Source organism: Stenella coeruleoalba (assembly GCF_951394435.1).
Source record: "Stenella coeruleoalba genome assembly, chromosome: 4".
NCBI lineage: Eukaryota > Metazoa > Chordata > Mammalia > Artiodactyla > Delphinidae > Stenella > Stenella coeruleoalba.
In genome coordinates, this window is record NC_137149.1 from 2,005,295 (window position 1) to 2,260,103 (window position 254,809).

General features: G+C 49.2%; 4 protein-coding genes and 2 pseudogenes across 15 annotated transcripts in view; 2 read left to right on the top strand and 4 right to left on the bottom strand.

Moving 5' to 3' along the window:
* The window catches only part of MFSD10 (major facilitator superfamily domain containing 10), a 4,141-nt gene extending 3,999 nt beyond the window's left edge, over nucleotides 1–142 (bottom strand). For both annotated transcript variants that reach the window (XM_079919318.1, XM_079919317.1), the window contains exon 1: nucleotides 42–142. The gene's annotated coding sequence lies outside the window, so the exon portion shown is untranslated. The remainder of the gene's footprint in view (nucleotides 1–41) is intronic.
* A 2,634-nt stretch (nucleotides 143–2,776) lies between these two features.
* NOP14 (NOP14 nucleolar protein) lies at nucleotides 2,777–23,656 on the bottom strand. Its single transcript, XM_079919315.1, has 18 exons — nucleotides 23,338–23,656; nucleotides 20,490–20,624; nucleotides 19,850–19,991; nucleotides 16,584–16,726; nucleotides 15,625–15,759; nucleotides 14,569–14,691; nucleotides 13,652–13,783; nucleotides 12,662–12,920; nucleotides 11,667–11,797; nucleotides 11,041–11,126; nucleotides 10,014–10,149; nucleotides 8,516–8,617; nucleotides 7,862–8,015; nucleotides 6,067–6,226; nucleotides 3,991–4,138; nucleotides 3,364–3,482; nucleotides 3,066–3,221; nucleotides 2,777–2,899 (listed from the first exon to the last, which is right to left on the bottom strand). Exons 1-18 carry the CDS (start codon nucleotides 23,530–23,532, stop codon nucleotides 2,800–2,802), a joined length of 2,556 nt encoding a protein of 851 aa, XP_079775441.1. The 5' UTR covers nucleotides 23,533–23,656; the 3' UTR covers nucleotides 2,777–2,799.
* Nucleotides 23,657–24,163: 507 nt separating this feature from the next.
* On the top strand, nucleotides 24,164–222,556 carry HTT (huntingtin). 8 transcript variants are annotated; one of them, XM_079919305.1, is made up of 72 exons: nucleotides 24,164–24,295; nucleotides 49,718–49,811; nucleotides 54,656–54,745; nucleotides 58,535–58,672; nucleotides 60,240–60,377; nucleotides 60,847–60,975; nucleotides 98,665–98,748; nucleotides 106,605–106,725; nucleotides 111,148–111,207; nucleotides 111,586–111,665; nucleotides 113,311–113,449; nucleotides 118,849–118,990; nucleotides 119,714–119,892; nucleotides 123,513–123,717; nucleotides 124,914–124,961; nucleotides 127,886–127,966; nucleotides 132,641–132,993; nucleotides 135,897–136,020; nucleotides 136,278–136,396; nucleotides 138,042–138,153; nucleotides 138,405–138,542; nucleotides 139,355–139,513; nucleotides 139,612–139,709; nucleotides 140,763–140,902; nucleotides 141,905–141,968; nucleotides 142,219–142,319; nucleotides 144,683–144,829; nucleotides 145,859–145,979; nucleotides 147,573–147,649; nucleotides 148,674–148,825; nucleotides 149,916–150,118; nucleotides 152,590–152,716; nucleotides 154,338–154,465; nucleotides 157,626–157,736; nucleotides 160,338–160,415; nucleotides 160,788–161,011; nucleotides 162,131–162,209; nucleotides 162,320–162,481; nucleotides 164,974–165,029; nucleotides 166,051–166,199; nucleotides 168,013–168,149; nucleotides 169,629–169,745; nucleotides 172,460–172,582; nucleotides 172,863–173,098; nucleotides 174,190–174,332; nucleotides 187,804–188,008; nucleotides 194,041–194,182; nucleotides 196,689–196,868; nucleotides 196,998–197,174; nucleotides 197,465–197,541; nucleotides 198,721–198,859; nucleotides 199,866–199,988; nucleotides 201,470–201,683; nucleotides 202,090–202,235; nucleotides 203,621–203,798; nucleotides 204,778–204,873; nucleotides 207,221–207,408; nucleotides 209,031–209,157; nucleotides 210,602–210,702; nucleotides 211,656–211,810; nucleotides 212,170–212,309; nucleotides 212,706–212,788; nucleotides 213,266–213,384; nucleotides 213,496–213,625; nucleotides 215,257–215,412; nucleotides 217,640–217,830; nucleotides 218,100–218,214; nucleotides 218,354–218,567; nucleotides 218,880–218,985; nucleotides 220,552–220,714; nucleotides 220,875–221,035; nucleotides 221,794–222,556. In XM_079919305.1, the coding sequence occupies exons 8-72, from the start codon at nucleotides 106,642–106,644 to the stop codon at nucleotides 222,005–222,007; spliced, it is 9,036 nt and encodes a 3,011-aa protein (XP_079775431.1). In that variant the 5' UTR covers nucleotides 24,164–24,295; nucleotides 49,718–49,811; nucleotides 54,656–54,745; nucleotides 58,535–58,672; nucleotides 60,240–60,377; nucleotides 60,847–60,975; nucleotides 98,665–98,748; nucleotides 106,605–106,641; the 3' UTR covers nucleotides 222,008–222,556. The 8 variants fall into 8 exon arrangements, with proteins under 8 accessions (XP_079775431.1, XP_079775430.1, XP_079775432.1 ...); XM_079919304.1 differs by having other exon boundaries at nucleotides 24,172–24,299; nucleotides 49,721–49,811; XM_079919306.1 differs by having other exon boundaries at nucleotides 24,172–24,299; nucleotides 49,721–49,811; nucleotides 60,260–60,377.
* LOC307186085 (small ribosomal subunit protein uS8-like) lies at nucleotides 28,682–29,109 on the bottom strand (annotated as a pseudogene). Its single transcript has one exon. The product of its transcript is annotated as a small ribosomal subunit protein uS8-like (transcript).
* On the bottom strand, nucleotides 183,784–186,583 carry LOC307185686 (F-box only protein 27-like; annotated as a pseudogene). Its single transcript has 3 exons — nucleotides 186,547–186,583; nucleotides 184,047–184,647; nucleotides 183,784–183,952 (listed from the first exon to the last, which is right to left on the bottom strand). The product of its transcript is annotated as an F-box only protein 27-like (transcript).
* A 6,859-nt stretch (nucleotides 222,557–229,415) lies between the features above and the next one.
* MSANTD1 (Myb/SANT DNA binding domain containing 1) lies at nucleotides 229,416–237,291 on the top strand (the record flags this gene model as incomplete). 2 transcript variants are annotated; one of them, XM_079920411.1, is made up of 4 exons in its annotated part: nucleotides 229,416–230,045; nucleotides 231,155–231,419; nucleotides 235,362–235,637; nucleotides 237,051–237,291. In XM_079920411.1, exons 2-4 carry the CDS (start codon nucleotides 231,166–231,168, stop codon nucleotides 237,289–237,291), a joined length of 771 nt encoding a protein of 256 aa, XP_079776537.1. In that variant the 5' UTR covers nucleotides 229,416–230,045; nucleotides 231,155–231,165. The 2 variants fall into 2 exon arrangements, with proteins under 2 accessions (XP_079776537.1, XP_079776536.1); XM_079920410.1 differs by lacking the exon at nucleotides 229,416–230,045 and having other exon boundaries at nucleotides 230,943–231,419.
* Between the last annotated feature and the right edge of the window lie 17,518 nt (nucleotides 237,292–254,809).

Consider the following 254,809-nt stretch of genomic DNA (forward strand, 5'->3'; position numbering starts at 1 on the left):
ACCCGCCCATCCCTGGTCGCGCGCCCCGTCCCGTCCTGCACCTGCGGGTTCCGCGCTCCGCACAAACGGACGGACGGAAGGAAGCGGAATGGACCGGCGGGCGGACAGCGCACGCCGACCACGCCACGCCCGCCCGGAAGTGGGCGTGTCTCCCAGTCGGAAGTGGGCGGCCCTGCGCGCCCTCTTCCGGCCGCTGGGCGGGGCCTCGGCCGGTCCTCCAAGGCCGCGCGACTTGGCCCTATAACGGGTCCGGCAGCGGCTTACCGGTGGGAAGGGATCCAACCGGAGGCGCCTGACAGGCCACAGCTCCATTTGCCCCCGGACACTGCGCCCGAGTGACGACCCGCCCGCTGAGGACCTCGGGGTTTTGGGCGCTCCGTCTGGAGGGCCGTTGGGCGGGGTCCACCCTGACCGGACCCTCCTCACATCGTCCACTCCCGTCCAAAATACGCCCGCAGATGCGCGGGGGCGCGGGTTCGCCCACCCTGGGGCCTCGGCCGGGCCGGCGAGGAGGAGGGGGCGTGAGGTCAGGACTTTCCGGTGCCCCGCCTGCCCCGGGGTCAGCGGGGAGGAGCAGGTGCCCCCAGGGCGCGCTCGGTCCTGGGGCCGCGCCGGGGGAGACCCCACGGCAGCTGGAGGTTCTGGACTTCTGGACCTGCCAGCACCTCCTGCTTCCCTTCCGTCCCTTGAAATTCAGGCGTCTGTGGCCGAACTATCCGGAAGGACAGTCCACCCCGTCAGCTCAGCACTCATGCACCTCTCCGAAAACGACACTAAATTTCAAACATCCAAGCAGTCACACTTTGCCTAACATATAATTGTTCCACCTACGACCAAAGAGAACACGTGTTAGCTCTCCCTGAGGACACGCGTTCCTTTATGGAGGCTCAGGGGATGCTCGCCTCTTCCACCTGAGCCGTGCTACCCCCCCTTAGAAGCCTGCACGTGACACAGCGGAGGTAAGAGCTGGTGGGCGCGCGGCAGAGGGGAGGAAGAGCTGGGCAATATGTCGGCAGATGTACTCACATGGAAACACTCTGGCTTCATAACCACCTTCTTCCACGACCCCTTCTACACACGCCCCTTGGCAAGGAGTAGGAGGCAGGGTTGGGACGGGCCATCCACATGGATACTGACATTTCCAAGGACTGTCCCTGCAGTGGAGTGGAGAGGCCAGGGTGGGCAGAGGTGGGTGTGCTCGGGCGACCCAGGACCCAAAGCTGGGGCTTTATCAGCTTGTTGCTGGCACGTTCCACCGCCACCCGGGATCAGCGGCTTGGCGAATTTAAGTAGCAACAGCTGCAGGAGGGTTTACGTGAGGGTGGAGTCTTGAGTCTGCACGATGTTAACAGCAGGCCAGGCCTACACAGCGAGGTGAAGCCAGCCCCGTTTGTGGCCCCGACACCTGCCAGGGCCTTCGAGATCTGTGGAGCCACGCACCTGGCAAACACCTATCTCTGAACAATCCTAGAAAAAAGGTAAAGATGCAGAAATCTCATCCAACGTGGTCTCATTTGTCCCTTCCGCCTGCCACCAGGGGGCGCTCTGGCCCTGTCCCTCTGCCCTTCTGAGCCCCAACACGGCCTAACAGCGCCCCAAATCAAACTCCCGATTCTCCCCACCAGCCTCCCTGTTGGGGGAGCCAGAATCAGTTACCCTCTTCCCACATGTCCAGTCTCGCTAATCCTTCAATCTCTCCGCGGTCACTTCTGTGGCTGTGACCTCAGGGATGGGCTTCATTTTCTAAAATTTATTTCTGGCTCTGTTGGCTCTTCGTTGCTGCGCGGGCTTTCTCTAGTTGCGGCGAGCGGAGGCTACTCCTTGTTGCAGTGCATGCGCTTCTCATTGCCGTGGCTTCTCTTGTTGCAGAGCACGGGCTCTAGGCGCGCAGGCTTCAGTAGCTGTGGCTCGTGGGCTCTAGAGTGCAGCCTCAGTAGTTATGGCGCACGGGCTTAGTTGCTCCGTGGCATGTGGGATCCTCCCGCACCAGGGCTTGAGCCCGTGTCCCCTGCATTGGCAGACGGATTCTTAACCACTGTGTCACCAGGGAAGTCCCAAGGATGGGTTTCTTGATGTGAGTGTTAGGGCCACCCGGCAGGGCTGCCAGCTGAGGGTGAGGCCTCTGCCACGTGCCGCATGGTCACCTGGGGTGTGAGGACCAGTGCCTCACTCTCAGAGACTGGGGGCAGGGCACAGGGGCTGGGGGACTTGCCCACCTCTGCACCCCCGCAGGGAGGCAGCGTTCTGTGCAAGGCCGTAGCCCCCAGCGCCGCGAGGGCGGGCAGGTGGCTCCTGTGTCTTTATGAAGCCTCCTGGGTCAATGCAGATGCAGCCCAACCCCTCCTGCCTTCACAGCGGCCTGGCACTCCAAAGCATTAATCAAGACTGGGTATGGATTGGGGCAAAGCCGATCATGGCTGCTGGGGTGCCGGGATTACGGGTGATTTCTAAACTATGTGCAAACTTGTTTCACTGATGACTGAAAATTCATGTAACATTAAGTAACACTGAATTCTACACCTCAAGGCAAATACGCTTGGTTGACCAAAAACATTAGCCTGAATCCCATCAGTCCCAAGCCTCGTGATTAACTGAGGACTGTCTGGAAGTGAGGAATAGAGGTGATTCTCAGTTTATCCGCATGTAGCTCCCACAGAGGCTTGGCCGTGTTCCCAAAGTGCAATATGTCAGGAGAGGCGTTTTAACATGAAGCGAAGTACAGGAAAATAACTTGACGTTACAGCACCCGTTACGGCATTCATTACATAGCATCTCCTTGTCTGATTCATAAAACATAATTTATTTTTTGAACTTCTTCCTCTTCAGAGCCTTCCATTCACCTTCCTGTGTGGCCAGGCTGTTAAAAAGCTGCTTCACTTTTCGTTTTCTTTCCGCGTCCCTTTAAAAAAAAAAAAAAAAAAAAAAAAAGCCCATTTTTGGATACATTTTGGAGGACATCTTGCCCTTTTTCCTATCTGACCCAATAGCAGTTCACATCCGCGTGGCCCGCCCTCACCCCGGCCCAGCACCCACACCAGCCCCTGCCAGACCCCGTCGCCCCTCACCGTTCCATGATCTCCGAGAGCTGCATCCGGGCCAGGAACTGGTTGTCCTTGCGGATCTCCCGGACGGCGCCTTTAAACTCTCGCCTGTGCTTGTGGATCAGTCTCTTCCTCTCCTGCTCCTCCTTTGTGCAGCCCTGCTTCTTCCCAAACTCGAGGCTGAAGGTGCAAAGCCGGCCTTGAGGGCACAGGGTCTGCGCACCCAGAGCCTGCCAGGCCCCGGTCAGGGCCGCCCCCAGCCACAGCCCCGGACTCCCCAAGCCCCTCTGGGGCTGGGGTGCTGGGGGGCCTCCGTACTCACACTTTGACCAGCCGGGGGGTGAACAGCTTCAGCGGCACCGGCTTGCTCTTCTCACAGACCAGCGGCCGATAGTGCTTCGGCTGCTTTTCCATTTCCGTCAAAATGCTCCGACTCAGCTCCTGACACGTGAGGAAAGCTGACACCGCCGGGCCTGCCCACCGTGGCCTCCGGAGCTCCTCCCTCCGGGCCGCCCCTTCCCCTGGGCCCGGCGGCTGCAGGTGCAGAGCCACTGTGCCCAGACGGCCCAGCTCTCACGAAGCTTCCACCTTCCTGCAGCGTCCTCGTGGCATCTGGCCTGGTGGGACTTCAGACCCACAGACCCATCGAGCAACAGAACGGTCTCTCCCAGAGGAATGTGGGGAGCACACGATGGGGACCAGCCCATTCGTACAGAGGGGAGCCCCCAGGGCAAAAGGCAGGTGCCCCTCATGGCTTCCTGTCGCCTGGTGCAGGGCAGTGGGACCATCCTCAGAACCCGAGTGACCTGGGAGGGGCGCGGGGCCTGGAGCCGCTGCCCAGGCTGAGGGGGGCGGCTGGCCTTGATTCCTAGCACCAGAACCCCGGTGACAGAAACGCCCGCCAGCCTGCCCCAACTCCGGGACACGGCCGCGCCATGGGAGGCCTCACCTGGAGCTCGGGCGGGCAGCTGCGGGCTGCCAGGTGCTCCATCAGGAGGGCTCGCAGGGGCTGCACGATGTCGTGGAAGGAGGGCAGGGTGCCATAGACGGTCACACAGCGCTGCACCAGAGCCAGACACACGGCCAGGCAGGACAGCCTGCATGGGTGACACCCGGCCTCAGGCAAACAGGAAGGAAGGGCCCCTCCCCGTCACCAACAAAGCCCATCATCTTGGCAAAGATGAAAACCTTCCACTCGTGGGCCTGGGCCGCAGGACCCTGAGGTCAAACATCTGCCCTGGGCAACGGCTGCAGCCCGATGGCTGATGGGATCAGGAGTTAAAGAAAACATCCTGCTTCCCTGAATAGGAAAGAACGTTGCGGGAAATGCAGCAACAACTTGGAAAGAGTACTCGGTGTTTTTTGTTTTTTAAACAGAAGAAAAAGTTTAGTAACACATATACATTTCTTGGGAGAGACCCAAGAAAACTGACTCACTCACTACAATGGCTGGAGCCCTCATCTTAAATAAACCCCGTTGTAGTTTTTAAATTACTAAAACTATTTCCAGTATCAAGCAGATATACTTTGAAAATCACACGCATTCTGGGAAAGTTAGGTTTTCATGGAAAAAAACGGCCATCAGGATGTGAACAGACATTTCTCCAAAGATTATGAACGTGCAACAAGCACGTGGAAAGATGCTCATTACTAATCATTAGAAAAATCAAGGCAGAATCGTAATGAGACACCGCCTCATACCCATGAGGATGGCTACCATCAAAAATCCAGAAATTACTAAGTGTTGACAAGGATGTGGAGAAATTGGAACCCTCATACGCGGTTGGTGGGAATGTAAAATGGTACAGCTGTGGTGGAAAACAGCATGGAGGCTCCTCAAAAAATTAGAAATAAAACTATCATCTGACCCAGCAAGTCCATCTCTGGGTATAAACCCAAAAGAACTGAAAGCAGAAACTGGAATAGATACTTGTACCCCCATGTCCACAGCAGCCTTATTCAGAATAACCAAAAAGTGGGAGCAACTCAAGTGTCCACTGATGGATGAATGAATAAACAAAATGTGGTCCATCCACACAACGGAGTATGATTCAGCCTTAAAAAGGAAGGAAATTCTGATACCTGCTAAAGATGGATGAACATTGAGGACATTACACTCAGTGAAATAAAATAAGTCACAAAAGGACAAATCCTGCGATTCCACCTATATGAGATGCAGCAGAGGAGTCAAATCCACAGACAGAAAGGAGGATGGTGGGGCTTGGGGTGTGGCGTGGGATTAGTCTTTAATGGGGACAGAGTTTCAGTTTGGGAAGATGAGTAAGTTCTGGAGATGGAGGGTGGTGACGGTTCCTTAACAGTGTAAATGTACTTAAGATGCCACCGAACCATACATTTAAAAATGGTTAAGATGGTAAATGTTATCTGCATTTTAACACAACAAATAAATGTCAACAAAAAAATTCAAATAACCATAATTTTTTTAAAAATCAGAGGACTTAGGAGAAAAAGTCCTAGTCCCCTCCTCATTCTACTTCTACAGACTGAAGGATGTGACCCCACAAAATCCCCCTGTTGAAACCGAACCCCTATCGTGGTGGTATTTGGAGGTGATTATGTCTACCAGTCCAGGAACACAGACGTGTTTCCATTCATTCATGTCTTTGTTAAGTACTTTCAACAAATGTTTTGTAGTTTCCATCGTACTAGTCTTCCACCTCCCTGCATAAGCTAATTCTTAAGTAATTTTATTCCTTTTGATGCTATTGTAGATGGGATCGTTTTTGCAATTTCCTTTCAGACTGTTCATTGTTTGTGTGTAGAAATACAACTGACTTTTGTACGTTGGCTCTGTATCCAGCTACTTTGCTGAATTCACTTATCAGATCTGATAGCTCTTCCGTGGAACCTTTAGGATTTTCCACATATAAAATCATTTCATCTGCGAACAGAGATAACCCGGGTGCATCTTCAAGGCTGGGTGCTGGGTCACGTCTGGCTTGCAGCCTGGCCCCTCGGAGGTCTAAGCTGGCACCACGGCCCGGAGCCCCAGGCCCGCACGTACCTGGTGTGGTTGGCCTCTGTCTCAGTCTGGGCTTTCAGTCTTCCTGCCCACTGGAGGGGGAGGCTTCTCCTGTGCCACGTGGTCATGGCCTCCTCGTCAGAAACCACGAGCAACTCCGAGTTCTTCCCAAGTGCTCTGAAAGGGTGCACCAGAGTGTAACCTGGATTCCAAGTGGGACAGGGACAGAGTCGGCCTCTGAGGCTACCGGGCTCGCAGGGCAGGCTCTGCAGGGTGAAGCCTTTGGAAGTTCATTCTAACAAACATGTGCTGTGCTTACCACCAGAGACGAGCGACAGCTTTGCCAGGGGTGTGTGGGCCAAGTCCAAGCTCAGACTAGGCCCCTGCCCTCGTGGGCAGACTAGACTGAGTATCAGTAAGAAACGACGGACAAAGGAAAAGCAGAGGAGGGTGAGGCGGGTTTGTCAGGAGAGCTGGGGCGGTGGGGCAGGGTGCAGAGCTCACCAGGCCAGAGAAGGCCTGCTCCAGAGACCCGGGGAGCGAGCAGGACTTAAGCCCACCGTTGCTCAGAGGAGCAGTCGAAGCAGACGGAAGGGACTGCCGGGGAGGGTGCCAGGCCGGGTGCGGTCCAGGCACGGCAGAGTGGGCGGTGGCTGGGCAGAGGGTGGGGGGCATACGGGTGACAGCCAGTCTGCTGACCAGTCCCGACTCCAGCGTCCAGTGCCCTCCACCGGGGCCCCTCCTCCAGCACTGCAGCCACCCTGACGTCTCCCTGGGGTGTGGCTGTCCCCCCCGTGCCCATCCCCACAGCTGGCAGAGAGGAGCCCACAGCGTGGGGCTCAGAGAAATCAGGCAAGTGTCCATGTGAGGTTACGAGGAGAAAGTGGAAGGGCAGGGAAGGGAAAAGGAGGCCGGGAAAGCAGCCCCTCTAGACACGGAGGAGCGAGGGGACAAAGGTGGGCAGCTCCTGGAGGGCGAGGGAGCCGTGAGTGGGCAGAAGCGTGGGGAAGAGTGTCAGCATCCTGTGTGGGGGAGGGGAGGGGAGGGTGTGATAGTTCAGAAGAGCAACAACTGCTGAAACCCTGTCAGAATACTGCTGTCCACCATCTCCTTCCAACATTCAGAACATTGTAGAAACTACAGGAGCGGTGCTGCTGACTAGAGATAGACCGTGAGCTACGCCAGTTAAAGTGTTCTTGTTGCCACATAAAATGAGTAAAAACAAAAAGGTAAATCTTTTTTTTTTTTTTGCGGTACGCGGGCCTCTCACTGCTGTGGCCTCTCCAGTTGCGGAGCACAGGCTCCGGACGCGCAGGCTCAGCGGCCATGGCTCACGGGCCCAGCCGCTCCGCGGCATGTGGGATCTTCCCGGACCGGGGCACGAACCCGTGTCCCCTGCATCGGCAGGCGGACTCTCAACCACTGCGCCACCAGGGAAGCCCCCAAAAAGGTAAATCTTAATGGATGTATTTTATTTACCCTCCCCCCCAAATACTGTTTCAACACACAGTCAATACCGTAAACCTCAGTATTTTATATATTTCTGGTAGGTAGTCTTGCCACCTGGGGGGTACTTTACACTAAGCTCAGACTCCCCACACGTGGAAATGGGCTACTGTGCTGGACAGATAAAGTGGGATCCTGATTGTTTTCAAAATGTGGGTTTACACACATCCACACAGAGGGAAAAAAGGATGCTACTCTGGAGGATGAGACTTGAGACTCTTTTGTCTTCTTTCTAACTTCCCCACAGCCTAAGCTTTCTACAATGAATACCGATTCCTATTAAAAGTCTAAAGTACAGTATATTTGCAAACGCTGCCTCCAGTCAACTCACCTTGGCTCTGCTTGTTGGGAGTTGCGATGTAAAGAATCCCAACAAGAAAATTGATGAGCTCAGGTATGAACCTCTGGGACAGAGACACATAGTCCAGGAACATGCAGCACACGAAGAGCCCCTTCACCACGTCTTGGAGGGACTGGATGGGACACTGGCAAAGGAACACAGGGCACAGTGTCCACTTGGGAACAACATTCACAACACTGCGCCAGGCAGACAGCCTGGCTTCCGCAGGAAGCCGCAGGCCCCGACCTTCCTCTGCACGGAGGGGAGCACCGCCCCCACGGCAGGATCGAGGCGCGTGGCATGCAATCAGGCGCAGAGCCCTGTGACCGTAAGGTCCCACCCTTTCGGAGCGGAACGCTGGTAACTGCCACAGCAAGTGGGTACCGATCACACGCCCCCTCAAGGAAAACAGAGCTATTTGGACTTTTAAAGCCAAGAGGGGAACAGAACCCCAGATCAGACACGATGCCCTCATGCGCTTTCTGGGGTCACACCCTCTGCCACCTCGCCCGGGAGCTCTGGGAAGGAGCTGCTACGCAGGCCTCGCTGACGAGCCTTTCCTACTCCTGCCCCAAGGAGCGCCAGTCTCCGCGGCCCCACTCAGCCCCTGGGAGGGCTGGCTCCGATGGGGAGGCCCTGACGTACCTTGGTTAGCAGCTGGCTCAGACACAGCAGCGCAGGCGTGACCACCGGGTGCCGGAAGTCAGAGGTTGGAAACAACATCCCAGCAATTTTCAAGTAAACGAGCTGGAAAGAAAGCGCCACCACACGGGCTAAAGAAGGGAGACAGCCTGACGCGCACCTCTGGGCTGTTCTGCGGAGACCAAGACCACCACCCGCCGGGGGCGGGGACTGCAGGCTGCCCGCGAGCACCAGGCCCCAGACGCTGGGAGCCAAGTGGCCGAACATCACCCTGTCAGCTCACCACCAGCCACTCAGAGGAAAGCCCACCAGCTGGTCACACACCCTGGGACCCTCACCCTCGATGTTGCCTTTAAAACCCCTCCCCTGAGGCCCTCAGGGAGTCCGTGTCTCTTGGGCACGAGCTGCCTGCAGTAAACGCTGCACGTTTCTTCCCCACAACCTGGCACCAGTCGGCTGGCTTTGCTGTGCGCCGGGCGAGGGTGGGCCCCAATTTGGTTCAGTAACAACATCAACTCATGAATCCTCACGCCAGCCTACGGGACAGGTACCACTGAGCCATCACTACCGCCTACAGCCGGGAGAGGCCAGGCCCGCGCAGCCCAGGATGGAAGCCCGGGCAGCCTGCCAACCCCCCTGGCCTCCCCACTACTCCTCGCCAGGGACAGGCTCCGGGGAGGCAAGGCTGGATACCCTCGGCCACAGCTCGGGCACCCACCTACCCCAGGTCACACAGAGAAAGGGGCCGAGGCCACAGACACTGGCTCAGATGCCTTCCCAAGGAGTCTACTGACCCACTGACATAAAGCCGAACTTTTTTTTTTTTTTTTGTGGTATGCAGGCCTCTCACTGTTGTGGCCCCTCCCGCTGTGGAGCACAGGCTCCGGACGCGCAGGCTCAGCGGCCATGGCTCACAGGCCCAGCTGCTCCGTGGCATGTGGGATCTTCCCAGACCGGGGCACGAACCCGTGTCCCCTGCATCGGCAGGCGGACTCTCAACCACTGCGCCACCAGGGAAGCCCTAAAGCCGAACTTTTAAGTTCCTGCCCGTCGCCGTTAGTTCATTTCAACACGAAGACCAGAAAATGGAACGGACTGAGCAGTACTTCTTCAGTGACCAGAGCTGACGACACGGCCCACGGCTGTCGTGAAACGGTCAGAAACCTCAGAGAGGTCAGAGGTCGCTGTGCACAAGCAGGTGGAGCAACCAGCCCACAGGTTCAGGTCCTCAGGAAAACACACCCCGGGTCTGCCATCAAGACTAAACACGGCACCGTTCACGGAGAAGTCAAACCAGGAACTTTGCTCCTGAGCCCACATTAGCTAGTGGTTAACAGGTCAGCAGTCCTTCCAGGGCTGGCCCAGCGTGCCCTCCAGATGGCTGCGGAGGCTCTGGGGCAGACCACCCTCTTGAAGCCCCCAGCCCCTCCGTGCCATGGCAACACACTGGACAGATGGCGGCCGCGGGTCAACGGCCAGATGAGACACGCCCCTGGCTTACCACGTCCAGGCCCGGGAAGGCCGCCCGGCCTGTGGTCTCAACCATTCCTTCCATGTCGTGCATGGCATCTCGGAGGACAAATTTCACGGCGCTGCTTGCGGCTTCAGGAAACATCTGGCAAAGGTTATACAGCTGCCTGTTCATCAGAGACGTGTCGGGGAGAGTGTCCGCAGGCAACAAAACATAGGAGCCCTCAGACCACCCACGCCTATCATCTTCCTGTGAAGCCACCTGCCGGCTGAGCTGGAGCTGGAAGCCCCTGGATGAATGCACTTTTCCTTACTGAAAATGCACTTTTCCTTACTGGCTGGCCGTCTCGGTGATCCAGGTAGTTTTTCTAATAGTGTTTTATAATAACCTATACTCATTTTTGCTATTTGCTAAGAACCTGGTCGTAACTTCTCAGTACTGGTGGCAGAAGTAGCTCTGTTTATACAAGTAACAGCACGGGAGGCATATTCTAAGGGCCAGACGTGGCTGACAGTCCTGAACCCAGCGGTACCTCACAAGCACTCCTGGGGGCAGAGGCTGGCACGGGGTGGAGGCGTGTGCAGGTGGCCAGCCCGAGGGTACCACCAGGCACCTGCTCTCACGGACCCTCCCAACTGAGCACCCTGCCCGCTGCGCCCTGCTCCAGCCACCACGGGGCCAGGAGCCACCATGCTGCTCTGCTCTCACGGGGCCTGGTGCAGAGCCCGGCCCGGGGACCCCGCGCAGGACAGCAGCAGGCGGGCGAATGAAACAGAAAATTTGCCGTCAAATATTAATAAACTGAAGGGGCCCTACTGTCTTAAAGTCGATTCGTTTGCAGTTAAAAGCAGGTCCCATCTCTAGGGCAATGGGAGCAGCACGTCAACACGACTTAGGAGCAGGATGGCGTACGGAAATCACCGCAGCTGTGCGAGCTGTGGGTCCACTGGCAAGGCTGCCTTAGTAACTCCGAAGTTATTCTACAACTTTACTAAAGGGCACAAAATTTGTTCAACTCAGCCCCACGTTCCAGATAAGGCACCCCGTTTTCACTTACACAACCAACTTGTTGATTCCGCCAAGGTCTGGAGGATCACTTGTAGCCAAATCTCCGACGTATTCCAAAAGGAAGCCAAACAGTTTCTGCAGGAACAGGGTTGGGGCCAGAGCTCAGGGCTGAGCCCAGAACGGAGCTGCGGCACAGCACGCCCTGCCCCCTGTGCCCCCGCACCGGGTGGGGCGAGGGCCTCAGGGCCAGCGAAGGGGGCATGTGACCCAAGGCAGGCACACGGGCGAAGAGCACAGGGTCTGGGTGCTGCCTTGGCTGGCGGGCAACGCCTCAGTCCTAGACGAGGAGCGCGCCGGCCGGGCGCCAAAGAGGATGAGGCACGTTCCTAGCTATCTACTTCCCCAAAGCCTGGCTTTGCTGCGTGACGGTGTGCGCGGTGGACTCAGTGTAAACTGAGGTCAACAGCTCGGCCTCCTCCTGGGCCTGCCGTGGCCCTGGAGCTGACGCACACCCAGGCCTGGCTCTCTGCCCCCTGACCCACACCCCACCGTGAAATCTCGCGGCCGTAAGCACGGGGTGCACTTCAGGACCACCAGCTTCACGGTTACGACGCCCACACAGACCAGGGCTCTTCCCTGACACTCCCAACACTGCAGACAAACGACTCAGCGTACTTCTAGTTTTGCTTTGTTTCCCACTGCGAGACTTGGATGGTTGCATTTCTGAATTCTCTCCACAACCAAAAGCTGCTCTTCCGTCGATCTTCCCGATAATAAAGACTTCAGTTCCTCGTAGGATTTGGGAGCTATCAAAATAAACAACAAAACACACTCCACGCTTAACTTGTCAAATGAGAATTACGTTTCTGGTAACAGAGATAAAAACTGAACACAAATTAAATAATACAACTTCTTTTACTTCATCCAAAGAAATACTTCCGCCTGTTTTATAGAACCACTCATTTTGTGTAATTACCACACTGCTTCTAACGTGTGCCCGCGTGCCCGCCAAGGGTGAGGCTCGAGGAAACTGGGCTGCCTGCAACAAGCCTCGACGAAGAAATGACCCCAAGCTCCCCTCCAGGAGGAATCTCGCCAATGCCCGACACGGGGAGGGAGGAGGGGACAGTGCGTAGGCGGGGTGGCCGCCAGGACCGTTCGGAACAGGCTGGAAGCTAGAAGGAGCCCCGCGAGCAGTGCAGCGTCACGCCTGAGATGCCCCCGGCAGCCAGCTCCACCCGCCGGTTCAACCGCTCTGGAAACGCCCTTAAGTCGCAGGACAGCTTAGGCCTGCGGACTGGAACCGGATGGGGTGTCTGCACGTGGGACAGAGCAGCCCACCGTGTGCTACATGCCATGTCACGAGGCCTGAGCCCGACTCCGCGGCCACCCTTGCCCACAAAGGGCTGACTTGTCAAGCGGCAGGGACCTCCGCCGGCGGCCTGCAGAACTGCTGCAGCCACATAGCAGAGGCTGACGTGCTGCCCAGAGCACTCGGGTCAGATCCCAGGGGCGTCGCGGAGAAGGATGACCGTGCCTGTCTGCCAGCCAGGACAGCACAGACGGGCTGTGCCCGTGTGTCCAGGCCCGTACCCTGTCCCACTCCATGACGCATCCCGTGAGGCAGACGCCACCAGGTCACTGCGGTCACTCCCCAGTTGTCTGTCTACCTGTGAACATATAGGGCAGCTCGGCCCTGGCAGCCTCCCGGTCGTCGGCTGCCGATCGCTCCCCGGGATTCGGACGCTGCTCCTCCTGGGTCCTCTCGCTCCCGTCCTTGCTCTGCACGTCAGACTCCAGGCCTGAGGGGCCGTCCGGGCCATCGCTCTCCTCTGGGTCCCCCTCGCTCGAGCCTTTGCCCTCTTCCCCTTCGCTCTCACTGCTACTGGCTTCCCCGCTTGGCTCTTCCTCGACGTTCATCCTTCCATCCTGGGAACAGAGTGTGGGAACCAGCGGCATCACTCCTCAGGGGACAGCAGCTGGCACAGCCTGTGACCGTGTCTGAGGGCCGTGCACGTGCAGACGCTTTATGCTACTTGTCTGCCAGGAACACGCGGCCCGGTGCTGCACCGTACACGGGCGTGGGGCCTCTCTCCCACCTCCTTCGGGGCTGCTACACGTCACGGGGCTAAAGGCCTGGGAACCGCAGTCCCCACACCCTGCCGCCAGGACTCTGGGCAGGGCTTGTCTCTGCTGGGGAGCGGCACGGGGGTCCAGGATGCGGAAGGCGCCCCAGCGGACAGGCTCCGGCTGCTATGAGTGTCTGGCAGCCCCAGGAAGCTGGGGCTTCCTGGCATGTGGGCTGCACACGGAGGTGGTGGGACCTCAACATCGGAGGGTGACCCCTGACGACTCCCCCAGATAACCCAGTGTTTTGCGAGCACCCGGTTTCCCGTCTTGGAACCCTTTCTGCTCGAGACCCCTGGCCTTCTCCTATCTTCCTGCCCCGAGTGGGGCCGACGCTCTGAAAGGGGAGAGGAGTATAGAGCTAATGGGGCTCGCGGATGAAAAACCTCACCAACTTTAGAAAGAGCCCCAGAGAAACTGCTTCTAAAAAGACTCACAATTTCCACCTGTGGTAAACCTATCAAGTGAAAAACCAGGAAATGTGTTGCTTTAAATTAAAAAAAAAAAAAAGGAAACGAAGGCAAACATCTTACTTTGTAAGAAAGCAAACGCCTGTCATCTTTGTCTAGTACGAAGCCATCACTTAAGTCATCCGCCGACATGTGTTTCGGTCTCTTAATACGTTCGTCCTCCTCCTTTCCAAGCATCCTCCGGAGTCTTTCAGCCTGAGCAGGAAAGACAGAAAAGCTGTCTGCCGTGCTGTGAGCACGTGGCAGGGACGCACGCTCCAGGCTCCCTCGGCCATCACAGCTGCTTCAGGCCTGCCTTCTGCTTTCTTCAACCAGACACGCAAACCCTTGGCAAGCATCGTGTGGAAGACTTATTTTAACAAAAATAAAAATACTGCGGCAGAAACATGTTCCCGTCACAAGGAAGGAAAAGCTCTCACCCTGGGGGCTTTCTGGCCAAATGATGGTGGCCAACCATCGGCTTCACTCACCACCAGGCCCCAGAAGAGGAACAGGACACCTTACACTGAGGTCTGCATCCATTTAACAAGCAGCTCAGCTACTCTGTCCCTCTGAACCATGCAATGGCCACAGGAGACGGCCCACGAGGGGGGTACTGAAAAGGCCAGATGCACGACAGTATGCCTCCACTTCATTTTTGTTTTGTAACGTAAGGAAATTTAAAAAACCTTTAAGAGAAAAGAGGTGAAAAGGTAGTGCACTATATCGCTAGCAGCTGTTCTGAGGTAAAGGGATTAGAAAGAAAGTCATTTTTAATTTGTTATATTGGGTATTATCTGCATTTATTTTTCCTTTTATAGTTAAAAAAAATAAAACAAACTTGTTTAGAGACTAAAAAGATTTCACTGGTAAAACACAGCACACCTGCAGCCCATTGAACACAACAAGGTGGAAAGCGCCTTTCCGGTAGTAGCAGCTTCCCAGAGCAGCCCTGCCCCTGTCCCTGCCTCACCCCGCCCCCTGCCCCGCCCCCTAGACACCTCCAGGCACTTGAGCCGCTCCCGCTCCTCCTGGGCCAGCTCCTCCTCCGTCTTCATCCTGTTAGAGGGCGGCGCTTTCATTTCAAAGCCGAGCTCACGAACCATCATGTCGTATGCGTCAGGCTAGGGCAGAAAGAAGAAATTGTTTTTTTAAAGAAAAGACCTGCATAATGAGCTTCCTGCACATCCCAATTGTGGCTGGACATCTTTATGGAAGAAGCTAAACCACGGCCTAAGTCTTTTCTTCTTGTGTGACAGAGGCCTGTTCTAATCAGTCTCGAGGACGCCTTTAGGTCATATACAACTATTTGCTCCTCGAAAATTCTTAAAGTATGTCTGCTTTAAGAAAACTAAAACTTGGGCTTCCCTGCTGGCGCAGTGGTTGGGAGTCCGCCTGCTGATGCAGGGGACACAGGTTCGTGCCCTGGTCCGGGAAGATCCCACATGCCGCGGAGCGGCTGGGCCCGTGAGCCATGGCCGCTGAGCCTGTGCGTCCGGAGCCTGTGCTCCGCAACGGGAGAAGCCACAACAGTGAAAGGCCCGCGTACCGCAGAAAAAAAAAAAAGAAAACTAAACTTTGCTCATCTAGGCATTAAGCCCCCAAATGGGATTTTGGGGGAAGCAACAGTAAGGTCGACTCACAGATGTGCAGATGGCCACACGGCAAGGTAATCTGGTGAAATCCAAGTATTTTCTAGAAACCAGCAACTCAAACGAATGCACCTTCTCTGACAATTTAGACTAAAAGCAATGTGGTAGGAACCAAATATTGTCCCGGGGGAAAAATAAATAAATGTATGTATCAATACACATGCCAAGGCTTCTCATACCAAGAAACAACCGTTTTCTTTACTTTCATTATTCTGGAGTAGATAGTGAAGTAACTTTTAGTCTATTTCCACCCTGATGTAACACACGTCAGATACCTCAATATAAAAGTTTAACAGAAAACTTAAGTCCTAAAAGGGAGAACAGATGTCTGGCTCCCCCTCTTCTGCAGAGAAAGGCTGGGTCAATGGTCGTGAGCCCAGGCTGCCTGTGAGGTGCTGACCCCACCTTGGGTTTCTCCTTTCCACCTCTGCTCTCGGATGTGGGTGTTTTACGGGCCAGGAGAGTCTGGATTTCTTTCCAGTCTTGGTCTAGCTTCTCTGTGAGTTCAAGGGCGTCTTCTCGTTGAGCCTGTCTCTCCCTCTGGGGAAAAAGAACAGAAGGCACCCCATTACTGCCGGCCTCCAGCAGACGTCCAGGCCCCACTGGACAACCGCTCAGCCCAACATGCCGACGGGGAAAGAGACCACGAGAAATCAGCATCTCAGGATCCCATCACGCAGAACGAACTTCCTGCTGTAAAACTGCTCTTCTAGATGCTCTGAGCAGTTTGCCTTTAGCAAAAGCAGTGATGTTTTGCGACTCTTGATACGTGCCACAACACTAAAACCAACCCTCCCCCCAAACCAAAACCAAAACCCCAAGAAACCATCAGAAGTACATGCTTGGGGCTTCCGTGGTAGTGCAGTGGTTAAGAATCCCCCTGCCAATGCAGGGGATACGTGTTCGAGCCTTGGTCCAGGAAGATCCCACATGCCACGGAGCAACTAAGCCCCTGCGCCAAAACTACTGAGCCTGCACTCTAAAGCCTGCGTGCCACAACTACTGAAGCCCGTGTGCCTAGAGCCCGTGCTCCGCAACAAGAGAAGCCACCGCGATGAGAAGCCCGCAAACTGCAACGAAGAGTAGGCCCCACTCTCCACAACTAGAGAAAAGCCCGCGCGCAGCAGAAAAGACCCGACACAGCCAAAAATAAATAAATAAATAAAATTAAAAAAAAAAGAGGAAGTACATGCTTGATGAAACTTAAAATGCATTTTGTATTCCTATTCAAAGTGAATGCTTTTATTGAATTCATAGAAAATATTAGACACAGCCTAAACCGCACAGGGAGGAAAGACTTGAAAGTGTTCAGCAGCGAGCCTGCGGGCGGTGCTGCTCCACAGCGAGAACGGCAGCGGACGCACCTTCTCCTGCCTTGATTTGGCGATGAGCTCCTCGATCAGCTCTTTGCGTGACTTCGGCTGTTGCCCCTCCTCGCCATGCTGTTGAGAGGTCTTCTTGTGAAGCGGCCCACCACCTCCTCCAAAATGGGCCGCCGTCAACTCAGCTGCAGACAGAGAGCAGAAAACCCCTCTGTGAAGCCAGGCCCGGCTGCGAAGTGGGTTTTGCAGTCGCTCTGCCAACGTTTCTCCAAGCACGGTCCTAAGAGCAGACTCCACGTTTAAGAGAAAACTCTCACCCACGGCAGGTGAGACTACAGGCACAGCGACACAAACCCCCAAGATGAGCCCCTCCGAGAAAACCCAGAGGCATAAAAAGACCAAACAGCTGTGATCCAAGTGACTGGAAACACCAAGAACCTGTTTTCCAATGTGTTAGCGTCTCACAGAAGATGGGCAAACGCAAACTAGCTCGTGCCTGAGTCCTAAGCGGGCGTGCCCAGGACCAGAGCCACTTCACACCCTCCCTGTGTCTCACAGAAAGTCCCGGGGGGCAGGGGGCGGAGCCAGCTACTGGAGTCACCGATTCCTAGGCTGCCTGAGCTACCAGGGAAGAAGAGAGAAAGACAACATTGGGAATCGTCGATTTTGGAAGAGAAAGAAACTTTAAAAAAATCCAATTTCTTGGAAGAGAAAACAGAGGCTTAGATGCTAAGCAACTGACTTCAGATCTCATCCAGTAAGAGAAACAGCTCCTGCCTGTGGCCCTCTAACCCCGTCAGGCCCACAACCCGCCGTCTGCGCCTGCGCTCCGCCACCCCCATCATGCCTCCTTCTGGAAGCTGCTCTCGCTCTCCCTGCAGTAGACTCTGGCCCGATTTAAAGGCCAACGCTCACTCCTCTGGGCAGCAGCTCCCTCCTCCAGGCAAGGCTGTCTGCGGACTTGGGCCCCCACTGCCCTCCTGATGCCTCCCCTGGGCTAACAGCTACCCCAAACACCCCTGCGCATCCTGCTTCCTCTCTACCACCCTCGCCTACAAGAGAATTTCAGGAAGACCTCTTGGCCTGCCCTAGCCAACTCTGTCCTTCCCCACTCAAGTCCCTCCGGCTCCCGTTCCTGAGTAAAAGCCAAAATTGTTCCCGTGGCCCCGGGGGCCCAGCCCACCTGTCTGTACCATCGCCCCCTCCAGTTGCCAGGCTCCTGGCTGGTCCCAGACTGTGACACCAGCAGAGGCCTGCACGACAGCCACCTCCTTCGTGACCCTAATCAGGACTGCCTGGCGTGTCCCAGACCGCTCCAACTTCATTTCCCCCACAGCACTTCTACTTCCGACCGGCCTGCGGGATTTAGTGATTATTTAGTTTACTGTCTGGGTCTCCCCAGAAAACTGAGCTGCAGGTAGGTTTTACTCACTGCTATTTCCCCAGAACCAAGAGCACTGCCTGGCACATGCTGAATAAATGAATCAGTGAATGAGTGACTCCTCTGCTTCCTGCAAAGTTCAGCATATTAGAAAACACTATCATTTAGCATTCTACTAATTCAAGATTGTTTACAATATTTTCTGAAAATAAAATTTACAAAACATTAACTAACGAGGTGGTAGTATATAAAAGATTCCAAAAAGGATTCTCGGAGAAAAGAAAAAAAAAAAATCCATCAGTGTGTTTATACTGATGATAGGATTTAATTAGAAAACTAGGGTTGATTTTTAAGATGAAATTCTCCTAATCTAGGAGAACATATAAACTATGTAGTTGAACAAAACAGAATGTTTCCTAATGATTCATTTTAAAAGGTACGGCAAATATATTTATTTTCAAATATAAGAGGTTACCTGGAAATGTGCAAGTCCCCTGGATTCTCATGAGCTCATACTAAACATCAGAGGAGGATAGGAAACCTCAAATAAACAGTTGAGTCCCCAGGACCCAACACCTGGCAGAATGGGAATCCAACTTCTCCTCTAGTCAGCCAACCGTCACAGCCTATCATACCAACGAGGCCGAGGCCGACACCTTGTGATGAATGACCAGGCCGCCAAACGTTAAGGTGCCACGGCAGTCCCCTTCGGTGACAGTGAAGGTGAACGTGTTTAAAGCGAGGCGTGCATAAAAAGTCCTGAACAATGGAAAGTGCGCAGAGAAAGGCCCTCAAGGTGAACTATGTCCCCTCCTCAACCACGAAGCCTCAGCAGAGTTGAGGTCCGCCTCCCGGTGCTGTGGACAGAACCACGGGCTGCCCTAATTCCTAGGCCTTCTGCCCCCGCATCACCCAAATACCAAAAAGCAGTCATGGGCTTAACGGCTTGGCTTTCCACACACCAGAAAAACCGCTGAGTCAGTTTCAGTTTTGTGCAGCTTTGTTTTGAAGATGCTGACTAGAGGATATTCTAAATCATAAGGATGCGAACTTACGACATGACCGCAACTTTACAAAAGGGCCCAAGATGATCAGACCTGAACCGAGTCCTAACTCAGTTCAGTTGTGTATCAGTGTTAACTAATGCCACGGTTTAACCTGCTTTGTTATTATCTATAAATAAGAAGCTCAGGACTTGCCTGGTGGCCCAGTGGTTAAGAATCCGCCTGCCAATGCAGGGGACACAGGTTCGAGCCCTGATCTGGGAAGATTCCACATGCCGAGGAGCAACTAAGCCCGTGAGCCACAACTACTGAGCCCACACGCCTAGAGCCCGTGCTCCGCAACAAGAGAAGCCACCGCAATGAGAAGCCTGCGCACCGCAACGAAGAGTAGCCCTGGCTTGCTGCAACTAGAGAAAGCCTGTGCGCAGCAACGAAGACCCAACGCAGCCAAAAATGAAATAAGTAAATAAATAAATTTTAAAAAAGAAATTAAAAAGAAGCAGCTCAGTGTTACTTCCCCCACAAAACTGTCATAAGCGGTTCCAGAGAAAACAAAGACTAAAAGAACTAAGTAAACACTGTTAGTGCACACATTGGGTCAGAACTGGTAACAGTGGTAGCAAAGCACTGTGGGTTAGTACAGAGGAGCTGTCCTAGGGGTTAGCGAGGTGGGTTTTACCCACAACTCTGACTCACGGGTTGGTCAAATCATATTGTTTCTCTGAGCTCACCGGGTAAAATAAGCTGGGGTGAAGTTCAAACAAGAGGAGGGACACTGAGGTGCTTTCTGTGACAGACAGACAGCAGGCTATCTTATCTACATATACACATTCTTAGAGATCTACACCTGCATTTTCTAGGTGTGCAAGCAGGGCAGAAAGAACGTCAGTGCTAAGCAGACTGCCCCTGATCCCAGGCCTCACCCGACAGCACTCCTCGGTCCTCGGCATCGCTGTCGCTATCGACAATGTCATTATGCTTTTCAATGTCTGCCAAAGACTGGCCGTAATGAGTCAGTTCTTCATCTTCATTTAGGTTGTAGATGCTTTTCTTTTCGTGTTGTCGCTGACAGAATAGAAAAAATGAAAATCAGTCTCCTAAAATTTCCACATCCATTTAACATCAAAAAAAGAATGATTTTTTCCCCCATTTTTGTGCAATGTGACAGTGTAGCTTTAAGATTATTCTGGGTCATTTGAGCAATGATTCGGATATAAACAGAACCCACAGAAGGTAAATAAATCAATGGGCCACCCTAAGGCACTGGGAAATCGTGCAGCTCTACCCACCAGGAATGCTCCACAATCCACTCGACCCAGCTGAAGGCAGCAGTTTAGTCCAGAACCCCAGGACGCATCACTGCCGGGCACTCTGGTTAAGATATTTATCCACCTAACTGGTATGTGCAAGAGGCTGCTTCCCCCTTGGTCTAGACAGGCAAGATACACGACTGAAGACCCATCCACTGTGCACTCACAAAAGTATAAACAAACAAGGGGGAAACGGCCTTCTCTTTGTATTTGACTTCTGTGTAAAACTACAGCAAAAGACTGTTTTCCATACCTGTTGTTCCAGAGCAAACCTCTTCATCATCTTCTCCTCCGGGCTTATGTTGCTATTGTATTCTCCAAAGCGTTTATCTCTAAATACGTTGGACTTATCCCTTTCTTTGTATTCCTTTAGCAAAGTCTGGGTGCGCTGAAAAACAGATCATAGAACAATCTCTCACCGGTCCTGGCAACTCTGAGCTCTGACGGCCTGGCAGTCTTAGTCACCAAAGGGGAGGTGCTTCCACAAGGGGACACAACGCTGGCTCTAAGGAACTGGAAAATGCCATTTTCTATGCCTCAGGCCCCTGAGACAAACAGTCCAAAAAAGGCCAATCTACTGGCTGGAAAGACTGATCTCAATTACCAAGGAGAAACTGGGTCGCTGCCATACAACGGCAGCAAAGAGGATGATGTCTGGAACCCAGGGGATTCTCTAGAGTGTGTGTTAGTACTTCCATGCCTAATATCAAAGGTTAAGGTAAAATGATGGCAACCAAAAAAAAGCAGACAATCGAGCAGAGGTCACTCCACCCAGGTGAAGAAGCCAGAGGAGTTCAGGTTCTAGCCGAGTAAGGGGAGCAGGGAACAATGATCTGAGAGGCCATGTATGTCAATGACGACGTCACGATCAATTACAGACACAGACTGCAGCAGCACTGCCTATCTGCTCTTTGCTTGTTACATACGTGTCATTATGTGTATATGCAGTCAGTCTTTGCTATTTGCAGATTCCGTATTTATGTATTTGTCTCTTGGTAAAATTTACGTGTAGCCCCAAACCAATACTCTCAGCACTTTCTGGGTCATTCATGGACATGCATGTGATGCCCAGGAGGTGCAGTCGAGAGTGAGGACTCAGAACCCCACCAGCTGCACCACTTCCCAGCGAGGACTTTGGGAAGCGCCTACAGCCTCACCTGTAAAAAGGAGAGAATGGCAGTTCCTACCTCAGGCTCTTAAGGAGAAATGAGAAAACTGAGGCTTACATGATAAAGGAAAACATGTCTAGTCTGGAGCCCATGCAATGCCCATCCCCACATCTGCCCCCACAAGCCTGCCCTGGGGTGTGTGATGCAGGGGTGCATCGGAGTCGGCTATAAGTTTGTCTTGTCTACTATTACTGCCAGCTCCTTGCAATAAGGACGATGTTTGATTCAATTCAAAGATCAATTGGGGGGACTCCCCTGGTGGCGCAGTGGTTAAGAATCCGCCTGCCAATGCAGGGGACATATGTTTGAGCCCTGGTCCGGGAAGATCCCACATGCCGTGGAGCAACTAAGCCCGTGCGCCACAACTACTGAGCCTGTGTTCCACAACTACTGAAGCCCGTGTGTCTAGAGCCTGTGCTCCACAGCAAGACAGGCCACCGCAATGAGAAGCCCATGCACTGCAGCGAAGAGTAGCCCCTATTCACCACAACTAGAGAAAGCCTGTGCACAGCAACGAAGACCCAATGCGGCCATAAATAAATAAATAAATTTATTAAAAAAAAAAAAAAAAAAAGATCAGTTGGGGTTTCCCTGGTGGTGAAATGGTTAAGAATCCGCCTGCCAATGCAGGGGACACAGGTTCGAGCCCTGGTCCGGGAAAATCCCACATGCCGTGGAGCAACGAAGCCAGTGTGCCACAACTACTAAGCCTGCGCTCTAGAGCCCATGAGCCACAATTACTGAGCTCACATGCCACAGCTACTGAAGCCCGCGCACCTAGAGCCCGTGTGGTCTATAACAAGAGAAGCCACCGCAATGAGAAGCCCGCGTACCGCAAAGAAGAGTAGCCCCCTCTCACCGCAACAAGAAAAAGCCCGCGTGCAGCAACAGACCCAAGGCAGCCAAAATAAATAAATAATAAAATAAATAAATTTATATATAAAAAAAGATCAACTGGATTACATGCTGTGGGACAGAACACAGATTATGAGCCCATGAAGGCAGGGCCAGGTGTTACTTTACCTTTACCTCTCCACCTGCTAGAACACAGCTTAAACGTTAACTGCTCAGTGGCACATAAAGGCTTCACAGGTGTCCAAACCCAGTGCAAACCCCAGCCTTTACCAGCTGTGTGACCCTGGGAAATTTACTTGACCTTTCTGTGCTTTAATTTGTTCACTAACTTACTAATGTCTCCTCCTCAGAGTAACAATAAATATCGTTAAACAAACCAATGAGCATGTCTCAGAAGCTGCAGAGAGAATGCCACCCGAACTGAATTTCAAAGTACAGAATACTCTGGAACCGTAAGCACAGGAAAGCTGGAGGCTACGAGACTTTCCAAGAAGGCAGCATTTCAGTTACCCTGCAAGGGACAAGGTTGTGCGCTTCGAAGGACCGATACATTCCTTCTTCAAACATCTACTGAGCATGTAATCCCCTATCCTGTCCCTAACCAGCGGAGCTCAAAGTCTCAACGAGGGCAGGTTTTAAGAGGTTTGCACAGGGGCCGCGGCAGCGCGGAAGTGATGAACTCTGCCTGAGCTGGACTTGTGTGTGGGTCTCCAGGGAGGGACGGCGGTTTTGCGGGGGAATGTCGTCCCCGCCCACGCAGAAGCAGAGGCACGAAGATGAAAACAGTCCAGCTGACGCATGGCATACACGATACACGACGTCTCACTACTCCAGGCGCTGTCCCGAGGACTCTAAGTGGACGCTTCCCATTCTCCCGGTGGCCCTAGGATGTACGTACCACCATCATGGCCGATTTACAGAAGGGAAAAAGGGCACCGGAAAGTAAGTCCGTAGCTCGCCCAAGCCTGCCGGCGGCCCCTCGGTGCCGCAGGGGTTCGAGGAGCAGGGCCGTGGGTGGTCCCGGCCGGCAGGTGGGGCCGGGGGGACCCACCCCGGAGGGCCCGGCGCCCCGCTCACCTTCTGGAGGGCCCGCGCGCGCGACACCCCGGGCAGCCCCACGTCGTGGCGCGTCTTCCTGCCCAGGACCTGGAACTTCTGCCGGTTGACTTTCACCTCGAACGGGTTGGCGCTGGGCCTCGCCCGGCAGCCCCGCGCGCCCGCCGGGGCCCCGGGGGCCTTCCCGCGCGCTCCGGCAGACCTGGTCTTCCCCATGGCAACACGCGCTGCACCTCGGGGCGCTGACGAGGAGGTGGCAGCTACAGCTCGCGCTCCGTCCGGAGCTACCGCGCGGCCCAGCCGCCTAGGAGTGCCGCCCCCGTCTCGCGATAACTGAGCCAGCGAGACGTAGGAACGTTGGGTAAAATACTGACAAGCCCCCGCTCAGCTTACCCGCCCATAGGCTGAGCAACTACAACTCCCAGCAGGCCGCGCTCGCGCCCCACCGCCTCCGCCCCGTGCGGGGCCTTCTGGGAGCGGTCCCGGCCCGCGCGGTAGCGCCCCAGCTTCGGGGTCCGTGGAGCGCAGCGCTCTGGCTCCCTCGTCTGGGGAACCGTTGGCCGGAGCCGTCGTCGCCGGGGGGTGGTTCCCCGGCCAGTGAGCGCCTCCCCGGGCGATGGGGCCGACAGCCCGGGCCACGGCGCGGCGGGGGTGACCGCGGGGGCTCGGCCCGACCCCTCCTGGGCCGCAGTCCCGGGTCCCGAGGGCGAGGCGTCGCGGCGCCGGCAGCGTCCGACGCAGCGGCGGCGGCGGCGGCAGCGGCAGAAGCAGCAACAGCAGCAGGAGGACGAGGAGAAGCGGCGGCCCAGTGCGGGACCGGACCCGGCGTTGGGCGAGCGATGCGCGGAGGCTGCCCCACCGCCGCCCCCGGTCGCCACCTCGCCTCCTCGAGTCCACAAAGCTTGGTCGCGGCGGCGGCGGTCGTCCATGGAGCTCGAGAACCTCTTGGCCAACTCGATGCTGCTGAAAGCGCGCCAAGGTGGGTGCACAGCGGCGCCCCGACCCCCGCTGGAGTCCTGATCCCCTTGGGACCTGAACCCTGGTCCCAAGCAGAACCCCGACCCTGCTGCGGACCCCAGATTTTCTGTGGAATCCGGACCCGGGGTCCGCGCAGCCTCACTCTCAGCAATGGTCAGTCGGCGAGTGGTCAGCTTGGGCACGTAAAGCTTAAGCCGCCCCGTCCCCTTTCGGCGCCTCCGGACGCAGGTGAAGGTGGCCTGCGCTCTGCTCTTGTTAGTGTGAGCTTGTTCCCTGTCCTGCACTTCCTCCGGAACCTCGGGTCGCAGTGTGGCTTCAGCACCAGGCGAGCCGTGTTCTGTCCCCGAGGGAGGAAGCCGGACCGGCGAGCGAAGCCAGCAAACAAGAACCGCGCCTTTGTGCTCTTTAAAGGACCAAGAAGAAAATCCTGTAAACTAACCCGGGAGACCCTTCCGTTAGTGTTTTTAGAGTGTTACTTTAACATCGATTCTTGGTTTTGAGGTTTAGTGGTGTCCGAGACTTTACGGTGTGTGGAGTGGGTTTTAGCCCGACTTAGAGATAGATTGAGCACGTTAGTTACAATTCACCCTGATAGCAACGTAGAAGCAGCAGTTGGCGCAGCCCTTCTGCTCAGAGACCCCAGGAGTAGAGTTCTCTGTGGAATACCGAGCGTCCCCTCTCCGGCCCCCCGAGAGATGGGAGAGCGGGCGGCAGGGACCACCCATAGTTCTTCCGCAGCTTCCCTCTTAGGGAGTCTGGGTGGGAGCAGCTGCTTCATGTTTGTGCTGGGAACAGCGTAAGTGCCCACCGAAGGATGTATATTTAAGACAACCTGGAAGAAGTGTTTTATGCTCCATCTCCCAGGGCTTCAGGATTCCTGGGCGCAGATGTCGGCCAAGTGGTGCTCCTGGTGACTTGGATGCTGTTGAGAAGCATCAATAAGTTCATCTTGTGCTTAGAATAGTGTATAACGTTCTGTGAGAGAAATTAACCTGGAACACAGCTATTTCAGATTTGGGGGGTTTGTTTTCTTTTTAAGCTCCCCCCCTTCCCGTTTGTATCCCAAGTGCCTTTCAAGAGGAAAGGTGTTGATTAGGATTGGCTTGATACGGAGGGAATAAAGCATGTTCAAGTATGGCTGCAGAGCCTCATGATTGATAGCTAAGAATAGCTACCGTTAATGAGGGATTGCTTTGTCCAGGCATCGTGCTCAATTCTTTATGGACGTTATCCCAGCTAGTTCCTAGGCCTAATTCTCCTGTTCTGTAAAGCTGGACTTAACAACCATCCTGCTTCATGGTGTTGACGAGGGGACTGCATGGAATAACGTGGTACAGTGCTTGGCGCTTAGAAAGTGCTCAGTAAATAAGCATAGTAGTTGTGGTTGTAGATTTTATTATGTCCAGAGTCATGATGAAAAGCTGGCATTTTAACATTGCAGTTGTGATCATTTAATTGACCTTGAACCTGATTCCTTGTCTCATTCTTAGACTTTCCAAAAGCATAGCTTTTCTCTTCCTGAATTCCCACATGCAGGAGGTCCTTGAATCTTGTTTATCCTTAAGCTTCATTATTTCTGTTATCCATTTCTTTGTCTCTGTCTTCACCCAGTACCCCCTTAGATGGTTCTCGACACCTCGTAAGTTGACTGAGGGCAGTGGTTTCCTAGCTGCTCTCTACTTCCAGAGCTGCTTCTCTTTTATCATCCCCAATGCTGCTAGAACACTTTCTAAAACCCAGATTTGTTCTCTGTTTAAAATTTGGCCCTGGAGCTTCATTCCAGGTCAAGAACAAACGCCTTAGTTCATCATGGCCCACAGGGTCCTGTCTGACCACTGGCCTGCTCTCCTCTCCTTGTCCACAGCAGCTGAGCGTGTCACACCACTTCACGCCTCCAGGCTTTTCTTTTCTGCCTGCAGTCGTCTTCTTCCTTCCTGTTCCAGCTCCAGAGTCTTTTCTGGGGAACGTCCACATTCCTGCAAGAGGCCTGGTCACTCCGTCCCTTGAGCTCCGTCCCTTGAGCCACTGCTGTGCCCAGGAGGAGCTCTTGCTGCACTGGGCATCCCCCGGGGCAGCTTTGGGTCTCCCCTTCTGTGTCACTGGCACCCAGCGCTGTAATGGCACTCAGTCTGTTCTCTGCAAATTCCAAATGCTGGCTGAAGGACAAAAGAGCACATCTTAGGAAGTCTCTCAGTACTGGTGATAACCAGAAATTGAAGTTTCAAAATAAGCTATCTTTTTAGACTAGCAGTCTGGAAATAGGGAGCAAAACCTGAGATTTTATTCAACTTTGGGATGTCAGTTGGCTCCATACTTGTAAATGCCAAGTGCTTTTTATTTTGTTTTGAATGAACGTTTTTATTGTTTTTATTAAATCAGTATTATTTTATTATTCATTTTTTTAAAATTTTATTGAAGTATGGATGATTTAGTGTTGTGTTAATTTCTTATTAAGTCAGGATTAAGTGTTTAATTGTATCTGCAGTGCAGCCGGTAGGTTCCCTCTCCATGTTTACATGTTCATCACTAGCAAAGACAGCAGGGCCAGCCAGCACTAGTTATGAGGTTAGCCAAAGGCCAGGCACGTGTGCGTTTCTTTCAGAATGTAAATCTTTGTCTCTACCGAATTGAAAGAGAGTCCTAGTTCAAAGGACACAGGACAGTGTTACCTTTGCTGCCCCCTTACTGCTGTGCTAACTAGTCTCACTTCCTGGCAGAGACACTGTGCTTGAGCTTTTGCATTGTAAACCTACATCTCTTTTTCTGAGTGTTGTTTTGAAAAACAATGCTCCCACATTCACGTGGGCTAAACATGGTGCAGTCTTGTAGGAGTGCCTCTCATAGAGCCAAGGACAAAATCAGCTCCACCGCTTCTGTTCTATGTGTTTAAAAACACATTTCCAAATAACCAATGATTTTTGAAAATCAGAGAATAGAAGGACTTTTAATAAAGAGCCCTAACCTTCTCCATTCTACTCCTTCTACTATGGACTGAATGTTTGTGTCCCTGCAGAATGCATATGTTGAAGCATAATCCCTAGTGTGATTGTATTAGGAGATGATTAAGTCATGAGGGTGGAGCCCTCGGAATGCTACAAGTCCCTTTTAAACAAGACCCCGGGGAGCTCCCTTGCCCCTCGTGCCACGTGAAGACACAGAAGACACCGTCTGTGAGCCAGGAAGCAGGTCTCACCAGACACCAAAGCTGCCAGTGCCTTGATAAATAAATTTCTGTTGCTTATAAGCCACCCAGTCTGTGGTATTCCATTACAGTGGCCCAAACAAGGACACCTCCCCAGGTGCAGCCACATTGATTCTTTTCTTGGGTTCTATTTTAGTTATCTTCCTGATTACTGTTGCGTTTCTAAAGTATAGTGTTGATCAAATTCAGACTTTTCTGAGCCTCATGAGGAGATAGCTCACTTAAACCAACTCCATCTTCTTTTCCCTTATCAATATAATTATATCACTGTTTTTAATTCTTGTATTGGTTATCTTTATAACTTAAAAAATTAAGCTTAGGGGCTTCCCTGGTGGCGCGGTGGTTGAGAGTCTGCCTGCCAATGCAGGGGACACGGGTTCGGGCTCTGGTCCGGGAGGATCCCACATGCTGCCGAGCAACGAAGTGTAGCCCCCGGCTCGCTGCAGCTATAGAAGGCCAGTGCGCAGCAATGAAGACCCAAAGCAGCCAAAAATAAATGAATAAATAAATAAATAAAATTAAGCTTAGGGCTTCCCTGGTGGAGCAGTGGTTAAGAATCCGCCTGCCAATGCAGGGCACACGGGTTTGAGCCCTGGTCCGGGAAGATCCCACATGCCGCGGAGCAACTAAACCCGTGCGCCACAACTACTGAGCCTGCACTCTAGAGCCCGCGAGCCACAACTACTGAGCTCACGTGCTACAACTACTGAAGCCCGCGCACCTAGAGCCCATGCTACGCAACAAGAGAAGCCACCGCAATGAGAAGCCCATGCACTGCAACGAAGAGTAGCCCCTGGTCACTGCAACTAGAGAAAGCCCGCGCAGCAACAAAGACCCAATGCAGCCCAAACTAACTAACTAAATAAATTTAAAAAATAATAAGCTTAGATTTTTCATTTTTGATTTCTTCTGGTAATGATAATTTTAGCCAAAATGTTTTCCAATAAAAAAGAAAAAGTATGGGAATTCCCTGGTGGTCCAGTGGTTAGGACTCCGCACTTTCACTGCCGAGGGCACGGGTTCGATCCCTGGTCGGGGAACTAAGATCCCACAAGTCATGCGGCATGGCCAAAAAAAAAAAAAAAAAAGGGAAAAAGTATTTTCATTTTTGACAATTGAAACATTGATAAACATTTCTGATTTTTTTCCATTGAGGCATTTTATTTGCATGAATGTGTTTCATCCCTAGAAAAAGAATCCCAGGATTTTCCCTCCTGTGTGTTTTCATCTTGCTTCATGGACCATGTTGCTAGCTGAGGTTGTCAGTCCAAAGGGACCAAACTGACGGGACGGGAGCAGGTTACTCTGCCGTTTTTCTAGATCTTTGAGTTGCACATCAAATCTGGGCTGATCACTCCACACTTGTTTAGCCTGCCTGAGAGCTTCACGACAATTTTCCCAGCTCTGTGATCATGGGATCACAGGTGATCAGATTCTCCAGTGGAGCCATGCTTCATCATCACAGTTGGAAAGTGGACAGTGAGTTTGGAGGACAGCCTAGTAAGAACCTGGCTTTGGCGTCTATTTTCGGCATTGTTGATGCTCTTGAGAGCATCGGCCGGGGCATTCGTGCCCACTGTTATGGTGGCGCGGAAAGATGGCGGAGAGAGCATTTCTAATTTTTTTTTGAAGTATAATTGACTTACAGTATTATATTAATTTTAGGTGTACAACATAGTGCTTTGGTATTTCTGTACATTACAAAATGATCACCATGATAGACCTAGTTACCATTTGTCACCATACAAGGATATTAAAATATTCTTGGCTATATTCCTTATGCTGTACATTACATCCCTGTAATTTATTTACTTTATACCTGGAAATGTGTACCTCTTAATCTCCCCCACCTATTTCACTCATCCCCCCAGCACCCCCTCCGCCCTGGCAACCACCAGTTTGTTCTCGGTGTCTATGAATCTGTTTCTGTTTTGAGAAACGTTCCTAATTTAATGTGAATGTGGTTTCTTTAATTGTGTAAGAGTTCAAAGTGTAGAAGATAGTATAACAAGCACCCCAGTGCCCACTGCCAACAGACCTTAACATTTTGCTGCATTTCATTTCTTTAAGAAAAAAACATGCAGATATACTGGAGACACTTTGTGTATCTTTCCAAGGTCCCAGGCCCTTCCCGCATTCCCCGGAGATAACCAAGGTCTCTCTGCACTTTGGCTGTTTAGGTTTGTTAGGTAACAATATGGAGTGTATTGTTTTACGTGATTTAAACCTCAGGTCGGTGCTGTTGCTCTGTGTGTGTGTGTGGTTTTGTTATCCTTGTTGATGTATAAGTCCCCTTCCTCCTCTTTTCCCTCCCTCATCTTCCTTCCTTTCCACTCTTGCTAGCACGTGGAGTTATCAGACTCTCAAACTTTTGTTCCTGAAGGGCATGAAATGTTATCTTACATGTATATTAGTCTGCTTGGGCTGCCATGACAAAATACCGCAGACTGGGTGGCTTAAATGACAGAAATTTATTTTCCCACAACTCTGGAGGCCAGGAGTCCAAGACCAAGGTGCCAGCATGGTTGAGTTCTGGTGAGGGCTCTCTTCCTGTGTGCTCACATGGCCTTTCCTGTGTGTTGGCTGAGAGAGGGGGAGATCTGGTAACTTACTCTTACAGGGACACCTATGGGATTAGGATCCTAACCCTCTGGCCTCATTTAACCTTAATTACTACCCTAAAGGCCCCATCTCCAAATACAATCACATTGGAGATCAGCATTTCAACATGTGAATGGGAGGGGGCGGATACAGGTCAGTCCATGTAACACTGTTTCAATTTGTGTTTTCCTAATTACCAGGGGGATTGAACATCTTTTCACATTGACTGGTGATTCAGCTTTCCTCTTTGTGAATTGTTTCTTCGCATCTTCTGCCCAGTGAGGGGAGAGTGTCTCATTGATTTGTAGCAGCTCTTTATATAATCTGGATACTAAATATGCTTGCACAAGTCTCCCATTTTCTGACTTGCCGTATTAGTTTTCCTGTTGCTGCTGTAACAAATTACCACAAAACTTTATTATCTAACAGGTCAGAAGTCTGAAAAGGGTCTCACTAGGTTAAAGTCAAGGTGTCAGCAGGGTTGCGTTCCTTTCTGGAAATGCTGGGGGAGAATCCATCCATTTTCTTGCCTCTTCCAGCTTCTAGAGGCTGCTTGCGTTCCTTGACAATATATCAGGTGTTAGCAAAGATGCCGAGTAGCGGCAACTAGAGCTCACACACGTTGCTTGTTGGAGTGTAAAATGGTCGGACCAGTACAGGAAAATAGCACTTTCTAATAAAGTTACACACACACCTATGCTATGGCCCAGTGATTCCCCTTCAGGATATACCCAGGTGAAATTCATACAGACGTCTACAAAAAGTCTGGTTTGTACCAGCTTTATTCCTAATAGTCTCAAACTGGAAACAGCCCAAGTGTTCTCAGTAAGAGAATGGATCAACACATAATGAAACAGTATAATACTACACTGCAATAGGAAAGCGTTGGCTACTGACACATGCAACAGCCTGGGCAAATCTGAAGAGCCTTATGTTGAGGGGAAAATCAGAAGAAACTATTCAGTACAATCCTCAGTGATTTCATGAGCATGAAGTGAAATTAACCCGCGGCCATCTGAATGGGAGTCATGATTGCTTCCAGGAAGGGGGGTGTGACACAAAGGAGGCAGGAGGGAGCTTTGGGGAACAGCGAGGATGTTCTATTTATTGATCCAGGTGGTAACTGTGTGCATACATACATTTGTAAAAGTTCATCAAGAAATAGCCTTAAGATTAGTGCATATCATTGTGCAGATTATATCTGGTAAAAGTTTTGTTTTTAAAGGAAAAAAAAATTCATTAGATAGTGACTCTCTGTACCTTAAAGGATTGGTGAAACTTGCTTGTGAAATGCCTAGGTTTGGTGCCTTTTCGTCTCTGGAAGAAGGGATGGGAACGGTTCTTTTTATTATCTGTCTAGTTTCTTTAATAGTTATCGTGATATTCAAGATTCCTGTTTCTTCTTGAGCTATGTTTGGTAATGTGTGGTTGCTGAGAAAAATATTTTCCTCTAAGTGTTCAAATTTATTTGGCATAAACGTTATTTGTAACGTTTTCTTACTATTTTACAATTACAATTGTGATCTTTTTCATTTGGAGTATTATTTGTGTGTGCCTGTCATTTTTATTAGACTTGCAAAAGATGTTTCTATTTTATTAGTCTTTTCAATGAACCAGCTTTTGGTTTCATATGCTATTGTATGCTTGCCTTCTGTTTTATTAATTTCTGCTTACATTATTATTCTATTTTGATTGGCTTCTGCCTTCTTGAGTTGAATGCTTAATCCATATCTCTTTTTCTTTTTTTCCATTCCTTCATCAAGAATTTATTGGCCATTTATTTTGTGCTAGGAACTGTGGGAGGTACTGGAGTGAACCATGAACTCGGCAGAAAATTTGCCTTTGATGAGGTGACAGGCAAGTGGAGGAAACAAGTATCTTATGACTAAATGCAATGTGATTAACTAAATTTCAATGATCTCTGAAAGAAAAAAAAAGAACTGAGACCAGAAACTAATAAGCTTCTGCATCAGGTCACCCATGCCTAGACATATTTGTCAGTCTCTTACTTAGTAGAACTTTGTGAGTAGTGTACTGTTCTTACTGATAACTGTTAGATGAACTAAGACTTAATACAGTTTACTTTCTGGTTAAATTAAACACAGTTCTATAGACTAGGCAGCAATCATAGACGTACATATATTTCCAGCTCCTGTTCAGATCTAGTTGCTATTTCTCTTCTGCCTGGACTGACCCCTCACTGGAGACGGTCATCATTCTTGTTTCATGTTGGCTCTTTTCCTGGGTTCCAGGCTTTGTCCTCCGCCTCTGCTTGTGTCATCATCACCTGCATCGTCAGGGCTTTTTCCCCTTTCCAGTACCCTCTGCACAATTTCCACTGCCCACCACTGGTCACTAGGGAATGGTCCTCTTTCCAGGCGAGGGACCCTGCAGCCCTCGGACTTCCCTGAATCTCAGCACCCTGGGTCTTCTGTGTTCTGTCTGCACTTGACGAGCTGGGGAGTGGCTTTTAAATGCTCTCCTTTGACAGAATAACAACAGAGATTGAGTGCTAAAGTGTTAAAGTGCTAAAGTTTCCAGACCTGCAGCTGTTCAGGTCATTTTACTGTTTGACCTCTTCAGACCAACAGCCATGTCAGCTATGTTAACATTCACCTTAACCTTATGGTTGAAGTAACCCTTAAGATTTCTCACCAGTACAGTAATGTGGTTTCACAGCTTGTGGAAATTCTGTTTCCCTTCCATTTCTCACTGTATATATTATATTGTGAACATTCACTTTTAGCCCAATTGACATTTTTAAGTGTTTTTACTTTTGTGCATAAAACATCAAATCAGGGACTTCCCTGGTGGTCCAGTGGGTAAGACTCTGTGCTCCCAATGCAGGGGGCCCAGGTTCGATCCCTGGTTGGGGAACTAGATCCTGCATGCATGCCACAGCTAAGAGTTGCATGCCGCAACTAAGAAGCCTGACTGCTGCAACTAAAGAGTCTGCATGCCGCAACTAAAGATCACGCATGCTGCAACTAAGACCCTGTGCGGCCTAAATAAATAAAATAAATAAATAAATAAATATTTTAAAAAACAAACAAAAAAACCCCATCAAATCATATTCTGTTATCCAGAGAATAGGGATCCATGTTTCAAATGAAACACATCTGAATGTATTCAACTAACTCATTCAAAACAAAACAAAAATTCTCATTGTCATACTAGTTAGTCAGAATCTGAATCAGCACTTCTCCATTCAGATTGGCCACACATCCAGAGCTCAACGGCCACATGTAGTGCTTATGCTGGACAGCACAATTCTAGAAAACCGATTTGTTCATGTTGACGAGCTTATCAGATGAGGAGAAACACAGGTCATTAAATAAATTGTTTCCTTCACAAACTAGAAAATATTTTTCTAGAGGCAATAAAAATGCCGAAGAAGTAAAGTCTTTCCTCCAAACGAGTAAGTATTAATTTCTAAGCTAAATTATTTTATGTCAATATAAATTACAATTAGCAATCTAATAAATTCTAGTACCCTAGATTTTTAGAAAAATTCTCTAACACCCACTGTTTGTCTGAGTGTGGGAAGTGTAAAGATTATCCCTGTTCTTTGGCGCTCACAGTCTGGTGAAGGAGTAGACCTGACAATGAATAGTTGACATGCAGGACAACGTGATAAGGAGGACAATGGCCAGGGCTGCTTCAACAAGTGAAGGGAACACGGAAGAAGACTTCACATGAGAGGAGACACTGGAGCTGCGTCTTAGAGGATAAACAGGAGTTTTCTGGATGAACAGAAGAGGAAAGAGCACTGTGGCCAGAAGAAAAGTATGCTTACAAAGCACAAAGGGTGGAGGATGCTGGCAGCGCTCAGGGGACTGTGGACGTTTGCATAAGTGGTACAGAAGGAGAATACAGGGAGAGGAGAGGCGAGACAGAGACAAGTAGGGGTGCTTCATCATCAGGTTCATGCTTGATAAGGTCACTTTGACTGTAGTTTGAGAAATGAAATGAAGAGGACCAGACTGAAGGCAAGGAAACCAGGGCTGAGGCTCTTGCCCGGTTCAGCTTAGAGTTGCTGAGAGTATGGACAAAAGGAACGACGGGATGAGGAGGGGAGGGAACAGATGCAAGAAGATTTTGGAGGCAGAATCAACAGGACCTGGTGACAGATGGGATGTGGTGTGAGTGAGAAAGCAGGACCCAGGAAGCCTCCTGGGTCTCTGGTTATAACAGATCTCCCCCCCACAAAATTCCCGTTCCCTGGCTGTGATGCCATCTTCTAACCTTCAACCCAAATTTCATTTCCAAAGCAGATCCACCCATAAACAGAAATAATTTCTAACTTACAGGATATCAGATCCTAAACTTACAAGTGACTGACACACAGAACAGCAGAGATGGGAACAAATCAGTCAAATTAAAATATTTAAATCATAAAAGGTTTCAGGCCATTAACCATCAAAAGCTATTTGGGTTGATCAAAAAGTTCATTCGTGTTTTTCCATTAGATGGCTCTAGTAGTGCTTAGTTGTCTTTAACTTCATTCAAAACAATTTTGTGGGCTTCCCTGGTGGCACAGTGGTTGAGAGTCCGCCTGCCGATGCAGGGAACACGGGTTCGTGCCCTGGTCCGGGAAGATCCCACACGCTGCGGAGCAGCTGGGCCTGTGAGCCATGGCCACTGAGCCTGCGCGTCTGGAGCCTGTGCTCCGCAATGGGAGAGGCCACAACAGTGAGAGGCCCACGTACTGCAAAAAAAACCCCAAAAAACAAAAAAACCAATTTTGTTAGATTGTATTGTGACAGTTATCATATCAGCGTGCATTAAAAAAAACTTACCAAAATTGGTGAATTTTTGTGTAACCATTTTAATATTGAAGATGGAAGAAAAAAAGCAATATTTTCAGCATATTATGCTTTATTATTTCAAGAAAGGTAAAAATGCAACTGAAAGGCAGAAAAAGATTTGTGCAGTGTATGGAGAAGGTGCTGTGACTGATCAAACGTGTTAAAAGTGGTCTGTGAAGTTTCGTGCTGGAGATTTCTCGCTGGACGATGGTCCATGGTTGGGTAGACCAGTTGAAGTTGTTAGCGATCAAATCGAGACATTAATTGAGAACAATCAACATTATACCATGTGGGTGATAGCCGACATACTCGAAATATCCAAATCAAGCGTTGAAAATCATTTGCACCAGCTTGGTTATGTTCATCGCTTTGATGTTTGGGTTCCATGTAAGTTAAATGAAAAAAAACCTTCTTGACCGTATTTCTGCATGCGATTCTTTACTGAAACGTAATGAAAACGTTTCATTTTTAAAACATTGTGATGGGTGATGAAAAGTGGTCACCGTACAGTAATGTGGAATGGAAGAGATTGTGGGGCGATGGAAATGAACCACCACCAACCACACCAAAGGCGGGTCTTCATCCAAAGAGGTTGATGTTGTGTATATGGTGGAATTAGAAGGGAGTCCTCTATTATGAGGTCCTTCTGGAAAACCAAACTCTTAATTCCAACAAGTACTGCTCCCAGTTAGACCAGCTGAAAGCAGCACTCGATGAAAAGCGTCCAGAATTAGTCAACAGAGAACGCATAATCTTCCATCAGGATAACGCACGACCACATGTTTCTTTCATCACCAGGCAAAAACTGTTACAGCTTGGCTGGGAAGTTCTGATTCATCCGCCTTATTCACCAGACATTGTACCTTCAGATTTCTGTTTATTTTGGTCTTTACAAAGTTCTCATAATGGAAAAAATTTCAATTACCTGGAAGACTGTAAAAGGCACCTGGATCAGTTCTTTGCTCAAAAAGATAAAAAGTTTTGGAAAGATGGACTTACGAAGTTGCCTGAAAATTGGCAGAAGGTAGTGGAACAAAATGATGAATACATTGTTCAATAAAGTTCTTGGTGAAAATGAAAAATGTGTCTTTTATTTTTACACAAAAACTGAAGGAACTTTTTGGCAAACCCAATATAAAGTGTCAGACATAAAATTTCAGGTTAAGTAAGTGAAGCCATGATGAAAGGGTGTAATATTCTTGGGGAACTTTGTATGCAAAGCAAACACCAACAAGTCATTTAATAATTGCTGAGTCTCCATATGCCTGCCAGACTGACCCAGGCCCATGACAGGACTTAATGAAGGCGTCCGCTCCCCATGAGTTTACTTTGCCCTCACACTCTGAGTTGGAGCCTAGTGCCTCATAAATATTTAACTTAAACTGCAAAGCAGAAAGATCAACCTGGGACATTAATACCAGGAAGTTAATCTGAAAATCATATGGTGATAGCCTCCATTTTAATTAATGTTCTATTACTCATACCGCAATTGATTTTTTAAAATGGTTTCATGTTAGGTATCTTATAATTACCCTAAAACCAATACAGCCTATATTCACATTAGTGTGCCATTTCCACTAATCCTTTTTATTTTAATGTATTTTATTTATTTCTTTTTGGCTGCGTTGGGTCTCCGTTGCTGCGTGTGGGCTTTCTCTAGCTGCTGTGAGCGGGGGCTACTCTTCGTTGTGGTGCACGGGCTTCTCGTTGAGGTGGCTTCTCTTGTTGTAGAGCACGGGTTCTAGGTGCACGGGCTTCAGTAGTTGCAGCACACAGGCTCAGGAGTTGTGGTGCACAGGCTTAGTTGTTCCACGGCATGTGGGATCTTCCCGGACCAGGGCTCGAACCCATGTCTCCTGCATTGGCAGGCAGATTCTTAACCACTGTGCCACCAGGGAAGTCCCTCTGCTAATTTCTGACAAGGGAAAATACACATATTTGGCTTTTCTCTGGCATAAAGCATTGATTATTTGGCTGTAGTCATCAGGACTTAAGATGCTGAGGAGTCTTGGGCTTCCCTGGTGGCAAGGGGGAAACAGAGACTCCACTCTTGGAGGGCACACACAAAGTAGTGTGCACATTGGGACCCAGGGGAAGGAGCAGTGACCCCATAGGAGACTGAACCAGACCTACCTGCTAGTGTTGGAGGGTCTCCTGCAGAGGCGGGGGATGGCTGTGTCTCACTGTGAGGACAAGGACACTGGCAGCAGAAGTTCTGGGAAGTACTCCTTGGCGTGAGCCCTCCCAGAGTCCACCATTTTAGCCCCACCAAAGAGCCCCAGTAGGCTCCAGTGTTGCATCACCTCAGGCCAAACAACCAACAGGGAGGGAACCCAACCCCACCCATCAGCAGACAAGCGGATTAAACTTTTACTGAGCTCTGCCCACCACAGCAATGCCCAGCTCTACCCACCACCAGTCCCTCCCATCAGGAAATTTGCACAAGCCTCTTAGATAGCCTCATCCACCAGAGGGCACACAGCAGAAGCAAGAAGAACTACAATCCTGCAGCCTGTGGAACAAAAATCACACTCACAGAAAGACAAGATGAAAAGGCAGAGGGCTATGTACCACATGAAGGAACAAGATAAAACCCCAGGAAAACAACTAAATGAAGTGGAGATAGGCAACCTTCCAGAAAAAGAATTCAGAATAATGACAGTGAAGATGATCCAGGACCTCGGAAAAACAATGGAGGCAAGATCGAGAAGATGCAAGAAATGTTTAACAAAGACCTAGAAGAATTAAAGAACAAACAAACAGATGAACAACACAATAACTGAAATGAAAAATACACTAGAAGGAATCAATAGCAGAATAACTAAGGCAGAAGAATGGATAAGTGACCGGGAAGACTGAATGGTGGAATTCACTGCTGCAGAACAGAATAAAGAAAAAAGAATGAAATGAAGACAGCCTAAGAGACCTCTGGGACAACATTAAACGCAACAACATTCGCATTATAGGGGTTCCAGAAGGAGAAGAGAGAGAGAGAACGACCCGAGAATATATTTGAAGAGACTGTAGTCGAAAACTTCCCTAACATGGGAAAGGAAATAGCCACCCAAGTCCAGGAAGTGCAGCGAGTCTCATACAGGATAAACCCAAGGAGAAACACGGAAACACATAGTAATCAAATTGGCAAAAATTAAAGACAAAGAAAAAGTATTGAAAGCAGCAAGGGAAAAACGACAAATAACATACAAGGGAACTCCCATAAGGTTAACAGCCGATTTCTCAGCAGAAACTCCACAGCAAGAAGGGAGGGGCATGATATACTTAAAGTGAGGAAGGGGAAGAACCTACAACCAAGATTACTCTACCCGGCAAGGATCTCATTCAGTTTTGATGGAGAAATCAAAAGCTTTACAGACAAGCAAAAGCTAAGAGAATTCAGCACCACCAAACCAGCTCTACAACAAATGCTAAAGGAACTTCTCTAAGTGGGAAACACAAGAGAAGAAAAGGACCTACAAAAATAAACCCAAAACAATTAAGAAAATGGTAATAGGAACATACATATCAATAATTACCTTAAACGTGAATGGATTAAATGCTCCAACCAAAAGACACAGGCTTGCTGAATGGATATAAAAACAAGACCCATATATATGCTGTATACAAGAGACCCATTTCAGACCTAGGGACACATTCAGACTGAAAGTGAGGGGATGGAAAAAGATATTCCAGGCAAATGGAAATCAAGAGAAAGCCGGAGTAGCAATACTCATATCAGATAAAATAGACTTTAAAGTAAAGAATGTTACAAGAGACAAGGAAGGACACTACATAATGATCAAGGGATCAATCCAAGAAGAAGATATAACAATTATAAATATAAATATATATTCACCCAACATAGGAGCACCTCAATACATAAGGCATCTGCTAACAGCTATAAAAGAGGAAATCGACAGTAACACAATAATAGTGGGGACTTTAACACCTCACTTACACCCATGGACAGATCATCCAAACAGAAAATTGATAAGGAAACACAAGCTTTAAATGACATAATAGACCAGATAGATTTAATTCATATTTATAGGACATTCCATCCCAAAACAGCAGATTACACTTTCTTCTCAAGTGCGCACGGAACGTTCTCCAGGATAGATCACATCCTGGGTCACAGTAAATTTAAGGAAATTGAAATCATATCAAGCGTCTTTTCTGACCACAACGCCATGAGATTAGAAATCAATTACAGGGAAAAAATGTAAAAAGCACAAACACATGAAGGCTAAACAGTACGTTACTAAATAGCCAAGAGATCACTGAAGAAATCAAAAAATACCTAGAGACAAATGACAATGAAAACACGATGATCCAAAACCTATGGGATGCAGCAAAAGCAGTTCTAAGAGGGAAGTTTATAGCAATACAAGCCTACCTCAAGAAACAAGAAAAATCTCAAATAAACAACCTAACCTTACACCTGAAGCAATTAGAGAAAGAAGAACAAACAAATCATAAAGATCAGAGCAGAAATAAATGAAATAGAAACAAAGAAAACAATAGCAAAGTTCAACAAAACTAAAAGCTGGTTCTTTGAGAAGATAAACAAAATTGATAAACCATTAGCCAGACTCTTCAAGAAAAAGAGGGAGAGGACTCAAATCAATAAAATTAGAAATGAAAAAGGAGAAGTTACAACAGACACCGCAGAAATACAAAGCATCCTAAGAGACTCCTACAAACAACTCTATGCCAATACAATGGACAACCTGGAAGAAATGAACAAATTTTTAGAAATGTATAACCTTCCAAGACTGAACCAGGAAGAAATAGAAAATATGAACAGACCAGTCACAAGTAATGAAATTGAAACTGTGATGAAAAATCTTCCAACAAACAAAAGTCCAGGACCAGATGGCTTCACAGGTGAATTATATCAAACATTTAGAGAAGAGCTAATACCCGTCCTCTCAAACTCTTCCAAAAAATTGCAGAGGAAGGAACACTCCCAAACTCATTCTATGAGACCACCATCATGCTGATACCAAAACCAGACAAAGATACTACAAAAAAAGAAAATTACAGACCAATATCACTGATGAATATAGATGCAAAAATCCTCAACAAAATACTAGCAAACAGAATCCAACAACACATTAAAAGGATCATACACCATGATCAAGCGGGATTTATTCCAGGGATGAAAGGATTCTTCAATATATGCAAACCAATCAATATGATACACCATATTAACAAATTGAAGAATAAAAACCATATGATCATCTCAATAGAGGCAGGAAATGCTTTTGACAAATTTCAACACCCATTTATGATAAAAACTCTCTAGAAAGTGGGCATAGAGGGAACTTACCTCAACATAATAAAGGCCATATGTCAGAAACCCACAGCAAACATCACTCTCAATGGTGAAACACTGAAAGCATTTCCTCTAAGCTCAGGAACAAGACAAGGATGTCCACTCTCACCACTATTATTCAACATAGTTTTGGAAGTCCTAGCCACGGCAATCAGAGGAGAAAAAGAAATGAAAGGAATACAAATGGGAAAAGAAGAAAATCTGTCACTGTTTGCAGATGACATGATACTCTACACAGAGAATCCTAAAGATGCCACCAGAAAACTACTAGAGCTAATCAATGAATGTGGTAAAGTTGCAGGATACAAAATTAATGCACAGAAATCTCTTGCATTCCTATACACTAATGATGAAAAATCTGAAAGAGAAAGTGTTTCCTTAAACACTCCCATTTACCATTGCAACAAAAAGAATAAAATACCTAGGAATAAACCTACCTAGGGAGACAAAAGACCTGTATGCAGAAAACTATAAGACACTGATGAAAGAAATTAAAGATGATACCAACAGATGGAGAGATATACCATGTTCTTGGATTGGAAGAATCAATATTGTGAAAATGACTATACTACCCAAAGCAATCTACAGATTCAATGCAATCCCTATCAAATTACCAATGGCATTTTTTACAGAACTAGAACAAAAAATCTTAAAATTTGTATGGAGACACAAAAGACCCCTAATAGCCAAAGCAATCTTGAGGGAAGAAAACGGAGCTGGAGGAATCAGACTCCCTGACTTCAGACTATGCTACAAAGCTACAGTAATCAAGACAATATGGTATTGGCACAAAAACAGAAATATAGCTCAATGGAACAGGATAGAAAGCCCAGATGTAAACCCATGCACCTATGGTCAACTAATCCTTGACAAAGGAGGCAAGGATATACAATGGAGAAAAGACCGTCTCTTCAGTAGGTGGTGCTGGGAAAACTGGACAGCTACGTGTAAAAGAATGAAATTAGAACACTCCCTAACACCATACACAAAAAGGATTAGAGACCTAAATGTAAGACCGGACACTAAAACTCTTAGAGGAAGACATAGGAAGAACACTCTTTGACATAAATCACAGCAAGATCTTTTTTGACCCACCTCCTAGAGTAATGGAAATAAAAACAAAAATAAACAAATGGGACGTAATGAAACTTCAAAGCTTTTGCACAGCAAAGGAAACCATAAACAAGATGAAAAGACAACCCTCAGAATGGGAGAAAATATTTGCAAACAAATCAACGGACTAAGGATTAATCTCCAAAATATATAAACAGCTCATGCAGCTCAATATTAAAAAAACAAACAACCCAATCCAAAAACGGGCAGAAGATCTAAATAGACATTTCTCCAAAGAAGACATACAGATGGCCAAGAAGCACATGAAAAGCTGCTCAACATCACTAATTATTAGAAAAATGCAAATCAAAACTACCATGAGGTATCGCCTCACACCAGTCAGAATGGGCATCATCAGAAAATGTGCAAACAACAAATGCTGAAGAGGGTGTGGAGAAAAGGGAACCCTCCTGCACTGTTGGTGGGAATGTAAACTGGTACAGCCACTATGGAGAACAGTATGGAGGTTCCTTAAAAAACTACAAATAGAACTACCATATGACCCAGCAATCCCACTACTGGGCATATACCCAGAGAATTATGGTATATACCATAATTCAAAAAGACACACGCACCCCTATGTTCACTGCAGTGCTATTTACAATAGCCAGGTCATGGAAGCAACCTAAATGCCCGTCGACAGACGAACGGATAAAGAAGATGTGGTACATATATACAATGAAATATTACTCAGCCATAAAAAGGAATGAAATTGGGTCATTTGTAGAGACGTGGATGGACCTAGAGACTGTCATACAGAGTGAAGTAAGTCAGAAAGAGAAAAACAAATATCGTATATTAACGCGTACATGTGGAACCTAGAAAAATGGTACAGATGAACCGGTTTGCAGGGCAGAAATTGAGACACAGATGTAGAGAACAAATGTATGGACACCAAGGGGGGAAAGCAGTGGGGGATGAGGGTGGTGGTGTGATGAATTGGGCGATTGGGATTAACATGTATACACTGATGGGTATAAAATGGATGACTAATAAGGACCTGCTGTATAAAAAAATAAGGAAAGTAAAAATTAAAAAATTTAAAAAAATAAAATGAACATGCGTTTTATTTTCCTCATATGTGAGTGAACCAAGCAGATATTATGATCCGTTCAAAGGAAAAAGTCAGAAGGCTAAAATTTGGGACTTTCCTGGAGGTCCAGTTGTTAAGACTCTGCACTTCCACTGCAGGGGGCACAGGTTTGATCCCTGGTCGAGGAACTAAGATCCCGCATGCTGCACGTGGCTGGGAAAAAAAAAAAAATCAATAAAAACCAAGTTTATATTAAAAAAAAAAGGCTAAAGTTTCTATGGAGTAAAGGAATTGAATTGCAAATGGAGGCAAAATGATTTTTCTATAGAAGACCATGGAAACTACCAGATAAGATGGCTCGAATGTCTGCCCGTCATCACCTGTGATTTACAGACAGCTGCACGACAGCTCAGAGACAAGGAAGCCTAGAATTGGATAACCTAGCCGGAGGTGCCAGGTGAATACAACGTATAGCTTTTTACTGAAACACAACTTTATGTTTTCTCCAAAGACTTTACGTACATCAGCATTAAATCAAGTACATCAGAATTTCACTAACTTGAGTTCACGTGAATTATCAAGCCAGTATGACTCAGTGAAAGTCTGAATTAGGGGCCTTTCCTAAGAAAATGACAAATAAGATGCTTACCTTCTGTGCCAGCTCCGTTTCTGTCACAGCCCTGCTGCTACTAGTCAGCGGATATCCTGTGATCAAGGTTTCTCAGATGCAAAGGGAGGACCCGGCCTGGCAGGTATAGGCTGCCTCCTCGTCAGTATGTGGAGCTGGAAATGACCTACTGTCACCCTGTGCTCTGGCCCAGAAGTCAGAGGCCAAGCAGAGCCTTGAGTCCTGGCCACTGCTCTGCAGCACCTGCACCTCTGGCCTGTGACCCTCCCTGGGAGGAGCCTGTCCACTTCACTGGCTTTTATGCATCAGGAGCACCGGGGCTGTGACTTTGCTGGTCTCTTCCTTCCTCTTTGCAGGCGTTTTAGAGAAACACTAAGGAAAAGGATTACTGTTGGGCGGTATGAGGGGAAGGGGCTGTTTCAGAGCCAGAAGATGGTGAAAGCGCTCAAACAAGGGAAGCCCCGTATGGACAAGCAAATAAAGGTAGACAAGCAAAAGGAGCAGAGGGTCTGTCAGCTCCATTTCCCCTGGGACAGAAGTGCCAGGGCACAAACGGTGTAGTGGGTGCAAGTAAGAAGCCCACCCTTTCTTCTGAGATTGTACAGCGATTCTTTTGCATCAGAATCGCCTTTCTCAGGAAGTACTGTGATAACGAATGGGCCGGAGGCGAGGTGTTCTTTTCCCCTCACTTGGCCAGGTAAGGTACTTAGAGGGAAATCTGATGTATCTTCTCTCATCCCCCCTGGGATTTTCTCACGGGATGAGGAAGGACTGAGAGGCATTTTTTCCTGCATCTTTGCAGTGAGTGTGCTAAGGTAAACACTGACACTGGATGCAGGAAGGGAAGAGAGAGAACCCCGGAGCGGCGTCCAGGAAGAAGCTGGGGCCTGGTCTGCCGTTTCCGCAGTTCTGGTTACGTTCTGCCCTGTGCTTGGAGAGTTTTCTACGGCATTAGTCGTCACAGCCAACACCTCCCTCACCAAGGCTGCTGCATCTGCACATCATCTTCACTTCTGGTGGCGTATGAAGTGGAGAGCTGGGTGATACCTTTTCAGTACTTAAACCGCAAATGACTTTATGTTGTTTGACTAGATCTCTCTTTTTTTTTTTTCAAAAAAATTTTTATTGTGGTAAAATACACACAAAATGTATCATCTTAACCATTTCAAGTGTACAGTTCAGTGGTATTAAGTGCATTCACATTGTTGTGCGACCATCACCACCATCCGTCCACAGAACCCTTTTCATCTTATACAACTGAAACTGTCCCCGTTATTAGTAATAACTCCCCATGCTCCCCTCCTTCCAGCCCCTGGAAGCCACCATTCTGGTTTCCATCTCTTATGATGCTGACTATTCTAAATACCTCCTATGAGTGGAATTGTACAATATTTGTCTTTTTCTGACTGGCTTATTTTACTTAGTATAATGCCCTTAAGGTTCATCCACATTGTAGCATGTGTCAGAATTTCCTTCCTTTTTAAGGATGAATAATTCTAAGTATGTTCTTCTTTTGCTTATCCATTTGTCTGCTGATGGACATTTGGGTTGCTTCCACATCTTAGCTATCATGAATGTGCTGCAGTGGACGTGAGTGTACAAATATCTCTTCGAGGTCCCGCTTTCAGTTCTTTGGGGTATGTACCCAGAAGCGGAGTTGCTGGATCTTATGGTAGTTCTATTTTTAATTTTTTTGAGGAACCTCCGTGCTGTTTTCCACTCCCGCCAACAGTGCATAAGGGTTCAGCTTTCTGCACACACTCATCAACACTTGCTATTTTCTGTTTCTTTTGATTTAGCCTCTCCATGGGTATGAGGTCGTACAACGTTTGATACGCGTTTCTGTAATGATTATGGACGTTAAGCATCTCCTCATGTGCCTATTGGCCATTTGTATATCTTCTTTGAATAAATGTCTGTTCAACTCCTTTGCACATTTTTGAGTTGGTTGCCTTTTGTTGTTGTTGTAGAATTTTAGTTCTCTATATATTCTGGATAATAATCCCTTACCAGATATATGGTTTGTGGCTGTTTTCTCACATTGGGTGGATGTTCATACAGTAAATTGCTGTACAGTCATGAAAACGAATTCATTTACTCATTCAACAAATGTTTACTGAGTGGTTATTTTATGCCAGATACTCATCTAGATGTCGGGGATACAGTTACGAATAACACAGGTAAAACGCCTCTCTTCAAGGAGTTTATAATCTAGTGGGGAGACAGGTCCTCAGCAAGGTACGTAAAATAGATTGTGGAGTAGATAGTGTTAAGGGCTAAGAAGAAATAGTGAAGCAGAGAAGGGAGATGCTAAGGGTTGGACATGAGGTGGGGCATGACGGTTTAGGTGGGGTGACCAGGAATAAAGGCCTGAGGCTGGGGGTCGAGGAGGAACAGACTGGGATGGAGTAAGCCAGTTGTGTCAAAATGGACCGAGTTGCTTGAAAAAATACTAAATTGTAGAGTGATGTATGCAGTAACACACCATTCCTGTTAATCTAACAACCTCTAGAATAGGGCTTCTTAATCTAAATAAAATTAATTACTTACAGTTGTAAAGGAAGCCAGTTATATTAAAATAATTATAAAATTTTTAATGGATTCATGTTACAATATGTGCTCTCTTATTCGAGCATTAAGTGACAAGGCAATACATGTAAAACATAGGCAAGTTAAGGTGTCGTCTCTTAAAGATCTGTCAGCGTGAGGGCTCTTGTTGATCAGCTCAAATGGGGATTGTAAACTGACGGATGGCCTTAACCTCCTTCCGTGTGTTGATCAATACAGTTGTAGGGAATTGTAGAGAGTAAAGTACATAGCTAGACCACCCATGTGAGAACTTGGGACCTGGCCACTCGCAGTCTGAACGATTAACTGCCCGGCACAGAGCTGCCTACGAGTCGGTTGGCCGTGTCGCATGAGTGCTTGTAGACAGTCTGGCTGCTGGCCTGGCACCTATACTGTAATTTCAAAGTCGTTTGAGATACGAGATATCTTGAGTTACCTCTAATAACGATGATGTGACATGAAAATCTGAATTCTGGTGATAAAGTCGCAGGCACTGCTAATATGATTGTACTTTTGTCTATATTTCTAGCCAAAGGAAGTGATGAATTTTGCTTGGAAGTTTGTGAAAATAAAGATGATTTCTTTTTCCAGTTTGAATTCAGGGACACCCCGATATCTGCTGTGGATCCCAGTTTAAGAATCTTGTTTTAAAACAATACGATATTGTTCATGGCTACACACACACACACACGCAGATATCTACAAATGGATTGGAATAATACACACTAAATTCATGATTGTAGTTGGATGGTGTGTAACGTCACAAAATATGTTATAAAAATAATCATGGCATTCAAGGTATAAAACCACGTCACAAGCCCCTCAATATCCAGGACCCACTGGGGCCGGCTCTTCCTCACATTGCGCATTTATCTTGGCAGTCCTGGTTCTTGATGGAAAAACAGCTGCTGTGACAAAGGTGGCGTCCCCATCTGTCCAGGGCGGTTACTTGGGTTCAAATCCCAGCGTCCCTGCTTACTGGCTGTAAAGCTTTGGGCCGATTATTCCACACATCTGTGCCCTCGTTTCCACACCTGTAAAATGAGGATTATAACAAGCGCTCAGCAACAGTACTCGCCTTGTAGGGCTAATGGGAAGATTTAGTGAGAGTAGACTTGTGAAACTTCTAGAAAAGTATCTGGCTTTTAGTAAATGCTAATAAGGGCTGCTCATTATTATGGCCATCACCATAACCATTTCTGACATCTTGGGAGTTTTGGTTTACTCTTATTTTCATTTCACACATACCTTAATTTCTTTTTCGTTTTTTAATATTTATTTATTTATTTGGCTGCACTGGGTCTTAGTTGCGGCACGCGGGATCTTCCGTTGCAGCGCACGGGCTTCTCTCTAGTTGAGTTGGCGCGTGGGTTTTCTCTCTCTAGTTGAGGCGCGCGCGAGCTCAGTAGTTGTGGCGTGTGGGCTTAGTTGCCCCACTGTATGTGGAATCTTAGTTCCCTGACCAGGGATCGAACCCGCGTCGCCTGCATTGGAAGGCAGATTCTTTACCACTGGACCACCAGGGAAGTCCCAACATACCTTAACTTCTAAACGTGTTCATGGCAAATCTTTAGTTTCGATGCTTTTGCGCTTCAAGAGAAAAGAACAAAACCAAAACCGCTTTGGTTGCAGCTTTACTGCTTCTTAATAGACAGGACTGTTTAAGCGGGATTCCTGGAGTCAGGCAGGCCCGAGTGTGTCTCGGTTCTTCTCTCGCCAGCTGTGTGACAGTGGCAAGTTATTTACTCTTAGCTTGGGTCCCTTATGTGAGAAAAGGGACTAACTAGTAGCAGTACCTACATCCGAGGGGGCGATTGAACGAGTCCATAGGTGGGAAGGTCCTAGAGAGGTGAGGGTATTGTGGACCTGTCCTAACTCTCCTCCTCCTTTCAGCCCTCAGGGTGGGCTTCCTGGAGGGGGTCCTGCTTGAGCCGAGTGGAGGTTTTGTAAGTGGCGTGGCCTGAGCACGGTGTGCCTGGGGATGGTGTCAGGCAGGGCTGCGCTCTGTTCTCACTTCATCCTCAGACTCCGCGACACCTTCAGGGTCTGTAGGCGGTGGAGAAGTGAGCTTGTATATGCATGTTAGGAAGGTGACCCTGAGAAGCAGTGGGGAGGGTCTGGAAGGGAGGAAGAGGTCGGAAGGCCAGTTAGAAGGGAGGTGGAGGAGAGTGGTGGCCCTGGCGTGAAAGGACAGTAGAGAGGGCGGTGGGGGTGGGGGTTGGGGGGCGGGCAGGAGCGCCTCTGAAGGCCGGGCTGGCCTCCGTGATTCTGCACGGTGTGCCTGGTGCCTGACAGGGCCCTGCACGCAGGACCGCAGCAGCGCACCCCTCCTGAGTGACTGACTGCGGTGCTTAGCAGACAGAGTTAGATGGTGCCCCAGTTTCCTGCTTCCTTGGCCTGGTAGACGGTAGCTGTTGGCAGGAATCTCAGTGTGGAAAGAGGACTGGATTGCAGGGGATGATGAGTCTAATTTGAAGCTGACCTTGAGGTGCTCTGGGACGTCCGGAGAGTGGGTGCAAGTCCAGGGCTCACGATCTCAGTTGAAATGGGGGGAGTAGTGGAGCAGAAAGGAAGGCTGAGGAGGAAGGCCCCGTGTCTCCCACCTGCACCCACTAGGCAGCCACTGTCAAATCTCTGTCTGCAGCCAGGCCTTCCCTCCTGAGCCTAAAACAGCCCCCCGTCTTCTGGTGTCTTCCTCTCCAAACTGGGAGCGCGTCACTTCCCCGAGAAACAGGACCTTCCTCCTGATTTCCCTGTTCCTCCCAATAGTCCTGGAGGCTTTAGTCACCGGCCCAAACTGTGATGTTTTTAGATAACCAGTGAGAACCTACTGTATAGCACAAGGAACTCTACTCTGTGCTCTGAGTAGGGTTCAGGAAGGAAATCCAAAAAAGAGGGGGTACCTGTATACAAATAGCTGATTCACTTTTCTGTGCAGTAGAAACTAACACAACATTGTAAAGCAACTATACTCCAATAAAAATTAATTAAAAAAATAATCACAAAACCAAACCAAACCAAACCAAAACAAGAAAACTGTATGTTTTCTCTTGGATAAAATTCAGTAAAACTTCAGTTCCTCAGAATGCTTAAAATCGAAGGTTCTAATTTCTCGGAGTTAAACTTTTTTTAAAGGTCAGTTGTTTAAAAACCTCTTTCTAAAATATCATGTAATTGCTTTTCCCACCATTCTTGTCTCGCTAGGGACAGTCTTCTTCTCCCAGACCTTCCCGAGACTCACATCCCAGGTCTCTGCCTAAGCGTGGCCCTCCAGAGGGGTCTCTCCTGGTCCTGCCTCAGCCCAGAGAGCAGCCTGCGCCTGTGCCTTGCTTGATTTTGTTTCACACCGTTTATCACGATATGATTGGCTAATTTTTTTCTTATCACTTGTCATTAAGTGATTTTTAATCTCTCTCCCTCACTAGAATGGTCTTTTTTTCCCACTGTATTTCCTGCACTTGGAAGGTGTTTGGTATATAGTGGGTGCTTCATAAATAATTGTTGAACGAATATTTATAAGCAGCCCTTTATGATATTAGGTCCGGTTTACAAACTTGGATATAGGCTTAGCAGAGCTGCTTACGAAGGTCCAGGTCACCTGATTTCTAAAGGACAGAGCCAGTGACTGATTGCCTCGGTGGGATTTTCACACTTCATCAGGGTGCCTTCCAGATCCCTCATCGTAGGTACCCAAGCTACTCCAACAGAATACATGAATGGAAGAAGTTGTCAGAAATGGAGGTTTCTGGGACTTTCTTGGTGGCGCAGTGGTTAGGAATCCGCCTGCCAATGCAGGGGACACGGGTTCGTGTCCTGGTCCAGAAGATCCCACATGCCGCGGAGCAACTGAGCCCGTGTGCCACAGCTATTGAGCCTGAGCTCTAGAGCCCGTGAGCCACAACTACTGAGCTCACGTGCCGTAGCCCACCCGCCTAGAGCCCGTGCCCCACAACAAGAGAAGTCACCGCAATAAGAAGCCTGTGCACCGCAGCAAAGAGTAGCCCCCGCTCGCCACAACTAGAGAAAGCCCGTGCGCAGCAACGAAGACCCAAGGCAGCCAAAAATGAATAAATAATTTTTTAAAAAATGGATGTTTCTGATTGTTACAAAAATGCCTTGCTTTTTTCAAATTTAGGAGGATATGGCAAAAATCGGTCGTAGTAAAAATTGGAGGGAGATGCTGAAGCTGCCCCCCGGCACCCAGTGCAGCAAGCTTCGACGTTCGATTGGTGAGTAAGGAAGCCGCACCTGCTCGAGTCCGGAGGGCATGGCTGGCGTTGTGCTGTTTCGTTTGTTAGATGTTGGTCTTTCCTTAGTCCCTTATTTGCTTCAAATGCTATTTAATAGATTCTCCATATATCGTCACGATTCTTCCCAGGAAAAAACCCTGTAGATTTTCTAATGTGCAGTTATAAAGTATGGCTATTGACTTTTTCATTAAAAACCTTTTTTAAGAACTGGGACTTCCCCGGTGGTCCAGTGGTTAAGACTCCGCGCTTCCAATGCAGGGGCTGCAGGTTCGATTCCTGGTCGGGGAACTAAGATCCCACATACTGTGGAGCACGGCCAAAAAAAAGAGTGATATATACCGATTGTTCTAGGTAGAACAGAAGAGAAATGCAGCAATCATCCTCTCTAGAAGTGAACACTGGTAACCGTTTCTCGGTCTCCTTCCAGACAGTTCTCTGTGCGTATGGACAGGAATTACTGGTGAGAACTTCAGGAAAGGAATAGTCAGATAAAAAATAAGGTATGGCGGGGTCATGGGATACTCTGCAATGTAAAGAAGGAGAGAGTCAGCTACAGGTCCTGACACGAGCACAAGAAGTCACGAGTAGAGTCATGTCTAAGGGCAATTGTAACTGTAGTTGTTTAGAGGCATGATTTCCAGTTCAAAGGGTATGTGCATTCAAAATTTTGATGTTCCCAAATTACCCTTCAAAAAGGTTGTACCGCTTTACCCTTGCCTATGGCCTGGCTAACGCTGGTCGTTATCAATGTTTTTAACCTTCACTAAACTGTAATTTGCAGAATGGTCTCTCGTCGTAACTGTGGATGGGGTTGAGCATTTTCATTGGGTTTTTTCAATTTGCTTTTTTCTAATTCATTTTTGAAAGTTCTTTATGTATGAAAGGTGTTGTCCTTTTATATTCATTGTGAATACATTTTGTATTTATGCTTTTTGCCTCTTGGCTTGCAGTATTTTTCAATATGGCAGTTTTAATTTTTTATATAGACAACTATATCAGTGTTTTTCTTCTTAGTCTCTGAGCTTTATGTTGTACTTAGGGAGGACACCTTTACTCCCTAAGATAATTTTTTTAAAAATCTATCTTTTCTTTAGTACTGTTATAGTTCCTTTTTAAGAAAGTTTAAATATTTTATCTATCAAAATTAATTTCAGATAGTATAAAGTGGGAGTATTTTTTCCCCAAAGACCTATCCAGCCATTTTAATGTCATTACATTTTTTTCCTCATTATGTTTTAAAAATAGCAGTTTTATTGAGATATAATTAACATGCCATACAATTCACCTATTTAAAGTGTACAATTCAATAGTTTTTAATACATTCTCAGAGTTGTGTGACCATTATCACAATCAGTTTTTCAATTTACAGCATTCTCATCACCCAAAAGAAACCCCATACCCGTTGGTAGCCACTCCCCGTTCCCTCCCCCACCTCTAGCTACAGGCAACCACTAATTTACTTCTGTCTCTGTGGACTTGCCTATTCTGGACATTTCATATAAATGGGAAACATATACTATGTGATCCCTTGTGACTGGCTTCTTTTCACTTAACGTAATCTTTTCAAAGTTCACGCATGCTGTAGCATGAATCAGAACTTAATTCCTTTTTGTTGGCAAATAATATTCCATTGTATAGACATATCACAATTTATTTATCCATTCATCATTTCATAGACATTGAGTTGTTTTCGTTTTTGGTCTGTTGTGAGTAAAGTGACTACAGTGATTCACGTACAAATGTTTTTCAAATTGTGGTAAAATACACATAACCAAAATGACCATTTTGAGGATGTAGACCCCCTCCTGCTGCCGTCTCCTCACCACGAGGGGGCTCAGAGTTGGGGTGAGTCGCCTTCTGAGATGCACTTGTCACCGGAAGCTGGCCTCTCCGTCCGACACTCACCACCTCCCTCTGGCAGCAGCTGCTCGTCCGCTGGCTGGTCCCCTGCCCCGTCCCCCTGTCCCAGCCCCACTGCCCCCGTCTCCTCCACGGCCCCAGATCCAGACGGCCCTCAGAAGTGAGCAGGTCCCATAAGGTCTCTGCCGTCCTCACAATGCCCAACTTGTATTATTGTGAAGTTCAAATGAAATAATACACAGAAAGGACTTAAATCATAGTGGCACGCAGTAATAGGTGAAAAATATTACGTGTAGTTATTATTTTTATCTGTTCCTTCTAGGAGAGAGAGTAACTCCTTAGTCTGGCACCAAGGCTTTTTGAAAATCTGATCAGTCTTTTTAAATTTTAATTTAATTTATTTATTTTAAAAAATTTATTTATTTTTGGCTGCGTTGGGTCTTTGTTGCTGTGTGCGGGCTTTCTCTAGTTGTGGCGAGCGGGGGCTGCTCTTCATTGTGGTTTGCGGGCTTCTCATTGCAGTAGTTTCTCTTGTTGCAGAGCATGGGCTCTAGGCATGCGGGCTTCAGTAGTTGTGGCACGTGGGCTCAGGAGTTGTGGCTCGCGGGCTCTAGAGTGCATGCTCAGTAGTTGTGGCGCACGGGCTTAGCTGCTCCTCAGCATGTAGGATCTTCCTGGACCAGGGCTCGAACCCGTGTCCCCTGCATTGGCAGGCGGATTCTTAACCACGGCGCCACCAGGGAAGTCCCTGCCATTCATTTTAGGAGATTTCCTTATTATCCAGATAAACGTCCATGCTTTTATGCACATGCAAAGCACTGTCCAGCCCATCCCACAGTGTTTTGTCATTAATCATATTTGTATTTAATTTCTAAGCCCACACTCTTGTTCTGTGACTGCTGCTTTCATGCTTTATGTTCTAGCAGTCCCTTCAGTCTCTAGTCTAGAGGATACTAATTAGGGTTTTAAAAGGTAAGTCTTCTGTTGCCTGAATTACCTTTTCTCCTGGGTCAGTTTTTCTGCTGGCTTTTTTTGTTTATTTGGTTAGTTGGTTTTGGTTTTAGTTTTTACCTGCTGCTTTCCCCCTGTATCTAGAGAATGCGATTATTTATTCAGGTTTATGTTAAGGGCTGTGTTTCTTTGTGCGGTGGCAGCCTGGCTTCCTCTGTGGTTGTACCCCTCTCTTGAATGGCGTTCTGGAAGGCGGGTGCGTCAGCGGGGTGCCGTCCAGACAGGGCCTGCGTTCCAGTGGCCACAGACAGCATGGCTCCGCTTTGCCAGTAGAGTGTGTAGTTCTTCAGTTGTGCTCTGCCTCCCCCCTGGGGTCCCAACTTTCTGCCAAGTGGCTTCAGCCTGAAGAAGTCCCTTGGTTGGCAGTTGTGTCCAGGCCTGGGAGGGGCTTCTGGGACCCAGACACCCGGGCAACCTGCTTATCTCTGCAGATTCAGCTGGTGGTTCCTTTAACAATCCAGCCCCATAGGCTTTCTCTCTTCCAGGTAATCCTCAAATTTCTCACTCTTGAGGGTGCCCTGTATTCTTTTTCCAGATCACGTTTCATTCTTTTTGTTGTGATTTTGTCTTTGTTCCTTTCAGTAGGAAGCTGGGTAAGAAGGTTGGCAGACCTATGCTCCATCTGCTACCTCAGTGGAAACCAGGAACATTTCTGAACCTTTGAGTTCGGGAGGAAAGAGTTAAAAACTCTCAACTCGGGCTTCCCTGGTGGCGCAGTGGTTGACAGTCCGCCTGCCAATGCAGGAGACATGGGTTCGTGCCCCGGTCCGGGAAGATCCCACATGCCGCGGAGCGGCTGGACCCGTGAGCCATGGCCGTTGAGCCTGCGCGTCCGTGCTCCGCAACGGGAGAGGCTACAACAGTGAGAGGCCCGCATACCACAAAAAAAAATTAATTAATTAAAAAAAAAATCTGGCACAAATGAACCTATCTACAAAACAGAAACAGACTCACAGACACGAACCCGTGTCCCCTGCATCGGCAGGCAGACTCTCAACCACTGCACCACCGGGGAAGCCCCATAACATAGTTTTTTATTATTTCCTTGACCCTATTACCATTTGTTCTTTAGAGAAAAACTCCGTATTATTTGTCTGTTGTTGTCCCTGTGTATAAGCCTCTTGGTATTCCGACAGGGAGTATTTATTTGCTGTTTCATAGTTGATATAGTATCCATTATAGTTTTTTTTTTAATTAATTAATTTATTTATTTTTGGCTGTGTTGGGTCTTCATTGCTGCGCATGGGCTTTCTCTAATTGCGGTGAGGGGGGGTTACCCTTCGTTGCAGTGCGCGGGCTTCTCATTGCGGTGGCTTCAGTAGTTGTGCACAGGCTCTAGGCACACGGACTTCAGTAGTTGTGGCATGCGGGCTCAGTAGTTGTGGCTCGTGGCCTCTAGAGCGCTGGCTCAGTAGTTGTGGCGCACGGGCTTAGTTGCTCCGTGGCATGTGGGATCTTCCCGGACCAGGGCTCGAACCTGTGTCCGCTGCATTGGCAGGTGGACTCTTAACCACTGCGCCACCAGGAAAGCCCTCCATTATAGTTTTATTTATGTGTCTGGTAGTTATGTGGAAATAAAATAGCAAACTTAATGCTCCTGTTTTATCCTGTAGTTGTCTGTGGTTAAAGGGCTTCCTGATCAATATCCAGGCATAAATCTAATTTCCTGCGGGTAGTGGAACTGAATGCAAAAATTAAATGTAATTTCATTTTTTGTATTTTTTATTTTTATTTATTTATTTATGATTGAACCCGTGCCCTTGACAGTGAGAGCATGGAGTCCTAACCACTGGACTGCCAGGGAACTCCCTAAATGTAATTTTATATCTAAGTGTTTCCAAGTATGAATTGCTATAATTTCCATCCGTGTCTTTTAGATTTTTTCCCATTCTTTATTGGTAAAGTGTCAGCTCACCCCCTGTGGTTTGTCTCATGTATTTGGCCACATGCAGGACACATCCGGATTTCAGATCTTGGTTTAGCCATGGAGATCCCGGAAGGGGAGACCATCCAAGGAAGAGTCGGAACGCTCAGCTACATGGGTACGTAATGTACCACCCCGGGGTGCTCGCGCCCCTGCCCTCAGGACACAGAGAACTGAACACAGGAAGGGACCTGGGGTCCGCCCTGGCCCGCTGCTGGGGAGCATACCTGGCCCCCCGGCCTGCGCTCCTCTCTGCTGACGGGCCGGAGTAGGGACAGGGCAGTGGGCCTCTCCGCTGTGCTCACTGGCCCCGCACACCCCCACAAGGTTGTCAGAGTTATGCGCGCAGCTCCAGGGCAGTGACCCAGCCTGACGCAGGGGGGCCTCTGACATGAGGGACCCTGAGGGCCTCTGCTGAGTCCCGCACTTACCCTCCCCCCATTCCACTGTGGCTGCTGTCACCTGCTGCTGGGGTCTTACTCTGAGGGAAAAGGGGCGCCCGGGGGCCTGGCGCTGCCTGTTTGGAGGCGGGGTTTCCCCACGGTAGTTACTCCACGAGCAGCAGGAATGGTTTGTAATGACAGCTTTACTGAGATGCAGTTCATGTGCCATTAAACCCGCCAAGCCGAAGTGTGTAGGTCAGTGGGTTCCGGTTTGTTCACGGAGGTGTGCAGCTCTCACCACTGTCTGATTCCAGAACTTTCTCATCACCTCAGAGAAGGCCCGCGCCCGTCAGCAGTCACTCCCCACTCCTCACGTCCTCCTGTGGCGCGCGAGGGTGGGAGGGAGCCGCTGGAGGTGTGCGGAGAAGTGAGGGGCTTCCGGCGCGCCAAGGGCCGCGTGGGCGTCCGGGGAGATCGGTGGTGGTTGTGTGCAGGCAGGACGCGCGAAGCTCGCAGCAGGCGGGGAGTCGGGCTTGCTTAAGCGGGTCTGAAGAAGCAGGAGAGAGGCCGCGGGGCTGGGTGGGTGCAGAGGGGCGGTTGGAGGAGCGACTGTGGGTGTGAGCGGGTCGCAGAGGAGAGTGCGGACACGGGGCAGGTGGAGGCGGGCTCCTTGCCGGAGTCAGACACACGGGGGCGCGCGCTGCGGGGGGAGGGCTGACGGGGTGGGGGGGGAGTGGCAGGATGGAGGACGGAGGACCAGGCCACTGGACTGCGGCCACAGAGCGCGGGGCGTGGTCCCCCAGTGGGTGCTGGGGTCAGCCGGTGTGTCTTGCGGGAGTTGACACTGGCTGGGGATGAAGTACCTAGGGGTCCGTCTCCTCTTGTGTCCACATGTGAAGGGACGTGTGCTGGTGGCCTTTCTCGGGCTGCTCACCCTGCTTGGAGCTGACGGCGTTCAGTCAGCTCCTCCGTAACCGCCTCCTGGCCACCCTGCTGTTGCTGTTCAGCTGGTAGATGTTGACCCAGTGTCTGCTGGCACGCGACGGTCCGATGGGGCTGCAGGAGCATACAGATGTGCGAAGTGGGGCCGGCCCCTCGGGAGCACACAGTTGAATGGCAAGCCTAAAGTAACACGAAAGAAACTAGGGTCAAAAGCAGAGCTTGACGGGTACAAGATAGAAGCGAAGCCTAAAGGGTTTTCAGGATGAAGGGGTGCTGTTCGTGGGAAAGATGGTGGTGTCTGCGTGAAGCCCAGCCTGTGACTCAGGGCCCGGGGTCGAGGCCCAGCCTCCCACCACCACGCGCTCACCCCTCCGGGTCTCGGGTTTCTCATCTAGAAGATGCAGACGGTGGATAACTTCTACCTTATAGAATTGCCAGCAGGATAAAATGAAAGCGTGCGTGTGAAGTGTTTAGTCCCACGTGAATCCTCGGTAACTGCTGAGCAGAGCAACAGCTAGTTCTTAGAGAGTCTGTGAAATTCCAACAGACGGCCTGGAGGAGGGGCCACCTCAGGTGCAAGGTCGATGTGAACAGGGCACAGAGGGGGGAGCGTGGGCAGCTGCGGGGTCCAGGATGTGGCCCAGCGCTGACTGCACGCGAAGGGGACAGCCCGCCTCTGCCCGTCCCTGCCGGGCCCCCGCCGTGACACCTGGTGTCGGGTACCGCTGGGTCATTTTCAGAGCTCTCTGTTTTCATTTCAACCCCACGGTGGCTTTCTAGGATATTCTCAGAGCTGCACGGTGGAAAAATTAAAAGTTGATTTCCGTGGTGTCCCATAGTCAGTGGCAGCAGGCAGCACGGGCACAAGGTGCTTTCCGCTGCCCGGCGCTGCCCGGTCAGGCCCCTGGACCGCGTGAGTTGGCAGCAGGCTTGACAGAGGCATGGAGTCCCTGCGGTGCGGTCATTGCATCTGGCCTGACACAATGTTCAGGTCTGGTCTTAATTAAGGAAGCCTGTGTTACTGAGCCCCGCCCTGGCTCCGTGCTGGAGTTCCCACGGCAGCTGCCTGCAGAAGCTTGGGTCCCGCGGGAAAGCCCGGCACCGCGCCAAGTACGCAGGTATATTCCCATCGGTGGTGTCTGGTAGGAGTCAGCTCGGCCGAGAGACCAGACGGCCTCGGTGTGTGTGCGGCACGGCCGAGCGGGCGGGGCCCGGCCCAGGGGCGTCGCACACGAGCCGGGAGCCACACGTGGGTGCTGGCTGGGAGTCGAGGCCACGGGTCAGCCAGCGTTCCTGTGACGCACCAGGTGGTGTCACTAGGGCTTTGCAGGTCTCTCTCGCATCGTTCAGTGCACCATTGCAGCGCAAACAGCCACAGACCCCTGAGCTAACAGCCAGCTCTGCTCCCACAGAGCCTTGTTTACAGAAGCGGGCACCGGTGCGGTACAGCCCTGGGCTGCAGCTTCCCAGCCCCTGGCCTAGGCTAGGTTTCGGAGGCCCAGACCTTTCCTGTGTCGCTCTGAGCAGAGGCAGACCTCTTTGACTGCTAATTGTGGAAGAAGGCCTATCTGAACTTCTGGCAATAAGGGGCATACCTCATCTTTATTGTGCTTCACAAATAGTGTGTTTTTGACAGATTGAAGGTTTGTGACAGCCCTGTGTTGAGCAAGTCTATTGCCACTATTTTCCTAGCAGCTTTATTCTTTAATTAGGTACAATTTTTTTAGACATAATGCTATTGCATACTTAACAGACTACAGTAGAGTATAAACGTAACTTTTATATGCACTGGGAAACCAAAAAATTCGTGTGACTTGCTTTACTGCAATAATCACTTAACTCTGATGGTCTAGACTCGAACCCGCGGTATCTCCGAGGTCTGCCCGTTTAAATGTATAAGTAAGGAATACTTTTGAAAGAAACACTTTCTATTAATTTTAAGAATATACAACTTTTAGAGCTAGGTTTGCTAAATTTTTGCCTCATCTGAGGTCCTTAGTGATCTGTTTAATTAATAGATTAAAATAGTTTCTAATAATCAACATAACTTGGCATGAAAGTGGTGTCTGCGAAGTTCCCAAGAGCTTCTATTTCTTGAAAAAAATCCCCTAATTTTTACGTGGGTAAACTTTTCTTAAGGATTTACTTAGCCACCTCTTTTTTTTTTTTTTTTGCGGTACGTGGGCCTCTCACGCGCAGGCTCAGCGGCCATGGCTCACGGGCCCAGCCGCTCCGCGGCATGTGGGATCTTCCCGGACCGGGGCACGAACCCGTGTCCCCTGCATCGGCAGGCGGACTCTCAACCACTGCGCCACCAGGGAAGCCCTCTTAGCCACCTCTTTATTTATTGATAGCTCAAAGGCAAAACTTCAGTTTCAACTCCTTTTTGAAGCATTGCGTATTCTAAATCAGTAAAATCTGAAGTAACGGGGTTTGGTTGATACTTTGAAATTTAGTGACTTTGTTTAGATGGAGGTGCTCTTTGCCACCCCGATTCTTTGGCCATTTTTGTTATGGAGCTTTTCTGGGTTTTCTCTTTTATCCTTGGAGCTTCCATTGACTCCATTTTCACTCGTCCACAGCTACTCACCAAGGATCCCAAGCAGCGCCTGGGCTGCAGGGGCGAAGGAGTGGCTGAAGTCAAGGGACACCCTGTGTTCAGGGACGTTAACTTCAAGAGGCTGGAGGCCCACGTGTCAGACCCCCCTTTCCGTCCTGACGTAAGTGTGTTGCCAGAGAGCAGCGGGGTGTTGGGGTGTCTGAGAAAACGGATGTTTTCCAGGTAGGTTCAGGACCACCCGTCCCGCCCCCGGTGCCCCCTGGCCCGTCCGCACAGGCCCTCCCGGCCCGCTGCCGCCCTGGCTGGTGGAGCCCACCCAGGTCACTGCCCTGCTCAAAAACCTCAGCAGCACCCGACACCCTCCCCGGGGTGCCCCGCCAGGGTCCCCACGTTCCCGCGGCCCCCTCCCCCGCCCGGAATGCGCTTCCCCACGCCGGGTCTCGCAAGGTCCTGGCTGCACACTGAGGGCCCTGGAGTGGCCGCTCGAGCCTCCTGGTGAGCGCGTGGCGGGGCCACACGGGGCCACGTCCCCAGGGCCCAGCAGGCCCCGCGCACGTCGGAGCTGGGCCGGAGCAGGCCCCTCTTTGGCCTTGAGCTGCTGCAGGCCTGTGATGGAAACGTGGAGATTCGATCATTCCGCAGGATGTGATGGGGCTGAGACGTGCGGTTAAAGTAGTTTCAGTTGTACAGTCAGGATGCGTTATGTTTACGTGGAATGTGTTGCGGCAGCAGCTTCTCCCTTTGAGCTCGTTCTCGCAGCGCCCTCCCACCTGCTCCAGGCACTAGAGTCACGGGGAGGACCAGCTCCAAGACGAGGAAAACCCAGCCGGGGCTGCTCAGAGCCTTCTTTCCACCAGGCCCTGTGCGCCGCGGGCCGCAGCCTTCCCTGAGGAGGGCGCCGGCTGGGGAGTGAGGGGCAGAGGCGCTGGGGCTGCTCCGGGGGCTCTCCTGCATTTAACCAGACGGTCCGGGGGCCCGCTGTCAGCAGCGTCTGAGGGCGTCAGGCAGCCTGGCAAGGGCGCAGGATGGGGTTCTGGCCTGGGCTCGGGCGTCCCCTGCACCGTCTCCTGAGGGCCGGCCCCCCACTGGCGGCTCCCCCCTCTCCACTGCTCTCAGAAGTTCTGACCAGGGGCCCGGGATCGGCACGCTCCTTCCTTGTCGTGCACGCATCCCTGAGCCCTGGCTCCCTGAGCGGGGAGAGCAGAGCACGCATCCCTGAGCCCTGGCTTCCCTGCTCCAGAGGCGGCGGCCCGGGCTCCACACGCCCTGCCTGCTGGCCTGACTCTGCGCCCGAGGATGCCAGTGCCCGGTGGGGCTGGGGGCCTGGGGGCCTGCCCAGCGCAGATGGGGGCCAAGCAGGTGGACAGCACGTGCGCGAGGGAGGCCGAGGGCTGGAGGCTTCCTCTGCCGTGTCCCAGCAGGGGCACCCCATCCGCCCTTCTCCACCTGCAGCCTCTGCCGTGGCCCGTTTCCGTGCAGGAAAGAGAAGAGGGGGCCTCGGGGGGCTTGTGGGCGAGAGAGTGGGGAGCTGGAGCAGACGGGCCGCGGGGCCTGTGGCTCTGGAGGTTGCTAGAGCAAGGACTGGACGTACTCCACGCCGGGAGGGATGGCGAGGAAAGGAGGGTGCAGGTGTGCGTGCGGCGGCTTCCCAGGTGTCCTGAGCGCCGCTGAGGGAAACAAACGCAGCGGCGGCCGTCTCAGCCGCGCCTCTCTGTGCTCTGTGACAGCCGCAGGTGGTTTACTGCAGGGACGTCCTGGACATCGAGCAGTTCTCCACGGTGAAGGGCATCCGCCTGGACAGCACCGACTGCACCTTCCACAGCCAGTTCATCACGGGCTGTGTCTCCATCCCCTGGCAGAGCAAGGTACTGCCCGTTGCAGCACGGCCCACCTAGCTAGTTACAACGACCAAGAAGAACCTTATGTGTGTAGAATGAAGTTTCCTCTTTAAGATATCTTTTTAGCTATTTTACATACACATCCATTTGTGTGTGCGCGCACGTGTGCATGTTCGGAGGTAAAATTATATGTGGCAGCTGCCCCTGGTCCCTTCACGGGGGGTGGACAGAGGTGGCCCTCTCGGGTCTGCTGGGCTTCTGCCGCCCTGAGCCCTGCTCCCTGAGCGGGGCTGGCTGGACGGGAGTTCACTGCTTTGGGGGCCACGTTGGCGGCCACGTGACCTCCCCCAAGAGGAGGTCAGGAAGCAGGGGAAGTAGGAGCCGAGGACGGGGGCCAGAGTGGCTGCCGAGCACTGGGCTGGGGGCCGGGTGGGCGGTGCCGGCCGGCCGCACGGGGCCTCCACCACTCCTCTGTCCTGCCCTTCTGTGGGTGCAGATGACCGAGTCTGAATGTTCCAAGGACATCAACGAAAGGGGAAATGTGGCATTAGATCCAGAAGAGAAGACATATCAGCCAGCTCCCAGACAGAAGAGAGGCTTCTTCCACAGACTCTTCACTCGAGGGGTAAGGGTGACACACGTTCTGTTATTATTATTATCACATTATAATGTGATGTGTTAAAAGGAATATTTCACCAAGGTAAAACTTTCTTTGTTCAGCTTTCTTTTTTCAGTGCCTCTTACATAAGATAATTTACATAGTTTGAAAGCCAGCCATCAGGTACAGTTTGAGCCCAGCGAGAAGCATCCTCACAGTGATGTTTGTCATTGCTGTGAAAACTGTTCTGATGCAAAAAGAAGAAATGGCTTACAACACTCGAAAGGAGATCGTCTGTCCACGGCAAAGCATTTCACACGAGACTCAGAAATCAGCATCTTGTAGAACAACCATAAAACAGTGCACGTCATTTCTATTTCTGCCTCACGTGTTCTGATTCTTCTTTTTTTTTTTTGGCTGCATTGGGTCTTAGCTGCGGCACGCGGGATCTTTTGTTGGGGCACACAGGCTTCTCTCTAGTTGTGGCTCAGTAGTTGCAGCACGCAGGCTCAGTTCCCCCGTGGCGTATGGGATCTAGTTCCCTGACCAGGGATCACACCTGCGTCCCCTGCATTGGAAGGTGTCATCTTAACCGCTGGATCACCAGGGACGTCCCCGTGTTCTGATCCTTAGAGCTGTCACATCATTCGCCACGATCACAGGGAAAGATGATTTTCTTTTGAACATGGAAGAGTGGCTTGGAGAGACTTTCTGTGGTAGCATTAAATTTAGGAATTTTTCCCAGGTCTCCTTGGACCAGTGGATTATCCTGCCGTGAACCCCGTCTGTTCCCGAGGGATTTATGCCGAGGTTGTCCACTAACATCCATGGTTTTTCAGTATAGACCCAGAGTGTGTGACCACGTTTCCTCTGCAAACTGGGGGCTGGGCGGGAGTTAACCCCGTCCTTCTCTGGGGCCGAGTGTGTCTCGGTGCGAGTCATCTCCGGTCCACACCGTGGGGGCCTTCAGTGAACCTGTGGCCGGTGGAATCCATACGGTCGTTCTGGAAGGAAGGAGGCGTGCACCCCGCGCTGCTGAGCTGGGTGGTGAGCGCGGGGTGAGGTACGCAGTGTGAGTGCAGGACGCATGGGCGACGCCGTCTCTGTGTGAACCAAGCAGCCCGCAGGACGTGAAGCACACGGGAGCGAATTTAAGGGTTTCCCTGCCTTGAAGGCAGCACCCTGCGCCATGTTTTCACGTCCACTTAAGGCAGGTCAGCGACTTGCATCAGAAAGGCGCCTGACAGGCCTTGTGCCGGTCTTGCGGGCTGCATCAATGCCAGCCCCAGCGAGAAGGAGGGGCTGCCCTCCAGACGGCGAGCGCTTGCTGCACAGCCGGCTGGCGCCACGGAGCCCGTGCCCTGGGCTGCATCCGGCCCGTGAACTGCAATAACCGCGCGTGACACACCCTGAAACGTGCCTGATGAGTCTGTCCATTTCTCTACTTTCATACCTGAGTTGTCTTTTCACTAAAGCTGGATTGAGGAAAAGGCCTCTTGAGGACTCGTGACGCCCAGAAAGCCCCAGCTGCAGACGCCTTGTGGCAGGGACTCCGCGTGTCCCCGCGGGGAGGAGGGGAGAGGCCTGGGTGCCAGCCCTGCGGCGTCTGCACGGAAGGCCCTGCTCCTCGCCCGAGGCTCCTCCCGCGCTCCTCCTGTGGATGGGCGTCGGTTGGAAGCTCTTGGCCCCTTTCCCTTCGTGTTCACCGCCCCGTGCCTCTCATCGAGATTCCCCCCACCCGCCCTCGGGCGTCTCCGCAGCGCTCCTGTCCATCCTCTGAAGGAGGGTGTTGCCAGGACCCTGAGGTCAGGGCGTGGCTGTCCGGGGCCGCTCTCCCTACCCCTGCGGTGTCGGACGGGTTTCTGTGGCCGTGGCCTGTGAGTCTCCGGGGCTGGGATCCCGGAGCCAGACGTGCGGGAGGGGCCCTGGCGTCGGGGCGAGGGGGCCCCCGGGGTGCACGGGCCTCGGCAGGGCCTTCTGGGGCCAGAGTGGCCTTTGGCAAGGTGAGAGCTGGTGGAGGGAAGAGCCGAGAAGCCTCCTGTGTCCTGCGACCCCGCTGGCTGCCCTGCCTCCGCAGTGGGCTGAGGTCAAGGTCACTGTCCCTTGGCTTGCTGGGGAGCCCTTGCCACCTGCCGTGTGGGATCCAGGGGCCGGGCCTCGGAGACTGTAACCAAACAGCAGGGACTTGGTCCCGATGCTGTGACACCCGGAAAGCCACCGCCAGGGCCTGGTCCCGCGTCGCTCTCCCCAAGGGTCACCTGCCCCACCCAGCGCGTTCCAAGGTGTGGTTTGCATCTGCGCTGATGAAGCTGTATGCCGCATGCTGGCTGCAGTGGGGAGCCCAGTTGCCTGGAGGCCTGTGTCTAGAGCAGAGTCCCTCCCAGGCGACGTACCACAGACCAGGTGAGGGGAAGGGGGAGCTATCTGGGGTCTGGGGCCTTGATTTTGGCGGGAGGGAAGTGGCTCGGCCTCTCCCCCACCTCATCCTGCCTCTAGAGGGAAGGTGGCAGGAGTTCCCACCTCCTGGGGGCTGGGAGCACAGGCAGCAGGGTTTGGTCCACGCTACCTGCTCATAAAGAGGTTACTAATCGTGGAAAAGGAATACGTGCTCATCGTAAAAAACACAGGAGAGCGTAAAGAAAATAGGAATCACCTTTATTCCCACGTCCTGTTTACATTCTGACTTCTTCCAGGCTTCCTTCCTCCCCTGCTGGGGCCCTCCTGCCTCCCGCTGTGGATCATCTGGGGGACGTGGGAGGGCCTGGCCCGTCACAGGTGGGGAGGCTGGGGTGCAGCCCACCTGCCTGCAGAGTGAGGAGAGGGGGACCGCAGGGACGGCCCGAGCCTGGGTGGTCGTCCGCACCCGGGGGCACAGCTACGGGAACCAGTCAAGTCCTTTTTCTTTTCCTTTCTTTTCTTCTCTTTCCTTTTTTTGCTTAAGCTAGTCTGAGTTGCACGTCTCCATGCCCAAGTGAGAGCCCTGACAGAGACAACAAATCCAGGTAAGAATTTTCACAGGGTGTCTGGCAACTTAGTAGATTGAACATGTCTTTTTTTTTTTTTCTTTGTTTCTGATTATAAGCAAATGTATATTTATTAAAGAGAATTTTGAAATTAAGACGAGTACACAAGGAAAATTTGTGTTTAATGTCAGCCACTGTCCAGGGATAATCCCTATCCGCATTTTATTCTGTAATGTATATAATTGATACTTGTTTCTTGCCATGTCGTTTAAATAGATCTGACTGCTTCACCTCTTATGGCACATTTTGACCATCATTTATTTAAACAGTCCTAACAAGTGCCGTTCCCACTTTTCTTGTCAATATGAATACCAGTGGGACGGACGCCCCGCACCTACGTCTTTGTACCCACACCTGATTATATTTCTAGGGTAGCTTCTCACCAGGGGATCCCTTAGTAAAAGGGTATGAACGATGGACATAAATCCTCCAAGAAAGAGCTAAAATGGTTAAAGTGGGTATACCTAGAAAGCAGGTTCACTGGGATGGGCAGAAATGGAGCAGAGGAATGCTGTTTGCTTTATAAGCACTGCATCTTGAGTTTTCTCTGTTGACCACGTTCATGTATTATTAAGATAAAAATAAATGTGACCTTGTAAGGATTATTTACTTTCCCCCCAATAAAGCACAGCTATGCACTAAAAAAGGTATAGGATCATTTTTAAAGAATATATATGATTTGCCTTTATGAACAAGTTGCCCTCCTGAAAATTTTTAACCATTTGCCCTCCCACCAACAATGTTTAACAGTTCCTTGCTAAGTTTCACCAAAAACTCAGTTTTGATGAAGAGTTTCACCAGAAACTAGGTATCTTTCATTTCTTTTTTGTGGTAACATACACATAACACTTACCATCTTAACCATTTTTAAGTGTACAGTTCAGTGGTGTTAAGTGCGTTCACGTTGTCGTGCAGCCGTCACCACCACGTGTCCACAGAACCGTTTCATCTTGTGAAACTGAAACTCTGTCCCCATTAAACACTAACCTCCCTATTCTTCCCCTCCCCCAGCCCCTGGCACCCACCATTCTACTTTCTGTCTCTATGGATTTGACGACTCTTGGGACCTCATATAAGTGGAATCATGTGGCGTGTGTCTCTTGGGTCGGGCTTATTTCACTCAGCATAACGTCCTCAGGGTTCATCCATGTTGTAGCAGGTGTCAGAATCCCCTTCCTTTCTAAGGCTGAATCAGATTCCTTTCTGCTTCTCCGTTCATCCGTTCATGGGCACTTGGATTGTTTCAACGTTTTAGCTATTGTGAATAATGCTGCTATGGACTTGGGGGTACAATATCTCCTTGAGACCCTGTTTTCAATTCTTTGGGGCATATACCCAGAAGTGGAATTGCTGGGTTGTATGGTAATTCTTGGCTTAATTTTTTGAGGGGCCACGATACCGTTTTCCACAGCAGTGGCACTATTTTACGTTCCCACCAACAGTGCACAAGGGTTCCAGTTTGTCCATATCCTTCTGAACACATCCTTTTTAATGGCTTTTTGGCATTATTCCAATATTTTATTAATTTTTTCTTTTTGGCCACACTGCATGGCTTACAGGATCTTATTTCCCCAAACAGGGATTGACCCCAGGGCCCCTGCAGTGGGAGCGCAGAATCCTAACCACTGGACCACCAGGGAAGTCCCTCCAATATTTTAAAGTATTAATGTTTCTACCAATTCCCTATTGTTGGACATTTACGTTGTTTCATCTTCTTGATACTATTAATATTGCTTCAATTACCATCTTTGTAGCTCCATCTTCGAATGCTCGTCTAATAACGTCCAGAGTGACGGTCCGTAGGTATATATGCTAAGTCAAATGGTTCAGGTACTTAAATCTTCTCGTATCATCTCATTTATTTATTTATTTTTTGGCCACACCACGCAACATGTGAGACGTTAGTTTCCTCCACCAGGGATCGAACCTTTCCCCCTGCGTTGGGAGCCCGGAGTCTTAACCACCGGACCGCCAGGGAAGTCCCCTTTAATCTGCTGACGGATCCACATCTTTTGACGTTGCCAAATTACTCTTCAGAAGAATGACAAGACTGTATTATAACTAGCAGTTCTTGCAAGGCCTTGCTTCCTGTGTCCTTTTCAATCCTGGTTAGCACTCTCTTTACTCACCTTTTCTCCGGTTCTTGCTGAATCTTACTGAATCAACTTACGCTGTTTTCATAAGTTGCTAACTCAAAGTTTCCCGCCTTACCCTGGAGCATCTGAGCCAGGACTACAGAGCCTGTGATGAAATGCCACCCAGGGTCAGACATTTCCCCTCCTGCTCTGTGCTTCGTCATCCATGAAGCAAGGCATGTGGAGTGAGAGTGTTCCCTTTGTCTCATTCCTTGAAGTCAAACTTTCCCCCTCTTATGCCCTTTGAATTCAGCGCTGAGATCTCAGAGGACCTCTGCTTGGGTAGGTCCTGGCCTCTTTCTCTTCTGCTTCATTGTGTTATTCCTCTTAACTGCTCACAGCTGAGTGTGAGTGAAATTCTTTAAACACTGCTTTATCACTGGGGCTGAATTCTTACTGTTTTCCATCACATTTCTTTCCCTTCTCAACTGGAAGATGAGCCCAGCAAAGGGCCTGCATTGTGTGGCAGGGAGGTGGGGGGTGGGGTGGGCTGTGCTTCTGCTTTTTGTATTTCGTGTCTCTTACTTTGAGGGCCAGGCAGCATTCAAGTTGTGGTTTTAAATAGGAAGGAGCACTTCCAGTCTTGATTTTCTAATAAGGAAACAACTGGGCTTTAGAGTGGAGGAATGTCATACCCCATGTAGACCTCATTTTAATTAATATAGCAGTCAGTGCTGGCCAGGCATCTCCTTCAAGAAGTCCTCTTGGGACCTCCCTGGTGGTCCAGTGGTTAAGACTCCATGCTCCCAATGCAGGGGGCCCAGGTTTGATATCTAGTCAGGGAACTAGATCCCACATGCATGCCGCAACTAAAGATCCTGCATGGGGCTTCCCTGGTGGCGCAGTGGTTGAGAGTCGGCCTGCCGGTGCAGGGGACGCGGGTTCGTGCACCGGTCCGGGAAGATCCCACATGCCGCGGAGCGGCTGGGCCCGTGAGCCATGGCCGATGAGCCTGCGCGTCCGGAGCCTGTGCTCCGCAACGGGAGAGGCCACAACAGTGAGAGGCCCGCGTACCGCAAAAAAAAAAAAAAGATCCTGCATGCCGCAATGAAGATCCCGTGTGCTGCAACCAAGACCCGGCACAGCCGAATAAATAAATGAAAACAAAAACACGTCAATCTCAATGCTTTAAAAAAAATATATAAAAGAAGTCTCCTGACCCTCATTCCCAGGCCAGGTGAAGGGCCCCTCCCTGGGCTGGAGCTTATACAGGGGATCAGTTGTAGCCTTCATGTTGTTCATATTCTAGTTACCAATAACTAAGGGTAATGTCTTTGTTTGGGCTGTTATATCAGAATACCATGGACTTGGTGGCTTATAAATGACAAAAATTTCTCACATTTCTAGAGGCTGGAAGTCTGAGATCAGGGTACCAGCAAGGGTGGTTTCTGCTGAGAACCCTCTTCCGGGTTGTAGACTGCCAACTTTTTGTTATACCCTTACATGGCAGAGAGCAGAGAGGGGAAGCAAGCTCTCCCATGAATCTTACAAGGGCACTAATCCATTCATGGGGGCTCTACCATCATGACCTCATCTAATTATCTGAGTAATGGACAAATAACATGATGATTGAAAATGAAAGTAGAGTGAACCATAGAAAGATATTGAAGAAAATCTTCATCTTATTACTGGAGACTAAATTACCAGGTTCCCAAGAGATAGAACTTACGACATTTTGGTCACAGTACAGTACAAAGTACAGTAATAGAGGCGGCAAAGAGGGGAGGAATGGAAGCAGTCAAGAGAACAGAAAATAGTAAATAAGAACAAAAAGGATCAGAGAGAAAACGAGAGCTACTCTGATTTTACATTCTCTGTGGGATACATTTTAAAGACGTAGAGAAACCTGTAGACGTTTGAATCGGACGCACAGCAACGTGAATGTGAATGCACTTACTGCCACCGAACCGTACACTTAAAGACGGTTAAAACGATCAACTTAGGGACTTCCCGGGTGGTCCAGTGGGTAAGACTCCGCACTCCCAGCGTAGGGGGCCCAGGTTCGATCCCTGGTCAGGGAACCAGATCCCGCGTGCTGCTACTAAGCGCCCGCATGCCGCAACTAAAAAGATCCCACAAGCCACAATGAAGATATCGCATGCGGCAATGAAGATCCTGCGTGCTGCAACTAAGACCCAGCACAGCCAAATAAATATTTTTTTAAAAATGGTCAACTTTATGTACTGTATATTTACCATAATAAAAAAGAATGAAAAAAGTTGAATTGAGTTTAAACTCATTATTTCCCAGCTCTGTGCTCTGAAAGACCTAGAAGCCATGACACCCCGGTAGCAGGGAGCCCACCTGCTGCCTGGATCTTGGTTTCTAAATACCATTCTCCAGTAAAAGGAGTCAGGGCTCCTCGAAGAAATGGCTGGGTCCACGTCTGAGGAGGCAAAGATGAGCCTGGAAAATCTTGTGATATAAAATAAGAAAGCGCTTTAAAAATAATGGGCATGTCAAAAGGACACAGAAGTCACCTTGAAGTGGCTTCCAACGAATTTGGGACAATTCGAGCATTAATAAAAGAATAATGATGAAATTGATAATGATATATAATTTTTTAAGTGTCTATAGTAAGATTCAAAGAAGTAAAGGAATAGATGTGTATGGGGAGGAAAATGCTTCCTCGTGAAAGAGTGCCGGGCGGTTAGGGCAGAAGGAATGAGGGGTTAGGACACTCACCAATCTGCAACTCCCAGCGTGAGTCAGTCCAGCAGCATCAAGAGTGCCAGACCCACTGGTGGAAGGCCTTTGGGGAATAGGGTATTCTCACAGGTCCAGAGAACTATCCCAAGTGACTTAGTAATTACAAAGAGAAGAGGTACTTTCATATTGGAGAGATCTGGCAGTCACCCCCTTGACTGAGTGACCAAACTTAGCCCCACAGACCAAGGGCAGCCTGACACCAGGACAGGCCCACCTGTGAAGCTTTCTTCCTAAAGGGTTTGATGGAATCTAGTCAGACCCCCAGACCAGAGCTGTCCAATAAAATATGTAAGTCACACATGTGAATTTTTTAAAGTAAAAAGAAACGGCTTTGAGTAATTTTTAAAATTTAACCCGCTATATCCAAATATCATTTCTATATGTAATCAGTATAAACATAATAAGACATTTTACATTCTTTATTCTGTACTAAGTATTTGAGATCTGGCGTGAATTTGAAATTTTTTTTTTTTTTTTTTTTTTTTTGCGGTACGCGGGCCTCTCACTGTTGTGGCCTCTCCCGTTGCGGAGCACAGGCTCCAGACGCGCAGGCTCAGCGGCCATGGCTCACGGGCCCAGCCGCTCTGCGGCATGTGGGATCTTCCCGGACCGGGGCACGAACCCGCGTCCCCTGCATCGGCAGGCGGACTCTCAACCACTGCGCCACCAGGGAAGCCCCATTTTATTTTATTTTATTTATTGGCCGTGCCGTGCAGCAGGCAGGATCCCAGTCCCCCGACCAGGGATCTAACCCGTGACCCCTGAAGTGGAAGCGTGGAGTCCTAACCACTGGACTGTCAGGGAAGTCCCAGGCCTGGATTTTAGGTGATATTAGGTAATTAGGGGAAGGTGGTATCATGGCTCCTACTTTTGGAAACATCTGCTGAAGTATTGAGGGCTGGAGTGTGACAATGTCTTCAACCTACTCTCAAATGATGGAGGAGGGTGTCTACATGCAGAGAAAGCAAATATGACATGATATTAATAGTTGTTGAGTTTAGAAGGTGTACTGGGTGGTCCCTGGACTATGTTTTGTTTAATTTTTTATACATCAGGTTCTTATTAGTTATCTATTTTATACATATTAGTGTGTGGGCTATGTTTTTAACGTTTTGTGTGTATAGGAGAGAAATAAAAAGCGCCCCCAGTCTGTCGTGTGGAGGACGGAGTTGAGGCAGCAGGAGTGGACGTAGGGAGCTAGTTAGGACTGACAGTGGCCTAGGCCAGCTGGACACGTGGAGCCCGAGGAAGTGGACAGATTTGTGCTACACTTTGGATGTAGAAGCAGCAATTTATTACAGCGCAGCCTCATCCACCGGACTGTAAGCTCCCTAGGGACAGGGGTTTGTTATTTATATCATATCCCCAGCACCTGACACGTAGTAAGGACCCACAAATGGTTGTTGAAGTCAACTGAACTGCTAACCAGTATTTAACGTAAAAACTAAAGGATAGAAGTTATCCAAAAGGGAAAGTGCTTTATTTTTATTGTATCGATATTTTACTCCCCACCCACATGTCTAGGGTGTAAACCTTGTTTCTGTCTAAAAAGTAACGAGGCCACTGGCAATGGAACTGAAACCATGTTGACAGCAACAAATCAAACAAACAAAAACCGAGGAGCCCCAGAGAAACTTTTACAGGTGATGGTGTGTCTGTTGCCTTGCCTGTGGTGATGGTTTCACGGGTGTTTGCACAGGTCCAAACTCATCAAATTGTGTACATTAAACGTGCTTTTTTTTAAAAACATCTTTATTGGGGTATAATTGCTTTACAATGGTGTGTTAGTTTCTGCTTTATAACAAAGTGCATCAGTTATACATACGTTCCCATATCTCTTCCCTCTTGCGTCTCCCTCCCTCCCACCCTCCCTATCCCACCCCTCCAGGCGGTCACAAAGCACCGAGCCGACATCCCTGTGCCATGCGGCTGCTTCCCACTAGCTATCTACCTTACGTTTGTTAGTGTATATATGTCCATGCCTCTCTCTTGCCCTGTCACAGCTCACCCTTCCCCCTCCCCATATCCTCAAGTCCGTTCTCCAGTAGGTCTGTGTCTTTATTCCTGTCTTACCCCTAGGTTCTTCATGACATTTTTTCCCTTAAATTCTCTATATATGTGTTAGCATACGGTATTTGTCTTTTTCTTTCTGACTTACTTCACTCTGTATGACAGACTCTAGGTCTATCCACCTCATTACAAATAGCTCAATTTCGTTTCTTTTTATGGCTGAGTAATATTCCATTGTATATATGTGCCACATCTTCTTTATCCATTCATCCGATGATGGGCACTTAGGTTGTTTCCATCTCTGGGCTATTGTAAATAGAGCTGCAATGAACATTTTGGTACATGACTCTTTTTGAATTTTGCTTTTCTCAGGGTATATGCCCAGTAGTGGGATTGCTGGGTCATATGGTAACTCTATTTTTAGTTTTTTAAGGAACCTCCATACTGTTCTCCATAGTGGCTATATCAATTTACATTCCCACCAACAGTGCAAGAGGGTTCCCTTTTCTCCACACCCTCTCCAGCATTTGTTGTTTGTACATTTTCTGATGATGCCCATTCTAACTGGTGTGAGGTGATACTTCATTGTAGTTTTGATTTGCATTTTCTAATAATTAGTGATGTTGAGTAGCTTTTCATGTGCTTCTTGGCCATCTGTATGTCTTCTTTGGAGAAATGTCTACTTAGGTCTTCTGCCCGTTTTTGGATTGGGTTGTTTGTTTTTTTTTTAATATTGAGCTGCATGAGCTGTTTATATATTTTGGAGATTAATCCTTTGTCCGTTGATTCGTTTGCAAATATTTTCTCCCATTCTGAGGGTTGTCTTTTCATCTGGTTTATGGTTTCCTTTGCTTTGCAAAAGCTTTGAAGTTTCATTAGGTCCCATTTGTTTATTTTTGTTTTTATTTCCATTACTCTAGGAGGTGGATCAGAAAAGATCTTGCTGTGATTTATGTCAAAGAGTGTTCTTCCTATGTTTTCCTCTAAGAGTTTTTATAGTGTCCGGTCTTACATTTATGTCTGTAATCCATTTTGAGTTTATTTTTGTGTATGGTGTTAGGGAGTGTTCTCATTTCATTCTTTTACATGTAGCTGTCCAGTTTTCCCAGCACCACTTACTGAAGAGACTGTCTTTTCTCCATTGTATATCCTTGCCTCCTTTGTCAAGGATTAGTTGACCATAGGTGCGTGGGTTTATCTCTGGGCTTTCTATCTTGTTCCATTGATCTATGTTTCTTTTTTTGTGCCAATACCATATTGTCTTGATTACTGTAGCTTTGTAGTGTAGTCTGAAGTCAGGGAGTCTGATTCCTCCAGCTCCATTTTTTTCCCTCAAGACTGCTTTGGCTATTAGGGGTCTTTTGTGTCTCCATACAAATTTTAAGATTTTTTGTTCTAGTTCTGTAAAAAATGCCATTGGTAATTTGATAGGGATTGCATTGAATCTGTAGATTGCTTTGGGTAGTATAGTCATTTTCACAATATTGATTCTTCCAATCCAAGAACATGGTATATCTCTCCATCTGTTGGTATCATCTTTAATTTCTTTCATCAGTGTCTTATAGTTTTCTGCATACAGGTCTTTTGTCTCCCTAGGTAGGTTTATTCCTAGGTATTTTATTCTTTTTGTTGCAATGGTAAGTGGGAGTGTTTCCTTAATTTCTCTTTCAGATTTTTCATCATTAGTGTATAGGAATGCAAGAGATTTCTGTGCATTAATTTTGTATCCTGCAACTTTACCACATTCATTGATTAGCTCTAGTAGTTTTCTGGTGGCATCTTTAGGATTCTCTGTGTAGAGTATCATGTCATCTGCAAACAGTGACAGATTTATTTCTTCTTTTCCCATTTGTATTCCTTTCATTTCTTTTTCTCCTCTGATTGCTGTGGCTAGGACTTCCAAAACTATGTTGAATAATAGTGGTGAGAGTGGACATCCTTGTCTTGTTCCTGAGCTTAGAGGAAATGCTTTCAGTGTTTCACCATTGAGAATGATGTTTGCTGTGGGTTTGTCGTATATGGCTTTTATTATGTTGAGGTAGGTTCCCTCTATGCCCACTTTCTAGGGAGTTTTTTTTTTAATATCATAAATGGGTGTTGAATTTTGTCAAAAGCTTTTTCTGCCTCTATTGAGATGATCATACAGTTTTTATTCTTCAGTTTGTTAATATGGTGTATCACATTGATTTATTTGCGTATACTGAAGAATCCTTGCATCCCTGGGATAAATCCCACTTGATCATGGTGTATGATACTTTTAATGTGCTGTTGGATTCTGTTTGCTAGTATTTTGTTGAGGATTTTTACATCTATATTCATCAGTGATATTGGTCTGTAATTTTCTTTTTTTGTAGTATCTTTGTCTGGTTTTGGTATCAGCATGATGGTGGTCTCATAGAATGAGTTTGGGAGTGTTCCTTCCTCTGCAATTTTTTGGAAGAGTTTGAGAAGGATGGGTGTTAGCTCTTCCCTAAATGTTTGATAGAATTCACCTGTGAAGCCATCTGGTCCTGGACTTTTGTTTGTTGGAAGATTTTTCATCACAGTTTCAATTTCATTACTTGTGATTGGTCTGTTCATATTTTCTATTTCTTCTTGGTTCAGTCTTGGAAGGTTATACCTTTCTAAGAATTTGTCCATTTCTTCCAGATTGTCCATTTTATTGGCATAGGGTCGCTTGTAGTAGTCTCTTAGGATGCTTTGTATTTCTGCAGTGTCTGTTGTAACTTCTCCTTTTTCATTTCTAATTTTATTGATTTGAGTCCTCTCCCTCTTTTTCTTGATGAGTCTGGCTAATGATTTATCAATTTTGTTTATCTTCTCAAAGAACCAGCTTTTAGTTTTGTTGATCTTTGCTAATGTTTTCTTTGTTTCTATTTCATTTATTTCTGCTCTGATCCTTATGATTTCTTTCCTTCTGCTAACTTTGGGTTTTGTTTATTCTTCTTTCTCTAGTTCCTTTAGGTGTAAGATTAGGTTGTTTATTTGAGATTTCTCTTGTTTCTTGAGGTAGGCTTGTATTGCTATAAACTTCCCTCTTAGAACTGCTTTTGCTGCATCCCATAGGTTTTGGATCATCGTGTTTTCATTGTCATTTATCTCTAGGTATTTTTTGATTTCCTCTTTGATTTCTTCAGTGATCTCTTGGTTATTTAGTAACGTATTGTTTAGCCTCCATGTGTTTGTGTTTTTTACGTTTTTTTCCCTGTAATTCATTTCTAATCTCATAGTGTTGTGGCCAGAAAAGATGCTTAATATAATTTCAATTTCCTTAAACTTACTGAGGCTTGATTTGTGACCCAAGATGTGATCTATCCTGGAGAATGTTCCGTGCGCACTTGAGAAGAAAGTGTAATCTGCTGTTTTTGGATGGAATGTCCTATAAATATGAATTAAATCTATCAGGTCTGTTATGTCATTTAAAGCTTCTGTTTCCTTATTTATTTTCATTTTGGATGATCTGTCCCTTGGTGTAAGTGAGGTGTTAAAGTCCCCCACTATTATTGTGTTATGTTGATTTCGTCTTTTATAGCTGTTAGCAGTTGCCTTATGTATTGAGGTGCTCCTATGTTGGGTGCATATATATTTATAATTGTTATATCTTCTTCTTGGATTGATCCCTTGATCACTACGTAGTGTCCTTCCTTGTCTCTCGTAACATTGTTTATTTTAATGTCTATTTTATCTGATACAAGTATTGCTACTCAAGCTTTCTTTTGATTTCCATTTGCCTGGAATATCTTTTTGCATCCCCTCACTTTCAGGGGAAAAGATATGTGTCCCTAGGTCTGAAGTGGGTCTCTTGTGTACAGCATATATATGGGTCTTGTTTTTGTATCCATTCAGCAAGCCTGTGTCTTTTGGTTGGAGCATTTAATCCATTCACCTTTAAGGTAATTATCAATATGTATGTTCCTATGACCATTTTCTTAATTGTTTTGGGTTTGTTTTTGTAGGTCCTTTTCTTCTCTTGTGTTTCCCACTTAGAGAAGTTCCTTTAGCATTTGTTGTAGAGCTGGTTTAGTGGTGCTGAATTCTCTTAGCTTTTGCTTCTCTGTAAAGCTTTTGATTTCTCCAGCGAATCTGAATGAGATCCTTGCCGGTAGAGTAATCTTGGTTGTAGGTTCTTCCCTTTCATCACTTTAAATATGTCATGCCCCTCCCTTCTGGCTTGTAGAGTTTCTGCTGAGAAATCAGCTGTTAACCTTATGGGAGTTCCCTTGTATGTTATTTGTCGGTTTTCCCTTGCTGCTTTCAATACTTTTTCTTTGTCTTTAATTTCTGCCAATTTGATTACTATGTGTCTCGGCATGTTTCTCCTTGGGTTTATCCTGTATGGGATTCGCTGCGCTTCCTGGACTTGGGTGGCTATTTCCTTTCCCATGTTAGGGAAGTTTTCAACTATAATCTCTTCAAATATATTCTCGGGTCCTTTCTCTCTCTCTTCTCCTTCTGGGACCCCTATAATGTGAATGTTGTTGTGTTTAGTGTTGTCCCAGAGGTCTCTTAGGCGGTCTTCATTTCTTTTCATTCTTTTTTCTTTATTCTGTTCCACAGCAGTGAATTCCACCATTCCGTCTTGGAGGTCACTGATCCGTTCTTCTGCCTCAGTTATTCTGCTATTGATTCCTTCTAGTGTAGTTTTCATTTCAGTTATTGTATTGTTCATCTCTGTTTGTTTGTTCTTTAATTCTTCTAGGTCTTTGTTAAACATTTCTTGCATCTTCTCGATCTTTGCCTCCATTCTTTTTCCAAGGTCCTGGATCATCTTCACTATAATTATTCTGAATTCTTTTTCTGGAAGGTTGCCTATCTCCACTTCATTTAGGTGTTTTTCTGGGGTTTTATCTTGTTCCTTCATGTGGTTCATAGCCCTCTTCCTTTTCATCTTGTCTATCTTTCTGTGAATGTGGTTTTTGTTCCACAGGCTGAAGGACTGTAGTTCTTCTTGCTTCTGCTGTCTGCCCTCTGGTCCAATTCTTTTTATTAGTCTTTTCAAAGAACCACCTCTTGGCTGGTTATACTTCTCTGCCTTAATAGTTCTCTGATGCTTTCAAGTAGATGATTTTTAAAATTTTGTCCCCTAGTTTCCTTGTCCTTAGTGGGAGTAGGGTTTGTCTCAAATTGCCTAGTTCACCTCCCAGTGTTGGAAGGTCTCCTGCAGAGGCAGGGCGTGGCTGTGGCTCATCGTGGGTACAAGGACACTGGCAGCAGAAGCTCCGGGAAGCACTCTTTGGCGTGAGCCCTCCCAGAGTCTGCCATTAGCCCCACCATATATAAATGGTCTTAACTCACCAATTAAAGGGAGATTTTCAGATTGGGTCACAAGGCAAAACCCAACTCTGTGCTGTATCTGAGACACACCTAAAACAAAGTGAGTGAGAAAGGTTACAATTCAACCATTGACAATGTATATCAGGAAAATGCAAACAAAAATAAAAGCAGCAGTCACAACCTTAGTATAAGACAAGATAGAATCCGGGCCACAAAACGTTAAGCCAAGCAGAAGGGGCATTTTGTAATCGAAGGTACAATTCTCAAACAAGATGAAATGGTCAGAAATAACTTCACCAACAGCCATAGCTTTCCCAAAGCAGAGCTGAGAGGTTTGACCCAGCTGTCAGTCCCAGACAGATCAGACCGAAAGAGCATGGTAAGGTGCATTTTATGAACATGTGTGTATGTGGATGGATGGATGGATAGCTAGATAATGTATTGATGTAACATATAGGTAATACAGTCTATATTGATACTAAAAAATGCACTTTCTTTCCAATGCCCATGGAACATTCATGAAAAGGGACCGTATATTGTGGCACAAAGAAAGTCTTCATAGGGACTTCCCTGGTGGTCCAGGGGTTAAGACTCTGTGCTCCCAATGCAGGGGGCCCAGGTTCGATCCCTGGTTGGGAACTAGATCCCGCATGCATGCCGCAACTAAAGATCCTGTGTGCTGTAACGAACATTTCACACACGTCAACGAAGATCCTGTATGCCTCAACTAAAACCTGGCACAGCCAAATAAATAAATAAATAAATATCTTAAAATATATTCTCATAAAAAAGGGGGAAACAATATCCTAACAAAAAATTTAAAAAGATTTAAATATAGTCGAGTATGTGATTACAAATGCAGTAAACTTACAAATTAATAACAAAATCAGAAAGCAAACAGGCCTTGGCACCTGGAAATTTAATAGCCTCTATTAAAGTTCTGTTGGGCCAAAGAGGACATATAATGCAAAACTGCAGAACAACAGGACTTATATATCTGATGCATGGGATACAACTAAAATATAGTGCTCATGGAGAAAATGTATAGCTTTTAATTATATCAACAAAAATAAGTGCCTGGAAATAAATGAATTTGGCCTCTAACTCATAAGGATTGAAAAATACATTTAGGAAAAGCAGAAGGAGGAAAGTAAAAGGGAAAAAACAAACTAATGGCTAGGGCTTCCCTGGTTGCGCAGTGGTTAAGAATCTGCCTGCCAATGCAGGAGACAGGGGTTCCAGCCCTGGTCCGGGAAGATCCCACATGCCGCAGAGCAACTAAGCCCGTGCACCACAACTACTGAGCCTGCACTCTAGAGCCCATGAGCCACAACTACTGAACCTGCACTCTAGAGCCTATGAGCCACAACTACTGAGCCTGCACTCTAGAGACTGCGAGCCACAACTGCTGAAGCCTGAGCACCTAGAGCCTGTGCTCCGCAACAAGAGAAGCCACTGCAATGAGAAGCCCGCTCGCTGCAACTAGAGAAAACCGGTGTGCAGCAACGAAAACCCAATGCAGCCAAAAATAAATAAACTAATTAATTAATTAAAAAGTTCACGCTGACTTTTTTTTTTGTGGCTATGTTGGGTCTTTGTTGCTGCACGCGGGCTATCTCTAGTTGCGGGGAGCGCGGGCTACTCTTGGTTGCGGTGTGCAGGCTTCTCATTGCAGTGGCTTCTCTTGTTGTGAAGCATGGGCTCTAGGCACGTGGGCTTCAGTAGTTGTGGCACATGGGCTCAGGAGTTGTGGCTCATGGGCTCTAGAGGGCAGGCTCAGTAGTTGTGGCGCACGGGCTTAGTAGCTCCGCGGCATGTGGGATCTTCCCGGACCAGGGCTCGAACCCGTGTCCCCTGCATTGGAAGGTGGATTGTTAACCACTGCGCCACCAGGAAAGCCCCACACTGACCTTTAAAAAACAAGTCTATACCAACTTCTTTTATGAATATTAATGCAAAAGCCCTTAAAATATTAGCAAACAGTATCCAGCAACACATTAAAATTACTACATCAAGGGACTTCCCTGGTGGTCCAGTGGTTAAGACTCTGCACTTCCACTGCGGGGGGCATGAGTTCGATCCCTGGTCGGGGAACTAAGATCCCACATGCCACACAGTGCAGCCAAAACAAACAAACAAAAGTACTACATCAAAATAGTGGGTTTGTTTTAATAATGCATGGATGGTTCAATATCAGGAAATCCAGCAACATAATACATCATGTTAATAGATCCAAAGCAAAAATAAAAGATCATTTTCATAAAGGCATTTGACCAACTTCAACCCACTTTTTTACACAGTCCATAAAATACATTTGACCCTTGAAGAACACAGGGTTTGGGGTGCTGACCCCCGCACAGTTGAAAATTCGCATATAATTTTATAGTCGGCCCGCCGTATCCATGGTTCCACATCCGAGGAGTCAACCAACCGCGTATTCTGTAGTACTGTGGTATTTACTGAAAAAAAGCCTCATATAAGTGGAGTTGTGCACCTCAAACCCATGTTGTTCAAGGGTAAACTGTAGATCAATCAATGCTTCTTTATCATAATAAAATATATTGACCATCCAGAGGCAGCATCTTACCTGATGAGGGTTTACTCTGGAGGCATTCATGTTAAAATCAGGAATAAGAGAAGGATGACCACTCTCAATAGCATCCTATTTAATATTTATAGGAGGAACTTCCATGTACAGCAAGGACGGACTAGAGAATACGGATCTACCCTCCTGATGAAAATAGCTAATAAAGCTCGGCAAATATCTACGTCAAGAGAGTCAGCAACTTTCAGGGCTGAAAGCCAGGAGAGGGTGGCACCTAGAGAGATGAGCCGAACGCTAGGGCTCCTCCTGCTTTGGGGGGGTTGGAGTCCTGAAACACCCGAAAGGCTGAGCTAAGCTCAAGGCTAGGAGAGCAAAAACCAAATCCAGGGCAGGCCAAGACTGGGGGCCCAGCCAGTTCACACTCCACTTCTGGGTCCAGCCCACCCAAGAATAAGGGTGACCTGGAAGAAAACCAGCTCTCTAAAACGGGTGGCCTGGACTTCCCTGGTGGTCCAGTGGTTAAGACTCTGCACTCCCAATGCAGGGGTTGCAGGTTCAATCCCTGGTCAAGGAACTAAGATCCCACATGCTGCACGTGCAGCAAAAAAAAAAAATAAAAAATAAAAAATAAAAAATAAAATGGGTGGCTCAGAGGACTCCGAAACTGGAATTTGGATTAACATGACCTAGAACTTCTAGTGTCCCAAGGAGAGTAGCATTGCAAACAAAAATCTTGCCTGGAGGAAGAAAATACCCTAAGCTGTAAATCTCTTCTATAATAATTTTCAGATACAATGTCCAGTATATAATCAAAGATAACCAGGCACATGAGATGAGGCAAATGAATGAAAATTAGCCAAAACTTCAGACATGAAAAACATTCCCTTGGGACTTCCCTGGTGGTCCAGTGGTTAAGACTCTGCACTTCCACTGCATGGGGCACGGGTTCGATCCCTGGTCAGGGAACTAAAATCCCCCATGCTGTGCGACACAGCCAAAAAACAAACAAGACAAAAAAATTTCCTTAGAGGCTCTAGATAATGGAAATATGTGAGACACAGACTCTTAAACACTGTGCTCACTATGTTCAAGGAGAAAAGTTGCTTAGCTTGACAATTTTGACAGGAAGCTAGAAACTATTTATAAAAAGTGACATAGCATACTTTAGAAAGAGATATAAATTCCAGTCCTGAAAACTACAAAATTCCAGAACTGAATGGTTAACATTAAGGGTTCAGCAGTAGAATGGAAACAGCTAAAAAGAGAACTAGTAAAATAAATCAGATGAAACTATCCAGAATAAAGCAATGAGAGGAAAAAAAAAGAAAATAGAAGATAGGTTGTGGTGAGAACACCAGGAAGAGAGAAGAGAAACGGGCAATATTTTGAGATAATGACTGAGCAGTTTCCAAAACTTGGAAGCCATTAGGCCACACGTTCAGTAGCCAACTATTTCCAAGTAGATTAAATGAAAAGAAATTCTACTGTTAAACCAAGCCAGGGTAATAACAAACACCATAAACAACACATGGTGCAGCCGTAAACTGGAGCCAGTGGGGGAACTTGGAGGCCAAAGGTCATCAGAAGAAGCACCTGTCAAGAGGGAGGAGATGTGGGGATATATGTGTATGTATAGCTGATTCACTTTGTTATACAGCAGAAATGCACCATTGTAAAGCAATAATACTCCAATAAAGATGTTAAAAAAAAAAAAAAAAAAAAGCACCTGTCTCCCGAGCTCTTTGCATCCCACGGAGAGTTGTGTTAGCCCCGGGCCCGGATGGCCACAGTATAGGTAGTGCCCCAGGAGAGGGACCTTGCTCCCTGTCATTCTGTGTATTTATAGGGGAATTGGAAGGGGACGGGGAGTCCCTGGCCAATCCTGCAGCCATGGCAGATTTCAGGCTGTGGGGGAATGGCTCTGCTGGTGAAAAGACCATCCGGATCCCGGACATCTTTCACCAGGGGAACGTGTGCTTCCAAGACTTTCAGAACTGGTCTTGGCCGGTCTTTTGGGTCTTTTGGGCCCTTCCTGCTGAGCAGCCTATGGGGAGATCACTCGACAGGATCCCCAGGGGCATCCTGTAACAAGTGATTGTCTCCTTACACACCCAGACATGGCACGCTGAAACCACAGAGAGCCAAAGACAGAGAGAAAATCTTAACAACAGTCAGAGGGAAAAAGACACTTACCTCCAAGGGAGCAAACATTAAGTCAACTGATTTCTCAACAGTGAGAATGAAAAGCAGAAGACGTGATGTCCAGATCTGTAATCTGCTGACAGAACATACCTGCCAACCTTGAATTATATACCCAACCAAAAATCCACTAGGAATGAAGGCGAAAAAAAAAAAGACATTTTCAGATAAACTGAAACTGAGAGGCTTCAGCAATAGAAGATCCACTGTAAGAGAAATTCTAGGGTGTTTTCCAGGCAGAAGAAAATGATCCAAAATGGAAGATCAGAGATGCAGGCACGGATGAAGAGTAACGAAAATGGTACATCTGGGAGTCAATTTAAACGAGCTCACTGTTCAAAACAACAGTTACTGTATCTATATCTTTGGCAGTTTGTGTACTTATGTAGAATTAAAAAAACGTGGCAATAATTCCCTCTAAAGTGAGAGAACCCCTTGGGGGTGACTGGTGGGAGGCCACCGAAGCACCCTCAGGAGTTGCCAGTCCGCTCAGCCTGTTCCTCATGGCGCTGCTTCACGTTTCCTTTTTCTGACCCAAGGCCTCACCCCCAATGAACTCCCACCTGGTTTTGGATTTAGGGCAGGTGCCTGCCCCCCAACTGGAGTGTACCCCGTTTGTGGGTGTGTTGGGTTCCCTCTTTTCCTGGGCAGAATCAGTCACAAGTGTGTTGCAAGGCTTTCATTTTTAGTTCTCCACTCAAACTTTTACATGTTTTCCCCCTGAGGAGTACACATTCATTGCTGAAGATTTGAAAAATACAGAAAAGCACCCAGATTAAATTTCCTGTAATTGCCCTGCACAGAGAGAGTCACTGTTTTAGACTCGGTGAGCAGGTCTCTTTCTATTTATGTATCGTTTTTCTTTAAAAAGAGGGGGGATCGTGCTATACACAGTAGTGGAACCTGCTAATGCGTTGCACACCTTTTTCCATGTCATGAATGCTCTTCTAAAACAGGATTTGAATAACTGCACAGTTTTGTCATATGGATATATCGTGCTTCATTTAGCTAATCTCCTGTCCATGTTTCCTTTTGTTTCTTTTGGTCCTAAATATTGCTGTAACCAGTGACCATCCTGACACACAAGTGATTCTTTTCTGAGGATAAATTACTGGGAGTGCATTTGCCGTTCAGAGGCTACGTTCATTTTAAGGCTTTGGAGACAAGAAGCCAAACTGCCTTCCCAGCTGTGGAATCTTTGATTAGTCTGCGACGATGCCAAACTTTTCTCTGAATTAAAAAAATCTGCCTTCTGGACGGTCCCTTTCAACAGGCTTTCCTCTAAGACCTCTTGTCAGGGGTATAGTAAGTTCTCAGCAGACGAGTTTCTTCTTGCCTCAGCTAACACAGCCTGATCTGTTGTGGCCATATAAGGTCTCAGTGACTCATACCCTCTCTGGACTGGTCAGAATTTGGGTTTAGGAGCCCATAAACAGAATAATCCAAAGTAAAAGTGGCTTAAACAACATGGAATCATGGGGCTTCCCTGGTGGCGCAGTGGTTGAGAGTCCGCCTGCCGATGCAGGGGACGCAGGTTCGTACCCCGGTCCAGGAGGATCCCACATGCCGCGGAGCGGCTGGGCCCGTGAGCCATGGCCGCTGAGCCTGCGCGTCCGGAGCCTGTGCTCCGCAACGGGAGAGGCCACAACAGTGAGAGGCCCGCGTACCGCAAAAAAAAAAAAAAAAAAAAAAAAAAAAAATGCAATTACGTTTCTCTCCTATAGATATTTGTCTGTGAGAAGTCCAGAGATGGTCTGGCCAGGCTGGAATGGCATCTCCACCCAGTCCTGCCAGCTCCATTGTCCTGGGATGTGGCTTTCATCCTCATGATCCAAAATGACTGCTCAAGTGCCAACCACTATCCGCCCATTCCAGGCAGCAGGAAGAAGACAGGTGTACCCCTTACTGTTAAGGAGATTTTCTAGAAATAACACACGTCACTTCTGCTTACATCTTACCAGCCAGAACTTGCTCAGTCACATGGCTACAGCTAGCTAAAAGGAAAGGAGGGAAATGTGGTGGAAAAGTGCCTGGATAAAAACTGAAGTCCTACTATTGAAGGTCAGAGTGGCTATTAGGAGACAACTCTACTACTTAGTGTGATGGGCTGAATTGTGTCCCCTGAAAATTCATACGTTGAGTCCTAACCCCTAGCACCTGAGAATGTGACTATATTTGGAGAAAGTGTCTTTAATGATGTAATTAAGATAAAATAAGGTCATGAGGGTGGGCCCTAATCAAATATGACCATTGTCCTTTAAGAAAAGAGGATTAGGACCCAGACGTGCATAGAAGGAGGAACATGCGAGGACACAGGGAGAAGACGGCCGTCTGCACACCAAGTAGAGAGGCCTCAGAAGGAACCAGCCTGCTCACACCGTGATCTGGGACTTCCAGCATGCAGGACTGAGAGGATAAATTCTTGTTATTTGAGCCCCCCATTCTGTGGAACTTTGTTAGCGCAGCCCTAGCAAACTAATACACTTACCTGTTGCTGTGTAACCAACCGCATGGTGGCTTAACAACACAGGATCTCACAGTTAATGCAGATCAGGAATCTGGGCACAGCTTAACTAGGTCCTTCACTCCCTGGTCTCTCAAAAGCCTGCGTTTAAGTACCACCTGCCTCTCACTTGAAAGCTCAACTGGGCAGGGATCCACCTCCGAGCTCATGTGGTGTTGGCAGGATTCAGTTCTCCCTGGGCTGTTGGCCGAGTGGGCCTCCCAACATGGCAGCCTGGCTTCAAGAACGCGTGTGCAAGCCAAGAAGGTGCAGACAGCCAGCAGGACAGAAGGCTCAGTCTTTTGTTACTTAATCCCAGGAGTGCCACCTTTGCCTATTAGAATGTTAGAAGTGTCAGTGAAAATTCAATTAACAATCAAGTTAAGAAGAAAATAGAGAATTTTATTCAAGCCAAAATGAGGATTATAAGCCAGAAGGCAGGCTCTCAGAAGCTCTGAGAGCTGTTCTGCCTGGTCGAAGACCAAGACACAATCATATATATATATATATATTTTTTTTTTGCGGCACGTGGGCCTCTCACTGTTGTGGCCTCTCCCGCCACGCAGCACAGGCTCCGGACGCGCAGGCTCAGCGGCCATGGCTCAGGGGCCCAGCCGCTCCGCGGCATGTGGGATCTTCCCAGACCGGGGCACGAACCCGTGTCCCCTGCATCGGCAGGCGGACTCCCAACCATTGCGCCACCAGGGAAGCCCAATCATATATATTTTTGAGACAAAGGCTCATACATCACAGTGACATACTGACATTTTACAGAGAGTTCACCAAAGATACATAGTCCAGGTAAACTCTTACAAAGTGCGCAGTCAGTACGGCCCCCTCCAGAGTTGGGAAAGAATGCTAACCTTGTAAGAAGTTCCATTGCTAGGTCAGAAGAAAGGAAAAGTTGATCTTTACGGTCCCGCAGGCGTTCCCATCTTGGAGGAGGTCTGGTTAACGGGTAACGCAGATGCACACTGCACAGTAGGGAGGGAGGGGGCCCAAACGACATAGAGAACTTTCTGTTCAAACTTTTTTGTCTTGCTGTAAAATGTAAACCTTAATCAGAAGCCAGCCTCCAGTGACAGCCCACTCTCAAGGGGAGGGGACTATACAAGGTGGTGATCTCAGGAGGGGGGGTCCCTAGGTCATCCGAGAAGTCTGCCAACCACAGTCCCTGACAGCCTGGAGCCCCGTCATTGTGGCCTGTCCTGTGAGGGCTGGCACATGGCTTGGCCTGTGGACAAGGGCCTTTATTAAATCAGGGAACTGGGACCTCAAGGCTTGTGGCAAGTTTCTCTGAGGTCCTTCCCCTGAAGCGGGGGCAGTCGCTGTCCCCTTGGAGACAAGGCTTCCTGTGGCGATGCTGGGTTCACCTGACTGCTTTGGGACAACAGGGTCTGAAATTAGGCGGAGACGTGGCTTGTGGCCTAGAACAGGTCGCTGCCCTGAGTGGGCTCTGGAGGCTTCATGCTGCTTGCCCCAGGCGGCTTCTCTGAGGGCCACCCACTCCCTGCGGGCAAGCGGACGCTGCCCCTCTGCTTGCTCACTGCCGCCCCTCCGGGTGGCGAGGCTCTGGAGCCCGGGACCCTCCCACGCCGGCCGGCCTCGCTCAAGGGGGGGCACACCCTTGGGCCGGGCAGTCATGCCGGCGGGGCAGTCTCTGGGGTCAGAGCTGCTTCTCGCTGCACCAGCCACGGCCTCTCCGGGCAGCAGGCACCGACCAGGCAGGTTTTTACCACCCGTCCCTGCCCCAGGCCCTCCGCCAAGTTCCTCAGCTCCTCCTCGGGCTGCAGACTGGCTCTCCAGGGCTCCGCTCCTCTCTGGGGGCCACACCTGGGCTCCCGCCTTGAGGGTCCTCTGGCTCCGCGCGGGGCGACCCACTTCCCCCTTCCTCCTCTGCAAGGCTGTCCCGTGAGCCCTCTCTCCGCCCGGGCCGCTGGGTGAGCAAGCACCCACGCAGGGTCTCCGGCTCCGAGTCCACGGCCGGCCCTCCCTGCCACCCGCCGGGCGTCGGCCGGGGTCTCCTCGACTAGGGGCTTCTTCCCGAGGGAGCATGACGCTCACGACCGCCCCGCCCCTCCTCTCCGCGCCCCCAGTCCGCGCCCTGGAGGAGCGCTGGGGTCTCCGTGGTCGCGGCGGTCCTAGAAAGCGAGACGGCGGGCGCGGGAAACTGGCTGGCGCCGCGCCCGGCCAATGGCGGAAGCCGCCGCCTCTGGCTGTCAATCTCGCCAGCCTGGCCCCGCCCCACGACGGAGCGTCGCGGGACGCAGGGCCGCGGGGGCTGCCGGGACGGACCCAAGATGGCCGAGCGCTTCGGTTCCGCTCCTGCCCGTGCCTCCGAGCCTCATTCATTGCCGCGCTGGTGAGCGGAACCGCGAGCAGGTCCGAGGGTTCCGGGGGCTGTTCCCGCGGGGCGGGAGGCCGCCATGGCGACCCTGGAAAAGCTGATGAAGGCCTTCGAGTCCCTCAAGTCCTTCCAGCAGCAGCAGCAGCAGCAACAGCAGCAGCCGCCGCCGCCTCAGCCTCCTCAGCCGCCGCCGCAGGCGCAACCGCCGCCTCAGCCGCAGTCGCCGCCGCCCCCGCCCCCGCCGCCGCCGCCGCCGCCCGGACCGGCCGTGGCCGAGGAGCCGCTGCACCGACCGTGAGTGCAGGCCCGCTGCAGCTCCCCGGCCCGCGGCGACAGGGCCGCCCCGTGGTCCCCACCCAGTTCCCCGGCCCCGCGTGGGTCTCCGGCCCTCGGCAGGCGCGGGGAGCCTCGCCGGCCTCTCCCGGAGGCGCCGGGGCGGCCCCGGCCCCAGTCCTCTGCTCTCCCGGCTGCGAAGTTAGGGGAGGAACCGGGGCTGTGTTGTGAGCAGAACTTGGCAACGCCGAGGCCGCGTCCCGTCCCTCTCCTCCTGGTGTGAGAGGAGGAGGGCTGGGGGCGCAGGATGCTCCGGGAATTGGAGCCGGAGTGATGCGGGGACAGTGGTGACATCATGCCTTGGGACGTCGGGCTGGAGGGCGGGGGAGCGCGCGCGGCCCAATGGAGAGCCTCCTGCGAGGGCCCCTTTAAGCAGCCTGTGGCTCGGGGCTGCAGCCTCAGCGCATGTCGTGTCGTTCCGGATCCGCAGCAGAATGTTGAGCTTCGGGGAGAGACCGCCTTGTCTCAGCTCGGGTTGGCCTGCGGGCACTTGAATGAGCTGTGATTGCCAAGTAAGCGGTGAACTGACTAGACGGTGGTTGTTCACGCGTGAGAAGCAATAAAACTGGCTTAAATATTAGGAAGAGTTGACTGCCCTTTATTGCCTGTCCTCAGTTGGAAACAAATGACATGTTGCCGAGGGAGAGGTTAATCGCTGGGGGCGAGTGATGTCCCTGTCAGGAGTGTCGCAGTCCAGCTTTGCCGGAGCAGTGGTGTCTGCGGACCCCACGCACGCTTCCTGTTGCTGACATGTGCTACTGTTTGGAAGCAGGGGGTCTCCGTTGCTTGTGCCAGGGAAAGTTTTTGAAACAGAAGAAGACAGACCATTAACGACACCGTCTAAGAGAGCCGAGTACTTTTCCCTGAAGTCTTGTGTGCTGGGTGTTCAGCAGAGGTCAGGGTGTGTGCTCTGCTGCAGTTCGGGCCTTTCTTTCATCTCGGGTCATTTTATTTCTGATCTGGGTGTGTACAGGATGGCGTTTAACGAGGAAAGTTTTCGCGAAGCAGCCCCTCCAAGAAGCGTACCTTCTTCAGGCTGATTCGTTTTTAGTAATGTTTTCTTCGTTGTGCGTCTGATATGATCCTTGCTGTGTCCTGAGGTTTCATTAGAAACTGAGACTTTGGGGAGTAATTTTGGCTTATCTGTTAAAATAAAATCTGGAAACAAATTAAGGTTTCTGCTAAAAGGTGAAAAACCTGTTTGGATACTGACAGGGGAAAAATGTTGGTTTTTGTTTGTTTTTTAACAATTTGACTTTTCTCTGCAGCAGGTGATTTATAACCCTAACTATCCATTCCAGACTTTTATGGTCGTGCTTTTCCTGGAGTTAGATGTCGTGGAAGTCCATGCCCTGGGTGATCGTGTATAAAGGCGGGAAGCGCCAAGCAGGGCTCTGGGTGGGAAGGAAGGCCTTACTTCCGTCCCTGTCTGCTTGTTCAAACACTTGGTCAGTCTGAAAATATGCTTTCTGTTTCTTATGCTGATTTGACAGAACCTGAATTAGCTTATCTTCTTCAAAATACGGGTGTAAAGAGGTTTCCTTCTTAAGCCAGCTTGACAAAGTAGATACATTTTGTTTCATTATTGTAAGGAAATGTATGATTGACTTATTTTTAAAATTTAGTCTATCATTTTTGCATAAATAATACATTAACATGGTACAAATTCCAAAATTGCAAAAAGTTAATTAAAATGTCTCTCTCCTGTTCCTTTCTCCTGAGTACCTAACTCCATTCCCAGAGGCAAGCTTCCTCCTTGTGTATCCTACCAGATATAATCTATGTATTATATATATGAAGATAGATTTTAAATTTTTTAAAAACAAAAGTACTTCAGAATAGTAACTTTGAAAGGTTCTTAGCATGCTCTGAAATCAACTGCATTGGGCTTAATTATAGTTATTTTAAATAAAATGCATAAATGTTACATTTTCATGTACTTTGCTGTTGAGAAAGCAAGTATTCATTAATTTTGAGTAACGAACTCACTGCTTACAGATTTGGATCTTGGCGTTTCTGTTCAGATGCTTCAGCTGAAAAATCCATGCCCCAAAGTAAGATTGGCCAAAAGCAATTAGAAAGTAACTGTTCTATTTTTATGGCCCTTGCTCTCTGTGGAACTATGGTGTCACCAGCCACGCTTGGGCTTCAGTTGAAGGATCTGAGTGCCTACTCCCAGCTCAGCGTATGGGATACAGGGGTTCCGGGTGGTACTGGCTACAGTCTCAGCAAGGCTGACGTGCAGGGGAGTGCCAGAGCTCGGCAGGGTCCTAACTGCAATTATGAGGCGGTTGACGTTGGCCTTTGGCACTTTCTCACTCTCCTTCAGATTCCCTCCTAGTTTTTCTCTGATTTTAATTATTTGCTGAATGTCTAATGTGTGCCAGCCAGTATCGTAATAGGTGCAGGGCTACAGCCATGAACAGATAAAGCTCTGCCCTCATGAAGCTTACATTTTAGTGAGGGACATAGACCAGAAACAGGATACATAAGAAAACTACACAGTATGTTGGACGGTGGTAAACAAAGGAGGAACAGCAGCAAAGCAGGGAACGGGGTCTAGGAAATGTCAGGGTTCATAAGGTATTGACGTTTTAGATAGGGTGTCCCGGGAAGGGCCACTGAGATGGTGTCTTTTGAGTAAAGACCAGAAGAGAGTCAGGGATTGCCATAAAGGTATGTGGAGGGGCGTTCCAGCAGAGGGAGCTGGTCCAAACCCCGCTGATGGAGGAATAGCGAGGCGGCGGTGTGGCCCGTTGAATTAGCGAGAGGGAGACTCAGTAGGAGCTGAGGTCAGAGAGGTAGAGAGAGTGCTGTACCAGATAGATCAGTAGGCCCTCCCTTCAAGGTGGAATAAAGACAGTGGCATTTATTCTACGTGAGGTGGGAGGTTTTGGAGGGTTTGGTCCGAGGAGTGGCAGGATTTGAGTTCCATTTTTCAGTGAATACTGGCTGAGAGCTGAGTGAAGGCAGCATGGTGAGGAGCAGGAGACCAGCTGGGAAGCGAGCCACGTGCCCGGGTGAGATGCTGGCGAATTCTGTCAGGTTGTTAGGGGTGGCAAGGTGGGAACTGACTGAATTTTGAAGGTAGAACCAACAGGACTTGTTCATCTCTGTCTGCTAAGCATGATATAATTTAGCCATAGTTGGTGTTATCAGTTATATTCAACTGCAGGTAACAGAAAACTCTGCTGCCGTAACTTAAATAGGAAGGAATTTATTATAAGACAGCAGTGTCTGCTTGAGGAAGCTCACCAGTGATTAGGGACCCAGCTGCTTTCTTATGCTTAACTTGCAGACCCTCATCCTCATTCTTTCCCATTTTTGAAGTTGGGTTGTCTTTTTATTGTTGAATTGTGACAGTTTTCATAATATTCTGGGTACTAGACCCTTATCAGATGCATGATTTGTAAAATGATACTCCCTTTCTTGGGTTGTCTCTTCAGTCTTTTTTTTGGCTGAGCCCTGTGGCTTGTGGGGCGGCTTGTGGGATCTTAGTTCCCCAACCAGGGATTGAACCCGGGCGCATGGCAGTGGAAGTGCGGAGTCCTAACCACTGGACCGCCAGGGAAGTCCGTATACAGTCTTGATTACCATTAGGTTTTTCTTTTTTAATTTTTAAAAAAGATTAATTAATTTAGTTTTGGCTGCGTTGGGTCTTCGTTGCAGTGCGAGGGCTTCACATTGCGGTGGCTTCTCCTGTTGCGGAGCACGGGCTCTAGGTGCACGGGCTTCAGTAGTTGTGGCACACAGGCTCAGTAGTTGTGGCTCGCGGGCTCTAGAGCACAGGCTCAGTAGTTGTGGCGCACAGGCTTAGTTTTTCCACGGCAGGTGGGATCTTCCCAGACCAGGGCTCGAACCCGTGTCCCCTGCATTGGCAGGCGGATTCTTAACCACTGCGCCACCAGGAAGTCCCTACCATTAGTTTTGTATCACAGTTTCAAGTCATGAAATGTGAGTCCTCCAACTTTATTCCTTTTCAGGATAGTTTTGGCTATTCTGGGCCCCTTGCATTTCCATTTGAATTGTAAGATCTGATTGTCAGTTTCTACGAAGAAGCCAGCTGGAATTCTCTGATGGGTATTGCATTGAATCTGTAGATCAGTTTGGGGAGTATTGGCACCTTAACAATATTAAGTCTTCTGATTCTTGAACATTGGCAAACATTTTATGTAAATGGTACATCTCTGTAGCAACCATTAAACTCTGCCATTGTAGAAAAGAAGCATCCAGAAGCACTATGTAAGTGAATGTGAGCCTCTGTTCCAATAACATTTTATTAAGGACGTTGAAATTTGTATAGTTTTCACGTCATAAAATATTATTCTTTGATTTTTTTTGGGGGCGGGTGTCAACCGTTTAAAAATGTAAAAACACTTCTTAGACTGGCCGAAACAGGTAGGCTGTAGTTTGTCCACCCCTAGATTAGATATGATAGGACCACTTCGGGGAAGCATTTCTTTTTTGGTTGCTTTTTGTTAACTAGCTTAAAAAAAATTACACATATACGTTGCAACAACGTCTTCAAATAGCACATAAGGTGGAAAGCAAAGTCTTCCTCCCTGGCTGTCCTAGTCTCATTCCCTAAAAATAACAATTGTTAAGTTTCTTTTGTTTTCTCTGATTTTTTTTTTTTTTTTTTTTTTTGGCGGTTCGCAGGCCTCTCACTGTTGTGGTCTCTCCCGTTGCGGAGCACAGGCTCCGGACGCACAGGCTCAGCGGCCATGGCTCACGGGCCCAGCCGCACCGCGGCATGTGGGATCTTCCCGGACCGGGGCACGAACCCGTGTCCCCTGCATCAGCAGGCGGACTCTCAACCACTGCACCACCAGGGAAGCCCGTTTTCTCTGATTTTTTAATGCATATACAAGTCCTTTTTTTTTTTTTTTTTTTTGCATGAATGAGCTCACACTATATTATTTCACTTAGTGTACCAAAGACATTGTTTCATAGCAGTACCTATCATTCTTATTAACTGCTATATAATACTGTAGAATTTCTTTTTAAAAGAGGACTTATGGAGATGTAAAGGCAAAGGTCTTACAGTGTCCTGGCTTTCCTATTCTCTCCTCCTTCAGAGGCCCCACCCCCATTACCTCTGGTCCCTGCAAGTGAGCCAATCACTCAGTAAACTACCTTGGAATGGAAGTCTTATTCAGACAGCAAGAAGGAAAAATTTACACAGTACAAGTTGTGTTAGCTTGAATCAGTTTGGGTGCTAGAATATGTGTTAGAGACGAGATATGCCATAGGTCCTCGCTGCTCAGAGTGTGGTCTCAGGGCCAGCAATTTGGTATCACTTGGGAGCTTATAAGAAGTACAGAATCTCTGCCCTACCTTAGACCTACTGAATCAAGAGTCTGCATTTTAACCAGGTTTGTGAGCAATTTATGTGCACGTTAAAGCTGGAGAACTCCACTGTCGATGATCAGGACCTACTTTTCTGTTGATATAATATAATATAATATAAAATAATATATAATATAAAATTCCATCAGCATTTGGGAGGGAAGACTTACGTTGCTTACATCTGTCCAGGTGTAGCTGAGGCAGTATCATTTCTCTGTCCTAGGGCCATGGAGCATTTGAGTAGCTGTAAAGTAGGTGTAACACTGACACGTAAGCTGTGGTGGCATTAAGAGCTCCCAGCTACTGGGAATGGGCACTTAAGTGGGGACTGGACTAGATGACCTGGAAGGATTCCTTTCAACTGGGTGCCTGTTGTGTGCCAGGGCCTGTTCTGGGCCCTTGGGTTACAGCAGTGAACAAGGCCAGTGGTGTCAAAGACTATGGAGAAAGACAAAACAGAATAAGGGGGAGAGGAGCTTTGTGGTGGTGTTTAGGGTGCGAAGTGCACTGAGAAGGTGATGCTGGAGCAGGGGGAGGGGGGGTGGGCATCTGGAGGAGGTGAGGTTGAGGTAGAGGGAACAGATGAGCGGGAGTGCTTTCCATGTTGCAGGAGTAGTAAGGAGGCCAGAAAGAGGAGATGAGGGGGAGCCGTTTAGGGCCTGTACCCCAGTATAAGGACTTTGGATTGTACTCTGACCAGATGCTTACTTGTGTAGTCAAACAAGTGATACAGCTTACGATGCTAAGCCAACACCAGATGCTGGCTTGGAAGCAACTGGGTCACTTAGTCATCGCTGGTGGGACTATGAAATGGACAGCTACTCTGGAAAACAAGCAGTGTCTTGTAGAACTGAACATACAGTTACTATATGACCCGGCAGTTGCACTCTTGGGTGTTTATCCCGGAGAAGTGAAAACTTATGTTCACATAAAAACCTGTACACAAATGTTTGTAGCAACTTTATTCATAATAGCCAAAAACTAGAATCAACTTAGATGTCCTTCAACAGGTGAATGATTAAACTACTCAGCACTAAAAAGGAACAAACTCCTGATAATACATGCAACAACTAAGATGAATCTTGAGGAAATCATGCTAGTGAAAACAGGCAATCCCCAAAGGTTATATACGGGCTGATTCTACTTATGTAACATTTTTGAAATGACATAGTTCTAGGAGTGGAGAGTAGATGAGTGGTTGCCCGGTTAGGGGTGGGTGGAGGTACAGAGTGGAGGGCCAAGGGAGGTGGGTGTGGTTCTCAAAGGGCAGCTCAAGGGATCCTCATGGTGACGGAAGTGTTCCATATCTTGACTCTGGTGGTGGATACACAGACTTACACATCTGATGACATTGTGTAGAACTAAATGCACACATCTGCACAGATGAGTAAAAGTAAAACTGGAAATCTAAAGATCAGTGGATTGTATCACTGTTCTGGCTGTGATTGTTTTGCAGAATGTTAGTAGTGGGGGAAACTGAGTGAAGTACACATTGTATTTCTTTTATTGATATTTCTTACAGTTACATGTGAATCTACAATTACCTCATTAAAAACTTTTTTTTAAGAAAGATTTTTAACAATTTATTTATTTATTTTTGGCTGTGCCAGATCTTAGTTGCAGCCTGTGAGATCTTTAGTTGCGGCATGCAGGCTTCATAGTTGTGGCACGCATTCGGGATCTGGTTCCCTGACCAGGGATCGAACCTGGGCCCCCTGCATTGGGAGTGTGGAGTCTTACCCACTGGACCACCAGGGAAGTCCCCCTCATTAAAAACTTTAATTAACAAAGAGGGCCACCCCTGGTGGACAGGGAGCAGGAATGAAAGAGGCTATTAAAGTAATCAAATCTGATTGAAGTCATCAAATCAGTCGGGAGGCTGTTGAAGTAATCAAAGCTGGAGGTGCCAGCAGCTTGTGCCGGGCTGGGAGCAGCAGTGCTGGTGGCGAGGAGTGGTCACATTCCTTCCTCTGGGGATGAAGAGCTGCTGGGATTTGCAGACAGATTTTTTTAAAAATTGAGATTATGATTTACATATCATAAAATTCACCATTTTAAAATGTACAACTTAGTGGTTTGTAATATATTCACAAGGTTCTGCAACCATCACTGCTGTCTAATTTCTGGAACATTTCATCACCCCAAAAAGAAAGCCCCTCTCCATTAGCAGTCAGTCCCCATTTTCCCTCCCCCAGCCCCTGGCAACCATTCATCTATTTCTGTCTCTATGGATTTGCCTGTTCTGGACGTTTCTTGTAAACGGAATCGTACACATGGGGCCTTTTGTGTCAGACCTTTTTCACTTAGCATAGATCGCATTTTGAATTGCACCTTCTTCTGTTAGTAATTGTTACAGTACTCAGTTAAATTACTAGTAAGAAAGGCTTTCACAGCCCTTTTCTGTGATATAGACTGTGTGGTGGGGAAATCGTAGGCCTTGCTTCCCCTAATCAAACAGTACTTTTTCTTTTCGGCCGTGTCGAGCGGCTTGTGGAATCTTAGTTCCCTGACCAGGGATTGAACCTGTGCCCTTGGCAGTGAAAGTGTTGAGTCCTAACCATTGGACCGCCAGGGAATTCCCTTAAGCAGTACTTTTATTTTAAAATTATGTATGAAACATAATTCCAAAATGACTTTGGTGTTCCATTCCTTCTTTAAAAAAAAAAAAGATCCGAAAGAGTCCTAATCTTCTAGGAACACTCTCATTAGTATAGTACTTGGTGAAAGTTAGAGAGCAGCTGATGAGGAATCAGAAGACCTGGATGTCTGCCCGGCCATTTACTGCCCCGCTCCTGCAGGCGGGGCAGCCTCTAGACCTCAGTCTTACTCATCGTGTGGGGTGTGTAGGCACCGACTCGAAAATGTGTATGTGACAGTACCTGTGACCACAACTAGCAAGACAAGTGCACGATAGGTGATCGTTTTCAATTCCTGGAGTAGTCAAGGCCCTCCCTTGCACACCCTCAACCTGGAATCAGATTTTTCATACATAATTCTAAAAATAAGAATTTTGACGAGAGGGTTTGAATTCCCATTTTCAGAATTAGTTCTTTGATAATCGATTTAACGTGTTTGTAGTATGCCTGTAGAGTCCTTGATTTTTATATGTTCCTCCTCCTTACAGATGCGTGTTTGTGTACAGATCGCTTCATTACACAGTTGGGGGGGGCTGACTGTGGTTTGTTTTCACTTTGAAGCTGGAGTTAAAATAAGCACGTTTACAAAAGCAGCTGAAGGATCAGGACTGTTCTTACCTTGTTTATCCAGCTCTCACCCTGCTCATCCAGTTCCTGCCTAGAGCAAGGCGGTTCCGTTTTCACCTTAATTTCCATACTTACTCTTCTTGTAGAACAAGTCAGTTTGACAACTTAGTTCATCAGCCTAATTAAATTCCATGGGGGAATGAAATAGTTGTAGTTTTCTTAAACTTCCAAGTTGGTTTATTGGACAAAATAAGACGGGAAGGAGGTATTTGAAGCAGGGACCATGGCATGTACAAGAACTGAGTTTGAAGGTGCATGACCAAAACGACTGAGTTATTTCCAGTGGCCAGAGTTCCCACACAGGCTTCCTGACGGAGGAAAGTAGCCTGAGGCCAGACTATGCTGGGCCTGCTTAAGCCGGGTTGGTGTTTGTACTGGGTGGGGGTGTTCGTTCCTTTTGGGCTACATTGCTGCCCTGACATCTTTCAGTGGGTAGTGTTGGAAGGGCTGTTTTTTTCGTTTTCTGATATTTTTGGTTAATGCCTCTTTGTTGGGGTGTCTGAGGGTAGAGTCTGACCCTCACACTTTAAAATGTGGGTATTCTTCAGTGTGATAAGAGAGAAGATTTTACAGGATAAGTATTTTGGTAGCAGTCAGGTGGTTTGTTTTTATGCTCCTCACCCAAAATAGGTACTTAGTAATTATTGTTTAAATTTTAATAGCAAGACTAGTAACCACTGAAGACTTTGACTGTCTGTCTGAAGACTCTTATGATTTTAGGGCTATCTATTGAGTGTGGAAAGATGAAAATTTAAATATACTACGGTAGATTTTTTTTTTTCCCCCTCAAAAGTGTTTGGATTGCTGGAAAATGATTGTGGATGAGTTAGGAAGAGAAACTTAAAACATGTGCTTTCTTTGTAACCGACCATGATAGAACGTGTGCTGCCCTCTTTCTGGCAGTGAAGTCGTGAAAGTCAGGGTCATCAGACGTGTCGTGGTTGACGTCTTGGTCACAGCCAGAGGGGCTGAGGGCTGCAGCTCGGACTCCACAAAGTGCTTGAACTCAAGCCTGTGGGGTTGCCCTACAGTTTCTCTCTTTTTTAAGCTTTGCTGTTTCTACTTTTCTTTCCATCTCTTGGTTATGCAAACTCAAGTTTAAAGCAATTATCATTTATCTTCTGAATCCTGTTTGTAAGACTGACTTAAGAACTTTTGAGTCAGTTTTAACGTGTTTGTAACCTACCCTCCTACAGCAAAAGCTTACTTATCCATTCCTTTGTTGTCTGTCTGAAACACCTGCTCCAGTGTAGGTGCTGTGCTGAGTGCCAGTGAGAGACACGATATGGCCTTTGCTCTCAGTGAGTCTGTCATCCCTGGGGAGGAAATTGCAGGGACAGTTACTACCAAAGAGTGTGATGGGGGTGCTGGCTGACGGCCGGGCCTAGGGCAGGGTCCCGGGTGAATAAGGCAGGCTTTCCCCACAAGGAGCTCGGAGGAGGAGCTAGACCCAGACAGACAACAGAAGCATGTATTTTTATTTTGGTGGGTGAGACTGATATTTTCTCTTTGACTTTCTGCTAGTTTCATAAACTTTTGCTCAAGTTCTGGCTTGGGGGAACAGCACAGTAGGTCTTAAGGAAACCAGGCGGCAGGTCCAGAGAGCTGTATTGTTTATTGTTACCTGTATTCTTGTGGTTTGTTCCACACGTGAGGAGGGAGACAAGGTTCTTTTTGAAGCTCACATTTGTACTTATCACTTTTCTATTCTGACCATCGTTAAGTAGTGAAGTCCACTCAGTTTAGTGTTTGTCGACCTTTTTCTGATTACCATCCCCCTAGGAATCATTTTAGACCTCACGGTAAGAGGCTACCCAGGGAGGGGCCACTACCTATATAGCTAGGAGACTGGGTGTATGAATTCAGTTCACTTAAGGCCTTTGACAGATTCTCACTTTGGAAAAGAGTAGTGGATAAGTGAGTTAGTTTGCTTCCTAACGTGCTTGGAGTGGTCAGTGTTCTTTAATTTTCTTGATGGCTGTCTTAAACTAGGTAACCTCTGAGCTGCTGTAATAGAGACTTTAATGTGGTGGCTCAAAGAAGAGAGCATTTAAATTCTCACAGCGCTTTCTTCTTTAAATTGAGGTATTTTATCTATATACACACACACATACATACATATAGTAAAATGTACCCTTTTTAATGTGCAGATCAGTGAATTTTGACAGTTGCAGAAAGCTGTGTAACTACTGCCACAGTCAAGATTTAGAACAGTGCCATCACCTCCTAAAGATCCCCCCGCCTCGGACCTCTTTGCCGTCAACTCCCCGCTCCTCCGCCAGGCCCCTGGAAATTACTGATCACCTTATGTTCCCCTGGTTTTGTGTCTTCCAGAACGTGGCATAAATGGAATTATACTTATGTATCTTGAAGCTGATACGTTGAGATTCATCCTTGTGTGAATCAGTGGTTTGCTGCTTTTTACTGCCAAGCAGTGTTCCGTCATTGGGCTGCGTCATTTATCCATCCACTGGGACATTTGGGTTGTTTCCATCACAGTGTTTTTGAAGTGAGTGACTCATGAGGGTGGGTGGTGAGGGGCCTCTGCCTCTTGTGGTCACTTGGGACTCAGGCTCCTTCCATTCTGTTGCTCTGCAGCCTTCTTGTTGTCTTTATCTGTATAATCAAAAACTGGATGTTAGGAATGTTTGTTCCAGTCGGAGGGAACTAAAAGGGGGATGCCCAGGGCGAGCCAGCAAGGCAGAAGCTCCACCTGCTACTTCTGTTCCCATTTCATCTGTGAGAACTAAGTCACCTGTCTATCCCCGACTGCAGGGAAGCTAGGCTGTGGAGCTTCTAACCAGGAGGCGTGTGTCCGAGAAGGGAAGGCTGGCATTTTGGTGGGGGACTAGCAGTCCGCAACATAGCTTATCAGTAAGAGTCTCTTTTAGGAAAGAGACCAGTGGGAGACACACAGTCACCAGTCCACGTGGTGATGGACTCTTACTGACCAGTCATCGGGAAGCCCCTCTCCGCATGCCTTGGGCTTGTCTTCTCATTCAGGCTCTGTCTGTCCTTCATTTTGGACCCTGACTTTCCCCCTTTGGAGACTCTTCCTTGTCCATTTTCTTCCCTGGCCACATCTGTAGTGCCTTTTGGAGGGTGTGTCTTTCGTGGATTTGCATAATTGTAAGAGCCTGTTCCTTCAGGTGTACTTGTTGGAAACTGAGGTTGCATTAGGGATTAAATAGGTTTGTTGGTTAGTTTTTAAATTTCTTTGGTACTAGAATTCCCTCTAAAACTTAGTAGTCTTCTGGTTTAGGTGTTTCTAGTTAGTACCATGTATTGGTGACCTGCTAACACTCAGATTCTTTTTGGATGTAGTTATCAAGCCTGAGTTATTTTTTGGCTTCCTCTCTGGATTGACCCTCTCTACCTTATTTCTGTGGTGCCTACCTCAGAGACATCTCAAGTCATAGGTTTGGGTGGGAAGCAAGCACCTTTTATCTGATCTTCTTGACCAGGCTGTTTATCTCCTTTTTCTTGGGCTGAGAAGTCTTACTAGGAGGCTTTTGAGAAGTGTCTGGGCAGGGGGCTTGTTTCTAGCCGTTTGGGGATATAGAAGCAGTTAGCCATTGTCTGAACGTTATTTTACACCTAAGAGTGTGAGGTCTGTGTGGTATGCTGACTGTAGTCAGTAAATAAGACTTTGAGAAGTGGCAGCAGCTCGGTATGTAGAGTATTGTATTGACATCCTTGTGTTTCATTGAATTGCACACTCCGTCCATCCATGTGATCTTGGGTGAGCGCTGTTTGCACTGCAGTTTCTCCTTCTCTCTAAAGTAGAGAAAGCAGGTGCGTTAGTAACACCGCTTGACTTTTCTATGGAGCCCTGTCCTGTAGGGAACCCTGGGTTAGGCTCATCCCCTCTTCCCTGACCTCAGAGCCACCCTGCCCCCAGCAGGAATGGGTGGTTTACTTCTAGGAGTCAGGAAGCACTACTGAATGAATGAATGCCTTGTAGAAATAGATGGAGCGGATAACACAACACATGCAAACTTCCTTTACTCTTTTTTTTCCTTTTAGAAAGAAAGAACTCTCAGCCACCAAGAAAGACCGTGTGAATCATTGTCTGACAATATGTGAAAACATAGTGGCACAGTCTCTCAGGTAACTGCACTTTGAACTTCTAGTGAAAATTTAAAATTTCTGTATTTTCATTCTTAATGGGCTAGAATATCCTTTGTCTCCCCAATTGTTTTAAAACCTTTACAGGACCCCCTTCCCCATACTTCTGGCTACGTATGTGGAGGATGTCCAGACACTGTAATGAGTAATGTTTCCATAATCTTACATAGTATCATTGTAACCATTATGATAATTGAACATGTTTATATTTTACTTATTGCGGTATTTGGAACAACAAGAGCCTGTCTAATTATAGTGGTCTTTTTTTTTTAATTGGAGTATAATTGCTTTACAATGTTGTGTTAGTTTGTGCTGTACAATGAAGTGAATCAGCTATATGTATACATATATCCCCTCCCTCTCGGACCTCCCTTCCCACCCCCATCCCACCCATTTAGGTCATCACAGAGCACCGAGCTGAGCTCCCTGTGCTTTATAGCATGTTCCCATTAGCTATCTATTTTTAAAAGAATAAATTTGTTTATTTATTTATTTTTGGCTGCGTTGGGTCTTTGTTGCTGCTCGTGGGTTTTCTCTAGCTGTGGCGAGCGGGGGCTATACTCTTCGTTGCGATGCACAGGCTTCTCATTGAGGTGGCTTCTCTTGTTGCAGAGCACGGGCTCTAGGGTGCGTGGGCTTCAGTAGTTGTGGCACGCGGGCTCAGTAGTTGTGGTGCACGGGCTTAGTTGCTCCGTGGCATGTGGGATCTCTGGACCAGCGATTGAACCCGTGTCCCCTGCATTGGCAGGTGGATTCTTAACCACTGCCTCACCAGGGAAGCCCCACCACTAGCTATGTGTTTTACACATGGTACCCCTATGTTCACTGCAGCACTATCTACGATAGCCAGGACATGGAAACAGCCTAAATGTCCATCGACAGATGAATGGATAAAGAAGATGTGGTGTATATGTATATGATGGAATATTACTCAGCCATAAAACGGAAGGAAATTGGGTCATTTGTAGAGATGTGGATGGACCTAGAGTCTGTCATACAGAGTGAAGTCAGAAAGAGAAAAACAAATATCGTATATTAATGCATATATGTGGAATCTAGAAAAATGGCACAGATGAACCTACTTGCAGGGCAGGAATAGAGATGCAGATGTAGACAACGGACGTGTGGACACGGGTGAGGGGTGGGATGAATTGGGAGATTAGGTTTGACATAAATGCACTCTCGTGGTCTTTTGTTCGCTTTTCTTCAGCACTTTGCCCTCGTCCGACACTGTGGGAGTGCACGTGCTCCCCCCATGGCTGCTGCCTGCTCATTAAGGCTCTGGGACCAGTGGGATCACGGGCATTGACTGGAGGTCTGCTTCCCTGGCTCGATTGTTCCTGTTTGCTGAACTAGCAGCACCTTCTGTGTAGCTTCGTTGCTAATTCTTCTCGTTCTCTTTACTTTGGACTGTCGGTTTTTCTGACCATTGATTGTTCATAGTAGCTGTGGATGGTAAATATTTTAAGCCTGTTTCTGATGGCTGAGTAGGAAACAGATTTACTTATGATTTCAGAATTCTTTTACCCACATGGGCATGTGTGAAGTACTTCTCTCTTGGCTTTTCTTTCCTTTGGAATAAATCATTCATGTTATTCTCCTGTTGGAAAGAGCTCTTTATGATCTGTTAGAAAAAGCTCTGAGAATAATAATCTTGATTTTAGTACTGACAGAAATTTGGTGATTCATTTAATTTTAGTGGCACCTTGCTTTTGTATTTCATACTTTCAAAGCAGTTTCACAATAGAGTATTTCATTTTAGTTGAACTCATTCAGTTTGTGAAGGACAGTGGATGATTTCTGTTTCTATCTAATTTGTAGAAATATTGTGGGAAGAAATGAAGTGACAAATGAGAATATGTGCTGAGAATAAAAATATAAAAATTCTAAGTTAGCATACTATTGTTAGCATAGCTTAGAAAACAATACTAAGATAAAAGTAGGGGGGAAAAAAGCTTGAATTCTATATCCACTCCTTATAAGCCAGGTGGTTTTAGGTAAGTTTAACTTCTTGGAGCCACTGTTGCCTCATCTATGAAATGTAAACCCAATTTATAAGGGTTCTTGTGGGATGAAGCGACACCCGTGAAACACTGTCGAGAGCTACATAGATGTGTTCTTTAGCTGCTGAGAGCCAGAAATACATCCCGTCGTGACGCACATTGTCCTGCAAACTGTCATTACTTTTGTATGAAATGACGGTAAATGCCCGACAGGCGCCTGGTGCCTGCTGCTGCTGTAGCGCTGCTGTGCTCACCTGACCCCCCGCCTCCGGGTCTCAGGGAGTAACACCTCACTTTGCAAGCTTATGGACCCAGGAAATAGATCTCTTCCAGTCTTAGTGCTTCATGCATTACACTTGGTTTGTTTCTTGACAGTTCCCAATGGAATTGATGGGATGTTGGCTTAGATCCACACATTGGTAGTAAAGTATGTTGAGATGTGTTAAGACCGATTTGTGGTTCAGTTTGCCGTCTTAAATCACAGTAGTGGCTGATAATAGTTTTTACATTCGTATGTCTATTATGTTTGTATGGAGCAATGCTGATAGTCATTATACTGCTTGTTCTACACAGCAGCATATGAATAGGATATTTTTTGGACCCAGAGAGGTTGTTTCTGGTCCCGTCAGATCAAAGAACAAGTTTGTTTTAAGATACTCTCCATACTTTTTAGGAATTTTGGAGTGTAGAGCTGAATGGATGTTTTATATGCGTGTAATGATTTATGAAATCTTCTCGATGGCTGGTATTTCCTCTTATCTCTCCTGAGTGTAATTAACCTCTGGTACGTTCTTACAGCTTCTGTGATACACTGACCTTCTCTCCAGTGGGGTTATTCCGTGGCAGCTTCTGAAGTCTTCATTGTGTATTGTGACTCTTAGTCTACCTAAGCTCTCAAGTTGGTGGTCTGTCCTACTGGTTCCTAAATACACATGAACATCAAAATCATCCGGAAGATTTGTCAAAAATATAGTAACGAAGATACCTCACTGCCCTCTTCCCCAGCACACCTACATTTTCTGTTCAGGTGGAGTGTGGGGATTTGTTTTTTACCAGTATCCTCTTGGGAATACTTAGGAACCCTCATCTAAGCAAGTGTACCTTGATAAAGTGGTTGGGTAAAAATAAGTATACAGGAATCTATAGATTTCCCCAATATTAGCATGAATCAGTTAGAAAATGTAGTGGTTCAAGAGCCAATTCATAGTAGCACCAACATATTAAATTTCAAGGAATTGACAAGAGACGTGCAGAAACTACTTAAGGACGGCTATTGACTTTCCTGAAAGGTACAGATTACTACTTCCCTTTCTACATGGGAAGATTTCTTTATCATAAAGTTAAATTTTCTCAAAATTAATCCATAAATTTAAAATGATCTTGATCAAAATTCTAGTAGAGATGTTTTTGAACTTGTTCATCTGCAAGAATAAATACATCACTGTTGCAAAGAAAATCTGAAACCATCAGTAATATGGTGATACCTGGTGTACATGAAATTAAAATAGCTGTTAGACATTAAAGAAGGTATAGAATAGAAAGTGGGAAAGTGTATGTGTGTATCTGTGTGTATGAATTTATGATACATATAGCATCTTGTATTAGTATGGAAATGATGAACCACTTGACTATTTAGTGGGGGGTATTATGTTTCTTCTTCATATTGCAAACAAACATAAATGCCAGATTAATTACCTAAACACAAAAAAGTGAAATCATTACTATAAAAAGAACATTGAATCTCAGGCTGTGGAATGCTAGCAGTATAAAGGAAAAAAATGTTTTCTCTGGAATATAGTTCAGTATGTCAAAATCCACTTTAAACTGGAAATTACATAAATGCAACTTGGGGAAAGTATTGACAGCATATATATCAAAGGTTTAATAGTGTCTATAAAGAGCAATTATAAATCATGAAGAAAAAGACTATCATCCTAATAGGAAAATAGGCAAAGGCTATGAATAGGCCTTTTGGAAAAGAAGACATGAGGTGGGGCCCGTGAGCATATGGCTGACACTTACTTTGTGCTTCCTGTGGAGGCAATGCTCACACTCACTGGTGGTCAGTGGGATGAGACTAAAACACGAATAAGAACAGTTTCACCTGTCAGAGCGCCAAACACTAAAAAATATTCAGGGGTTTTTCGGAGGTGATACAGCTTTTTTAAAAGGCAGTTTGGCAAACACTACCTGTTTGACTCAACTGTTTCACCTCAGGAGTTCATCCTGAGGAAAGTGTACGATGATGTGCAGTGCTATTCATCCCATTAGAAAATTAAAAATAATCATAATGATTTACCCACAGAATTGAAGAATTAAGATACATTTATAGAAAGGAATATTAGCTAACTTTATAAAAGGTGATTTATAGATATTTATATTTGTGACCAGAAAAGATATTAGGAATATGTTAAAAATTAAATTTAAAAAATCACGAAAGATTTTTGCTTCTGGCTGAGTGACAAGGGCAGGATCTGCCTTCCTGCCTAAAGCAATTGATAGTGGATAAAATATATGTAACAATGGTTTTCAAGGCTCGGGGCATCAGGCATTTCTGGAAAAATGGAAAACTACTGCGATGGGCATTATGACTTCCCCGGGTTACTGCCTGGAGGGAGTTTCCCAGCCAGGATGTGAGGAGGGGAAACCCAGGCAGAGCCCAGTGGCTGCTGAGATGGGGAGACAGAGCTGATGGCCTCAGGAGGCAGGGTGGCTGGGGCCCATTGGGGAGAATACCAGAGAGGGGGGAACTGCACGGAGCCATCAGCGAGACCTGCAGGGGTCCCTCAGTGCCCTGGGGCTGGGGGTGGAACCACCTGAGGGGATTGGAGGGAACAGGTGCTAAACTCAGACAGGTGCAGGAAGAGCTCCTGTTCCCCCCAGCCAGAGTGGAAAACCCCATCCTTCCTGGGGCGTTGGGTGGGCTACTCAGGAGGGTTTGCCTTCGCCACAGGGCTCACTCAGCCCTAGGCTGAGATGTCATTCCAGTCCTGCCTAGTAAAGCTTAAAAGCAAAACCCAAGGTGATCACACTCTTTCAAAGTAACTTAATTGCATTCCAGAGCAAAGTTCAAGAATATTTATCGGAATTCAGAAGTACATAACACCCAACAAGATAAAAGTTACAAGGTCTGGCATCTGGTCAGAAATTATCAGGAATGCAAAGAAGCAGGAAAGCATGATTGACAGTGGAAAAAATCAATTGAAGCTGACCCAGAAATTGCACAGGTGGTAAAATTTGTACACAGAAACGTTAAAACAGTAACTGTAACTGTTCTTCTAGTTCAAGAAGCTAGAGAAAAGATTGAATATGTTAAGTAGAGATAAGACATGAAAAAGACCTAAAGTGAACCAAGGTAAGACTGACAGTGGATTTCTCACTGGAAAAAGAAAGTGCCAGAAGTCCGTGCAACATCATCTGTGAAGTACTGAAACGGAAAAACCCCTAGAATTCTATACCCTGTAGAAACTTCTTTCTCAAAGACAAAGGTGAAAGAAGACTTTTTCAGACTTGCAAAAGCTGAAATCATCTATGTCCAGCAGGCAACTACTATAAGAAATACTAAAGAAAGTGTTTCAGGTAGGAGGAAGATGGTACCAGATAGAAGTCTGGATCTACATAAAGGATTGGAGAGCAATGGAAATGGTAACTGTAGTGGGTAAATATAAGACTTTCCCTCTTACTTTTAATCTTTCAAAAATATACTTGATTGTTTACAGCGAAAATAATAACGATGTATTTTGGGGTTTACACGTAGGAGTGGAATATATGACAGCCCTAGCACAAAGGGTGCAAGAGCAGAAACGGAAATGCAGTTGACCTTTGAACTACATGGTTTTGAACTGCATGGGTCCACTTATATGCAGATTTTTTTCAAAAAATGCTGCAGTACTACACCACACGCGGTTGGTTGAATCTGTGGTTTCCAACCTGCAGATAATTTATACTCGGGTTTTTGACTTTGTGGAGGGTCGGCGCCTCTAGCCCCTCCAAACTATCGATATAGGTTGTATCAATATTAAAAGGATAGTAAAGGAATATTATGAACTTCAGTAACTTAGATGAAATGGACAGTTTCTTGAAAGATGAACTTCTAAAGCTCTCTCAAAGAGAAATAGATAACCTAATTAGCCCTATACCTATTTTATTAAATTAAAATCTAAAAATCAATATTTGATTAGTTATTGGAGACCTTTTAGGCATGGTTAGAAATGGTATATAAACCTACTTTTTTCTTCTTTAAAAATTGAGATGTAATTGGCATATGGCACTGAGTTTGAGGTGCACGTGTTGGTTTGATACATTTGTATAATGCACTATGACGGCCGTAGTGTTAGCTAACACCTTTATCATGTCACATCATTATCATTTCTTTTTTTGTGTTGAGAACGGTTAAGATCTAGTCTCTTAGTAACTTTGAAGTTTAAAATACAGTATTGTTGACTATAATCACGAAGCTGTGCATTAGATCTCCAGGTTTTATTTAAGTAAACCTACTTTTTCAACTGTGAATTTTATGGAGTCTCTATACAAATAAAATACTTCTGATGAAAATTTTGTGTTTGAATTGGGATGTGCTGTTAAAAAAGATTGTTATATATCCCAGTAATTTTTTCGTATTGATTACTTGTTAAAATAATGTTTCGGATATATTGGGTTAAATGAAATATATTATTAAGATTAATTTTACCTGTTTCTCTTTATTTGTGTGTCTATTAGGAAGTATAAAATTGCACTTGTAGCTCACATTGTATTTCCGTAGCACCACTTTGAGCAGCGCCTGGATGCTGTGCCAGCATCCCAGGGACCTTTCCTCTTTATTCACAGAAGTATTCCACAGAGATGAGGTCTGAAATATCGCTGAGGGGCACATTTTTTTTCTTGCTCGTACTTGGTTGTTGATCACTGCTAATGTGGTTCTTTGCATTCTCTTAGGCTCCTGGCTCTTCTGACTCTTGGTAGGAATTGTGAGGTAGAGAGAGAGTGGGGAGGAGGCCCTTTATTTCAGAGGACTCTAGACTGAGATGTTTCAAGAATAGCAGCTTTGTCCAGGGGCTGTATTACTGCTGGCCCATCCCTCACTGTGCTGTGAAGGCAGTTTCATGCACATGGCCATGGGTCTCTCTCTCTTGGCTGTGTTTAGCCCATTGGATCACAGCTGCCTGACAGGCTCTCTCAGTGAAACTTAAAAATCATTTACAAGCATCGCCTAGATTCCAGTTCTTGAGACTGATGGAGCAACAAGAACACAGCCTGACCATGATCATGTTGAGTTTGGAACATACTGAAAGCAAGATGAAAAAGGAGTAAAGGAGTTATATTGGTATATTGATTTTCTAGGTTCTGAGAATATTGTAAGAGTAGAAGTAACTTGTTGGCAGAGGGCAGATGGCTATCTGAGATTTAAGTATCTGAAGCCGTGTCTTTTTTTCTTTTTTTTTAATTGAGTTAAAGTACGTACAAAGACAGTGTCTTTTTAAGATTTTTTGGCTAAAACTCAAACAAAATAAGATTGTCTTGCAAGTACACTTCTATTTATAAGTAATTCTTAAATTTTAGAGTAGTTTTAGATTTACAGAACAATTACAAAGATAGTATAGAGTGTTCCCATAAACTCCACATGCAGTTACCCAAATTATTAGTATCTTACATTACTGTGGTGCGATTTCACAATTAATCACTCAATATTGGTATACTGTTAGCCTTAATTTTTATGTAATGTCCTTTTTCTGTTCCAGAATCCCACATAGGATACCAGAAACTTCACTGTGTTTCGTCGTCATGTCTTCTGAGGTTCCTTTTGGCTGTGACAGTCTCTCTTCTTTTTTTACCTAGAAATTCTCCAGAATTTCAGAAACTTCTGGGCATTGCTATGGAACTTTTTCTGCTGTGCAGTGATGACGCAGAGTCAGATGTCAGGATGGTGGCTGACGAGTGCCTCAACAAAGTCATAAAAGTAAGAGCCCTGTGGACGGTGTTCTACGAGCTGTGACCGTTGTAGCTAAGAGAAGAAACCATGACTTAGGGCTCTTTTGTTTTGAGTAGCAAAGTCCCTTAGGACATCTGCACTGTTTCCATTCATGGCGTGTGGTTTGGAGGCTCTCTGCTGTGTGCCAGCGTGCCGGCTGCACCTGCCCCATCAGAGGGAGTGGGTTTACCCTCGTGCCTGCGCAGGGCACAGGTCAGGGGTGGGCGCTGATGGGGGCCACTGGGTGCTCTTGGGGAAAGCATCACTTTGTTGAGAAACCATGAGACCTTGAAAGGCAGGGGGATGGGGAGTGGGATCCGCTTTTGGTGTCTTCGTCTCCTAAGACCTGGGTCAGGCAGTACTGTTTGCAGGTAAAGACGTGCCTTCTCTGGTAGCTGCGCTGGAGTTAGTGTGATGTGACTGGAGAGACAGGAGTTCCCAGAAAAGGTTGATGAAGCCAGAAAGCCAGAGCTACCTGGGTGGTAGGTGAGGTAAGGAGTGGGCGGGGGACACCTGTCCTCTTCGCTTACTGCTTCCCGGTGCCGAGCTAGTACCCAAGACCACTGTAGCTTTAATCCACTTTTCCCTTTTTTTGTTTTCTGCTGCCATTGAAGATAAAGTCTTTCTTCCATAATTCTTACGGTGTTGGAAAACAATCCTTGTTTTTCTCATTCTGCCATTCTCCTAGTTTGTATCCTCAACCACCCCGGGCACCTTCTTCCAGGTCGCCTTTGAGTGTGTGAATGAGCCTTTTGAATTTTGTGTCTAAGCTTATATATTGTTCCCACCATAGGCTAACCGGTGCTGAGGAAGGTTCACTGACATAGTTCTTGACGCTTTCTCCAAAAACGATTTCTTGATAATGGTGAAGGAGAAAATGTATCTTGTTCCCTTCTCTGCAGGGAAGCCCTGCTAATTGGATCTTTCCAGTTTTTCCTGATTTTTCCCTTACTGTTTTGAGTTCCACCCATGGAATTGAGATAAGACCACATCTTTTCATTTTCCTTGAAGGCTCTCTTCCTAGTAATACTTACTTGGCCAGATGAGCCAAGAACTCCAGCCTAACATAGGCTAGTTGAATATTTCCCTCCTTATTAGGATCTTGAAAACCAAAACTGTTCTTTGGAGTCTCCCCAAGGGCTTTCTCTGGAGAGTGGTCACACTTTACATTGGCCAAGAAATTGTCCTTCATTTTTCTGTCATGGGTCCAGCTTCCTCGGGAAGACGGTCACCCTTTACTCCTGCGTTAAGGAGGTGGGGCACAGGGAGGTTCTGGAGTGAAGGAGGCCTGCGCTTGAATCTGGCCTCTGCTGCCCGCTCGCTGAGCAGCTTCGGGAGATGTGCTTCATTCTGCGAGCCTCCGTCTCCTTAACCACAGAGGGAATCGGACACGGGTTTGTGGTGTGCGTGAGTGTGAGGATCAGGTGCAGTGACGTGCGTGACGGGTTAGTGTTATCCTGCCCCTTGCTGGGCCTCGGAGTGGGAAGGGGCGCTCTTACAGTGAGATTCCTGCTTCCTTAACCAGAGAGGCCGAGGGGCATGCCAGAGCCCCACTGCTCCCCGCTTTCTGGCGTGTGGATCTGTGGGCCATGCTGTCTATGCTCGGGCGCCAGCTTCCCTGCAGACACAGGGTTCTGGCTTCTCCATTGGGAGTTGCCTGGTCTTCTCCCTCCACCTGCATTTCACGTCTCCACACGCCCCCCCCCACCCCCCCACCCCCGCAGTGTTGCAGTGGCCACGGCCATTTGACCTTGTTCTCTGCCCGGCAGTGTGTGGGTACCACTCAGGTGTGATGGGTCCACAGCACGTTTGGAGGTGGACTTTTTCACTTACACTTGCTTTTCTCTAGGCCTCAACATCCTTGCTGCTTTTTTTTATTCCCACTGGCAGGACCAGGCTAGGCTTTTTCTGATATTTCAGTTCTTGAACTCTGATCCTCAGAATCAGGAAACCTAAAGAAGTCACCACAGGTTTTCTTGGCCATGACAAGAACAGGTGAGGAGGGGAGAGAGGACAATATGGCCCCAAACACACAAACAAAGAAGGTGGTCATTTTACCTGGAGGCACATGCTGCAGAGAGAGACCTGCTCCTGTAACTGCCGTCCAACTAGCCCGGTGTGTGTGTCTGGGGGCTTGGGCCATGGCCTGGTCAGAGCTCTAGGTGCTGGCTTCTCTTCCTGGCCACCTCCCTACCGCCTTCCTATTTCCTCTGCCTTGTTTCTGGCCTCCCAGTGCAGAGGTTCCAACTTCTCATGTTGCGCCCCTGAGAGTAAGACGAGGTCAGTCTCTCAGAACCTCTTCTTTCTGCTTAAAGTCAGACATCCTGGGCTTTGGCTGTGCTCTGATGTCTGCTTCCTCAGATGCACAGGTCTTCAAGGCCAGCAGGCTGGGGATGGGGTCAGGGTCTGGCTGATGTGCTCTCACGGTGGCAGAGGAAGGACAGGCTCGGGAGAACTTGGATGGCGTTAGGCCCGGGTGTCAGGGGTGGAGAGGAACACATGGATGGTCACTTAGGAGTCAGGTCCTGGACTTGCGCCTTCTGTTTTTCAGAGTATCATTATATGCTTAGGATGAGGACCCAAGAAAATGGGGCATGCTCTGCTTTTCACTTGTGTAGCAAATGCACTGGGGATGTGCTTCAGCTGACAGCATGCTCCTGCCTTCAGATAATTTACAGTCTTGGGGAGGGGGAAGCATGTTTGTACAGGAGTGGCTTAATGCATGGTGTAAGTTCCGAGACATGCTGGCAACTCATCGTGGCGGTCAGGAAGTGGATGTGATTTCTGTCTGGCGAGGCAGAGAAGGCTTCCTGGAGGTGGTGGCTGTTAGGTGAGTGAGGAGATCAGGACCGTCTTAACCCCTGCAGACCCACCTAGGAGGGTGAACGTGTGTGCTAGCAGAGAATGGGAGGTGTTGAGGATCCATTCAAGGGGTTTGTACTTCATCTGGTAGAGGATGAAGAGGAAGAGCTCGTGAAGATCTTTAACCTGGTCAGAGGAGTGCTTTATTTAGGAAGAGTAGCCTGCGGATGCCGTGTAGCCTGCCTTGGAGTGGAAAAAGACTGTGCACCCAGAATCCCTGCGAGAGGCTGAGTAACCCGGGCAGGAGCGATGGGGGCCTTGAACCAGGGCGGCCTCTGAGGCACAGGGGGCCGCGATGGGCTGGACTTGGCTCTGTGTGTGTTCGCCTCAGTGTGAAGGTGGGGTCAGGAGCCGGGAGGGGTCAGATGGCACCTTCCCATCACCCATGACTGCGAGGGCCCGTTCAGTGCTGTTCCAGGGCCTTGGGGTTTACGTTCCTCCTGTAATAAAATAGGTTTGGTATCAGTTTATAAAACATTTATAAAGTAAAACAAAACTTTGATATGCCTTCTGGTTTTATTGGCAAAGTAGTGCTTTAATATATGTTTGTCCATTTTGGTGTGCTCATTTAAGGAATTTCAGTACACGCTGAAACAGCAGAATTAGGATTTTAAAATTTCTGAGACATTATTTGGAACCTCCCAGAAAGTGACCCTGGTTTGATTCTCAAACTTGCTGAACCTCCGTGAGTTTTACTAAGACCAGCTTGGTTTATAGACATCACATGCTGTACATCTTAGGAAAGGAGGAGGGATTTTCTGTGGAGGCTTGGTTACGTCTTTCTGCTCTTCTTGTGGACGAGACATTGGCAATACTGTTTTGGAAGATAGGGTTCCCATGGCCGAGAGCAGGGCACAGAAGTCTCTCCCTTCTGTCTTGAGAAGCCGCCTCCAACGGGGACTTTGTGTCACTGGCGGTGGTTGCCATCAACCATTCTTACTGGGTTGAAATTGGCTGTGTGGCCATCTTTTGTTTTAGCCCATAAGTGAGCAGAAGGGTCAAGAAATGGCTCTGAGGAGCCTATGGTTCCAGCAGGTTCGGAGCGTTGCTGCTCCCTGGGGAGCACCCGTGCATCACTGGTGGACCAGACCTTTGGAAAGGACTTGGGCTTCTGCGTGGAGAGGAGTATTCCCACGCCAGAGCTAGGGGCTCTGATCTGGGATATCCACCCACCGCCCTGCTGGCCCTGCAGACTCCAGGGCATTGCTAGTGTTGGATCGTCCAACAGAATGTGCTTTAATTGAATGTAAGAGCTTTAGAATGAGTTTGAACTATCTACCATTTAATTTTGATACTGTGTAGCATTTGATTGTAATGAAAGTTAAATTTTTTCCTTCCATTTTTAAAATTAAAGTGAATGACCTGTATCTAGTCTGTTTGGTAACTTCCTGCATACATATGCTTCTTTCTTAAAGAATAGGTTCTTAGTTTAGTTGCTATTATATTCTACTTTGCCCCCAAATTGAAATTTTAGCTGCCTTTTCGCTTTCTTTAGAATTGCTAGTAGAATGTGTCTTCCGTGAACAAATCTCTTGTATTTTGTTGTAGGCTTTGATGGATTCTAATCTTCCGAGGTTACAGTTGGAACTCTATAAGGAAATTAAAAAGGTAGGCTTTTGTTTTCCATCATTGAAAAAGTGCTACTGATTCACTGTGTTGAGCAGTGTATGTGAAATTTTATCTTTTATTTGATAAGGAAATAAATGCTGTTTGGTAAAGTAGACTTTATTGTTTTACTTTTCTTCAAAAGGTTGCTCCTCATTATTTATTAGATGGGATGGGAACTAACATGGTAGTTTTAAAAATTATCTTTATAATTGCCTCCCATTAGACCTTAACATTACAAAAGTAGTTACACATTTAAATGGCCTTTTCTCTAAAAATAGAAATTAGCAATGAAAAAAATGCTTTTGTTTATTTGAAGTCCTCTTGGTGACTCGTGTCAGCGACTCTTAAATGTAACACGCTGCGTCTTAAATCCCTCAGAACGGCGCTCCTCGGAGCCTGCGAGCTGCCCTGTGGAGGTTTGCCGAGCTGGCTCACCTCGTTCGGCCTCAGAAATGCAGGTAAAGTGGACACTCTGGGTTATTACTATTATTATTATTTTGGGTGGGGGGCCAGCTGCGGTGGATTCTTGCCATCTTGGCTCAAATGTCATTTCTCTAAAGGTCTTCCCTGTCCACTCTGTCTGAAGCTGCCCACCTCTGCCTCTCCAGCTGCAGTACAGGTTGTCCTGATCCTTTTCCTGCGTAAAACTTACGGCCCTCAGGAATACTGTCGCACACTTCATCAGCGTGCTTGTTCGTTTTCTATCCCACCCTCCCCCGAGAGCTGTAGGAGATGTACGTCTCAGGACAGTGGGGGCATCCCTGTCTGGTCCCTGCTGCAGCCCAACACTGATAACGGCGTCTACACGTGGTACTTGCCGAAAAGATACTTGCCAGGTGGTTGAAGGTTGAGTACTACCTCATTGTTGCTTACTCTAGGGATTATAGAAAACTATGCCTTTGTCTATTATGTGGGTTAAAAATATGAGTGTTAAACTGTGAATAAAGTTTTGACTGATTGAACCAATTGTATCTTAATGGATTGAAAAACAAAAGAAGGGCCACAGTTTTCAACTCCTTCCTTCTCTCCTTCACTGGCAAGACGTGCTGACATCCATGGAGCCCTTGGCTCTGTCCCCGAGGAACTGGTGGAGTGGCAGAAACCCTCTCTTTTAATATGAAACAGTGATCCGTTCCACTGAGCCTGACTGTAATAAGGTCTTACGTGATTGCACACATACAGTCACTAAGGACATTTCTTTTTATATAACCTTTTTCTTTTACTATCCTTGTTTTGAAAACTTTGTTATATTTCTAAAGCAACACATCCCTAGTTCTCCACATAGAAGCCAAAGTGACCTTAAAAAACTATGATTGGGTCATGTCATTCCTTTACTTAAACTCTTCACTCATTTCCCAGAGCTGTTCAGATAAATGCAGACTCCTTACCAAGGCCCAGGGAGATCTGGCCCCCAGGGGCCCCCGTCACCGCAGACACTCCGTTGACTCATTGGCCTGACTTTGAAAAGTTGGGCATGTCTTCCTTCTGATGTCTGGTTTGTTTTCCCTTGGGTCATCCTTAGAAGGGCCCGCCTCCCTCCCTGTACAGTCCCAGGGGTGCACCTGCTTGCTGCCCGTCTCTGCCACTAGAGGACGCCGCCGTCGCCACCAAGTTCTTGTCCCGTGGCTTCGGCTTATCTGTCCTGTGACTGCTCCTCTCCAGTCCTGCGTGGTCTGCTACTTCTCTGTAGAGGGCCAGGCTTCTCTCTAAGGCCTTATTCAGGTCAATGCTTAGAAAAAAATTTGTAATGCTCCCTTTTCAAGAAAGCTTTATTCTTATTTCTTAATTTACTTTTTAAATGGTGTTTTCTTATATTATCTGTTATTTTCTCATTTAGAATCTGATTATTTTAGTAACTATTATAATTTACTGCAAAGAATTTTTAAAACAAGCTTTTGAGAGTCGTGTGTGTGACTAGAGGAGAAACAAAGGATGAGAGCCGCCCAGCATCTGGGCTTCATCTGCCTTTAGTCTTCTAGCAGAGGTTTGTTTACCTTCCAGGAAGGACTCTCTTGCATGTAAAAACTGGTTTTTCCCTAACAGACGCTGAACTAATCGCTTGTGTTTCTGGAAGAGTAATTAGTGTCCCTCTCACATGTACAGGCCTTACTTGGTAAACCTTTTGCCTTGTCTGACACGCACAAGCAAGAGACCTGAGGAGTCTGTCCAGGAGACCTTGGCTGCGGCTGTCCCTAAGATTATGGCTTCTTTTGGCAATTTTGCAAACGACAATGAAATTAAGGTATGATTGCTGCCTCAGGTCACAAGCGTGGGAGCTGGGCTTTTGCGCAGGCGGGCATTTGAGAGTACTTCTCGAGTTAGGCTGTGCTTCATAGTTTAGATTAAAACCTTTTGAGCTCTTTGGAGGCACACTGAGAGTTTCTTTCCACTTCTGCTTTCTTACTGTCGGGTGAAAAGAGGAATAGGGAGATGGTTTATAGATGCAAAATCCAAAGGCATTTTGCCAGAGCAGACTGGTTTTGGGGTATAAGATTGACTGCTTAGCCTGGCTGAAGAAAGGCCACCGTCCCTGGACTGCAGGCAGGAGAAAGCTCACCGATGATGCCTTGTGCGTACGAGTGCCCGGCGGCCGTTGGGAACCACTTCCTGTTTGTTTTTGCCCCAACCAGCAACCTTCAAACCCTCTTTAGTGTTTTGTCTATAATGTCCAGAAATCATGACCCTGTCACATGGTCTGAGGATTACAGATTCTTGACTTCATCCTTTTAGTGGGTCAGTCCTGTGTTAGTGTTTTTCTTGGTATTTCCCTCCACATTTCTAAATAACTTGCTTATACTGCTGGTTTTGGATTTTTTTATTTTTTACAATGGAAAAGATGAATTCAACTCTAACCCTTCTTCCCTCTTTTTACTACAGTTATATCAGTATTCAGTGTGTACATTATTGTGCCTAAGTAAATAGTCACAGCTAGTTATGTTCTGTGCCGTGGTTATGTTTCTGTGTATAACTCTTCGGTATTTCCGGAGTCAGTAATTGCCTCTTTTTCATTTGCTTATTATTCTTTGGCAATTTCCGTCTTCTCACACCTCCCACCAGCGCTGTGTGTCTCAGTTCAGTTGTGCACATGATGGGTAGTTTCCTGGACCCGTTTCCTCCACTGGGGTCGTCCTGGGCTCTGCAGCTGCTGCTCCAGCCTGGTCAGGGCGCCCCTTAGGTCTGTCGCACGGTCGTGTCTTGGCTCCCCTGTCCGATGCCTGATTCCTGGCTGCCATGTCTTTGTCTCTGTAGGCTTACTCCTGGAGAGGGGGCTTCCTGAGAAAGGCTGACTGGCAAGTAAATCGTTTGAGATTCTGCATTAGTGAAAATGCCTTGATTTCTCCCTCACGCTTGGCTGGGCGTAGAGTTCTGGGGTGGAAATCGTCTTCCCTTAGGAATGTACAGGCTTTGCCCCTTTGTCTCATAGTCTCCAGCGGGGCATCCGAGAAGTCGAATGACCTGATCTCTTAGCCTCTGAATGTGTCCTTCTCTAGAAGGCTTTTGCTGTTCTGTGTAGGGGGGAGTGCTGGGTGCTTGATAGACCTTTTAATTTGGAACGTTCCAGCCTTCAGTTCTGGGAGTTGTCCTTATCCTTCTCTGACAATTTCCCCCCTTTATTTTCTCCGTGCTGCCTTTCTGAAATTCGTTAGTTAGCTGTTGGTCCTCCTGGACTGATGCACATTTGTACTATCTTTTGTTTCTATTTTCCACGTCTCTTTTCTGTACTTTGCTAGGAGATGTCCACCTCAGACTCTTCTCTGGAATTTTTGTTCCTGCTGTGGCATTAATTTCTAAGAGCTTTCTCGTGTTCAGAATGGTCATGTTTTCTGGCACCCTCTTCTTGTTTCATGAATACACTCTCTTATCTTTCTGAGGATACTGATTATAGTTTCTTGACGACTTCCTTTGACCTCCACGTTGTGTCTTTCTTCTCACTTCCTCTGTTCTATTTCCTGTCTTTCTCTTTTATGTCAGCAGTTGTCCGCATAGATTTGAGTGAGCCCCTAAAAAGCTTATTGGAAGCAAGTGTGTGGCAAGCTTTGTCCCCTGGTGGACTTCCTCGGGTAATGGTAGTGAACCTGCTTTTCCACTGTGGGTCTTTAAATGTCAGTGTCAGTAAGTCTTTTCCTCTTGGGCCAGTCAATATCTCTAAAGAAAAATCCCTCATTCTCCTGCTTGGAGGCATCAGCCCAGCTGCATTTGTCCTGGGACCCTTGGATGGAAGGGTGCTGACAGTCTCACTGGTGAGAATGCAGACTTCTTCTTCATTTCTGTTTTCTGTCTGTGCCTCGTGCCTGTCCTCAGCTGTGGCAGCATCTCTGGGGATTCCCTGTCTCTGCGGGAGATGGGGAAGTGAAGACCACATCCCGGGCTGCCTGGGTGGGAGCGGGGCTTGGCAGTTTACCCAAGGAGCTGTTAGATGAGCAGCTGTTTCGTCCCCACATCCACGCCACTTTCAGATGTCTCTGGTACTCCTAAGCCTGAGCTTTTCTTGGATTTCTGTGGCTTGAGTGAGCTTGCCTTTGGTTGGTGGCTTTCAGTCCTTCTCCCCAGCTCCCAAAAAGGCTTGCGTGGGAACTTCTGCCTGAGGGCTGCAAATCAGTCCGTTACCACTTGTTTACTTTCTAGCTTCCAGAAATTTGCTAATGCCTCTAGTCTGCGCTTGTCCCTGTTCTGTTCTTTTTGTCCTTGTAAGTTTATGCTTTTTAAACCTTGTACATGTGATTCTGGTGGGATGTCTGGGAAGTAGAGGTTCACGTGTCCGATACAGCATGTTTGATCAGAAGTTTCCTAACAGGAGCCCTGCGGCGTTATTCTCAGGCTTGCCTGTTAAATATTGAGACTCCCGAGCCTTTTATTTGACTGGTGTATAATGTACATACAAGAAGCATGTAAATCATACATGTACTCCTTGATGAGTGGTCACAAAGCGAATCTGCCCTCACGGCCACTGCCTAGGCCTGGACATATGGAGCATCACCGGCACCCGGGAGCCTCCGCCCCCTCTCCCTGTCACTACTCCCTCCTTCCTCCACAGGGCTGATCACTGACCTGGCTGCTAATGTCATAGGGTCTGTTTCTAAATTGTAAATATGTAGGCCCATACAGTATGTATTCTTTTCGTCTGGTTTCTTTTGCTCAGCACTAAGCTCGTGAGATTCTCCCACGTCACTGCGTGTGTCACTAGATCCTGTGGTTTTCCGGAGCTGTGTAGCGTTCCCTTGGATGAATGTGCTCCAGCTCATCATTTTACCGCAGCTGGACCTTGGGTCGTTCGTAGTATTGGCCGTCGCGAGCGTTGCTGCTGTGCCTGTCCTTGTACGTGTCTCTTGGAGCACAGGTTGTGATAGCTAGAAACGGAGATTGTGGGGTGTGTATACGCCACCTTCGGTAGACGCCTCCAAGCAGCTTTCCTCAGTGGCTGCGCGAGCTCACACCTCATCAGCGGCGTGTGCGAATCCCGGCAGCCCCTGGCCTCGCGGAATTGGAATTTTGGTCATTGTAAGTTTAGCCGTCCGCTGAGTGTGTTCTGGAGTCACAGTTTGGTTTAATTTCCATTTCCACTCCCTAAGTACTCTGACCCTGAAGTGGAATGAAGTACTCTTAAATGTATGTCCTGCCTGTGTTTAGAGAAGTGGAGCTATCTGCCCTGTAGTCTAGCGCACTTCCTCCGCTTATGAGAAGAGCTTTAAAGGATGGTCTAGGTAACCTCCGGCCAGCAGCCTGCTACAGGGCATTCTTGGGATTGTGGGACTTAGAGCCAAGGAAGCCCCCTCGAGCTCTCGTTCCATTTTACTATTATTCCAAACTTTAAGTTCGCCATGGGCTGACTCTTCATAGTAATGTTTAGCTTTCATTCTGCTTAGAAGTGTGGACTAATATAGGATGATTCTTTATTTACCGTTTCAGTGATGTGTGTGTGTGTGTGTGTGTGTGTGTGTGTGTGTGTGTGTGTGTGTGTTCTCACTCAAAGGAGTTCTTTAAAATGTATCTTTCCTTGAAGCTAAAAAAGTTTGTCAGAGATAAGTTGACTGGTTTCTCTGGGTATTGTCTCTGGGGAGAAACTGGAGGCCACAATCCACTAGGGGTGTCCTGTGGCCGGGGGTCTGGTCCTCCACCTCTCTGGTTCCAGAGGTCTAATCTGTGAATTCACTGAGCGTTGATGAGCCTCTGAGAACCAGTTTATGCCAACACGCAGTTAAGGAGAAGCTTGTTTAAGTCAGATGCCAGGCTGTTAATTGGCTGCTCCTTTGCCGATGGTTAGACTCCCCGGTAGGGCCCCAGTGGTGTCGCTGACTTGCCCAGCGAGGCTCCGTACACGCCCAGCAGTAGCTGGGCCAAATCATCGCTCAGAGCATAGCTTAGAATGATGGGAAGTAGACGGTCTTAAGTAACATAGTCACCAGACTCCTGCAGCTGGATGGTCACCCCCTTTCATTCTTTGGATATTTTTGTGAAGACTTAAACGGTCATCGTTAGCAATATAGCACCCCTCGAATTATAGCACCCCTCCTTTGGGTTTTCTTGGAGGCACGGTAACAAGTCTTATTCTCTGATTTCTTAGGAAACTAGCTGTGAGGAGTGTGTGGTCTCAGCTCAGTTACGCTGCACACGTCTTCCAGACCTGGGACTGTCTCTTGGTGGCATCAGCAGCACGTTTACAAGCCGTCGTTCAGGCTGGGACCTTGCTGTGATTGGCTAGCACTTTTCTCCTGGACTTCATTATTTACTGTGTGTGGTTTTGTTGTTTTTTTGTGGTACGCGGGCCTCTCACTGTTGTGGCCTCTCCTGTTGCGGAGCACAGGCTCAGCGGCCATGGCTCACGGGCCCAGCCGCCCCGCGGCATGTGGGATTCTCCCGTCCCGGATCGGGGCATGAACTCATGTCCCCTGCATCGGCAGGCAGACTCTCAACCACTGCGCCACCAGGGAAGCCCTGCATTTATTTTATATAGTGTTATTCACTGACCCTGGCCCCAACTATTGTAGGGACACCTTTTCTAGAAGTGAAGGCTTTCACTCTCGTGTAGGGACGTAGATGCTGAGCAAGTCCCTACTCAGTTTATAAGGAAATAAATCGACTACATAGTTGCAAACTGCTCTGAAATATCCCAGATTTGGTGTGCTTCCTTTCAGCTCTAGGAAGGTCTCAAATTGTTAGTACTTTATACTCTGCAAGAATTTGGAGCAAGTTATGCTTTTTGAAATACATGATGGTTTCTTTTTCTTTTTTTTAAAAAATAAATTTATTTATTTTATTTTATTTATCTTTGGCTGCGTTGGGTCTTTGTTGCTGCGTGCGGGCTTTCTCTAGTTGCAGCGAGCAGGGCCTACTCTTCGTTGCGGTGTGCGGGATTCTCATTGCAGTGGCTTCTCTTGTTATGGAGCGCGGGCTTTAGACACGCAGGCTTCAGTAGTTGTGGCTCGCGGGCTCAGTAGTTGTGGCTCGCGGGCTCTAGAGCGCAGGCTCAGTAGTTGTGGCGCATGGGCTTAGTTGCTCGCGGCATGTGGGGTCTTTCCGGACCAGGGCTCGAACCCGTGTCCCCTGCATTGGCAGGCGGATTCTTAACCACTGCACCAGGGAAGCCCATGATGAGTTTCACAGGAGCTTCGTCTTCTGTCTACTTGGACTTTGCTTCCACAGGTTCTGTTAAAGGCTTTCATAGCGAATCTGAAGTGCAGCTCTCCTACCGTGCGGCGGACGGCGGCCGGCTCGGCGGTGAGCATCTGCCAGCACTCCAGGAGGACGCAGTACTTTTACAGCTGGCTGCTCAGTGTGCTCTTAGGTAAGGCGTAGGCCTGTTAGTGAGTCTCCCCGTGGGGGGTGGTCACTAGCGTTTACTTGAGACAGGCCTGCGAAATTCTTTAAAATCAGGCAGCCCCTCGGCTTCTGGACCGGACCCTTTAGCTCTGGCCGGCTGGTAAATGTGAATGAGCCCCTGTGGGGTCTGGGTGAGGGTTCCAAGAAGGCTCCTCCCCCTCGGTGCAGCGGTGCGGATGCGGCCAGGCCCTCGGACAGCTGGCGGGGCCGTGGGCAGGAGCCTTCCGGGGCCTGGCCCTCTGGCAGCACACCGTACCACCTCTGCGGAGACCCTGAGTGCAGGGAGTCCCCGTGGCCGGAAATTGAGGCTCAGGTCCCTGTGAGGGGCCTCTCTGGAGGGCTGTAGGCCCGGTGAAGGCTTCTCCTCTACTGTGGGCAATTGTGGAAATCCGTGCTGGCAGGTGCTGCCGGGAGCACACGGACGGACAGTCGACGTGAAAGAGCTGCGGGGCTTTCAGAGGCAGTGAAACTCACTCACTGCAGGGCCTCGCTGAGCTGAGGCTTTAAATGTTGCCCCTTAGAGCCACTCCTGGATTTTGGCCGCTACCGTGATGTTTGTGCTATCTGTTTCCCTCCCTGCCAGCCTCATGATACGGTTCTGCTTTGGATCTCTTCCTGTGAACAAAGGAAGCCACGAGTCTCCCAGCAGTGAATCCGATGTGACTGAATCTTGTTGCTGCCTTTGTAGGTTTGCTGGTTCCCGTGGAGGAGGAACGCTCCGCCCTTCTGATTCTCGGAGTGCTGCTCACATTGAGGTATTTGGTGCCCTTGCTGCAGCAGCAGGTCAAGGACACGAGCCTGAAAGGCAGCTTTGGGGTGACGCGGAAAGAGATGGAGGTCTCCCCCTCGACGGAGCAGCTCGTCCAGGTGGGCGTCCCGCGCTTTACTCTAGTGCTTGTGCGCACGTGACCCACGTTCGGAGACTCAGCTAATTTGGAAGAGAAGTGGCAGAGCCGAGGCTTAAGAGCGTGCACTCTGGAGCCAGACCCCGTGGTTCAGATCCTAGGTCATGACCCCGGCTACTCCACCTGTGTGTGGTAGTGATGTCAGATAAAAATGAAGGCGTCCCTTTACAAGGTCACCGAGGGTACTGTTTACGTGGACCTGCTCGAAGCAAACCCCAACCATCGTATTATTTTACTGCAACTATTTCATATGTGTCCTTATAGATGAGGACTCTTTTTTAAAAATTTTAATGACAATGCCCTTGTCATACCTAAAAAAAAGAACACTTTCTTAACATCAAATACCCACGTATCCCCTGTCAGTTTGTTCTTCTGCTCTTTGGAATCAGTACCCAAATAAGATTGGTTGATAAGGATTGTGATTCTCTTTGATCTGATGGTTGCCTTCTATCCCTATTTTTCCCTTAGAGTTCATTTTTTGAAGAAACAGATTGTCCTGTGGAACTCCCGGCAATCTGATTTTTTATTAATTGACTCTCCGTTGTATAAATTAACATGCTTCTTTGTTGTCTGTATTTCCTGTAAACCAATAACTGGAGCTAGAGACTTGTCAGATTTGGTGCATATTTTATAATATATGTAATATCTGAGTTCGGTAGTACCTGTACAATATTTTAAAATAAATATTATTGGAGTTGCATGCTCAGAACTTTTTTCTGATTTTTTTTTTTTTAAAAAAGGCTGCTTAGTCAAAAGTTTGGAGACCATTGGTCTAGTGGGGGAAGCAAGCAAACAGTCACTAAATAGCAAGGCGGGGGGTGTAGGGTACTGTAGAGTACATGGCGGGGGGCAGGGGGTGTGCATGACCAAGTTCAGGGAGGCATGCTGGGCAGGCTGTTACGGCTGATGCTTTTGGGTGAGTAGGATTTGAGCAGACACAGGGAGCTGGGAGAAGAGAGTTTTATAGACGGAAGCTGCAGCCTTTGCCAAGTGCACAGAGTGAGAGAGTGAGAGTGTGCGGGTGAGGGTGAGCTGGATCCTGTAAAGGTCTCCAGGCTTTCTCACAGGTCAGTAGGGGTGCTGGGGGAAGATGTGGCTAGAGGGATATTGAAAACTGTGTTAAACTAAGAGAGCAGTAATCCTGGGAGGATGGAGTGAAGGGGTATGGGATGTGGTGCTTAATTAATTACAGATTTTCTTAATAGTTAATGTTTCTTCAACATGGTTAAACAACATGGTACCTTGTTGCATTAGCAAGCTAGATAAGATTGTCTCTAAAACATATCTAATCTATTTTCTTTTGACTATTGGCCATTTTGAATTAAATTATTTTGATTAAGAAGTTCAACTCAGCTAATGTAATAATAGTTTGGCTAGCTATATTTAAATAGAATTTAAAATAATCCTGAGCCTGGCTAAACTGTTAAGCAAGTGTGGGCAAAATATAGATACTTTTAGATATGTAAGAATTCAGTTTGCTTTTCATGTGCACTTCCTTTTTTCATGTATGCTTTTTGAAAAAATTATTTGAAGATGTATTCCAGCAAAATGAGAAATAGATAACAAAAAAAGAGGAAGTCCTGAAATCCAAGAAACAAAGCACCTAACCCAGGAATGTGTTAGAAGCAATTCTGAGATGACTGGTACTGTGTGCCATTCAGATTAGAAACGGAGTCCAAGGAGCTCCTTGTGACCAATGTTATGATTAAGTGCTGGGAAAAAGGGAAGGCATGTGTGTATGTTAAAAGGAGGGGAAAACCAGGAAGATTTATAAAAGTAAGTTATCCAATTATGAAACAAATTAAAATGTTGAATAATTTTAAGCAAGTAAGAGATTATGATAAAAGAGAATCCATTTAACGGTTATCCTTGGGACATTCTCTTTCAAGTGACACAGGACTAGTAATAATGAAATACTTCTTTCTTTTTGGGTCCAGTCACATTAACAGGCTTTGCAGTGAAGGGTGTTAATGTACACGTGATGAGACACATACTGATTTTTTTTTTATTGGCGTATAATTGCTTTACAATGTTGTGTTAGTGTCTGCTGTACAACGAAGTGAATCAGCTGTACGTATACATATATCCCCTCCCTCTGGGACCTCCCCCTCCCTCCCCTCCCCCCCACCTAGGTCATCACAGAGCACCGAGCTGAGCTCCCTGTGCTATACTGCAGGTTCCCACTATACCTGTTTTACACATGGTAGCGTACTTACGTCAGTTGTAATCTCCCAATTCATCCCACCCTCCCCTTCCTGCCCACCGTGTCCACACGTCTGTGCTCTACGTCTGCGTCTCTATTCCTGCCCTGCAGATAGGTTCATCTGTACCATTTTTCTAGATTCCACATGTATGCGTTAATCTGCAATATGTGTTTTTCTCTTTCTGACTGAGTTCGCTCTGTATGACAGATGCTCAACATCTAGGCAGAGCACGTGCGATTTTAAAAGTTACATCGTACTAAATAAATGTAACCCTTAATATAAAAGCACTCGGGTTGCTAACAGAATTTGGGAGGAGGCAGATGAGGTGAGGGAGTGTGGGTGCCCATTTCCCCCATTTACATAGTAAGAAGTCAAGAGATTCTTTGCTCAGAGCAGACGGCTCAGGAATCGCGGTGTAAAGCTGATTACCTAGAGCAGGGCTCATGGGCCAGCTACTCAACTGCAGCACCGTAGCAGGAGAGCAGCCACAGACGGTACACACACAGCCGTGCTCCAGTGAGACTACGTGCAGAAACAGATGGAGGGCACATTCGCCTGTGGACTGCGGTTTGCAGATCTGTGACCTAGAGTTACGGAGGTAACCGTCAGAGGAACTAAAAACAAGCCAGTCAAAGTAGCCACCTTTGAGACTTTTACTCTATAAACCGCTATACTGTCTTTTTAAAAAACGTATATATGACTTTTATGATATTAAAGGTAAGGCTGCCCAACTTGGCAAATAAAAATAGGGGGTACCAGTTATTTGAATTTCAGATACATCATCAGTAATCTTGTGGTGTAAGTGTGCCTGAAATTGCACGGGACACAGTTACACTACAAACTTATTTGTTTATCTGAAATTCAGGTTTGGCTGGGAACTCCGTATATTATCTGGCACCTCTAATTAAAGGGAAAAAGGATAAATACACTATGTTCATATAATGTGATATAGTATTAAAAGCACTAGTGAAGCTTAATGTAGTGCCTTTAAAGGCTTTGGAAACCCTTTCTCAGTGGCACTCATGACAGTACTTCTTGCTTATGACGTGTGTGTTCGAGTAGCTGTGCGCTCCGTGTATTTGGGGCTTTCCTCTCCTTTACTAGTCGCCCGTTTACGGAGCTGGAGCTCTTCACTAGCCTGCTTCTGCTTTTGTGGAAGTGCTCTATTTACTTTTAAGGAATTAAGGTAACAGTGAAAAAAATGCTGGGACTTTAGAAAACAGCATGGAAGCTATGATCACACTGGTAGAAGGGATAGAGAAGTTTTTAGAGAGTGAAATTAAGGCACAAATTTTCCCAACGTAAGACAAAACAAAAACCTGAAACCTAGGACACATTTTAAAAACCATGGGAATGACACTGGTGTTTCTGTTTCTAGGTGTACGAACTGACCTTGCATTATACTCAGCACCAAGACCACAATGTTGTGACTGGCGCACTGGAACTCCTGCAGCAGCTCCTCAGAACCCCTCCACCTGAGCTCCTGCGGGTGCTGACCACGGCGGGCGGCATCGGGCAGCTCACTGCCGCTAAGGATGAGCCCGGTTGCCGAAGTCGTAGCGGAAGTATCGTGGAGCTTATAGGTAAGGTGTTAGGAAGGTGACTCTTGGAGTCCACCCTGCAGTGTTATTGGCCCCTCTCCTGACCCTTGCTCCGATGCTGTGCTGAGCAACGGACAGCTCAGTTCCTTAGGAGACTTGCGATGCAGGTGTCGTCCTTATTGTGTAGACGGGGCAGGGCTGAGGTGGGAAGGCTAGGTGGCAGGGTGAGGCCAGCACGTGAAACCCGCCTCCTGCATCTGACTCGGCTGCCTCTGCGTGGCATTTCATCTGTCGTGAAGTGGAAGCATTCGGGAAGGGATTTCCAGGCGCTGTGTCCCTTTGCCAAAGGTGGGCTCTTCAAGTCTTCCTGGAATTCTGGACTCCTTTTCTGCCCTCTGGGCCCTTTTTGCTGTCGCGCCTGATTCTAGAAAACCCCTTCTGTTCCTCGTCTCGTGGCACCTCTTCCGCCCCATCTCTGCTCTTCTTCCCCATGCTCTTGGGCACTGGGCCCTAATCCCGCCCCCGGATGCTGTGCAGACCTACCAGTCTAATGTGGAGCTGCCCCTGGGGAGCTGGAAGAGATGGGTCCCTGAGTCGCAGCCTCTAGAACTGGGTCTGGCTCAGCGGCAGAGGCTTCTTTCTGCAGCCTTTGCTGACTGCACTGAGTAGGCGTGGTGCATGGGGTCCGTTTAGTGCAGTGTGGGTGCGGTGTGGCCTTTACCCACAGCATCTGCAGACCAGGGAAGGTTGGCGTGAAGTCTGACTGCTGCCTCGTTTGAACACAAGTGTTTGCCTGAACCATGAGTAGAAAATGTTGATCTGCCTGTCCACTGTCCTTTGTACTGAACAATCCTTTTCTCTCTGGAATGCATGCCTTACAAATAATTGCTGGAAATACTAATTTCTAATGATTGTTTCTAATGAAAATTTGTACTTAATTATTAGTTGACCAAATAATCCGAGATTTCTAATGTTTTTAGTTTGACTTTTTAAATGCACTTTGAGCTCTTTTGCATTTTAGAACTGTATATTTGAGTGTTAATATAATTTTCACGTTGAAATTAAAATTGTAACATGCAGATTTCATGTTACAGTATGGTAGTTAAGCACCACCTGTAGAAATATGTTCACATATTTTCTAGTTTTAAAGTTGAATCAAGCTTAAAGATTTTCTAATTCCTTCTGCATTTTAGTGGCTTGTTACCTTACTTTCATCTGTCATTTTCTGTGATTTACAGCTGGAGGGGGTTCTTCATGCAGCCCTGTCCTTTCAAGGAAACAAAAAGGTGATTATTTCAGAAATGATTCTTATTTTCAATTTTACTGCTTTTTCCATATTTCTGTAATGTAATTGGCTATGCCTATAACTCTTCTCAGCAGGGTGATTATATGTATAAATGTTGCTGGAATCTGATAACCAGGCCTGAATAGTCCTGTAGGATGGCTTTTTAAAGAATAAATAATTAATTAATTTATGGCTGCATTGGGTCTTTGTTGCTGTGCGTGGGCTTTCTCTAGTTGTGGCGAGCGGGGGCTACCTTTTGTTGCAGCAAGCGGGCATCTCATTGCAGTGGCTTCTCTTGTTGCGGAGCACAGGCTCTAGGTGCACGGGCTTCAGTAGTTGTGGCTCGCCGGCTCTAGAGCGCAGGCTCAGTAGTTGTGGCGCACGGGCTTCATTGCTCTGCGTCATGTGGGATCTTCCCGGACCAGGGCTTGAACGCGTGTCCCCTGCATTAGCAGGTGGATTCTTAACCACTGTGCCACCAGGGAAGTCCCTAGGATGGGTTTTAAAAGTTGCTTGTGTATCAGAATTGGTTTGTCATATATTTCCTTTTTTTTTTTTTTTTTTGGTTGTACCACGTGGCTTATGGGATTTTAGTTCCCTGACCAGGGATTAAACCCGGGGCCCCGGCAATGAGAGCACCGTATCCTAACCACTGGACCACCACGGAATTCCCTGTCATAAATTTCTAATGCTTTAGGCCAGGGGTCAGCAAATGTTTTCTGTAAAGGGCCAGGTGGTACCCATTTTAGCCTGTGGCCCTTACTGTCTCTTTTGCAATGATTCAACTCTGTCCTGTGGCAGGAAGGCAGCCATAGACAATACTAAGCTAATGGGTGCAACTTCATTCCAGTACAACTTTATTTTACAGAACTGGGTGAGCTGGAGTTTGCCTTCTCCTGCTTTAGGGAATGTTATGTTTATAAAGGTAACTCATCTTCCCAATGAATTTTGTTTAGTATTAGGAATAATGTTTGGTTAATTATTTGGTGAATTTGGGCCTGGTTGTCATTTTTCAGACATATTTAGCTTCGTACATACCTAAGTTTCTGATACAGTTTGTTTATTTTTATTTAATCGAAGTGTGTCTGACATGGTCTGATAGCTTTGGTACACGTCATCACTTATAGCACCAATTATGTTCTGTTCCAGTCTAGATTTCCATAGGAAAGAATTGCTGTTGTTTTCTATTTTGAAATCCTAAAAGACTTATACCGTTTTTGGGGTTTTTTTGATGTATAATTGACAGATAACAACTAATCTTTTACATACAACATACTAATCTTTTTTGTGTGTCATGAGTTGAATATTTAATTGAGAGCCTAATGCCTAATATTATTTGTAGTATTGAATGGGATCTTAACAGGAATAATATTCTAGCCTTAACTGGATTAAGTAAGCATTTCCTAGAAGTACTTAGAATTAATAATATTTGGGCCATCATAGTGTGGGATACTTAGTCAAGTTTGAGATTTTGGTGAAAACACTGAGATTGCTTGAAAACTGAAAGGGTTCCAGGAAAAGCTAGCCTTTCTGTTCTTGGACTAGGAAGAGATTTTTAGGCATGTGACTAGATTTCTCCGGCACTTGCCTTGTTTGTTTCTCGGTCACTTTTTCTGATGATGATAAAATGACTCGTTGACTAGTAGAGATGTATTTTGTTTTCTTGGGGGCTAGGACATACAATTTGTCCTCAATCTCTTTTTTGTTTTTCAAGTGTTTTGTTGTTGTTTTTATTTAGAGCTGCAGTTTTCACAGTTTCCTGTCATAGCTGCAGAATTCTTTTTTTCAAGTGAAATCTGCCAGTACATAGGAGAGAGAAAAACAGAGTTGTTGTTGTTGAATGTAAGGGTGAGGGCTGGGGGTTGTGGCCTGGCATCCTGGCAGCAGCCTGGCCCTTGCCCGCTCTTCGGGAGAACTCCTTGGAACAGATTTGCAAACTACTGTTTCCAAAGACAGAGACTGATTTCATTAACTCTGAATTCACAGGTTGGAATGTTATTTGCTTTCTCAAGGTAAATCACTTGTTCTGTAATAAAGGACCCTGTTATTTAGTAGATAAGCGAAGTTGCTGTGTTAGTTTCATCTAGATTTTGAGTTTCCTTTGCTTTATTCTGGGGTGGGGGGAGGGCTTTAATGTCACATCAGTGTAGATTTGTGGAAGTTATCACCCCTATGACTTAATCTTTGAAGAGCAGTGAGATCAGAAATTGGAACTTACCAGTAATTATATTGATAGTGTTGTTTAATGACATTTATATGTAATATAACCAAAATGATTTAATGATCCCAGTTAAATCATGTTAAGACTTTTGTTTACTTTTTTTCTTATTAATATAATTTAGAAACCATGAACTGTGAAATGTATTTTTAGGATTTTGCAAAAGATGAAATATTATTCCATCCTCATAGATCATAACAGTACCTGAGTACTGATTATCAATGATAGAAATCTAGCAGATTAAAAGATAAAATAAAAGTGACTTTTAGCTATAAAAGTTTTACATATAAGTTTTGATGTGCCATTGGAGATATGACATGAATATTCCAAAGGCTAATAGAATTGGTTCTAGCCATAACTTACCATTTTTAAGATTAAATAAATAGTAATATAAATTATTTAACATTAACAGTAGTCTAAGTCAATAAATATTAATTATTAAAGTACTTTGTGGTACAGATTGAGAATCGTTGCTTTTAATGCTTTTTCCATATAGGTTTATTGACTTTACTAATACTCTAAGTATGATGTCTCTGCATTTTTTGTGTTTCACACGCCAGAGGTATAAAGGAACTTATATATAATGATGGACTGAGAGCAGGAATTAAATATACTTACGATATTCCTCTTGGAATGTACATTTATTTGATTTTCAAAGTTCGTCCTTTTAGCAAGCTTAAAAGGACTCTCGCTACATCATTTCCTAGGGAAAGTGCTCTTTGGAGAAGCAGCAGCCTTGGAGGATGACTCTGAGTCAAGGTCAGACGGCAGCAGCCCCACCTTTTCAGGTAGCTCTCTCGGAGTGGCCGTGGTGTCCTCCTTGCTCTCCCCTGCTGCGCCCACCTCCTCCCCTCCCCTGCACCTCCATGGATCTTGCTCCTGGGAGGCAGCAGTGAAGCCAGCTTGCTCAAATGGTGGATGATTCAGGAGTCTTTTATAGTGTTCACTTTGAAATGTGTGTGTGTTTTCTTGCATCAAGTGTTTGCTGTTTTCCCTGGTTTAAGCTGTTTTAAAATTAGGTTCATACTCCCTGAGTATAAGTCTTTTTGAGAAGAGGATGGTGGGTAAAGTGTCTCATGAATTGCATGGGTTGTGAGGGGGAAAATGGGATTAAAAATTGTCTGAGGCTCTGAACCAGGAAGAAATAGAAAATATGAACAGACCGATTATCAGTATTGAAACTGAATCAGTAATTTAAAAACTCCCAACAAACAAAAGTCCAGGACCAGATGGCTTCACAGGTGAATTCTACCAAACATTTAGAGAAGCGTTAACACCTATCCTTGTGAAACTATTCCAAAAAATTGCAGAGGAAGGAACACTTCTAAACTCATTCTATGAGGCCACTGTCACCTTGATACTGAAACCAGACAAAGATACCACAAAAAAAGAAAATTACAGGCCAATATCATTGACGAACATAGATGTAGTCAAATAGGATTTATCCCAGGGATGCAAGGATTTTTCAGTATCCACAAATCAGTCAATGTGATAGACCACATCAACAAACTGAAGAATAAAAACCATATGATCATCTCAATAGATGTAGAGAAAGCTTTTGAAAAAATTCAACATCCATTTATGATAAAAACTCCAGAAAGTGGGCACAGAGGGAACATACCTCAACATAACAAGGGCTATATATGACAAGCGCACAGCTAACATCATACTCAATGGTGAAAAGTTGAAAGCATTCCGTCTAAGATCAGGAACAAGACAAGGATGCCCAATCTCGCCACTTTTATTCAACATAGTTTTGGAAGTCCTAACCACAGCAATCAGAGAAGAAAAAGAAATAAAAAGAATCCAAGTTGGAATGGAAGAAGTAAAACTGTCAGTGTTTGCAGATGGTACTATACATAAAAAATCCTAAAGATGCCACCGGAAAACTACAAGAGCTCATCAATGAATTTGGTAAAGTTGCAGGATTCAAAATTAATATACAAAATTAATATACACTAACAATAAAATGTCAGAAAGAGAAATTAAGGAAGCAATCCCGTTTAGCATCTCATCAAAAAAAGAAAAACAAAAACCTAGGAATAAACCTACCTAAGGAGGCAAAAGACCTGTACTCTAAAAACTATAAGACACTGATGAAAGAAATTGAAGACAACATAAACAGATGGAAAGATATACTGTGATCTTGGATTGGAAGAATCAATATTGTTAAAATGACCATACCCCCAAGGCAATCTACAGATTCAGTGCAATCCCTATCAAATTACCAGTGGCATTTTTCACAGAACTGGAACAAAAAATTTTTTTAATTTGTATGGAAACACAAAAGACCCTGAATAGCCAAAACAATCTTGAAAAAGAAGAATGGAGCTGGAAGAATCCCTCCCTGACTTCAGACTCTACTACAAAGCTACACTAATTAAAACAGTATGGTACTGGCACAAAAACAGACACATAGATCAGTGCAACAGGATAGAAAGCCCAGAAATAAACCCACACACTTATGGTCAATTAATCTACAACATATGAGGCAAGACTATACAATGGAGGAAAGACAGTCTCTTCAATAAAGTGGTGCTGGGAACACTAGACAGCTAGATGTAGAAGAATGAAATTAGAACATTCTCTAAACCATATATGAAAATAAACTAAAAATGGATTGAAGACCTAAATGTAAGAACAGATACTATAAAACTCCTAGAGGAAAACATAGGCAGAATACTCTTTGACATAATCACAGCAGTGTTTTTCTGGGTCTGTTTCCTAGAGTAATGGAATTAAAAGCTTTTGCACAGCAAAGGAAACCATAAAGAAAATGAAAAGACAACCTACAGAATGGGAGAAAATATTTGCAAGTGACGAGACCGACAAGGGATTAATTTCCAAAATATACAAACAGCTCATACAGCTTCATGTAAAAAAAATATACAATCCAATCAAAAAATGGGCAGAGACCTAAATAGACATTTCTCCAAAGAAGACATAGAGATAGCCAACAGGTACATGAAAAGATATTCATTATCACTAATTATTAGAGAAATGCAAATCAAAACTACAATGAGGTACCACCTCACACCAGTCAGAATGGCCATCATCAAAAAGTCTACAAATAATAAATGCTGGAGAGGGTGTGGAGAAAAGAGATCCCTCCTACACTGTGGGTGGGAATGTAAATTGGTCCAGCCACTACGGAAAAGTGGAAGTGTGGAAGTTCCTTAAAAAACTGAAAATCGAGCTACCATATGATCCAGCAATCTCACTCCTGGGCATATATCCAGAGAAAAACATGGTTTGAAAGGATACATGCACCCATATGTTCACTGCAGCACTACTTACAATAACCAAAACGTGGAAACAATCTAAATGCCCATCGACAGAGAAATGCTTAAAGAAGACGTGGTACATATATACGATGGAATACTATTCAGCCATAAAAAAGAATGAAATAATGACATTTGCAGCAACATGGATGGACCTAGAGATTATCATACTAAGTGAAGTAAGTCAGACGGAGAAAGACAAATATCGTATGTTAGCACTTATATGTGGAGTCTTAAAAAGATGATACAAATGAACTCATTTACAAAACAGAAATAGATTCACAAAGAAAACAAACTTATGGTTACCAGAGGGGAAAGAGCAGGAGAGGGATAAATTGGGAATTTGGGTTTAACAGATATACACACTATTATATATAAAATAGATAAACAAGGACCTACTGTATAGCACAGGGAACTATATTCAATGTCTTGTAATAACCTATAATGGAAAAGAATCTGTAAATATATAAATATATATATGCATGTAGCTGAATCACTGCTGTACACCTGAAACATTGTAAATCAACTATACCTCAATTAAAAAAAATTGTCTGAGGATAATTTAACTTGAAAGAAATTTACATTTGTTTACAAATAGTTATCTAAGCTCTTTATTCATCTTGTGAAAGATGAGTATTTAGTAAGATACTAATAATTGGATTAAATGAGAGTGGTTTGGGTTGTATAACCCTGTGCAAAATAATATTTTTAGATAACTGAAAATGAGGCTGAAATACTGGGGAAGGAAAATCTGAATGATTTCAGTGGTGATTACTTATTTATTGATTTAGTCTACAAAATAGAAATTGATTTTTTAACTTACAAAAATAAAGTTAAAACAACAAAAAAATTGCAGCTATACACAACATTATAAAGCCCAAGTGCTCATTGACCCACTGGCCTACAGGAGTGACACTGCTAACAGCCTGGTGTAGATTTTTATGTAGTGGTAGTATATTTATTTATTTATTTATTTATTTATAAATAAATAATTTTACTTATTTATTTATTTGGTTGCACCGGGTCTTAGTTGCAGCAGGTGGGCTCCTTAGTGGCAGCTTGCCAGCTCCTTAGTTGTGGCATATGAACTCTTAGTTGAGGCATGCGTGTGGGATCTAGTTCCCTGATCAGGGATCGAACCCAAGCCCCCTGCACTGGGAGCACAGAGTCTTAACCACTGTGCTACCGGGGAAGTCCCCATAATGGTGTTTTGTTTGTTTGTTTGTTTGTTTTGTTTTTTGTTTTTTTTTAAATGGGAATTTAAAAACTAAACTAGGAAAATGTGAAACTTTACGCTACCGGAGAGTAGGACTGGCTTAGAGGTCTTGAACAGGGTCTGGGAAGAAGGAAAGCCCATCTCCAAGAGCACTGCTTGCTTAGAGCTCCGGGCATTTGGGTTTTTTTTGTTTTTTGCTTTTTTAAATAAATTTATTTATTTTTGGCTGCGTTGGGTCTTTGTTGCTGTGCGTGGGCTTTCTCTAGTTGTGGCGAGCGGGGGCTACTCTTAGTTGCTGTGTGCGGGCTTCTCATTGCAGTGGCTTGTCTTGTTGTGGAGCACGGGCTCTAGGCACGCAGGCTTCAGTAGTGTTGGCTCTTGGGCTCTAGAGCGCAGGCTCAGTAGTTGTGGCGCACGGACTTAGTTGCTATGTGGCATGTGGGATCTTCCCGGATCAGGGCTCGAACCCTGTCCCCTGCATCGGCAGGCGGACTCTCAACCACTGCACCACCAGGGAAGCCCTGCTCCAGGCATTTGTGACCACCCAGCCTGTGCCCCTGACCAGGCTGCCTAGGAATCGCCTAAGTCTTGTCGCTGCTCCACGCTCAGGCTGGACCAGTTGCTTAAGAACTGGAGGTGGCAATGTTGCTGGGCAGGGTTCAGGTTTTGCACTGAAATGCCATTTGAGAATATTCACAGCACTTAAAAAAATATCTACTTGTGATCCTTATTTTATCAATACTGTAATATAGTAAAAGGTAAGTAAATAATACAGTAAACATGTTTGAAGGATGCACTGTTGTCTTGCTTTTGAAATTGAGTAGTTCATATTTTCACTGTATTTCAGGGATTCTTGCAGTTAAAACATTTGCTGATAGTGAACTTTGGGGTATTTTGCAAATATCTGATCCCGTATTGAATGCTTTTCCTGACCCTTTGAAGAATGAGTGTTTCTTTGTCTTCAGCCTCAGTCAAGGGTGAGATTGGTGGTGAGCTGGCTGCCTCTTCTGGGGTCTCCACTCCTGGCTCAGCTGCCGACTCTGTGGGTCACGACATCATCACTGAGCAGCCCCGGTCACAGCACACACTTCAGACGGACTCGGTGGATCTGACCGGCTGTGACTTGACGAGTGGTGCCACTGACGGGGACGAGGAGGACATCTTGAGCCACAGCTCCAGCCAGATTAGCGCCGTCCCGTCTGACCCTGCCATGGACCTGAACGATGGGACCCAGGCCTCCTCTCCCATCAGTGACAGCTCCCAGACCACCACCGAGGGGCCCGATTCAGCCGTGACCCCTTCCGACAGTTCTGAAATTGTGAGTGGTTGGAGGGGGCAGCCCGGTTTCTTCAGAGGGGGCTTCCCTGGAGGCCCAGACCTGGACCCTCCTGCTGGCTCACTCCATTCATCTGACCCACTGATAATAGTGTAGAGGTCACCAGCTCAGATCCTTAACAGGCAGCTCGGCCCCATCTGAGTCCTTCACTGAAGGAAACAGCCCAGTGTCTTTTGTGCCGAACGTGGAGGTCACAAGTGCATTAGAAGTTTCTTAATATCTTGTTGGGCACAGGTTAAGTCATTATTTTGAAAGTCCTTGAGGAGCCTGTTATTAACAGACCTGTGATCTTAATGCAGGATGATTAATAACATTAACACTGCGCGTTATTTTAACCCTTTTTGACTTTTCAAAACCTTTTACAACATGTCCCATCTTGAGCATGGCTCTGAGGGCCTCTTATCTGAGTTAGTGGACAAGAAGCGCCTCAAGAGTGGTCTAAGGTTTGGTGCAGGTATATACCAGATTTTACAGCCCCACTTTATCGAAACAGTTCGTACTGTTGTTTTGCTACTATTGAATGCATTTTATTAAGAATATATATATATATTTTACTTACATATTGTAACTTACAGAAACTGTGCGTTACAAATCATGAGCTAAAGCACTGGCAGCTCTCCACCTGTCACGTGGATGAGGTTCCTAATGGCCGAGTGGATTGCCGCTTACTCGGCTGGAGAAGTGGGCTCACGGTTGGGGTTTTTAACTAGAAGACCTGGAGGAGGATAGGACAGATAACGGGAACGGTGGGAAATGATTTTAAGTCAGGAAAGGGTGAAGAGTGCTAACCAGTAGGCTGGGAGAAGAGAAGGTTGGGAAAGCGCTGGGCTCAGTAGCACGTTAAGTGTGCGGAGGAAGTTTCTGTTGTTTGCTTATTGCACCAGCTTTCATCTTGCCTTTTCACAGTAGATAATTTCTGGGCAGGTTTGCTAGAAGTAGGACTGAATGACCGTAGGAGGTTGTGAAAGCCTCCCATCTGGGAGTGCTGCAGCAGCTGTATGTTGTGTGGTAGGGCTGGGCCAGGGACCCACGCCGGGCTGTAGCCTGCAGGGAACTAAACCTCTTCCCTTGATGCTTCTCACACTGGCAGAGTTCTTTCTGATTTATGAGGTGCTTCCATGTCCTTTATTTAGTCATTAGTTATTGGCTGAACAAATGTACTGAGCATCTGTTATGTTCCAGGGATTGTCCTACAAGCCGCAGATGAAGTAGAGGGCACAACATACAAAACTGCTCACACAAAGCTAATATATATATTTAATTTAATTAATTAATTAATTAATTAATTTTTGGCTGTGTTGGGTCTTCATTTCTGTGCGAGGGCTTTCTCTAGTTGCGGCAAGTGGGGGCCACTCTTCATCACGATGCGCAGGCCTCTCATTGTTGTGGCCTCTCTTGTTGCGGAGCACAAGCTCCAGACGTGCAGGCTCAGTAGTTGTGGCTCACGGGCCTAGTTGCTCCGTGGCATGTGGGATCTTCCCAGACCAGGGCTCGAACCCGTGTCCCCTGCATTGGCAGGCAGATTCTCAACCACTGCGCCACCAGCGAAGCCCAAAGCTAGTATTTTAGAGTGGGACTCCTCAAACTCTTCCCATTTAGGGCCAGATAATAAATATCTTTGGCTTTGTGAACCATATGACCTGTGTTGTATACTCATCTGTGCTGTTGAAGTGCCAGAGCAGCCGTAAATATGTAAATGAACGTGCATGACTGTGTTCCAATAAAACTTTATTTACAAAAACAGCTGGTGGGCCAGGTTTGGCACACCAATGTAGTTTGCCTGCCTCTGTTCTAGAGTGTGTGCCTGTGTGGGTGGGGCAGATGATGAGCCAGTAATCAACAGGTAAATAAACACATAGTCAGATAGCAATAAGTGCCATAGAGAAAAATAAGCCAACTGTAGGGGGTCGGGATTGTCCTCATGAGATAGCCCAGTGCGGGCCTTGTCTTGGAGGGAGCCCACCACGATGAGAATTCTGCCTCGGCCATTTACTAGCTGTGTAGCCTGGCACAGTTATGGCCCTTCTTGCCTCAGTTTTCTTATCCACGAAATGAAGAGGATGACAGTACTTATGTTGTTAAGGCTTATGAGGATAAGGGAAATAATACATGTAATTACTTTTGAGCCTGCCTGGGGTGTAGTATGATATTCAAAAAATGTTGTTTTTTATTGTGGTGAAACTTCTCATTTTAACCTGTGTGGGTTCTTTTTTTTTTAAAACAGTCTGGAGAGTGGAGGAAATCATTTCTTTCTTGGTTGTTTTTGAGCAAGTAGCTCAGTTTCTTTTTAATTTAACTGGAGGGATTTGGGATGATTTTTTAAATGATATAGAATTTATTTCAGTAATAATTTAACTTGCATACTGAAGGTACATCACTCAGTTTTTCAGGTCAATTACAATTGGATGTGAAAAATTTTGCTGTATGAAATCATAACCCACATATATGGCTAAATATATGAAATATTGTGCCCAAAACTTAGTTGGGTCATTTCTAACAGTTTAGGGGATAACCTATTGGTAGACTTTTGTCTAAAAGATTTTTCCTCATTTTTGACTTACTGTAAAATTTGCTTGTGAACACAAAGACTTTTGTTTGGATTTTTTTTCTTTTTGTAATCAAAAAGAGAAATGTTCAGATTGGAATTGTTTTGGAATTTTTAGAGTTACAAAAGCTTTTTATAATGTAGCAGTAATGCGTGGTCAGTCAGCTCTTGATAATGTACACGCACGCACCCACGTGTACTTGAAGAAGTGACCTTCGTGTTGGCGTGTGAGATGTGGTCCGTGTTATTTGTGGGGTTTTGCTTTTGCCTTCCACGTTGGAGGGCTTGCCCCTCGGTGGTCGCACTTCAGAACCCTCACAGCCCCTCTTGAACTGTTTAGGTATTAGATGGTGCCGACAGCCAGTACCCAGGGATGCAGGTGGGGCAGCCCCAGGACGAGGACGAGGACGCTGCTGTGGTTCTTCCTGATGAAGACGCGGAGGCTTTCAGAAACTCTTCCATCGGTACGTTGACTTCAGGCCATGTACTACGGAGCGGCCTTGTCTTCAACCCTGACCTCTTATATCTCAGCTTCTGAGAAGAAATCTCCTGGTGTCTTTGTTTCCTGAGGTGTAAATAGCAAATGAGGAAAATCAATTGAGAAGTTATTATCCCTTTTTTAATCTAAGTCCTGTGGTTTCCTATTGACTTTTTGTAAATATGTGTATTTGTGTTTTAATTGGAAACTTGTCACTTAACCTCTCTTTCTCTGATTTTGAAGCCCTTCAACAAGCACATTTGTTGCAAAGCATGGGCCACAGCAGGCAGCCATCTGACAGCAGTATAGATAAATTTGTCTCAAGAGATGAAGCTGCTGAGCCAGGAGATCCAGAAAACAAGGTGAGACACTTAGGCCGAGACTGCTCAGCATCCCGAGCTCCCGTGAGCGTTCGGCAGTGCCCTGGTGCTGCCTGTCCACCACGCTCTTGGCTTTCCCGTCGCTGAGCTTTTGCTCAGCTGTCTCCCCTTCGCGTATTGACCTCTTCCCGGGTCTGCTCTGCTTTTCTGCCTCTCCAGGTGTGAGCGCGTCCTCACCATCTGGTGGTCATGCATGGCCTTGCAACATTCTTGGTTTTGTTCCATTGAATTGATTTGTTTGTTTGTTTATTTACTGTGGTAAAATACTCATAACAAAATTTACCGTCGTAACCATTTTGAAGTGTACAGCTCAGTGGTATTAAGTGCATTCACACTGTTGTGCAGCCGTCACCACCATCCGTCCACAGAACTTTTCCCATCTTCCCAAACTGGAACTCCGTCCCCATTAGACACTAACCTCCCGTTCCCCCGGCCCCCGGCCCCTCTCACCCACCATTCTGCTTTCTGTCTCTATGGATTTGGTGACTCTAGGGACCTCATATACGTGGAACCATGCGGGATTTGTCCTTTTGTGACCGGCTTGTTTCACTCAGCAGAACGTCCTCAAGGTTCATCCGTGTTGTAGCAGGTGTCAGCACGTGTTTCCTACATTTTGCTTTTCTTTCTCCTCATCTCTTAATGGACACTTGGGTTACTTCCACATTTTGTCTGTTGTAAATAATGCTGTTATCAGTGAGTGTACAAATACCTCTTCAAGACCCTGATTTCATTTCTTTAGGGTATATGTCAGAAGTGGAATTGCTGGATCATGTGATAGTTCCGTTTTTAATTTTTTGAGGAAACACTGTACTGTTTTCCGCAGCAGCTACACCATTTTACGTTCCTACCCACAGTGCACCAGCATTCCATTTTCTCCACATCTTCGCCAGCACTTGCTGTTTTCTGCTCTTTTTGAGAGTGGCCATCACACTGGGTGTGAAGTGGTGTATCACTGTGGCTTTGATTTGAATTTCCCTGATTAGTGATGTTGAGCATCTTTTCATGGGTTTATTGGCCATTCATATGCCTTCTTTGGAAAATGTCTATTCAAGTCCTTTGCCCATTTTTTAATCAGGTTGTTCGGGTTTTTTTGTTGCTGCTCACTTGTCCATTGAACTATTTTAAAATTATCTCTCTTGCTTACCTTTTCCATGTAAGTGTCCTGTATTCCCAGCTAATTTTAAATTCCTTGAGGGCAAGAAGTAGTGTTTTGTACTTAGTCCCTCCATGATGCTCAGTCGCTGTAGCGACCTCGGCTGTTCCTTCTGGGCCCCCTCGCACCAGGCCCACCCCTCGCAGCTTTGGGCTCCCCCAGGCTCTTTCCTCTGCCCGAGGAGCTTCCCCCGGATGCCAGGTCTCAGCTGCCCTCCTGTGTGGCTCCCTCCCTGCACATTGGGCTCAGCCCTGCCACAGCCCACATGGCCCCGGGTCAGGACTCCCTCTGGCTGGTCTGATTCTGCTCTGCCGTGGCCCGTGAGGTTGGGCACCTGTGGGTGAAGGTAGGCGTCTCTGCATCCCAAGCGCCTGGCACAGCTGCTGTTCTGGAACTATTTGTTGGATGAACTAACGAATCAATGGGTGGGTTCCGTGATTATAAGACAAACAAGTGTCAGTTTTTCTGTTCCAGCCCTGCCGGATCAAAGGCGACATTGGCCAGTCCAGTGATGAAGATTCTGCTCCTCTTGTCCATTGTGTCCGCCTTCTGTCCGCTTCATTTTTGCTAACTGGGGAAAAACACGGTAAGTGTAGAAAGGCAGGTGCAGAGTTGAAGGGAATGACTTTAGGTTTCAGAGGTCATCTTGGGAACCAGCTTCGTGCCTGTTTGCAGCAGACAGAGTAGAATCTGGGGACGAGCTTTGGTTTTCACTGACCGGAGCGGGAGGGAGGGGAAGACGGGAGCAGCTGGTTTAGTGGGTCTAGTTTTGTGTATTTGGAAGCTGGATGTGTGCTGCTTTGAAGCTGAAGGTGACCCAGGTGTATCTGTTTGCAGCCTTGGTTCCGGACAGGGATGTGAGGGTCAGTGTGAAGGCACTGGCGCTCAGCTGTGTTGGAGCTGCTGTGGCCCTTCACCCTGAATCTTTCTTCGGCAGACTTTACAGAGCACCGCTTGACACCATGGAATACCCTGGTACGTTCAAAGTTTGTATCTTATTCCTCACGTTCAGTCATTATTTTGAAAACTATTTCAAACCGTCTTGACTATTTTAGTTTTAGAGCACTAAGTTTTCTTAGCTCATTTGCGGCATTTGAGGTGTGTTCTCCATAAAACACACAGTCATGTTTTTAGCTTCCTGGACCCCCTATAGATGCAGCGTTTAGTTGAAACACATACAACAAAGCGATAGAAATCTGGGAACGGCAGAGCTTATTTGCATATGAATTGGATTTATACCAAAAGCACAAATTGTATATAATCAAAATGGCTTTGGGCCACACCACCCAGGCCAGGTGTTCACACTCAGAGCCAGTGGGCACCGAGACCAGCTGGGGCAGCAGCGAGCCAGTCTCCTGTCATGCACGTTCTGGGGCGTATTCTCACGATACAGTGAATGGTGGGAAGACTCGCTCCCCTAAAGTTATCCTCCTGCCTGCTCTCTGTCTTTCCTTGGGCAAGGGGACAACCCATGCTTTTGAATTTATATTAGGTAAGTATGGACAAGTTTGAGGTTCTCTAATAATTTTTTGAGATGAAACCTTGGAATTTTGATTATTGGCTGACGACCTGGAATTATAATCCAGAAAATCTATTGTGTTGATGGATGAATATAGAATCTTTAAACCCCGAAACGTTTTTACCACTGATGGTTATTATATTCAAGTCTTTTCTAGATTAGGGTCACTGCCTCGCCCTTTTTTTCTTTCCTGAGAATTCAGCCTTTGCCCTGAGTTAGAAAGTTGACGGTAGGGACTTGTACAGTGGCCGGCCGTCTCTCTCCACAGAGGAGCAGTACGTGTCAGACATCTTGAACTACATCGACCATGGGGACCCACAGGTCAGAGGAGCCACAGCTATCCTCTGTGGGACCCTTGTCTCCTCCATCCTCAGCAGGTCCCGCTTCCACGTGGGAGACTGGATGGGCACCGTCAGAACCCTGACAGGTAACGTCGAGTGTTCAGCTTTCAGTGTTGTCTCTTCCAGATGGCATTCTCATGTTCAGGTTCACATGAAGGTGTTTGTTCCTTGCTCTTCCGATCAGGAAATACATTTTCTCTGGCGGACTGCATTCCCCTGCTGCAGAAAACTTTGAAGGACGAATCTTCTGTTACTTGCAAGTTGGCTTGTACAGCTGTGAGGGTGAGCATAGTCATTTGTGGAAATCACTTGTTTGATTAGTGGAAATTTTACCAATGTTACAGTTAAAATTGGAGCTTAACATTAAATATTTCCAGATATTCTAAACAATAATAAACATCTGTGTATCCACCACTCAGCCTTAGAAGGAAAACATTGCCAACAGTTAAGGTTTAATAGACTTTGATTTAAATCTCAGAATATTTGTTTGAAGTATACCTTCCCTAAAGGGTGTCTGTACCTTGCTCACATTAAGTGTAAAACCTGTTGAATTAAAAAAACAACAACTCTTTCAGTCCCATAGAATGGATAGAGTTAAAGTGAGGCATAGGGGTTATTTAATCCCCTTTGTTTTTTGTGTCGAGGGAGAGCCCCAGTCCTTTATGTGGTAGGAAACTTTATATCAGCTGGTTCATAAATCACAACTGGCTAGTCAACAGCCGTCCAAGTTAACCAGTAAAAATCAAAACAAAAACCCTACAATCGTCAGATTTATGGGATACCGTCCCTTTGGCCCGGCCAGAATTGTTCCTCGGTTCGAGTTGTTTGCCAAGTTTCAGTCAGTCTGTCTTTGCTGGAGCAGAAGGAAGGGGGTTGGCGGCAGGCAGCAGGCCGTGTGTGGAACTGCCCACGAGTGTGCTCAGGGCTCGGGGGAGGGTGCAGCCTCGGAAGCCCCATCCTGTCCGCTCGTGCGGCCAAGGGCAGGGTCACGTCAGGAAGGGCTCGGGTGCTGTGTCCCGTGTGCTGGGCGCGCGGCTGAGCTCGGGTTTAGCGGTGGCGGTGTGGCGCGTGGTCGGTGATGGCGAGGCTGGTGTCCGGGAGGAGAGGCCAGGGTAGAGGCAGAGACGGGGGGAAGAAAACGGTTTTGTGGAAGGGACACATTTACTTTGCAACTCGAGTTTATGGAGGTGAGTGTATATGATAAGTGTTTCTGAGAGATGTGGAAACAGGGCAGCATCCCTGTCGCTGTTAAAGGAAGATGGAGCGGGGACGGTGGGAGGGGTCGGCGTGGGAGGGGTCGGCGGAGGCCCACCTGCTGCCCGCTGTGCCTTCCAGCTCTGCGTCATGAGTCTCTGCAGCAGCAGCTACAGCGAGTGGGGGCTGCAACTTCTCACCGACATGCTGGCCCTGCGGAGCAGCTCCTACTGGCTGGTGAGAACGGAGCTTCTGGAGACCGTGGCAGAGATCGACTTCAGGTGAGTGAGTCGGGCTCGTTGGGTCGGCGAACCACAGCCGCTCCCAAGTCTGGACAGGCGTTGGAAGACCCGGTCCCCTGGTGCCAGTAGTGACGCTTATCAAGTGACCCGTGTCAGCATCGGAGTGGTTTGCACGGCTGCCGCTGCCCATCTCCTCTTTGACTTTGCCCCCTTCCTGGAATGTTTACGTACAGGCAGAGGAGTGGGGTTTTCCAGTAGTCTTAGTCATCTAGGTGTTCTGGGTGGTGTGAATAAAAGAGCTCGAACTTCTAAGACAGTGAAGCTTGTGTCACTTGTGCTTGTTTAAACGAGTGTACTTAGCACTGTACTGAACTTAGCTGATGTGTATTGTGTTGCAGTTAAAAATAACTTCTGATGCCTTGCAGTTTTCATTTTCTAAGAGTAAATTTTCTTTCCAGATGATTTCTCTCCATGCTTTCTTTTAGACGGGAAATGGTCCTTTACTGTCCGGGAATATTGTGCTTTTAAGCCGCCATTTATAGAGTGCTTGTTGCGTGCCAGGCTGGGCTAGGTGACCTCTGTGGGTTACCTTCTCTCAACCTCACAACATCTCCATGAAGTCGGGGTTGCTTTCACCTACGCCTCACAGACAGGACCCTGAGCGGGGCGGGTGGGGACCTTCCGGTCTTGGGGAGGCGCCAGAGTCTCAGCCCCCCCCCCACAGTCTGCCCCTCTGAGCTGATTCTGTAGGGCACTTGGGTCTTTCAAAATAACAGCTGCTCATATCCATTTTGAAGGAAAATAGTTTCCTGAGCAGTGTCTGACTGAGTCTGGAGTCAGGAGAGCAGTGTAAATTCCACTTGTTTGGAAAACATGAGTCTTTCTGCTGTTTTAAGCAAGGCTGCCTCAGAGCCTTCCCTGGCTCTTGGTTAATGTGCTGGAACCGGCCGTCTTCCTTGCTCTGTCAGTCGTGCAGGCCATCAGCGGGTGTTTGTTCAGTAACTAAATTGTTTCATTGTGAAATATGTTCTTTTGTGTTAGGTTGGTGAGCTTTTTGGAGGCAAAAGCAGAAAACCTACACAGAAGGGCCCATCATTATACAGGGGTAAGCCCTTCATTTTTGTGAGGCCGTGATTTAACTTCCAGGAAGTGCACTTTCCTAGTGGAGTAGAATGTCTTGGAATGCATTCTGTCCTAGATTTATTTCACATGAAGTATTTATTGACATCATGAAAGTTGTGATTGTATGCGTGACTTTAGGACTGGTGATGTTGAGTTCTTCCTCACTGGCTTTCCAAAGTATCTGACCTAAAACTTAGTTAATATATCTGTTTTTATTATCCTTCTTTCCAAAGCTTTTAAAACTGCAAGAACGAGTGCTCAATAACATTGTCATCTATTTGCTTGGGGATGAAGACCCCAGGGTGCGCCACGTTGCTGCAGCTTCGTTAACGAGGTACTTACCAAGTATTTTATCTCTTTTCACTTTCTTGGTTAAAGTACTAAATGATATGAGAATGGGAAGAGAGGGGAAAATTCAGAGGACATGGGGCAGTATTCCTAAATCTTTTGAGCTCTGCACAGTCAGCTACTCTCAAACTATCAAAAAAGGTATTTTTCACTACCTTAAGGGTCTAAAATGGAAATTTAAACAACAAAGCACTAGCTTCATATTATAAAAGTAATGCACTTTCATGGCCAGAATTTTGAAATACGGAGACTAGCACTGGAAAAATCACCTTCGGTTCTACCATTGGAGATAACCACTGTTAACATTTTTTCCTGTATATCCTGTGTACAAGTTTCTTTTTCAAAATTGGGACAAAATGTACATGCAGTTCTGTTATCTGATAATTTCCACATAATATATTATTAGCATCTTCCTGTTGGAAATGCTCTTCTAAAAAAGAAATTTTAACTGGCATTGTTGTCTGGGGCGGCACCCTCTATTCAAATATATTCATATTTCCGTACTGAAGTGCATGACGTTTCATATAGTGTGAGATAAATAAAGCCTGTAAATACTGTTTAAAAAGTTTTTTAGTTAGTGGCCACTTTTTCACTATGTAGTTGTGATAAATTTTTATATAAATATTATTTGGTTGGATATTAAATCTTTATTGATTTAAATAATGAATAATGGTTCAGTGACTGTTGTTATACATAAATGTTTATGTGTAATTTTTTTTCTTAGAATTAATTCCTGGAAGTTGAGTTACTAGGCCAGGCAAGCTTTCTGATTTTCCCTAGTAGCTTTATTGAGGTATAATTTTATCTCTCTAAAATTTACTCATTTTAAGTGTACAGTTAAATGAGTTTTGGTAAATTTACAGAGTTGTGCAACCTTCACCACAATCCAATTTTAGAACATTTCCATCATCTCAAAAAGATCTTTTGTGCCCATTTGCAGTAATTCCCAATTCCCACCTGGCCACAGGCAACCACTAATCTGTTTCCTGACTTTAAGAGGTTTGCCTTTTCTACATGTTCTATATAAATGAGGTCACATAATAAACAGATGGGACTTTGGCGTCTGGCTTCTTTTGCCTAGTTTTTGAGATTTGTCCATGCTACGTGGTGTGTGTGTTCCTTTCATTGTTGAATAGTATTCTGTTACATAGATAATACTCTGTTTTATTTATACCTTCACCAGGTGGTATTATTATTTTCACTTTTTGACTACTATGAATCATGCTTTTCATTTCTCATGGGTAGATACCTAGAAGTGGATTTTTATGGGTTTTGGTACTTATTGTGAAATTACTGTCCAGAAACAGATCAGTTTATGCTCCCACTCCCAGAATAGGATTGTGCCTGATTCTTCTCACCAAAACAGTATTTCAAAAGAAGTTAAATATGTGTCAGTTGTTCAGGCACTCATTGGTATTTCCTATTAAAGTAACTTCTATCTTGTTTTAAAAGTAATGTTTACTGAACAAAATTTAGGAAAAATGTAAAGGAGGAAATAAAAATCTTTGTAATCAAACTGCTCAAAAGAAAACCAGTTACATTTCGGTGGATATTCTTTCGGTTTTCAATGCGGTCATTTGCATTTCTTTGATTACTTGTGAGGTGTACCTTTTCATGGATTTAACTGGATTTATATAACTTACTTGATCAAAGATCTTGGGTCTTTACCATTTTCTGTGAATGATAGTAGTTTATTAAACCTTAGGAAAAAATTATACTTACGACCAGGTCTTCATGGAGGAAAGAGACTTTAAGTAAAGACACTGGGTTTGCAAACTAATGTGATAAAACAGTTGACTGTTTCTAAAAGTTATGGGCCCGTCTGTAGGCGTGTGAGTGCTCACACAGGGCGTGTGCCGAGCGCTGATTGCAGGGAGGCGCCCATGTGCCCCCTGCATTGTGCCTCTGAGTTCACTTTGGATTTGTGAGGGACCTCAGCTGGAGCTCTGCACCTGGGAGTGTGTGGGACGGTTTTGCAGACAAAATTGCAGAAGAGAGTAAGGGACAGCCCCTGGCATTCAGATCTGCCCTGTACTCAGTGCTTCCTGTGCACCTTGGCTTCACGCACTTGTTGACGCTGATCAAGATGGTTAGAAAGAGAACTTTCAAGGTTTTTTAAATCAAAGCATTTAATTATGTGTAGAGAGATGTATGTAACTGTATGACAGACAGGAAGAGAGTCCAGCGCCTGGTCTTTTCAGAGCGGGTGTGTGGGGGATTAGCCCTGCGATCGGAGCCTCTGCTCTTAATTCCCCTGACGAAGGAAGTGTCTTTGGGTAGCCGGAGGGAGGGGATCACAGGTGGGTTTCAGGTACTTTCTAAGGAAAATAAACCTTGCTTTTATGTCAGGCTTGTCCCGAAGCTGTTTTATAAGTGCGACCAAGGACAGGCTGACGCAGTCGTGGCCATGGCGAGAGGTCAAAGCAGCGTTCACCTGAAGCCTCTCATGCACGAGGCGCAGCCTCCGTCTCACTTCTCCGCCAGCACCATAACCAGGTACCCCTGCTAGCCGAGGAAAGCGTGCCCTGGGCTCACTCTAAAGCCTCGTGTTTTCTAGAGAAAACGCTTGGAATAGGCGCTCCTCCCTTGATGGGGCGCTTCTCTTTTTCAGGGTCTACCACCCCGCCTCTTTATTTAAGCTCTGCTGCAGCCACACAGCAGTGACCTCGTAAATCGTATGATCGTTTGTTATGAGCCACATACCGACAGCTGTATTTTTCTCTAGGGCTCTAATGCTATGTCTTCTCTAAAAATTTGTCCTTAAAATTTTCACTATATTTGTGTTACCTATGAAGAGTATAGTTACATCATGACATTAATGTTTAGGTGAGCAGGTTGTTAAAGAGTGTCAGTGTTATTTAGGGTTATCGCTAGTTCAGTGATGTGCAGTTATTATTATTCACATTTTTTTGTGAGAGTCTTTTATATACAATTTCAAATGGTTGTACACAGCCCATTCTTTTCTGTGTCTTTTAGACTAGAAGACTAACATAGACTGTGTTTTTTATTGTTGAGGACAGGACACTGAGGGAAACAAAAGTGAATCAACGCTAATCCTACCTGGGCTTCATTTATGTAGTTGGGGAATTAGAATTCGTATGTAACTACAAGGAGGGACTGAAATTGACACGTGCCAGGAATGGAGTATGGAAAAGTGGCAGTACTGTAGTGGGAAAGGACTTTCTTTTGTCCAGAATCAGGAGTAGATTCATGAAGGATTTCTTTTAACTTAAAGCTTGAAAAATGGGCAGCTTTGGACACGTAGAGAGATTGCAGGCAAGGCTGTGTCGAAGAGAGCATTGCTCCAGTGCTGTGGTGTTGGGAACTGGAGGAGGAGAGGGGTGATCGCAGCCATTTTCCTAGAATAATGACCACCTTTATTCCCAGTCTTTCTTTAACTTAAAAGTCAAGACTGCTTTAACCTCTTGTAGCCTTTAATCTTAAAATTTTAAGTGCCATTTGAATTTTGAAAATGTCATAAGCTTCAGTGGTAGATGGTAAGTCTCCACGTCTCTTTCTCATTAGAATATATAGAGGCTATAACCTACTACCAAGCATAACAGACGTCACTATGGAGAATAACCTTTCGAGAGTCATTGCAGCAGTTTCTCATGAGCTAATCACATCAACCACGAGGGCGCTCACAGTAAGACTCTTTTGGTTGGTCTTAATGAGGTTACTTTTCAGTAGTTTGTGTGGTCAGTTCTTAACGGTAGGATGCTTGTATTAGAGCTCTTATATGTGCGGCTTACTAAGAAATTGTGCTTCTGTGAATAAAACCTGGGTTTATTCCAATGGGAATGGAAACAACTTTTTTTTTTCTGAACATTAAATATGTTCATTGTAAAAAAATTCAGCCAGGGGAACTCCCCAGCGGTCCGGTGGTTAGGAATTGGCGCTTTCACTGCCGCGGGCCTGGGTTCAGTCCCTGGCTGGGAACTAAGATCCCACAAGCCGCGCGTCGCGGCCAAAAAATTAAAATCAGTCAATCAATCAATCAGCCAGTCTAGGAAGACATAACAAAGAAAAGAAAAACTACCATAATCTGAATTGGTAGTATATCAGAAGTTTAAAATATCTCTAGACTAATTGACTCAGTGACTTTATAATACATACGAAGCGGAAAAAAATCAGAAATGCCAACAAAGATTTTTGTGTAATGTGACTATCTGTATCATTCTTTGTGATGCTGAAATTGTAAAAGAACCATAATGTCCAAGAGTCCAAAACTGATTAAGTTCTGATTATAACTAAATTCTGTATAGATGGTGATATGTTTATTATGCACTTATTAACATGGTGCTTTGGAGGGTTTTGAACAATCTGTAGAGTGGCCATCTGGATTATAATGAGTGAAAACAGGCGCAGTACAAAGCTGTGCATGCCTGCGCCCAGACAGGCCTTGCTTATGAGAAATGATGTTCACGTTAAACACATTTCTTACATACTTAAGAAAATGATGGGCAGAAAAGTTCCAAAATAAATTTTAGGATTATGAATGATTATGCTTTTTAAGATATTCACAAATTTTCTAAAATGAACAAGTCTAACTTCCATAATCAGAAAAAAAGAATGTTACACGAAAGTAGTGCCAATTTGCTGATTACCAGGTTAAATCTTGTCATTTATTTTATGTGACAGAAGGAATGCTTTCATGTTGTGAAAACTCAGGCAGTTATGATTAGACTATCTTGATAAGGATATAAGTGCCTTTCAAACTTAAATATTGTTTGGGCTGTCTGCAGTTTGGTCTTCCCTTGATTTGTTCAAAATATCATAAACATTATTTGTATTTATTGTGGCCTACGTATGTCAGACAGTGTTCTAGGCTTGGGATGTAAAAACTAAGAGGATCCCTGCCCTTGTGGTTCTTTCAGTCTGGTTAGGAAGATGGACATTAATCTGCTGGAGCAGATGGGGTGGGGTGAGCTGGGGTAGGAAGGGCATTCCTGGTGGGGGCGGGGAGCACGATGGTTAAAGTTGGAGCCAGAGGAGGTGCATCACTCCTGGCCTCTCCTCACTGGGATATAATCGACCCTCCTTAAACCTGTATCTCAGTTGTCCAGCTCTATCTTCTAAGGTGTGAACTTGTATCATGGGAGGACAGATGTCCTATCGTTAGATACAGATCGCAATTTTGTTTTCATTGTTCGTACTCGTTATAAAGGGAAAAAGGAGGTTCAATTTAACAAACTTTTTTGGTGTTTGAGTGTGATTTTCTCATTCCTTTCTTCTTTAGTTTGGATGCTGTGAAGCTCTGTGTCTTCTTTCAACTGCCTTTCCAGTTTGCATTTGGAGTTTAGGTTGGCATTGTGGGTATGTATTTTCCTCGGCGCATGGCTGTCTACAGTTATGTGATACAAACGTAGTTATATGGATCCCTTTCTTTCTTTCTTTTTAAGTCTCACCTTAACAGTTTCACCTTTTGGAAAAATACCCATTGGAATATTTGCTTCTGCCCTGTTAGTTGTGTGGGAAGCTAGAGAAGGAGCTATTGGGAAATACTGAATTACTTTTAATTCTAATGGACGTCAGATGCTCACTCTTAAGCATTTTGGAGGATCTGAGGGTATGATCTGCAGGTTAATTTAAGGGAATTTGCATATGCTGGCAAAAGACTTTTCTAATTGGCTTGATTCTCTCCAAAATTATTCACTATTCACTATGTATTAAAAACTTAGAAACATTTTTCATTTGAAATCAAATGTGAGCTATGGTGCAAAATCTTGTAATCAATTACAAGAGTAATTTAGGAACTATTACATTTATATTAGCAGTTCTCATTTAAAAATGATTTTCTTCCAGTAGATGGCCCTCATAGCATCTGTGAAATAATTCTGAGTCCTCTACAGCATTAAGGAGTAAGCTTTTGTTATGTATACTGGTAACTGAGACAAATTTAGTAACTCACCGTCACATTTGGAAGGAAATCTGCAGATTTCTTGTGTGTGTCAGCGTATGGCCAACTAACTTTGCTTGAAGTAGGTGCGTCCTCTGGTCCTGGGTGATGGCTTTCCTGTGTCGTAGATGCAGCATTAGACCTGACTTCAGAGCAACTCTGGTGTTGGGGTAAACGTGCTAAGTCAGTCGAAAGAGAGTTAAAAGTTATCAGAGTAACCAGTTCCAGTACTTCCAGTCAGATCTGCTACCTGATTTCCTGTCTCGGATGACTTTCATGGGACTGTGGTTACAAGAAAGATGCTAGTTCACAGTAGTAAAATCGCTTTGTGAGCTGGCATGAAATGAACAGTGATGTGCCTTCCTTTTGGTTCATAAGAGAAAGCAAGGCTGTTATCTTAAAATTTTTCTGTAATTCGATCTTGCAAACGTCTGCTTTCAGAGTGCCCCCGCTGAGCGCCTCTGATGAGTCTAGAAAGAGCTGTACTGTGGGCATGGTCACGATGATCCTGACCCTGCTTTCATCAGCCTGGTTCCCACTGGATCTCTCAGCCCATCAAGATGCTTTGATTTTAGCCGGGAACTTGCTTGCAGGTATTGGTACTGAGTTGAAAGAGGGATTCTAGGTCTTTAACTTTTGATTTCCTTTTGGGGGGTGGCGGCGGTGAGCGCATGGAGGAAAAGTATTGAGGTCATTGCCAGGGATGGCTTGTTCCTTTAGTCAGAATTTCAGACATTACCGATAGGCATAAATGTGCACTGCAGGCAGCTATCCTGTGCCGAGTATTTTAAAGCAGCCCTGTCCCGATCTAGCCCCTCAGTTAGCTATAGGTAAACTCATTTCTAATTTCATTTTAGCGGGCACCCTGTGCAGGTACTGTCTCAGGCACGGGGCCCATGAGAAAGTATGGTGTGTGGGCTCCGTTCTCAAGTTGAATGTAGGTTTGTAGCGACGCACGTCAACAGAAGTTCAGTGGCCGCACGGAGCGGCTGTAATCACTCTGTCGGGGATTAGGACAGGAAGCGACATTTATGGGCTGGCAGGAGAGGGAACACCAGACGGGGCACAGCACACGTGGAGGCATGCAGACGTGAGAGATTGTGTGACGTTTGAGTGCTAAGTAATTTTGGATATTGTGTGAGGGCGAGGACGACGATGGAGAATGTGGCTGGTGAAGGATCCGTCTCCGTTAATGAGGACTTAGTCTGTTTGCTCTGGGAGGTCATTGAAGAGCCTCATGAAAGGGAGTAGCAATCTGGGTAGTATTTTAGGAAGATCACTCGGCTGACGTGAATGTGGATTGGAGGAGAAGTTAGGGAAACCCATACTTAAGGCAAGATCAAGAGAGTCTGAACAAGATAATGGCTGTGGGTTGTGTGGGAAGAGACCCATTAAAAGAGAGTGAAGGGGGCAGAGTCAGCACATCTGGATCACCAGTTGAACTTCAGTTGTAAAGATCAGGAGGGGCACTGTCACGTCCTGGGTGGATATGTGATGGCGGCCTTCATGGAGGTTGGGGACACAGATTCGGGGGGAGATGTCGGTTTCCTGTGGAACCTGAGGCATCAGTGGGCCCCCAGGTGGAGGTGTCCAGCAGACTCTCGACGTAGACGGGTCTGAAGGACTTACGCCTTGGCCCCATGCTGTGGAGCTGGGGAGGTAACGTGTGTGCCCGTGTCACAGCCAGTGCCCCCAGGTCTCTGAGGAGTCCGTGGGCCTCCGAAGAAGAGGCCGGCCCCGCAGCCACCAGGCAGGAAGAGGTGTGGCCGGCTCTGGGTGACCGGACCCTGGTGCCCATGGTGGAGCAGCTCTTCTCCCACCTGCTGAAGGTGGTCAACATCTGTGCACACGTTCTGGATGATGTGGCTCCTGGACCAGCAATAAAGGTAACTCCGTGCTTGGGCAGCTGTTTTCAGCTGGTCCAGATGGCTCCTTGGGCCTCCAGGCATGCCTCTGTTTATTCATCTGTCCCTTCCTTATCCTCTTTTGCTTTAAATAAACAAAATTGCTCATATCGTGACACTAGATTTAACACCTAGATGTGCTCATCCAACTTATAGCCCATTTGGTATCGTCTGTCATTTACTATCACCTGTGAGAGGGAAATACCTGGCTTTATTCTTGGGCTTTCAGCGTTGGCCGAGAAAGCTCAGCATTGAAGCCGGTCTCTCCCGAAATGTTTTGCTTTTCTTTGAAGTACAGTTCAGTGAAAACTATTCACACAGTGAATTTAAGACGGCTCAGTTCACTTGTAATTGTATCTGATGGTTCACTCTCTCTCCTGTCTCTTCCACCTTGACAACTCAGGTTCTCCTCTAGCTGCCAGTTTGGTCCCCCTGCTGCTACAAGCTTCTCTCAAGTCCTTTCTCCCAGCTTAACCCCTGAATTAGTGAACTGCTTCTCTGACACTGGCCTTCTTTGCAAAACCTCTCGGGCCCTGGACTCAGTCCACGGCTTCGGCCGTCGATTCTTTAACCCCTGCTGGCCTGATTTCTGCCAGTTCCCCATAGCAACGCTCCCTGCCAAGACCCGCCTTTGACTCTCGTGGGCGCTTCGCAGACCCTGTCTCACCTCCCCTCTGCATCTCCCAGGACCACCTCTCCTGTACTGAGGCATTCTCTCTGGTTGGCTTCCGAATCCTCTGACCCCCTTCTACTGCCTGGGTACTTCCTAGTTTAGTCTTCTTCCCACCATCCGTGCTTTCCGGGGCTCTGTTCTCAGTCGACCCCCCTCCATATTCTCCGGCCCAGGGCTGTCCAGCACAGCTCTCTCTGTAAGGATGGAAACGTTCCATCTACACCAGCCGGGACAGTAGCCACCAACCACATGTGGCAACCGAGCACGTGAAATGTGGCCAAGGCAGCTGAGGAACTGAACTTCTAATTTTGTTTAATTGTCATTAAATTTGAGTAGCCACCTGTAGATCGTGGCTCTAGCGTGGGACCGGGCAGCTCAGTGCAGTCAGGTCTACTCTCAGGTCTTCAATATCTAAGCGGGGCAGACCCCAGACCTGTCTTCGGAGTCCAGTGTGGCCAGCTGCCACGGGTCACCTCTACTTGAGCGATCCGTAGAAATCTCATTCGGTCCAAATCTGGACATCTTGGTCTCCTCCCCAGCCGGTGCTTCTCCCCGTCTCTCACTCCATATTTTTCAAGCTAGAATATGGGAGTCATCACAGCTCTTCATCTTGCTCACCAAATTCTTTGTTTTCTCTCCTAAGTATCTTGCAGAAAGCCCATATATGTGTATGTATACACGCATATACATTTACACACATCCATACACGCACATGTGCACACTTTTCTCTGTGCTCACTGCCGCTGTTCTGCTCCAAGCTGATGTAGTGTCTCCTTTGCACCACTGCGGTGGCCTCGCTGAAACAGCATTATTAACATATCACACAGTTACGGTGCCATTCACACACCGTGCACCTCACCCATGTGAAGTGTATGACTCTGTTCTAGTGCACCCAGAGTTATTTGGCCATCACTACGATCCACTGTAGAACCCCCAAAGGAGCGCTGTACCATTTGGCTCTCACCCCCCAGCCCTGCCACGTCCCCAGCTCCAGGCAGCCACTGAGCTGCTTTCTGTTTCTGTACGTCTGCCTGTTCTGGACATTGCATGTCAGCGCAGCTACACAGCTGGCGTCCTTTGTGACTGGCTCCTTTCGCGTAGCGTGTTTTCCAGGTGCAGCGGCTTCTTTCCCGGTCTCTCTAGCCCTTCCCTGTCAGCCACTGTGCCCTTTGTGCAGACAAGGCTCCGAGGTGTAGGGTGGCCTCTCTCAGATCGCGGAGGGGGTGAGCAGCAGAGCTGAGGTGCCGGCGCCACTGCCTCCTGCCGTGTGGGGCTGGGGCGTTCTGTACTGTCCTGTGTATGCAGAGTGTGGGCTTTGTGGAGGGTCCGGGTTTGTTGCCTCCTGCCTCTGCTTCTTGTTAGCTGTGACCTTGAATAAGTCACTTCATCATCGCTGAGCCTATTTCCTCATTTGAAAACGGAGTTCAGAGCGTTGCTCTGTACCCTGTTTCACGCCCTGGCTCCCAGAGAGAGCCCCATTGCTTGCTATTGGAGGTGGCATGCCGGGGCTCCGGGGGCCTCCTGAGACCCCGCCTGACTGCCTGAGGGCTCCTCCGTCTCTGAGCGTTCATGGTGCTCCCGTTAGGAAGTGCTGGGTCAGTTCCCACCACGTGCAGTTGTTGTGTGGGCTAAAGTGGATGGTACGTGTACGGAGTCTGGGCTTCATAAATGTGGATTCAAAGAAGAGAAATGGATGGCACGGGCGAATGGTAGAAGCACATACCATGGTTTTCAGTCCTGTGTTGGTGACACTTCCTTCACAGTTTGTTTTCTATTTTAGGCAGCCTTGCCATCTCTAACAAACCCGCCTTCTCTGAGTCCAATCCGACGGAAGGGAAAAGAGAAGGAACCCGGAGAGCAGGTGTCTGTACCCGTGAGTCCCAAGAAAGGCGGTGAGGCCAGTCCAGGTGTGAGGCCACGGCGGGGGAGTGGGAGGGGGCGGGCTTGGGGGCGCCTGTCTGTATTACAGTGGTTTAGGACTAAAGCTTACGTTCATGTCAAGGTTAATATTACAGCTTGGTAGTTTTTGGAAACAAAATACATAGCAATGAAGCCAGAGAAATGGTTTCCCCAGGTGTGGTTTCAGGTATTGAATATTACTTGCTGAGTGTACACAGACCACATTTTGGTCTTACGCACGTCTGAATGTTGCTTGCCAATGTGGGGTCCCAGCCGTCTGCAGGCGTCTGGCCCACAGCAGGGCGCTGTACCCCGTGCTTCCCATGCTGTGCCTCCCCGCTTCTCCTCTTCTCACTGACTGATTTTCAGTAAGGGAGGGGGTGTAGACGGCTAGGAATAGAGCGGGGTGACATCGTTGATTCTGATGTGTGGAGAATTCTGAAATAGGAAATGGAAATTTTACCTGTGGAAGGGCTGAGGGAGAAGTAAAGTGGGGATAAAATCATCTGAGTGAGACGAACCTGAGAAATTGACACACACTTGGAGGGGAAAGTCTTGGAATAGAAGGGGCCAGAGTGACCATGTGACTCTGCCTATGACGTATGTGGTCCGTGCCGCTCTTGGTGGGCACAGAGCAGAGGCGACCAGACGCCTGTCTGCTTGTGCTGCCACCAAGTCCGTTCACATGCCACCTCACAGTGCCGGGGCCGGACATGATTCTCCCGTTCATTTTGCTTATAAAGCGTTTATGTTAAGCATTTTATTAATTTTAAAACTTTATTTAATTTTTTGGCTGCACCACACGGCTTGTGGGATCTTAAGTTCCCCGACCAGGGATTGAACCTAGGCCCCAGCAGTGAAAGCATCAAGTCCTAACCACTGGACCGCCAGGGAATTCCCTATGTCAAGCTTTTTTTTTTTTTTTTAAGTGTTCTGAAAATGCTTATTCATTCAGTTCAGCAGTAAAGCATTTTAAAAGAAACTATTTTCTAAGTATTGATGACGATACCAGTGGAAGATTTACCAGCTAAAAAGCTTCAGAACTTTATAAATGCAAAGTTATCAGTATGTGACTGATCATCTTTCTGATGCATTAAATAAACTAAGGACCCCAGATCAGAAATCTTTAAGATCTTACACGGTGCTTGGCATTTAATATTTACTATCAGCTCAGTGATAGTGTGTGTGCCCTGACAGACTTCAGAGCGTGTTCACATCACCCCTGTTTGACTGCTTACAGGGCTCATGACCTAAGTCGACCAGAGGTCGACCCCATCGTGCCCCTGGGAGCCTTGTGCTCCGAGAGGTTTTGAGATTGACTGAAGGTCACGTCAGTCGTTCCTCTGACTCACAAACAGGCAGCCAGGCCAAACCAAACACATAATAGCATCACACTGCTCTTCTTCTTTTTTTCTTTCTATTTTATTTTGTCATCTTATGGGCGGTACTTAGAGTCTACTTATGTTCATTAGTCAATTTCTTGTTACTGTGAATTAATCAAAAAGTCAGGAAAAATTTGAATTTTATCCTACTAGAATACAATAAAAATAATTATTACTAGCAGTCTTTTTAAACTTGGTGTGTGTTTCCTTTTGATCTAAAAGTTTATTTTGTGTGGTGTGTTTAAAGCCTCTCGACCATCTGAAACCTCAGGGCCTGTTGCAGCAACCAAGTCCTCGTCACTGGGGAGTTTCTATCACCTTCCTTCTTACCTTAAATTGCACGATGTCCTGAAAGCTACACACGCAAACTACAAGGTACTGCTTCTTTTGTAAAAATACACTCATTCACACATTTCAGAGGATTGTCGATGTTTTTCTTAAGATTGTAGCTTATAGACATACATATATAAGTAAGTAAGTTAGACCTTTGGGATATGAGTTGCAATTAGCTTTTTCAGCTCTGTCTTTCAGCTTTGTTTACGGTAGCTTCCATCATTACAAAAGTTTAGGATTTTCATTGGGAAAGTGTTGTCTTTATGATTTATCGATGCCGTGTCTGGGCGTCCCAAGATCGCCCACGTTCAGAGATCCGCTAGAAGGTCTTGTGGGACTGAGCATGTGGTTGTACTTACAGCGAGGGTTCCTCACGGCAGGGCGGGGAGGACACACAGCCAGCCCCTGAGGGGAAGGATGCCGGCAGAGTCTGGAGCAACCTCTGCCCCCCCATGAGGGCCACTCGGAGGACCCCACCCGCCCCCGCCCTCAACTAAAGTGCAGCCGCGTGCTGGTTACAGAGGCTCCCTCTGCCTTCACAAACCAAAATTCACTCACAGAGGAGAGCAGGGGTCCAGCATCAACACATTGTTTGATAAAGCAGTCCAGGCACAGTGAGCCACCCTTAGTGCTCAGGGCGAGTCTGACGTCAGTCTAGGGAACTGTTTACTGGCTGAGTTCCCAGGCACCCCCGAGGGCCAACCTTGCAAGCAGCTTTCTGGAAGGATAGCGGTCTGGTCTGTTGTTTCTCTTGCACAGGTATGTTTCTTCCTTAGGACTTTCTCATTCTGAGATGATTATTATTATTATATTTTATTTATTTATCTTTTTGGCTGCGCCACGTGGCTTGAGGGATCTCAGTTCCCTGACCAGGGATTGAATCCCGGCCACAGCAGTGAAAGCCCAGAATCCTAACCAGTAGGCCACCAGGGAACTCCCCTTATTCTAAGATTATTAAGGAAAATCTCCCATGGTTTCATTTAGGGCTTTTCATTGTTTTCTTCCATTCAGTTTTTTGTGTGTTTAGACTATTCTGTCTGCAATTTGTTAGATATGAAGTATGCATCTAACAGGTTTTTTTTCCAGCTGCCTAACCAGTTGCCCCTACAGTTTCCCAAATAGTCCATTTTCTGGCACTAATGGGTTTTGAAATACTACCTTTGTCACATACTAAATTCTCGTAGTTCTATATTTCCATTTACTCCTTTATTATATCAGTCTGTCCATCTGTTCGTCCATTAGAAGCACACTTCCTGATTATTGTAGCTTCATAATGTATTTTTGAGGAGATCAGTTACCCCATTTTACTTTAGAATTTCCCTGGATATTCTTATTTATTTTTGCATATGGACATGAGAATAAACTTATCTAATTCCAAAGAAAGTTGAGAGTTTTTCCATTGGGATTGTGTTAAATTTGTAGATTAACTTGGGGAGAACTGATATCTTACATGCTAAGCCTGCCCGTCCAGAGTGTGAGATGCTTTTTTTTGTGTTGGAAACTTCCTGTTTCCTCAGAAAGGCACATCAGAAGCACATGAAATTTAAAGAATTTTAAAAGTAATTTTAAAAGATACTTCACATAGATCTTGCACGTTTTTTCATAAATGTGACCCGTAGTCATCCTTCTTTTTATTACTAATAGATGCATCTCAATTTTTTAAAAACCATTTACAAACTTTATCTGGTTTGTTTTCTGAAGGATATAGATAATTTTTAAAGATAAAAGATTTGGAGGCTCTCTTTAGCCGGATGTTTCTCATGTCAAGCTCTAAAGTAGAGGAGGGTATGTTTAAAATCCCACACAGAGAAGATGTTTCCTTTCCACCTGTTCTCAGTGTACGTCATCTTCAGTTCTGGGGGACCCCCCGCCCATGTTCTCTGCAGCATCCCTCCATCCTCTCCTCCCTCTCCATCGTCTCCCTTCCTGAATGCCCTGGACTCCAAGGTGGACCCCTTTACTTTTGGCCTCCCTGGAGTCTCGGAGCGCCGCCTGCTGGTTGAGTTGCTGTGCGCAGACTGTATGTGTGTGTTTGGAGCGGCTGGCGTGTCCTGAGATCTTCCATCACTGCCTCCTCACCTCCTCTGCTGCCCCACAGGGTGTCCTGCTGTCCCGCTCTCCATTGTTCGCTTGACCCTTGGGCTCCCCCCTGCGTTATTTCCCAGTCTCCAAGTCCTTCTTCAGCTCTCCTCGGAGCCCTTTGACCCCAGTTCTCACATCTGTTCGCTATTCAGGAAAGGCCTTCCCTGCTCTCTCCCCGACCCCCAATCAACGTCCTTGCCTGCTGGAGGTGAACCCCTGCCCTCCTGCTTTCCCTGGGACCTGGCGTCGTGCAGTCGCCTGTCCCTGGGTCGTTGGGGGTCTCGCTCCTGGGTTTTTCCTTCCTTCCTTGGCCTGTTGTGAACACCCTCAGGTTGATGTGACGGTGGTCACAGTGTTGAGATCCACTTACATGTTCATTTTCTGTGTCTGTCTCTCACCTGCTTTCCTCTCCCTTTGCCCAGAAAGTGTCTCCTCTTTCATCAGGGGTGGTTAGATTTTATTTCAGTGAGCAAATTCCTATCTACTTATTGTAGTGTTTTTGTAGGATTTTTGCCGGTTTTTATTTTCACAGTCAATGCCTCCCCCTCCCCCTTGTTCTTACATATTATATCTTTGGCCCTGAACCTTCTCTCAGTCTGTTAAATGGGGGAAATTGCTACATAATTTAATTCAGTTGGGTCCTTTAGGATCTTAACTTAATACCTCTTAAGACTAATTTAATATTTTGTTGTAGCCAGACTGAAAGGTTGTGTCTGAATTTGATAATGATTTCCCCCAGGGATCTTAATGGGTGGAAGAGGACATGTGTTTTATATTTTTTGATATGCTGCTTATCAGGCACTGGTTATGATGGGCATTAAACATTCTTTTTCTCATTATGATAGAAGGTTAGGAATTATTTCTTTCAGTAGCGTCACCATACGTTGGAAGACGCCTTTGAAAACAGTGTTTATATAGCGATCGGGAAGAGTAAGTTCCTTTCCAAGGCATTTCCCAGTGCTAAAAACAAGCAAACAAACAGAACCCCCCCCCACCATCCCCCCATGGTGAGTGTCACGCTGCCTAGGGAACACACCACAGCAGACAGTGTGCGTCTGTGTTAGGTGACCGGGATGCTGCCAGCAATCATGTGTGCCTTCTCTCCCACCACTTCCCCAAGGTCACCTTGGATCTTCAGAGCAACACCGAAAAGTTTGGGGCTTTTCTACGCTCTGCCTTGGATGTTCTCTCTCAGATTCTAGAGTTGGCAACACTGCAGGACATCGGGAAGGTTTGTGTTTCCTTTCTTCTCGCTGAGCTGTAGCTGGCACGCTTGAAGTGTACCCTGGGCCGAGTGCCTCCAGGGCGAAACCCCACCATCCCGGCACATTCACAAAGTGGGGAGAAGGTTCTGCAGTCTGGGCACTTGAGTCTGATTCTTGTCTTAGCCTGAAGTTGCCGGGGGCGGGGTTCTATTTGTATCCTGTTTTCACTTTTTGCTGTAAATTAGCTCAGAGCCAGATGAATTAAAAAATTGGTGGGTTTAAAACTGTTGACAGAGTCCTTTACTTTATTTGACCTTCGCACGTGGCAAGGTCAGAGCAGTCTCTGGGGTGTGGCTTGTTCCTCTGGTGCCTCAGGAAGCAGCAGAGCTGTGCTTGAGGCTCACGGACTTCGGTTCCAAGCCCAGTAACCTCCCTGCACCACCCACATGTTGAGGGGACATGTTCAAGCACACGGGAGAGTTAAGAGGTCGTGTGGTGAGTGCCTGTGTTGTGTCCACGACCAGATCCAGCAGTTACTGTTTTGTCCACTTGCTCTGCTGTGTTTGGATCCACCTGTCCAGCTACCGGGGCATCTTAGTTTCTAATGAATTTCAAAGTGAGTTACCAATAGCCCTCCTTAAACATGTGTCTCTTAGAAGTGGAATACAGTGAAGTTCCTTTGTTTTCATTTCTCTCCATCTTTTTTTTTTTTTTTTTTTTTTTGTGGTATGTGGGCCTCTCACTGTTGTGGCCTCTCCCATTGGGGAGCACAGGCTCCGGACGCGCAGGCTCAGTGGCCATGGCTCATGGTCCCAGCCGCTCCGCAGCATGTGGGATCTTCCCAGACCGGGGCACGAACCCATGTTCCCTGCATCGGCAGGCGGACTCTCAACCACTGCGCCACCAGGGAAGCCCCATTTCTCTCCATCTTCTTCTCGATATGCATAAAGCTTACCTGGCTTTAATCATTGTACACATTGTCTTCTGTTTCTCCTCACTGTCCCTTTTACTTTTTCCACATGTCAACTCAGTGGGTCGGAGCAGTGCTTAGTCCAGGGCTAATTCTTCCACCACCGAGGCAAGGCCTCCCTGGTTCTAGCTGGCGCCCCATAAACCCGGTTAGGGAGAGCAGTCACTGTTCCAGCCCTGTGTGAGTTCGGAGCGCTGCGCCCTCTGACGACCCTTCCTTACGCACATGTTGAGCGGCTCCCAGGGCCTCCCCCGGTCTACAGAGTCCTCTCTGGGAGCTCTCTCTTCTTTGGAGCCCTCACTGTTCCCGCTTCCCCAGACTCTCAGCTCCTCCTCGACTCGGGGTGTCCCCTGAGCTCTGCTCTGTCCCTCGCCCTTGTGCCACCACCCAGGAGCTCTCTGAGGGCAGTGAGCGGGGCAGTCATAGGGCTGACTTGCTGGTTTCCCATTTCTCAGGGATGCCTGTCCTCCAGTGCCTCCTGGTCACTGTCTTGGAACTGTGGTTTCATATATTCATATATTGGGTTTTTTGGCTTGTTTGGCTATAGGGTAAATCTGGTTCCTCTTACTGCGTATTGGCCAGGAGTGGAAGTCTCCCTTCGTCATGTTGTGTGTTAATATCCATGCCCGGGACTTGTTTCCTTGAAGGCCACTAACAGCAGCATCCTCTTCTCACCTGTTTTCAGCGCCTGTAACTCAGTTTCTGTTGCACACGGAGCGTTTCATACGTGTTTGTTAAGAGACGTGGTTCTTTGTTAGGCAACTTGTGATGTGAAGGCTCTGGTTGTAATTCTTCCGGTTCGCACTTCTTAGTTGCCTGCTATGAGCTAGTGAAAACAAGGTGACATGGAACAAACTCAACCCTGCAGAGTATAGCCTTGGATATCTAGTCCAATAGGAATAAGTCAGAATCTTAAAAATACATGGTCCTGAGTATTTGAAATCAACAGAAATCTGTTGCTTTTTAGTGCAGGAAATATACCAAACAAATGGAGTGAGAGGCCTTTGCAATGTAGTTGGTCTGATAGAAGCAGTGTCTGGGGACCAGGTGGGCAGTGAGGGGGGAGCTGCTGATGCTGGTGCCTGGACCGTTCATGTCTTCAGGGACCTTGGATACCATGGACCTCATTTCTGAGGCTGGTAAAAACAGTTTGTGAGAACAGTCGTTTGAAGGCAGTCATTTTGGTCATTTTTGCAGGTTGCTGTCGGACACAGGACCTTCTGCTAAAGGGAAATGTCTAGGGCTTTTTGTGGTAAATCACACTTGATGTAGTATGTGCTACGTTCAGCTGAACCTCTGCAGGGGCCCCACAGATGCAGGGCTTTCACCCTTTGTAGACTCTGAGCTCCTGCCCTGACAACAGGGCTGGATGCCGAGGGCACAGCAGATCCTTGATGCACAGCTTCTGGATGAGTGAGAGAAAGAATGTATAAATGCGTGAAGGGAAGGGTGAGACGCGGCTGCTCAGATTTCCATGCTTTTTACTGACTTTCTCTGCTGGCAGTACGCGAAAAGCTTCTTCTGACTGTCCTGTGATGTTTACTGTTGTACACAATTTAAACGGAAGCCGTCCAGTGGCCTGCTCTCCGTGCAGAATTCACCACAACAAGTATCTGTGAATTGCTTACTTTAATGTCTTGCTGCCTGTCCTTTGCAGTGTGTCGAAGAGATCCTGGGGTACCTGAAATCCTGCTTCAGTCGAGAACCAGTGATGGCAACTGTTTGTGTCCAGCAGGTCAGAAAGCAGTTTCTTTTAAGCCCTTCACCCCGGCACGCTGATGTAATGCTGCCCGTCGTTCAGAAGGTGGTGCTGGTGGCGCGTCCGGCAGCCCCACCTGTCCCGCCTTTGCTCACTCCGCTGTTCTCCGGCCAAGAGGGCTGCTCCTCCCTCATGGTCCAGGAGGAGGACGCTCGCCCCCATGGGGGCAGAGGATCTCAGAAGCTGTGCTGGCCTCTTGTCACTTAGCTGGTGTCCTGGTATCCCTCCACTGTCCTGTGCAATCTGAAGTTTTGCTAACATACCCAGTTATATATAGGTGGATTTGATATTTGCGTGGGAGATTCTGTGTTACTTCAGATGTTGATGGCTTCAATTCTTCCACTCTAGCTGTTGAAGACTCTCTTTGGGACAAACTTGGCTTCCCAGTTTGATGGCTTATCTTCCAACCCCAGCAAGTCTCAAGGCCGTGCTCAGCGCCTTGGCTCTTCCAGCGTGAGGCCGGGCTTGTACCACTACTGCTTCATGGCTCCGTACACCCACTTCACCCAGGCCTTAGCCGACGCCAGCCTAAGGAACATGGTGCAGGCAGAACAGGACCACGACACCTCAGGGTAACCTTCTGATAGTCTCCTGTGTTCAGAGAACTCTAGAAAATGTGGTTGCTGCAAGGATGCTGAAGGCATGGCCCTGCCTGGATCCAGAGAAGCATGTGGTCCAGTGGGTGAGATTGCGGGCGCCTCAGTGTCTCGGCAGGGCTGGGCTGGGGGAGAGGAGTGCTGAGCGGGCTTCCCGGGAAGCGCACTCACTGCTGATTCGTCAGCCAGCCAGAAAGGGGACACGCTATTCCCCAGGGCACATGACGACATTTCCCTTTAGAGTAAGTTCCTGTGTGTTGGTGGCGCTTTGGGGGCCTGTAACTCAGGTGGCTCAGTAGTGCTAGTGTGTAGAGGGCATAGGTATTATTACTCTCTGTTTTGTAACTTTATGGCTAAAAGTCTATTTTCACGCAAATTTATAGTTGTTTATGGTGCCTGGAATTACAGTAGTTGTTTCTTAAATTACCATCAATTATTAGTGCATATTTGAGTTACTACTCTGTAGTAACAATAGAATTCCTGGTTTTTCTTTATATAGATGTAGTGATAAAACAGCTATAGTTAAAATACTAGAGTATTTTAGGAAAATGTCCACGTTTTGGGCTTTAATTGGTCATGTACTTACTATTTTTCCAAGTCTCAGGAATAAGATTCTTTAAATACTTTGTCTAATAATATGGGGTATAAATAAAACAAGCAAGTGTCTGATTACTGTCATTTAATATTGTGTTTCTTAAAAAGAAAAGGGTATAATTGATGTAAAGAAATTTTTTCCCAAGGAAATAAGTGGTATCTTCTAGATCCCTGAATCTTTCAAATGACCATCACCTCTCTGGCCCCACTACACACGGGCTGAGTGGTGAGTTTCCTGTAGCAGAGGAAAGCGCTGTCTCGGGTAGCCTGCTGCAGGTGACAAGGTCTGATGGCTGTCAGTCAGCTGTAAACTCTGTTTCACCTGATTATCTTCACTGAAGGAAGAGCTTGATGCCGCTACACTGAGTGGCTGTTATAGTTCTTTCTGACTCTAAAACGCTCTGATTTTGTGAATTTGAATTAGTTTGACCTGGAGTATAGCTGGATACATAGGAGAGTATTCAAGGGTATTCTTTGCTCTCCTTTCTTTCTGCCTGGCAGGTGGTTTGACGTACTCCAGAAAGTGTCTACCCAATTGAAGACAAACCTCACCAGCGTCGCAAAGAACCGCGCGGACAAGGTAACTGGGAGCCGGCAGGTGCACGCTGGGCACGTTGCAGGTTGGGGCCTCCAAGCTGCCTGCAGTGGAAGACTCACTTACGGATTCTTGCTTTCTCTTTTTTTTCGTAGAATGCTATTCATAATCACATTCGTTTATTTGAGCCTCTTGTTATAAAAGCTTTAAAACAGTACACGACAACAACCTCTGTGCAGTTACAGAAGCAGGTTTTGGATTTGCTGGCGCAGCTGGTTCAGTTACGGGTTAACTACTGCCTTCTGGATTCAGATCAGGTTCGTCGCTTTTATCTTTCGTCTACTGCACCTGTTCATAAGTTAATAAAAATGAACTTGGAAAGACGCTGAAGTCTACCTTAAAGAAGTGCGCTGTTTTTTCCCCCACCAGCGGCTGCGTCTCATCTGTCTCACCCACTGGTTGACACGGAAGGCCTGGCGTGCGCAGGCCTCAGCAAGCGTTGCACCCTCGCCCAAGCTCTCCAGGCTGGGCTCAGCCTTTACAAATCTGCCCGCGGCTCTTCCCGGCCTCTCACCCTCCCCCACTCCACGGTTAATCCGAACTTACATTGTCGTTGAGATTTACTGCTGGGGGGACATTTCTGCAGAATCCAGAGTCTTATTTTAGACAGCTTATCAAGGAAGATCAGTTTCAAGCGATCTAAAGTTAGCTCACCTATTTGAAAGGGAATGTGATCTGTTGGGCAGTGGCTGGCCCCCGGCCCCTGGGTCCCCGCGTGGCGGCTGTCTGGGCCGGCCCTGAGTGTCTGTGCTTGCTTCCACCAGGTGAGACCTCCCTGCCACGGGTACGACTCTGGAAAGCTGTGTCATTTTGTGATGCGAATTCTCTTAAAGCAAGCGTCATGCCAGCCAAGTTCACTGCAAAGAAAGTTGCCTTTAGGTCGTCAAAATGTGACTGTCATGGTTGGGCTGTGGTTTGGTGCTACTTTCCTATGAGACAGGAAATACTGCAGTTCTCCATTCCCTCCTAGACACCACGGTATCTGCGGTGTAGCACTGTCGTTGAGGTATGCCTGCGTATCAGATGGGGACTTCAGAAAGATAGAAGAAAGCAACAAAAATCACTCCGTTTTGGAGAAGGGCTCTGTGTGGCATGACCGAAGAGAGAATTTGATAAAGGCCTGTCTGACCAGTGTACGGTTGAGTGGGCAGCTGTGCTCTTTCTCTGTCCACTGACGGCAGCCCCAGCAGAGACTGGTCTCTAACCACCCACCGGCCACGCACCTTGAGAAACTCACCAGGAGAAGCGAGCAAACACATTCAGGACGCTGGTTTCCCCACGGGTGGTGTTGGGGGGTCACCTGATGAGAGCGGGCTTGGGGCGGGGGCTCTGTTTTGACCCAGCATTTTCATTGTCCCACCCTCTGCTCTGGTTCTCCGAGGAAAATCGTCCAAAGAGCCGTTTCCTTCCTTGGGGACGACGCTCACTGCGGGACGGTTCCCGGGCTCTGACGCAGGGGCTTGGGTGGAGAGAAGCCCTCATCTGAAGTGGGGGGCAGCCGTGGCCGAGAGGGAGGCAGGCGCGGGCATGTGAGGGGAGCCTGGGAAGGTGGGGCCTCCCTGGGCTTCCCCCTCGCCTGCTGCTCCAGGGGAGAGCAGAGCCCGGGCTGGCTGCACTCAGAGGACACGGGCCGCCTTTCTCGGTGTTCCCCCTTCTGACTCGTCGTGGGAGGAAACTGATTCTCTCAGGTGGTGGTCGGTCTCTGCTGGGGCTGCCGTCAGTGGACAGAGAAAGAACACAGCTCCCCACTCGGCCGTACCCTGGTCAGACAGGCCTTTATCAAATTCTGTCTTTAGTCATTCTACACAGAGCCCTTCTCCAAAACAGTGATTTTTGTTGCTTTCTTCTCTGTTTCTAAAGTCCCCACCTGATACGTAAGCGTCGAGAGAGAATTCCGTGCTGTGTTCGTCTCTGCGCACGTGCACGGGTGGTCCGATGTGCGGGCCTCGCCGCGAGCCCAGCACTTTCTGCCTCTTACTTGGAGGCGTTAGGTTTTCTTGCCATGGGCGCTCTCTCCCCACGTTTGTTCCGATTTGTTTCTGTCACTCAGCGCCCTTTCCCCCCAATTCTTAGGGTTCAGTACCTTGACAGTTTTTATGGACAAGGATAGAAAACTATCAATAGAACAGGCAAGTGATTTAACTCAGTTCAGATAGTGATTTACTGAGCACCTGCTGTGTGTCTGTTCACACCCGGGGGCGAGGAGGAAACTGGAGATGAGCTCCATGCTTCGGGTTGGAGAGTGAATTTGGGCACTTGGAATGTGACGCGGAACTGACTGTAAGCCAGCCGTGAGGTCCTGCCTCTGCTTCTCAAGGCCACCCTCCCCTCCGCACCCCTCGGTACCCAGCTCCTTTGAATGTTGGGGGCGCTGGGGGAGAAGTTGGACTCACTTGGGCATCTTTATTCCTAAGCCAGTTTCAGGAAATCCGTGCTGTGCGGCTTGCCGTGAGCTGGAGCGCACGAGGCCTGCTGCTGTGCCTTGTGGGTGCTGCCTGGGGCTCCTGGAATTCATCATCTGTTTCTCCCAACAGGTTTCACCTCAGTGTTCAGTAAATGTGTTTAGAGGGATTTCTGGAAGTGTCTTGAAATTATCTAGTCTGACAGTAGAATACGTTGGAGTCCTTGTGCACAAACAAATTTACTGTCAGGAAACTTGTTAAAGGTTTATACAAATGAGTATGAAGAAAAATAACCTAGTTTGCACATTTTAATTATTGATGTAAAAATTTTATATTTCTGCCTGTAGGTGTTTATTGGATTTGTGCTGAAGCAGTTTGAATACATTGAAGTAGGCCAGTTCAGGTAATAGCGTTTTGTTATTTTAGATTGCTTGTCCTTGTTACGTGATTACATGGAATTTTATGTTATGTTATGTTATCTGCCGCACTGCACAGCACACGGGATCTCAGTTCCCTCGACCAGGGATCAAACCCGTGCTCCCTGCAGTGGAAGCACGGAGTCTTAACCACTGGACCGCCAGGGAACTCCCTACATGTAGGATGAGCATTTATCTTAAAAGGGTTGTTAGGCATTTTTGCTAAGCATTACTTTTAATGGAAATCTGATTAACATGCTGTGGATTTTTGTTTCTAATAAAAATTCATGAATAAGCATCTCAAGACATGTTGAGAAGTAGTTCTGCATCTGATAATCACGTGTTGTCAGTTTTCATTTCATATTTCAAAGCATTTAATTATAATAGTTTTCTAAATGAACTCTCATTTGATAGAGCACTAATTTTTCTAATCTTAGAGAAGACAGTTTTCGGATATAGTTGTCTTTAATAAAGGTAATTATTATGCACTGTACTTATATTAATTGCAGTTTTTCTTTGCTAGACTGTAAGGTTTGAATACTTCCTCTTATAAGTATAATTATAGAAAATTAAAATTGTTCAGTTTCTGAACTAACTGGTAAGTAGTTAGGGAAACATAGTGCAGAGGGAAGTGTTCTGAGAGTCCCCTGGGTCTGGAGGCATAGTTTCTTGTTCTCGACCATGTGATTCGAGGCAGGTTACTTTTTCTCCTTTGGGTGTCAGTTACTTTTTCTCCTGTTGGGCGCCTTCTCCAGGCCCTCACTTAGCCCAGGTGCCCCAGAAGACGTGCTGGCCCCACCCCGAGCCGGGAACACGGGAGGACGTCAGCTGGACTAAACTGGGTCCCGAGGGTCCTTTAGCTCAGCGCCCACTCATCCCTCCTCGCGCTCTCCCGTTTTCTCACATGTGCTCTCTCAACTCTGAATCGAGAGTAATTTCATGCTGTTTATATTGGTTATGTTTCTTCATTTTAAAAGGAAGTGTCTAAATGGATGTTTTTGTTTCTAGGGAATCAGAGGCAATTATTCCAAACATCTTTTTCTTCCTGGTATTACTGTCTTATGAACGCTATCATTCAAAACAGATCATTGGAATTCCTAAAATCATCCAGCTTTGTGACGGCATCATGGCCAGTGGGAGGAAAGCTGTGACACACGGTAACGGGACAGCCTTTCACTGTGGTCTTCAGTGGTCATCATGTGCTGACGCCACCTTCCCCCTGTGTGGACAGCTGCCCAGCGCTCTGTAGGCTGTGCGTGTGTACGCGTGCGCATGTGCACTCTGGCTAGAGATGTTTATAAAAAGGAGAGAGCACAAGCTTTACTCTCAGGAGTGTATGATCCACTTAGGTAAACACAGACAGTGAGATAATCTAAGGTGCACGTAGAGTCTGGCATAAATACTCCTGCCTAGCCATGTGAAGCAAAGAATTTTAAAGTCCAGCTTCTGTAAGGACATTGGATTTCTCGTCCAGTGGTATTGGAAGATGTAGTTTGGCCTTGATTCAGGGCCTTCTGTTTTGCCTGGTTATTTCGTAGCAGGTTCAGTGAGGTCCACAGACGACAATCAGCTGCTCAGGCAGCCTCCTCCCACCTGTGGAGTGAGGTGGTGTGCTTTGGGAAGGAGCTGTGAATCTTTCTTTGCACTTTTTAAGCTGCTCTTCCTACCGACTCCTCTCTGGCTCCATCGTCAGGAATCTGTAGGCTTTTGAACTGTGATTGGGGTGCCTCCCAAGACCTCGGCTGGCTGCTGCACCCCGGGTCCCCGCTCCGCGTACCGCAGTAGGGTGACCGGCGAGCCGTGGTGCCGGGGATGTGGAGGGGCTCGGCAGTCACCATTTCCCACTCTAGCAAGACGGTCACCTTAGCCATGGCCTTGCTGGGGCTCAAGTCCATGCCTCAGCACGGGGGTACCTGACTGCACGTATGGACCTGGGGTCACTGGATAGAGTTGAAAGTGCAAACGGCAAATAGAGAGATGACTGAGGTTTCCCAGATCAGAGGGTCTTTGGATAGAAAATTGATGGGCAGCCAGACCGCCCCGCTCTCTACTGGGAAGCCTGGTTGTCTGTAGAAAACTCAGCAAGTGTGGTGTGTGTGTGCGCGTCACTGAGGCTGAGAGAGTGTGCCTTTCAGTAGTCGTGGTGACATGACTGGGCTGGTCCTTCTTAATGAAAGGCCTTTCTTAGTTTATTCAAGTGGTGGTGTGAGGCAAATCGTTTACTTTGCTCTTTTGGAGAAAGACACGACTTGGGGGAAAACACATTGTCTAATGAGAGAGTGACTTTAATTGCTTGAAACAGCATAGAAATCTAATACTTTGACTAAATGTTTTCCATTGAAAAAGCATTTATTCTCTCTTCAGGTAAATCTTTAAGTAGATTATGCATGAGGATAGAACGTTGCTATTTTGGTTAGTTAGAAGGTTTTATTATTTTGAATTTGACTTTTGAATTTGTGTCTCTTTGTGTCAGAAATAATGTTATGTCACAGAAATCCTAGTTTTTTGTTTATTATTATTATTTTTTGTGTGTGTGGTACACGGGCCTCTCACTGTTGTGGCCTCTCCCGTTGTGGAGCACAGGCTCCGGACGCGCAGGCTCAGTGGCCACGGCTCACGGGCCCAGCCGCTCCGCGGCACGTGGGATCTTCCCGGACCAGGGCACGAACCCGCGTCCCCTGCATCGGCAGGCGGACTCTCAACCACTGCGCCACCAGGGAAGCCCTGTTTTTTTGTTTTTTAAAATCTTCACAACATTATCAAGTGTCAGAGGAAGACCCATGGCCTTCCAGGATGGTATACAGGTAATTTCACGGCACTCATTGATAACCTTCATTTATGTCTTATCACAAAGCCAAGTATGGGTCAGGGTTTTCTTTATTTCTTGCAAATAATTTGGAGATGTTAGTGCTGTCTCCCGAATGCATCTGTCACATGCTGCCTTCTTAGTGGGCCCTTTTGTGCCCACAGCCATACCAGCCCTGCAGCCTATAGTCCACGACCTGTTCGTTTTAAGAGGAGCCAATAAAGCTGATGCAGGAAAAGAGCTCGAAACCCAGAAGGAGGTGGTGGTGTCCATGTTACTGAGGCTCATCCAGTACCATCAGGTAAGAGGAGGCGTGGGGCGGTCGCTGACCCCTCCTTGTCCCTGTAGGGACAGGAGGAAATGCCACGTGGCTGCTGCCTGCTGTCAGTGAGGGTGGCTTTGTGCCGGCCCTGGGCTCTCGGGCGGTGAGACGCAGGGGGACATAAGGCTTGGTGGGGTCTGTCTTGAAGGCAGTGTGGCCTGGCCGACGGTCACGAGGTCGTTCAAGGCGGTAAGCATGGTGGAGGCCCTCTTTTCCAAAATGAGGACCAAATACCAGTCAACAGTGTCGATCAAAATGGTAGCATTCTAAAGAATGATTTTTAAAAATCTCAACGTGAAATAATTTAACGACTTTATTTGTACATTTATTTACCACTATGTTGAGGGAGAGCCAGAGGCTTTTTCTTGGCGCCGATTTCTGGCTTCGTTTTCCTTAAGGTGGAGTAGGAATTTCAGGTGGTGTGTGAGGCAGTCTGAAAACAGAAGTCTGGCTTTTTAATGAATTCTCTTCTGTAGCTGGTACGGTTGCCTAGCCCTCACTTATTTTTGGTAATGCTTTTTAGCTATTTGTCTTTGAATCTTCATAAAATCGTAAGATTTTCTTGTAGAAACACTTTCTTTGTGCATTCTCGTTTTGGTTAATCTAGGTAATGTTTAATTAAATGCTTTTAATGTTTAATTAAATCCCATAATTACAATAAAAAGTACGACTACCATAAAGAGGCTTGAGAACCAATAACCGGCTCTTGGCAAGCATGCAGTTTAGTTGGAGGCCTGGAGGGCGGCTCAGCCGGCACAGCGTCCCCGGAGCTCCCGGCCTGGTTTACGGAACGAACAGAGAGGGTGGGTCTTGGATTAGGAGAGTCGGGATGAGCACAGAGTGGCCCCTGTGGTGCAAGTGCTGCCCGAGGTGCCTCCTGAAGGGAGAGGCAGCTGTGGAGGCGGCCAGGTGGCTTTCCAGGGAGCGGGCTCAGCCTGGCCAGCACGCTCACAGATCAGGCTGCGGGCTTTTCTGCCAACAGGCGGGTGACAAGCATTTTCAGCTTTGCAGGAGCTCCTCGTGTCTGCTGTCATTCTGGAAGCCTTCCCGGCAGCATTTTCACAGTGGTCGTGTGCCAGGGAGACCGTGTTCACCAAAATAGGCTTTTAGGGGTCCCTGTTTAGCAGGGATCACTAACAAACTCGTGCTCACCCAAGGCCAACTCTTCTGAAGTATGGTGTCCTCAGTAGAAGGTGACCTTTGCACAGATGTTAACACACACGAAAGCCAGAGGGTGTCTGCACAACAGTTTCGTCAAGGCTGTGCTTGTGTCCTGCCAAAGGTTGAGATGAGTTTGGCTTTCCTTTCGTGCCTTTCATCTGGTTGTCACTCTTGTAAAGCTGTAGAGGTGACAGCGCTGTGGTCCTCCTGCGCGTCCCGGGGCCAGGGCTGCGTCGGCCCTCCTTGGGGGCACGCGGGCTGGGGTCTGAGTGTCTTCCGGCCGTTCCCTCTGTGCAGGTGTTGGAGATGTTCATCCTGGTCCTGCAGCAGTGCCACAAGGAGAGCGAGGACAAGTGGAAGCGGCTGTCTCGGCAGGTAGCCGACATCATCCTCCCGATGTTGGCCAGGCAACAGGTTTGTCCCCCTCCCCCCGCGTGTGGGGTCACTGCGACACCGTGGAAGTGGGTGAAGATGCTCGTGAGAGGTGGACGCTCGTGGTGGGCTTTTCGTCAGTGCGTGGTGTGTACATTTTATGGTCGTTACTGGTGCCATCTGGGCGAGTGCGAGGCCAGAGGTAGAGACGTCCGCTGGGTCCCAAGGCGCCCTTGGACTGCGTCCTTTCTTGCTTGCACCCTGTCTCCCTCACTCTGCTCAGCTAGACGCCCTCTGTTTGCTCTGTAGGGGAGTGTTTTTCCTTATCACGTATAAAGTAAGTTGGCAATTACCTGTCATTTAATCAGGATTTCTGTGGTCACACGATGCAGTCAGTGGTTTCCACAAGCGCAGTGGAAGGCACTGGTCTGGCTGTGTGTGTAGGATGGAGCCCAGTAGTTGTATGGCTTCTGAACCACTTCTGCCCCCGCCCCCCGTCCCCCCAACCCCCGGCGTCGAGGGCAGGACGCTGTGCTCTGGGTGCTACACCACCCTGGGAGCCGGGCAGCAGGGACGCGCTGAAGACGGTCCCTCCAGGAATCCGTCCCAGCTGGTGGCAGAGCTCTGGGTCGGAAGCACTTTGGGTACAGTCAGCAGGTGCCTGTTCATCTGGGTCGGCCTGGCTAGGGAAGCGGGCGCTCTCAGAGTGAGCGTTTAGTTGGAACGGGGTGGGGAGACAGACAGCAGAGGGGAGTAAGCTAGTTATGTGTATAAAATGTCAGATGAGAGTGCTGGAGGGAGGGGAGGTGTGTCGGCTGGGGGTGACACTGTTGAATGGGTGACATCCACGGGGACTTGAAGGAGGTGAGGGATGAGCCGAGCAGATGCCTGGGGAAGAGCTCTCCAGGTGGAGGACTTGGGGGAACCCTCGGAGGGCTTGGTACGAAGGGGGTCAGGGTGAACTTGAGAGTGGAACAGGCGGGCGGGGGTGTAGGGAGAACCACTCATGGCTCAGGGCCTGTGTGGACCGGGGGTGGGAGCGAAGGGGCGAGAAGGGGTGTCTGCTGGACTCAGACGCAGAACCAGTGAGCTTTGCTGACGGCTTAGGTGGGGTGAGGGATGTGAGAGGAGGGGCGGGCAGGTGGCTGTAGCGTGATGGCTTTGGGCGGACCGTGGAAGGAGTGGGTTTCGGGACGAGGTCAGAGCCTGGTTTGGATGTGTTTGGTTGGGACACTGGGTGGCGCCAGGGAGGCTGGAGGAGGCCTTTGGGGTGCGAGCTGGAGGGCAGGCCTGAGGGTGGACGAGGTCGCTGCGGGGCCCAGGGTAGCTGGGCAGTGGGAGAAGGCCAAGCCCCGGGAGGCGAGGGGGCCCATGGACGAGACGGGCAGGAGCAGGTGGCGTGGTATTCTTACAACCGAGGAGAAAAGGTGTTTCCCGGAGAAGGGACTGATCGCTGGGAGCTGCTGCCGGGCCAAGCAGACGGGCCCTGGGAACTGACCCACACTTGGCCACACGCGGGTCCCTGGGGAGCGGCTTTGGTGGAGTGGAGGGAACAGAAGCCCTGCCAGCGTGCGCTGGTGAGAGGGCAGGAGGAGAGAGGGAGAGACGTGGCGGCAGCCGGCCGAGCTGGGGGGCACGAGGGCCAGTGTCCACCCTGAGGGCAAGAGCAGAGGGGCACTGCCTCTGCAGGACAGGCGGCTGTGCCGTCGTGGCGTCCCTGAGCACCACCAGACCCAGGGCTCTGTGGCCGCGTAGCCGACAGGTCACGGCCAGAGGGCCTTGCCGGCGGGTGGGCCCCGGCAAGAGGCTCATCTTCCCACCGCAGAGGGGCGGCTCCACGCCAAGCAGGGCGCAGACCTGCACCTTGAGAAAATCGCCCTCTGCGGAGATGTTACTGTGTATACACACTCGTTAGTAGTGACGACAGTCATCAGTAGGGGAGTGGTTGAGTGTACTGTGGTAGAGACTTAATTTGGAATATTTTGCAACCTTTAAAAATAATGTTAGGAGGATCTCCCTGCCGGTCCAGTGGTTAAGACTCTGCCCTTCCATTGCTGGGGGGGCCGGGTTCGATCCCTGGGTGGGGAACTAAGATCCTGCATGCTGCACGGAGAGGCCAAACAAAATTTTAAAAACGTTAGGTTTTAAAACCTGTTGCCTTGGGAGTTCTCCATTATATTTTTAATGGAAAAAAGCAGAGACATTTATAACATGATTTTTCAAAACAACTTAAACAAAAATCTCTCTACATGTATAGGAATGTGGAGAAAGTTAACGAGAAATACGCTAATTTGCTAACATTTGTTACTACGTAGTGGGGTAGGGATGGGGTGCCAGTAAAGAAAGAAAAAAGATACAGTATGTATGATACCCATTTAGGTACATTACTTGTGTGTAAAGAGATGCGAGAGAGGCTGCTTCCTGAAGTGCTGATGGTGACTGGGTCAGGGCGGTGTGGTTTCAGTTGATAATTTTCATACGTCTACATATTTGAATTTTTTACAGAAAGCATCTGTGGTTTATTTAATAAAAATCTAAATGCAGAGATTTCCATCGTGGAAAAGATACAGCTGTGTCACAGTGTTGTTCTAAAGAACGTTTACTTGGTTCACTACTGAAGCTAAAATGCGTTTAAGTGCGGGGGTGGGAATGGTGCATGGTCAAGGCTATTTGACCTTGAGACAACCGGCGTGAGGTGTGAAAGGTGGCATCTCATCGGCTCACGGGAGAATGTCTGTGACGTTTCATTGCAACAGATGCACATTGATTCTCACGAAGCACTTGGAGTGTTAAATACGTTATTTGAGATTTTGGCCCCTTCCTCCCTCCGTCCCGTGGACATGCTTCTACGGAGTATGTTCGTCACCCCAGATACCCTGGTGAGTATCCCGCCTCCTGATGGCATCTTGGCTTCACCACTGTGTGGGGCACCCGGGGGTTTCTGCTGGGGCCAGGGTGGAGCCTTAGTATTTGCATTTTAAGCAGGTTCCCGGATGGTACTGATGCTGCCTGTCTGGGACCACACTTTGAGAACCAATGAGACAGATTTATTGGTGGAATTGTAAACTCAGGGTGATTTTCATAAATGAACTTGGCAATCAGGAAGAACTTAACCATCTTTTTCCTTTAGCTATAACATACTTGTCTTCCTTCCTCTAGGCATCTGTGAGCACTGCTCAGCTGTGGATAGCCGGGATCCTAGCCATTCTGAGGGTTCTGATTTCCCAGTCAACTGAAGACATTGTGCTTTCCCGCATTCAGGAGCTTTCCTTCTCTCCGTATTTACTCTGCTGTCCGATAATTAATAGGTTAAGAGATGGGGGCAGTAATTCAGTACTGGAAGAACACAGTGAAGGGAGACAAACGAAGGATTTGCCAGAAGAAACATTTTCCAGGTACGCTCTATGTCGGAGCCTTCCGCGTGCGTGTCCTCAGGCCGCCGTGTGGTGTTTGGGGTCACTGAGTCTCGCTTCGGCTCTGCGAGGCGGGTTAAGGAGTCCGTGTCGGTGTGTTTCCTCTGCCCAGCCTGCCTCACCTGTGGCCCTCGGTCATGCCTGTCTGCAGGCACTGTCACATCCCGAATCAGACCCTCGTTAAGACTGCACGTGGTAGTGGGTGGGTGCAGGCGGTAAGGGCGTGGCTGCCTGCAGAGAATTTGAAGACCTAGGAAAACCCACTAAAAGTCAGTCTTATGTTTATTCCCGCCGGGTGCTGGCCACCCTCCACACTGTCAGTAGTAAAATCCCCTCCCCGCCAGGGTGGAACGCTCATGCTGTGCTCCCCTGGGTGTACTTGCGGCATCAAATCACAGCTGCCCTATCAGTTCTTGGGAAGCTCCTTGAGGGTGGCGATCACAACTCAGGCACTGACAAGGCTTGTTGTGTAGACGACTGTGTATCCCCCTTTGCTGGATTCGGGGTGCACGCTGACTTATACCTCGTAGAGCGTGTCCAGGAAGCACAGTTCCTGAGAACGTGCTCCTTCCTGCCGGGTCCACCGTAATGTCCACGTAGCTGCCCTTGGTTGGTCATCAGGGCCTGGGGCACCATTGTGTTTGTGGAGATAAATCCAGTGAAACTGCACGACACCCATTTGTCCGCAGGTTCGGGAGGGCAGCCTGTGGCTCCTGCTGTTACATGTAAGCAGGGGCTAAAGTGGAGGATGCGTTAAATCCCTGTGGTGGGTTATCTCCCTGCTTTATGGTTTATAAAGCTTTGAAGAAACACTGCAGGTCATTTTACCCTCCTGACAGTCCTTTAAAGGTGGTATGATTCCTGCCATCTCATTAGTGAGGAACGTAATACGCAGAGAGGTGAAGTGACTTAATCCAGAGGGCTGGCATCGAACACTTCACTTGACTTGCATTTTTACCCTACTGCCCTACCCGTACCTACTGTGTATGTTACTTTTACGTGTGTGCCTCCCTCCCAGAAGTGCTCCGCTATAGGCCCCTACTTCACTGTCACCCTTCTCCCTTTCTTTGAAGGTTTCTGCTACAACTGGTTGGCATCCTTTTAGAGGACATTGTTACAAAACAGCTAAGAGTGGAAATGAGTGAACAGCAGCATACTTTCTACTGCCAAGAACTAGGCACGCTGCTCATGTGTCTGATCCACATCTTCAAGTCTGGTAGGTGCATCCCACTAGTCTTATTAGAGCATCTGTATATCCCCTGCCCTGCCCTGCACACTCGCAGGGTGTAAGGAGGTGCTGCCCAGTGCGAGCTCTGCCCTGCTCAGTGAGCCTTTGAAGACGTTGTGCTGATGAAAACAGTAAACCTGGGCGCTTCCTCCTGTTTTAAAGATTTGGAAAGACAAGATGTTTTTGTTACCTTTACATATGATTGTGGATTAAAAAAAACAGTGCACTCAAGAGAGAGGTCACAAGATCCCAGCCATGTAGCAAGCATAGGAAGCAACCTTAGGACAGTCAGTGTGTTTCAACAGGAATGAGTGTTTTCAAAAGAAATGTCTTGCTAGTTATAGGGTACAGGCATATCCTTTTCTCAGCAAGAAAAAATGAAAGGCAATTCTAATCTCTAGGAAAAGCAAACAGCAAGGAAGTCATGGTCCAAATATGAAGCAAACCTGGAAGTGGTTTGAGTCCTGGAAGTGCGGGGGTAGGTGCCCTCTTTGGGTGTGACTGCCTCTGGTGTGTTTAATTCTGTTGCTGCGTCGTGTATTTCCACGTCTCAGCTCTTTTACTGTGTTGCCTTTGTTTTCTGTGGGGCTCCTTCCCCACGGCAGAAAGGATGGCCTCTGGTCTCAGCCCCTGCGGGAGTCCTCTGAGGGACTCGTGAGCCCTGGGTGCTCTGGCCAGCCTGGGCTGGGTGAGAGGCTGGACAGCATTCCTTTGGGAGAAAGGGTTACTTTCCAGTAGTAAGGGAAGGGGAGCAGACAGAATAACTGACGGTCCACTGCAGGTGATGAAAGCATACCAAGGCAAGTTTGGAGGTAACACCACAACTGAGAACAGAACGATAGCAAATGGTCGCCTTAAGAGGGGTGGGGCAGGCACTTGTCAAGGCAGAAGCCCCCATCTGTTGTGGGATTTAAAAATCACATGTGTATATTACTGCAATACAAATTAAAACACACACATACCCGCATACATACCACTAGAGCAGAAGATAGTTACCGCCGTCAACCTTTATTCATTCAGCAAAGATGCACTGAGTCCGCCGCCACTGTGCTGGGCCCTGGGTGTGCGGTGGTCAGTACAGCTGACGTGATTCCTGCCTCTGTGGTGCTCAGTCTCGCGGGGCAGACAATACACAGATATGTCACCACAAGTCTTGCTATCTCCTGAAAAGGAAACAAAAGCACAGTGACAGCCAGCACAGGGGTGGGCAGTAGGGGCAGGTTCTCCTAGGGGCTGCTGAGCTAAGGCCTGAAGGAGAAGGAGCTGGCCCTTCGGAGAGAGTGTTCCTGCTGAGAGGGGTGAGGGCTCGGAGGGGCTGAGGGGGCGGGCAGGGACCTGGGCTCGCGCGGCCTGGGAGCGATGGGGAAGGACACCTCTGCATGGTTGCTTCACGTACCTTCGGTCGCCCTCGGCACAAGAGTGTGGCCAGAATTGAATTCTGACGATGGTTTACAGCTTCCAGCCACCTTGTTTACTTACCATTGAAATAATTTTCTTTTTGAGGATCTTTTGATTTATGTCCCACCCACTGCGATAAGTCTAAAGTTGAGAAAATAATTAAGCCACATGAAGAATAAGTTGTTTTTAGTATATGGGCCATTTTAATGTTTGGCCATCGGTTGGTTTGGATCTGACACCAGAAGGGTACCAGTTCACATCGAAGGACGGCTTTCTACCTTCTTTGGATAAGAGCAGTGCATTCTGCGGCCTTAGGCGCATCTAAGTGGATTTCCATGGCGTTCCAGTGGATTTCCGTGCTGTTCACTCACCCGTCACTCTAACTTCCTCTTCCTTTTCTCAGAAATCAGGGGAAATACTTTCATGGTATGTTGCAGTGCTGTCAAGTCCAGCTTCCTGCAGTGCGCAGATGTTCTGTGTCTGCATTAATCCAGTTGCTTCTGGCCACACGTGGCTGATGGGCGCTGGAAGTGTGGTGTTGTGACTGCGGAGCTTTTATCCAGTCTAAGTTTGGTTAAATTTGAACAGCCATGCATGCAGTGGAATATTGAGAAGGCCGCGCTCTGCTCCGGAGGCCGGGCTGGGTATCGGGGCACGTGGGTTTTGCCACTCGTGTCTTTGGGCATTGTTCAGTTGGTCCAGTATTTGTAAATTAGGGGTGTATGGGTGTGTACAAATGTCTGTTTCTATCTCCTCATGTATTTTGATGCCATTTCTTTTAAAGGCACCAGGCAGCAGAATTACTGCGTTGGTTGCTTTTGAGATAAAATAAATCATCTTGTTTTTTATATAAATAAGGTGTCTTTAGCATCTCAAGTTGGTAGTTTTTATTTATGCATTGCTTAAACAATGACAATAATTTCACCCCTCCGTTGAAAATCGAGATCTTTGAATTTGCCCATTTCAGGTATTATTTCTTAGAACAGGGACTAGTCTGAGTAATGGCCTTGACCTCTCATTTTCTGTTGTTGGCGGGGGTGGTGGTTTATGAATCCCAAAGTCATTTGCCTCTTTCACATTCAATCCAGCATAAACAGAAGAGCCAAGAAAGTTACCTAGTCTCCATTTTATAGGTTCTGGGTAACTAACACCTCGTCCTCTCCACTGAGGCAGGCCAGATAGAAGCAGAAGGTGGAGCCGTGGCAGGAGGCTGACAGTGTCCATTGCTTTGTTGCAGGCAGGGCTGGGTTGAGTCCTCCGGCCTGTGGCCACAGTAAGGCTTCCTAACTCCTCACCGTGTTTTCCAGTCCCCCCTGCACCTCTGCCAGCCCCCACCGTGTGCCCTCCCCACTGCCGTCCAGTGCTCGCCCAGCCGAGGGCAGCAGTGGGCGGTGGAGCCATTCCTGACCCTCTCCCTTCCTTCCTCGCAGGCAGAGCTCTCTTCCCAGTGTTTTATGTGTGGGTTAAAGTAGGATTACTAGAAGGAAGAGAAAATGGTCTTCCTGCAGTGATAAAATGGGCACTGATTCAGATTCGTGCTTGGGCCAGGATGGGGCTGCTGACGGTGTTCTCTTAGGGGTGTGTGGTACCCTTTACATGATTATCTCCATCAACCCTTAGAACAACTCTATGAGATAGTTCCCCATTTCTACTGATGAGAGAATTCAGGTTCTGAACGGTCATATGATAAAACCAAGAGCGAAAACCCAAGAATTTTTTCTTGCCCATTATGTCGTGCTGCTTCTTGGGTTGGTGATGGTAGGTGTAGCAGCTGATGTTTGCAGAGCACTTGCTGTGGGCCCGGCACACACCGTGATATCCGTGTTCTAGCTGAAGTAACTGAGTCACGGGGCTTGTAATGCGTGAGCTCCCAGGTGGTGGGGTGGTTGGGGGAGGTGTCTAGAGCCTGGGCCAGTCCTCGTACAGCGCACACCATCAGCAGTGCCGGTTCCCCCGCGAGAGTCTAGCCCCAGGCCAGCACCAGTGTCCGTCCAGTTCCTCCGTCTGACATCTCGTCCCCCATCCTGGTCCCCATCCCCTCTTGTGTTTGCTCTTCCCATGATCTAGGTCTATCCACATCACTACAAATAACTCCATTTCTTTTTATGACTGAGTAATATTCCATTGTAAATATATGTACCACATCTTCTTTATCCATTCATCTGTCAGCGTCTCCTTCGTTCACTCACGCTCTCTTCGCTGCACACTCCACGCGGCGAGACATAAAAGTCTGTCTTTCCTTCTCACCTAGAGCTGCGCTGCTGATCCAGCCTACGAGGCAGAACAAACCCTTTCTTTACTCTGCGGCTTCCTGAATTGTCCTCCTCTTCTTGTTTACTACACAGTTTTTCAAAAGAAATGTTTCAGGAGTTTATTGTTGTTCCTTCTAGCGCTCTGCTTTCCCTCTTTATCTCCATCCTCAGCGGTTTGCCTCTTGATCTCATTACCAGAAATGCCTCTGCAAAGGCCACCTGTGGGCTTTCCCAGGTCCTCATCTTCCCGGACCCTGCAGCCCAGTCCCATGGACAGACTCCAGCTCGCTGAAACTCCCTCGCCCCTCGACTTCTCCTTCAGTCTTCGCTTTCCAACCTCTTAATTGCATGTGTTCTTGCGCATTGTCAATCACCCCAAAGAGGAGGAGATGTGCGCCTACTTGGCGTCCCTTACTTACTCTCCAGCAGGAAGGAGACACCTTCTTCAGTAGGCGTGAGGGCTTCCCCTACAGGCCTCTTCCAAGTCCAACTTGAGCTGAGGTTTCTGTGGTTAATTCCACACTTGTAACTGAAAGGTTGTACCTTTTGAGCACCTTCACCCATTCCCCCCACCACCACCTCTGGCAGCTGTCAGTCTGACCTCTGTATCTATGAGTTTGGTTTTTTTAGATTCCACATATAAGTGAGATCAAACGGTATTCATCTTTCTCTGACTTATTTCACTTAGCACAATGCCCTCAAGGTCTATCCATGCTGTTGCAAATGACAGGATTTTCTTCCTTTTTTATGGCTAAATAATATTCCTCTGTGTGTGTGTGTGTGTGTGTGTGTGTGTGTGTGTGTCACATGTTCTTTATCCACTCATGCTTCAATAGGCACTTGGTTTGTTTCCGTGTCTTGGCTCCTGTGATTAATGCCGCAGTGAACATGGGAGTGCAGGTATCTTTTTTTTTCTTTTTAAGGAACACTTATTTATTTATTTATTTATTTTTGGCTGCGTTGGGTCTTCGTTGCTGCACGCGGGCTTTCTCTAGTTGTGGTGAGCAGGGGCTACTCTTCGTTGCAGTGCGCGGACTTCTCATTGCGGTGGCTTTTCTTGTGGAGCACGGGCTTCAGTAGTTGTGGCACATGGGCTCAGTAGTTGTGGCTCACGGGCTCTAGAGCATAGGCTCAGTAGTTGTGGTGCACCGGCTTAGTTGTTCCGCAGCATGTGGGATCTTCCCAGACCAGGGATCGAGCTGGTGTCCCCTGTGTTGGCAGGCAGATCTTAACCACTACACCACCGGAGAAGTCCCGCAGGTATCTTTTTGAGTTAGTGATTTTGTTTCTTTCAGGTATATACCCATAAGTGGGATTGCTGGATCATATGGTAGTTGTATTTTTTTTAATAGATCTTTATTGGAGTATAATTGCTTCACAATACCATGTTAGTTTCTGTTGCACAACAAAACGAATCAGCCATATGCATACACGTCCCCATATCCCCTCCCTCCTGCGTCTCCCTCCCACCCTCCCTATCCCACCCCTCTAGGTCATCGCAAAGCACCGAGCTGATCTCCCTGTGCTATGCTGCTGCTTCCCACCAGCCAACTATTTTACATTTGGTAGTGTATATATGTCAATGATACTCTCACTTCGCCCCAGCTTCGCCCTCCTACCCCATGTCATCAAGTCCATTCTCTATGTCTGCCTCTTCATTCCAGCCCTGCAACTAGGTTCATCAGTACCATTTTTTTTTTTTTTTTTTTAGAATCTGTATATATCTGTTAGCATACGGTATTTGTTTTTCTCTTTCTGACTTACTTTACTCTTCATGACAGACTCTAGGTCTATCCACATCACTACAAATAACTCCATTTCTTTTTATGACTGAGTAATATTCCATTGTAAATATATGTACCACATCTTCTTTATCCATTCATCTGTCAGTGGACACTTAGGTTGCTTCCATGTCCTGGCTATTGTCAATAGTGCTGCAGTGAACATTGTGGTACATGTCACTTTTTGAATTATGGTTTTCTCAGGGTATATGCCTAGTAGTGGGATTGCTGGGTCATATGGTAGTTCTATTTTTAGTTTTTTAAGGAATCTCCATACTGCTTTCCATAGTGGTTGTATCAATTTACATTCCCACCAACAGTGTAGGAGGGTTCCCTTTTCACCACACCCTGTCCAGCATTTATTGTTTCTAGTTTTTTTGATAATGGCCGTTCTGACCGACGTGAGGTGATACCTCATTGTAGTTTTGATTTGCACTTCTCTAATAATTAGTGATGTTGAGCATCTTTTCATGTGCCTCTTGACCATCTGTATGTCTTCCTTGGTGAATTGTCTATTTAGGTCTTCCACCTGTTTTTTAACTGGATTGTTTTTTGGATATTGAGCTCCATGAGCTGTTTGTATATTTTGGAGATTAATCCCTTGTCTGTTGTTTCATTTGCAAATATTTTCCCCCATTCTGAGGGTTGTCTTTTTGTCTTGTTTATGGTTTCCTTTGCTGTGCAAAAGCATTTAAGTTTAATTAAGTCCCATTTGTTTATTTTTGTTTTTATTTCTGTTACTCTAGAAGGCGGGTCAAAAAAGATCTTGCTGTGATTTATGTCAAAGAGTGTTTTTCCTATGTTTTCCTCTAAAAGTTTTATAGTGTCTGGTCTTACATTTAAGTCTTTAATCCATTTGGAGTTTATTTTTGTGTATGATGTTAGGTAGTGTTCTAATTTCATTCTTTTACATGTAGCTGTCCTGTTTTCCCAGCACCACTTATTGAAGAGGCTGTCTTTTCTCCATTGTATGTTCTTGCCTCCTTTGTCATAAATTAGATGCCGATATATATGTGGGTTTATCTCTGGGCATTCTGTCCTGTACCATTGATCTGTTTTTGTGCCAGTACCATACTGTCTTGATTACTGTAGCTTTGTGGTACAGGTGGAAGTCAGGGAGTCTGAGTCCTCCAACTCTGTTTTTCTTTCTCAGGACTGCTTTGGCTATTTGGGGTCTTTTGTGTTTCCATACGAATTGTAAGATGTTTTGTTCTAATTCTGTAGTTTGGTAGTTTGATAGGGATTGCATCAGTGTTTTATAGTTTTCTGAGTACAAGTCTTTCGCCTCCTTAGGCAGGTTTATTCCTAGGTATTTTATTCTTTTTGTTGCAATGGTAAATGGGAGTGTTTCCTTAATTTCTCTTTCTGATTTTTCATTGTTGGTGTATAGGAATGCCAGAGATTTCTGTGCATTAATTTTGTATCCTGAAACCTTACCAAATTCATTGATTAGTTCTAGTAGTTTTCTGGTGGCATCTTTAGCATTTTCTATGTGTAGTATCATGTCATCGGCAAATAGTTTTACTTCTTCTTTTCCAATTTGTATTCCTTTTATTTCTGTTTCTTCTCTGATTGCTGTGGCTAGGACTTCCAAAACTATGTTGAATAAGCGTGGCAAGAGTCTTGTTCCTGATCTTAGAGGAAATGTTTTCCGTTTTTCACCATTGAGTATGATGCTTGCTATGGGTTTGTCGTATATGGCCTTTATTATGTTGAGGTAGGTTCCCTCTGTGCCCATTTTCTGGAGAGTTGTTATCATAAACGGGTGTTGAATTTTGTCAAAAGCTTTTTCTGCATCTATTGACATGATCATATGGTTTTTATTCCTTAATTTGTTAATATGGTGTATCACATTGATTTGCGTGTACTGAAAAATCCTTGCATCCCTGGGATAAATCCCACTTGATCATGGTGTATGATACTTTTAATGTGCTGTTGGATTCTGTTTGCTAGTATTTTGTTGAGGATTTTTGCATCTGTGTTCATCAGTGATATTGGTCTATAATTTTCTTTTTTTGTGATATCTTTTTCTGGTTTTGGTATCAGGGTGATGGTGGCTTCGTAGAATGAATTTGGGAGTGTTTCTCCCTCTGCAGTTTTTTGGAAGAGTTTGAGAAGGATTCGTGTTAGGTCTCCTCTAAATGTTTGATAGAATTCGCCTGTGAAGCCATCTGGTCCCGGGCCTGCCTCTCCTGTTCTCCCCTCGGCTTCCTTCCTATGCCCCCAAGGACCCACGTGACCTGGAGGGGGCTTTGGGGGGCAGGAGACTGGCCTGGGAGCTCAGCAGGCTCCCCCGGCCCCTGTGGGGAGGGCAATTGCCCACTGCTCCTTTCCTGCTCCTCCCGGAGGGCCCCTCCCGCCTGCCACTCCTGATCTCCCTGGCCTCCCTCCTATGCCCCCAGGACCCATGAGGCCTGGATGGGGCTTTGGGGGCTGGGGGAGCAGCTTGGAAGCTCAGCAGGCTCCCTGGCCCGAGTGGACCAGGCGTTCGCCCTCCACTCTTCTCCGGCTCTTCCTGGAGAGTCCCTCCCACCTGCCTCTCCTGATCTCCCCAGCCTCAGGGGTGCTGATCTTGTCTGGCCTCCACTTCTCCTCCCCCCTTGGTCCCCCTACATCCTACTGGTTTACTCTGGGGTTCCTCCTGCCTCCTTGGGGGTCAGAGTCCCCCACCAGCGGCCGGCAAGCGCCCTAGTTGTGGTGAGAGGCTGACTCCGCGTCTTCCCACAGTTCTACCTTGACTCCTCCTCTGGTAGTTCTATTTTTAATTTTTTAAGGAATGTCTGTACTGTTTTCCACAGTGTCTGCACCAATTTACATTCCTATCATAGTGCACAAGGGTTCCCTTTTTTTCCCGCAGCCTCACCAATACCTGTTATTTCTTGTCTTTTTGATGATAGCCATTTTAACAGGTGTGAAGTGATATGTCACTGTGGTCTTGACCTGCAGTTTCCTGATGATTAAGGATGTTGAGCACCTTTTCATGTACCTCTTGGCCATGTGAATATATCTTCTTTGGAAAAATGTCTATTCGAATCCTTTGCCCACCTTTTAAATTTTTTTTGAAGACTTTTTTCTTGCTGTGGACCATGTTTTTTTTTTTTTTTTGGCAGATATAGTGCTCACTTATTCTCTCCATGTTTAAAAAAGAATTTCAAAATAACAAAATAATTTCACACACCATACAATTCAGGGTAGGGTTGGGCTCAGGGGACCGTCTCGCTGCTCACAGTGTGGGCAGAGCCCTCTGTGTCCAGACGTTTTTTGAGCTCGTTTAGCGTTCAGCTCTGAGTCCTGGTCCCAGTCTTGAAACCACAGAAAGTTAGGGGGTGGAATTTTCTCAGCCACAGGGATGAGGTTCTTGTTCAGATGGGAGGAGAGAGCTTCCTTCCTGCACGGGATCAATAAAGCCTCTGATGCAGAAACATGAGGAAGCAAGGGCAGAGGGCACCGGGGCTGAACCAGAGGGGCCTGTCGTGGGGGGGGGGGAGCCCTCTCCCGGTCCAGCACTTCCCTGTGCTCACCCCTGTGTCTCCTCTGATGCAGAAACATGAGGAAGCAAGGGCAGAGGGCACCGGGGCTGAACCAGAGGGGCCTGTCGTGGGCGGGGGGAGCCCTCTCCCGGTCCAGCACTTCCCTGTGCTCACCCCTGTGTCTCCTCTGATGCAGAAACATGAGGAAGCAAGGGCAGAGGGCACCGGGGCTGAACCAGAGGGGCCTGTCGTGGGGGGGGGGGGCCCTCTCCCGGTCCAGCACTTCCCTGTGCTCACCCCTGTGTCTCCACTCAGTAGAAGGGGCTGCCTGAGAGCAGCAGCAGCCAGTATATTTGGTGGAGGAACTTTCTCCTAGTAGCTTCCAGAACCTGAAGACAGGGCCCAGTAGAACTTTGACTGGACTCATGAGATCCCAGGATGCTTGGGAGCTACAAGCCCTTGATTACTGAGATGACCCTGCCAATGGGCCCAGCCCCTGGAAGGCACGGTCCCATAGTTTTGCAAGGACAGCCCTTGACTAGGGCAGATGGACCTGCACAATCACACTGGAGTGGGACAGATAGACTCCACACTGCTCAGACCAGAAATCAATGTCCCGAACCAAGTGTTCAAAAGACACAAAGTGGACAACCTTCTTAAGGTTGGAGAACACATGGCTAGCCTCAAAGGAGAAACTCTCTACACTGCTGGATGGGAAAAGGCAAAGGAGAGTAATGATGCAGGACGGCCTGGTTGGCATCTAGAGGTTGGACAGTTAGCCCATATAAACTGTCAGTGTACTGTTGGTCTGTCCACCAGTCAGAGACAAAAATCTCAGTCTTTCCACTGTCCAGGAGTTCCGGCCACAGACCCTCCTCTTCCAGGTCCGACACCTGCTTCTTTTGACACCACCTGTAGGAAGACAGGAAGCTGGTCTGTATACAGGCCCTGGGAGCGACCTCCCAGTTTTCCTCTGCCCCCCAGGCATCTCCTCCAGTCGGCACCGTCCATTTCAGGAGGCCTTCGCCATTGGGGTTCAGGAGGAGGTTGCGTCCTATGGGTGTGCTCTCGCAGAAGCGGCCCAGGACACAGGGCCTGGGGTCGTTGGCGGGGGCAGGTAGGTGTGGAGGATGGGCGACAGGTGGCGTGGCCTCGGGCCAGGATTCTCAGCCACAGGGCCTGGCAGTCCACCAGGTCGTGCCAGTGCCGGCACCCCTGCGGCAGCGCCTGAGCAGAATGTGTTGGGGCACGTGGCTCAGCACCGTCACAAGCAGCTCCGATGACGGTTGGCCCAGACCCAGCGCCTCCTTGGGTTCGGGGTCCTGAGCGGGGACCCCGGTGGGCGGGCCCCTGGAAGCTGAGGTGTGCATGGTCTCCTCTCCAGGCCCGGCTGCAACTGCTTCTAGGGGGAGAGACATGGTGAACAGGAGGCACAGTAAGCAGATGATGTACTGTCGGGAAATTACTAAAAATAAAATCCCGAGCTTCTCGAGGGGGCGGAGTCAAGATGGTGGTGTGAGAAGACGCGGAGTTTGCGTCTCCCTACAACGTCTCCCCACAACTAGGGCACCTGCTGGATGCTGGTGGGGGACCTCAAGGCCCAAGGAGATGGGAGGAACCCCCAAGCGAACCGGTAGGATGTGGGAGCACTGAGGGGGGAAGAGAAGTAGAGGCCGGACAGGACCGGCACCCCTGAGGGGTGGCTGAGAGGGGCGAGGGGTTCCCACACCTGGAGGGACCCTTGGGGGCTCGGATCGGGGGGTGGGGGGAGTGCGCCCAGCGTTTCCCCCGCCCAGTTGGCCGGAGAAGTCTGCCCAGCTCTTGGGCAGGGTCCTACACCCTCAGAGTTGCCATCCCGTCCGGGCTGCGCTGGCCTTGGGGGCGTAGGAAGGAGGCAGACGGGAGGGCACTCCAGAACCTGAGGAGCAGCAGAAGGAGTGGAGGGCGTTCGCCCCACCCACTCGGGCCCCAAGAGCCTGCTGGGCTCCCAGGCCTGGTCCCCTGCCCTGCAAGCTCCCCCATCCCCCCGCCCCACCACACTGGTCCTCTGGGGACCATTTTTAAAGTCTCTATTGAATTTGTTGCAGTATTGCTTCTGTTTTGTTTTGGTTTTTTGGCCATGAAGCATATGGGATCTTAGCTACCTGACCAGGGATTGAACCCACACCCGCTGCATTGGAAGGCGAAGTCTTAACCACTGGACTGCCAGGGAAATCCCACTTTGCCCACTTTTTAATTGGATTTATTTTTGTTATTAATTTATGTGTTCCTTATATATTTTGGAAATTAACCCCTTATCAGATGTATGGGTTGCAAAGTCTTGTCCCATTCTGTAGGTTGCCTTTTGATTTTGTTGATGGTTTCCTTTGCTCTGCAGAAGCTTTTTAGTTTCATGTAATCCCACTTATTTTTTTTGTTTTTGTTGCCTTTGCTTTTGGTGTCATATCCAAAAAATTATTGCCAAGACCATGTCAGGGAGCTTAATACCTATGTTTTCTTCTTTATGGTTTCAGGTCCTACATTCAAGTTCTTAATCCATTTAATTTTTGTGAGTGGTGTAATAAGCTAGGGGTCTAGTTTCATTCTTTTGCATGTGAAGACCCAGTTTTCCCAGCACCATTTGTTGAAGGGACTGTCTTTCATCCACTGAGTGTTGTTGGTCTCTCTCTGCTCTCCCCTCCAGCCCTCTGTCTCCCTCCCTCCTCCTCCCCATCCATGGGACCGCCTCCTTCATGACCTGCCTCGGTTATTGCTGCAGAGATGACTGGTAACTGCCTCCTTAGGTCCTGTCACCCATCGTCATGGCTGCCTTGGTCTCTCGTTTCCATCCTCCCTCTAGACACGTGCTTGCTGTCCTGCCAGCACCTCAGACTTACACTTCAGGCTGGACTTGTCACCTGGCACAGCTGCTCTGCTCCAGCTTCCTCTTCTTGTTGACTTGTTCGTCATTTGTCATTAGAGACGCTCAGACCCCAGCGTCATTGTCGCCCCCCCGGTGGGCCCCTAGCTTCCTGTCCTGTCCCGCCAGCGGCTTCCTCCTGCTGTCGGGACGCTGCCCCCCAAGGCCGGGCACTTCCCTGACGTCCTTCCGGCAGCAGCAGCCGCTCGCTGGTCGTTGGCTCTGTCCAGCGCTGTACTGAGCCCTTCACCTGGGTTTTATGATTTGATCCTTACTGCAGCCCTGTGAGCGGCTGGTGCTCTGAATTCCATTTTACAAGCGAGGAAACTAAGGCCACAGGGGACGTACGGCCAGGGTCACCGAGCAGGCATGGCAGAGCCACAGTCTGATTTCAAAGCCCACCTCGACACTCCGTCACCTGGATCTCAGCTCTGAGCATGGTTTCCTGCTCCCTGTTCAGTAAAACCCCACATCCGTGGTCTGCCATTCCCCGCGTGCCTTGGTCTGGCTCCAGGGTTCCTTTGGGACAGCACCTGGCTCTTCCCTCGTGTCCGTGACCCACAGGGAGCCCACGCAGTGACGGAGGCACGAGAGGGAGCAGGCCAGGGCTGGGTGGGCCTGAGGTGGGCGATGCTGACACGGCAGGAACCGGAGAGAACCCAGCCAGTGCGGCCAGAGAGGAGGCGAGCACTGGAAGCTCCTCGTCGGATGTTTCTGTTTGGCGAGCTTTTGTCAGCTCTCCCCTTGTCTCGGGGCGTGGGTGTAAGCAGTCATGAGGAGTGAGAAGTCTGTGGTCTGTTTGTTTCTGCCTGTTTTAGGGCCCTTTTGTGTTGGCATGTGTTGAAATTTAGAGCAGAAATAAGCTTTTGACTCGCCAGAAGTGATGCCAGGAGTCCCCAGCTGGGGGCACAGGGAGCCCCTGGCCACCTCCTGTCATGTCCAGTCCTGCTGCGTCCCAGGCTGCACTTCACGGCATGCACGTGTCCCCGTGTCCCTGGGGTGAGGGCCAGTCTAGGTGCATCCAGGGCGGGGTGGAGAGACAGGCGTGTGGAGCTGGCTTCGTGTCGTTCCAGAGGTGGGATAGAATGAAGTCATGAATTCACTCTCTCCTAGGGGAGAGTCTTCCCGGCCCTAAGGAGGATGCTGTGGGAAACCGGGGCAGAGCCTGGCTGGATCTGCTGCTGACGGGCGGGTCTGAGTGTGGGCGCCTGCCTGCGCGGCCACCTTGCCCCGGGTGGTCACCCCGTGCTGGGTGCAGAGGCCCCCTGGCCCTCGGCTCTCAGGGACCTGCCGTTCCCACCCGCGCGGCTGTGGGTTGCGCTGTCCTGGGTGCTGTGACCTGATGGGCTGCATGGTGGCTGCTGCCTTCTCGGTGGAGCTGTGTCCACGGTCAGCACCACTGAGGCTCCCGGCTCGGAGCCCCTGGAGAGCTGGTCACTCAGTGGGGAGGACGGGACAGTGGGGGCGCCGGCTTCCTTGGCTGCTCCATTGAGGGAGCAGAATGTCAGGCTGGAATTTTCTAAGTGCCCAAGGCTGTGAACGTGTCAATGCAGCAAAGAGCCCGTGTGTATCTTCTTTGTGTAAAAGCTTCAGGTGGTTGCGAAGCGTTGGGCCACGATGTGTCTCCCCGTAATCGGTTTTATTTTGGCTTGTTTCTAGGGACATTCCGGAGAATCACTGCAGCTGCCTCGAGACTCTTGACGGACGGCGCGGACGGCAGCTTCTACGGCCTGGAGAGCTTGAACGCGTGGGTGCGCTCCATGGTCCCCACCCACCCGGCCCTCGTGCTGCTCTGGTGTCAGATCCTCCTGCTCGTCAGCCACACCGACTACCGCTGGTGGGCAGAGGTGCAGCAGACCCCCAGGTACGCGCGCTCTGCTCCCCGGGAGGCCAGCCTGGGCTCGTGTGCCGGGGCTCGGAGCAGCCTGAGCTCTGGCTCCCCTTTCACGAGGCTTGGTAAAGATTCTGCCGCATGTTAGTCTTTCTTTCACGGACACTCTATTGTAGGGGAAACGTGGTCCGACGACAGGCAATCAGAATAGCCGCTGCTTTTCACATGTGATTTCTTTGACAAGTTCTTTGACACGGTTCCATCTTACGGCCGTTTTTGTCGTGCTGTGTCCCTCCTGCTGGGTTCTCATCCTTAAATTGGTTCCAGAGCCAGACGTGTTGCGATGGCTTAACTTCATTATAAGTTAAATGTGGTTCTGGTTATTCTTAGATAATGAAGAAATTATTTAGCAGCCTTTCAAAACTACTTGGAAATACCTTATTTTTTTTTATCATTCAAGAAGACTTGTCAAGTATCTGATTGTGGGTGGCCCTGTTTTTGCAAAAAGTTGTCAGGTCTGAGTCTCTGTTTCTAGGCACCCTCTTGCTCAGCCATTTGTACATATGTGGAAAGAAAAGATTTGATTTCCGCCCCCCCACACCCCCCCACCCCGCAGCTGAGTCCTCAGTGCAGTGTTTCTGGAAGACTCAAGAGCCGATGGCGAGGAGAGAAAGCTATGGAAATAGGAGACTGCAGGGGCTGCAGGGTTGAGGTCAGCTCCTCTCTGCTCAGCATGGAAAGACAGCTAAGTGAGGCCGTGGGTCCCGCGTTGGCTGGTCCAGTCCTCTCACTGGAAAAGCCAACGTGAGCAGCAGTATTACACCTCTACCCTGTGCTATATGTTGTGGGACATGCAAAGGAAAAATAATCGCTGCTTCCTGCCCTCCAAGTGCTTACAGTTAGTTGGGGAGGACAGAGCAGTGAAAACATTCGACATGCTTAGAGAACAGTTTAAGCCTGTCATGATGACTAAAGTATTGTAAGAGTCGGAAACAGAAAATCGGTGTCTTCTACTTCAGAGCTTCTTCACTGTGCGTATAAATCAACTGGGGAGCTTGTTCAGATCAGATTCTGATTCAGCAGATGGCTGATGGTGCCTGGGACTCTGCATTTCTGCCACACTCCTGGGGGTACCAGTGCTCTGATCCATGGAGTACGCTCTGAGCAGTGAGGCCCTGGGTCCTTGAGAATTTTGCCTCAGAGCACCCAGGGGGCTGTTCCAAGGACCAAGCCTGTGCTCCAGCCCACTGTCGGACCGGATGGCTGGGCACCGTAGGAATTATGGTCCTGGGCTCTTGTGTTATTGCAGCCTCCCCAGTAGCCTCCCTGGACACCAAGGGCAGGACTTGAGTTAGCTGATAATACTAACAGATGTTGGGTGGGTGGACGGTAAGTGAGAAGGTATCCACCGCCCAAATGGATCCTCAGCCAGTGTTTCTTAGCTTCTGCCCCACTCTCCTTCTCCTCCTCCTCTTCCTCTGCCTTTGCACATATGGTGGGTGGTGAGGGCAGAGGCCCACCTGGAGTGGGTTCAAGAGGAAATGGGAGGGCAGACCCCAGTCTGATGAATGGAGGGCCTTCCACAGAAGAATCATGTGGGCTCTCCAGCAGTGTCAGTCAGTGTCATGGAAGATACAGAACTGTTGGCTTGGATGAAAAGATGTAAGAGTGCATGACAAATAGGTACAGTTTTATGATCCTTGATTACATTCTGGATCTGGGGGATGAAACCACTAGAAAGGACATTATTGGGTCAACAAGCTGCATTTGAATGTGAGCTCTACATAACTTGTTGCTTTTGGTTATGAGTAGTACTTAGGGGACACACTTGCTGAGGTATTTAGGGGTGCAGTCTCTTGACCTGCAGATTACTCTCAAATGGTACAGCCCCCCAGATGGCGTGTGTGTACAGTGTGCATGAGTGTCGAGTGTGTGTAGGGTGTGTGTGTGTGTGTGGAGCACGTGCATGTGTGTGGCGTGCGTGCCTGAGCGCAAAGGTGGTGACTTGCTAGTAGTTGAATCTAGGTGAAGAGTATGTCGCTGTTAATTAAATTATTCGTTTTTTATATATAAATTTATTTATTATTATTTTTTTGGCTGCATTGGGTCTTTGTTGCTGTGCGCAGCTTTCTCTAGTTGCGGCGAGCGGGGGCTACTCTTCGTTGCGGTGCGTGAGCTTCTCATTGTGGTGGCTTCTCTTGTTGTGGAGCTCGGGCTCTAGGCGTGTGGGCTTCAGTAGTGGTGGCTCGCGGGCTTCAGTGGTTGTGGCTCGCGGGCTCTAGAGCGCAGGCTCAGTAGTTGTGGCGCACGGGCTTAGTTGCTCTGCGGCATGTGGGATCTTCCTGGACCAGGGCTCGAACCTGTGTCCCCTGCATTGGCAGGCGGATTCTTAACCACTGCGCCACCAGGGAAGCCCTGAATTATTCTTTGAGCTTTTATATCAGCTTGAAAGTTTTCACAATAAGAGTTAAGGGAAAAAAATGACGAAAGAGGGACATTTAGAGAGCAGCTCTACACACGGTTAGGAGGAGTTTCGCTCTGGAGGGAAACAGAGACATGGGAAATGAGGACATGAGAGAGTTTCTAGATGAGAGAACGAATGGCATGGGTGACCCCTTACAGAAGAGAGCGTTATCCTAGAGTTGGCAAGAGCAGATGGGATCTAAGGGACAGACATTGGCTTTATGATATTGATTTATTTTTTGCCAGCTTTTTATAGTTCAATGATTCAATATGATTTCTCTCCATATATTAGCAGATATGGGAAGCTCACTGATTCTGGGTTCTCAGCTCAGTCATTATTTCCTCAGGGAAGCCTTCCTGACTTCTCTTTGATTGGTGAAGTCTCACTGTCTGCTCTTACCCCAACCTTTGCCTCTTTTTTGTGGCATGTGTTGAGACTGTAATTTGACATTTATTTGTGTGATAATTTGGTTAATATCTCTCCCTCTAGATCATAATTCCCACAAGGGCCCTCTTAGTGTCCCCAGCACTAACATGAGTTAGTGATTTAATTACCCTGATAACAGAAATAATAATAATGTATTGGTAAAGACCTTTTATATATAGATCACTAGCACTTATATAGCATTAAGTGCCAGATATTGTTCTGTGGGCTTTCCACTATGATAAGTTATTAAAATCTCTCGAAATGCATGTATATTATAGACAAGGAAACTTCTTTTCCCAGAGAAGTTGAATAACTTGCCCACTATCACACATTAACAGACATGTGTGCATGCATGGTCCCCCAACTCGATTATTTTCACCTATTATAGCTGAAAGTGTCATATAAGTGTGGGTTTATTTCTAGGCTCTCTATTTTCTGTTCCATTGATCTGTGTGTCTGGTTTTATGTCAACACCGTACTGCTTTGATTACTGTGGCTTTGTAGTGTAGTTTGAAGTCAGGGAGCGTGATACCTTCAGTTTTGTTCTTCTTTCTCAAGATTGCTTTTGGCTGTTCGGAGTCTTTTGTGGTTCCACGCAAATTTTCGAATTTTTTGTTCAAGTTCTGTGAAAAATGCCATTGGAATTTGGATGGGGATTGCATTGAATCTGTAGATTGCTTTGTGTGGTATGAACATTTTAACAATATTAATTCTTCTAATCCATGAGCATGGAATATCTTTCCATTTATTTTTGTCTTCTTTAGCTTCTTTCATCAGTGTCTTTCAGTGTATAGTTCTTTCACCCCCTTGGTTAAATTTATTATTAGGTATTTTATTATTTTGATGCAATTGTAAATGGGATTATTTCCTTAATTTCTCTTTCTGATAGTTTGTTATTTGTGTATAGAAATACAACAGATTTCTGTATATTGATTTTGTATCCTGCAATTTTACTGAATTCATTGATTACTTCTAGCAGGTTTTTAGTGGACTCCTTAGGGTTTTCTATGTACAGTATCATGTCATCTGTAAGTAATGAAAATTCTTCTTTCTGACCTGAATGCCTTTTATTTCTTTTTCTTGCCTAATTGCTTTGGCTAGAACTTCCAATACTATGTTGAATAAAAGTGGCGAGAGTAGGGATCCTTGTCTTGTTCCTGATCTTAAAGGAAGAGCTTTTAGCCCTTCACCATTGAGTGTGATGTTAGCTGTGGGCTTGTCATATATGGCCCTTATTATGTTTAGGTACGTTCTCTCTGTACCCATTTTATTGAGAGTTTTTATCATAAATAGATGTTGACATTTGTCAAATGCTTCTGCATCCATTGAGATGATCATATATTTTTTATTCTTCATTTTGTTAACATGATGTATTTTATCGATTGACTTATGGATGCTGAACTATCCTTGCATCCGTGGAATAAATCCTACTTATCATGGTATATAATCCTTTTAATGTACTGTTGAATTCAGTTTGCTAATAACTTGTTGAGGATTTTTGCATCTATGTTCATCAAGGATATTGCCTTGTGATTTTCTTTTTTTGTGGTGTCCTTGTCTGGTTTTGATGATGAGTGTGTCTATTTCCAAAAGATAATAAAAATGAATTACTAGAAGTTTGGAATACAAAGTACAAGTCATTATTTTCTATCTGTGTACTCAGCAGATATAGAACTGCTCTATCAATTGTTACAGAGGTTCTGTATGCAGCTCAGCGCTGGCTCTCAGATGAGCACGGGCTCCCAGGCCACACTTCCTGGAAGTACCCATGGTTGCCACAGTGGGGTCTGTTTTTGTCTGCTTCTTATTTTGGGGATTAGATCATCATAGTCTTATGATTTGCTTTCTACCTGTCCTACCTTTTGGTGGACGGTTAGGGTCCTGCATACGCAGTCATCTTTTATTTGGGAAGTTCATTTGCTATCAGTAGCTGGCAGTGTCTGTCCTGAGGTCTTGGGCGCTTGCCCTCCTACAAACTGGGACTAAATTTGGGTTGACATTGGACCTTCTTTGTGTCCACTGCTAATATTTGAACTGCAAATTCTCCCCTTATCTTTCAGAGGCTTTTTCCCCTATAGCTATACTATTGCAAACACAGAATTGCAGCTTGAATGTAAGTCATGTTGGGGCTGGCAGGAGGGCTGACTGAGAAAGGAAAGGTTTTTTGTTAGTTTTTAATTGACATATAACTTACAGTACAGTAGAATGTACTGTTTTGTACCCGACATAGTCAGGTCACCACCACCACAATCAAGAGTTAGACCAGCATCATCGCTTCAGAGAATTCCCTCCTGTCCCAGTGCAGCCGCCCCCTCCCCCTGCCCCTCCCTCGGTAACCACTGATCCACGTTCTGTCATGATAGAAGCTTTTAAACAATTCTCTTCTAAATCCTGAGGCGTTAACAGGAAGAGTTGACACATTTCAGAATATTCTAGTCCTGGTGTCATCTTCGTCTCCACTAAGCCTTAGCAGAGACTTGTAGGCTCTTGGCCGCTGAGGTGAGGGGATTGTCTTACCCTCAAGTCAGAGGGCTGTTTGTGAGCATGGCAACTACTGTGTTTTAAGAGTTGTGGCCAGTACTGAGAGTCCCAAAGTTTGTAATTCTCATCTCCTTAGAAAGAAAAAAGACAAGGTGAGAAGAAGTAAAGATGAAGTGAAATAACCTTCACTAGTGGGGAATTAATTTTGCAGAAATGCTTTTAAACAGGGTTTCCATAATAGCATAGACGCTGTGGGCATGCTTAGGGTTGTAACTTTTCGTTGGTAATTGAAGAGTAAAGTATGGAAATGCAAAGGTTTTCTTCTGTCACGTGACGGCTTTCGTAGCAAGCTAAAACCAGAAATGTCAAAAGCAACAGCTCTGCCATCAGACACAGCCAGTGAGGTAAGAGCGCTGATTGAATGTGCACCTTTGTGGTGGGTTTTGCCTTTCAGTCCAGCATTTAAATTTTCTGCCTGTTAGATCCTCTGTTTATTTTAGCTTTCCATATGTGCTTTATCATAACTCAGAAACAGATCACTAAGAGCAGATCTCACACATCATTCTGATGTGGCAGTATTTAAAGTAACTGTCTGCTTTAGAACTGGTACTAAACGACAGTCATCTTCAGTGTTTTGAAAATAAGCCGGCTGTCATCACAGAAACACTGTCAGAGCTTCTGTTGCTCCTTCTAGAAGACGCAGTCTGTCCAGCACGAAGTCACTTAGTCCCCAGATGTCTGGAGAGGACGAGGATTCTGATGTGGCTTCCAAACTGGGAATGTGCAATAGAGAAATAGTACGAAGAGGAGCTCTCATTCTCTTCTGCGATTATGTCGTAAGTTTGAAGTTGCGAGGAGGGGCGGGTTGGGGGCTGGAAAACACCTCGCGCGGATGATACTTCTACAGACTGACTTCCACCGTCCGTCACTCCACCAGAATGAAAGACTAAAATTAAAGTTGAATCCTGCTCCCAAGTATAATTGGAAATCAGGCTTGGCGTCCAGCCCTGGGAGTTTAAGTTTGTCTGTAAAAGATTCAGTGGGGAATCACTTGCTCTTCACCAATCGCAGTGCTGGGCGCCTTTGTTGTTTTGAGGGACGCCATGGAGTAACAATGATAATAAAAAGAAGTTACAAGTTTGACTGAGTGAGGTTCTGATTAAAAAAATTTTTTAATCTGTGGAAAAGGTATTAGAATGTTAATTGCTGCATTTTTAGATTCCTATTTGAATGACATTCTTTTAAAAAATAACTTTTGTGGAATTTTTGACCATAAAACTAACATCTCTTGTTTAATACAAAAAAAGTTACAAAAACCAAATAAGTAAACAGAAGAAAATAACATCTGTAATCTCAGAGTTCTCAGAGAGAACTCGTTGTTCCACTCTCACTGAGATCTGATACCTTTTCCAGGCTGATAGAAAGTGCTGCCTTCCTTTGGTGCAGACATGGTGCCATGAAGGCCGCTGTCGCTCAGCAGCGCGTCGGAAAAGGAGTAGACTCCTTCACCTGAGCTGCTTGTTGAGATCTTTTTTGCCATGATAGCAATTTGTTAATATTCATGTTTTGTTTTACATTCTTTTTTTTTTTGTAAATTTATTTATTTTTGGCTGCTTTGGGTCTTCATTGCTGCACGTGGGTTTTCTCTAGTTGCGGTGAGCGGGAGCTACTCTTCGTTGTGGTGCGCAGGCTTCTTATTGTGGTGGCTTCTCTTGTTGCGGAGCATGGGCTCTAGGCACGCAGGCTTCAGTAGTTGTGGCACGCGGGCTCAGTAGTTGTGGCTCATGGGCTTAGTTGCTCTGCGGCATATGAGATCTTCCCAGGCCAGGGCTTGAACCTGTGTTCCCTGCATTGGCAGGCGGATTCTTAACCACTGCACCACCAGGGAAGCCCTTGCTTTACATTCTTGATGTTCAAATAGTTTTTCTAACTTGTTCCACTTTTGAGAAATAATTTGATATAGTTATATAATGCTGTTTTCACAGAAAATTAAGAAAAATATTTAATACTATCTAAAATACTAAAAAGTTAATACTATCAAATTATCCCACAGTAAAAGTATTAAGCATTAACCAGATGCCACAGATTTATCTCGTTTTATAATTTCTGCCTAGGGTCATGAATTACAGTGAAAAGGCAACATATGTATTGGGTTGGCCAAAAAGTTTGTTCGGCTTTAAGTAAAAATAACATTTTCCGGGCTTCCCTGGTGGCACAGTGGTTGGGAGTCCGCCTGCTGATGCAGGGGACGCGGGTTCGTGCCCCGGTCCGGGAGGGTCCCGCATGCCGCGGAGCGGCTGGGCCCGTGAGCCATGGCTGCTGGGCCAGCGCGTCCGGAGCCTGTGCTCTGCAACGGGAGAGGCCACAACAGTGAGAGGCCTGCGTACCGCAAAACAAAACAAAACAAAACAAATAATAATAACATGTTTCATTTTCACCAAGAACTTTTTTTTTTTTAATATTTATTTATTTAGGCTGCACCGGGTCTCAGTTGCGGCATGCAGAATCTTTTAGTTGTGGCACACGAGCTCTTAGTTGTGGCTTGCGAACTCTTAGTTGCAGCATGTGGGATCTAGTTCCCCGACCAGGGATCGAACCCAGGCCCCCCTGCATTGGGAGCACGGACCACCCCCCACTGGACCACCAGGGAAGGCCCACCAAGAACTTTACTGAACAACGTATTCATTAACTGAACAAACTTTTTGGCCAACCCAAAATTTAAAACTGTATTTTTCTCATTTCCTTATAAATCTTACATGAAATTTCTTCCCTTAAGATCCACTTGATCTATGGGAACCATCCATATTTTGGATTCAGGAAATCTATCAAAACTGACAGTTACAGGAAATTCTTTTTTTCTACTGACCTGTCACAAAGCTGCAGCGAGGGTAACTGGAGAATTCCCGTCAGGAGGCTGGACTGAGGCCTGGGCGAGGCAGGGCTTGCCCTGGATGGGAGCACCACCCGCTCTCGTGTCTCAGCTGGGGCCGGTCACGCCGTTCCCACTGCCCTCGGGAGGCGCCGGGCTCTCAGGTGCCCCAGACCGCCCGCGGCCCTGGGCCATGCTCTTCTCCTGTGTCCCTGAGCTGTGCCGCTGGGGCGCACCTCCCTGGGGCCTGACTTTGGACAGCTCGGCTGCGGTGCACAGTTGCGGGTGCCGGCTCTGTAAAGTGTGTTGTCACCTCATCAGTCATGGTGCTCAAACACTCAGTACTTTCAGTGAGGATTATAATTCGGAGTTGGTTTTCTCCTTCCTACCACTTCCGGCCTTTTCTGTGGCGCTCGTGTCTGCTCTTGCCTCGTCCACTAGAAGATGGCCTTTCATCGTTGTCTTGTCCTCAGTGCCAGAACCTGCACGATTCAGAGCACTTAACGTGGCTCATCGTCAACCACATTCAGGACCTGATCAGCCTGTCCCACGAGCCTCCTGTGCAGGACTTCATTAGTGCTGTCCATCGGAATTCCGCGGCCAGCGGCCTCTTCATCCAGGCAATTCAGTCTCGTTGTGAAAATCTTTCAACTGTAAGTCTCCCTGGTGCCGGCTATCTCCAGTTTTCTCTGCCTTGAAAATGGAGGGTTGGCGTTTTTAAGCTGCTCTTTCCAGTGGTCAGAACCCTCTGCTCTTGTTTCTCTCCTTCTCTCAAACCGCAGCCCACCACGCTGAAGAAAACCCTCCAGTGCCTGGAAGGGATCCACCTGAGCCAGTCGGGCGCCGTGCTGACGCTGTACGTGGACAAGCTTTTGTGTACTCCGTTCCGTGTGCTGGCTCACATGGTCGACACCCTCGCTTGTCGCCGGGTGGAGATGCTTCTGGCTGCAAATTTACAGGTACTGGGAGAAAACACGGTGTCGTTTTTTACTGAAAACCTGGCAGGGCAGGCGGAACACTTGGCTGGCTCCTCCCCCACGGGGATAGTCTTCACGTGGCCACCGAGGGGAGCGTGCAACACGGATGAGCTGGTCCTTCCTTGTGTGTCCGATATGGGTGCTTCCTGTACTTCTTTTAGTCCGCCTTTGCCACCAGAGCCAGACATGCCCCTTTATCGTCTGTAAATGAGCACAGGTGACTTTGACTCTTGTGCGTTGCAACCCCACTGACGTGTTCTTGTCTGCTTTAGAACAGCACGGCCCAGCTGCCGGCGGAAGAGCTAAGCAGGATCCAGGAGCACCTGCAGAGCAGCGGGTTAGCGCAGAGGTAACGCCGGGGCCCGGTGCTCCTTGCTTTCTGAGTGTGAAGACTAGGGTTTGCGAGGGCACAGACTCGCAGGATGAGAGGCTGGCGTGCTGTATTGGTGGGTTCACTGCAGAAGGGCCTTGAGAGAGAGCCTTCCGAAATTAACACAGTTGGATCTCAACGTGTACACAGTGAGGACCAGCTGGCAGTGTCAGCCCTGCCGCGATAATGCGCCGTGGCTGTGTGAGGGTGGCGGGTGTTCCTGTGGCCTCCACTCACCATCTGCGATGAGTCATCGATCAGCTCTGTCTTAGCAAAAATCAAAGCCTGTGATCTAATTGCTAAATAAGACCTGGCAGAGCTGAGAGACGTTACCTGGTTCTCGGCGAGAATTGTTTCTACATCTTGTCAACATTTTGTCTCTCTGTTGCTGTTTATCACCTAATTTTGTTTGCAAAGTCTTTTTGAGGCCTTTGCCAGAAATCCTGATGTCTGTTACATGAGTGTATTTCCGTGACTGCAAAATAAATGAAGAGAAGCCTTTATCTTCTCTCCTCCACAGCAGGGAAAACGTTTGTGAGAGAGAATCTGGTTACCGTACTGACTTCAGTCTTAAGAGTAGCTGTTGCCGGTTTCTTTAACCGAGAAGGGGTAGGACTTGGGCAGTACGAGGCTTTAGGTGACTCGTCAGTATGCTGGGTGACTTACGTTGTAATTTGCATCATGAAGTTGTTGTTCTCGTAGCAGGTGGTGAGAGGCGACACTATCCCTATTTTCGACCCTAGACTTATTCAGGCAGACGAGGAGGGGTAAAAATATTTTGTGCCAGATGAGGTGGTTCTTCTATGAAATGAATGTAAATGGGTATAGATTGTATATGTGGGGAGTTAAAGTAGGAGATTTTGTGCACTGGGATCTTAGGTGGTCCGTTTTGTGTTGATAAACAGTGCCTGCATTAGCTGTTATGCCGTGTGTTGCCTGCTGCAGTGTTTGAGTATAAATGAAATTTCTGAAAAATACTTATGGGACGTAAACTGTGGTTGTTACCAGTAAACTGGGGCCTGAATTTGCATCATGACTTGAGTGTCGATGAGAAATAGCTCTGAACAGAAAGTTTCAAACGTGTCGCCTCGCTGTAAGAAGCCACTGTTGCTCCCTCCCGTGCAGCTGTGCCCTAACCCGTGTGTGATTGGATTCCAGACACCAAAGGCTCTACTCCCTGCTGGACAGGCTTCGTCTCGCCACTGCACCGGCATCGCGTGGCCCCGCTCCTCTGGTCACGCCCCACCCGCTGGACGGGGACGGGCCCCTGGCACTGGAGACAGTGAGTCCTGACAAAGTAAGTGTCCAGCACGTCTGGGTGTGACACACAGGGCCGCCTCGGGGCACTGAGTGCCTCTGCAGCGGGTGGCTCAGGCGGCAGGACGTCCTGGCGCTCAGCACAGCCCCTGAGGGCTCTTGACCTGCCCTGTTTCTTGCCAGCAATGGGCACAGTCACATCGGCGACAGGACCCATGAGGTCCAGCCTGGGTTTTAGCAGGGGGCATGGGGTGAGAAAGGAAGTGCTGACTCGGGTCTTTAGTAGGGGCTGAGGGTCATGGTGATTAATGGAGAATCAGGAGACGGTGGCCACGGCCTGCCCAACTGGCGTGTCTCCCTTTCCTTAACGCCTGCTGACCCGCTGCATATTGACCCCACCACCCCAGGGGACCTGGTACCTTGTCATCACCCTCACTGCTCACACCTCAGAGCCGGGGGCCATTTGGGGCCTTGGTGGGGCCTTGGTAGGGCCTTGGTGTGCTCCTTTCCTGGAGAGAGTTCATTTTAAATATGAACTTGGAGTCCAAAATCCAGCAGCCCAGGCGTAGATAACAGAGTCCGGGCCACTGTTCTCAGGCATGGTTTGTTCAGCCCCTCCACTGCACTGGCGCTGGGGAGAGAAGAGCAAAGCAGACCCCCCAGTAGAAGGTGATCAGCACGATGCCCAACAAGGGCTGGACAGAGGGGTGGGCCCGCTACCCTCAGTACTTCACTGGGTTTGAGGGACCGTGGAGCGATCGCCAGGTGAGGGGAGAGGGTGTCCAGACAGGTAGCAGCAGCAAGTCCAAAGACACAGCCAGTACCAGTTCCCACGGGAAAGGGCTGTGGGGCGCTGAGCAGCCCGCACGGTGACAGCGTCCAGTTTTACCAGAACTGTGATCATGGTCCAGGGAGGCCACTTGTCCTTTGGTCTGGGACAGGACATGAGGCTCAGTAGGAGAAGAAACAAGGTGTCTCCGGTCAAGTTGAAGCCCCTTGAGAGCCTGCCCAGTCGCCTCCTGTCATCCGCCTTTTCTCCTCCCCAGGACTGGTACGTACGTCTGGTTAAATCCCAGTGCTGGACGCGGTCAGACTCTGCACTGCTGGAAGGGGCGGAGCTGGTGAATCGGATCCCTCCGGGTGACTTGAACGCGTTCATGATGAACTCGGTACAGTGGAGCCGCGGGACCCTTGGGAACCCTTTCTCTTGTTACTCACACGTGTTTGATGTGTTTCATTGTCATGTGACCGAACAGCAGTGTGCACCACTTACCTTTGTGCCTTAACAGCAGAGACCCTGACCCAGGCAGGACAGGGCGTTACTTCAGCCACGCTAGAGTCTAAAGGAGGGGAATTGTGTCTAACTCACCTTTTCGTGCATTTAAAGAAAATAGGTTCCCTTAGGTTCTGATTGCTTGTCTCGTGCTCGTGAGCAAAAGTACTGGGATGGTGCCATGGTGCATGATTTAACTGACTTTTTCATGATGTTATGGAAGTTAGTAAGCCCCTCTCTACCTGGAGCGGGGTCCCCTCCCCACTGTGTGCAGTGAGGCCCCCCACCCTCACTAGGTGTCACACAGGCCTGCTGTGCAGAGCTGGCCCAGGAGCCCTGGCAGGGGCATCCGTGTTCCTGTCCTCAGCTGTTGGACTGGTGCTGTGAGGGCCGGAGCCCCCTTGATGGTGTTGGCACAGCCTTGGCAGAGTCCTTCTCAGACCTGCTGGGACCAGCAGCCGACAAACCTTTAGGTGTTAATAGTGCTGCCTGGAAATATGCCAAGTGGGAGGGACGCAGGGACGTGGGGGATGGCAAGGACCGGCAGGTGTGGCGTAGAGAGCTTCAGGGTGCAGCCACATGTTCCCAAGCACTGACCCTCCCTCAGTTTGAAAGAAAGAGCTACATGGGAAAACAGGAGAATTGGCCCAAAACCAGTTTGCCGAACTCATTTGAAGAGCCCTTCGGTGAAAGCTGATCTGCTGATAAGTGATAAATTTGCTTAATAACCAACTGAATTTTCCAAATTTGCTCATTAGACTTTTAACAGCATTAAAGAAAGGCTCAGCTGCAATGGCTAGGGGTCGATTTTGGTCGCTGACAATGACATGTGCTTTTCTGAATATTAACTAAATTAAGATTGGCCAAAAAGATCCTTAAATGGCTTTAAAAAGTTGGCAAAGCACAGTACAAATTGAAACAGTATCGTATGAAATGCTGTTTTTCCAATCAGACTTGCGGCATTTAGACGACTGCGTTGATTTATTTCAGCTGCTTTTGAACATAACTTGTCTTTTTCAAACATTGAGATGTTTGGTGTTTCACTGTTTCTTGGATGGCACATCATCTTGATTTTGTATCTTCATCAGTTAAATTTCATCATATTAAAGTTTTGATTTTAAATAAATCTGAAGACATAAAAAAAATATTTCTTTAAAATTAGAGTACCCAAAAGCGACCAGAAATACACTTCACCGATCATATGTTAAATGGAGATGTTCATTTATTTGTAACAGAAGTAGAATAAGGTATTCTTTCAAGTGTTTTGGGTGGCGTACTAATCTGTTATCTCAGAAACGTTTGCTTCTCTGCTGTGTTTCTCTTGCCCGACTGAAAGCTTGTAATCGGCATTGTTGAACCTTTAATGCCCCGATTCAGGAGTTCAACCTGAACCTGCTAGCCCCGTGCTTGGGCCTGGGCGTGCGAGAGATCTGTGCGGGCCGGAAGAGCCCCCTTTTTGCAGCAGCTCGCACGGCGACTCTGGACCGCGTGGCCAGTGTGGTTCAGCAGCTGCCCGCTGTCCACCACGTCTTCCAGCCGTTCCTGCCGGCAGAGCCCACCGCCTACTGGAGCAAGTTGGACGATCTCTTTGGTAATTAAAATCAAAGTCCCCTTATTTTAAAAAAACGCTGCAGAGCCAGTGCCACGCTCTGTACCGAGTGAAAATACAGTCAACACTGTCGATCTGATACACCAAAGGCACTTACAGAGGCCACCGAGAACCTGCACTGGGGCCCTGGCTCTGCGTGTCTTTTGGTGTGTTTGCTGCTTGGCCGTTCCTTGACGTGGCCTGAGCTCGCGGCCTGCGAGGAACGCAGGCTCAGCCTCGGGAATGTGGGTCCTGGTCTCGCGGGGTGGTGGGTTGTGTGCCCGTGTGCTTCCGGGAGCCATGTCTTTAGTTCCCATCAGATTCTCGGGGCCAGGGGGCGACTGCCTGTCTTTCAGAGGTCAGAGCCTCTGCTGAAGGCTCTTGCCCCCATGGAGGCCTTCTGTTTCAGGGGATGCCGTGCTGTATCGGACCCTGACCACTCTGGCCCGGGCCCTGGCCCAGTACCTGCTGGTGTTCTCCAGACTGCCCGGCCACTTGCACCTTCCTCCTGAGAAGGAGAGGGACACCGTGAAGTTTGTGGTCATGACCCTCGAGGTAAGAGGCAGCTTGGGAACTTGGCGCTCAGTGCAGAGGGAAGAAGCTCCTCCATCTGAAAATGCAGAGCTGTGTGCAGCCAGGCGCCTGCGGCCTGTCCTTCCAGCAGTGACCGCTGTCACATGTCACATCCGCCCCCTGCTTTGCCGAGCTCCGTCACGCCCCTTATTGCTCCATTCCCCACGGTTGCCTTGTGAGGTTGACAACACAGCCCTTCTTGTCTCTGCCTCAGGGCAGGGGAGCGGGGGCACTCTGAAGAGTCAGGTCTGGGACCTGGGCTCCCGCCCAGGGTCTCCTGAGCATAGCATGGGGAGTCGTCAGGCACTTACATGTGAATCTTGTTTCCTTGATGCTAAGATACTTTTTTGAGTTAGTACAAACCATCCATTTAAAAATTTTTTCCAGGGAAAAAGAAGCCGTGCAACTGTAGTATGTATCCTAATTTTAGATACTTAGTAAATAATAATCTGAGAAATTTGTTATATTTTAAATTGAGCAATAAACCTGATATTTCAGCTGTGGGGAATTGAACACTGTGTTAATACTTATAAACACCCCCAAAACGTGTACATACGTGTGTGCATTGCCTTTTTGTACGACTTCTGGAGAAGAGAGTTTGGCCTGCACCCTTGGAGGCAGAGGACACGGCTGACCCAGTGCTGACACCCCCTGCCGCCTCGCAGCAGGGAGGGGGAGCGTCCAGAGGGCATTCGCCCAGCTGTTCAGAAGGCGACAAACAAGCGCCTACTTGAGCCAGGCCGAGCCAGATAGCTGTGACCCCTGCCCTTTAGGCTGCAGCGTAGTCGGAAGGCTGGCAAACGAGCGTACGGTTACAGTACAGTGTGGCCCCTGCCAGCCATCACGTGCCCGTACGCCCTGCATCATCTCATTCGGGTCTCACTGCAACCCTGGGAGGTGGGAGGTGGGCTGTTATTCCCGTTTTACAGATGAGAGAAGCAGGGCTTAAGAGGCTCAGCGACTTCACCCGCTGGGAAGTAGCCATTCCAGCATTTGAACCCCAGCGCGGCTGTCAGGTTCAGCCTCTGTGACTGCAGCTGAGGCGAGGCCCTGGGCAGTGGGAGCCCCGAGGGAGAGCCCAGCCCGCCGGCTGTGTGGCCAGGGCAGGATGCTGGGGGCGGGCAGCCACATCAGGTTGGGCATTCTGCGTTCCACTCCCAGAGTGGGAGTGGGAGGGGGGTACTTCAGTGAGCAGGTGGGTCAGGATTGAACCGGAGGGAGCTGGGGATGGTGGCCCAAGAGCCATCCCTCTGCAGGGAGCTTTGGACAGTTCCTCGACGGCCGGGGGTTCTCAGCTTCCCTGCCAGCCCCTGTGACAGGAAGGAGGTGTGGGTCAAACCTGCATTAACACGCACCTGCCCCTCCAGGCCCTGTCGTGGCATTTGATCCACGAGCAGATCCCTCTGAGTCTGGACCTGCAGGCGGGCCTGGACTGCTGCTGCCTGGCTCTGCAGCTGCCCGGCCTCTGGAGCCTGCTCTCCTCCCCTGAGATGGTGACCCACGCCTGCTCTCTCATCCATTGTGTGCGGTTCATCCTAGAAGCCCGTGAGTCTACGACCGTGACGGTTTCTTTCCTTTGTCACTTGAACCAGTAATCAGCTCCGCAAATGTAGTCACAGACGTTCATTTTGTGCCACCTGTCTGCCAGGTGCTAAGTTGGAAATTGGGGGTGAAGAGGTGGATGAAGTATGGGCCTTGCCTCACTCTCCAGCATCTTGGGGTCTACCCTGGAATTTAACTTGAGTTTGCTTTTGCAGTCATTTTGTTTAGATTTTGGAATTCTAGCTTTCATTAAAAATACTTCTAATTTACGTCCCTTTGATTTCTGGTCCTAGTTGACTGTTTCATCCTTTTAGTCCTAGATGATCATAAGATTAATAAGATTGTATTCAAAAAATTACTTGTTTTCTATTATAGTTGGAATGCTTGTTTCTATACGGCATTGTAATACTAGTATATTGAAAAATAAAAGTGACTTACTCTTTTCAAGGGACAATGTCCTTAACAAGGGTCATTAGCCACAATTTTTAAAAATTGGACATTATAGTTTAACATGTTAGAGGGTGTCTTGAAGTTTTGTATTTTTAAATTAAGCATTATAGAGTGGTGTTTTGAAGAGTCATTGTTTAAATTGTTTTCATCTGTGCATTTGTAGTCAACTTGAAAACGAAGATCCAGGGGCTAATTTATCAAAGCCAGACTTCTTGGGGGTTGCATTGATGCTTTTAGCAGTAATGAATCATGAACCATCTGATAAAGACCTCCCAGGTTAGAGGTGGCAAACAGCAGACAGTGGGAAGGACTTGGAAATCCGAGTGAGCAGTCCAAATCCTTGCGCACTTTGGATTAACCTAGAGATTGATACCTGAGTCTGGTGCGTCTAAAATGGTCTAACGTTGATTCTAGGAAATCTAGACCTCATTTGACATAGTCTGTCACTTTGAAACGTTCATGAGGCTGCATGAATGGGAAAATCTGAATGAAAGGAATGGGAATTCTTCTGTTTGTTCTGTTGTGGTTTTAGTTGTGGTGCAGCCTGGGGACCAGCTTCTTAGTCCAGAAAGAAGGACGAACACCCCACAGGCCGCCAGAGAGGACGAAGTGGATGCAAACACACAGAGTACGTCTTACCTAGTGTCTTTGGGGGCTTGACATTCACTCACAGGAGAGACCTTTAAAGCGGTCAGTGTGGACGTGGGAAGCCGCCTGCCTTCACTTGGCTGCGTCCTGGCGCTCGTCCCCGAGTTCGGGGGCGATTCGAGGGGCTGCCTCGCACGTCCCGCTGGCGGGCACCCTCTGCTGTCTAGCTCCCTGTGAACCCCACACTCCGCTGGGGTGTCGTGCTCGTCGGGGAGCCTCCTGACCTCCATCCTCGCTCGCTTTCCCCCCGCTCCCCGCCTCTGTTTTCGCCCTGCACTTGCTGCTTCTGGGTCCTTTACCTCAGACTCCGAGCTCCTTGTGGGCAGGGTGTCCGTTTTCCTCCTCTGTGTTCTCACTGCTGTAAGTGATCAACACATGTTTGTTGAGTAACGAATGAATGAATAAAAATACTAAGAAACTTAAAGTTAGTGGAAATACCATGTGAATGTTAGGTAACCTGAGTGCCTGTTTCAGCCATATATTTTGGTGGACTTTTAAATGAAAATTCCTCCTCTCCCTGCAGAAAAAGAAAGAAAAGAAAAAAAATACACATCTCATTCATTTAAACCTATTCAAAATCATTTAAACCTAGATGTAGCCACGTACCTTAGTTTTTCATGTACTTTCTCCCGATTCAGGTATTTTACTCTGAAAATGGTGGCAAGGCACGTTGTGAGGAAAGCTTCTTGTCACCAGGGGCCTCCAGGCTCTTTCCCCAGAGGGTCTGGTGGGAATGCCAACCTGCAGCCTGTCCCACAAAGGGGGGAAGCAAATGCCCCGCCTGGCAGTTCTTGGCCGTCTTTCTTATGGAACACTCTTACTTGGAATATCGAAATCTTACCCATGCTCTGTTGGCTTAGGAAACATGCCTTTTTAGTAGCAGGTAGATAAATGCTTTGTGTCCTTTTTTGCCAGCTCTTGCTCAACCCCAGTTAACAACAAGAGTGTTCCTGTTGGTGGTGTTAAGATAGGAATTGTTCTTCTTGTCACCCACTCAAGGTTTTACAATTGCACAGCATCTAGAAGCAGTGGTGTTTTGTTCATAGCCAAGCTCTTCCCTGAGCCTCTGTCTTAAGACTCTGGTTCTGCCATCCCCGAGTCTGTGACTTAACGATTCCTTACTGACAACTGAGGAACGTGCAAACACTCACTTCCTGCTCAGCCACCTTGTGGCTGTGTGGCCTTAGCAAGTTACTACCCTGTGCTTCTGCAGTACGGATAAGAATAGTACTCCCCTGATGGGGCTGCCGTAGGATTAAGTACGTTAATCCACATAGAGAACCCATGACAAGTGCCAGGCTTGCTGTAAGTGCTCAGGGAATGTCACCGTATTTTAGTTGTAATTTGAATTTCCATTCCTCTGAAAATAGTTGCGGCTCTTCATGTGGTTGAGTCAGAGCAGGCAGGCCCACTGGCTGGAGCATGTTGAGTTTGGGTTAATATAATTGCGCTCATTCTCCACGGCCCCATTTAGGCTGGTTAATTTCATCCTGGCCAGAGGAGGAAGCGCGCTTTCCTTATCACCTCAGTAGGATGGTACCTCTTAAAGGTGGTCCCGGAAACTGTATTAAAGTCGCCCTTGTTTCTCTTAGTTCAGGGCTCGATTCCTTAAGTCCACTGGTCATTCCTTCTCTCTGTGAAGGAGTTGCCTAGACTGTTGAATCTCATGGACAGTGGATAGTATCCATCCACAACCCTAAACATTTATCAACTTGGCAAATAATTTTTTGGCACATACTCGATGCCAGGCTCAAAGTGAGGAAGAACGTGCCCCTGCCCTCGAGGCGCCGTGGTGCTTAAACCCTCAGGACGTGGGGTTTTCCTCAGCGTTCTGTCTCGGGGCTTCTCGGGTAGGACTCGGCAGCCCATCAGAACCCCACCACCAGCCACCAGAACCCCTGATCTTGGGGAAACGGTGAACCGAGGAATACGGCGTGGATCTCTCCACACCAGCCTAGGGGCGAGCGAGCACAGGGTCCTGGGAGAGCCAGAGAAAGCCAAAGCCCTGGGGACGGGCTGCAGCCTCCTCCTGGGCGTCAGCTGGCTGCACACACAGGGTGGCTGGGAGGCTGGGACCAGGTTCCAGGTGTTTGTGCCAGTCTTGGCAGATGTGAGAGGACTGCTTGTTTAGGTGGATGTGGAGGAGGTGAGATCTGTAGGCCTTCAGCGACCACCTAGAGTCCCATGGGCTCCACGTTCCTGGCGGGCGTGGCCGGCGGTGGGGCTGTGCCTACTATCTGCGAGGGTGGGAAGGTCAGGGGGAGGGATGGTGGGTTTGGGGTGTGTTTTGACAGAATGGTCCTCTGTCACCCACGGTGCCTGTTTAGACCCTCAGTATGTCACTGCAGCCTGTGGGATGGTGGCCGAGATGGTGGAGGCACTGCCGTTGGTGCTGGCCTTGGGTCATAAAAGGAACAGCAGCGCCCCGGCGTTCCTCACACCGGTGCTCAAGAACATCGTCATCAGCCTGGCCCGCTTGCCCCTCGTCAACAGCTACACGCGCGTCCCGCCCCTGGTGAGTCTGTCCCTCCCTTTGCACAGGACCCAAGTGATGGGGACACGCGGGCAGGCCCCAGCTCGGGACTCTGAGAGTGCAAAGCCGCTCAGATGCCCACTTGCGGTGGCCAGGGCGTTCCTTGGTTGCATTCGTGACACCGGGCTGGTTTCCTCGGGCGTGATGTGGCTCAGTCGTGAGTAGAAATGCTCCGAAATGGGGTGGGGCATCATCACATGACGAAATGAGATTTTTTTTCTCCCACGATGCTGGATGTGATTCCGAGGTCCTCAGGCTCCTCTGTTGAACGGGAGAGCAGAAATGATAGCTCCTGGAGTGAGCGTTTCCCTTTAGGTAGTCACCCTCGGGGGAAGCTCGGGGGGTGCGGCACAGCTGCAGCTCCTCTGCTCTTTTAAAGCTGGCTTTGGAACCAGGGTCAGGTGGGCGTCGTCAGTGGGACCCGGCTGCACGTCACAGAGGGGCCTGGGCAGGCGGGCCGCGGGCTGCAGGAGGCTGCACTGCTGCCCTCACACCTGCTGGAGGGAGAGATAGGGCGATGGGCTGGCACCCGCGGGCTGTAGCCGGCAGGGGGAGGTGGGCCGGGACCGAGAGGCAGGCGCTTGTTGCCGCCTGGAGGGGTGCGTGCCCGCCGGCGGGGCTCAGCCTCTGTGCGTGTGAGGTTCTGCAGCGGCTGCACCGAGGCCGTGGTGCGCCCCGACCCCGAGGGTTTTGCTGTGGGAGCCCTTTCTGGGGAAAAACCCAGTGACGTGCTGTCCTGGGGTCGCCGTGGAAACTGGGAGTTGTGGGCGTTGGCGAAACCCGGCACCCCGGGGTGGGGAGAGCTGGGGAAGTCAAGTGTGGGTCTCAGCCTGGGCGCCGCGCTTGGGCCGTCGCTGCAGTTGTCGAGACGGCTCACCTTTGGGTGGGAGCGGGGAGCCGATGCAGGCGGGCACAGTCCAGAGGCTTCGATGGCTGGCCCGGACGTGGGAAGAGCCGCCCAGACCACGCACGCCATAGATGAAACTCTGCGAGCGTGGGCTTGAACCCACGCGGCTCCACGACCCTCCCACGGGACGTTCAGGAGGGTTTGGGGAGCAGGTGAGAGGCTGAGAGGGCGTCTTCCAGAGGCCAGTGGGCGCTGGGGCTGCGGGGGCCAGCCGGCCACCTCCTCGAGGCCCACGTGGCCGGCTTTGGGGATGCAGAGTGCGAGCTCTGGCCGGCTGCGGCCTGTGTCCTCCGAGGGGGTCAGCTCGGCCAGTTGGGAGCTGGGCTCCTGCTGCCAGGCAGCCTCGGCGCCTCTGGTGTGCGTGGCAGCACCAGACGACAGAGCTGGACTTGACGGAGTTTACAAACGGCTGGCGTGGCTCTTGTCGTGCCTGCTCGCGGTAAATATTGCTGTGTGCGGCCGAACCTTACGTGCTCCTGCCAGCCTCTAAGGGTTGGGGGCACCTGCGCGGGCGGCCCTGGGCAGGTCTGGGAGCCCCCGCGGCACCAGCGCCCAGGGCCCTCCCTCCGCCGTGTCTGCGCTCAGGAAGAGGTGGCCCGCCAGGGAGCTGCGCCTAGAGGAAGCGTGTTTCCTGGCTCCCTCGCGGTTCGGCCATCCTGACTTGACTCGGGAGACTGTGTCTCTTTCATCCTCTCAGGTGTGGAAGCTCGGATGGTCACCCAAACCAGGAGGGGATTTTGGCACCGTGTTCCCCGAGATCCCCGTGGAGTTCCTCCAGGAAAAGGAAGTCTTCAAAGAGTTCATCTACCGCATCAATACGCTAGGTAGTCCGGGTCTCCCCTCCGAGGTGGTTACACGTCATCACGTGCCTGCCCTGGGGGAGCCAGGGCTGCAGTAGTGGGACCCGTCTTCTCCTTTTATTCCACAAAAGAGTTAAGGCATAACGTAATCGTGAATACGTTCTGTAATGTACACAAAGCTGTCACGGTGAGAAGTTTGATCCAAGTGTGTGCGTGTGTGTGAGTTTAATGCCAGATTTTCCTGTGTCAGGCTTGTTTCCGGTCAGGAAGGGTACCCTAGTAATTGGAAATGCTAAGGCACATTCAGCCTTTGTGTAGCACCTAAGCTAAAGGGCAGCAGTGATTCCCTCTGAGTGCTTCCTATGTGGTCACTGGTGCCCCTTTTCTCGGATGCAGAACCGGGAGCCTGGGCGGGATGGAGCCAGAGGTGGCAGGGGGAAAGTAGGCTTTAGGTGGACAACACTGGGCTTTGTGTAGTGTGGGGCAGGTCATTTTAACCTCTGGCCTCAACACCCGCATTCTTGTCACTTGTAGCCCTAATACAAGTGACATGGCCACCTCCACCTCCAAGGTCACGGGTGGGGACGTTAGCGCAGCCCTTGAAACAGTCGTTCATCAAACAGCACCTTGAGTGCAGCTTGTGACGATGGTGCTTGAGGGTGGCCCCTCAGAGGTGCCTTCCCCGAGGGCTTGAGCACACACACCCCCGCTAGATTACATTCTTTTTTGTGTGTGTGTGGTACGCGGGCCTCTCAGTGTTGTGGCCTCTCCCGTTGAGGAGCACAGGCTCCAGACGTGCAGGCTCAGCGGTCATGGCTCAGGGGCCCAGCCGCTCCACGGCATGTGGGATATTCCCAGACTGGGGCACGAACCTGTGTCCCCTGCATCGGCAGGCGGACTCTCAACCACTGCGCCACCAGGGAAGCCCCTAGATTACATTCTTTTTTGACCTACTGTTCTTCTTGGTGGTGTCAGAGGGACCAGCGCTTTGACTTTTCTAACAGCTGTACTGAGGTGGAATTCACACAGCACACCCTTCACCCACTCAGAAGTGCAGTTCTGTGGTCTGGGGTGTACACTCAGTCTGGGGATGTGATTTCTGGAGGACTGTCCAACCCTCTGGTGAGCAGGGTAGAAGCGGCTCAGACCCCATTTGAGCGTAGCCTGCTCAGATGTCCCTTTACTTCATTGCGTCTACACGGCAGGGCTCCAGAGGGTGCCTCTCACCGGGCTACCTGGGCTGAACTCAGCCTGGCCTCTTGTGGGCCTTTGGACCTGTGTGCTTCCGTCTCGTCACCACTGGGCTCGGCCGGCAGTGTTGCCGCGTCACAGCGCTGCCGTGAGGGTCCAGGGAGCGGCTGTATGTGGCGCCTGGGCCAGTGAGAGCCGGAGGGCCCAGCTGCCACATGGCATCGAAAAGTCTGAGCAGCAGGGGACCCTCTGTCTAAAGTGACATTTGCATTTCTAGGGTGGACCAGCCGTACCCAGTTTGAGGAAACGTGGGCCACCCTCCTCGGTGTCCTGGTGACTCAGCCCCTCGTGATGGAGCAAGAGGAGAGCCCCCCCGAAGTAAGGCCGCGGGCGGGTGCCGGTGTCTGCTGGCCGGCGCACGGGCACTTACAGCAGCTCGCGAGCCGTGCGTGCTGGGAGAGGCAGGGCAGCAAGCTCTTACTTTTCTGTCTCACCGTGTTTTTAAAAGGTAGCCAGATCATGTCATGACTGGTGTTCCAGAGCAGGAATGAGCCTCCCCAAGGTCTGGGTACCCTAGAATCGCGGCCGGAGTGCCTTTACCACAGTGCACTGCCCTTTCAGGGTCAGTAGCATTATGTCGTTTCTTGAAAATATTTTTCAGTTTTGTTTCTCAATATTCAGGGTACAGTGGGTAGCAACATTTCATCAAAATGAAAAGGCACGTCACAAAGGCCACACATACGTACCTGTGTTCATTTGTCTTGACTGTTTTGCGAAAATTTTATCAGGCTTCTTGGGGTATTAATGCATATTATGTTACTTTAATATTAATTAAAAAACATGTTCAGATAAAGCAAAGCCTGAAACATTAAGTCATAAGATACGTTTTTAATTCTGACGGAAGGTATGGTATGAACGTCCAGAAATGGCAGTTCAAAGAGTATGTATGTCAGGAATCATCAGGGTTGTCTTTCACAGGTGTGGAACTAACAGGGTGTCATATGCAGAGTCCCTAAAATCAGTGAGGAAATTTAAGGACAGTTTCTTAAAAAGTAATTCCTGTTTGGAGGTTTGTGCCTGTAGGAGACCTTGCTTTCAAAAGCAGCCATTTGCCCGTCAGATTCATCTCAAACCACAGATGTGTGTGGGTTCTGGTGAACTGACGCAGACACAACAGGACCCTGGCTGGGAAGGCACATCCCTCTGTCGCACTTGGGGGGCCCCGCCCTCAAGGCCACGTGGCTGGACAGCCACGGCCCGCAGCGTCTGCCCACAGGCGGGGCAGCGGTGTTGCCTGTGTTGTGACTTGGTGACGTGGGCTCCCCTTCCAGGAAGACACGGAGAGGACCCAGATCCACGTCCTGGCCGTGCAGGCCATCACCTCCCTGGTGCTGAGCGCGATGACTGTGCCTGTTGCCGGCAACCCAGCCGTGAGCTGCCTGGAGCAGCAGCCCCGGAACAAGCCCCTGAAAGCTCTCGGCACCAGGTTTGCCCGAGAAGCCGCGTGTCTCCAGGGGCGGCCTCGGTGGGAGCAGGGAGGCGCCAGGGTGCCCTTGCCTTTGCTGCCGGAATTAAAGACAGAAACCCCGTGCGGGGGGTGCAGACCCAAAGTGGCTGGCTGGCTGAGGCCTGATGACTCGGGCATCCGGTGTGGAGGGCAGATTCCGAAGGAGCTGACAGAGCACCTGTGCAGGGCCTGCGGACGGGAACCGCCCACAGAGGGTGTGGGCCCGGGGCTTGGAGGTGCCTGTGTTTCCTTGAGGCAAAGCTGGGGGAAGCCTGGCAGTTTCCACTTGTAAGATTCGGAGGAACCAGATGTTCTGTAACCTTTGTTCTGAACCTTAGGTTTGGGAGGAAGTTGAGCATCATCAGAGGAATCGTAGAGCAGGAAATTCAAGCGATGGTTTCAAAGAGGGAGAATATCGCCACCCATCATCTGTACCAGGCGTGGGACCCCATCCCTTCTCTGTCTCCAGCTACTACAGGTACCTGTGGGGAGAGGGCCGGGTGTCCCTGGGGCTTGCGGGGAGGACGGGTTGAGTGTGGGTGTCAGCTTATGCCCTGGGCCGGTAGGCACAGCTGGACAGCCCTGGCGCCGAGGCAGGGTCCCAGGAGGGCCCGTCCACCAAAGCTGTCGTCTGGGCTCCCAGAGGGCCGCCGGCTGGGTAGTCGCCTCGTTCGCGGCTACTGACTCTTAGCTTTTACACCTCAGCCCACAACCGGTTCCTGTTCAGAGTCTGAAGCTGGTCTGTTACAGAGAAAAAGTGATAATTCAGCATCGCCCTGCTGGCCCTGCCGGCTTAACGGGTTGTGAAGGGATAGAGCACCTCCGAGCCCCTCGCGGCCGTGCGGGCGGCACTCATGCGCCCTTGCTCCCGCAGGTGCCCTCACCAGCCACGACAAGGTCCTGCTGCAGGTCAACCCCGAGCGGGAGCTGGGGAACACGAGCTACAACCTCGGCCAGGTCAGTCCCCCAGCCTCTGTCCAGCGTGAGGCCCCATGGGGCGCGTGGGGACCGGGGGGCCTGTCGGGGTTCTCAAGCTCCTCCCCACCGCGCCCTCTGCAGAGTAAGCATGGCATTCTGTTGCATTTGTGGGGGGCTTTGTTAAGCAAGTAATTCAGAGAAACGGGGTCCTCAAGTGACTGCCAGTGAGGACAAGTTTTGAAGAGAGGTCTCACGTTCTGGTTCAGTTTTGTGCCGAGACCTCACGCAGATGTCCCTTAGGAGTGAAAGTGTCCTTCCCTAGAGGCTCTTTCCTTCCCTCTCCTCGGCCGCTGCCGCCCGGCGCTTCATCAGGCCCTGAGTCCTGAAGGCAGAGCGCCCGGCAGCCCTGCTGAGTGCTGGGAGCTGCTCGCCTCCGGGGCCCCGGGCCGCACCTGCGGCTCCGCGCCCCTTGCCTCCGGCCCTGAGCGTCAGCTCCCTGTCCTGTGCCCCTTGAAGGTGTCCATCCGCTCCGTGTGGCTGGGGAGCAGCGTCACGCCCCTGAGAGAGGAGGAGTGGGCCGAGGAGGAGGAGGCCCCCGCGCCGTCGTCCCCGCCCACGTCTCCAGTCAGCGCCAGGTTCCCGTCTGCCTTCTGTGTTCAAGCGCTCGGAGAGCTCTGATTAGTCACTTGACTTTCTGGGCTGCCTCTGGAAATGAACCTCTCATCTCTGTTGGGGGGACATTGCAGGAAACACCGGGCTGGAGTCGACATCCATTCCTGTTCGCAGTTTCTGCTCGAGTTGTACAGTCGCTGGATCCTGCCGTCAAGTTCAGCCAGGAGGACCCCCGTCATCCTGATCAGCGAGGTGGTGCGGTCGGTGCGTTTGCCTCCCCCCCTGCCTCCCGCCCGGGGTTCCCGGTCTCTGGGCGCCCGTGCGGGGACGCGTAGACACAGGTGGAGGATGTAGTACTTCTGGAGCCAGTGAAGGAGCGGTTTCCGCTGGTCCAGTCACTGGCAGTGACACCCATCAGTCCAGCGGGGGTGTCGTGGGGACGGCACGTTAACCGTAAGGTCTGAAGGGTCACTGTCCTTGTCCACGTTGTCTCCTCGGGGGCTTGTGACAGACGGTCCCCTGACCACCAACCCACCGACCACCCAACCACCAAATTGGTGCTTGAGAAGCACCAATTTAGAGCAGTTGTTCTCCAGCTGTCGGCCAGGGGATTTCTCTGCATCCTTGAGATTGGTGGGGACCCCAAGGAGCGTTGGTGTCTGTCGGTGACATCCATCCGTGCTTGCAGTATTGGAAGTCACATCTGAGAAGGTTTAAAAGTTACTTATTCAGTGCTGGCTTCTCTACGTCACCCAGGTTAGCCATCCAGCAAGGAGAGATGCCCAGTTACTGGAACCGTCTTGTTACCTGTGCAGCACAGAGTTTTTATTATTTTTACCGAGAGATGTCTCTTTTAGGTAAAGACAGACTTTTTTTCTTCCAAGTCTGTTTTTCTCAATACTCCTTTAAAGTTTTCTAAATTGTTTCATATCTGGTCAAGTTGAGATTTTTAAGAACCTCATTTTTAATTTGTAATGTAAGTTACAAATTGATTTTTTCAAAAAAGTCAACAAGTTTAAGTACTGCTAAAGAACTTAAATTTTTAAAAGTTATCCATTTAAAAATAATAAGGATAACAATTTCTATTTTAAAATAATCTTTTTAAATTAGTTTTTGTACGCTTTTGCAAATCTCTTTAATGTCTGGCTCATTAGAAGTCCCCTGAGGGGACTTCCCTGGTGGTCCAGTAGTTAGGAGTCCACGCTTCCACTGCAGGGAACGAGGGTTCAGTCCCTAGTCAGGGAACTAAGATCCCACGTGCCGCATGGCGCGGCCAAGACACTTGTATCTCCTCTGCACTCAGTCTGTTAATATTAAATAATTTCTAGAAAATACCACTGTACAGTTGGGAGAGCACAGGAGAGAAAGGCAAGTAGGGTCTTAGCATTTTTAGGAAAATAGTTTTGACCTTGTGGCCCTGAGAGGCTCACCTAAGAAGTGCTCTTTTAGATGACTTGCTGAGTGTCCTGCTGGCTTGTTGGTTCAGCTCACCTGGGGCCTCTGAGAAAGGGCCGACCCCAGCCTTCCCTCACGCTCCTAAGGAAAAAGGGCCTTCATGCCTAATCAAAGTTTGTCTTTAGACGTGATGTGAACACTGAACGTTTCGGGCAGACAAAAAGAATCATCGCCAAAGCATTAATGTCCGACATGATCACCCATTTCTCTGTTCCGGGGCTTTGGGTAGCTTCGCCGGCGGTGGCCTGGGGGTGGGTTCCCACGCGGCAGCAGTGTGTGCGTACAGGCACTGGGGGGACGTGCGGGTACAGGGTTACAGTGTAGGTTAGGTTTCCGGGTTTTGTTGGTTGCTTTTCCCGGTCAGGGCCCCTGTGAAGTCCCGCGTCGCGCACCTCCCATAGCGTAACTCACCCCTTCCTGCCCGCATGTCCCGTCGCCAGCTTCTCGTGGTCTCAGACTTGTTTACGGAGCGCAGCCAGTTTGAGACGATGTACCTGACGCTGACAGAGCTGCGGAGGGTGCACCCTTCGGAAGACGAGATTCTCCAACAGTACCTGGTACCCGCCACCTGCAAGGCGGCCGCCGTCCTCGGGATGGTGAGTGGGAGGCGGCGTGGGGCCTGGGCGCGCGTCGCTGTGGAGTGTGCGGGGCTGGGCGAGCCTCGGCTGGGGCTCCTGTCCCCTGGTCCCTCAGGTTATCCCGGTGCCTGGCCCTGGACGGGCTTGGCTGTGCCGGCGGGGCAGCGGGGCTGGCTCCTCCTGGACGGTCGCCCACGGCCCACAGCGCCCCACCCTCCTCCCCCATGTGCTGCCGCCCTCCGTGCTCCCGGTCCCCAGGGCCTCCTCCCGGGGCCGTTTGTCTCTGACCCTGCACTCCCACCCCCGGAGCTGGGTCCTGTGCTCTGTTCTGAGCCCGGGGCCCGGGCGGGCCTCCTCCTGAGCCTCGTAGCTGTGCCTCTAGCTGATCGGGACTCGCCACCTTCTGTGGCCACATCACCACGCGGTACAGACGCAGGAAGTACTGACCGCGGGCCCGGCCATTTCTTAGGGCGTGTTAAAATGCAGCCCTGCCGTTGGAGGCAGATAGCGTGACTCCAGGCCACGTGGCACCTGCCGGCCACTGCTGCTTCTCACTCACGTCTCCTGGAATCCAGCGCTATGCTAGAATAGAGACTCGTTCCCTGAACAAACGCAGGGGTGGCCGCCGTGAGCCAGGCATTTGGGCCCATCAGCGAGGGGCAGGGTGGCACCCAGGTGCCTCTCCCACATCCCACACCCATGCTGTGTGTCCTGACTGCGCTGCCATTTGCAGAGCTCCCCCTCGTGCCCCACACACGCTGTGTACAGGCTGGCGGAGGTGGGGCCGCCATGATCCCACCTGCTCCCGAGGAGGCCAAGGCAGGGGGCTGCTGACTTGCTCCAGGTCGCACAGGACGGGGCAGACGTGGGGTGTGAGCTGGGGTCTACGACTGGAGCCCTGACCATCCCCTCCTTCCCGACTGTTCCCCCATTGAATTTGTCCCTCCGAGCCAAGGCCCAGAGTAGGTACCATTCATCCTGGGTGGCCTTCGGCCCTGGGGCCACCGTCCAGGGAACAGAAACAATGAGTCCCTTCCGCTGAGCAGACAGCTCTTCCAAGTGTCGGCCCTCTGGGTGTGGAGAGGGAGGTACGTGCAGCCAGGCTTGAAGGGGTCCTCTTGTCCTTGCGGGAGTTTCAAGTGCTGGGTCTGTTTTCATGGTAATTGTGTTTGTGCTCTGGCCTAGATCCCTGAGGGAAATGTTGTGTTGTCAGTAAATGGAACGAGTGATCGTGGTTTTCAAGAAGAGGCTTAGGCAGGATGGCGCGGGACGTGGACTCCCGGCCGGTGTGAAGGGCAGCGCACTTTCCCTCAGGGCACTCTCTCTGCACATCGTGGCCTGTGCCCCTGCGCCCCGTGCAGCACCGGCGTTCCCGTTGCCCAGTGTGGTGGTAGCGGTGCCCTGCAGCGGGTCCTGGTGGTGGCCCTGGGTGCGGGCAGGAGGGGTAGGAGTCTCAGCAGTGTCACGTCCTCGGGGGCCACAGGACAGTTCCGGGGGCTGCCGGGCCGGGCAGCCTCTGTGGCTTTTGCAGAGCGAGACAAGGCCCTCGGCCAGCAGTGGCCGCCTGTGTCTGGGCAAGGTGGCCTGTGAAGAGCAGTGGTCGCCATCTCTGCCTTGTGAAGGGTCTTCTCTGATGCAAAGCCGATCTGAAGTGCGGAGTGTGGTGCTGAGTGTTTAGGTCCCTACCCCTCTCCATCCTGCTTAGGCTGCAGAGGGAAACTAAGACCATTTTCCTACAAGTTAGCATAGGCTGCTGTGCGGGTCCCCAAGGCCACACCAGGAGGACACGCAGGGCTCACGTACACTCAGGGCTCTGACCCGTCACAGCGAAGGGCTGTGCAGCAGAACCACCGAAGGGAGAGGGCCTGGGGGCGAGCTTCCAGAACCCCGTCCCGTGGAGTCACGCGGGCCGCGTTCCACCCCCAGCGACACGCTGTCCCCAGGGAAGCTCGTCAGAGACGCAGAACCGGGGCTCTCATTGCGGGCCCGCAGGCTCCGCAGGCCCCTCTGCCGGGCACACACCGAACTCCAGCCCCGGGGAGGGGGGAAGGGTGTCAGCACAGACACAGCAGGGGAGGCCCAGGGAGCCCCCCCATCCCAACACCCCAGCTCCCGGACGCCAGCCCCGCACGCAGGCCTCGCAGAGGGCTCTGTTCTGCACACCGGCCCGACCGCAGCGTGAGGCCAGCCTCTCTCGGCGCCCCACGGCACTGTGAGGCTAGCCTCCGCGTGTGCTGCGCCCTAGGACAAGGCCGTGGCAGAGCCGGTCAGCCGGCTGCTGGAGAGCACGCTCAGGAGCGGCCATCTGCCCAGCAGGATCGGAGCCCTGCATGGCGTCCTCTACGTGCTGGAGTGCGACCTCCTAGACGACACCGCAAAGCAGCTCATCCCGGTCATCAGCGACTATCTCCTCTCCAACCTCAAAGGCACAGCCCAGTGAGTGGCAGCGGCCAGGACCTCCTGCTGCTGTCTCCCTCCAGGGCTTCTGTCTGACCAGAGGTGGGGGGCTGTGAGAAGTGACGTTGCACATTTCAAAGCGTATGTCAGACCCCGGCCGTATCATGGGCAGGGGTCAGCAGGAACCCAGGCGGGCACCCTTCTCACAGGGACAGTGGCTGCGGTCACTGAGACAGGAGGATACCACGTGCCATCAGGTGAGAGTAGCCACCACGCGTGGCTGAGCCTGGCCCTTGTCTCGTTCTCAGCTGCGTGAACATCCACAGCCAGCAGCACGTGCTGGTGATGTGTGCCACGGCCTTCTACCTGATTGAGAACTACCCTCTGGACGTCGGGCCGGAGTTCTCCGCATCCATCATACAGGCGAGGGGGAACGGGCGTGGGCTCCGTGCTCCGGGACCTGTGCCGTGGGGCCCGTGGTGGTTTTCATCTGGGAGAAGGTGCATGAGCGACAGGAGGCCAGATGTGCCTCTTTGACTGGGAGGTCTTCCTTCCTGTCCAGATGTGTGGGGTGATGCTGTCTGGAAGCGAGGAGTCCACCCCGTCCATCGTGTACCACTGTGTCCTGAGGGGCCTGGAGCGCCTCCTGCTCTCCGAGCAGCTCTCCCGGCTGGATGCGGAGTCCCTGGTCAAGCTGAGCGTGGACAGAGTGAACGTGCACAGCCCGCACCGCGCCATGGCGGCCCTGGGCCTGATGCTCACCTGTATGTACACAGGTGAGCAGGGGGCCACCCGTGCCCAGCGGGTCAGTGCCGCTGAGCTCCGGACGCACAGGACGCAGACCACAGGCCCCTCCAGTTCTCAAGGTTGCAGAGCTGTGCGGGTGTCGGAACCCCGCCTGGGAGCGGGTCTGCAGACAGACCCCTGGGCCCTGTGTGGCTGGGCTGGGCCCTGGGGTGCTGGGGGCTCCCGCCACCTGGTCTCAGATCATCTCTAGGTGTTTAGTAAACTCCTGCGTGAGTTCCAGGCCCTGTTTACAGAGCCTGTCCAGTTTTACAAATGAAAAGAACTGACCGGCTTTGTTTCAGGAAAAGAGAAAATCAGTCCAGGCAGAACCTCAGACCCCAGCCCTACCGCCCCTGACAGCGAGTCAGTGATCGTGGCCATGGAGCGTGTGTCTGTTCTTTTTGACAGGTAAGAATGGAGCCTGCCCTGCCCTGCCCTGCCCTGCCCTGGAGCGTTAGCCGGGAGCTGCTGCTTCCTACACACCCGCTCTGCTCTCAGCCCACCTGTGCCCTGAACGCGCTCGCGCTGCCCTCGGGCTCTGCTACAGCCGCCAGTCCTAGGAGCCCAGCGCCCTGTCCCCAGTGCCGGCGTGTCTGCTGAAGGCGAGGGGCGGTGCCGGCCATGTGGTGGTGTCAGGAGGGCCTGTAATGAGACAGGGCATGCAGCCCTGGTCGGTAACGGGACTGGCCATCAGACGTGCTGCCTTGTGAGAGGAGTCTTGGAGCCACGTTTGCAGTGGCTCAGGAGGCTTCGGCAGACTGTGGTACAGACTTAAATGACAGACGTCTTTGAGAGCCTGCCCCCAACGTGTGTGCCCTCGTGTCCAGGACTGGCTCACTTTGCGGTCCTGCAGAATGGGTGAGGGGGCCTCGTCCGGCTTTGCCCCGGGCCTCCTGGTCCAGGCGACGTGCTGTGTCTGTGGCCTTGGGGCAGCCGACTCCGCACCACTCAGCCTGACAGGTCTGGTCAGCTCGGTCAGCAGGAGGCCATTTGGGGTTTCACAAGAGCACACTTAGCAGGACTTTCTCCGTCTGCTCTGGCCAGGTGAGGGGCTGTGGGAAGCTGAGCGCGTGGGCTGTTTTCACGTTGAGCGTTGAAAGCGTTTACAGTCATTCTTCCCTCACATTCTTCGGGCCCCTCCACGGTGGGCAGAGCCGCCCACGCAGGCCCCTGCCCATGTGGGGCTTGCATTCCCACGCCTGCTGGTGGGATAAACACTTCAGCCAGTGCAGTGCCGGCGTTCAGCCTGACCACCCTCCAGACACGCGGGGGGACACTGGCTTGACAAAGCTGACTTTCAGTTGTGAGTATCGCCCATGCTGGGCAGTGGCTGGCGTCTGCAGGCAGGTGGGACAGGCACGCCTGGGCCAGTTTCTGGGTCCCTTCTGGTGCTTTTCAGTCACACATAGCTTTCCTGTACGGTCGTCTCTCGGTGTCCACGGGGATTGGTTCCGGGATCCCCACAGATTCCAAACTCTGCTGATGCTCAAGTCCCTGGCATAAAATAGTGGAGAGCACTCCGCCTCTGTGTCCTCGGGCTCTGCCTTCACCCAGCCAACCGCGGAGTGAAGTGCGGGTGCGGAACCCGCGGATACGGAGGGCCAGCGGTGTGTGCTAACGGTATGGTAGCGTGAGTAGCCTGCTGGCCGCCTGCCCAGCTGGCACCTGGAAGGACGCTGCCCAAGATGCCCGCTGAGGGTGTGTTGAGGGGAGGTGGCAGGAGGGCACCAGGGACAGGCGGGAGAGAAGGGGGCCTGGCGAGACGCTGACAGGTTCCAGGAGCGTGTGGACACTGGTGAGGACAGGCCCGAACGAGGACGTGCTTCTGTTCCGACTGACTTAATTCCCCCATAATGCCACTGCCCCAAACCATTTCTGCTTGTTACTCCAGGACCCCTTTTTGGCTTGGGGGCCCCCGTGCGGGTGGGGAGCCCTGGGCAGGGCGAGGCTCTGATCCATTTCTCCTCCCTGCAGGATCAGGAAGGGGTTTCCCTGTGAAGCCCGAGTGGTGGCACGGATCCTCCCCCAGTTTCTAGACGACTTCTTCCCGCCCCAGGACGTCATGAACAAGGTCATTGGAGAGTTTCTGTCCAACCAGCAACCGTACCCGCAGTTCATGGCCACCGTAGTGTACCAGGTGAGGACCCGGTGCAGAGGAGCCCCCAGACCAGGTGCCTACTACCCTCTGAAGTGTCAGTCCCGGGGACTTGCCAGTTCCTCCCCTTGAAGCCAGCCACCACTCTTTCCCCGAAGCCGGTGTTGACGGGGTGGCCCCCCGGGGCTCTCTGCCCTTGCAGGTGTTCCAGACTCTGCACAGCACAGGGCAGTCGTCCATGGTCCGGGACTGGGTCATGCTGTCCCTCTCCAACTTCACGCAGAGGACTCCGGTTGCCATGGCCATGTGGAGCCTCTCCTGCTTCTTTGTCAGCGCTTCCACTAGCCCGTGGGTTTCGGCCATGTATCCTTCCCTGGGTCCTGGGGCCCCGCGGGACGTAGCACTCAGGGGCAGCACTTCCGTCAACATCCAGGTGACGTTTGCGTTAAGGTTTTGGAAACCTAAGCTCTGCAGAAAGCCCAGGTGTCAAGGTGTTGTTTACCTTAAGCCCCAAGAGAGTAAGCCGTGGACAAGGAAACAGAAAACCATGTGTTCCCCATGCTGAGCGGGAGGGGCGGGGCCGGGGCGTTTCTGTGCGGGGTGGGGGTGGGGGGGGGGCCCCGCAAAGAGCTCCTCCCGCCCACTCTGGTCCCTGCAGCTGGGTGCGTCCCTCGGGCTGCTTCTCTTTATGCTTTGTCACGTGCCTCGTATCACTCTCTTGGGTAAAAGCTTAAGTGAAGATCCAGTTCCCACCCCCAAGATGCTGGCTGCTAAAGGGACGTTCCCCTCCTATCAGCCGCCCCCTAAGACAGACCGCAGAGCCTTGGAGCAGACAGCCGTCCTGGCGCTGTCAGCGGCCCTGGAGGGCAGCACAGCTCTGCCCTCGGCGCACGGGTGCCGGGCCAGGGAGGTGCTGCTCAGAGGAGCACCCTCCGCGGGGGGCTCTGGCTTCCCGCAGCCAAGGTGGGAGGCAGCTGCCACCTCCACCCCGTCTGCGGCTTGGCTTGGCACTCGGTGCTCCCGGGCCGTTGGCAGGCCTGTGTCGGGGCAGGGGTTCCCGGGGAGGACGGGAGGCAGGTCCCCCCACACTTGCAGCCTTGCGCCCTTAACCACCCTGCCAGCCTTCCCCACGTCGTGAGCAGGATGGGCAAGCTGGAGCACGTGGACGTGCACCTCTTCTGCCTGGTGGCCGCGGACTTCTACAGACACCAGATAGAGGAGGAGCTCGACCGCAGGGCCTTCCAGTCTGTGTTCGAGGTGGTCGCGGCGCCAGGAAACCCGTATCACCGCCTGCTGGCTTGTTTGCGGAACGTCCACAAGGTCACCACGTGCTGAGCGCCCAGGTGGGCGGAGGCGAGGTGGCGCCAGGACTCGGGGCCCCGCCTGCACCGCGTGGCTCGGCCTCACCGCGTGCAGGGAACGTAGGCAGGAATCTTGGGGGTTGAGCCTGAGTCCTTGCAGGGGCAAGAGCAGCCGTTGCTGACCCCCGTGCTAGAGCTAGCGTTAAATGCCAGTCGCCGGTGTGTACTTCCTCACGTGCGGCCTGTTCGCTGCCACCGGGTCCCAGCTGCTCCTGCCTCGGCTCTCGCAGGTCGGCCGTGAGCCCCTCTGCTGTCCCGCAGGCGGGAGGTGATGCCACGGGCCTCCCAGAGCACCCCCCGCATCTCCCCAGTGAGGCACGGGGTCCTGGGGTCTCGCTGGCTCCTGCAGGCCTGCGTGCCGCGCTGGCATCGGGCCTGGGCGGGGCGGGGTGGCTGGGAGCACAATGGCCCGCGCCGTTCTTCCCTGTCTCTGTTTTCTTCTCAGGATTTAAAGTTTAATTATATCAGTAAAGAGATTAATTTTAAGGTAACTTTCTATGCCCGTGTACAGTCTGTGCATTGCCGAGTCTGTGCTGCGTGTCACGGCCTCCGAGGAGGTCGACGGGAGCCCCTCCCTCTCCCTCCACGAGACTTAACTCTGACGTTCCTCTCGCCCAAGCCCTAGTCCCCCGACACGCCGCCCTTTTTTGTGCATTCACGTTTAGTTAGAGTTTAGGGAGGTGTTGGCGTGCAGATATCTGACCGGGAGTTCCCCCTGCCCCCTTACGAGTTGGGAAGGTTCCCCCGTGGCTGTCCTGGTCGTGGGCAGTCAGCGCTGGGGCACAGATGGCTCTCAAGGCTCTCCCACTGGTGACGGGCGGCTCCTGGGCACTTAGCCGACAAGGCCGGCCCGCCTGGCCGTGAGCAGCCTCCGTCCTGACCAACACTGTCGTCCCCCCGCTCCTGTCCTGACTGGGGCTGCGCTCTACCCAGGGGCTGGCCGACGGGTGTTGGGATCTGAGTCCCCCGTGTCCCTCCTGCACAGTGGGGCCCAGAGGCTCGCCTGGTCTGGCAGCCCCGAGGGTGTAACAGCGTTAGTTGTCTGCGCCCCTCTTGGTCAAGAGCAAAGCTTGGAGTCCTGGCAACTGTTTGAGAAAGGCCCGAGCACGTCCTCGGCTCCCTTTCAGTCCATCCGCGGGGCCTCCTTTCAGCACAGGCGGGTGCAGATCTGTGCCCACTGGACCAGTGGTGGGGCAGGAATGAGGCCAGCCAGGGCCTCCACTTCTACCCCAGGCCCCGGCCCCTGGACCAGCCGTTTCTGGGCCCAAAGCAGCCACATCATCAAATGCACACGAGGCGTGGACAGTCGAGTGCCCTTGGCCAGGGGCTGGTGGAGCGCTTACGGGCGGGGCTCTTCAGGTCCCCGGAGGCAGCCAGTCATTTGGTCACCGTCATGCTGGCCAGTTTGGTCATGAGCTCAAGTTCAGTCAGGTTTGGGGTGTTTCACTGGCAGGTGGAGATGACTGTGAAGCTGACTTCCAGAGTCTGCCAAGGGGAGGAGTCCTTCGGTGCACGGAGCTACCCTCGCGTCTGTGCGACATCTCACCATGGCGCACACAGCTGCGGGCGCAGACCCAGGCCGCTCCCACCCCCAGAGCTGCCGTGGTTTGAGGCCGGCTGGGGTCAGAGTGTGCGGCCAGGGGAGGCTGTGGGAGCCCCTCCTCAGAGCAGCCCTTGGCTTTTCCTGCCTGCCCCACCAGCGCCCGGCAGAGGCCTCGCCCGGCCAGGGCGTGAACAGTAGAAACGGGTCAGAGGTCCAAGTAGGACCTTGGGGAGGAGCTCCTGACTCGGAACAAGAATTGAGAAAAGTCACCGCTCTCTCTCCCTTTTCACTTTGGACTCCCACGTTATTTCAGCAGCTCCGAGATAGACGCATCGCAGGCTGACGTTGTCCCTGCTTAGATGTTTACGCTTGTTAGAAATAGCACTGTGAATGTAAAACTGGGAACCGTTCCCCTTAGGAGTCATAGCACCGGGCTCAGCTGAGTTTGATGGGTTCTCCTTGTTACCACGTGACCTGTAACAGCCAGTGCTTAACGAGGGGGCTTGAGCCCAGCTCTGGCCCTAGGTGCCAACCCAAAGACTTGCCGGTGTGCCCCCGAAGTGGATATGAGTTTATGAGTGAGATCGCTTTACCCGTGGATGAGTACGTGTGTAATGTGTTTGTATGTGTCTATATTCATCAAGACACAGACAGGCGAGGCCTCTAAGAGTGGCCATCAGTTCCCTGTAGAAGCCGACCTTCCTTAGACCTGCCCTGTGGAGTCGGCTGCATGGGGTCATTAAAATCCCACTGAGAAAACAGTCCACCTCGTCAGCTCTCTGCAGAAGGGACTGACTTTACCAAGTTCCTGAAAGTCTACGGCGAGCACCAGTCCTACTGCCAATCCACGTTTTGTTGAAAGTATCGTTGATGTGATCGTCAGGTTTGTTTTGTTTTTTTGGGGGGTGTTTTTGTTTTCCTGCTGGTGACACAGGAAAGATCTGAGTGAAACCAGGGTAGGGCTGGTGGGCGACGCGCTTGCGCGCCTTCTCGGAACCGTGCCTCCCGGGGCGGCCCCTGAGCCGGGCAGGGGCTCTCCAGCCTCCTAGTGCCCTTTACCGCGGGCTCTCCCACTCCTGCAGCCCTGTATCCTCTCAGGAGGAAGGAAGACGCTGAGGCGCCTCCAGACACCCACAGCGTGGCATCAGAGGAGCCCCTGAACCCCAGAGGGCCCCCTTCGTGGCCGGGCGTCACTGCCCAGCCCTGGGGCGCGGGCGGCTCATCCGTGGAGCCGAGGGGAGCCCCTGCGGTCGGCGCGGGTTCACGGAGCTGCGCTCGGCCGTGCTGCAGGGAAACTCCTCCGGGGCCGCGTGGCGTGGGCCACTTGTCTGTGGTTTGCAGGTGAGGACTCAGTTCCATCTTGATAACGTCTCTTCCTGGCACGTGGCCTCGCTTTGGCTATTGTCCCTCTGCGCCGTGGCCGAAAGTGTAGCTCCCGGCCAGGGTGAGACTCAGGGCCGTTCTGCCCACTGGAGCGACAGGCGGGGATGCGAAAACCACCCCGAAGGCCACCAAGGCTCGCTGGGGAGCTCGGGGTGCCCCCGCGAGGAGGGGACCACGGGCCCGGGCATGCGCTCAGCAGGGAGGGGCCGCTCAGGTGGCGGTGACAACCGGAAGGGGCCTGGAGGGTGCAGGGGCACTCTACCCCTGTGCCTGGCACTTTCTAAAGCAGCTGGAGCAACCCACTTCCCTCGAGCGCATGTGGGAGCATCTGGCCCCAGACAGTCACTGCAGGGTGACCCCTGGCCCTGGAGGATTGTGGCCGTCGTGGACCTGCCGAAGGTGGTTGGGCTCTGAGCTCAGTGGGGCCACTTGCCCGTACTCGCTGCCTCGAGCCGTGGCGGAGTGGCCATCAGCAGGGGTTTGAGCTCATGCTGCGCCGCCGCCACTGTCGCCGCCGTCCCTGCCACGCTGGGCACCAGCAGGGCTGCGATGGGTGCGTCCCGGAGCCTGGCCCAGACGTGACTGTGTGCGAGAGGAAAGGGAGGTCTGACGTGAGATGTACATTTTAAATTTTTAAACTGCTACAAACATTGTACTTATGAATTAAAAGAAAAGAATTAAGCGATAACTTGCTGGGTGAGGCCTGCTTTGCTTGCGGAGAGCCTAGACCCCGCGGCGGGGAGGCAGGAATTGATGCCACACCAGCACGAGCCCAGTGCCTCGGTCGGGGGCCGCTGGTCCGGGTGGCTGGCCATGCGGGGCTGAGGAGGCGACCCGCGGGCCACCTCACAGCGGGCCTCCTGCCTGCACACGCGGCCGCGAAGGCTGCAGCGGTTCTGGCGGAATCTCCCAGGGGCCGTGGGGTTTCGCCCGGAGCCCTACCCTGGAGGGGCGGTCAGGGCTGGCACAGGTTCTGGGGGGCTCACTCGGGGGCCACGACCTGACTTTTGAGCCCCTCACGGTCTAGCTGCCCCTTCCGCCTCATTGGCCATTGCCCCCCGTTCTCCTGGGCGACAGCGTGAGGCGATGCTGCCCTGTCTATTTGAGCCGGTGAGTTCTTCCCGCCTGAAATGCTAGCTCCTCCTGGAAGTCTTCTCCACTCAGCTGAGGGGGCACCGTCCTTCCCAGCCCCCGGGAACCCCGGTAGTGAGCGTCACAGTCATCTCGGGGCGCTGGTGATTGCCCACCAACCTGCAAACACAGAGACCCTGGGCCGCGGGCTGCCCCGGGCAGGCGCTTCACAGTGTCTGCTGAAGTCCCCCCAGTTCTGGGAAGTGGGCGGCCCCGAGCCCGACCGTGGTGGGGGCCCCGAGAGACGGCCGAGCACGGGTGGACTGGCCCCTGCCTGTGGTCACGGCCGTGTGACCGCACACGCCTGCAGACAGGGTGTCGGGATGTGCGCAGGCGCCGCAGGTGCGGGCAGTGTCGGCAGGAAGCTGCTTGGAGAGCCTTCAGCTGCTGGACCTCGTGGACGGGCCGCACAGGTTCGTTTCCACCTGAGTTGCTCTATGCGTTTGGGAAGATCATGTCGCCTCCACAGGTGTGTCTCCTCTGCGACACACCTCCAGGGCCCCTTCAGCTCACCCTTCAGAGCTGCCTAAGCTCTACCCGCCCCTCCCTGGTCCAGGCGAGGCAGCCAGACCCTGGCCGGCACACCTGGTCCACCTGCTGTTTCCAGAAAGGAAATTCCCCCAGATCCCCTGGAAAGAAGCGACGGCATGTCCCCCACTCACCCTCCAGCCACCGTGCACAGGTGCCCTCGGTAGAGGGCAAGACCCCTCTTGTCTTCAGAGGAAGCCCTTGCTTCCTGACCTGACGCCTGAGAGCCCTTCTGGGTCTGGGGGTGCCCGGCCCAGCCTCACCCCTCAGGGTAGCCTGGCCATGGGCCCAGGCACCGCCGGACGGGGCATTCTGCCAGGGCCCGGGGCCTGTGGGCACAGGGTGGGCCTGCTCTGTGGGGTCACCGGGGCTCTTGGGAAACCATGAGGGTGTCCTGCAGTTTCCACGAGCTTGGGGGCCTCAACGGCCTGGCTTCTCCGTCTGGACGGCTCATCCCCACTGGCCTTCCAAGCAGGAAACCCGGGGCCCGTCACGGCCACGTCCTCTAGGGGCCTGACACTCCCAGGCCTTCACCGGCCAGGCCTCCACTCACCCGGCCCAGGGTGTGCTCGGAGGCTGGCTGGCCCAGTGGAGCCGTTGGGTCGGGGTTGGGTTCTGCCTGCTGAGGCGGAGGACTGAAAGTTACGGTCTGGGCTCCCGTGCGCGCGGGGAGAGGATGGTGGTGCCGGCACGGTCGTCGCCCCCTGGCACCAGGGAGTCCATCCTCCCGACCTGCCCTCCTTCAGCTCTGCCCTGCCTGCGCCCGGGCCTGGACCCATCTCCCACACTCCCTGTGCTTCCCTGCCTCTGCCCAGCTGGGGGGTCTTCCTCGGCCAAACCCCTGCCTTCGGAGACGGGCTCAGCTCACTGCTGCCTGCTCCCAGGAGGTGCTGGAGGCCCCTGAGAGACACCCCTTCCTGCCCTGAGCCTCCGCGGGGGGAAGCAGAGGCCTGTGCCGAGGTTCACAGCCCTGCCCAGCCGAGGGCACGTGGGCCCACCCGTGGGGCCGCGGGGAGCTGGGCCTGCCTTCCCCACCTGCCTGGCCCCTCCTCGTCCTTGGACACCGAAAGTGAGGGCTCTGCTTCCGGGAGCGTCCCCCGGGCCCCCCTCTCCAGGGCTTCCGGTGCCCCTGAAACCTGAGAAGAGACGGTTGGAGCCCAGACGTTTGGCTGGAGGCCTAGCAGGGGGTGTAGATGCCTCCTCCGAGCCGCCTGGCTGCCAGGACGCTGAGCACGGGCAGCGATGCCTCTGGGCCACAGCTGCCCTGCGGAGGCATAGGGACCCGCTGTCCTGGGGTTGACCAGGCCGGGTGCTCTGGGGCAGCAGCTTTTCCTGATGACGATTCGCCAGCCCCGCCAGGCCAGCACATGGGCCTCTGCCCTCTCCCAAGGCTCCAAGGAGGGTTTGGGTGGGGGGAGGGAGGGGGCCGTGGGAAGGGGTCCCAGGGCCTTGGAGGTGCAGCCTCCAGCCGCATGTCTGGCGGTGGGTACTTGTCCAGAGAGGACGACTCCTGTGCTCTGAGCCCCACTGTAGGTGAGGACAGGGGCTGGGGGCGGGGGGACGGCCGAGTCACAACCCGAGTTGGTGGAGCTGGGTCTGAGACCCTGAGCCGGCTTTGCCTGCCTCTCCCTTGGTCCCCCTGGCCCTGGTGCTGGGATGCACTGAGGCAGCCCTGCTCTGTTCTTGGAGTCGTGGTTGAAGAAAGGTCCTCCTGGAGGATGGTCAGGGTTGGCACAGGCTCTGGGGGACAGAGAGCCAGCGCTAGGGCCACTTGGTAGGTTGAATCCTTCATCTAGGGCGGGGCGGGGGGGAGGTTTCCTGGAGGAGGTGGGACTTGCGGTCACTGGTCCACTTGGCAAGCACTACTGAGTGCTCTATGCCAGGTACCCAGGCTGGAGGAGTGCAGCAGTTGTCAGCCTTCCTGGGCGGTGCTGTGTGGTGTCCCTGTGTCCCCAGAGAGGGAGGGGCCTCCACCAGGAGCTGATGGCAGGCCCGGGCCCTGACCCAGGGACCCCTGCTGCCCTTCCCCTCTACACTCCAAGATCTGACTGCGGGGGAGGGAGGGAGCCCCAGCCAGCCCACCCCATTCTGAGCACCTCCCCTCCTTCCGCCTAGGGCTTCAGCCCGCCTCGCAGAGTGTCAGAGGGCGAGCTCTGGGCACGTGGGTGCGGGGGGGGGGGCACCTGGGTGGAGACTCGGGGACGCCTCGCATCCCAGGCTCAGCTTCCCTGTCCTGGGACGGCTCAGACCAAGAAGCTCCTGTCATAGTCAGGCCCGAGGAGGGTCCTCTGTTGAAGGTGGCGGTTTTCGGCCTGGACTTTGTGAGCCCTTCCCCCCCGAGTTCAGGCCACCCCGGAACCCTGAGGATGCCAGGCAGGCTCACGGATGGGCACGCTGGCCCGTGGGCCTGGGGGTGGGGCGGGGGCACCACGTGGCCATTGCAGCCCGTCCAGCAGGTGTGAGGGCTCTTGCTGGCAAGCCACCTGCTTGAGTTTTACCTTCAAAGTGTTCAGTCCCGATGCCTTAGGTGGCCCTTCTCTCTGAAGCCCCCGCAGGCTCCACTGCTCTGGTCTTCTGCCCGGCTAAGGCTTGGTCCCCTGGCCAGTCCCAGTGGGCACTCAGTCCCTAGGCCCTGCCGAGGTGGCGGCCCATCCCCAGCCTGGCTCTCAGGCCCTGCTGTCCTGCCCTCCCCGTTACAGCCCCACCACCTCTCACTGCCCGTCCTGCACGTGCTCTGGGCCGGGCGGCCTTGCTGCCTCTCTTGGCCGGTCCTTCTGCAGAGCTCTCCTTCATCCTACGCTGCACCACCTGGCTGGCGCTGGAGGTTCATGTCCCTGTCCCCTGAGCCTCAGTCAAACACTGGCGGAGGCCTGCTGAGGGTGGGTGGCCGGGGACCCCAGCCAGTGCCAGTGGTCGCTTTGTCCAAGGTCAGCGTTGGGGGGCCTCTCAGGAGAGCCAGGAAGCAGCAGGGGCGTTTTCCCAGGACCATGGGCAGAGGAGGCGTGACCATGTCCTTCACGGGGAGCCTGGCGGCCACTGCACAACACAAGTCAAACCCAGTCCCGAGCCAGCCTGCCTGGGTTCAGAGCCCAGCTTGGCTCCTTGACCACAGCGTGACCTCACCTTTGTCCCTCAGGCTGTTCATCTGGAAAATGGGAATAACAGCAGTGCCAGCCTCCCTCGCAAGAGTGCCGTGAGGATCAAAGTAGAAGACACAGACGTACCAGACATACTGCACTTAGAACAGTGCCCAGTCGCCTTAGCAAGCGTCACAAAGCTGGAAGGCAGAAAATAAATGGCTGGCTCAAGGAAGGTCCAATTTGCAGGAGGGAAAAAGGGAAGAAGGACCAAAGTGTATTGAATAGGAAGACTTCAGAGAGGAGCTGATGCCAGAACAGGGTTTTGAAGAATGAATAAGAGTTTGCCAGTAAGTCCGAAGGTGAAGTCTAGGCAACCTGCTGGGAAGGGAGGGGATTTACTTGAGGTCAGTCCTTCGTTTGTTCACTCCTTTATTCAGCAAGGCTTCCCCGAGCTGTCTCCTGCGGGGCCGTGGGGTACAGGAGCAGCCGACCCAGCCGAGTGGACCAGGCAGGCCTGGGTGTGGATGGGGCTGATTGATGCAGGGCGATCAGGACTGCGGTGGGGCTGCCCGTGGTGGGAGGGGTCCGCACCACCCGCTCCCAGCTACCCTCTGGTCTCAAGCACTGTGTCGGCCCCTCAGCCCACCCCATGTGTCACCCAGGCCAGCAAGCACCCCGCCTGCAAGGAGGGGAGCAGGCAGACGGTGGCCGAGCCAGGGGTCTGCTCGGGGCCGGAGCCCTGCCCCCGCCCAGCCCGGTGGTGGTGGCGTTTGTACCGTAAGTGTGAGCGTGTTGGCCGGAGGATGGCTGTGTGCAGGGCATGCAGGTGGGTGGGTGTTGGTGCACACACGTGTCTCTGCGGGTCCCCAAGAGTGTGTTCCTGTGTGAGTCTCCCCATCTGTCTGTCTCTGCCCCTGCCACCCCTCTGTCTGTCGTCTCTCCTCCTCTGGGTCTCCTCATTTGTTTGCACCCCAATGCCTTACCCTGGGCCCTCCCTGGGCCCCCGCCTGTGTGAGCCGGGGCGGGGCAGAGGCGGGGGCTGCGGCCTGGACCCCACCTCTCAAGAGCCCGGTCTGCCCAGCGGAGGTGCCTCGTTCGGTGGCCTGGGCCGGCCAGCCTGGCGACAGGGCTGGGGCGCGGGGCGGGGCCGGGAGCCCGGGCCGCCGGTTTGGGGTCTGGCTCGCTCACTGCAATGTTGATGGCCCGTCAGGGCGGCCCTGATTCCTGCGCTTTCAGTTAAAAGGTTTCTGTTGTTGTAGCTTATGCAGTTGCTCTGTTGCTATGGAAACGTGACATCAAAATGACGTTTCCCGTTTAAAAGCTTTTAACTAAATTCCTGCCTGTCAGATGTAGGCCCCATTTTGAGCGAGGAGCTGCCTTCCAGGAGCGGGGCTCCCGCCGCCGTGGTGCGCAGGCCCCACGCGGCCCGGCCCGAGCGCGCTCTTTAACCCCGCAGGTGACCCCGGCATGGCAGCGGCCGAGGTGCCCGGCTACCTCGTGTCCTCGCAGACGGAGAAGCACCGGCGGGCCCGCAACTGGACGGACGCGGAGATGCGCGGCCTCATGCTCGTCTGGGAGGAGTTCTTCGACGAGCTGAAGCAGACCAAGCGCAACGCCAAGGTCTACGAGAAGATGGCCAGCAAGCTGCTGGAGATGACCGGCGAGCGCCGGCTGGGCGAGGAGATCAAGATCAAGATCACCAACATGACCTTCCAGTACAGGTAGGCCCGCGGCCACCGCTGTTGCCGCCACAGAGCCCCAGGGCACCCCAGGCTCGCTGGGCAGGCGGTCCGCACAGGGACATCGCCCCCCCCGCCCCCGCCCCCGCCCCGGCCGGGACATCCCCGGAGCTGAGTGTGGGGGGGGGGGGTCCTGGCTTTGTGTAAGTGAGAGGGGACCTGCAGAAGCCATGGGGGAGGGGAGGGGGGAAACCGAGGCACAGGAGGGCCGGGCTGGGGCTGACCCCGGCTCCCCAGGCCTCGGCCAGGGCACCACCCCCCAGGCCCGCGGGCGACTCCCACTCGGCCCCCCAGGCTTGGCTCTGCTCCGCAGGGTGGCGGGTGCTGCTGTGTGGGCGGGAAACTGAGGCCGGAGGAGGCTCAGCCACCAGGCCTGCGAGCCGGCCTGTCCTGCCGCTCTGTCATCTTCAGCATCCGCTGAGCCTGCTGTGAGCACAGCACAGCGCTGGCCTTGGGGCCTGGGCGGGGCGTGGAGGGCTCAGCGGAAGCCCTGAGTGCCCAGGAGGGTCCGCTCCCGGGAGGAGGCCCCCGGCCCTGGCTGCCGTGGGAGGAGCCCGGTCGGGGCCAAGTGCGTGGCTCCGGCAGGGGCAGCTCTGGCGTCCGGGACGGAGCCCTGTGGCCCCACGTGCCCAGCACCGTGGAGTGTGAGGCCAGGCCTATCTGCAGGGGCTCACGGTGAGGAGAGGGTCACAGGGAGGGCAAAGGTCAGAGGTGTGGCGTGGGTCAGGGCAGGTAAAGGTCAAGCAGCAGCTGGGCTCTAGGGGGAGAGTGGCACCGAGAGCATGGGCCCTGGGGGCGGCCTGGGCAGTCCCCGAGAGCCTGTCAGTGTGCAAGGGGGCGGGGAGGGGGCCGTCTAGGGGGCCGTGCCGGGACCCAGCTGGTCCCAGCCCAGGCCACTTCTGGCCCTCCTAGTGGCCGCTGTGGGCAGGGGCACAGAGCTGCGTGTGGACGAGGCCCTGCAGGTTGGCCTCGGCACCTTGAGCCACACCGTGGGTGAGAGGACCCTCACCCCGACTCCCATGCCCACCTCGAACAAGCAAGGAGAGGCCTCATCCCTCCTGGCCTGACGCTCCCAGCCCGTCTGGAGCCTGGGGACATGCAGGGGCTCCCCAGGGCCCTGGGCAACCAGAGGCTGTTTCAGTTGCATCCATTTAACTTTTTCTGGCCCTTGGAGGTCCTGAGCCTGGCCTGTCCGAAGGCCCATTTCTGACCCCCAGCTTGGCCCCCAGCCAGGCCCCAGGGTGGAAAACAGGCGGCTGCTGGGGTCCAAAGGCATCCGAGGAGTCGCTTAGGTAAAGTCTGTCAGATTCCAGTCACCGGCTCCTGACGGAAGGGCCGAGCAGCGTGTAGGTGCACCTGCCCGGTGAGGAGGGAGCTGCGGAGGTGACGCAGGCTGTCTGACCGGGCTCCTGTCTGACTCCATAGCTCCAGGGCCCTGACTGGTGTCTAGCCGGGTCATTCATTATTTATCCTGAAAGCTTCTTCAGAGTCCCAGGGGAGGGATTCTGTTCCATTCCTGGAAGAGGGATGTGGGCCCCAGAGGCCACAGGAGGTGAGGGTGTGGCTGAGAGGGCCCAGGGCCCCCTCGCGGACAGCACTTCACAGTTTAGGAAGCACTTGCACACCGTGGTATCTGTCAGCTCCCGTACACCGATGGGGAAACAGAGGCCCAGAGCAGGAGAGGGACTTGCCCAAGGCCACACAGCCCCTCACAGGCCAACGCTTTGGCTGCACGACTGGTTCTTTCTCCCCCTGCCACCCAGAGCCTCCCACAGCAGAGACTTTAGTTATTTTTTCACGACAGCTTTTTTTTTTTTAAACAATCCTTGTTTGTTTATTAATTTATTGGCCGCACCGCAGGGCTTGCAGGATCTCAGTTCCCTGACTGGGGATTGAACCTGGGCCCTCGACAGTGAAAGCACGGAGTCCTAACTGCTGGACCGCCAGGGAAGTCCCGAGACAGGTGTGTGTGCGTGCGTGCGTGTGTGTGTGTGTGTGTGTGTGTGTGTGTGTGTGTGTGTGTGTGTGGGGTACGTGGTACGGAGCACAGGCTCCGGACGCTCAGGCTCAGCGGCCATGGCTCACGGGCCCAGCCGCTGCGCAGCACGTGGGACCTTCCCCGACTGGGGCACGAACCTGTGTCCCCTGCATCGGCAGGCGGACTCTCAACCACTGCGCCACCAGGGAAGCTCCGCAGACAGCTTTTTATATATTAACATTGTCGGGGGAATTCCCTGGCGGTCCAGCGGTTAGGACTCTGCGCTCTCACTGTCGCCGCCCAGGTTCAATCCCTGGTTGGGGCACTAGGATGCCGCAAGTCGCTCAGTGTAACCGGAAAAAAAAAAAACTGCTGGTCACAGAAGCCTGGGGGCGGCCGGGTTCCGTGGGGGGTGCTTTGTTGGCACACCGTCCAGGTGCTCCCCACGCCAGGGCGGGCCTTTCCTCATCTCTCCGAGGAGTGGGCTGGGGGGAGACCAGGAGCTGGGGGGACGCCTGCGGAGGGCCTGGGGGGGAGCCCGGGCGGGGGCTGGGCCCCGAGCACCATCGTCCACCCGCTGTGCCCATGTCCGTGTCGCCCTCCGCGGGATGGACGGTGGTCCCTGGTCAGGAAGCCGGAGCGGCTTGCTCGTCCCCACGTGGCCCGTCCCGGGCTTCCTGCTGAGGACAGTCTGCTTGCTGGGCGCTGCTCGAGGGCATGTCCTGCCTGGCCCGCCTCTGCCTGCTGCCCTGAGCCACGCACCTCCGCGGGGGGCCACTCTTTCAGGTGGTCAGCTCGTTATCTGCAGTGACCAGTGTGACCGGTGGCCGCACCCTGGCAGGGAGCCCTTGTCAGAGACAGAGGCCGTCTGGCCACGGGGCGCTCTGTTTCTCAAAGGCCTCGCCACCGCGGGAAGAGCGAGGGGCAGGAACATGGGGGCTGGAAGCTGAGGCCGGGGGCCCAGGAAACCCTGTGGCCTCCTTCCTGGCCTGGCTGGTGCTGCCCAGCTGTCTTGCGGCCGCCTCTCCCCATCCCTCACCTCCCAGGGGACAGCCAAGGCCCAGGGACCTTCAGGTTCCGTCTGCAGGGGAGGGGAGCGTGGTGCAGGGCCTCAGATGGGCTCAGGCCCACAGTGGGCAGAGCCGTGCAGTGCAGACCCTGGGCCTGGGGCCCGAGTGGGGGTGGGGGACGTCAGGCAGTGTGGGAAGGGACCCCGTCCGGCCCAGCCCGGGTCCTCCTGGCACCTTCAGCCGAGAATATCTGACAGCTTGCTGTTTGCCAGACACCGGGCGTTGTCTTCTTAAATCTTCCCGAGAGTGACGGCCACGTGAGGAGCTTACTTTGATCATCCCCATTTTACTGATGTGAAAATGGAGGCTCAGAGAGGTTAATGGACCTGCTGATGGTCACACAGCAAAGCGATGGAGACGAGAGACAGACTCAGATGTGCTGGACACTGAGGCCTGTGCTCTTACCTTCTGAGCTTCTTGCTCCCCAGGGCGTCCTCTTTAGAAAAGCGCGTTGATTATACGACCGTACTTTACGTTTGCGTAACACATTATATTACATTTTATTCCCATGTTGGTGTTATACCATATATTTGGTTATTGCCGGTTAACTTATTAAAAAGCAGCATTTGTTCATTGCAGAGAGTTTAGAAATTCCAGAAAAGCAAAGAGAGGACGAATGAGCCCAAGGTCCTGGCACTCACACTGGGGCACGTGCATCCTTTCCAACATCCAAGGCGGTGTAGGTCCCGAGCCTGACTTCTTGCTGAGTCCCATGTCACCTTGGCCCTGGGGCCTGGCCGATTTTTCTGGGGAGGCCTGGCTGCCACGTGGCTCCCCCAGGTCCGGAGCCCCCGAGTGCCCCTCCGCCGAGGGCCGGGCGAGGCAGGGCCGGGAGCAGCTGTTTCTCACCCTTGGCTCTTGTGTCTTTCGTTTCAGGAAATTAAAATGCATGACAGATAGCGAGTCCGTCCCGCCCGACTGGCCCTATTACCTAGCCATTGATAGGATTCTGGCCAAGGTCCCCGAGTCCTGTGATGGCAAACTGCCGGACGGCCAGCAGCCGGGGCCCTCCACGTCCCAGACCGAGGCGTCCCTGTCGCCGTCTGCTAAGTCCACCCCTCTGTACTTACCGTATAAGCAGTGCTCCTACGAAGGCCGCTTCCAGGACGATGGCTCCGCCAGCTCCTCCAGCTTACTGTCCCTTAAGTTCAGGTAGTGTGTGTGCTTCCCTCTCTTGCCTCCACACCAGCGGGGCCGGGCACCCGCCCTCCGGAGAGGGGGCTGAGGGCCGCGAGGGGGCTGTCCTGGCGGCGGCATCCTCGGCCGGCCCGGGCCGGCCGCGGAAGCCTAGGTAGTATGCACCAGCCCCCAGGGGCAGGGAGGCCAGAGACAGGAAGGCAGGTGGTTCCCGAAGCTTGGGCTGTCATGTCCACAGACTGGGTGCATCTCCTGCTCCGTCACCGCTTAGCTGTGTGGAAAGTCCTTGATCTCTCTGGGCCTCAGCCTCCCTCTGTGAAATGGGGATAAATCAGGACCTTCTCCAAGGGGGGCTGGGATTAGAGGCGAGCGCTCCCGCCTTCCCTCGGCTTCTGGCTCTTGCGCTCCCCCTACCCCAAGCAGACCGTGCCCTGGGGTCCCCTTCTCCCTGGCCTGGCCGGGCCGGCTGGTCTCTCAGCACCGGGGAGGGGGTGTCAGGCTGAGCCTCCAGGGTGTGCTCGGAGCCTGGCTGCAGTGGGGGGACGCAGCCCCTCTGCCGTCCACGGCGTCCTGCCAGGCGTGTGCTGACCCTGCCTAAAGATGCCCTCAGTCAGGTGTGCGGGAGACACACCCCTGTGGTGTGGGGGCCGGGGAGCCAGAGGAGGTGACGTTTGGGCTGGGCTTTCACGGATGAATAGGAGTTGGCCAGTGGGGGAGAGAACAGGAAGAGTGTGGATTTGAGCTGTGGCCCTGCCTCCCCTGAGCCTGGTCTCAGGTCTGTCAGATGGGAGTAGGGTGGGGTGAGGAAGGCATCTCCGGGGGCCCCTCCAGTCTGACACCCCCAGTCTGGGGGGCTGCTGCTCCGTTTGTTCTCAGCAAAGACCCCAGACAGAAATGCCTTTGCTGGTGGCCAGGCCGAGTTGCAGGGAAGTCTGAGATTTACGGACAGTTGTTTCCATGGATTGAGCCCAGTTCCCAGACTGACAGCTGCCCCAGGCATTGCACCAGGACTGGGACGTGGGGCTGTTCTCCCTCTCGGGGCCGAGCTCTGCTCTCTGCCCCTGAGGTTGGCGGGGTCACGAATCTTCTGCACAGAAGCAGAGGGCCTGGGCTCGGGGACGGGCAGGATCTTGGGGCCTGGTGGGGTTTGGCAGCTCCCTGCCCACCTGTGGGGGCCGGTTAGACCCGGGGTGCCCCACCCCCGAGCAGAGAGCCCAGGGCATGCCCACCCAGCCCAGCGGGTTTGGGGGTGCTCTCGTGGCAGGGACCCCCCGCCTCCTAAGCCTGTGCCCCCTTCGTGGTGGGAGGGCCCGGCCCTCACGTGCGTGGACGGTAGCCCAGCACCCCATGTGCCCGGTGGCGGCCGGGAGGGTCGGGCAGGCCCGGGCTCCGTGGCCAGCCGTCCACACGCCGGCGCTGTCCTTCCAGGTCGGACGAGCGGCCCGTGAAGAAACGCAAGGGACAGGGCGGCCACTTGCAGAGGAAGAAGCTGCGGCTGCTGGAGACGATGCTGGAGGAGCAGCGCCGGCTCAGCCGCGCCCTGGAGGAGACGTGCCGCGAGGTGCGCCGCGGGCTGGACCAGCACAGCCTCCTGCAGGCGCAGGGCCTGCAGCTGCAGGAGCGCATGATGAGCCTGCTCGAGAAGATCATCGCCAAGTCCGGGGTCTAGGCCGCCCACCGGCCCCCCGCCGCCGCCTCGGCCTCCAGCGTTAAAGCCCCCCGGGCACGCGGCCGGCCGGGGCCCCGGGCTCACGGCAGGGCAGCTCCCGGGAAGAGCCTCCCGGAATCTGCTCTCCAGTATCGTCACTGTCGACGGTACTCGGAACGGCTTTTGATGTTAAACGTGTCATTTTCATCACTGCCTGGAAGCGGAGGTCACGGTGCAGCCCTGGAGGGAGGCGCAGGCGGTCCCTCCCAAGACGAAGCGGGTGGACGCAGCGCGGGGGCAGGTGTGTCCCCCTCCCTGGGTCTGCTGCGTCGGCCCCGAGAGCCTCGAACACCTGGGCCAACCCCAGAGGCCCGCACCGCCTTCAGCGGCCTTTTCATCTGTCCCCCCGGGACGTCGGGCGTCCCGACAGCGCTAATAACAGCGGTGACCCTGCCCGCTGGGGACACCCTGTCCTGTTCCACCGTCTCTGCCCAGGGATGCGGTGGGGATGAGACGAGGCCGAGCCTCGGGGAACTGACACTCGGGGGGCAGGCAGGCGAGTGAGTGGAGAAGCCAGGTAACAGCAGGTTGTGAAAATGCTGGCAGGGCAGGGCCGGGCTGGCCGTGGGTGCACGTAGCCGGCAGCCATCCAGGGGCTGCCTCCCCGGGAGGGAGAGGGGCTGGGGGTGGGAGCCTCAGCGCTGCGAGATCTGCCAGCAGGAAAGCCCTTCCAGAGCCCCCCCGCCCCCCAGTTCCTCCTGAGTCTCATCTGGGCCCAGGTGGCTGAAAGAAGGCACCACAGGAGAGCCGGGGGTTACGTCTTGTTCAGGGCCTCCCTGGGGACGTAGCCTGGGACGCTGCCACTCCGTAGCTCTGAGGACGCTCTTCCAAAAAAGTGGGGAGAAAGAAGCCTCTTGATATGTGACTTTTGGTAGGAGACATGGCAGTCAGGTCCCAGTGGAAGGTCACAGCTAGTCGCAAAGAACAGACGCCTCAGTTAGTGGCTGTAGCGCTCTTCTCTGTATGGGAAGAACCGGATTCATTAAAACTTGCTGAGATACACGTCTACCTGTCCGAGGGCCTGATTGTTTGTCCAAAGCACAGAGTACCCCGTCACGGTCTTCACGTCCTCTGTCTGGAGTGTGGAGGGCTTCGTCCTGTCACCTTTTTTGGGGGGTGGGGGCCACGCCGTGAGGCGTGCGGGCTCTTAGTTCCCCGACCAGGGATCAAAGCCGGGCCCCGTGCGGTGGAAGCGCAGAGTCCTAACCACTGGACTCCCCATCCCGTCGCCTTGATCCCCTCGCAGGGTGCACTGTGGCCCCACCCCGTGCAGCTGGGTGATGAGCAAAACCCTCCGCGCCTCTCTGTTTTACAAGGAATGCCTGGTTCACCCCTGGACTAGCAAGTTGCTGCCACACGGCAGGGTTCTGAGGAGACACAGTGGGTGGGTTAGTGACAGGTGACGTATGGGGTGGAAAAGCTCCTCTGACTGTTGCTCAGCAAACTGCTGGGATTCTTTGTGGGGCTGCGGGGTGGGGAGTGGAAGCCGGGGCCCTGCAGGAGGCTGCCGCAGTCTCCCTGTGTGACAGCCACCAGCTCATCTGAACCTCCATGACCCTTGAGGGCAGCCAGCCAGTAACCAGGGCTCTGCTGGTGTCAGAGCACCCCCGGTGAGCCAGGGGGTGTAGACACCTGTCTGCTGGAGGGAGGGGCTGGGTGTCCTGTGCAGCGTGGAGGGCGGGGCCGGGTGGGCAGGACGGCCCAGCGGGATCCCCTCGGAGAGCACGTGCTGTGGACTCAAACCATTGCACTTTGGGACTGAAGAGGTGGTGTGTCTGGGGAATGTTTACCCAGCTCTGCAGCAGGGGTGGAGCCCTGCCGTGTCAACTTGCAAGTATTCCCACGAGCCCCAGCTGCCGGGTGTGCGCTGCTGGGTGTGCGCTGCCGGGAGTGCCCTGCCGGGTGTGCGCTGCCGGGTGTGCCCTGCCGGGAGTGCACTGCCGGGTGTGCGCTGCCCGGTGTGCACGGTGGCTCCCGCATCCACCACAGAGGCCCAGAGCCTGGAGGCGCCTCATGTTGAAGGCCTGTGTTTGGGGGCTGCCCTGGCGAATTTCTAGCTCTTAGACAAGGCACCAGCATGAGAGCTCACTCAACTGACACTAGGCCCCGGCCAGGCTGGGCCTGAGAGGGTCTGGACTGAACCCCGACAGGCAACCGACCCCATCAGGGTGGTCATGCCCAGGAGCCCTCCAGGAGGGGTGGACCGAGTCGTGAGGCAGAGTCTCACCTTAACATCTTTGCGTTCCTAGAATCAGGGTCACGAAGTATTAGTGTTTCAGAAACTGCGAGGCCTCAGTTACAACGTGTAATTTTGCTTTTTTGCATTTGTATTTGGAGGTAATCTGGTCTGTTTTCTTTTCCCTGCTCTCTCCATCAGAGTTTGTAATTAATGCCCCTTCTCCGTCCTCAGTGGAATCAGCTTATCCCTGTCCTTGGTCTGGACAGAGCCATTTAGGGTCCAGCGGAACTCAGCTGAGAACCGCCCAGGTCGCGCCCTTCATAAACGATGTGTCTTTAGCCGCTTTCCAATGTCTTCTACAGGTTATTGGTCCGTTAAGGAAGGAAAAGTGGCGATATCAGTAAATGCTAAAATATTTGATAAGATTCAGCAAAACAACATGTTAACACTGACAAGTAAAATCAAGAAGCAGACAGATGTGCTCACTTTCACCATTATTATTTTGTTTCTTGACATTTATCACTAATGCATTAAGACAAACAAAATAAGCAGGATAAGAGATGAAATGAAGAAATTAAAAATACCTTTATTTTCAGATCATATTTTTATATACCCAGAAAACCAAAGTATAGAAAAGATCAAGAGCACATTAAACTACCTTAAACCCGTTAAATATGCGGATGGAAAAATTCACAGTTATGATTCAGAGCTATAGAATATCTACAAGTGAATTCAAGCAGAAAGGGATAGGATTATATGAAGAAAACTATTCAGTCTCATTGAAAAATGTAAAACAGGCCTCCCGCCTTCTGAGATGGCCCACACTCTGTCTGTGAAGTGTGTTTCTCCCAAGGCTGTCTCACCGCTTTTTTTTTTTTCTTTTTTTTTTTGCGGTACGCGGGCCTCTCACTGTTGTGGCCTCTCCTGTTGCGGAGCACAGGCTCTGGACGCGCAGGCTCAGCAGCCATGGCTCACGGACCCAGCCGCTCCGCGGCATGTAGGATCTTCCCAGACCGGGGCACGAACCCGTGTCCCCTGCATCGGCAGGCGGACTCTCAACCACTGCGCCACCAGGGAAGCCCTGTTCTCACCTTTTGAGACAGACTGCATTATGTCTATGGAATGTGTATCTCTCTAAATAAATCCACTTCTTACCTATCCAAAAAAAGAACATTTAAAACAATATCTGAGCATGTGGAGAGATCCCAGAAACTCCAAAATATAATTTTATTAATGTAATCCCAACTCTGCTCTCAATAACACTGCACTTCTTTGTTTTGAAATGGGTGGAATTATTTTAAAATTCACATGAAAATGGAATAGGGCAAAAGCTCCAAGGCCGATAAAAGTGGGAAGACGTGCTCAGCTCCAGGAGGCATTGGGAAAATACGAAATGAAATGCGAACATGCATTTCACACTCGTGAGATGGGGAGAACGTCAAGAAACGAAGACTCGGACACGGCCGGTGGCCATACAGACTGATGCAACCGTTCCGAGGAGCCATCTGGCATTTCCTAGTAAAGCTCGTCAGCCGGGCCGTTCCCACACGTGCCAGCCCAGGGCTGAGTTCTCAATCCGGGGCCTCGGGACCCCCATAAATAACTCTCTTCAAAGTTATCGAAGATGCCAAGAGCTTTTCGTTTATGTGGGTTCTAACTGCCAATATTAACACCTGTTGGAGTACCTTATTAGAAATTAAACCTAAGATTTAAGAAATATTCACTTCAAAATAACAATAAACTCACTACAGTGGTAACCTAAGTAACAATTACATGGAAAATATGTTTTCCAAAACAAGAAGTTTTAGCGAGAAGAGTGGCATCGTGTCACCTTTCCACAAATCTCTGGCTTCAGAGAGGTCAGCGTCCACTGTGGCACATGGCTTGGTTGGAAAATGTGAGAGGATCTGGGAAATCCAGACTCACACGGTTACACGTTTGGGAAAGAAAGGAAGGTTTAATAACATCTTCAGGTCACGGACGTTCTTCCTCGTGACGACACCCAAGCTCAACAAGCGGTGGTCCCTCTCGGGCTGGTTGCAACGTGGAATCTGAAATCGGATCGGTGAACTTTCACTTCTGTCTTACTGGGATCCATCTGTCCGTCCTGCGCCTGGACCAGTCCTTATGCACACTTGTTCCTGTGGTATCACACACTGGGCATTTGGAAGATAACGGATCACCAAGCAACGGAGGTGACAGTCATGTATCAAAGTGTCGCTTTTGTGAACGTCACCATCAGTCTCAGCAGAAAAGTCTTTAGTTTGGTACATTGGCGAGCTTATGGTGGTGGAGGCAGGTTTTTCAAAATCCCAGTCTTTGCGTGAAAGCTTGAATTGTTGGTCACAAACACTCCGTTTTCCTTAAAGGGACAGGCTCACTTTGTCGTTTTCAAGAAAATGTCTGCCAGGTCTGAATAATCAGAGCTTCTATCAGTCCTTCCTTCAAGTAAAAAGTTGTTGCATTAACATGTGTGTGTATTTTTCAGCCAGCAGCTCCAACAGCTGCACACGTGCTTTTCCCCAACCTCCCCGCAGGCCTGGAACTGAAGTGCTTTGTGTGTACCTGCCATTTGGTCACACGGCAGATTAAGCCATGGACTCAAGGGCCAGGATTTGATAGAATTAACCCTTCTCCAGCAGGTGCTGCCTCTGAGGGCCCCAGGCAGCTTTCTGACACTGTCTTCTGGAGTGTTCCATTGGAACCGTGCTGGGCAGAACTCCTCACCCCATGTGGTCCCAGGGTCCCAGGGTCAAGGGTGAGGTTGTGTGAGGCTGGGAAGGCGGAAGTGAAGGGGAGGCCAGGATGCTCTGAAGGCTGCAGTGGCTTACGGTCGTGGGGGGTTAGAGGCATCGACGCAGCAGGGGAGAGACACAGCTGTCTCAGCTGTTCCAGTGTGTCTGGTGCAGCGTAACTGGCCACGTGAGCCATTTTGGGGAACTGGTTCCACGGCATTTTGGGGGCACCTGCTCAGGTTCAGGTGCTGTGATACTGTGTGCCTGCCCTTGAGGAGCTGAGGACAGACCTCAGTTCCTTCATTCAGATCTCTGCTGTTTGGTGTCAAGGTTGATTCAGGTTTCCCCTGTAACAGACAACGCACGGAAGACCCTCCTTCCCCTCCCTCATGGCAGAGCCGCTAAAGGCCCGTCAGTATCCATGCTTTCCTTCCTCAATGACAAAATGCTTATATTATTCTGGGCAACGATGTTCCAACTAAATCTGACCAAAGTCCCTTGCAATTTAGGGTGGCAAGTAAGGCATCTGAGGAAGTTAGGTGCAAATTCTAGGAAACGTCCTTAAGAAAGTAATAGGCAGGTATGTGGGTTTTTCTTGCCCTTTCCCCACTTTCTCCTGCTTCCTGCCCAGCAACAGGGGAGATGGAGGAGATGCCTGACTCTCCAGCAGCCTTCCAGGACTATGAGGCCCTCTTGAGGATGAAAGCCACAAGCCCAACAGAGCAGAAAGACTGAGGGCCCTGGCATCTGCCTGCGCCGTGAAGCTGCTGTGTGGGCCTGGCTTCTCTTATGTGAGAGAGAAGTAAAATTCCATCCCATGTCAGTGTTATTTCCGGCCTCTGTTTTTTGCAGCCAAACTCAATTTTTAACAGAGAATTTAGTACCAGAAAGGGGAAAGGGTATTGGCAACAGCGGCTCCTGGAACAATGTACCAGCCAAGTGGAGGCAGCTGAATGGGGGGCAGAGGGGTCACGAGGGCCTACCCATTGCCGCTGGAAAGCCGGTGACACGCGCCATGTCACGGGGATCGTGTGGCCAGACTGCCACCCACCTGGCCCACCTTGGCAGGCAGACACACACAGGCAGGCTGGCAGCGCTGGGGGGATGGGGGGAATACGTGCAGAACCCTGGTGAGAGCTGGGCCCTCTTGGCACCTTGAGCAAGGCCCCAACAGCAGAAGGGGAGCCCGGGGGGCACGCAGCATCCTAGGGCCAAGGCCCCTCACGCCATGCGTGTACGGGGTCCCCGAGTCGGGATAGGGGAGGCCGGGAGGGCCGCAGGTGTGGGCAGGGCCCCGGGGACCCGGGCTGCTCTCATCTCAGAGGCCACAGACAGCGTGGGGGCCTCGCTCCCCGGGGAGGGCCCGGCACACAGACCCCGCCCTCCCTCCTGCTCCAGCTGCCGTCTCATTTCACATCCACAAAGTGCCCTCAATGCAGGCCTCGCCCCCCAAGCTTTCCACCAGCTTCTGGAACTTCCCCATCTTATTACTCGGTGTGTTACTACTCCTGTCAAGCCCACAGCTCAGGCTGCCGGGGGTCTGGGGGCCCGCCTCTCCCCAGCTGCTTGCCCCTCAGGCCACGAGCTCAGCTCACAAAAGCCCATTACTGTTGAAATTTAGATTCCGGCTTCATGCCTGACCCCCACCTCCCTTATTTTCCAAAACGCCTTCGTCTTTTCCTGTTCAGAGAACTTTCAAGAGCCCTTCCAAGTTCTCCGGGAACAGTGCGGCTCCCCAGGGTGCCAGCTGGCATCTCCTGCAATTATCCTTAAATTATAGGGACAATTTTAATTTCACAATAATTAGAAATATCAACTGCAGCTCAAGCCTTCGAAACTAATGGAATTTTAATGGGCAGCTGCTCAGGTTACAGCCAAGGATAGTAACACTCCACCACTGTGCGGAGGGGGTGGCTGCAGGCGTCCGTGCTGGGGGGCGCAGGGCGGGCTGGCCGATGCTCTGGGGCCGCCCTGGAGGCTGGGAGGTGATGGGCGCACCCAGTCCTGTGGACTAGAGCCTGCATCCCGGACTTTGGGCCCCAAGCTCAGTGTATTTCCCTCCTGAAGATGCATCCCGGGCCCAGGTCCGCCCATCGGCAGCCCCCGACGCACTTGGATCCGAGCTCCCTCCCCCCAAGGCCAGAGCCCACCCCACCCTGGCGCCCACAGGGTGGGCCACGAGGAGCTTCCTCTGAGGGATCTGGGAGTCGTGATGCTCACCCACTCGTGTCTCTCCTCTCAGGATTGCAGTCCAGTGTCCGAAAACCATCGTTTCACGTGTTTGGTCCAGTTTTCAGTTGTTTGAAGTGGGTGGGCGCGGGTGGGGGAGTGATTCCATCCAGACCTGTGACACCACCGGGGTGGAAAGTATAAGTTAATGGTGCCTTTAGGTAGGCAGAGGTTTTGCTTTTGATAAAATCAAAATTACCTAACATTTTTCTTTTATGGCTAGAGTTTTTGTGGTGTAAGAAATCTTCACCAAGGTCATGAATTTATTTTCCCACATCCTATTCTAGCAGCTGTGATGATGTTTGGATCTTTGATCCAACTCAGATTAATTATTGTGTATGATGTGAGTTAGATATCAAGGTTCATTTTTCTCCATGGTTATCCAGTTACTCCAACACATCCCCCCACGGAATTTTTCTGGTGCCTTTGTCAAAAATCAATTCACTGAACACGAGTGGGTCTAATTTCTAGACTCCGTTCAGTTCTGCTGGTCAAATGTCCACATCATCATGATTACTGACTGTAGTTTATAGAAAGTCTTGAGGTCAGATAGTGTGAATCTTCCAACTTTACTTCTTTTCTGAAATTGTTTTGTTTGCTACAGATCTTTTGCATTTCCTTATACATTTTAAATCAGCTTGTCAGTTTGTATCCAAAAAAAAAGCCTGCTGAATTTTGATTGACACAGCATAGATCTATAGATCAACTTGAAGAGAATTGACATGTTACCAATCAATATTGAATCTTGCAATTTTTGAACGTGATATATCGCTCCCTTTGGAGAAATCTATTCCTCAGTATGTAAATTCTCCAATTATTTGTTGGTAGTATATAGAAATACAATTGTCGTTTGTATCTGTAGCTTGCAACCCTGCCAAACTTGCTTATTAGTCTAATAGCTTTTTAAATAAGTTCCTTAGGACTTTCCAGGTTTATAACCAGGTTTTCTGTGAATAAAGGCAGTTTGCTTCTTGTCCTGTAACGGGTCTGCCTTTCATTTTTGTTTCTTGCTTTATTCCTCTGGCTGGGACCTCTAGGACAATGTTGAAAAGAAGTTATGAGAGTGGCATCATTGCCTCATTCCTGAGCTAAGGGGGAAAATTGTCTTTTACCAATGAGTGTGATGTTAGCTATAGGTTTTTCATAGATGCTCTAAATTTATTAAATTGAGGAAACTGCCTTCTATTTTTAGTTTGTTTAGAGTTTTTAATCACAAATGTGTACTGAATGTTGACAAGTGCTTTTCCAGCATTTATTGAGATAATTGCAAGATTTTTTTCCTTTATTTTGATAATGTGGTGAATTATAAGGGTTGCATTTCAAATGTTAAATCAACCTTGCATTGCTGGGATAAGCCATACTTGTTCATGGTTTTATTAATAGTAATATTTTGCTGAGGATTTTTATATCTATGTTCATGAGGACATGGGTCTGTACTTTCCCTCTTCTCATTATGTCCTAGTCAAGTTTTGGTGTCGGAGTTATGCAGACCTCACAAAATGAGTTCCAAAGTGTTCCAACTTTCTCTGTTTTCCAAAAAAGTTTGTGTAGGAATGGTGCTATTTCTTCCTTAAATATTTGATTCACTCCAACAACGTATGGTTCTGGGATTTTATTTGTTGGTAACTTTCTATATGGAAAATGCTGGCTTTTTTCCCTAAAAACTTATTATGAAAATGTCAACCACTCAGAAAAGTGGACAGAATTGTATAATGAACAGTCACATCCATTTCCTAGGTTAACATCTTGCTGTACTTTCCTTAGCAGATATCTATCCATCACACCATCTTATTTCTTGATGCATTCCTAAATCACAGACATCAGCACATTTTCCCTTAAAGCTTCTTAATTCTTTGTTCAATTTATTTAACTGATATAGGGGTAGTCAGACTTTCTACTTCCTCTTGTGTAATTTTTGTTGTGTTTTTAAATGAATTTTTCTATTTTTATATAAAAATGTATTGGCAAGTTTATTGTCATCAAGTTGTTCATACAATTCTCTTACTATCCATTAGATACCTGTGGGCCCTGTAACGATATTCCTGATATTAGTAGTTTGTGTTTCCCTCTGACCTTCATTTGTCTTACTAAGGTTTGATAAATTGTATTAATCTTTTTGAAACACCAACTTTTGGCTCTCTTGTTTGTTTGTTTTCCCTGCGGTTTGGCTCTTCTGTATTTCACTAATTTCTGCCCTTATTTTTTTTTTTTATTTTTTTATTTTTTTTTGCGGTACGCGGGCCTCTCACTGCTGGGGCCTCTCCCGTTGCAGAGCACAGGCTCCGGACGTGCAGGCTCAGCGGCCATAACTCACGGGCCCAGCCGCTCTGCAGCATGTGACATCTTCCCGGACCGGGGCACGAACCCGTGTCCCCTGCATCGGCAGGCGGACTCTCAACCACTGCACCACCAGGGAAGCCCATCTGCTCTTATTTTTATTATTTCCTTCCTTTACTTCATTTCCTTCATTTACTTTAGGTTTAATTTGCTCTTTATTTTCTTGCCTCTTAATGTAAGGCTTAGATCATTAATTTCAAACCACTTTTTGTCTGTTTAAACACTTGAAATTGAAACCACAATTTTTGATATACTGAGTTTTTTACAATTCAGTTTAATATATTTTTCTGATTTCCCTTGTGATTTCTTCTTTGACCTTTGGATTATTTAGAAGTGTGTTACCTAATTGTCAAAAGTTGAGTGATTTTCTAGGTATCATTATTGATTTCTGTTGTCAGAGAATATATGCTGTATGACTTCAGTCCTTTAAAATTAACAAGATTTATCTTATGGCCCAGCATATGTTGTCTCTCGGAAAATGTTTAATGTACACTTGAAAACAATCTGTATTCTGTAGCTGATGGGTGTAGTCTTCTATACACTTCCTGATTATTTTGATTTTTCATCAATTTATGATAGAAAAATGTTAAAATATTGCTATAAATCTATTAAATTATTTGTCTATTATTTTTGTCTCCTCTTAGTTCTCACAATTTTGCTTCGAATATTTGAAGATGTAGCCACTCCACCTTTCTTATGGCTGTTTTCCCATGGTATTTCTTTTTCTATCCTTTCACTTTCAATCTAAATGTGTTTTTCTATTTAAAGTGTGTCTCTGTTAAACTAGAATATAGCAGGTTTTTTAAAATCCAGTCTGACATGTCCTGCCTTTTAATTGGAGTGTTTAGCCTATTTATATTTAATGTAATTAGTGATATTGTAGGTTTAAGTCTACTTGTAATCTTACTAATTGTTTTCTGTTTGTCCTATTGGTTCTTTGCTCTTTTATTTCTCCCTTTCCTATCTTCTTTTGGATTAACTGATTTAAAATTTAAAAAATTTTATCTCCTCCATTGGCTTTTTAGCTACAATGCTCTTTGAATTATTTTTTTAGAGGTTGCTCTAGGGATTCTAATATGTATCCTTAATCTACTTTTTTATTAAACCTTTTTTTTAAATTAATATTTTTTTAATTTATTTATTTTTGGCTGCATTGGGCCTTCGTTGCTGCGCATGGGCTTTCTCTAGTTGCGGTGAGTGGGGGCTACTCTTCATTGCCATGTGCGGGCTTCTCATTGCGGTGGCTTGTCTTATCGTGGAGCACGGGCTCTAGGCACGCGGGCTTCAGTAGTTGTGGCACGCGGGCTCAGTAGTTGTGGCTTGCAGGCTCTAGAGCACAGGCTCAGTAGTTGTGGTGCACGGACTTAGTTGCTCCACAGCATGTGGGATCGTCCCAGACCAGGGATTGAACCTGTGTCCCCTGCATTGGCAGGCGGATTCTTAACCACTGCACCACCAGGGAAGTCCCCCTTAATCTACTTTGAAATCATATTATACTACTTCATGTATCATGTAAAGACCTTTCAACATACAATTCCATTTCCTTCCCATCTTTTGTGCTACTGTCGCGTATAATTTACATGTACTTTTATTATAAACCTCATAAAACATTGTTATTATATTTGCTTTAAATGTTCAATTGTCCTTTAAAGAAAGGAAAAACAGGGCAATGAGTCTTTCCTATTTACACACATATTTACCATTTCTAGTGCTCTTCATTCCTTCGTGTAGATCCAGGCTTCCATCTGGCATCATTTCCCTTCAGCCAAAGAACTTCATTTGGCATTTCTTGCAGCATGTGTTTACTAGCAACGGATCCACTTTTGTTTACCTGAAAATGCCTTTATTGTGCCTTTATTTCTCAAGGCTATTTTCACTGGATATAGACATCTCAGTTGACAATTTTTCCTCCCAGTCTTTTAAAAATGTTTCTCTTTTGTCTTGGGGCTTCCATTGTTTCTGATAAGAACTCACTCATTTTTATTATTTTGGTAATGTATGTAATATTTTTTTCTCTAGATGTTTCTAAGATTTTAGTTTTCGTTTTCAACAATTTGTGTCTAGGTATGTTTTCTTAGTATTTATCCTGTTTGGAGTTTGTTGAATTTGGAGATCTATGGATTGATTTTTTTTAAAAATCAAATTTGAGAAAACCTTGGCTGCTATCTCTTCTAATGTATTTCCCCCATTTTATCTTTCTGGGACTCCAGTTACACATATGTCACACCACTTTGTATCATCCCATAGGCCACAGCACTCTTTTCCTTTTACTCAGTCTTTTTTCTCTCTTTGTGGTTTAGTTTAGATTATTCATATTGATCTGTCTTCAAGTTCACTGAAATTTTCTTTTTCAGTGTCTAGAAGCCTAGCCAATCATTTTTTATTTCAGGTACTGTGGTACTGTAGTTTTCAGTTATTAAACTTCTTTTGAGATTTTAGAGTTTCCATTTGTCTTCCAAAATACCCCATCTCTTTATCTATTATTTCTTTCTCTGCAAATTCTCCTACATATTCATAATTTTTTTAACATTATGTGTCTGTTAATTTCAATTCCTGGATTATCTGGGGTCTACATCTTTTGACTGTGTTTTCTTTTGATTATAGGTCAAGTTTTTCTGCTTTTTCACGTTTCTTATAAATTTTTATTCCATTGGAGACATTGTGTGTAAATGAACAGTGGTGACTGATATGTAATGTTTTGTTTTGATTTTGTTCTGTTTATTTCCCACAGAAGGCAAGCTGTTTCCTCAGTTTGGGTGGGGAGCCTATCATTCAGATTCCTACAAGAGTCAAGGTGGCTCTGGAACTGGGACACACCTGCTGTCAAGCCTCTCCTTTCACTTGCTTTACAACATTTGAGTCTGGGTGGGACTTGGTGATTTGTCATCTAAGACGGCTGGTTTCTCTCCATCCCGGCTCCTCCGTCCGCTGCTATGTTGACCAGACTCCTGTGCCAGGTGTGGACGTTGCTGCCATAGTCTGTTCTTTTTTTTGTTTTCTTTTTACATTTTTAACTTATTTTATTGAAGTACAGTTGATTTACAATGCTGTGTTAGTTTCTGGTGTATAGCAAAGTGATTCAGTTTTATATATATGTGTATAAAATATGTATATATATATTCTTTTTCATATTCTTTTCCATTATGGCTTATCATAGGATATTGAATATAGTTCCCTATGCAACTATACAGTAGGACCTTGTTGTTTATCCATTCTATAACATATTTTTTATTGAGGTATTTTTACTTGTCATAATGTTCATCCATTTCAAGTTATACAGTTTAACAATTTTTTTCGGCTGTGCCACGAGGCTTGTGGGATCTTAGTTCCCCGACCAGGGATTGAACCTGGGACCACGGCAGTGAAAGCGCAGAGTCCTAACTACTCGACTGCCAGGGAATTCCCTAATGATTTTTTAAAGTAACTTTACTGAGTGATGCAACCATCACCATAAATTAGTTTTGTTTTTGTTTTTTAATTGAAGTATCGTCGAATTACAGTGTTTCAGTTCTACAGCAAAGTGATTCAGATTTTTTTTTTAAGATTCTTCTCCATTATAAGTTATTACAAGATACTGAATATAGTTCTCTGTTCTATACAGTAGGCCTTTGTTATTTATCTATTTTATATACAGTCGTGTGTATCTGTTACTGCAGTCTGTTCTTGATGAAGAGCTGTCTTTCTCCGGAATTCAGTTCATAAAAGTTTCCTTGTACCTACTCGTCTACTAACCCCATAGAAAAGTATAATTATTTTTTTCCCTGGATTTTTCTTGTTCTTACCATGGGCGTGGAAGCCTTTGCCACCTTCTACACCCGAGGTGGAGGAAGCACCATTTTCTTTCCTTATTATGCTCCACATTGAAAGTGCTTAAGTTAAGACAGAAGACAAATTCACACATTTGTCAAATCCTTCCTCGCAGGTGGAGTGAACGCCACACATTCTCACATAATAAATGCTGTTTCCCGACAGTGCTGATGTCCGTTTGCCTTGCTTTCCTTCCTATTTCTATTCACGCTTGTTTCCAGAGGTTCCCAGAAGTTAGCAGAGCATTTGCTGCAGTTTCCCTGAGAGCCGAGGCGCGTTTGCAACACGGAGCGTCCATAGCCCCGTACACGTAAGTGCATGTGGCACGGGACCTGACTGCGACAAGGGACCCTCATTGCAGACCCCCAGCAGGGTGGACACTGGACACCAAAGCTGTGAATTGTTTATTTAAGAAGTTCCATTAGGGCTTCCCTGGTGGCGCAGTGGTTGAGAATCTGCCTGCCAATGCAGGGGACACGGGTTCGAGCCCTGGTCTGGGTGGATCCCACATGCCGCGGAGCAACTGGGCCCGTGAGCCACAACTACTGAGCCTGTGCGTCTGGAGCCTGTGCTCCGCAACAAGAGAGGCCGCGATAGTGAGAGGCCCGCGCACCGCGATGAAGAGTGGCCCCCCTCGCTGCTGTGTTGGGTCTTCATTTCTGTGTGCGGGCTTTCTCTTGTTGCAGAGCACGGGCTCTAGGCAGGCGGGCTTCAGTAGTTGTGGTGAGCAGGCTTCAGTAGTTGTGGCTTCTGGACTCTATAGAGTGCAGGCTCAGTAGTTGTGGCACCCGGGCTTAGTTGCTCTGCGGCATGTGGGATCTTCCCAGACCAGGGCTCGAACCCATGTCTTCTGCATTGACAGGCAGATTCTTTTTTTTTTTTTTGTGGTACACGGGCCCCTCACTGTTGTGGCCTCTCCCGTTGCGGAGCACAGGCTCCGGATGCGCAGGCTCAGCGGCCATGGCTCACGGGCCCGGCCACTCCGCGGCATGTGGGATCTTCCCAGACCGGGGCACGAACCCGTGTCCCCTGTATCGGCAGGCGGACTCTCAACCACTGTGCCACCAGGGAAGCCCTAGCTTCTGTCATTTTAGATTAAGAAATGATCTCAGTTGAAGAGAGATTTGAATAAATTGAGTAATATTTTGGTATTTTAAAAATAATATCTCAACATGGAAAATTTGAAATAAGAACTTTCGAAATACTCTGTGAATCTAGATGTAGTTTTAAGAGATGGTGAAAATCTTCCTGTGTTATAGTGATTTCTATGATGAGATTAAAGTAGTTTGTAATAATTTCTGTGATAATAATGTATCGTACGCCACCCCATAACATTTGAACATGATACATAAAATCTGTGGTTCTTTTCCAACTATAAATATTTGCTCTAAGAATTTTAGTCACAGTTATGTTTGCTTCTGCCTCAGCAGAGAAAAGTTTCTTCAAATTGAAAATACAACACAAATTATGTGGAAATCTGAATTGTAGCAACATAATTACAGATTTTGCTGAAATGAAGGCAGGAAAAGTTACTTTTGTAATAACTATCATTTATGATATTTATCATAAATAACATTTAATTAATCATTCATGAATAGTGTATTTTTTCTGTCATTACTCATCCATTCACAGTTGACCCATCAAAGTCCCTAGACATAGGCAACAATACATAGTTTTGATAATTTGATATTGCGTGGTCATATAAAAACCAGAGCTTTAGAAGATATACAAATGGCCAACGTGCACTTGAAAAGATGCTCAACGTCAGTAACCATCAGAGAAATGCAAATCAAACCCACAATGAGGTACTACCTCACACCCATCAGAATGGCCATAAAAAAATAAAAAACAAAAAACAGAAAATAATATGTGTTGGTAAGGATGTGGAGAAATTGGAATCCTCGTGCAGTGTTTGTGGGTTGTGAAATACCGCTGTGGAAAACAGTGTGGCGGTTCTTCAAAAAATTAAAAACAGAATTATCATCTGACCCGGCAATTCTACTTCTGAGTATAAACCCAAAAGAATTGAAAGCAGGGACTGGAATAGATACTTGTACCCCCATGTCCACAGCAGCATCATTCACAACAGCCAAAAGGTGGGAGCAGCCCAAGTGTCCGTGAATGGGTGGATGGATGGACGGATAAACGAAATGTGGTCCATCATACAACAGGATATTATCCAGCCTTGAAGAGGAAGGAAATTCTGACACATGCCTAACATGGATGTACCTTGAGACATTATGCTCAGTGAAATAAACCAGTCACGAAAAGACAAATACTGTATGATTCCACTAATTCATATTAGTGGAGTCAAATTCACAGAGACAGAAAGTAAAATGGTGGGGCCGGGGCAGGGGGATGGGGAGTGAGTGCCTAATGGGGACAGGTTTCAGTTTGGGAAGATGAAAAAGTTCTGTGGACGGATGGTGGGGACGGCTGCACAACAGTGTGAATGCACTTCACACCACTGAACTGTACACCTAAAAATGGTTACGACGGTGAATATTATATTTTCTTTTTTTGTTTTTTGTTTTTGGCTGTACTGCGCGGCTTGTGGCTTGCGGGGTCTTATTTCCCTGACCAGGGATTGAACCCGGGCCCTGGCAGTGGAAGCACGGAGTCCCAACCACTGGACCGCCAGGGAATTCCTTATGTTTGTCTATTTTACCAAAAAAAAAAAAAAAAAAAAAAAAAAAAAAAAAAAGTGGAGAAAACCCCATAGCTTCAGCTCTTTTTTTTCAATTTTGTTGTTTTATAGGAATTTTGTCAAGGTGGAAGGACAGAAGGAAGGCATTTTATTGAACATTTTACTGGCTTCAGTTATATTTATTAGTATTCAGGCAGATGTGGTGTGTGGTTCCCATCTGCACTGTGACTCGGGGGCCCTGAGTATTAGGGATGCTGTGGAAGAGCTGAAGGCTGGCAGGCACCCTGCCCCTGGGTCCTGGTGTCCCAGGTGGCTTTAAAAAACTCCTATAGACTGGGGGCTTAGGCAACAATCATTTATTCCTCACATTTCTGGAGGCTGGACATCTAAGATCAAGGTGCTGGCAGATCTGGTGTCTGGTGACACTTCGTGGCTCATAGACTGTGGCTGTCTTCTTGCTGTGTGCTCACGTGGCACCAGGGGTGAGGAAGCTCCCTGGGGGTCTCTTTTCAAAGGGCACTAATCCTATTCATGGGGGCCCCACCCTCAGGACCATCCACCTCCAGGACACAAACGTTCAGACCACAGCACCAGCCCTTAGGGTTCCTGCCTACGTATGAGCCACAGCTGCAGACACTCAAGTCACCCACCTGGAAGGTCCCACCTGTCTCAGGACCCTGACATGAATGTCCAAGGCAGCACTGACCAGTGGGGCTCCGAGAGGGCCCTGGAGGAACCGGGGTTCAAGAGGAGGAGGCCCGGGAACCCTTTGGCCTCAGGTGAGACACTCCCCTTAGTCTCACACAGAGGGGAGCACAGCCCCCTGAGACAGGCACGCAGGGCCGGGATCTGAACCTGGGTGGGCGGGTGGTCGTCTGATGGGCGGGTGGTTGGGTGGGTCCCTTTCCTTTTTAAAGCAAAGGAAACATAGCAGCCTCCCCAGGAGGCCATGTCTCTCCTGGGCGGACACAGCCTGTCCTGGGGCCCCAGCAGGCCCCCTGCTCCTCAGGGAGGGAAGGCCCGGAAATGCACCCTGTCACCTTGGATCTGAAAGGGGTGAGATTGAAAAGCGTGTGAAAACTCCGAGACTTCCTGCTCTTGGGGGTGCCCAGGGTGCAGACAGGACTTTGTGGAATCGTCTATTCCTTCTCAGTTCTTGCCCTATCGCTGTCATATTAGCAGAGGCAGCCCCGGGGCCAGGGACTGCCTCTCCGGCGAGCCAGGAAATCCCATCACAGGACCAACTGGGAAACGTGCAGCGTCCAGATTCCTTTAGGTGTGAGAGGCAGTGCCTTTGTCCAGCCTGGGTGTCTCCCTGGTTATTCGTGACGTCCGTCAGAGGTGGGGGGACTGAGGGCTGCGGGGGATCCAGGGACGCAGGACTTCCGATGCTAAAGCCTGGAAAGGCCCAGGTGAACTGGGACAGCTGGTCCTCATAAAAGGGAAAGGTCAGACCTTCACCCCGCAGTCTGAAACGTTTATTTCCTATGCAGTTGGCGGGTGGGAAAAGCATTTCTCACCATAGAACCAAAATGCAACTTTCTT

Coding starts and splice junctions, on each gene's coding strand:
- HTT (XM_079919301.1), top strand. CDS start 85,773: ATGGCGACCCTGGAAAAGCTGATGAAGGCCTTCGAGTCCCTCAAGTCC. Junction 212,310..212,705: donor TCTGTCTCCAGCTACTACAG/GTACCTGTGGGG, acceptor TTGCTCCCGCAG/GTGCCCTCACCAGCCACGAC. Junction 220,715..220,874: donor TGGCCACCGTAGTGTACCAG/GTGAGGACCCGG, acceptor CTGCCCTTGCAG/GTGTTCCAGACTCTGCACAG.
- NOP14 (XM_079919315.1), bottom strand. CDS start 23,532: ATGGGGAAGACCAGGTCTGCCGGAGCGCGCGGGAAGGCCCCCGGGGCC. Junction 4,139..6,066: donor ACAGAGGCCAACCACACCAG/GTACGTGCGGGC, acceptor TCACCCATGCAG/GCTGTCCTGCCTGGCCGTGT. Junction 3,483..3,990: donor GCTGCCCGCCCGAGCTCCAG/GTGAGGCCTCCC, acceptor CTCACGTGTCAG/GAGCTGAGTCGGAGCATTTT.